Consider the following 280,272-nt stretch of genomic DNA (forward strand, 5'->3'; position numbering starts at 1 on the left):
CTTTCAACAAGACAACGCAAGGCCACATGATATATCTGTTTCTTATTACATCAATACAGTGGGTTTTTCCACTGTTGCACTGGACTCCATGTCCTACAGATCATTCACCCATCAAAATAATCTGATCATGGATCATGTTTACCCAGCCTCTACGATACATAAACTTTCACCTAGAGTTGAAGTAGCATGGAATAACATACCCATAACTGTCATCCAAGCTTAGTTCAACTCAATGCCCATGAGAGAAGAGTCATTTCGTTTTTGCTGCCAGAGGTGATAACACAGTGTAGTAAATTTGATACCCTGCACACCCCCAAAACAATTCAAGGTTTAAGGTACTCCTTTAATATGCTAAGAACAATTAGTAAAATTATGTTAGTTGCTATCCATCGCCATGTTGTTATTTTAGCCTCCAGCAGTGTATAAAACCAGTAGATTGGTACTATTACTAACCATACTTTACACTAAAAGTCGTCTATTATTATGTTGATAATATCCTGGCAGGGTGAGTTAAATGAAAGTAGTCCATTACTTAAGAATATTTGGGGGGGGGGGGGGGGTACTAAGTAAGCCGTTAGGGTGAGTTTAGTGAAAGTGATCTATTATGGGAGACCATGTAAGACGTAGCTATTCATCTCTTCTAATTAGTCGATACAAGGTTCACCAGATGTCTGAGCATCAATGATTAATATAAAAATTAAGGAACGTATCCTATGGACTTTAGGCTGATCGGAGGCGATCTGTTATTTAGAAGAAGATTTACACCACAGAACTGTCAAAAATAAAGTGTCCCGCACTTATAAGTATGGCTGATTTTTAATCTGCAGGGTGTTACAAAAAGGTACGGCCAAACTTTCAGGAAACATTCCTCACACACAAAGAAAGAAAGTATGTTATGTGGACATGTGTCCGGAAACGCTTACTTTCCATGTTAGAGCTCATTTTATTACTTCTCTTCAAACGACATTAATCATGGAATGGAAACACACAGCAACAGAACGTACCAGCGTGACTTCAAACACTTTGTTACAGGAAATGTTCAAAATGTCCTCCGTTAGCGAGGATACATGCATCCACCTTCCGTCGGATGGAATCCCTGATGCGCTGATGCAGCCCTAGAGAATGGCGTATTGTATCACAGCCGTCCACAATACGAGCACGAAGAGTGTCTACATTTGGTACCGGGGTTGCGTAGACAAGAGCTTTCAAATGCCCCCATAAATGAAAGTCAAGTGGGTTGAGGTCAGGAGAGCGTGGAGGCCATGGAATTGGTCCGCCTCTAACAATCCATCGGTCACCGAATCTGTTGTTGAGAAGCGTACGAACACTTCGACTGAAATGTGCAGGAGCTCCATCATGCATGAACCACATGTTGTGTCGTACTTGTAAAGGCACATGTTCTAGCAGCACAGGTAGAGTATCCCGCATGAAATCATGAAAACGTGCTCCATTGAGCGTAGGTGGAAGAACATGGGGTCCAATCTAGACATCACCAACAATGCATGCCCAAACGTTCACAGAAAATCTGTGTTGATGGGGTGATTGCACAATTGCGTGCGGATTCTCGTCAGCCCATACATGTTGATTGTGAAAATTTACAATTTGATCACGTTGGAATGAAGCCTCATCCGTAAAGAGAACATTTGCACTGAAATGAGGATTGACACATTGTTGGATGAACCATTCGCAGAAGTGTACCCGCGGAGGCCAATCAGCTGCTGATAATGCCTGCACACGCTGTACATCGTACGGAAACAACTGGTTCTCCCGTAGCACTCTCCATACAGTGACGTGGTCAACGTTACGTTGTACAGCAGCAACGTTTCTGACTCTGACATTAGGGTTATCGACAACTGCACGAAGAATTGCCTCGTCCATTGCAGGTGTCCTCTTCGTTCTAGGTCTTCCCCAGTCGCGAGTCATAAGCTGGAATGTTCCGTGCTCCCTAAGACGCCGATCAATTGCTTCGAACGTCTTCCTGTCGGGACACCTTCGTTCTGGAAATCTGTCTCGATACAAACGTACCGCGCCACGGCTATTGCCCTGTGCTAATCCATACATTAAATGGGCATCTGCCAACTCATCATTTGTAAACATTGCACTGACTGCAAAACCACGTTCGTGATGAACACTAATCTGTTGATGCTACGTACTGATGTGCTTGATGCTAGTACTGTAGAGCAATGAGTCGCATGTCAACACAAGCACCGAAGTCAACATTACCTTCCTTCAATTGGGCCCACTGGCGGTGAATCGAGGAAGTACAGTACATCCTGACGAAACTAAAATGCGCTCTAACATGGAAATTAAGCGTTTCCGGACACATGTCCACATAACATCTTTTCTTTATTTGTGTGTGAGGAATGTTTCCTGAAAGTTTGGCCGTACCTTTTTGTAACACCCTGTATATTCAAATGACATGGGATTAATTAACTTCCAAAATTATGTTAAGAAGAATTCGACTGTTACACATTGCTTTACAAAGATCTACACAAATGGGGTAAACTATACAAAGTGGATGTATTCATTCAAAAATAACAAGAAATACATCAAATAATAAACTGTCTCCGTTACAACTGATGTACGTGTGGCGGGTCTATAAGATACCGGGAACCACAGTGTAAAAGCGGCATTATTTCCAGAGATCGTGACTGAAGCGACCCAAATGGTGTAGCAAAAATAACTGTATTACCCACGGTAGAAAGGAGAGGTTAGATATGCAACCAGAATTGATAACTGCAGCGGGCAAATTAATGAGCAAGTCATGGGAACTCAAGATTCACGGCAACGGTCGTTAAGCCCCAAGTTGTGAAAGAACTGAAGTGATGAAATTAAGAGTGATGACTACAGTTGCAAAACGCCTCTAACTTGTTATCAAAGGTTTCTTAAACTTACCACAATTCCGATCTCCGTTAGATACTGATACTGCAGCAAGAACACACCATTCTTGCTGCTGCCTCGGATCTCTAACGACCGTCAACTGCTCTCCATCGGTCTCACAACTGGAAATCTGTTCTCCACTGATCTGGGACACCCAACGTTCTCTCTGCCGTTCGCCACAACAGAATCTTCTCTCTCCCGCTCTCTGAAACTGAATGCTCTTCGCCAGCCTCTGAAACCAAATGTCCTTTGTGTTCTTTCGTTTTTCTAACTCTGGCGTCCCAACAAAAATAAGTTCACCAAGAACCTGCACCACTCGTCCAGGGCTCGTGCTTGTTTTTTCACCTATCGGAAGACAGAAAATTTTCCACACGGTTCTCTTCCTCTCATCTCATGAGCCTCTGAAAGATCTACGCCATATATTAGCGACCAATGAGAGTTCTAGTCTCGGCGTTAACCTACGAGACATCAACAATCTACAGTTAATCTGTGAAGTGTCCCCCATGGTTCATACCGCCGAGAACGGACCATAGCGAACAGTATCGGGCCTGCAAAGTGACCGACCGAGCTCTGCTGTATACACCACATGAGCTCTCTTTGTCCACCAGGTACAAAGTAGAGAGCGCGTGTAACTTGCGGGTGAAATTCAGCCATCCGATTCATTACCTCATACGAATGAAAACTGTTACTTCAATAAAAACTGATTTGCTTTCTGCTTGACTGTTAAGGGAAGTATCAAATTGTCTATCTAGATTCTGTTAAAAGGATTTAATTACGAAAGTGACTGCAGCTGTTTCTGTTCTGTTCACTCTGAAACTGCTGGTGGATCTGATCTTAACCAACTTTTAATCACAGCAGACGGATGTCTCGCTCAAGGTACAAGTAGTGAGACACGCTCCAGCAGATCCTCATGCTATTTGCCTACCTCTTTGTCGTCTGTTTTCACATTAGTTGGTTTGGGAAGGAAATGAGGAGTGCAGGCCCAGATTATCATTAATTGAACATGTACTCCTAAAGAAAACAGAACTTCCTTCTGCAAGTTTGGCTGTATTCGCAAACATTTAGCAAGTGGCAAAAGCCAGCGAACAGTTTAGAAAATAAAAAGCTATGAGAGGGATCTGGCGATTTGACAGGTATGTCTCAACTCCTCAATGTCTTCTGAGACGATTGTATGTCTGTTGCAGTACAGAGAGTTTCCAGTTTCTTCACCACCTTAAGCAAATACAGATTGTGTCACACACTGTCAAGCACTGATCATTTCTTCCACTTTTTATGAAAAATCTCTTCCCAACATGTCACGCTTTCAATTTAGATAGAGCACAACAAGAAGCAGAGTTCAGTCAATATTAAAACTGGGAAACAAGGTGAATGAGGTGTCAATTAAAACCTTGTCTGATACACTTTCACTGTTGTAGCCGTTGGCCGTTGGCCGGAGTGGCCGTGCGGTTCTAGGCGCTACAGTCTGGAGCCGAGCGACCGCTACGGTCGCAGGTTCGAATCCTGCCTCGGGCATGGATGTGTGTGATGTCCTTACGGTAGTTAGGTTTAATTAGTTCTAAGTCTAGGGGACCGATGACCTCAGATGTTAAGTCCCATAGTGCTTAGAGCCATTTGAACCATTTTTGAACCTGAAGGAACTCTCACATGTGTCCCAGTTCTAGCAATATTTATTATAACTTATGTTTCAACCACTCTAAAGATAATTGTGACAGAACCCAGCTACCGCTTTCTATTTGTTCATGTACGCTGTCAAGACACAAAACGACATGATTAAATAAATACGTTTACGCCCACACTGCGCAAGCCACCTGATGATGTGTGGCTGGTGGTGCTTAGAGTACCACTCTCACTTCCCACCTTTCCTGTTCCAACCATGAATCGTCTGCAGGAAGAACGACTGTTAGTAAACCTACGTATGAATCTTTCTGACTTTATCATCAAGGTCTTTTCACAAGAAAAAGGTGTAAGGAAGCAATTCGTTGGTTGAAACTCTCTGGCAGATTAAAACCTTGTGCCGGACTGAGACTCGTACTAACGCGATTAGAATAACTGACTAATACTGCTCTTAACACCGCCTCTCCACTATGTATGTATGAATAATGGACTAATTGTCAATGTTCTTAGCTAAAACCTGAATGGGTATTCCAACACTTGCTACTGTTCTATTGGAATAGATCAGAGTTGAACCAATGCCTACCCTGAATTAATATGCATTAATATTAATATCTATGTAACAGTTCCATTTTAAGTTGTTCGTAATTGTAATTCCTAGACCTTCAGTCGAATTGTAAGTCTTTAAAGTTGTGTGATTTATCGTGTAACCGAAATTTAAGGAATTTCTTTTTGTATTCATGTGGATGACCTCACACTTTTCTTTGTTGAGAGACAGCTGCCACTTGTCGCGTCATACAGATATCACATCTAAGTCATTTTGCAATTTGTTTTCATTTTCTGATGACTTTACTAGACAGCAAATGACAGCATCATCTGCAGACAATCTAAGCAGGCTGGTCAGATTGTTTCCTAAAACTTTTACGTAGATTAGGAACAGCAGATAATCTCTAACTCGTCCATGGGGAATGCCGGATATCACTTTTGTTTTACTTGATGATTTTCCGTCGATTAATACGTACTGTTACCTTTCTGACAGAAAATCACGAATCCAGTCGCACAATAGAAACGATACTCCATGGCATGCAATTTGAAGTCTCTTGTAAGGAACGGTGGCAAAGCTTTCTGTAAATCTGGAAATATGGAATCAATTTGGCACTCCCTGTCGATAGCACTCATTACTACGTGCACATAAAGAGTGAGTTGTGTTTCACAAGAACGACATTTACTAAATGTGACTGTGTATCAATAGACCGTTTATCTTCGAGGTAATTCATAACGTTCGAATTTAGTATATGTTCCAAAACCCTACTGCAAATCAACTTTAGCGATGTGGGTCTGTAATTCAGCGGATTACTCTGATGGAACCTTATTAGTAAGCTACCTGGACCAGCAGACTTGCTTTTATTAAGTGCTTTAGGCGCTTCACTATACCGAGTGTACCTACTTTGTAGTTACTCATGTTGGCTGTAATACTCGATTCGAATTATGGAATATCTACTTCGTCTTCTTTGATGAAACAACTTTGGACAACTGTGCCTAATAGCTCCACTTAACCACTGGTATCGTGCGTGAAGGTACTGCTTGTGTCTTCCCACATATACACTGAAGCTCCAAAAAAACTGGTATAGGCATGCGTATTCAAATACAGAGATACGTTAACAGGCAAAATACGGCACTGCGGTCGGCAATGCCTATATAAAACAACAAGTGTCTGGCGCAGTTGTGAGATCGGTTACTGCTGCTACAATGGAAAGTTATCAAGATTTAAGTGAACTTCACCATGGTGTTATAGTCGGCGCACGACCGATGGGACACAGCATCGACGAGGTAGCGATGAAGTGGGCATTTTCCCTTACGAATATTTACGGGTGTACTGTGAAAATCAGGAATCCGGTAAAACATCAAATCTCCGACATCGCGGCAGCCGGAAAAAAGATCCTTCAAGAACGGGACCAACGACGACTGAAGAGAATCCTTCAACGTGACACAAGTGTAACCTTTCCTCAAATTGCTGCAGATTTCAATGCAGATTGCGAATCATTCAACGAAACATCACCGATATTGGCTTTCGGAGCCGAAAGCCCACTCGTGTACCCTTGATGACTGCATGACGCAAGGCTTCACACCTCGCCTGGGTCCATCAACACCGATATTGGACTGTTGACTGGAAACACTTTGCCTGGTCGGACGAGTCTCATTTCAAATTGTATCGAGCGGACGGACGCGTACGCTGGAGGAGGCTCTGTAATGGTGTGGGAAGTGTGCAGCTGGAGTGATATGGGACCCCTGATACGTCTAGATACGACTCTGGAAGGTGCACTTACATAAGCATCCTCTCTGATAACCTGCATCCATTCATGTCCATCATGCATTCCGACGGACTTAGTCAATTCCACCAGGAACATCCGGCACCCCACACGTCCTGAATTGCTACAGAGTGGCGCCAGAAACACTCTTTCTGAGTTTGAACGCTTACGCTGGCCTCCAGACTCCCCAGACATGAACATTATTGAACATATCTGGTTTTCCTTGCAACGTACTGTTCAGTAGAGATCTCCACCCCCTCTTACTCTTACAGATTTATGGACAGCCCTGCAGGATTCATGGTATCAGTTCCCTCCAGCACTACTTCAGACATTAGTCGAGTCCATGCCACGTTGCGGCACTTCCGCGCGATCGCGAGGGCCCTATGTGATGTGAGGTAGGTGTACCAGTTTTTTTGGCTCTCCAGTGTATTTTCACAACTAATTTCGAGACGTTGTTTCGTTGTGGAAGCTATTAAAATAATCTCGCATTGAAGCCCGAGGTAACTTTCGAGCTCCAGTAATACGCCGCAAACCTTAGAGATTTTGTGTTCTTTTTAATTTTGCATGCATTTTTCGTTGCTTTGCAACAGCGTTCTGAGCTGTTTTGTGTACCATGGAGCATCGACACCATATTTTATGAATTTATTCCGTATTGTGTGTGTGTGTGTGTGTGTGTGTGTGTGTGTGTGGTTTGAGGTTTTCGGGCGCTAAACAGCATGGTCATCAGCGCCCAAACGCATAGAAACAGGAACACATGCGGTGAAGGGACGAAGACGGACAGCGAATAAGGAGAACGACTAAAAGACACAGACCTGACGTAGTTCCAAATCCTCACACACAGAGGCAAAACAGGAGGAGAAGAAACGCACTAAAAAAGGAAAGGAAACACAAGGAAAAGAGAACAGAAATAGAAGCGAAACAAGTAGGTAATCGTGACTGGCGGACCTCTTACCTAAAACCTGGGTGAGCCGTATTAATCTCTCAACTGCATCAGATAATATTTCTTTGAATTTAAGGTACATCCGGTCTACATTTATATAGTGATTTAGGAATGAGTGAGACTGTCTCTTACGAAGGCATTAAGCGAACTTTTATCTGCTAAAAATAGATATGTACCGCCTTCACTTTTGGTGTATTTGGATGCTGCGGTGGTCAGTGTCACGGTAACGAGTATATGGCTACTAATACCTGTATCCGTCATGTTGCTCCTATTTGTTCAGAATTATTTGTTCCTAAGCGATAAAGTATGGTTTCGCAACCATTTACACTTCGAGTGGGCTCCTGAACTACTTGCTCAACATAATTTTCAGAGAAAGCATTTAGTACAATCTATGACGATGTTGTATACCTACCATCGTCACTGAATATGTATTTTCCGCAACATATCGAGTGTAAACTGTAGGCACAAACAACCATAATTTTGTGAGTGGTGTACCTATTTGAAATGAGACTCAAGTTTTCTTCGATCTATGCAGAAACTAAATAATCTGAGTCGGTGATCGATAAAAGAAACCAATTATTAGTTTACTCCGGTTGTCAAATATAACCTCTACCCATACTATCTCACAGGAGCAATCTATTTCAATTTCGCTACAAGATAAACCACTTATAACACCAATAAAGATGTCGCCCTCGGCTGTATTTAATCAGATCTTTCTGAACACCGTTATGTACTTTGTAAATATTGCGGGTGAACTTGTCTCCGGCTTTGGTCATATTTCGGTAGTTATAATGATTCGAGCCTCAGTGGGTTTTTTTTTTTTTTTTTCGCTTGGAGCTCTCCTCCAACACGACTACGACAATTTACAACTTCAGTAGTGATTCTGGCTGTGTCTACCCTATTCGTGTGTTCGTCCTGTCGTCCTGCACTCTGTGAAACTGAAGCCCTTTCTGCACTTTCCAGAGACCCTCTGGCTTAAAAAGCCATCCAGTCTATTCCACACAGCCCCCACCACCTGTGTAGCCCATCTTGAGTCCAGTAGACACCTGGCCTATTAAGCAGAACCCGAAGCAGTGACCACCCTATGGCGCAAGTCTAGGACTCTGCAACCTACACGGTCCCGGAACCGTCTGGGCCTCTGGTTCAGACCTTCCACTCGGCACTGTACGAAAGGTCTGCTACACATGGTGAGCTCTGCCTTCTTTTCGCAAGCAAGACTGGCAGTCTTTACCACATCAGCTCTTTACCGATTCAGCTGGGTGCCATATGGGCCACTACCAGTAGTTGGCTGCACTCTGAGCTCTTCACGGCATCTGAAAACACTCGTTCCACCTTTGGATTGAGTACCTGAACGGGTATCAGACACGTAGATTTTTAATGTGGGCAACAAACGTGCGTGGGTGGCACAAATGGTGTTGCCGTTTTTCTAAGGCACATGTTAATGAGAGCTATCCCCCCATCCCCCCCTCTCCCCCCCCCCCCCGGTCCCCGGCGTGTTCACGTCACAGGACGGCGCGAAACAGGAGGACTAAAAAGCACAAACACCATTTGCTGCTTCGTATCACGTTCAAATATTGTGGAATGGTTTTGAACGGTCCCTAGTGGATCCACCCTGTACACCAGAGCAAAAATTGCGGTCGCACTACACTGCAAAGAGGTCAGATTACATTCGGTGGTGTTGCAGCCCCACGATGTCCTAAGAGTAGTGTTGAATAGCTCAGAGGGTGGCAGCATTGTAGGACTTTGTCAAGGGCATCTTCCTGTTGCTCTTCGCACTACGAACTTGAGCCGTGCTGCAGCTCGCGTTGGTGCTGTTTGTAGGTTTCCGCCCTCTGTTGGAGGCCAGACGGTATCGTTTAGTTGGCATGGTTGCGGTTGTTTGTCTTCTTCTCGTGTTGATTTGCGCCACTCTATTTTGCAAGCGTTGTCTGTCCGTTAGTGTCAGCACGGCGGTTATCGATATGAAGTAACTGTTACCCTATCTTTGGGGCGACGTCGTTGTTTTTCCGGGTCGTGTGAGTGTGCCAGTTCGGTTGGGGACTCAGGAGGAGCCAGGTCCGCACAGTGCCAGAACACGACAGGACCGCTGGCGGCACGCGTGGACTGCCAGATGGAAGGGTTCCGTTCAAGAGAGAACACGACCTCGTCGTAAACCGGATCCAGCAAGCTTTAAGTTGAGTGCATTTGAATCCAAGTAGAGGAAGCTCCACCCTTGTGATATCTCGCGATTCTACAGTGACTTGGGTTCGTGTTGCTGCTCCTAGTATCGCCGAGACCAAGAGCAGCGAGTGGAGTGCTTGGGGAAGGCAGATCTTATTAGCTTTCCTCGTCTTCTTATTACTATTTACTGTGTTCAGCTTGTTACAATTAAGTTCAAGCAGCGGCAATTTTTCTTGCCTGGTCGCCGCTGACGCCCCTGTTACCTGCCCTGGAGACAGATTGGTGTTTCTTCTACTCTGGTGGTAGTGACTCCTTTCTCGTTCCGAGCGCTCTAGCACAGTATTCTGTGGACATAGTGCAGAACACCGGTTCCGGCTTTGGCGTATTGTTCCATCGTTGCATTTGGTTTATCGGACGTCAGGTAGCTTAAGCAAGATTATCGTTAGTCATTCGTTAGACTGCCACTAGTCTAAGTTACCATCTTGTGAAGTGAATGCAACTCTTGGCTGCCTATCTCATCGCTCGCAAAAATGTTTGTTGCCGGGCCTTCTTAGAGGTCGATTCCTGGAGCACCGTCTGAGGCCCCTTGGTTCTTGTAAGACATGTGTGTTCTAAAAGGAGGTCTGATGGCCAGTAGTTCAGTATAATGCACCTTCAGTCCACGCCTTCTGCGGGTATCATTTTCCTCAGTACCCTTTAAGGGACTTATGTACTGGTCCTTGTGTTTTATTATTGTTTTATTTATTACAATACCTTGTAATGCCTACAGTAAAGGTTATATATGTCTAGTTAGTAGTTCTGGTCGCCTTCTGGAATAAATCGAGCAGTGTAGTGTTCAGTGGATGTTAAGGGTTGTGTTACAAAGTTTACCATCATCTTATTTCACCCGTTTGGTGATCAGTTGCTTGTTTTTTTTAATTAACCTGCTGTATTTGCTGTTTTACAGCAGGTTTCTAATTTTCTTATATTGTTGCCATTCTTGGCGTGTAAGGCCTTCAGCCGTGTTTGTGGTCACTTGCCTTAAAATTCTAATTTGGTATTTGTATTTACGCAGTAAGCCTTTAAAACCTTATTTACTGCCATTCCTGGCGTCTGATGCCTTCTGCTGTGTTTGTGGCGACTTGCCTTTAATATTTCAATACCTGTAATTTGTAAGTTGCAGAGAGTTTTAAACAATTCTTAATTTAATGCCATTCCTGGCGTGTAAAGCCTTCTGCCCAGATCACAGTGGCTTGCTTTTAACGCATTATCTGCTGTACCTGTATTTAATGGTGATTTGATAAATTGTAACTCACTGAAAACACTATTATTTACACAGTTGTTTATTCCTTCATTAATAACGTGCGGTATTTTTTATTTATTGTTGAGTCTGGAATAACTAGTTTAAAATAAATTGTGTGCTACAGTAAAAGGCAACCAATAGTAACTGATTACGGCCCCGTCCACAATCGTAACCGAATCCTGCCTTCCCTTGACTACCGGGTTTCAGAACTGTCATTTTCGATTGCGAAATGTTTGGAACTCAACGCCTCAGGGAATGTAGTGGTTTCATTGACGCCATTTATATCGCATCGTGTGGTCCTTTTATGCTGATTCTGAGCGGCGGTGCGTATGGAATGTTTTCTTCGGCTACCCTCACGAAAACCACATGATTTCAACGCTGGGCGTCGCGGTCCTAACCTCAATCGCAGAGGTGTCAAAAGAAGGGGTGAAATTTGGGTAAGAGGAGCGTGACGGTCGTCAGATCGTGTGACGCGCCCACAATGGCGTTGGGCAGAATTGTGGTGATATCTGGTGCCAATGTATCATCATTAACCCAGCTTACACCTCACATATACTTCTGAGCTGTGGTCTTTCTTCGCTTGTATCGACACCTTGCTGTTTGAAGTGTCGCCGAGCGCGAGGGTGACATCGCAGGCTCCATGCTACTGCACGATTAGAGGAAGGCTGTAGTCAACTTTGAGCCAAAATTCTAATTTGTGCGCTGCGATGGCAGACAATTATGGGTTTTCGAAAAAGCGACTTGCGCACTGTAGTCACAATCTTTTGTGATATATTACCAATGTACGGAATGGACAGTGTCTTGAAAGGAGGATATAAGATGAACATCAACAAAAGCAAAACGACGATAATGGAATGAAGTCGAGTTAACTCGGGTGATGCTGAGGGAATTAGATTAGGAAATGAGACGCTTAAAGTAGTAAAGGAGTTTTTCTATTTGGGGAGCAAAATAACTGGTGATGGTCGAAGTAGAGAGGATATAAAATGTAGACTGGCAATGGCAAGGAAAGCATTTCTGAAGAAGAGAAATTTAACATCGAGCATAGATTGGTTGGTTGGTTTGGGGAAGGAGACCAGACAGCGTGGTCATCGGTCTCATCGGATTAGGGAAGGAAGTCGGCCGTGCCCTTTCAGAGGAACCATCCCGGCATTTGCCTGGACTGATTTAGGGAAATCACGGAAAACCTAAATCATTATGGCCGGACGCGGGATTGAACCGTCGTCCTTCCGAATGCGAGTCCAGTGTCTAACCACTGCGCCACCTCGCTCGGTAACATCGAGCATAGATTTAAGTGTTAGAAAGTCGTTTCTGGAAGTATTTGTATGGAGTGTAGTCGTGTGTGGAAGTGAAACATGGACGATAAATAGTTTGGACAAGAAGAGAATAGAAGCTTTCGAAATGTGGTGCTACAGAAGAATGCTGAAGATTAGATGGGTAGATCACATAACTAGTGAGGAGGTATTGAACAGAACTGGGGAGAAGAGGAGTTTGTGGCACAACTTGACAAGAAGAAGGGATCGGTTGGTAGGACATGTTCTGAGGCATTAAGGGATCACCAATTTAGTATTGGAGGGCAGCGTGAAGGGTAAAAATCGTAGACGGAGACCAAGAGATGAATACACTAAGCAGATTGAGAAGGATGTAGGCTGCAGTAGATACTGGGAGATGAAGCAGCTTTCGCAGGATAGAGTAGCATAGAGAGCTGCATCAAACCAAACTCAGGGTGAAGACCACAACAACAACAATCTTACCAATGTATGGAATGTTAGATGCACTTTTCTCCTTATCTTTTTCTTCTGTAGTGTGGTTAGTATCTATATCTTTCTTTACTTTGCCTAGCATTGCGTCAAGCATGGAAACAGTGCAGTCATTGGTAACTGCAATCTGTTTTACTATGTTTATTTACTGTTGCACTTTCTCTTGGTTCAAAGATATTTTATTTGCCCTGTGTACAACTGGTCTACACGATATAAGTTTATGAAAATCGTGATTGGCAGCAGAAAGTTATTCTATAGACAGACCTAAAATATAGGAATAGATAATGCACTACAGAGTAAAGTTCTCAGCTACTGCTAGGAGGTTATGTACACAGTAGGTATGTGCCACAAGGTACCTAACATTTCAGTTTAGGTTTGAATAGTTGGGAATTATATCTACTTTTCAGTTCTCCTGGGAGTCTACTGAAAATATAATCGCCGGCCGAAGTGGCCGTGCGGTTAAAGGCGCTGCAGTCTGGAACCGCAAGACCGCTACGGTCGCAGGTTCGAATCCTGCCTCGGGCATGGATGTTTGTGATGTCCTTAGGTTAGTTAGGTTTAACTAGTTCTAAGTTCTAGGGGACTAATGACCTCAGCAGTTGAGTCCCATAGTGTTCAGAGCCATTTGAACCATTTTTTTGAAAATATAATCTGCTGAATAACGCACACTTTTCTTTCCAATACGTAAAGAAGTGTTATCCAATTGCAAATCGTTTTTCCTTCCAATGTTCACTGAATGAATGCTGCGGTTTCTTCTGAATGATTCACTGTGGTCAAAAACGAATCCCATCATAGGGTATATTTACAGGGATTGCGGAGTTAGAACTACGAGTGAAAATAAGCAAAGTGAAGCAGCACTCGCGTTTCAGTGTCCGATAGAGAGGAGATTATTCTTATACTGAAGACAGCAGCATTCAATTTCTGAACAAAATTTCGGACGTGATAACATCCAAGAAAGATTTTCATATACCCTCAGCCCCAAAATTTTAAATTGGTCCACTTTACTGACCGTTTGGCCACTTTGGAACAAAAGCGTTTCGTCTTTACAAGAATCCCATGTCAGAAACTGAATGCATCGCGCTTTGTTGTAGTTCAGAATTAAATTGTTGTCCGAAAGCCACGTTCTGATGCTACCAAATGTCCTACTACCTAGATCATTTGCTTTTCATTCACTTCTTTCACAATAACACTTGTGTCGTCAAAGACAACTGTTTTGAATCATCTCTCATGTTTGTGTGTTGTGTATTGAACCGGTGACCTAGAAACGACGGAGAGGCTTCGCCCCGCCATAGCCCTTAGTGGTTCACAGCCCCACAACAGGCCACAGCAGTCCACTAATCTCACCGCCGCCCCACACCGAACCCAGGGTTATTGTGCGGTTCGGCCCCCAGTGCACCCTCCCTGGACGTCTCACTCCATACGAGTGTAACCCCAAAATGTTTGCGTGGTAGAGCAATGTTGGTGTACGCGTACGTGGAGACAGTGTTTGCGCAGGAATCGCCGACGTAGTGTAACTGAGGCGGAATAAGGGGAATTAGCCCGCATTCGCAGAGACAGATGGAAAACCGCCTTAAAAACCCTCCACAGGCTGGCCGGCACACTGGACCTCAACATACAGGGTGTTTCAAAAATGACCGGTATATTTGAAACGGCAATAAAAACTAAACGAGCAGCGATAGAAATACACCGTTTGTTGCAATATACTTGGGACAACAGTACATTTTCAGACAGACAAACTTTCGAAATTACAGTAGTTACAATTTTCAACAACAGATGGCGCTGCGGCCTCGGAAACTCTGTAGTACGATATTTTCCACATATCCACCATGCGTAACAATAATATGGCGTAGTCTCTGAATGAAATTACCCGAAACCTTTGACAACGTGTCTGGCGGAATGGCTTCACATGCAGATGAGATGTACTGCTTCAGCTGTTCAATTGTTTCTGGATTCTGGCGGTACACCTGGTCTTTCAAGTGTCCCCACAGAAAGAAGTCACAGGGGTTCATGTCTGGCGAATAGGGAGGCCAATCCACGCCGCCTCCTGTATGTTTCGGATAGCCCAAAGCAATCACACGATCATCGAAATATTCATTCAGGAAATTAAAGACGTCGGCCGTGCGATGTGGCCGGGCACTATCTTGCATAAACCACGAGGTGTTCGCAGTGTCGTCTAAGGCAGTTTGTCCCGCCACAAATTCACGAAGAATGTCCAGATAGCGTGATGCAGTAATCGTTTCGGATTTGAAAAATGGGCCAATGATTCCTTTGGAAGAAATGGCGGCCCAGACCAGTACTTTTTGAGGATGCAGGGACGATGGGACTGCAACATGGGGCTTTTCGGTTCCGCATATGCGCCAGTTCTGTTTATTGACGAAGCCGTCCAGGTAAAAATAAGCTTCGTCAGTAAACCAAATGCTACCCACATGCATATCGCCGTCATCAATCCTGTGCACTATACCGTTAGCGAATGTCTCTCGTGCAGCAATGGTAGCGGCGCTGAGGGGTTGCCGCGTTTGAATTTTGTATGGATAGAGGTGTAAACTCTGGCACATGAGACGATACGTGGACGTTGGCGTCATTTGGACCGCAGCTGCAACACGGCGAACGGAAACCCGAGGCCACTGTTGGATCACCTGCTGCACTAGCTGCGCGTTGCCCTCTGTGGTTGCCGTACGCGGTCGCCCTACCTTTCCAGCACGTTCATCCGTCACGTTCCCAGTCCGTTGAAATTTTTCAAACAGATCCTTTATTGTATCGCTTTTCGGTCCTTTGGTTACGTTAAACCTCCGTTGAAAACTTCGTCTTGTTGCAACAACACTGTGTTCTAGGCGGTGGAATTCCAACACCAGAAAAATCCTCTGTTCTAAGGAATAAACCATGTTGTCTACAGCACACTTGCACGTTGTGAAAAGCACACGCTTACAGCAGAAAGACGACGTACAGAATGGCGCACCCACAGATTGCGTTGTCTTCTATATCTTTCACATCACTTGCAGCGCCATCTGTTGTTGAAAATTGTAACTACTGTAATTTCGAAAGTTTGTCCGCCTGAAAATGTACTGTTGTCCCAAGCATATTGCAACAAACGGTGTATTTCTATCGCTGCTCGTTTAGTTTTTATTGCCGTTTCAAATATACCGATCATTTTGGAAACACCCTGTATAATCCGCCAGGCGAATCCGTGCCGGGGACCGGCACGCCTTCCCGCTCGGGAAGCAGCGCGTTAGACCGCGCGGCTATCCGGGCGGGCTCTCTCATATTTACTGGCAGATAATTTCATATATTGTACTTTAATACATGCACACATCATTGTCTTGGTTGTGATTTCTCTGCGTCGAACAGTCTCCCCACAAACACGTCACAAACCTTGCGACCTAATGCATTTTGCATGGTCGTACTGCACCACTAAGTGGACTACGCTTGTCAATTTAGACTCACCGTTTTGCGTCTAAGTGTCCAGACGTCAACATCTTGGCTGATGGCCAGGGAAAAATAAGCATTAATGGCTTGCTCTTGCCCCATGTACTTGGAGGTACTAACCAACTTAAAAACCTACGACTAGTAATGGCTGTAATTATTATTCTGCCAATGACGTGAATACCGATGTAATGTTCGGTACATCATCCTCAGTCCCCAACATAAATATTTGCACTTACTGCAGTTACACCCTGTATATCAAAAAAGACAACAAACCCAGAACAGACTCCGATGGCACACTTGATTCCAGTCAGATTTAAAACTCTTCCCCATTTGTTGGCACTAAAGGACAACCTTCTGCTTTCCAGATATGAAATGAAATATTGTTGACCTTGTTCCCTGATGCCATTATGCATTGTCGACACTAGCATTTGCGTATCTTAAATCAAAGAAAATGCCTTCTGTCCGTGACTCATCGTTTAGCCCTGCCAGTGGATCACACACAAAAAAAATAATTTGAATTTTCTGTTCATATTCCTTTCGTGAAGTGAAACTGCGCATCTGATAACAAATTATCTGTACTTGGGTGTGCCTCCTCTCCCTATAAAGCTGTTGCCTTTAAACTAAATAATCTACTCCAGTAGAACAATGACTTATTTTACGCCACATATAGGCCATTAACTTCCAGGATGAATTATATAAAAATAATGACATATTTTACGTACTGAGTCAATTTATATTTGAGACAGACCTTAAAAGGTTTTGGATAGTACAAATAGAATAATTACACAGCGATACGAAGAATACAAAAAGCAATCGACACATTTTACAAATAATTACTAGATTATCATATTGGAGAGAAGAACAGAATAAATACGGATTTTTAAATTTTCATTCTCATTCTTTTTTCTTTTTTTTTTGTATTGTGTCAGGTCTGTTGCTGAGTTGGATGTGTTAGTAATATACGATTTTTCAAACATATCGCTGGGTAAGTCAGCCTTATCTTCTAGTTTATACACTCCTGGAAATGGAAAAAAGAACACATTGACACCGGTGTGTCAGACCCACCATACTTGCTCCGGACACTGCGAGAGGGCTGTACAAGCAATGATCACACGCACGGCACAGCGGACACACCAGGAACCGCGGTGTTGGCCGTCGAATGGCGCTAGCTGCGCAGCATTTGTGCACCGCTGCCGTCAGTGTCAGCCAGTTTGCCGTGGCATACGGAGCTCCATCGCAGTCTTTAACACTGGTAGCATGCCGCGACAGCGTGGACGTGAACCGTATGTGCAGTTGACGGACTTTGAGCGAGGGCGTATAGTGGGCATGCGGGAGGCCGGGTGGACGTACCGCCGAATTGCTGAACACGTGGGGCGTGAGGTCTCCACAGTACATCGATGTTGTCGCCAGTGGTCGGCGGAAGGTGCACGTGCCCGTCGACCTGGGACCGGACCGCAGCGACGCACGGATGCACGCCAAGACCGTAGGATCCTACGCAGTGCCATAGGGGACCGCACCGCCACTTCCCAGCAAATTAGGGACACTGTTGCTCCTGGGGTATCGGCGAGGACCATTCGCAACCGTCTCCATGATGCTGGGCTACAGTCCCGCACACCGTTATAGGCCGTCTTCCGCTCACGCCCCAACATCGTGCAGCCCGCCTCCAGTGGTGTCGCGACAGGCGTGAATGGAGGGACTAATGGAGACGTGTCGTCTTCAGCGATGAGAGTCGCTTCTGCCTTGGTGCCAATGATGGTCGTATGCGTGTTTGGCGCCGTGCAGGTGAGCGCCACAATCAGGACTGCATACGACCGAGGCACACAGGGCCAACACCCGGCATCATGGTGTGGCGAGCGATCTCCTACACTGGCCGTACACCACTGGTGATCGTCGAGGGGACACTGAATAGTGCACGGTACATCCAAACCGTCATCGAACCCATCGTTCTACCATTCCTAGACCGGCAAGGGAACTTGCTGTTCCAACAGGATAATGCACGTCCGCATGTATCCCGTGCCACCCAACGTGCTCTAGAAGGTGTAAGTGAACTACCCTGGCCAGCAAGATCTCCGGATCTGTCCCCCATTGAGCATGTTTGGGACTGGATGAAGCATCGTCTCACGCTGTCTGCACGTCCAGCACGAACGCTGGTCCAACTGAGGCGCCAGGTGGAAATGGCATGGCAAGCCGTTCCACAGGACTACATCCAGCATCTCTACGATCGTCTCCATGGGAGAATAGCAGCCTGCATTGCTGCGAAAGGTGGATATACACTGTACTAGTGCCGACATTGTGCATGCTCTGTTGCCTGTGTCTATGTGCCTGTGGTTCTGTCAGTGTGATCATGTGATGTATCTGACCCCAGGAATGTGTCAATAAAGTTTCCCCTTCTTGGGACAATGAATTCACGGTGTTCTTATTTCAATTTCCAGGAGTGTATTTGGCGTGCCTGTCTCTAAAACTTCTCTCTTATACTGCTTCTAGCACCAAGCGAACTGTTATTGTGTGTCTTAACAGATGTCCCACTAATCCACACATCCTTAAAGCATTGATTTTCGATAGACTTCTTCCCTCATCTATTCTCTCTCATTCTTCAATTCGCTCTTTCTCTGCCCATGTAATTTATGACATCCTTGTGCAGCACCTTTCAGGTGTTCCCAGTTCCTTCTTCTCTACGTTCTCACAGTATAAATTTGATAATACTTATGCTTCAGATGTAATGATCAGTAAAATCCTCTTGAAATCCAATATTTTATTTTATTTGAATTCATTTGTTGATGAAAGCCTTCTTAAATAGTGTCAATCTGATTTTCTTGTCTTCTTTGCTTCGAGTTTTGTGTTGCTATGGTTTCTATTTAGTGCAATTCTGCTATGTATTTTCACTTTTGCTACTGGAGAAGTTGCTACTCCCTTTTTATTACTCTCCATCATTTTAGAATTTGCTTAGTTTACTTTTAAACAAATTTCTGTGTTAAGCAGACTTTTCATTCCCTTGAAATGTTCCACGAAGTCACCTTAATTTCGACCAGAAGAATTAAGTCTTCCGCGGTTTCGTTACCTGCTGCTACAGATACAACGAATCGGACCCTCGCTACACCACAAGGTCGCGTGAAGAGGTCAGCTGTTTTCGCCGGCCAGCACCCCGTCATCAGTGACGTCACGTTTCCTGCGAATTCACGTGCCAGCTATCGACCAGTATATCTCGGATAGTGCGCGTGACGTCAGAACTGGTGTCTGGCGCCACCCTCCGCCAAACAAAAGGCCAATGACCGGGGGTCGACCGCACTTTGCAGCGCCCAAAACGGTGTGGGTGTGCTGTTTATGAGCTCTAGGTGTCTAATAGCCCTCCCACTCAGTGTCAGTGGGCCAAACTGCTTGCTGTGGTACACACATAGGAGACCCACGTTGGTAATGGCATCCAGGTAACAAATACTCATTACTTCTATGAGATACGCCAAGCACATTCGCATCAATCTTCTGCCATATATCCCTATTCGTATTATTGCTGTATGTATTTATAAATATTTTTGCGTTTTATTGTTGCGTAAGCTTATAGAAATAACTCAAATATATGGAATTGTGAAAAAAATCAGAAAAGTTCCATCTTATGTTGGAGGCTCAATTAAATTTACGTAATCTCATTAACAGAACTTCGAAAAGCGGCATTAAAGAGACGTGTTGAATATGAGGAAATGTTTTATGGACGAACGATATACAAAAACGTAAAACATAAAACAATCTAGTACTGTGGAAATCCTGAGTAGGTAACAATTAAATGGAAGCAGCATTGATGTACTGAAGCAGAAGACTGAAGTTAAAGCCAACGTGCAAATACGTAACATTTAAGAATCGTGCAGCGTGGAGAAAGCATTTGCTTGGCAAATTTGCTGATGAGCTTCAATTAAGAGTCGTTAGCAGATACTGTGTGGATTGAATGTATGTTTAGTATGTGGTTAAAAATGAAACGAAAAATTAACTCTGTTGTACTTAATAAATTCTAAAAATGATTATTGATGTACACAGACGTAGTGCCAGTAATGAAACTATTTTCTAGGACTATGTTCTTTTATTTGATTATGTTTATTCACTAATTTTGTAATGAAATTCGAAATAATGATGCAAACTAGTAATTTTCGAGTCATTTTAGAATAACAGAGATGGCACTTAATATTTTAATAAATTGTGATAAGGACTGCTTTTTGTTAAGCTGATACAGACCACATTTGCGGATCCAATTGCAACTGGAGCTGTCGTATTCGTCATTATTGGATTACGGTTGCGTGTCAGCACCTAAGTTCTCATCATGGAGAAACTTAAATTCAAATTGATCACCACTGTATTATAATTTCAATGCGAGATATATGAAATGTGGTGAGAGATAAAAAAATGAAATTACTTCGAGGCACATCTCAGCTGCTATATACCTCTATGAAATCTCTGAAAATTAGAGGCGAGGAACAGTGCCGTAATATTATTATATCTGTATAAATAGAAAATTATTTGAATTACACTATCAGTGTATGAAATATTCTTCGACACTGTTATTCCGTTTTTTTGTCTTCTTTGTTTCGGGTCTTGTGATGCCATGGTCAAGACAGCTGACAACGGTTTCATATCCTGTTCAGCAACCAGGTAAGAGTTGTGTGAACGTTTTCCTAACTACACTGTTGATAACGCATTTCTGAAACAATATAAGATATCGTAATTCTATTTTTACTCAGTTAAACTGTAAGAAACTCCTCAATACGCATTTGATAATGTCTTGCCTGAGCTGAGTTAGTTACAGATGTATCGGTATCAAGTTCACTTTAATAAATGAAACTATAGTGATTTCTCCTGCTTGTATTGTAACACTCAAAGAGACCTATTCAGACGCATTTCAGTCTTCGAAGTCCGTTGAGTAGTTGCGGCGGAATTACAGTGAATGCTAACTTAGGATTATTTGTTTTGAACATCGAATCGATTGCTGCCGTGTATAGAAGATAATTTTATTGCACACAACTGTCGCGTTTAGCTGATGGCACGCTCCAGTTGACGCAGCTAAGAGCCTAATTACAAATTCGGAATGTCTGAGGAAAGCTTAGTTTAAAACAGATAATAATCTCACATGGCTACATCTGTCTGGACAGGCTTACCAAATGGTAGACAAGAACGTAAGCTACCTTTACAGTTCTGCTCTTGTTTCTGCAACAGGGTTGTAGAAACGTGAATTCCATAAACTGAATGGATTTATGAAAGGGGAGATATTGCTATAATGATTTTTAATAATAATTTCACATGTACAAACAAAGTTTCGATGTGCACACATAGTAAAATTACACTAGAGTGACAGAAGTCACGGCATACCTCCTAATACACTGCCGGACCTACTTCTGTCGGGCGTAGTGTAGTAGTTCGACGTGGCATGGACTCAGTAAGTTATTGGAAGTCCCCTGCAAAAATATTGATCCTTGTTGTCTTCATAACCACCCACAACTGCGTAAGTATTCGCGGTGCAGGATTTTGTGCACGAACTGACATCACGATTATGTCCCACAGATCATCAATGGGATTCATGTCGGGCGATCGGGATGGCTAAACCATTCGCTGACATTGTCCTCAATGTTCTTCAAACTAGTAGTGAACAGTTGAGACCCGGTGATTTTGCGCATTGTCATCGATAAAAATTCGATCATTGTTTGGGAACATGAAGTCAATGAACGACTGCAAATAGTCTCTAAGTAGTCGAACATCCAAAGGACCCAGTCTATTCCATGTAAAGACCCACACTATTACGGAGCCACCAACAACTTGCACAGTGCCTTGTTGACAAGTTGGTCGTGGAGTCTGCGCCACACTCAAATCCTACTATCAGCTCTTACGAACTGAAGTCGGGACTGATCTGATCACGTCACGGTTTCCCAGTCGTCCAGGCTCCAACCGACATGATCACGAGCCCAGGAGAGGCGCTGCAGGCGATGTCGTGGTGTTAGCAAAGGCACTCGCGTAGGTCGTCTGCTGCCATAGCCCATTGACGCCAAGTTTCGCACACTGTTCTAACGGATACGAACAACGTACTCGCACATTAATTTCTGTGGTTATTTCACACATTGTTGCTTGTCTGTTGGCACTGACATGTCTACGAAACGCCGTTAAGTGAAGGCTGTCGGCCACTTTGTTGTCTGTGGCGAGAGGCAATGGCTAAAATTTGGTATTCTGTGCAGGCTCTTTCCGAAATAGAATGTCCCGCGCGTCTAGCTCCAGCTTCCATTCCGCATTCAAGGTCTGTTAATTCCTGTCGTATGGCCGTAATCACGTCGAAAACCTTTTCCCATGAATCACCAGTGTACAAATGACGGCGCCGCAAACGTACCGCCCTTTTACACCTTGTGTACGCGATACTACCGCCATTTGTTTATGTGGACATCGCCATCCCATAACTATGTCACCTCAGTGTACAGCAGTAATTGCAACAAAATAAAGACACAAAATAGAGGTGTCATATGCACTTCCATTAAATTCGATTTGCAACATCAAGATTGTGTTTGCTCCATATCCGACGTGACATATTCCCTTATTACGGTGTGCAATCATTTTCCATTCTTTACAGACGAATGGAAAAACTGGTGGAAGCCGACTTCGGGGAAGATGAGTTTGGATTCCGTAGAAATATTGTAACACGTGAGGCAATACTGAACCTACGACTTATCTTAGAAGATAGATTAAGGAAAGGCAAACCTACATTTCTAGCATTTGTAGACTAGAGAAAGCTTTTGACAACGTTGACTGGAATACGCACTTTCAAATTCTGAAGGTGGCAAGGGTAAAATACAGGGATCGAAAGGCTATTTACAATTTGTACAGAAACCAGATGGCAGTTATAAGAGTCGAGGGGTATGAAAGGGAAGCAGTGGTTGGGAAGGGAGTGAGACAGGGTTGTAGCCTATTCCCTATGTTATTCAATCTGTATATTGAGCAAGCAGTAAAGGAAACAAAAGAAAAATTCGGAGTAGGTATTAAAATCCACGGAGAAGAAATAAAAACTTTGAAGTTCGCCGATGACATTATAATTCTGTCAGAGACAGCAAAGGACTTGCAAGAACAGTTGAACGGAATGGACAGTGTCTTGAAAGGAGGATGTAAGATGAACATCAACAAAAGCAAAACGAGGATAATGGAATGTAGACGAATTAAGTCGGGTGATGCTGAGGGAATTAGATTAGGAAATGAGACACTTAAAGTAGTAAAGGGGTTTTGCTATTTGGGGAGCAAAATAACTGATGATGGTTGAAGTAGAGAGGATGTAAAATGTAGACTGGCAATGGCAAGGAAAGCGTTTCTGAAGAAGAGAAATTTGTTAACATCGAGTATAGATTTAAGTGTCAGGAAGTGAAACATGAACGATAAATAGTTTGGACAAGAAGAGAATAGAAGCTTTCGAAATGTGGTGCTACAGAAGAATGCTGAAGATTAGATGGGTAGATCACATAACTAATGAGGAGGTATTGAATATAATTCGGGAGAAGAGGAGTTTGTGGCACAACTTGACAAGAAGAATGAACCGGTGGTAGAACATGTTCTGAGGCATCAAGGGATCACCAATTTAGCATTGTAGGGCAGCGTGGAGGGTAAAAATCGTAGAGGGAGACCAAGAGATGAATAAACAGATTCAGAAGGATGTAGGTTGCAGTAGGTACTGGGAGATGAAGAAGCTTGCACAGGATAGAGTAGCATGGAGAGCTGCATCAAACCAGTCTCATGACTGAAGACCACAACAACAATAACAACAACATGATAGCAACCGCTTTGATGTGCAGAACAGAACAGATAACCTCTACGGTCTAATATCGGAATTTCTCCGAAATTACTTATCGAATTTAGGAGACTGAAAAGAGGTTGAATTCGTCACTTTGATCTCTACGATACTAGTAGTAGAGATTACTATAGTTTTATTTGTAAAAGCCTAGTTGTTATTGACATCTCTGTAACCAATGCAACTTTGACAAAAGACTATATGTCATATAGTAATGACTTCCTTATTCGTCTGGACTGGCTAGGCACAGCTGCAACGTTTCTGCTGCTGACGAAAACGAATTACATCTACGTCTACCTCTATATACATACTCCACAAGCCACAGTACCACGAGTAGTCGTTTCCTTCCCTGTTCCACTCACAGATAGTGCGAGGGAGAAACGACTGTACGTATACCTCCGTATAAACCCTAATTTCTCGTATCTTATCTTCGCGGCCATTACGCGAAATTTATGTTGGTGGCATCATTCTGATGTCAGCTACAAATGCCGGTAGTCTAAATTTTCTCATCAGTGTTTCTCGAAATGAACGTCGCCTTCCCTCCAGAGATTCCCATTTGAGTTCCCGAAACGTGCTCGTAACATTTGCATGTGGTTCAAACCCAGCGATAACAAATCTTGCAGCCCGCCTCTGGATTGCTTCGAGATCTTCCTTTCGAACAAACTCTCGAGCAGCACTAAACAATAGGTCGCACTAGCGACCTACAGGATAATCAGTCTCTTTTACAGATGAATCAAACTGCTCTGAAAGTCTCCCAATAAACCAAAGTCGACCATTCGCTTCTCTATCACGATCCTCACATGTTCGTCCCATCTCATACCTCTTTGCAACGTTACGGCCACCTATTTAGACAACGTGGCTGTTTCAAGCAGGACACTACTAATTCTGTATCCGAACATTACGGGTTTGTTTTTCCTACTCATCCCCATTAACTAACATTATTCCATTTCTAGAGCCAAGGGCCATTCATCACACCAACCAGAAATTTTGTCTAAGTCATCCTGTGTCATCCTATAGTCACTGATCTTAGACACCTTCCCATACACCACAGCGTCATCAGCAAACAACAACTCGCCGTCGAGGAGAACATAGTGGGTTCTATTACTTAATGAGTCTCCGAGCCAGTCACATATCTGAGAACCTCTTCTGTATGTTCGTACCTTTGTTAACATTCTGCAGTGGCGTACCGTGTCAAATACTTTTCGCAAATCTAGGGCTATGGAATCCGCCTGTTGCTCTTCATTCACAGTTCGCAGTATATCATGTGAGAAAAGGGCAAGCTGAGTTTCACGCCAGAAATACTTTCTAAAACCTTGGGGATTCGTGGACATAAGGTTTTTGGTCTCAAGGAAATTTATTATATTCGAACTCAGAATATGTTCTAGAATTCTGCAGAAAATCGACATTAAGGATATTGGTCTGTAATTCCGAGGGTCCGTTCTTTTACCGTTCTTATATACAGAAGTCACCAGCGCTTTTATCCGGCCGCTTGGGACTTTGTGCTGGTCGGGAGATTCATGATAAATGCATGTTAAGTAAGGGGCGAATGCCGTACAGTACTCTTTGTAAAATAGAACTGGGATTCCATCCGGACCTCGCGACTGATATGTTTTCGACTCTTTCAGTTGTTTCTCTACGTCAGGGATGCTTATTACTTTGTCATCCACACTGAACTCTGCGATGGTCAAACAATGGTATGTTTGTATGATTCTCCTGCGTGAACGATTTCTTAAACGCGGAATTTAAAATTTCGGCTTTCGTTTTGCTACCTTCAACAGCCCACGCAATGGTCAATAAGTGACTTGATAGAAGCATAAGAGCAGAATTTACTCGGGTTCTCGGTCAGATGTTTTGCTAAGGTATGACAGTGGTAGTTATTGTATGCTTCGCACAGACATGTTTTCGCAGACGCACGAATCGCTAGTAACGTTTGCCCGCCGTCATTTGTGCGTTCTTCTTTGAACCGCGAGTGCTACAGAATTTGCTTCTTCAGCATTTTTCGAACTCCGTTGTTAAACCACGGTGGTCTTTTCGTCCTTAATCCACTTTCTCCGCACATACGTGAACCACAGACCTTCCCGTTGGTGGGGAGGCTCGCGTCCCTCAGCGGTACAGATAGCCGTACCGTAGATGCAACCACAACGGAGGCGTATCTGTGGAGAGGCCAGACAAACGTGTGGTTCCTAAACAGAGGCAGCAGCCTTTTCAGTAGTTGCAGGGCCAACAGTCTGGATGATTGACTGATCTGGCCTTGTAACATCAACCAAAACGGCTTTGCTGTACTGGTGCTGCGAACGGCTGAAAGCTAGGGGAAACTACAGCCGTATTTTTTCCCGATGGTATCCAGCTCTGCTGTTTGGTTAAATGATGATAGCATCCTCTTGGGTAAAATATTCCGGAGGTAAAATAGTCCCCCATTCGGATCTTCGGGCGGGGACTTTCTCAGGAGGACATCGTTATCAGGAGAAACAAATCTGGCGTTCTACGGATAGGAGCGCGGAATATCACATCCCTTAATCGAGCAGCTAGGTTAGAAACGTTGGAAAGAAAAATGGATAGGTAAACTTAGACATAATGCGAATTAGTGAAGTTGGGTGGCAGGAGGAACAGGACTTTAGTCAGGTGAATACAGGGTTGTAAATAGAAAATCAAATGTGGGTAATGCAGGAGTAGGTTTAATAATGAATAAAAAATAGGATTGCGGATAAGCTACTATAAACAGCATAGAGAACTCAGTATTGTAGCTAAGACAGACACGAAGCCCACACCTACCATAGTAGTACAAGTTTATATACCAACTAGCCCCGCAGATAATGAAGAAATTGAAGAAATGCAGGATGAGATAAAATAAATTATTCAGATAAGGGGGACGAAAATTTAATAGTCATGGGGGACTGGAATTCGATAGTAGGAAAAGGAGTAGAAGAAAAAGTAGCAGTTGAATATGGATTGGAGGAAAGGAATGAAAGAAGAAGCCGCCTGGTAGAATTTTGCACAGAGCATAGCTTCATCATATATAACACTTGGTTTAAGAATCATGAAAGAAGGTTGTACACGTGAAGAGACCTGGAGATGCAGGAAAGTTTCAGATTGGTTATATAATAGTAAGACAGAGATTTCAGATGCAGGTTCTAAATTTTAAGACATTTCCAGGGGCAGATGTGGAGCCTGACCACAATTTATTGGTTATGAACTGTAGATTAAAACTGCAGAAACTGGAAAAAGGTAGGAATTTAAGGCGATGGGACCTGGATGAACTGAAAAAACCAGTGGTTGTAGAGAGTTTCAGAGGGAGTATTAGGAAACAATTGACAAGAACAGGGGAAAGGAATAAAGTAGAGGAAGAATGAGTAGCTTTGAAGGATGAAATAGTGAAGGCAGAAGAGGATGCATATATAAAAAGACGAGGGCTGGTAGAAATCCTTGGGGAGCACAAGAGATATTGAATTAAATTGATGAAAGGAAAAAATATAAAAATTCAGTAAATGAAGCAGTCTAAAAAAGATATTGACAGGAAGTGCAAAAAGGCTAAACAGGAATGGCTAGAGGAAAAATGTAAGGATGTAGAAGCATATATCACTAGTGTAAAATTAAAAAGATCTTTGGAGAAAAGAGAACACCTGCATGAATATCAAGATTTCAGACGGAAAACCAGACCTAAGCAAAGAAGGGAAAGGAGAAGGGTGGAAGGAGTATGTAGAGGGTCTATACAAGGGGGATGCACTTGAAGGCAATACTATGGAAATGGAAGAGGACGTAAATGAAGATGAGATCGGAGATATAATACTGTGTGATGTATTTGATAGAGCACTTACAGCCTAAATCGAAACTAGGCCCCGGGAGTAGACAATAATCCTTTAGAACTATTGATAGCCTTGGGAGAGTCAGTCAGCACAAAATTCTTCCATATGGTAAGCAACATGTGTGATACAGGCGAAATACCCTCAGACTTCAAGAAGAACATAATAATTCCAGTTCCAAAGAACGCAGGTGTTGATAGGTGTAAAAATTACAGAACTATCAGTTTAATAAATCACAATTGCAAAATAGTAACACGAATTCTTTACAGAAGAATGGAAAAACAAGTAGAAACCGACCTCAGGGAAGATTAGTTTGGATTCCGTAGAAATGTAGGAACATGCGAGACAATACTGACCCATCTTCTCATAGAAGATAGGTTAAGAAACGGCAAACCTACATTTATAACTTTTGAAGACTTAGGAAAAGCTTTTGACAATGTTGACTGGAATACTCTCTTTCAAATTCTAAAGGTGGAAGGGGTAAAATATATGGAGCGGTAAGCTATTTACAATTCGTGCAGAAATCAGATGGCGCGAAATGGAAGCAGTGGTTGAGAAGTGACTGATACAGGGTTGTAGCCTATCCTCTGTGTTATTCAAGCTGTATGTTGAGCAAGCAGTAAAGGAAAAAAAGAAAAAAGTTGGAGAAGAAATAAAAACTGGAAGAGAAATTGAACGGAATGGATAGTGTCTTGAAAGATGAACATAAACAAAAAAAAAAAAAAAAAAAAACGAGGATAATGAAATATAGTCGAATTAAATCAGGTAATGCTGAGGGAATTAGATTAGGTTCAAAATGGTTCAAATGGCTCTGAGCACTATGATGGGCTTAACATCTGAGATCATCAGTCTCCTAGAACTTAGAATTATTTAAACCTAACTAATCTAAGGACATCACACACATCCATGCCCGAGGCAGGATTCGAACCTGCGACAGTAGCGGTCGCGCGGTTCCAGACTGAAACGCCGAGATCCGCTAGGCCACACCGGCCGGGATTAGATTAGGAAACAAGACACTTAAAGTAGTAGATGAGTTTCGCTATTTTGGCAGCAAAATATCTGATGATGGTCGAAATAGAGAGGATACAAACTGTAGAGTGACAATGGCAAGAAAAGTGTTTCTGAAGAAGAGAAATTTGTTAACATCGAGTATAGATTTAAATGTCAGTAAGTCTTTTCAGAAAGTATTTGTGTGGGGTGTAGCCATGTATGAAAGTGAAACATTGACTATAAACAGTTTAGACTAGAACAGAATAGAAGCTTTTGAAATGTGGTGCTACAGAACAATGTTGAAGATTAGATGGGTAGATCACGTAACTAATGAGGAGGTACTGAACAGAAAGGGAGAGAAGAGGAATTAGTGGCACATCCAGAGTAGCAGAAGGTATCTGTTGGTAAGATACTTTCTGAGGCATCAAGGGATCACCAGCTTAGCACCGGAGAGAAGCGTGGGGGATAAAAATCGTAGAGGGATACCAACAAATGAATACAGTCAGCTGATACAGAAGGATGTAGGTTGCATTAGTTACTCGGAGATGAAGAGGCTGGCATTGGATAGAGTAGCATGGAGAGTCAGTCTTTGGACTGCAGACCACAACAACAACTTGTGCAGAGCATGACGTACAATCTGTTTAAACTTTGCCCATATTTTCTCTATGTCCATCATCGTGGAACTAAATGATTGCAAACCATTATACACTCCTGGAAATGGAAAAAAGAATACATTGACACCGGTGTGTCAGACCCACCATACTTGCTCCGGACACTGCGAGAGGACTGTACAAGCAATGATCACACGCACGGCACAGCGGACACACCAGGAACCGCGGTGTTGGCCGTCGAATGGCGCTAGCTGCGCAGCATTTGTGCACCGCCGCCGTCAGTGTCAGCCAGTTTGCCGTGTCATACGGAGCTCCATCGCAGTCTTTAACACTGGTAGCATGCCGCGACAGCGTGGACGTGAACCGTATGTGCAGTTGACGGACTTTGAGCGAGGGCGTATAGTGGGCATGCGGGAGGCCGGGTGGACGTACCGCCGAATTGCTCAACACGTGGGGCGTGAGGTCTCCACAGTACATCGATGTTGTCGCCAGTGGTCGGCGGAAGGTGCACGTGCCCGTCGACCTGGGACCGGACCGCAGCGACGCACGGATGCACGCCAAGACCGTAGGATCCTACGCAGTGCCGTAGGGGACCGCACCGCCACTTCCCAGCAAATTAGGGACACTGTTGCTCCTGGGATATCGGCGAGGACCATTCGCAACCGTCTCCATGATGCTGGGCTACGGTCCCGCACACCGTTAGGCCGTCTTCCGCTCACGCCCCAACATCGTGCAGCCCGCCTCCAGTGGTGTCGCGACAGGCGTGAATGGAGGGACGAATGGAGACGTGTCGTCTTCAGCGATGAGAGTCGCTTCTGTCTTGGTGCCAATGATGGTCGTATGCGTGTTTGGCGCCGTGCAGGTGAGCGCCACAATCAGGACTGCATACGACCGAGGCACACAGGGCCAACACCCGGCATCATGGTGTGGGGAGCGATCTCCTACACTGGCCGTACACCACTGGTGATCGTCGAGGGGACACTGAATAGTGCACGGTACATCCAAACCGTCATCGAACCCATCGTTCTACCATTCCTAGACCGGCAAGGGAACTTGCTGTTCCAACAGGACAATGCACGTCCGCATGTATCCCGTGCCACCCAACGTGCTCTAGAAGGTGTAAGTCAACTACCCTGGCCAGCAAGATCTCCGGATCTGTCCCCCATTGAGCATGTTTGGGACTGGATGAAGCGTCGTCTCACGCGGTCTGCACGTCCAGCACGAACGCTGGTCCAACTGAGGCGCCAGGTGGAAATGGCATGGCAAGCCGTTCCACAGGACTACATCCAGCATCTCTACGATCGTCTCCATGGGAGAATAGCAGCCTGCATTGCTGCGAAAGGTGGATATACACTGTACTAGTGCCGACATTGTGCATGCTCTGTTGCCTGTGTCTATGTGCCTGTGGCTCTGTCAGTGTGATCATGTGATGTATCTGACCCCAGGAATGTGTCAATAAAGTTTCCCCTTCCTGGGACAATGAATTCACGGTGTTCTTATTTCAATTTCCAGGAGTGTATATGCCTAACATCTGCTTATTCGGTCGTTCTAGTAGAATCACTCTCCTAGCCTTTTTGATTGATTTATTAACTTTCGCAACCCTAGTAGCTATGATGACATCATGACCACTAATCCCCGTCTCTACACTGACGCCATCGATAAGCTCCGGCCTGTTTGTAACTACAAGGTCTAAATCCACTGCGCGTGGCTTGCCGAACTAGCTGCTCAAGACAGTTTTCGGAAAACGTGTTCTGAAGTACTTCGAAAACTGTCTACACTTCCTGCAACGAAACCATAGATGTTCCAGTCTATTGTTGATTGGTTAAAGTCGCCTCCAGTTAGTATTGCATGATCTAGGTATCTACACGCTACCACCGTAGACTTTCTTTGATTGACTCTAGAACTGTCCGAGTGGAATCACGTGGCCGGCAAGAACATCGAACAATTAACTTGATTTCCCCTAGACTGTTATACGTGACCAGATAGCTTCACTGTCACACTCAGTTTCAGCCTCAAAAGAGACAGTATTTTTGTCAACAGCTATGAACTCACCCGCTCCTATAGCGCCTATTCTGTTCTTCTGGTAAATGTTCCATGATTCGCTAAATATTTCAGAACTTTTTATTTCGCGTTTTACCCAGCTCTCGATCCAAAGAATAATTTGAGAGTGAAAAATTACATGGAGGACAGCCAATTCGGTAACTTTGTTACGAACACTTCGACAAATTAGTGATAAAATTTTGACAGTCGAAGTAATTTTATTGCAAACGCGATCTGATGTCCCTAAACTGCGAATCCACTGGTGAGTGTTCATCAGAATATCTCAAACTACCATCTAGCCTAAAAGATACCCATGTGCATCCACAAGTACTCTGCTACATGAGTACCTGCTTCCTTTGCTTTCTCGCAATGTACTTTTACGGTTTCTTAAAATTTAATTCTAATGAAGACATCCTTGGAAGCGTCGAAACCTAGGTCAGTCTACGAAACAGTTATTTGTAATCTGTTGGCCTGTATGATTCCTACGCTGAAACCTATACTATTGCTGAGAGACAGCCATGTTTAAAACTGCAGCATATGTAAATGTTTATTTTTTTGCCTGATTAAAAAGGAAAGATTAAATTGCTGCTAGTGAAACGAGCAGCAATGACATATTCTTGATCCTCACGAATATTTCAGTGTTGATTTCTGTATACGTTGCGATTTCCGAGGGTGTGGTTAGGCAGGAACCTAGACCACACAGTGGTACGTACACCTCTCTCTTACGAAGTCAAAGGGAGCCGCAACAATGGCGAAGGTTCCGGTCGAAAATGCGCATGGTCGGAAAGTACACGGAGCCATCTCACAGACAACAGTCTGTAGTTCTTTCAGGGTCGGTTCGAGAACGTTTTTCCACACGAGCGACTTTTCGTTTGGTGCTTCCCTCCCCCTTATTCCTAGTCCACTTTTCACCTGCGTCTGACTTCGCTACTAACAGTGATATGCATTGTTTACTAATCTTGCTCCTGAATGACCCTGGCGCTCCTCTCAGTTGGGCGCCCCAAGCGACGGCTTGTTTCTAAAAATGGTTGGTTCAAATGGTTCTAAGCACTATGCGACTTAACTTCTGAGGTCATCAGTCGCCTAGAACTTAGAACTAATTAAACCTAACTAACCTAAGGACATCACACACATCCATGCCCGAGGCAGGATTCGAACCTGCGACCGTAGCGGTCGCTCGGCTCCATACTGCAGCGCCCAGAACCGCACGGCCACTCCGGCCGGCGGCTTGTTTCTCTTAGACCTTAAACTAGCCCTGTCATTATTATCATGCATAATTGTTTACTTGTGTTTCATACGATTTATCTTTTACCTTGACTGAACTAAACGTATTCTGAACTCAGACATAATGAGATATCTTGAATAAAGTAACCTCTTCCACGCTGGATTTCGAAAACACCTATCATGTGAAAGCCAATTACTACTCTTCTCAGATGATGTCCTGAAAGGCACGTATCAAGACAGTCAGATGGACACAGTATCCTTGACTTCCGAAAGAGAGTCGACTCACTACCACACCAATGCTTATTAGTACAACACTATATTCATATCGAGTATCAAACAGTACTTGTGACTGGATTGGTCGCAGCATTCCATCTCGGGTACGGAGCTGTTGACAGATGTAGAAGTAACTTTAGCTGTGTGGGACAGGGAGGTGTGTTAATAATAACCTAAGACTTTTGCAAATTTGAAAATTTGTGGAAGGTCTTATGGGACCAAACTGCTGACGTCATCGGTCCCAATGCTTACGCACTACTTAATCTAACTTAAACTAACTTACGCTCAGGACAACACACACACCCACGCCCGAGGGAGGACTCGAACCTCCGACGGTGGGACCCGCGCGAACCGTGACAAGACGCCCTAAACCGCGCAGCTACCCCGCGCGCTTGTCTGTAGGTAAATTCTGCCAGGAGAAAGCTGAACATATATTCAGTCATATCTTGAAAAGAGTTAACAGTGATGCAGAAATTAGTGACTCGTTTTAAATGATCAGAAATATAAAGCTTTACAAATGCAAAAACCCGGTGCCGAAATTCTTTGACTACAGTATCAGTGAATCGCAGTTGGAATTGGTCAACCCATACATATGCCTGACTCTAACAATTCATTCTTTTCAAAATCATCACTCTTTTAAGGCTCGTTCTATGATTGAAAGCAATGACAACTTTTCTCATCTGCTGGCCTGCTACGCCTAATCCGAGGATTTTCTTTCAGGGTTTACTCCATCAGCTTTTGAAGATCCCTCTTCACCACAAGGCAGTGGTTCCACTCCTCATTTGCCCTTAGGAGGTAAAGGGTGCCTCCTCCGGCAGCTGCGCCATACCAAAGATGTTCTCCGCCGTAGCTTCCGTTAAGGACTTCGCCATATCCCTGGCAAGGATTTCATAATGGTAAGGAATAAGGAGAGGTTTAGGATAGGGGACAGGCTAATGATAGGTCATTGTGGGACACACTTCGTCTGGCTCCTCCCTTTGGCCTATCCGGCATGGGTGACCCTGCTGGTTACTACGCTACCGCCAGCATAGCCCTCCGGATCCAGAGCACGCAAACCTCCTCGCCCGCACGGATAGTGCTACGTTAAGACGGTGTCCCCTGAGGAAGTCCCTCAAAGAGCCAAACAGACCATGTATAAAACTTATCTCCTGCAAATCATGATGTATAGTCTAGAGGCATGTGTCATAAATAAAAGAGAATAGAGTCAAATACAAGCATGTGAAATCGAGAATGAAATTTTCACTCTACAGTGGAGTGTGCGCTGATATGAAACTTCCTGGCACACAGTTTTAATCTGCCAGGAAGTTTCATGTGAAATCAAGTTCCTTAGGTCAGCTCTACAAAAAACTAGGAGAGACAGAGTCAGGAATGATTATGTCAGGAGAGACCTGCAAGTGACATTGACTACAGAGGAAAGAATGAGTGCTTTGAGATTGAAGTGGTTCGGTCATGTGAAACGAATGCACCCGACCCGAACTCCACGCCAGTACTTGGAGATGGAGATGCCAGGAAGAAGACCAATTGGGCGGCCTAGGAGGAGATGGACAGACCACGCTAAGGAAGATCTCAAGAGGAGAGGAGTAACATGGGATGTAGTGGAGAGGGAAAAGCTATACCAGCCCAGAATCCAATGGAGGCATATCGTTCACAAAGTTCCTACCTGGCTCGCTGGAAGGAAATCCTGATGATGATCACTCTTTTGACTGGTTTGATGCAGTCCGCCACGATTTCTAAGTAGTGCTGCCACATGTTATCTCACTCTTCCTTTTTTTTTTTTTGTACCTTTTGGAAAGGAGCCTCTCACATAGGTTAAAAATTGCGAGTGGCTGACTACACCCTTGTCTGACCCTCTTGATTTACTTGGATTTTTCAGATATTTTGATATCTATAGTTGTATTTGCGCAGTTTGTTCCAGAAGAAATGGTCAGTATTGAGGGATATGACAGGAACCATCATGGGCTCTAAAATGCATACCTTAGAAGCTAAGAGCACTTCTTCATATTTGATACTATGAATCAAAGCTCTTCTATTTCAAATTCTTTCCTTTCCATATTTTGAGACGTGGCAGTATGGACAAAAAGAAAAAGAAAAAATGTCCGGTAAACCTGGACTATAGTGTGCATCCCGGTACCAGAACCTTAAGAGCAATGAATACTTGTTCGTCTTTGCTACAGTTAAACACGTAAACACGTATTTTCTACGGCACAAGCGCTCATAGCTCTTAAGATATTGCTATGCATTTTAGAGCCCATCTTTGCTAGACATTTTTTGTTTTGTTTTGGTCCATAGTATCTACTCCCAAAATATGGAAAGCAAAGAACTTTTAGTAAAAGAGATTTGTTTCACAATACTGGTTTGGAAGATGAAGTTTTGATACCTCTTACCGTATGCGGATTAGAGCTCATGTTTATTAAACTTTTATTTGTTTGCTATCCCTGCAAACTGACCATTCTCCTGGAACACCAAATCTTTTAAGAAGATTACGAGTACCGATACTGATAATGGTATCCATTCTTCCATTATATTCCATTAAAGTCTTCTATCTATTAGGTCAAACGCCTTCATGTAAGTATTCTACACTCCTGGAAATGGAAAAAAGAACACATTGACACCGGTGTGTCAGACCCACCATACTTGCTCCGGACACTGCGAGAGGGCTCTACAAGCAATGATCACACGCACGGCACAGCGGACACACCAGGAACCGCGGTGTTGGCCGTCGAATGGCGCTAGCTGCGCAGCATTTGTGCACCGCCGCCGTCAGTGTCAGCCAGTTTGCCGTGACATACGGAGCTCCATCGCAGTCTTTAACACGTTCGCTGCGGCTGACGCTTATAAGCGTTTCCGCGATCAACACGCCAGAGCGGCTGACGCTCATAAGCGTTTCCGCGATCAACACGCCAGAGCGGCTGACGCTCATAAGCGTTGCCGCGATCAGCAAGCCAGTGCGGGTAACACTTATAAGCGGTGCGCTCGCTAGCTGAGTTCTCACTAGGGGAGGTCGCCAACTGGGACACGCCGATTTCGTCCGAATTGTTTCTAGAAAGAGGTGGGACTCCACATAACGTGCCCGAAATATTTCGCCTGAGTTGGCCATAGGAAAGGAGAACATGCTCTCGAAAGTTGTTCCGATAGCACTATAGGAGGCTATACCCTATTTAGCGCTCTGTTCGTCGTTATTGGCGTAGAGTAATGGTGAAGCGCATTGCTCACGAAACAGGCAACTTGGGATCAATCCCAGGTCCGTCCTGATTTTTTTTTTCTCATTTTTATTTTACTTCGTATCTTCAGAGTGTTCGGTTATTTACGGTAGATGTATATTGCTATCGTCAAGTCAAAAATCTAATTAAAAGATTACAAAGTGCCCCTGAATAACTCCAACAACAGCGAGAGGTATCATCAAGAGAAGATGCAATTAAAATACATTCGACCGTGCTGCATCAATTCAGTGCTCTTGTGGACACCCCTATGATCTAGTACGCTTGGTTTGCATCCAAACTATTAGAGGAAACACCTTAGTTTTAAAACTTGAATTAAGTGTGCTTTCCAATGAAGCATGTTGCAGAGAAATGTAACTGCTCAAACAATGCCTTCATAAAATGTGCCTAGAGTGAAACATATATGTTTCACATGTTTCTATGATATGTCACCATAAAAATGGCAAAACTTCTACTGTCGTAATGAATAAAAAGTAGCGCACGTAATCACAAGAATCTTTAAAATCTTTATTTTCATTAAAACTTTCGCCTAGTTATATAAATATACTACTTGAATGTATTTAAATTCTACGGTAAATAGTTGAAAAATCTGACGAAACCAAGGAAAATAAGAATGAAAACAATTGAAAAAAATTAGGAAGCACCTGGGATTGATTCCAGGTCGACAGTTTCGTGAGCAATGCGCTTGACCATTACGCTACGCCGTCAACATGTTCGCTGCGGCTGACGCATATAAGCGGCGCGTTCACTAGCAGAGTTCTCAGTTTAGTTTGTTCGGCTGTGCACTCGTGTTAGTTCAAGTAACCAACGACGTATCACGTAACGTGTTCCTGTCTGCAGTTGTGTGTTTTCGTTTTTTGTCGTCTGTGTTGTGCATTGTTTGCAATGGCGGCGAATGAACCGACACCGGGGCCTTCGAACGCGAAAAAGTGTAGGAAGAGTGACCAATATACTGACCATGAGTTACTACGTGTGTTAGAAGATAGTGATGTAGAGTTCAGAGAGGACGAACCAGATGAGGGTGACTGGCATTTGGAGACTGCAGAAACAGACCACAGTGATGACAGTGTGGAAGCAGAACTGTCCAGTATGTTTCGTGACAGTTCGGAATCGGACGATACGGGCGACGATGATGAGGAAATCGCCGACGATAAAGAACCAGCGCTCGCAGAGGTAAGCAAACCAGGTGTTACGTGGCATGAAGAACCACATGGGATGCAGTATCACCCGTTTACGAAAGCAGAATGTTTGCTGATGAAGCCTGCTGGCAATACGCCAATGGATTTCTTTAGGCTACTGGTTACAGATGACATACTGCAGCTCATAGTTGACGAAACAAATGATAACGCACGGAATATATTTGCGAGCGCAAATACACAAGAGGGCTCTAGAATTAGTAATTGGAAACCCGTAAGTATAGAAGAAATACTTGTCTTCCTGGGGATTTCATTACATATGGGTAATGTCAAATGTGCCCGACTACAAGACTACTGGAAGAGGGATCCGCTGTTCGAAAATAAAGGAATAACGATGAGTATGAGCAGAGACAGATATTTGCTTATCTTACGCGCATTGCATTTTGCAAAAAATCCAGAGTCAGGCGAACCGAAACCAAATGATCGACTGTATAAGATACGCCCTATATTGAATTATTTCAACAACAAAATGTGTAATGTGTATTATCCAGGTAGGGATCTCTCTTTAGATGAATCAATGATTCTTTGGAGGGGACGATTGTCATTTAGACAATACATAAAAAACAAAAGAAATAAGTATGGCATCAAATTGTACATGCTAAATAACCCAGACGGCTTCATCAATAAATGCGCTGTGTACACGGGGATGCGTGGTGATATGGGGGGAAAAGGGCATGCTGAAAAGATAGTATTGCATTTGTTAGAAGAGAAGGTGAATGTTGGCCATCACATTTACATGGACAATTTTTACAACAGCTTTGCCTTAGCTAAAACCCTGTTGAATGCAAAAACACATTGCACCGGGACACTAAGGGTAAATAGGAAAAATACCCCTAAAGACGTGGTATGCGCCAAGCTGGGGAAAGGGGACACCATAGCACGATATTCGGACGGGGTAATGATCGGCAAATGGAAGGATAGACGAGAGGTCTCCTATATTTCCACAGAATACCCCAATACAATGGAACGTGTGCAGAATGCACGCCAGCAAATAGTCGCGAAACCACTGCCAATTATCAGATATAATAGTTGTATGTCTGGGACCGATAGGCAGGACCAGATGTTGTCTTATTATTTATGTGAACGAAAGACAATCCGCTGGCCAAAGAAACTATTCTTCCATGTAGTTGACATGCTAATGTTCAATGCACATTACCTATATAATAAATACTCAGGGCATAATATGATTATAGAATACAAATAATAAAGGGACTACTTCCACCAATGGACGTTACAAAAGGTGTGCGTAACAAATGTAAAGACACACATGTTGTGCAAAAGCGGGACGCAACGGAAGGGACGAAGCAAGTTATGCGGAAGCGATGTAAAACGTGCGCGGCACGGGGCAAGCGTACGGATACACCATACGTGTGTATAACGTGTCCAAACCAACCTGGATTCTGTTTGAACTGCTGCACAATTACACATCCATAATGTAATGGGACGTCGTATCTACAGAGGAAGATCTGTTTGTGTTTGATTTGTAAAGTGTTTGTTTTATTTGATAGCCATGTAAATATAGTTACATTGGTTGCTCAGAATATGATGTTTCTGTACAGTACCGTATGTGGACTTATTTGTGGTTTGCTATAAAAACATCACCTCTACACCTTGAAAACTTATTTGTTACTAGCTGCAGTGCCCGGCGTTGCCCGGGTGTGTATTCATTCCTGTCTTATGTTAGTCCATCTGCTTCTTCTCTCTCTGTCCATCGCCTCCTGTTCTATCGCTATCTATTTTCCATTCATCTCAGTTCCGTTTTCACACAGGTCAATCTTCATGACATAATATTTCCTGTACTATGTGTCCCACAAGAATATAATTTTCCATGTTCCCCGGGAAGAATATTAGGAAACTGCAAAATGAGGTGCGAATGGAGTTGGTATTACAGACGTAATACATTACAACCACATGCATAGTGGGACGGATTTTCGTGCGTTTCATAGTTTTGACGTCATATCTCCTGTACTACGTGTCATACTATGATATAATTTCAAAGCTACATTTAGTGGTATATATGCATATCCTCTGCAAAATTCTTCGCGAATAGCTTTAGTAGTAATGACATAATAAATAGAAATCACAAACCTGATGTTGCGGTTATTCAAGAACAGAATTGTTTATGACGTCATATCTCCTGAACTATATATCGTAAGCAGTTTTTGCTACCATAGCAAATGATTCATTACCTTAGAGAAGATTTGTACCAAATTTGATTGAAATCGGTGTACTAGTTTAGGAGCAGATGTGGAATATCGTCACATGATGCGGCCGTTTTTGACGAATTACATTGTTCATGACGTCATATCTCCTGACGTATGTGTCGTATGTGGTTCTTACCCCTACAGTGATAGTTTTCCGATAATAGGAATATGTGTACCACGTTTCGTTGAAATCGGTCCAGTAGGAGGAGATGTGGAACATACATACATACACATACAGTCATTTTTATAATATGTATATATTTGTGATTGGGTTTCCATAGCACCACATTGCAGACGAGTCCTGTTTCTTTTTCTTCGTTTTATAAATCTTTTGGTGTTTTCCGACTAATTCTTTTTCAATGGAGTGGATTTGTCACTTGTGTGAATTGCATTTTCTGTCCAGTTAGCAATACAATAAATAAATAAGGGGCTTTGTTAGAATTGTTTGCAATAAATGCATGTAACGCTTATAAGCGACAGACAGCAGGCAGCATTTATCACATGATCGGCATGCAGCTAAAGTGTACTTGTATTTCTATATCTAGCACCTCTTCCGCAGACGTTATATTCGTTGCCAATATTACGTTCGTGCACAACATGAATTTGTCGCAAAACTAGACATTAGTCTTGCGATCAAAATTTAGGCGTGTTCATAATTTGTATTCAGCCAGGTATGGATTACGAAATATAAATTCCAGCAGTATCTTATTATAACTTGAAACTGCTGACTTCCCTTGCAGAACAAAGTTTTATTCATCCATAAGAATTATGAAAAGATACAGTGGCGAGCTAAGTCGGTAACTATGTAAAGTTATTTCCTCGAAATAAAAATCATAGAAGGTCGTGCGGCTGCAAAGAGAAGTGATTGCAGCGCTCCTGGCAGCTAGCCCCGAACTGTTTTGACTGAGTGGAACGCTGCGCCTCTGGTAGCCAGCGTACGAACTCCAAACGAATCAGCTGGCGGCATCTAGTTTATTCGCCACAAACTTACAGGTTTCGCAGGGCTATGATTTCAGCTCTCAGCGCACGTGCGCTTACAAGCGTCCGCCTCGCGCGTTAGCGGCTCGCACTGGCGACCGCAGCGAACGTGTTAACACTGGTAGCATGCCGCGACAGCGTGGACGTGAACCGTATGTGCAGTTGACGGACTTTGAGCGAGGGCGTATAGTGGGCATGCGGGAGGTCGGGTGGACGTACCGCCGAATTGCTCAACACGTGGGGCGTGAGGTCTCCACAGTACATCGATGTTGTCGCCAGTGGTCGGCGGAAGGTGCACGTGCCCGTCGACCTGGGACCGGACCGCAGCGACGCACGGATGCACGCCAAGACCGTAGGATCCTACGCAGTGCCGTAGGGGACGGAACCGCCACTTCCCAGCAAATTAGGGACACTGTTGCTCCTGGGGTATCGGCGAGGACCATTCGCAACCGTCTCCATGAAGCTGGGCTACGGTCCCGCACACCGTTAGGCCGTCTTCCGCTCACGCCCCAACATCGTGCAGCCCGCCTCCAGTGGTGTCGCGACAGGCGTGAATGGAGGGACGAATGGAGACGTGTCGTCTTCAGCGATGAGAGTCGCTTCTGTCTTGGTGCCAATGATGGTCGTATGCGTGTTTGGCGCCGTGCAGGTGAGCGCCACAATCAGGATTGCATACGACAGAGGCACACAGGGCCAACACCCGGCATCATGGTGTGGGGAGCGATCTCCTACACTGGCCGTACACCACTGGTGATCGTCGAGGGGACACTGAATAGTGCACGGTACATCCAAACCGTCATCGAACCCATCGTTCTACCATTTCTAGGCCGACAAGGGAACTTGCTGTTCCAACAGGACAATGCACGTCCGCATGTATCCCGTGCCACCCAACGTGCTCTAGAAGGTGTAAGTCAACTACCCTGGCCAGCAAGATCTCCGGATCTGTCCCCCATTGAGCATGTTTGGGACTGGATGAAGCGTCGTCTCACGCGGTCTGCACGTGCAGCACGAACGCTGGTCCAACTGAGGCGCCAGGTGGAAATGGCATGGCAAGCCGTTCCACAGGACTACATCCAGCATCTCTACGATCGTCTCCATGGGAGAATAGCAGCCTGCATTGCTGCGAAAGGTGGATATACACTGTACTAGTGCCGACATTGTGCATGCTCTGTTGCCTGTGTCTATGTGCCTGTGGCTCTGTCAGTGTGATCATGTGATGTATCTGACCCCAGGAATGTGTCAATAAAGTTTCCCCTTCCTGGGACAATGAATTCACGGTGTTCTTATTTCAATTTCCAGGAGTGTATAATGCTATTTGAGTCGCTTTTCATATCTGTTGTTTAATAATAGATACCAACACGTTGTCTGTGCAACAGTGGCGGTGTCAGGGGTGCACCAGAGCCCACTCAAAATTTTCTTGGCGCACCCTCAGGCCCACTCAATATAGACGGACAAATTTCATAATCAAAGTCCAAAGCCAAACGTTATTTTATAAAATTAAAATAATTTTTACACAGTTATAGACACACGACAGATCACTCCGTTAATTTGTTAAGCAATTTTTTAATATCCCATATTAAAGCCGTAAAATAAAAGAAACACATTCTAAATGGATTTTATGATGACATTGTTAACATCGACCTGTCCGTTGATCCGTAACTGTTGAACAACGCGTGAACGAACTAGTCGATCGATGTATCGAATTAACGGTTTTTCCCCTCTGTGTGTTTTGTGTTTGCGCCTGTGTTAGTTTGCATTAACGGCAAACAATAAAAACAAATTGTTTCATTGTGGTCTCCGTTTTGTTTCTACTAGTGAGTTGTTCGTCATGTGGAAAGTGAACGTATTAACGTGGCAAACTGTCCTAGAATATCAGATTTCCTTAGTCGGCAACAAAAATTTATTTAACCAGATGAGGACGTTATGTACATCTCTGTTGTGAATGCAGAGGTTGGTTTCCACGATTTAGAAAGTGATATGGAAGAAATTGTGTTTGATGAAGAAGAAATGGATGTCGGAAAAGAATTTAAGTAGTTGGGAAATGAAAAGCACGGTGTAAACAAAGGTAAAGATTTATTTCTATTCCTAGCGATAACACTAGCAGCCTTAATCCATCTGCTTCCATTTTGTGGTATGTCTACGAAACCTACTGTCAAACCAAAACAGCCTCTATAAAATCATTTTCTTTTTCGCGTGTTTGGAGACAGAAAAAGAAATTTCAAGCCAGCTTGGTACAAAATTCATCATCCAAGGCTAGAACGTAGTATTGATGATGCATATTTTCCTGTCTGTCGACTTTTTCGACCCCGAATTCAAGGCACAAAAAGAGAGTTGCTTAGTTTTGTAAGTGAGGGTTTTACTAAATGGAAAAGAGCACCAGAGTCTAATTCCGGCTTTAAACAGCATGAGAACAGCTTCACACACAAATATCTCTGTAGTTGCTTGGGAGCCTTTCAAAAATTTAAAATGTAAGTTTGTGTTTTTATGAGTGGGTCGGCAGTGCATCAAATGTTTATTGCAACAGAAATAAAAATGAAAAGTGGAATTAAAAAGGTTACTAGATGGGACTGTCAATATACTTCATGTCTGGATGTGAAGAAGACAACTGAAGCTATAGTTGTAACCCGAGTAAACATTAAGGCATAAATTTCAAAACGAGCTGCAGAAACATCTGGATTTGGTGCAAGGCTGAATTGTTCTTTTGTTTTTCATGTATGCCTGTTCACATGCTTGATAGAAAAGTGCATGTCACGATCTGATTTTCTTCATGGCAAAGACTTTGTGATATTGTTGCTGTAATCAACGTAGTAGAAGCTACAAGGGATCAGTTCAGTCAAATGCGTAGATCAGACTCGGATTTCACTTATGTGTGGAAAGAAAGTGTTCTTGTAGTTTAATTCGAAAGTTGCCATAACATCTTGAGTAAATAAAGACAGCCTGTAAACTATACAACCAACTGGCTTCAAATCTTTAGTATTTGATAAAGCTTTATGTATGACAGACACTGAACTAGGGAATAATTAAAGGACTCAATATAATGAATGTTTTATGGGTAATCGAAATTATTCATAGAAAACTGAATCGTTGGAGACACAAGTTAAGGTATTAAAAAACCTTATCGTTAGACAAGAACAGCAAAACGGAGTGAAGAATGGCAATTTACTTGCATTGCTCCAGTTGTTAGAGCAATATAAATTTACTTAACATGATTTATACAAATTAAGTCAAATAGCAGTGGCTATTCCAGCTTTCTCTGCAGCACGTGAAAGAACATTTTCGCGTATGCGACGTGTAGTAAGTCATCTAAGGAATTCAGTGTCTGATTACCGCCTGAGTTATATGTGTATTCCAGAAATCGAACTACTTTGACAAAGACTTGATTTGCAAAGAGTGGTTGATGATTTTGCTATCTGTCACAAAAGACGGATTCATCTGTTTCAAAAATAAGTAAACACCGGTTTCTTATTTGTATTTAACAGTTTTTCCATTTTTTCTCAGTGGTGTCTGTTTTCCAGCTGATCATAAAAAATATATACTCTCGAAGACGTTTGTTTTGAGGCATAATTTGTTTTTGTTGTGTGGCATATCGAAAAGGGGTTTCATTCGTATCGGAGTATGTTATATGTGGACACTATATAGTATATATAGTTCCTAAAGTCACCGCCAGAGGTTGGGCCAAAACTACACGTTTACGATACTATCAGCATCATCAAACAATTGCCTGTGGCCCTGGCGAATGTTTTGTGCACTCCGCTTTGCTTTGTGTTGTGTGTTGATCGTTGTTTTGTGTTCACAGTTTGAAATGACTAAATATGGTCAATGATGGCGTTAGAGTGCGACCTTGACAACACCACAAAATACTGGCGATCCGCCGGCCGAGTGGCCGTGCGGTTCAGGCGCTCAGTCCGGAACCGCACGACTGCTACGGTCGCAGGTTCGAATCCTGCCTCGGGCATGGATGTGTGTGATGTCCTTAGGTTAGTTAGGTTTAAGTAGTTCTAAGTTCTAGGGGACTGATGTCCACAGATATTAAGTCCCATAGTGCTCAGAACCATTTGAACCGCCGGCCGAAGTGGCCGTGCGGTTAAAGGCGCTGCAGTCTGGAACCGCAAGACCGCTACGGTCGCAGGTTCGAATCCTGCCTCGGGCATGGATGTTTGTGATGTCCTTAGGTTAGTTAGGTTACACTAGTTCTAAGTTCTAGGGGACTAATGACCTTAGCAGTTGAGTCCCATAGTGCTCAGAGCCATTTTTGAACTGGCGATCCCAAATGAGCATATTTTAGTTATGCTTTCGCAGGATCCAGAACGTGGACGTAGGCTGACAGTCCTTACCCGCTTAAGAGTGGGAGGCGTGCCTTGTTCCCCCTGCTCCGCCAGCACAGCCTTAGGAGGAACTGGCTCCGGCCCTCTCCTCTCTGGCCGACATTCTCGTTAGTTTATGCAGCAGCCTACAACCACGATATAGTGCCCGAATATATCTTTAATAGTGCATATGTGTATCGGAAAATATAGCTATTCTGTAATGCATTATATTGTAAATCACTTGATTGTAACTTTGACGCAGTCTGTCCAGCCATGGCTGGTAGGTAAATGACGAAGACCTGGTAATAAATGGCAATGTATATAGGAGTACTATAGTTTTCAATACAAGAACGGAAATATTTTTTCAGTGTTACGCTGTTAATGAGCGATTGCGTGTATTAAAATATGGTTTATGTATACTGGTTACCGTACTGAAGTTTCTGATGGAAAGAAAATGTCAGGCTATGTAGATTAAGGGGAGGCTGGCATTTTTGGAAGTGCCCGGGTTTTATTCATCCAGAATTTGAGAATGAGAGCGCGCAGGGACTTCCGATAAACTTTCAAGTAATTTCAAACTTTTCGAAACTTTCTCTCGCTGAGTTAGTAGTGAAGAGATAGCAAATTAAAACTTCATGCCTGATGCTGCCGTTGTACTGCATAGACGGCGGAAACGTTGTAGATGATAATTTTTTTTCCCATTTGGGGGGGGGGGGGGGGGGGGGTAAATGATGAAGGAAAAAAATTTATCACTGTCTACGTTTCCGTCGTCTATGCAGTACAACGGCAGCAGCAGGTATGACGTTTTAATTTGCAAACTCTTTACTACTAACTTTATTCGCAATGCGCTTTGCAGACAGTATCCACATAAACCACTAACTGTCCCTTCAAAATTATGATACAAACGGTTCAGGACATACGTCACAAATATTTAGATGTGTGAAAAACTAGCTTTTGCTTCAAATGTGGTGCAAATTACCCCGATTATATTCATCCAGTATTTGATAATCAGAGCACGTAACGACTTCCAACAAATTTTAACCATAATTTCAAACTAACCGTAAGCGTAGTTTTCCTTTACGTGCTTAATGTAAAATATTCAACTCATTAACTCGATTGGCAAGCGCTCGGATGTAGGAAGCTATTTTATACTTGGGGGTTGATTCTTTCACAGGTTTTCACTAAAACTGAACTTTTCACTGCCACTGTGCACAGAAATTAACATAGTTCACTGTTTTTGAAGGAAAAACAATAGCATGAGCTATTTGGACTTAGTAAAAGGCAAGGAGATACAATTTCCTGGTAGAAAGGGGGGGGGGGGGTGGCCTGACAAAGCAATGATGCCCTAGACTAGGAAAAAAAAATTAACTCGATGCAAATACATAAATGTACAAAAGAACTACAAGCATACAGCGATAACAGCACATGGACTAAATTTAATCTGTACTGCAAACCAAATATGGCATTTTATGATGTCTATTATAATGAATTTATGGGCGGAATGATGTAAGGCAGGAAATTAATGTTTCAAGTCACATTCTGCCCTTCATATTTATTCGCGTGAACTCAAGGCTAGGCCCAAGCATTTTATAATGTGACGCACCTTTGTGACACATGGTAGAGCCGCCACTGCTTTGAAAGACACCCCATGCCCTCCCTAAACTATTCTGCTCCTATAAATGAAGAGTTCTACCAGGCTTATATCTCTGCAATTTCCTCCTCCTTTTTTGAGAGGTGTAACAATGACATTCTTGCCTGTGCCTGGAATTTTTCTTTGTAGCAAGCTGCAGAAACATAACACCATATTTTATGTGACTCTGCATTACCGGTACGTAATTCTGTCTTTTCCTCTTCCCTTGCGGTTTTTGCTTTTTGAAAGTGCTTCATCAAGTTTTTTGAACTATAGGCAGGCCTTCTGAATTTCCTGTATAAGCAACTTTTGTTTCCTCGATATCTTCTGTAGTTATAGGTATTCATCACTGGTCGTAAATAAAACGCAACGAAGTAGTCTCATGTTGTTGCTTTATATTTGCCAGTGTGTCACAGCACAGATCTCTTTACTGATATTATATTTATTTTGGAACTATACAGCAACCATTTGATTCTTCAACAGGTCTATAAAAAAAAACACAATTAAAAAGCTTATCGAACATTAATTACCGTACAGACGAATAGCGAAATAACAGACATCTACTGCAGAAGTCTAAATAACTATCGTAGTACCTACAGTGGGAAATAACTAATGAAAACGTAGAAGTGAAAGAACTTGAAAGGCCACATTTGTAATACCCCTTAAAGCTGACGCAAAAATCTAAGGATACACACATAAAGCAAAAGTAATAATCACTACATATTCAACACAGTACTAATGTCAAGGTCCCATGGTGTAATGGTTAGCACTCTGGACTCTGAATCCAGCGATCCGAGTTCAAATCTCGGTGGGACCTGATTATTTTTTTCTCTTTCCTGCCATTAATTTCAAAGGTCATTAATGATATTCTGTATTACAAGCCGATTCATAACATGTATTCTACATCTACGTTAGCTTTTCTTACGGATGATACCAAATGAAGATTCGTCTTGCATCAGTCAATGTTCCGTCGTGATGAACACTGGGCAGTGCCTTTCGGGGATGGTATTTTAAAAGAAGGATATTAAGATGAAGAAACTGTAACACGAAAACCTTCGAAACCGAAGGTCGAAGTGACAACGTTTCTCTTTCCACAACAGTACAATGAGTACGACTAAACCTTTACCACTGCCTGATAGACATCAAAGAAAACCAGAGTATCTTCACGGTAAGGGGGGAGGTACATTCACACAACACAAGAAATAAACATTACATTGACACGCCCCAGGTAAGGCTGAAGAAAACCCAAAGGTGCCATAACTACATGGGGATTAAGCCATTCAACAAACTGCCTATAACACTGAGGGAAATGCCGGTACAGCAACTAGGGAAGAAACTAAAAAATTGGCAGATTCTGAATACAACCTACAATGTTCTGGAATTCAAAGAAAACTTGAGGCGCCTCCAGAATGAATGATGATTATAGCATGTAGTGAAAATATAGGCGGTATCAGATTTTGTGACAAATTTTACCCAAGGAGATGTATAACTGTAAATACTTTTCTTTTCTGTATATTTAAAAAAAAACTAATTGGTACCTTTAAAAAAAACCTGTATGTATGTACTGTATTGTGTTTTGGTGCCTTTCCTTGTACAACACTAAGTTGTTTAACGACAATAAAATTTGATTTGATTTAAAAGTGCTAGTGAGCGGTAAGAGCGTGAAGTAAAATTGTGAATGGAAAACCAGACTTTTCAAAACAGACTCAGCATCTCTTTTGAACTTAGTTTGCGGTACCTTCGGAAGAAGCGACTGATATCTCAATTGGCAGAACAGACATCGACGCTCTTTTTTACTTTTATTTTAATCCGCACGTAGTTTTATATTTAAAAAAAAATACCTAGCGCTTTAATATGCCGAAGTAACAAACGTTTGAATGTTTCCTACAACTGCAGTCGTTTCATAAAGTACATAAGAGATTCACGTATAGTTACTGTAAGGTACCGGTAATAAGTTGTGTACATTATTGCATCAATATGCATGAAAATTTTGTTTTCATAACAATCCCTTTGTAAAGGACGAAATGTTGAACAACGGTGCTGTGAATGACAGTGCACCGAAGTTTCATTTTACGTTAGATTCTCGGTTCTCCCAGAATTGTCTAGCGTCGGAAACGTGAACTACAATTAGACACACTACATGCGAAAACTAAACTGACACTCGGTGTGGTGGCTGGTGTGATCGGCCGGAAAAGTATTTTCCGTGTACTGTCGCTCCCATCAACCAGTGCGCGGTCAATTTTGCGCGTGTAGCAATAATATATTAGCCCGGGGTGAAATATTTGAGTACTTGCGCCTGCCTTGATTTGTTCAGTTCCATTCAATTTCTTTATATGCCTTGTGTGGACGTCGCCGATTCTTAGCCATCTATATGACTGCCTTGATCCAGAGCTTTAAGTATGTCATCTGAGAAAAATGTGAGTTGGGTTTGACCTGATAGACATTTTCGAAATCCATGCTGGTTGGCAAGACATTTTCGAAGTCCATGCTGGTTGGCATTGAGTTCAGTTCAAGATATATCATTACATTTGAGCTCAGATATGTCCTAAAGTTTCACAACAAGTCAGTGTCAAGGATATTGGACAATAGTTTGGTGGATCTCTTATACTATCCTTCTTGTAGACGGGTGTGACCAGTGCCTTTTTCCAAGAACTGGGCACGGTTTTTCGTTCAAGGGATCTACGAGAGATTATAGTTAAGTGCAAACTCAGTATAGAATCTGACAGGGATTCAATTGGGACCTCGAACTGTGTTGAGTTTTAACGATTTCAGCTGTTTCCCAACACCACTGACACTAATACTGTCTTCATTCATCTTTTCAGGGGAATGAGGATTAAATTAGGGCAGTTCTCCTGGGTTTTCCTATGTAAAGGACATTTGGAAATGGAGTTAGCCCTGAGCATTTCAGCTTTTGCTTTGCTACCCTCAACTTCAGTTGCTGTCTCATTCACTGTGGACTGGACACTAACTTTGATGCCACTAGCAGCCTTTACATACGACCAGAATTTTTTTGGGTTCTGTGAAAGATCACCTGACAGTGTTCTGCTACAGCAGTCATTGAAGGCATGCACTGCTGTCTTAACAGCCAAATGCATTTTATTCAGCACCTCTCTATATACTATGCTTTGCTGTGGGTGGCATAGAGGTACTTTCTCAGATTCAGATGAAGGCTTGTATCATGAGCACAGTTCAGCACAGTTGTAAGTGACTTACATGCTCTTTAAATGTATTCAAGAAAACAAGAATTTCATCCAGCTAGCAAAGTCACACATTTAAGATGTTGAAGCAGTTTGTACACTAGTCTTTCATAGGTGGCTAGAGCACTGCACAGACCACACAGCATGACTGAACTTATAGAGGCCTTTAGGTGTTATGAAGGCAGTCCTTTTCTTATCAATATCATCAGAGTCAAACTGCCAATAGCCAATGTACGTGACCATAGTGGAAAAGTACTTTATTTCCTTCAGATAATAAGAGTTGTCAGTTCATGGCAGAGGGTATACACCCCATTTGGTATTTCTTTTCTTATGACAGTAATCAATATAGAAATGGCATTGCATCCATTTGTCTTTTTGAGAACCATGGGAGAGGAACAAGGACTGTTAGGTAGCTGAAAAATGTAGTGTTGAACATGTTTTGCACTTCTCAACTGGAGACTCCCAAGATGAGTGCTGACTGATGAAGGATAATAGCTAGTGTTGTTTTGGTGTTACTCATTGGGTTGTCTGGTGTGCTTTGTTTCCATTTCACATTTGATGCAGAAAGGCTGACACTTACCAATGTTGGCCTTTAGTCACGACAGGACATATTGCTCGCTGGATAATAGATTCCTCCTGTGGATGGTCCATAATGGTGTTGTTCCATAATTCTCCATTTGTGGCTCTGAGTTGGCGTTTCTAGCTGACCATATGCACATACCATTTGGTATGCATAGTGGATGTTAATGGCACTTGTTGACCTAGAGCTTCTCATGCCCACTTGAAGTGGTTATGACCATTGGTGGCATATAGATTTCTTTTGTGAGGCTAAGTGCCCTTTTGCAGTTAAACTGAGCATCCAACCTGTTTAAGTAGAACTTGTCTCATTGATTACATGGGGAGGGGGCGAAGTGCATCTTCCACTGAAAACAGTCACCCACAACAATCGCTACTGTGGAAACTCCTTGAAGTAGCTTAATCAATCTAGAGCTCTAATCTTCCACAGTCTATGATTTGTCATGATGCTTGCAAGAAGATCGATCCAAGGATAACATTATGCTTGTATTCTGGTAAGCAAAAATTCAAAGGACTTTGTTTTGACAGTGATAATTATTGTTGCAAGACAGGTTCCTGTCAGCTGGACATATTATTTATCAGCATCATGGCCCTCGAATCTCTGGACAAAATCCTCTACAGCTAGCAACAATAAGCATCTATGTCACAGAAAATAAAACCCCAGGAATCAACAAATGCCTGGACAGACTGGTTATTGGTAATAATGTCATTATGCTTTCCTAATATATTGGAAACTGTCATCTAGTGAGGATTTTCATCTGTATTAGCCCTATCTCTATAAATTGTGATCTCATTTGGTTTACCTAATTTCAGCAGGTGGCCATGGGGATGTCCACAATGAAAACATACTGGTCTGTTGCTCTACAGTCTGTAAATGATCCTATTAGTGCGCTGCATTTGAATTGGTGTAGGAGCTGATTCTGTCTTGTGTTTTAGACGTAGTCTGATAGCTGCAGGATAAGTTTGTAGTTTTCTACTGCATTCCTCAATGTTGTTCTGTCCTGGTATAGGTAGCCATTAGTGATCAATGAACCTATTCTGAAATTAGCTAAGTACTGAACTTTTGTAAATTATGCAAATTATTCCATAAAAATTAGTATCCAGGCATTTTTGGTTCACATCCTTTTCTTCGACGCATCCTCCACCCCTGTTTTACGAGTCTTCGTACTTGGTTTTTGCTTCTCCTTGTGATAGTCAGGTCCTATTTCGATTGGTCATTACTTTCTGCTCAGCTGAGCTCGGCTGCCACAAAATCCTGCTCTCTAGTGGTAAAAAAATTCCAAATGTGGTATTCCATTGCACCTGCTTCTTTATTTTCACAAGGGTCACACTTTGAGCACTTGTCGAAATACTCAACTCAACTGGCTGCTCTCTACAAGACAAAATCTCCAAGCAAAATTTGCTCACAGATATTATCTCCTGAACTATTCACAAAACTTTAAAAAATGGAAGCTTCCCAGATACAAACAAAGGAAATACAAATAACAAGTTCACAGGAAGAAAATTAACATTTATCTTTACATAAAGAATGTTAAATTGTCATCTTCCCAGATACATGGAATGGAAATCCATACAACTGTATACAACCAATATACCAGTATTAATTACAGTAATTCATGTATTCACATAGTTATGTTTCAAAGTGATGTAAATTAATTATACTTTAACAAAATTCAAAATAGTTATGTCATGAGCTACAACCTGTACTAACAGATTAACTACACAACACATGAAATTCATACGTACTATAAATGTGGATACCTGTGTGTGTGTGTGTGTGTGTGTGTGTGTGTGTGTGTGAAATTTACTAATAATTTCAAACCTTTATGGAATTTTTTCTCACTGACAGTCCCTACAAAATGATGAAAGGAAAAATGTTTATGGTATACTACTTTCCCACACATTTTACAGACAGTATGCACATATACCATAGAATGTAAGTGCAAAATTATATCATTATACAACGGTTGGTTCAGGAGATGACATTTAAATGTATTGCTTCTTTGCTACTAACTCTGTTCACAGTAAACTTCACAGATAGTATCCACATATGCCCCTGAATGTAGCTACAATATTATACCGAAGTATGATACATAAGTCATGAGATATGACTTCATGAGCAGTGACATGTGTAACTAACTGTTACAAAATCTTGAATTCAGTGCTAGGTTATAAAAAAATTAAATTCTGGAAAACCCTCTTGCGTACATCACTTCACTTTTTTTTTTTTACATACTTTTTTTGTATATTCATCACTGTCCCATCACTTAAATTTGTCCATTAGGCATGCCATTACTCTCAAAGCATTAAATTTGCACATATATAAAAACAATAATTAAATATAATTGGAAAACCATAAGCAATGTGACATCACTTTTTCAGTAGTATTGGTTGGTTAGTTGCTGGAGTTAAAGGGACCAAACTGCGAGGTCATCAGCCCCTTCATCCTGTATGTATTGAACCAGGAATAACCCTAAGGAGAATGACACAAAAGGCAAACCCTGGCAAGTGTGATTGTAAGCAAGATACAATAAGACATAGATAAAATCAAGGAGAAGTAGGAGGGCAGTGAGAGGAGGCAAGGTGGGTGAGCCACTTTGCCAAAATTCACTTGGAGGTCTGCAGAGCATGGTATGCAGTGGAAGACGCCCCCTCTGCATTCCACCAGCACCAGCTCACCATCCATTACCCCAAGCAACAGAGACAAGATGATGTAAGTTTAGGAAAGATAAAACATTAAAAACAGTGAACATATAAGAGCAAGGTGAATTAGAAGGTGGGAAGGATAGGGGACAGACCAGATTGCCAAGTGGGGGGGGGGGGGGGGGGGGGCTGCAATGGTACCCTTGGGCCAGAGTAGGTGAGGGATGCCCGTTCAAACCCTCAGGAAGTCTATGAGGCCCAGAGTGCCCCAAAGTAGAAACAACCTCCATGGGTGACATGTAAAAGCAGGTCAGTTGCTTTGGCAATGTTTTCTGTCACCAGTGGTAGTGTGTCTGGCAGTTTAAGATAATGCCACAAAGCAGCCAAATTTGGGCAGTCTGGTAGGACATGGATGCCACATTGGCAGTAAGGTGGATCCTCACGTCGGAGAATGTGGCTGTGGATCGTAGAAGGACTGCCAAATGGTCGTGGCCTCCTTATATTGCCCTCTGTTTGTTTGGGGAGTCCTGGGTGAACCATTCTGAGTTCCAGACATCCAACAAGATGGTGTAAAGTCAATCGAAGGTCCAGTTGTAGGACCCCTATGACAAAGTTGGAATCCTGGTAGCCAACTTTTCCAAGCAGTTGGAATGCTCATTCCATGAAATCCCAACATGTCCAGGGGTCCAAACAAAGATGACTGGCTGTCCAGCTTGGTCAGAAAGAAGACCCTGGATAGTCGTGACTAAAGGGTGATGAAAGTAGCACTGGTCTGTAGATTGAAGGCTGTTCAGGGAGTCGCTGCAGATTAGAAGCGTCTGCCAGTGCAAGAACAAGCATGGCTAAGGGCTCGTTTGATGTCAAGCAATTCAGCCCTGAAGACAATACATTCATTTGCCAAAGAACATAGTTCACTGCAACTTGATTGTGTGTATGCAAAACTGGCTCATCCATTGGCCATTGAGCCATCTGTGTATACCACATCCAAACCTGGGAATGAATCTTTTGGTCCAAAGGATAAATCGAGACAGATCCGAGGTTGGGGTACATGCCATGGGGGCACACACGAATGCTGAAACTTCCTGGCAGATTAAAACTGTGTGCCGGACCAAGACTCGAACCTGGGACCTTTGCCTTTCGCGAAAGGCCAGGAAATTTCGTATCAGCACACACTCCGCTGCAGAGTGAAAATCTCATTCTGTCTAGGCACAATTGCTTCTTGACAAGAGGCAATGTGGGGGGGGGGGGTTAGAGTTCAGAACAGACACACTGTAGGTGTGGGTGGTGGACCTGGTAAAGGACATGGTAGTTTAGATGCTGAGGGAAGCTGTAAACATGTATAGCATAATTGAGTCGAAGGCTCCAGCTGCAAGTCGGACCCCACAGTGATGTATCGGATCCAGTGACTGCAATGCTGAGGGCAAAGCCAAACCGTATGCAAGACTCCCATAATCAAGACAGGACAGGATGAGGGCTTTGTAAAGCTGCAGAAGGGCAGTGCAGTTTGCATCCTGGTTGATGTTACTGAGGCAGCAAAATGTATTAAGGTGTAGCCAGCATCTTTGCTTAAGTTGGCAAAGGTGGGGAAGACACATCAGCCTGGCATTGAAGACCAGTCCCAAAAAGTGATAAGTCTCCACTACATTGAGTAATTGGTCATCAAGGTAAAGTTCTGGTTGTGGACGAAGTGAATCTTGGTGGCAGAAAATGGAAAGCTGTGACTGAGGGCATGATTGCGCCTTTCAAATGGCGTTAGTGTTCAGCAACATCCACGCAAGAAGAACAATAGTAAAAGCAAAGTGTTTGGCATACAAAGAAGATAATACTGAAGACCCCGTAGATGCTGTTAGACGATTGACTTCTAAAAAGAGAGGGACACCTAGTACACAGCCTTGCAAGACACCATTCTCTTGTATATGGGGGAGGGAGGAGGGGGGTGTACTATGGGAAGCACCAGCTGGAACATGGAAAATGGCTCACCATGCATTCAAGCAACTTACAGAGAACAGTGGTGAGAGTAACTGGGTGATAGCTGGTCTTCTCTAGGGAACACATACCTGGTTTCAGTACTGAGACAATAATGCTCTCCCTCCATTGAGATGAGAGCTCACCCTTGCTCCAGATACGGTTATAGTTGGTAAGAAGATAACGCTGTCAATCCATTTATAGATGTTTGAGCACTGTGCCAATTTTCAGCACAATTGTGTTCCGCCCGCGAGTGTTAGGTTGATATTGGTCTCGCCAGAGATACTGGGGTGCCAAGTTGACAGGGAGTGGCCCTCTGGCAACAAGGAGTGGAGGGTTAGAGAGTACTGAGCGAGAAGGGCAGAACAGCAGAGTGGTGGGGTCCAGATGGTCTGAATTGTGCATTAATAATTTTGGTACTCTGTGGTAATGAACTGTTGGTGAAACCAAGACACTTAGGAATTCAACACTGATGTTGAACGAAAAGCCATGGACTCTGCAATTGTATGGACGCAATTTACAGCGAGCTGTGGCTGATGTCATTTGTGGGTGTTTTGCCATGGCAGATAAACAAGACAGCGTGGGTCTAACCTAAACACGCTGTGCTGTAGCATGTTTGCCCCAATAAGGATGTCATGATATTGAATAAGAAAGCAGTGGAATACAGTATGTGTATTAACCTTCAGTGACTTCTGTGGTGTTAATTTACTTAACTTGTGGAGACTGAGCAATAACTGTCACTTTTCAACAGAATTTACGATTGTGTAAAAGTGTGACCAATGCCAGATGGGTGTTGTAATAAAGTTATTATATTTCTTATTTGTGAACATAATTTTCTGATATCAGAATTAACTCATTGGACAGATTTGAAATTGTCAGTTCTGTACTGTAGTTCAGCAGGTTATAAGTACTGGGATGTAACATTAGAGGACTAGCGGCTATTTGTTAAGCTGTGGCAATGCTGATCTTATTGTTTGTTGTTCTTGTTGAAGTGTCTATTCACCCCTAAATTAAATACTAATTCCGCACAGAACTTTGGTTGTGGATCCGGTCTCATTTTGGGTCTGTATCAGGGCAAAGGGTTAGGGCACTGAAGAATTCCCATTCACTGAATGGAGCATTATAGGGCTCCAGGTTGCATGTAGAGAAAGATAAGTGCAATTGCTCTAACTGCTGTTTAAGGACAGGAAAGGCAGGTTGACAGTTCTCAGATACAGAGGCTCAATGATAATGCAGAGCAAAATGTTTGGCTATACCATCTGGATCAGTAAAAGCAGCACTGTTCAAGGAAATACAAGGATACCTGCTGAGGACTGGCATCCATAAAGGCATCTGATATTCGTCCAAACCTCCGAAGAAGGTGTACGTGGTCCAATGTTTGAAATATACTGTTCCCAGTCTTCTTTTTATCAAGGGACCCCAGAATGCCCTATCTTCCCAATGTTAAAATAGTGCTTATAAATTACATGTTTTCTCAGAAAGTATTTGAGCTGGGAAGTTGAAATTTTTACAGGTTATTTATTGGAGTATTGGCCACAACTTAAGACAGGGATTTTTAAAAATTTGCATTCATTGTTAGACATTAATTTTTTCTCTTGTAATGAAAATTCACTACTTTTTGTGGCATTTTTTGTTTATAAATTCAATGATATGCAAATTTTTGGCAAAAGGCTGTATGAAGTTACATGGAAGAGACTGTGTAACATTTCCTGAAAATTTGAAGCAAATTGGTTTGATAGATTCTGAGAAAATATGTAATTTGTATAAAAAAATAAAGCTTTTGAGAATCAAGTGACAAAGTTTGGATTAACTTTTTGGTGCAGCCCAGGTCAATAGGATGGATTATCTTCATCTTCTGCAAACTTCTCCTCCAGCTTCCTCCTCCTATTTACTCTGGCTTGTATTTACACGCTATTTACAGCCGTGTCAGCAGCCCGAAGATGTTCCTTGTCTAAAACAAGCATCATTCGTACCTTGTTGAAACCTATCTTCATTCTCGTACTTTGAAATACTGACAATGTTGTCATCATTGAAAGTAGCAATGACATTATACACACGAAAGTGAAGTGGTTCTATCCCAACAAACAAAGTCTTGGGGATTCTTGATGATATAACTCTATTTACAATACCAGGGAAGGAAAGTTGCTACCCACCATATAGCGGAGATGCTGAGTCGCGATAGGCACAACAAAAAGATTCATACAATTTTTATTTCTTTTTATTTCTCTCCTTTCCGCTACTTACCCCTCCCCCCTCCGCACCTTCTCTCCTGCCCTCCGTCTAAACTACAATATTTCACTGTCCACCACTCCCACCATACTGTCCCTCCCCCTCCCCGCCCCAGCATCCTTCTTACCCCCACCCAGTCGCCACTCCAATCATGCACTGGTGCTGCTGTTCGCAGTGTGGTTTCAGCTCTCTGAGACTGCAGACATGTGTGCAAGTTGCGTTTACGTGAGTGTGTGTGTGTGCGTGTATGTGTTTCTACTGCTGACAAAGGCCTTAATGGCCGAAAGCTTTAATTGTGTGAATCTTTTTGTTGTGCCTATCGCGACTCAGCAGCTCCGCCATATGGTGAGTAGCAACTTTCCTTCTCTGGTATTGTTACATTCCATCCTGGATTTTCCATTGTTTGATTTTTGCCTTAACACTATTTACACTTTCATTGTGGTCATGAGTTTTTCCATGAACACATTTTTCAATAGTTCGGGTGCTGCTAAGTCTCAGAATATAGGTTTTATCACCTCCATTACCACATCAGGCAGACCATGTTTGTGAGTGTACACTTCAGTAGTTAGCAATACCTTGTTATACTTACACCAACTGTTTTCTCCTTTGGGACACAATTAATGATCGGGACATTTATTGGTTGAAGAAGTATGAAAAAAAGAGCCCAAACACCCTTCTTCATGTCACTTGTGATGTTGGAGAGCCCATCTACAATCTCCAATGGCCTTGGAGATTTCTGAGTTCCACCAAGGTACTATCTTCCTATGGGGGGATCCCAAAGAATAAAGGATCGCTAAGTCGGCTGCCACCAGAATAGCTGCTGTTGCGTTCTGCACGGCCTCATCAATGCCTCTATTTAGCGGGAAGCTCAGATGGACATTGGAGGTGAAAGCATCCCAGTCAGCATAGTGGAGAGCTCATCTAGGCATGTGCCACGGGAGTGACACTGAGGGAGGGACAGGAAGATTGGGAATCTGTTGCTACCATACAGGTCATTGTGGATCCTTCAGTGGAAAGACCAATGCTGCAAATAAAAAGATCAATGGCAGAGTAAGTTGCACGTGTGACGCTGAGGTATGAGGAGGCACCAGTACTCAAGAGAAAGAGGTTGAGCTCTGCCAGTAAGTTTATGGTGTCTTTACTGTGGCCACCGATCATGGTTCCACCACAAGAAAGGTCAGGGGATTTGAAGATAAGGAAAGGTGGAGGAGCTGAGAGCAAGCAATGCAGACAATGTGTTCTGAGGTACTCTACCATCAGGAGGAAGATAAACATCACAGATGGTAAAATTCTGAAATGCTCTTACCGAAACTGTCATGTACCACAGTGTTGTAGCAAGAGGCACAAGTTCCCCTATACACAGAGTCGATAACATCTGTGCAGACTCCACCTATCATAAGCCGCACGATTCTTCAAATATACCCGGTAGCTACGAATGGCAGGGGTCACCTCTGCTGTAAACCATGTTTCCTGAAGGACAGCGCAGAAAGCAGGGGAGAGCTTAAGAGATTTCGTGGCTCAGCCAAGTAGTGATAAAAAACCACTAGAATGCCACTGGAGAATCATGCTGTCAGTGTACCATGAGGGTGTGAAGGGACCAAGGAGGCAGGCTATGATCCAGGGTCACCTGCTGCTACTGGTTGAGAGGGTATAGTATCAAAGACACATAGGTTCTGACATAAGTTGCATGGTGAAATCTGGAGTCTTGGGGGTCACCAAGATAGTTGCTGTGGCCACAGAAGCAAAACATGTGGGATCGGTGGCTTGGCCACCACAATTCCCTTTACTTTGGAAGAATTCTTTTCGTGTGTGTTTGTTTTCTTTAGGGTGTTTGGATGACTGGGAGGGCTTCTCTAAATTAGTTTCAGGGACTGAAGGACATCATGAAGCCATATGACCAGCAGCCTGTAGCTCCTTCAGCCATTGGCTGGTATATGGTTGCAGACCAGCAGAAACCTTGGAGGGGAGTGTCCCAAGGGACCACTCCATAGCATGAGAAGCCAGATGGGGCTAATACAACTCAGGCTGGGGGATGTGAATTGGTGTCCCAGTGGGTGGGGAGCCATTACTCCCAAAGTGGGTCTGGAGGAAGTAGCAGGAGGAGAGACAGCAACCATCAGGGATGGCAGACATGGTTCAGCGACTCTGAGGGCTTGCTGTAGGATGCATAATGAAGGAGAATACCGTTGTCAGAGAAGGTGACATCATCATAGCTCTAGCATACGACATTGTCGTGCATGCAGGACATAGTCGCTCATACTTTATTTGGCATCTTGGTATGTCAGTGTGTCCACATTGTCTTACATTCTTGTTTTTTTTTTTTTTCTCTCTCTCTCTCTCTCTCTCTCTCTCTCTGAAAGACAGTGCAGTCTGGTGAGCAGGGAGAATGATGCTCTCCACGCTGACACGGACGGGCGTTCAAGCACAAGGAACATTCACATGTATTGCTCGTCTGCAATCCATACAGACTGGACTGGCATCACAACACAAAGGCCTGTGCCTGAATTGATCTTTTCAAGCAACGGATCACCCTTAAAGGCCATGATGAATGCCCCAGTAGCAACCATATTGCCCTTTGGCCCCTATGGACACGATGGACAAAGTGTATACCACATTGCTCCCGTAGCTCATCATCAGACTGCAAGATATCACAATGGAAAATGATGCCTTGAACCATGTTCAGACTGTTATGGTGAGTGACAGTCACCAAAATGTTATCCAGCATGTCATAAGCAAACAACGCTCGTGACTGGGCAGAGGATGCTGTTTTAATCAAAACTGACCTATTCTTCAATTTGTATATGGCTGCAACTTCACCAAACTTGCCATCTACAGTCTCTACAAAGAGTACAGGCTTTGTGCAAGTCATCTGCCATGGTGCCACCCACACTGACAGAGGGCTCTCCTCTTGAGTGTCACCCAGTTTCAGCAACAGCTACCTGGCCAGGAGTCGGAGTTGCTCGGAGTCCCCATACCCTAGTCAAGATGGGTACATACTCCTTGGCATACATGGGGAGGTAACAGCTCAGGCACCAACAGTGCAATACATGCATGGGCAAGGGTCTACTCCCTGCACAATGGAATGGCTACCATGTTCGGTTTTGGGCATACTACCTTATTGGAAAGGTAAAGGAAGGGTACTAAGGTGAAAAGGCACAAAGGTGGAACAGGCACCACTGTGGTCAAACTTTCCTGCACAATCCTCACCTCTGAAGAATTTGGAAAAGTGGTGGCAGGTCAAATCCAGCAATGACGACCATGTAATTGTTAATGAAAAGTTGTAGAGAGCACTGGTAGTGAAATGGAAAACCAGGGTCCTAAATCATGTACCAGATCCAAGCCGGAGTCTACATCAGAAAGACCATCTGATGGAAAGCAGAGGATGAAAGGGATAGTGGAATTAAAGGCTTGCAGCACAGAACGGGAAGTAGTGCTGCAAAGTTGGGGCTCCATGGTAGCCAAGCACATACTCACAAAAGAGTTGTGAGCCCACTGTGGGGTCTATTAGTATTTATGGAATTTTTGTACAATTTCAAATCTTCTACATGTCTCTTAGCACATTTGTTTCTAGACTTTGGATAAGCTAGATAGTAGGTCCTTACATTTTTGTCTGAAAGAATAGACACTGTTGATAATCCAAAGCTGTACGAAATTTTCAAAATTAATTTGCTGACTGTGAATTCCTTGACATCATCTGTATTAGGTATAAATATACTACCTAGTAGTGAGTCCCATAGTGCTCAGAGCCATTTGAACCATTTGAACCTAGTAGTGACACACGCAAATTTGTGCCAGACAGGGACTCAAACCCTGATTTTCACTTATCGTGAGTTGTCACGTTTATCACTTCAGCTTTCCATGCATGCTCCACAGACCAACCAGAACTTTCATCTGTACACTGTCTACATCCTCAATCTTGTCTGTTTTTTCAGACATTAATGTAAGTATTACGTGACTAGACAGGCAGTTGACAGTAACAACACAGGTCTTAATTCCTTGTTGTCTCATTCTCCCTGTTGTAGGAATCCAAGTAATGATGCAAGCATTTGGTGATGAATATAGTGGACTGTGATATAAGGATGTAGACAGTGTGACATATACAGAAGTTTGGGTTGGTCCAGGGAACATGAATGGATAGCTAAAATGGTTAAGCCAACCACTCGTGACGGGTGAAAAATTCAAGTCCCAGCCTGGCACAGATTTTTATATGACACTTTTGGGTAGTAGATCTATACCTAATATAGCTGATGTCAAGGAATTCACAGTCAGTGAATTAATTTCAAAAATTAGATAGTAGGTTTTTGATGCTCAGAAAGGTGTCCTGTAAATCTCAAAAAACTTTGATACCTGTGAATCAGTTTCCTTAGATATTTTATTTTGTCTTATCCAGAGATAGATCTCCAATTTCAAACTCTATAGGTTTTTTCTTTAATCATGTCTCTTCTTTCTTGTCCGTGCCTGTGTTCTCTTATTTCATGTTTAATTTCACCCAAATAGAGGCCTCCTCTAGGTAGAAATTCAACTTTCTCTGTTAACGAATTGGACACTTGCACTATTTTCATCACTTCATATGGCACCACTTCACTGCTTTCAAGCTCTGTATTATTCATTACATCTTTGAAGTCTGCCAGATAATTACGCCAGCACTGCAGTATGTCCTGAAAAAAATGCCAAATCTCCACCATACATTTCTCCACAACATTATTAGGTGCTCTGTAAGCTGCAATATATTTTACTTCCATTTCGTGGTTTTGCATTCCTCGTTTCCAAATTCTGGGAGTAAATTGAACACAATTATCAGACAGGACTGCTCCAGTTTTTCCAGCATTTACAAAGTAATCCCTTTCCATCTTATCTTAACTGCTTTTGCAGTAGCTCCCTTTAAACTGTATAATTTTGCAAATTTTGAAAATACACACAAGCCCAGGGAAAACATATGTCCAATGATTGAAATTTCCTGGCAGATTAAAACTGTGTGCCCGACCGAGACTCGAACTCGGGACCTTTGCCTTTCGCGGGCAAGTGCTCTACCGACTGAGCAACCCAAGCACGACTCACGCCCCGTCCTCACAGCTTTGCTTCTGCCAGTATCTCGTCTCCTACCTTCCAAACTTTACAGAAGCTCTCCTGCGAACCCTGCAGAACTAGCACTCCTGAAAGAAAGGATATTGCGGAGATATGGCTTATCCACAGCCTGTGGGATGTTTCCAGAATGAGATTTTCTCTCTGCAGCGGAGTGTGCACTGATATGAAACTTCCTGGCAGATTAAAACTGTGAGCCGGACCGAGACTCGAACTCGGGACCTTTGCCTTTCGCAGGCAAGTGCTCTACCAACGGAGCTACCAAAGCACGACTCACGCCTCGTCCTCACAGCTTTACTTCTGCCAGTATCTCGTCTCCTACCTTCCAAACTTTACAGAAGCTCTCCTGCGAACCCTGCAGAACTAACACTCCTGAAAGAAAGGATATTGTGGCGCTTTAAATCGCCAATACCAACTCCAAATTCCTCGAGTAAAATATTCAACATTAGCCCCTTACTATTACAATTAGTCACTTTCACTTGTTTGCATTTATCATGGGATCACACTCACTCATGTATTTTCTTGGCCATATTAAAAATTAGTGTTTCCTTCAACTTCTCTAAACACAGGATGGGAAGAGGAATTCCACCTTATGCAAGACACCTTTTTGCTGTTTTGTTTCACCCAGACATGTTTCAGCACATTTTGTGCTATCTTCAGTGGGTTCTTTTTTATTTTTTAACTTGCATGATACTATTGGACATTTGTTTTGGTAGCTATTCTGCTACACAAGCTACAACTTCTCATGGTTTTGATATTGTGGTGCTTTCTCATATGTTGTTGGCGAAGCGAACAGGCAGATTTCATGGCCTATGGTCGCTTGACACTGCACTTTCTCTGATTTTTCAAAACATAGGCAGAGTTTTTGCCACCGTTAACATGTTGCTTTCTAAACACTGACTGAGTTCTACAAGTCCATGGCATAAATGCAAAACTTTTCAGGCCAACAAATTTCCCAGTTCTGTGACTTCACTTGTCTTATTTTAAATAAAATTCTACGGTGCACTGTATAGATCTTTTCTACTTTGTTGCAATCTGACTTTCCTAGATGCGACTTAACCAGTCTCAGTAATTCGTCTTCATTTTAGAGCCACTGTAACTGTTAGCAAATTCACACTGCTACATTTTCATATTTTACTCCCTTCAAAAAATGCATTCTCAGATGCTCATGTACTTCAGTTTTCTTCCTCTGTTCTTCTAGGCCTAATGATAATCTTGATAAGGCATCTTCCACTACGTTTTCAGATCCTTTGATGTGATGGATTTCTACAGGGTGAGTCAGGAGGAAAGGTACTCGCTTTGAGGGATGACAGTATCAGTTATCCTGAACAAACACCTTCATATTGACGCAAGCCCTGTTCCGAGTGGTTTCCGGGATAGAACACATTTAATGTACATTGTTATTTATTCTCTTTATTATTCAGACATTGTCACTGTTTACAATGTACCAGAGTAGTGAAGGGGAAGTTGAGACGAACAATTTGATTCAGGACATAAAAGTCCACCCATAAATGTGTGAGAGGAGGGAAGCATTTTAATTTACCACTGATGCTGAGTGAGAAAAAATATACAATTTCTCTAATTCTGTCTACAGTTGGACAGTGGTAATAGTGAACTCTCAGTCATACCATCAGAGCAACTTAATAGTCTGGACCTCCACCATTTGTAATTAGTATTAATACAAGTGAAAACTAGAAAATTTCAATCACAGCTAACGGAAGTTCACATTGTAACTTAACCACTCCATATGATGAGATACTCAACTTTCATATCCTCAGGGGTGGTTGCTTCAGAATTCTGTATTGCTGGTATACACATTTCTAGATATAGCACAGAATATATCACATTTTTTGTCTTATATTGTGACTAATTATCACGTACATTGGTGGAATATACATTGGCTGTCTAACAGCCTCCGAAAGACTCTCGTGCAAACAGATTCTGAAACACAATAATGCAGACTGACATCGTGGCTCATGCACCACTTCCTTTTATATAAAACTAAACAGTTGAATACATTGTTAAATGTAAGATTTACAAAATAACAATTGAAAGTCATTAGATGATTTTAGTTATTTACATAAAAAATGAGCCACATATTGCCCTACATGTTATGATATTCAGCTTGGAAAATTTTACTTAATTTCATATACAATTTCAATGAATTTTCCAGTACAGCAATTTAAATTACATTTAAGTTACTTATAAACAAATCACTTTGATAACAGTGTTTTGGTTTGCTCTCAAGTAGAGCTATCATTTTAAGTAATCATTATGAATAAACATTACATTGCCCTACATGTTATGATATTCAGCTTGGAAAATTTTACTTAATTTCATATACAATTTCAATGAATTTTCCAGTACAGCAATTTAAATTACATTTAAGTTACTTATAAACAAATCACTTTGATAACAGTGTTTTGGTTTGCTCTCAAGTAGAGCTATCATTTTAAGTAATCATTATGAATAAACATTACATAGCTTGTCAGAAACAGGGGAGCAGGAAATTTTTAAGAGCATGTGGTGCAACATGACTGCACAGTTCATATCACAACATTTCTAAGTTGGATTATTAACAAACGGCTTACTCCACTCAGTTGCTAATATAAATCGGGTAATGTGAAATTTAATCTGAGATAGTAAAATCATTTGTACTATTTTTTAAAGGGCAGTTTACTATTGGAACTAGGTATAGATGTAACAGTATAAAGCCCAGAAAGTTAAAAATTTGAGCTAAAATGACCTCTTCAGAGACTGTTCACATGAGGAACGAATTTCAGATAAAGATGGGAAGGTGGTCAAATTTCAGACACTTGTTGTTATCAAGTTGGGAAGCAACCCCAAGTTGGCCTACAAAAACTATCTACACTACAGTCCACGCGTGCCATGTGAGATTTTTTATATTCTTTTGCTCTCTTTGTGCAAACTATTAGTCCTAGACAAAAAATGAATAGGACCTTTTTTTGTAGGAAATTTAATATAGTTTAATTTTGTAATGTGACACATTTTCACTGGCGGGCGCAGTTTTCAAGTTATTCACGAAAAACAGGCAAAACTGATATTACTTGTGTTCTATCTTGGAAACCATTTGGAATAGGGCATACAACTATATGAAGTTGGCTGGCCACTCTAGTCGAGCAGTGTCCTTATCCTGAAGTAAATCATTCACAAGATGTGCACGATATAGGTCGTGCAAATTGTCATCCATGAAGATGAATGCCTCGCCAATATGCTTCCGATATGGTTGCGCTATCGATCGGAGGATGGCATTCACGTGTCGTACAGCCGTTACAACACTGTCCATGACCACAAGTGATGTATGTTGGCCCCACATAATGCCACCCTAAAACAGCAGGTAACCTCCACCTTGCTGCACATGCTGGACAATGTGTCTAAGGCGTTCAGCCTGACCAGGTTGCCTCCAAACATGTCTCTGATGATTGTCTGGTTGCAGGCATATGCGACACTCATAGATGAAGAGAATGAGACGCCAATCTTGAGTGGTCCATTCTGCATGTTTTTGGGCCCATCTGTACCACGCTGCATGGTGTCATGGTTGCAAAAATGGACCTCACCATGGACATCGGGAGTGATGTTGCGCATCGCGCAGCCTATTTCCCACAGTTTGAGTCATAACACGACGTCCTGTGGGTGCACGAAAAGCATTATTCAACATGGTGTCACTGCTGTCAAAAAACCTTGAGCGGCCTGAGCGAGGCATGTCATCGACAGTTCCTATCTCTCTGTATATCCTCCATGTCCGAACAACATTGCTTTGGTTCACTCCAAGATGCCTGAACACTTCCCTTGTTGAGAGCCCTTCCTGGCACAAAGTAACAACGCGAACGCGATCGAGCTGCCGTATTGATCATTTAGGCATGGCTGAACTACAGACAACACGAGCCGTGTACTTCCTTCCTGTGGAATGACTGGAACTGATCAGCTGTTGGACCCCCTCCATCTAATAGGTGCTGCTCATGCATGGTTGTTTACAGCTTTGTGCAGGTTTAGTGACATCTCTGAACAGTCAAAGGGACTGTGTCTGTGATACAATATCAAATGGCTCTGAGCACTATGGGACTTAACATCTTAGGTCATCAGTCCCCTAGAACTTAGAACCACTTAAACCTAACTAACCTAAGGACATCACACACATCCAAGCCAGAGGCAGGATTCAAACCTGCGACTGTAGCAGCCCCGCGGTTCCGGACTGAAGCGCCTAGAACTGCACGGATACAATATCCACAGTCAACCTGTATCTTCAGGAGTTTCTTGGAACCATGGTGATGCAAAACTTTTTTTGATTTGTGTATATTGAAATCTCCACATACAATCATTTCCCACTTGTTTTATAAGCCTTATTAGTAACCCCTCTATTTGCTTAATGAAGGTTAAAACCTTTCCTGTTTGGGGGCCTGTAGTCTACCCAAATGGCACCTTCCACTGAAAATTAATTGTAAAGATACTTGTCACAAAAATGATTTACTTTTGTCCATTGAAAATATCCAGCAATAAATTTAAACATCAATTAGGCCAGTAACTTGAAGAATCACTGTGTTCAGTACAATAATTATAAGTTCCATTGGTTTGTGTTCAACATAGTGTAATGGCCTGAGCTTCAAACAGATGTTTTCAACAAGCTAAGGGATATATGGGCCACCCGCCAACACAATTTTGCAACTGACCATTGCAATAGTGCTGGCACAGCACCCTACAGTGCATCACTCTACCCTCAGTGGTTGAGTTTGTGGCTAGAAGATAAGTAACACAGCACAGTGTTTCCTTTGTTGACTGCATAACTGCAGCCTGCCTCCTGTCATAACACACCTAGAAAGAGGTTATACAAATGCTTCCAGCTCAAGCAGCATTTCTTTAGTGTTCATTCTTCAAGTGCAGTCTCCATGCCCATCATCAATCAAATATACGGTCAAGCTACTCTAGGCTCGTCAACAACTTGGTGAAGCCACTGATTTATTTGCCCTCAACTAGACCTGATAGTGCCAAAGGCCTTGCCGCAGTGGTAACACTGGTTCCTGTCAGCTCACCGAAGTTAAGCGCTGTCAGGCTGGGCTAGCACTTGGATGGGTGACCATCCGAGCCGAGTGCTGTTGGCAAGTGGGGTGCACTCAGCCCTTGTGAGGCAAACTGAGGAGCTGTTTGACTGAGACGTAGTGGCTCCGGTCCCAGAAACTGATGTATGGCTGGGAGAGCGGTGTGTTGACCACATGCCCCTCCATATCCGCATCCAGTGATGCCTATGGTAGCATTGGGCCTTCATGGCCTGTTCGGGAGGAGTTTAATTTTAGACCTGATGGTTCCAAGCTTTGAACTGGATGCTCTCAGGTGAGGCCACCTCTTCTGATGCAGTCCCCAACAATCAGTCTTTTCCTTCTCATTCTGTCCAGTAAGTCTCCCCTGGCCCAGGGTACTAGGCAGCAACTTTTCCAAACTCTTCCCGTTTCCTAACCCCAAACAGTCGTTTTGTTTTGTCCCTCTTCCTTCCCCTTCAACCTTTCTGCCAGAAGAAGGAGCCACTTGCAGATTTGAGTACCTTTATACATGTTTTCTCTTGCCACTGGGTAGTGAGTAGTTTTTTAAAAATGTATCCTATTACATTATATTTTCGAAAATTGATTATTTTCTTTGATATGGATAAACAGTAGAGTTTTTAATTCCATTTAATGCGCAATAATTGAAGACAGACCCAGCTGTCTTCTTCAGTATTGTTAGCTATGTTGTTATGAATGCTCACACACTGAACTCCTACCAGACTGATTAGAATCTAGTCAGTGTGTGCACATAATACATGAAGAAGAGTGGGTGGATGATCAAAATACTATGCATAAAACGGAATCAACAACTTGGCTCTACACCTGTAAACCCATCATTAATCGAGACAGTTTGCTTGTATTTGATCAGCTTTCAAAATATAAATGGCTATGTTTGCAAGACATTACGTACGGCCTTTTTTTGTCCCACACTAACATCATTGTACCACAAGAGTGATGCATCGCCAGAAGAGAGTACATGGTTTGGATTTTCTTCAGTTACAGTTCTGCTGTGATGTGGATAACACCTGCATCACAGTGTGTGAGTAAAATGGTGTGACAAGTGGAAACATACATCAAAGTTGAAATACATGGGACAGTATAATTCATGTGGACAAAATGTCTAAATTGCACACAGACTCACCATGAAACTCTGGCACTATATGGACCGAATGCAATATCGCTTCCAGCCATAGTGAAATGGTGCCAAAAATTTGACCTAGACTATACAGATGTGGGTGATGCTGATCTGCCATACAGTCCAGATCTGATAAGGAAGAAATTTTCTAATGATGAAGACATGTGCACACTGGTTCTTGAACGGCACTGTCACCAAGGAGCGGATTTCTATTGTCGAGGAATCTGTGAGTTGATTGAACATTCTGACTGTTGTTTATAAAGACTTTGTGGCTATGTTGAAAAATAGTGTCATGTGTCTGTATCACTGTGAAGTGTAGTGCAGGATTCAATAAAAGTTACTTAGTCTGCATTGACAATGTGTAACTCACTTTTTGAAGTCCCTTTGTTTATAGGTTTAAAAAACCCTTGAAGTCCTGTACTTCCATATTAAAGGCAAGACATTCATTTGGTAATGATAAACAACCCATTTCCAGCCAAAGGAGATTGTAATTGTCAGTGCTCTTATTTTATTTAGAAATACAACAAGAGCACTGTCAGTTATAACCCCCTTTGATTGGAAACAGATAGAACTATCATGGATAGCACTGTGTCAATTTTCATATTGTGCAAGTGTCCTTTGAGTAAGAACTTCTGCTCAAATAGTACCATTTGATGACATTTGTGTATAATCTGGTAACATGACATTCATTACCATACCCTTATTCCGATCATTCAAATATCATGCTTTTTCCTTTTTACATGTGAATCTGGAATGGAACAGAGAGCCCATTTCAGTGCAGCTCTAGCTAACTCTTTTCCCCCTGGGCTGCTCTGGATTCATTTGACACCACGCATGAAGTTGAACTGCAGAACAGTCAAACACCGTAAAGCTGAGAGTCCAAAGTGCTTGTTTATAGAAACATTATTTTTAAAAATATTGGATAAAGGAGAAGCAGGTGCACTGTTCTGAAAAACATCAATTATAACTTTATGTGCAGGATCGTATTTTGCTACTTTGTCGTAAAAGTTATGAGAAAATAATAAATTATAAGACAGTGCAGTAGCTCTGTGACCATAGCTTAGTCACATACACACTCTTATCACATCATCCAGCTTTACAACCTTTCTTTGCCAAAGGGGTGCCTAATATGTTTAGTGATATAACAAAGCCACTGGGAGACCAAGGGCCAATTGTATGAAGCAGTGATCTTAGATTAGTACAGAAAATGAACTCAGATCAAGCTGTAATATGATACCTGTGTTGTATAAATCTTAATGTTGAAATATGTCACTGTGAACTAGGATTATCTTTGACTGGTGAACTTTTGTTGATCATGTCAGTTTCAACTACAATTATCAGTTCATAACCTAATGACATAAAAAAACAACATTTTTGCTTTGTACAAATATAAGTTGAAAATAAGTAAATAATAGGGTTGGGTTGTTTGGGGAGGGAGACCAGACAGCGAGGTCATCAGTCGCATTGGATTAGGGAAGGAAATCGGCCGTGCCCTTTCAAAGGAACCATCCCCGGCATTTGCCTGGAGCGATTTAGGGAAATCACGGAAAACCTAAATCGGGATGGCCGGACGCGGGATTGAACCGTCGTCCTCCCGAATGCAAGTCCAGTGTCTAACCACTGCGCCACCTCGCTCGGTAAGTAAATAATAAAGAAGTTGTTATCAATGTAAAAAATGGTAAATAAACTTGTGAATACATCACTCCCACTGTACTGAAGGGGAAGGGTGTGTGTGTGTGTGTGTGTGTGTGTGTGTGTGTGTGTGTGTGTGTGTGTGTGTGTGTACAGGATGGTCAGAAACAGTCTGAAAAGTTTGTAAGGCTGTTGCAGGGCAACCTGCCACATAAAATTAGCATCAGTTTGTTCTCGTAGTGTAGATGATAGCACATGAGACTGTTCATTCATTGGCTAGCAGAAACTGAAAGAAAACATTTGCCAACACCATCTGTGGTAGGACACTTGTATTTTTACATTCTATGGCTTGATTGGCTAATTGCAATGCTAAATAACTTGTAAATAGTGCTATATATCAAATTTTTAATTAACATTTATTTCTCAGCACAATCGACTTTGCAACACCGTTAAAAGCTTTTGAGACTGTTTCTGACTATCCTGCACATATACATTGATCAGTCACATTAATGTGACCACCTGTCAAAAGCCTGAATAAACACAGAACCACCTTTCACAGTGCGGACTGCTGTGAGACATGCAGGAAGAGAGTCATTGAGGTTCTGGAGGACACTGACAAGGATGTAGAGCCATACTGATTCTAGTACCATGGTTAGCTACACCAGGTTTCTTAGTTGAGGATCCATGGTGCAAAACAGCCCAATCAAGGTGGTGCCACAGATTCTCGAGTGGATTTAAATCTGGGGAATTTGGTGGCCAAGGAGCACAGTAAAATCATCTTGGTGCTCTTCAAACCATGCATGGACACTGCAAGCTAAGTGACATATTGCATTGTTCTGCTGGTAGATGTCTTCATGCTGAGAAAAAACAAACTGCTCATAGGAGTGGACATGATCTCCAAGGTATATACATACACTACTGGCCATTAAAATTGCTACACCACAAATATGACATTCTACAGACGTGAAATTTAACCGACAGGAAGAAGATGCTGTGATATGCAAATGATTAGCTTTTCAGGGCATTCACACAAGGTTGGCGCCGGCGGCGACACCTACAACGTGCTCACATGAGGAAAGTTTCCAACCTATTTCTCATACACGAACGGCAGTTGACCAGCATTGCCTGGTGAAACGTCGTCGTGATGCCTCGTGTAAGGAGGAGAAATGCGTACCATCACGTTTCCGACTTCGATAAAGGTTGGATTGTAGCCAATCGTGATTGCGGTTTATCGTATCGCGACATTGCTGCTCATGTTGGTCGAGATCCAATGACTGTTAGCTGAATATGGAATTGGTGGGTTCAGGAGGGTAATATGGAAAGCCGTGCTGGATCCCAACGGCCTCGTATCACTAGCAGTCGAGATGACAGGCATCTTATCTGCATGGCTGTAACGGATCGTGCAGCCGCATCTCGATCCCTGAGTCATCAGATGGGGATGTTTGCAAGACAACAACCATCTGCACGAACAGTTTGACGACGTTTGGAGCAGCATGGACTATCAGCTCAGAGACCATGGCTGCGGTTACCCTTGACGCTGCATAACAGACAGGAACGCCTGCGATGGAGTATTCTACGATGAACCTGGGTGCACGAATGGCAAAACGTCATTTTTTTTTTTTTTTTTTCGGATGAATCCAGGTTGTGTTTACAGCATCATGATGGTCGCATCCGTGTTTGGCACCATCGCGGTGAACGCACATTGGAAGCGTGTATTCGTCATCGCCATACTGGCGTATCACCCGGCATGATGGTATGGGGTGCCATTGGTTACACGTTTCAGTCACCTCTTGTTCTCATTGACGGCACTTTAAACAGTGGCCATTACATTTCAGATGTGTTACAACCCGTGGCTCTACACTTCATTCGAACCCTACGAAACTCTAAACTTCAGAAGGATAATGCACGACCACATGTGAAGGTCCTGTATGGGCCTTTCTGGATACAGAAAATGTTTGACTGCTGCCCTGGCCAGAACATTCTCCAGACCTCTCACCAACTGAAAACGTCTGGTCAATGGTGGCTGAGCAACTGGCTCGTCACAATACACCAGTGACTACTCTTGATGAACTGTGGTATCGTGTTGAAGCTGCATGGGCAGCTGTACCTGTACACGCCATCCAAGCTCTGTTTGACTCAATGCCCAGGTGTATCGAGGCCGTTATTACGGCCAGAGGTGGTTGTTCTGGGTACTGATTTCTGAGGATCTTATGCACCCAAATTGTGTGAAAATGTAATCACATGTCAGTTCTAGTATAATATATTTGTCCAATTAATACCCGTTTATCATCTGCATTTCTTCTTAGTGTAGCAATTTTGATGGCCAGTAGTGTATTTGTGTTGATCCACTGTCCCTTCAAGAATGACGAGCTCACCCAGAGAATGTCACGAAAACATTCCTCAGACCTAAAACGCTGGAAAATTGTTGCAGGGTGTTTGCTTCCAGACAATTCGTGCCATACATGCCAATGGCCACCTATCTGATAGAGCATAAAATGTGATTTGTCTGAAAACGCCACCTGTCACCACTCTGTGGACATCCGGTTGCACTACTGGCATGAAAATTACAGCCTTCATCACAGGTGAACAGAAGACAGCATGGGTGCATGAACTAGGCCACCTGCTATGGAGGCCCATACACAGCAATGTTTGCTGAACATTCATTGAGGAGACACTGTTTGTAGTAGCTTGGTTAATCTGGGCAGTCAATTGTTCAACAGTTGCACAGCTGTTTGACCTATGCATCTCTGCAGCCATCATCCACCCCTGTCACCTATGGCCCATGGTGCACTACAAATGCCTTGACGGCAGTTTTGGATAGCGCCATTTTGCCATGTACAGTATACCTTAACCGTGGTGGCATGTAAATAGTTTATAAACTTTGCCATTTCAGAAATTCTTCCACCTTTGCCCAAAAGCCAATGATCATCTCCTTATGGACATCAGGTAAATCAGTGCTTCTCCACATTAAATCAATGACTGCACTGTACTTACATCCCCCGAAATGCTTTACATACCCTCTACCACTAGTGCAGCCACCTGCCATTTCTGAGGGTTATTGCATGTTGATGACTAACATAGGCAGTGCTCACTGTGTGCATGCTTATTTTCCTCCACCTTTACAACAGAAAACATTCAGTAATAAATATAGTATGGGAGGAGGGGGAAGGTTAGGACGTTTTTCCTTTTAATCTGTTTGAGGCAAGCCTTTAAACTGTTTTCAAATCTTTTTATTCCAAATATTGTTTCTTAGTTATTTCTAAACTAAATATTTATGTGTAAAAACAATTTATAACACCCTCCATTCTGTCCCAAGTCTCCCCTACAGAAGGAGACTTGGGACAGTGGGATGGGAATCTTGGGGCATGTACAAATTTCACATATGAAAATACACAGTAATCACATATAAAGTTATAAAATGAACTGCACCAATACAAACTACAATGATTATTTTCTAAGTGATTCAAAAGTTGCAATTCTCTTCTTCCTTCTTCACTGGGCTCAGAACTACATGAAAATATCGTCCTTGCTGGCATACAAAATGTTATCTACATCAGGACGCATAAACTCACAACTTGTACATTTTCTTCTCAAAAATTTATTTTTACAGTCATCACCGAAGTGTTCATTATGCACCCCATGTAATGAATGTGATTTAATTTTGTGGCAAATCTAATGAGCACACACTTTTCTGTAGACATTTCCTCTTCTAGTTCTGAATCTGAGGATATTTCAAAGGGAATATCACTAAAATCTTCTCATAATTCATCCAGGCCTTCACTGCTATTTGAATAAGTCAACTTTCTTCTTCAAGCATTCTTCTTTGCACAGTTTGTTTTCCTCTTCAAAAGCTCTTCTTTTATGCTGTTTTTTTCTGGAGTATCTGTCAACATGTGACTTCTGGCTCCTTTCTGATCACTTCTCACATTTTTTCTCACTGGAGCTTTCAGAATTAATCATATCTGCTCAGGTGATACAATTTGAATGCAGTTTGGAGTGACTGTGTATCTTGATTTTGTTTGCTGTTTGCTGGTATGTGAATGCACTGATTGATAACACAGTTTTGTCACATAAAGACATTGTTTTTCATGGCTTTGACAGCATCCAAGAGTCACAGGCAGTGGTATAATATTTCTTCACAGGCCCAAACACAGATACATCCAAAGGCTGAAGTTCATGACTGCATTGAGGATGCAGTGTGAGACGAATAATGTGATTCTCTTTGCTAATATTTGAGGATTTGTTTGGAATGTGGCTATCATGTTTGTCAAATATAAGAATTGTTGGTTTTGCTGGTGTTGGAGAACCAAATTTCTTGAAGTGACACAAATAATTTACAAAATTATTGGCATTCCTCCATCATGAATGATTTGCAGAACCTCTAGATACATGCAGAGAACCACTGACCATCTGCTTTTTGAAGCGGACCCTAGGAAGAAATGTAATATGGTGGAATGAATGTTCCACTGGGTGCAATTGTTGCACAAGAAGTTACCAATGTACCTCATTTTGATGATGTTGCCTGGTTCACTTACTTCCTTTGTCTTTCAACAATTACATATTATAGTGTTTGCACAGTAGTTAAAGCAACCTCATCACAATTATATATGAAGTGTGGCTCAAAATTGTATATTTTTAAAAACAGATCTCAAGTTATCAAAACTTTCTCCAACATTCTTTTTATTGAAACTTGCGCCAGGAGACAGACAATCAGTGACAATCATTTGTTTCGTTTCATAAAACCATTCATTCTTCTTCTCTTGCCATTTTATTGGCTGTCCAACCTTTGGGTATTGAGTGCAGTTTTCCGTTTACAACAGCAGATTCATTGCAAGCTTCCAAGCCCAAATTTGAATTAATCCATAATTTAATTTGGAAGTTGTAATTAGATACTGAGTTAGCATGGATGTCTCTTCATTTGTGAAGACTTGCAAATCATTATACAGAAAACTGGATTTCCCAACATGATTGAATTTAGGCTAGCATGATCTATAGCATACCTTTATGAGGTTGATTTAGATATTCTATACATGTTTCCTGTCTCCCTCAATCCCCTACTGCTTTTCATTTGTTCTATCGCAGATTGTTGCGTCCTCGGATCGTGGCTGTCTGATTACTTTTTCTTGTAGACAAACAGCATATTGACGATAAGCTCCCAATACAAACTGTAAACAGTAAAGGAATATCAACTTTTAAAGAAGGACTGTGTATTAGTGGCCAAACCCTCCCTTGGTTATCAATTTTTTTGTTTCATACTAAAATACTGGATTTCATTTACATAATGACAAAAACTTTTAGTACAGCCAAAGATAAAACAATGAGGAATTTACAGTAATAGATGCACTTCAGTAAATTTAACTAGTTTACTGCATACTGACTTATAAAAGTAGTACAATTCTCTCTCTCTCTCTCTCTCTCTCTCTCTCTCTCTCTCTCTCTCTCTCTCTCTCTCTCTCCCATTTATTTATTTATTTAATTTTTTAGATAGTAAAATCTGTGTTAACTTACCTGTAGCATCTAAATTCAAGTCAGATGAAGAAATTTCTGTATGGCAGTCATAAACAGGTGAAACTTAAAGTTTATAAAAATGAACTGAATCACTAACACCAACCACCGAGTTTTAATACCAAAGTCCCAAACCTGCCCCTGTTCCAACCCTCCCCCTCATCTCCTACTGTGTGTCCTCACTGAAGAGCCAAAGAAACTGATACACCTGCCTAATATCCTGTACGTCCCCTGTGAGCATGCAGAAGTGCCACAGCACAATGTAGCATGGACTTGACTAATGTCTGAAGTAGTGCTGGGGGGGAATTGGCAGAATGAATCCTTCAGATCTGTCCATAAATTTGTAAGATTACGAGGTGGTGGAGATCTCTTCTGAACAGCATGTTGCAAGGCATCCCAGATATGCTCAATTATGTTCATGCCTGGAGAGTCTGGTGGCCATCAGAAGTCTTCAAACTCAGAAGCCATTCTGTAGCAATTCTGGAAGTGTCGAAAGTTGCATTATCCTCCTGGAATTGACCATGTCCATAGGAATGCACAATGGACAAGAATGGATGCAGGTGATCAGACAAGATGCTTGCATGCATGTAACCTGTCAGAGTCATATCTAGATATATCAGGGGTCCCATATCACTCCAGCTGCACATGTCCCACATCATACAGAGCCTCCACCAGCTCGAACAGTCCCATGCTGATATGTCCATGGATTCATGGGGTTACCTCCATACCTGTACATTCCATCTGCTCGATACAATTTGAATTGAGACTCGTCTGACCAGGCAACATGTTCCCAGTTGACAGTCCACTGTCACTGTTGATGGGCCCAGGCGCGGCATAAAGCTTTGTGTCATGCAGTCATCAAGGGTGCGCAGTGGCCCTTCGGCTTCGAAAGTCCATATCAGTGATGTGTCATTGAATGGTTTGCATGCTGACATTTGTTGATGACCCACCATTGAAATCTGCAACAGTTTGCAGAAGGGTTGCACTTCTGTCACATTGAACGATTCTTTTCACTCTTCGTTGGTCCCATTCTTGCAGGATCTCTTTCCAGCCGCAGTGATGTCAGAGATTTGATGTTTTACTGGATTCCTAATAATAACGGTACACTCGTGAAATGGTCGTACAGGAAAATCCCCACTTCATTGCTACGTCAGAGATGCTGTGTCCCATCGTTCTGTGCCGACTGTAACATCACGTTCAAACACACTTAAATCATGATAAAGTTCCATTGTAGCAGCAGTGACTGATCCAACAACTGCACCAGACTCTTGTTGTCTTATAGAGACGTTGCTGACCACAGTGCCGTATTCTGCCTGTATTTGAGCCAGACTGGCTCCAGTTGGCAGAGACTGTCGTTTTTGTGTGTGTGTGTGTGTGTGTGTGTGTGTGTGTTTATTTTTGGCCTGTACAAGTTTCTTTGGTGCTTCATTGTATGATGTAAGATTAATATCTGCAGTCAAATCGCAGTAATCATATCAGTAGCTGATTTTAGCAGTGTTGCCAATGTTTTGTGCCAATTTAGATGAACTTTTAGCCTCATTCTGCTGATTCAAGTTAATTATTATACAACAGAGTGAACTCCTGAGCTGAGTTCAATTTCGTGAACTTGTGTCAAAATTTCCCTCCTCCATGGACGTTTGTACAGACGGCCCTTAGTTGCCTAAGCATCCCTTTTAGACTACACATAAAAGTTAATTCTCTCAAACACTTATCCCCCACAAAATTCACTCAAAGAATATTATCAAACAACTGTTTGACATCCTTCCTTTAAAGTATTTTGAAAACCTTATAACCTGCTCAATAGGTACAGATTTCTCACATAAAAATTTATAGATTACCAACATTATCCATTAATAATAAACCCAACACCTCACAGAAGTTTGAAGTGAGTACTTACTGAGTTAGATCCTATATAACTACTCACTGATTGAAATATTCTTGAACACCAGTTTTAAAAAATTCACAAGGTGTAGACATTGGTGATAAGTGCTTCAGTTCCACTTTATTATAAAGTATTTTGTTAATACAGTGATGGTGTGGTACAGAACAGATAAGAACTGTACAAAAAGGTTAAAACTGTACGACCTTCATACTGTTATCATTAGATAAGAATGTGTTGCATCAGTGACCAGATTTACAAAGGCATTTAGCTTTCTCTCCTCCCAATTTCTCTATCAGTACAGAGCAAACTGCTTTCAACCATAATGCTACCCCATGAGCTCCTGCATCAACATCTGTGAGAAGTGCTTCATTCACATAAGCTGCACGGCCAGCTCTGGAAACAAATGTTCAGACATAATATAATGCAGAATCAATTGAACTATAACATAAATAGACACCAGCACAATCAAAAATGTTATAATTCCAACTTATGTTTCTTAATTTTACTTCAGAGCAATGTACTGGATAGTTCAAATATATTTGTATGAGTGTGAAAATTCAAAAACACCCAATGGAATGTAACAATATAACAAAAAGGATAGTTGCACCTCACCATATAGCAGAGATGCTGAGTCTCAGAAAGGCACAACAAAGAGACAATTGTAAAGTTAGCTTTTGGCCAACAAGGCCTTTATCAGAAATTGACAAAACACACACACACACACACACACACACGCACACACGCGCGCACTCGCAAACGCAACTCACACACACGACCACAGTCTCTGGCAGCCGGAACCAGACTGGCTACAGTTACCAGAGACTGTGGTCGTGTGTGTGTGTGTGTGTGTGTGTGTGTGTGTGTGTGTGTGTTTATTTTTGAGGAAGGCGTTTAGGCCAAAAGCTAACTTTCCGACAATCATTTTGTTGTGCCTTTCTGCAACATAGCACCTCCATTATATGGTGAGTAGCAATTATTTTTTCATTATATTGTCAAAAACACCCTATGATGCTCACCTTTTATTTCAAAAATATAGTAAACACAAAATGCACCATCGATTCATGGAAGCCATACATTAACATGTAAAAGTTGTTGTGGTAGCTATTACAGTTTGCACCATTTATTTCCCCCTAAAATAATCAGAAGACTGCAAGTCTGAAGATAAATAATGGCCAGAAATTCAGTCTCATATTTTATTAGTTTTCTCTCCAATTTAGTGTACACAATTCGAAACTTATCTCTGACCGAGGGCTGGGTGTTTGTGTTGTCCTCATTGTTTCATCATTATCATCATTCGTGACAGTGGCTAGGTTGGACTGTGTAAAAATTGAGACTTTGTACGGGCACTGATGACCGTGCAATTGAGCCCCACAAACCATACATCATCAACCATACACCATCGAATCTTAGAAATGAAAGTTAGTTGTCATACTAAAGTTCAAGTTATTTTTAATCATGATCTACAAAATATGTTTAATTCACCATCTACGAAACAATATTTACATTTTATTGTTTTGGCAAGTTAAGTCGTGCTACATATGATTTACCAGTATCTAAATCTCAGATTTTTTTTTAAAAAAAAAAAGCTTCTCTGGGAACAACATTTATTTGAATATGAAAATTATTTAAGTTCAAAATGTAGAAAACAGTTGCTTACAACTGTATTATCACAAGCTTTCCTACAATGGACATAGCTCTTTGCACAAGGTGTGGCACGTGTTTTTAATTATATTTTAAAGTTACAGGAATTCCCAGTTATGGTAACTTGAAAACTTTTGCAGCAGATTACAGAAGCCCACTAAACTCCCTAGACTTGGAGACAATATCAATTTGGAAATCATTTTTGTTTATTTTGTAACTGATTATTATTATTATTATTATTATTAGAAACTGCCATAAAGCAGCAAATGTGTTGGGAAGTCAGTGCAACTATTCCAGGATCTTTGAAAAGAACCCATCAGGGTTTTCCGTCATGTACTTAACACAGGAGTCTTACCACTCTCTTTTGAGGCATCAGTATACAAGAGGGAGTCAAATGAAAACCTTAAAAGTTTAATTAAAATTCAGCATTTAGTGTAGTCACTCTATAAGTTGTTAGTACTGTTACCAATGATGTAAGGAATGCCCTGCTTATGACATGCACCAAGGAAGAACAGTGTTCTGTCATGTGTGTTCCGAGCAGTGAAGGCACGAAACCTATTGAAATCCATCGGCTTGCAACAAGCTTATGAGTGGACTAGAGGACATGACTTCTGTGACAGATGCTCAGTGGTCGGGTCAGGCACAGTGAGGTATGACACCAGAGTCTCTTGCAGCAGTCAGACCCATTGTGATGTAACTCCACCATATGACTGTAAATGAAATAGCTCCAGGTCTGAACATCAGTCATGGCTCAGCACATCAAAATCATTCATGAAGTGCTTAAGTTTTACAAAGTGTCCGCAAGATGAGTGCCATGCCAGCTCACTCCAGAACTGAAAGACACCTGTGAAGAAATTTTGTGGTACTCTGAAGCTTCTTCATGAGAATTGCTACAGAAGATGAAACCCGGATACACTACCACCAACACGAAACAAAGAGAGCAAGCAAGGAATGGCACCATTCCTCATCATCAAAACACAAGAAATTTTGGATGCAGCCAATGGCAGAGAACGTTTTCCTGACTCTCTTTTGGGACGAACAAGTGTTGTCTTAGAACACTACATGGTCTGGGAAAACATCATCAGTGCATCGTATTCTGGTACATTAAAGAATCAGCTTCAGCTGCAATAAGATCAGTGCAAAAAGATCAGAGATACATGGACTTATGAGTACAGATGTCAGTTTTCAACATGACAATGCTCGGACTCATGCTGCCCTTGCAACACTTGCAACCGTCAATGACCTGCACTTTGATACTTTGCCACATCTGCCATACTTAAGAGACTTTGTACCAAATAATTAACATATCTCTGGACCACTCAAAGTGGCATTGGAAGGCAATAAATATTGTTCCGATGAAAAGGTGCAGCAGGGGGTGCATGAGTGGTTGCACACCTGGCTTAGGCCAGCGTTAATGCAACGGCACAAGTGGCTTTGTTTGGTGTTATGCTGTGACCAGGAAGTGCGGGCTGCTGATGAAAGGCATCACATTGTGTTCAGTGATGAATCACTGCTCTGCACTGCATTCTAATGTTTTGGTGTGGTACTGTGGTGTTACTCTTGGTGTCATGGTCTGGGGAGCTACTGTGAATAACTTCAGCTCATGACTAGTAGTGATTGAGGGAATTCTGACAGCAGAATGGTATTCATGGCCATCTTGTGACCTAATGTGTCACCTCTGGTTCAACAGGACAATGCTCATTCACACATGGTACATGCCTCTGTGAACTGTCTGCATAATGATGAGGTACTCCCATCTCCAGCAAGATCCCTCCATGTGTCCTCAACACAACACGTTGGGGACTGGCTCAGGTATCAGCTCCATCCCAGAGCTCTCTCTCTCTCTCTCTCTCACACACACACACACACACACACACACACAATATGTACTTAATATTATGCATCTCTTTCCATGGTGTCCTGAGGTTAATCCAATGACAATTAGGTTGACCTGAGTAAGGTTACAATATACAGGGTGGACAGAAAGTAGTCTTCTGTTTATGTACATAATTTAAACATGAAATTGTAGTTATCAAACAAGTGGAAAATATGTACTATACAAAGATATGCACTACACACAGAACTAAAAGAGAGCAAAGCAAAATTAATAAAGACAGTTATTAAACAAGAGAAAAATGGAAACGGGGAGGCACAAGAAACTGACTCAACAGTTGTGGCAAAACTGATGACACATTGAAATCACTGGCCACCTGGATTCAGTAACTACTTTTCACAGCTGAATGCCTCATGTTAACTTACTACTTTGATTTATTGTTCAGTTTATTTTGATACAATCATGCCTAATACTTCTGGTATCACAATTTTAACAGAATCTTCGTACACCCATATTTAAACTGCTCCAGCTGCTGCTAGTCTCTGACCAATGGTGCAGGATGACACAATGTTGCAGAGTGTCCATCACTTGTTCTTAGAAGGCAGGTGCAGATGTAAAGGCACTACAGTGTGCCTGGTCCACAATACAATGATCCTTCCTTTTGATTTTTCCTTCATGTGCAGCCACAGTCATATGGAACTTAAGGAAAGATATAACCATCATTTGATTATATGATATGCTTTACTACATGATCTAGATTTTGGCCTTAGGCCATTTTCGAGTGTTACAACTTGAAGAAATGATTGCACAATAAAAGTACAAATAGCAGAAAAGTAGGGCAGAAATATAATTAATGTTCCAGTTACATGATTTATTTTGTTGCATACATGTCAGAGATCATCTTAGGTTATATAAAGCTGATGTTTCGTAGGTAAAAGTGAGAACATTTTTGTGATATGTCAATTGGGCGGTGATGGCTTGCAGGGCTTATTAACAGGCTAAGGCTGTGAAATAAAATGGATGACCAGATGACAGGTTTACACTTCATTTCACTCTGTCTAGCGGCAACCAACATAAACATAAGTGAAATGATCATCAAAGATTGTCACAGAGACATCACAGTCTGCACCGTGTAATCTATGGTATGTCAGGGAACAAGGTAGTGGAAGTGTTTATTTAACAGGCTGCTTACATTACCTTTGCAGTAGATACAAGATGTCAGTGTTTCCATTATATGGCATGCATAACCCATGTTTTAGAAAAAGGAAAAATGTCGTTCACTAATGTTGTGAACACTGTATTCCACTTTGCTGCCACCTCCCCCCTCCCACCCCCTTGTGCACATCTAATTTTTATAACAATTCTGTTCTTCTCCACCCTTCCACTCCTATGTCCCTCCAACTTGGTATTTCTTTCCTCTCTCACTTTTAGTTACAAAACATCAGGTTTATACAACCAAAGATATATATTTTAATGATTTGTGTTCCTTGTAAGCCAATTGATTTTTGACGTATTAGGAGGAAAACAAATCGTGTAGTCTAAACATTAATTATACTTCTGTCATACTTTTCTGCTGTTTGTATTTTTATTGTGTATTCATTTATTCCAGTTGTAACACTTGAAAATGGCCTGAGGTTGAAATCTAGATCATGTAATAAAGCATATCATACAGTCAAATGATGTTTTATCTTTCCGTAATATCCTCCCTTGTGGTTGTGACTTGGTTATCTGGAACTTTCATGAGTATTCCAGCCCACACAGTCCCACGTAGTCCAACATTAGGCCATTGTCACATCTGAATATCCTACAAATCTGAGTGTTGCATGATTTGACCAGCTGGCAAAATAGAGACCCATAAAGATGCTTCTTTCAAACTGTCAGGTCTCTTTCGAGTACCCGGCATTTCTATGTTCTTTATAGCAGCGATCACTCAATATCCAATGCTTCTCATGCCCCTTAAGCACACTGCCAGATTTGGCAACACTGAACACAAATGACACTAAAAGCATTGTGGTGGGGAGTCTACCTTTCACAGAGAATTAAACAATGGAAAATCCAGGATGGAACGTAACAATACCAGAGAAGGAAAGTTGCTTCTCACCATATAGCGGAGATGCTGAGTCACAATAGGCACAATAAAAAGATTCACACATCATAGCTTTCGGTCATTAAGGCCTTTGTTAGCAGTAGACACACACGCGCACACACACACACACACACACACACACACACACACACACGCACACTCACGCAAACGCAACTTGCAACTTGAGTGTGTGCGCATGTGTGTCTGCTGCTGACAGGGGCCTTAATGACCGAAAGCTATGATTGTGTGAATCGTTTCACAGAGAATTTCAACTCACATCATTTACATACCTGCCAAGAGTATGCACACATATGGAGTTACATTGACACCTGAGTATGTCTTCTGGGTGTGTCACTATTTTTGTCAGGCAGTGTATTTAACAAACATATTTATTTGTTTCTTGTTATGTTTGAATATAAAACTGCTAAATCTTATGACTACAAGCAATATGTCCAATAGAATTTTGTTTTGGGGATGAAGTTAATTTTAAAAAGAAGGGGAAAAAGAAATATACTTTCTTATATCTACAAACCTTGCTTTCATGGACTGTGTATTTAAACAACCCTGCTCTGCAGCATCAATTGCGGCCATGAGTGCTTTTATCTGGTCACTTCTTGTTTCTTTCATGCAACAGCTGTATGTATTGTAAGCAGGTATCAGGGCATCTAGCTGTAATTTGAAACAGTAAGTACAAAGACTATATTACCTGAACATCACAGATTTATGGATAAGCAATAAGTACAACATTCATAATTTTTAGCAATTGTAAGCAGTTGTTTTTCTTCTTGGTTCTCTACACAAGATGATGTATATCAAAGCTATGACATAGTGCAAAGCAGACAAGTTACCGAACTTTTAGTGACTGTTGACTGCATTATATGCTCAGGAGAATTTTGCTGTGAATAAGACTCTTGTTGTGATTGTTTGCTGATAATGTATAATATATAACTGAATGGAAAAGTAAAATACAATTTAGTCAAAATGACATCCAAAGTGAAGACATAGAATTCTGTAAGGTGCAGTCAAAGGAAAACAAGAGAGATCGGAAAAAAATCTGGGTAAGTGTGAGTGGGACTCAACACCAAGGGTTCTGTACAAACTTCATTATAAATATGTTTTGCCTGTAATCAATATTAATACTGGCAAGATATCCAAATATGTGACATGAATGGCTGTATCTTTTGACTGCATTGAGGTGGAAGCTTAAACTTTTTACACCGCTAAGAGGCACCATAGACCTTAGTACCATGTGACATAAATTTCAGGTTGATGTTGCCTCCTGGTTCCTGAGAAAATGGGGTCTTCACAAACAGACAATCAAAAAACTTTTTTAATGTTATTTAATTATAAATCAACACTTTTTGGATTTTTTTTCCTATACTTGTAGTGTGAAACCTTAGTTTTTGCCAAATTTCATAAATCTCGGTCACCTGGAAGTACCCTATAGGTTTTGATGAGTGGGTTTGTGAGTATCAAAATATGGACATAAAAGGTCATATCTTTTATTTGCACTGCCTTAAAAGCCTACATTCATTACACGGCCAAGGGACCATATACCTTAGTATGGGACATAAATTTCAACTTGACACATCAACTGGTCCCTGAGAAAGAGGGTTTTTAACAGTTGGACAAACAGACAGACAAATGGACAAAAAAGTGATCCTGTAAGGGTTTCGTTTTTTAGCAGTTGAGATATGGAACCCTAAAAAGTAAGTAAACTGTTCATTATTTCGAAAGTAATCAGCATAACTGTTAGTACATTTATTCCACTGTTAGACAAGACATGCAATGCCTTCATGGAAAAATGTTTGCGGTTGCCTGTAAAACCATTATTTTACACAGGTGTTCATCTCTTTGTCCAAAGCAATTGATGGACACAAATGTCTTTCTTCAGGGCTCAAGAGATACGGAAATTGTGTAGTGTGAGATTGGGACTGTATGGAGGATGTGTAAGGGCTTCACAGTGAAACATCTGCAGTGAAGTTGAAACAGCCTTGGCAACATGTCGGTGGGGATTATCCAGCAACAGAATGATGCCATCTGCCAACATTCCTAGGCATTTGGGCTGGATAACATGGTCCAGTCTTTTCAAGGTGTACAAGTACCACTGTGCAGTAATTGTGGCACCTTGTTCCAGAACGACATTGAGCAGCAAGCCCTTGTGGTCAGAGAGAAAGATCATCAATGACTTTCTCAGAGCTGGTGTGCCTGTTGTTTCAACTGCACTGCAGAAGTTCACTGGGATGCTCTTACATGTCTCTCCCAGATTTTTGGAGTCCTGAAGAAAGACATTTGTGGCTGTCGATTTGTTTGGATGAGTAGGGGCATACATGGTTCTATGGACAACCACAAACATTTTTCCATGAAGGTATTGACCATCTTGTCTCACAATGGGATTTTTTTTGTCTCATGCATCATTTTCACAGAGGACAACAGAACCATAAATTTGTACATTTATCCACTCAGGCCGTAATATTTATTGAGACATCATATACCAGTGAGTTTTAACTTATATAGTTATTTTAAAGCGTTTTCTGTCAACTGTAATAAGCATGTCATAAATAACAATTTGAATATTACTACATTTGTCTTATTGAAACACCGAAAGTTTAAGGCTGAATGTGCACTGATAGAATATATGGTATAAGTTCAGTCATCACTGCTCCTTTAGGCTTAAAACTTGTGGTGTTTCAATAAGACATATAAAGTGTATTTGCAATTTGCTATTTGGGAAGTGCTTATAAAAGTTGTGGGTACACATTTGAAAATAGCTGCACAGGGTGAATCACATAAAACTTGCACTGCAAATATTGTAAAAATGGAAAGTGCTATTGGTGTGCTGTTTTCACAATATGGATTGGTAGTTAGGGGCTCTTACTGTTAGTCAATCAACAGATTGTAATAATACTGAGAAAGTGTATTTTTGTGCAAACCTACACCTTTTTAAATGGAACAAAGCCTCTTGACAACAACAAACTAAAAGTAAGCAAAACTGGAATGTCCATCCTGTTGTTGGCAGGATTCTAGTGCAAGTCATTTATGTGATTTCGTATTTTGAAAAGTTGTCACACCAACAATTTTACATTACCTGTGGTAGCACACACTAAAGAACAAGACAAGTGTATACACTAGTTATGTGGATTCTGACCAGTAAGGAAACAACTAACCATCACAGGTTCTGTTCAAGATGACCACCAGCAGTGGCAATACTTCCTCCTAGTCTGGTATGGAATGACTACTACACATGTGCTAGCATCTCAATGGAGATGTCTGAGCAGGCTGCAATAATACGTCATTGCATATCATTCAGGTGTAATTGGTATGTGCTTGCAGACAGCATCTTTCAGCTTTCCTCACAGAAGAAAGTCTACGGGCATCAAATCTGGGGAACGGGCCTACCGAGGTACAGGTGCCTTGCATCAAATCCATCGATTTTGAAACAATGTGTGCAGACATGCTTAGCAGTTTATGCACTATGGGCTGGGCAGCCATCATGTTGGGCCACTCGTTCCTCCTAGTCTGCAGAGGAACATCTTGTAACTTCTGTGGAAGATAGTCTGTTAGTAGGCTGTGGTACTTGTGCATACTCAGTGCTCTATCTATGAAAAACTGGCCTATGAGCTGATGTTTCACTGTTCCACCACACCACACGTTTACACCCCATGGATGCTGAAGTTCCACCTGACGAAGCCAATGGGGATTATCAACAAGCTAATAGTGCATGTTTTGGGGTTTACCTGGCAATGATTGGTAAATGAGACTTCATCACTAAACAAGATACGTGATACAGCTGGAGTATCATGTCTTAATGCCCATGTACAGAAGTTAACACCATTCTTGTAATTGTCCCTATGCAGCTCTTGATGGAGAGAGATGTGATAGACCTGGAACCTATGTTGATGGAGAATGCGTAGGACACTTGCTTGACTTGTGCAACTCCCTCGTTCAATTGCGTGGGAGCTAATCTGCGGATCAACTGCAATTGTAGCAAGAACATTAATTTCCCCCTCTTCCGTCACCACTTGTTTCCTTCTGTTACATTGTCCAGGTGTTACACTACCACTTTCAAGTAACTAGTTGAAGAGGTTGATAAATAAGTGCCATGACGGTTGATGTCTGTTGGTATATCTTGCCGCTTGCACTGTACAAGAACAAATTGTATTCTTCCTACTCTCTCCATATACCATGGGCATATCAGCTAGGTCTTGATTGGTAAATCCCATCATCCACTCATGATACACTGCTTGGGCTGTCACATCCCCAACTGACTAGCAAGTCACAATGCACTCGAGGAATACACAAGCACACTGTACACAAACCTAACATCACACATAGAACATACACAGAATGAATGGCACAAACAAGTGTTGGTGTGGGAACTTTTCAAAATACAGTATCTCTTAAATGACTTGCACTAGAATCCTGCAACAAACACCACTAACATTCTGATTCACCACACTTTAAGTTTATTAATTTCAATAGGCACTGTTCGACTTAAAAAAGTGTATGTTTGCACAAAAAATACACTTCTGAAGTATTATTATAAACTGTTTATTGGCTGACAATATGAGCTTCTGACTGCCAATCCATTCTATGAAAATCATACATCAGTAGCACTTTCCATGTCCGCAATATTTGTGGTGCAAATTTTAGGTGATTCACCCTGTGTAATTAGTTGGTACCATATATGAGGTCTTAAAAATATTAGTCCAAGTGGCGATGGTGGTGATGATTCTGATAACCGACGATGATGATGATGACAATGATGAGGAATAGGCTTTTTGAGGACTTGAAATCTAACTTTGGCACTTACACTAAAATAGTCCCAGCAGTTAGACTAGTAAAGCAAATTTCTGAGGCACACAGAATAAAAACTTTAATATTTCAGCTTTTAAAACTGTAGATAAAAATTATTTAAAATGTCAAAAACCACTATGCTAAAAATTATGAACCAGCAGCGTTTGAGCACATGAAAACCTCCAAGTTCAGATTGCTGTCTGAGCAATCAACAAAACTTTAAAATATGTGCCACACTCGACCAGTCATCAGTTGAAATAAAAAACAACTCTCCATTTAAATTTGTGTGCCCTCTTGTTAAGAGTGTAAAATACATTCACATAGTGTATGGCCTATTGAAATGAAATGTATATTTCTAACACACCATAATTAGGTGAGTCCCCTCATCAGAGTAGAAACCCATGAGCCAGAAGACAGTACTCTATGGAGATGAGTCTGTGCCAGTTCACCCTACCACTATGATGCAAAGGAATAATACTATCTCATTAATTGTTGATTCAACAGTGACATAATATTGCACTATAATGGACACTTGTCAGGTTTTATTGGCAGGTGTGTCTGTTTGCTCACTTCCTTGGATCTTAATGTAAAGTGGTACTCAGCAGAATGGTACAACTTTGCCCTGTGTTTTGTAGGATGAGAACAGACCTTTATAGAAATTCCTGAAAAAAGTTGAAATTAGTTGATACCACCCTTATGCCTTGCATAGTTTGTGTTTTGTTGCTTGGAAACTCTCTAGACTGTTTTGACCACATGAAATTGCATCACAAAGTCACTTTTGTAATGGAAATACAAGTAAGCCTTATTCTCTATTGCTGTAAGCAGGAAAATGTTGCTTGTATATATGTCCAGGCTACCAACATGCCTTGAAGGGTCATTTCAAGATTAGACTGTGAGCACATTCTCACTTTATAGCAAGAAGAGTTGTCAGTATGGGTACATATCCACCAAATTGTCATAAACTACAGTGACATCATTTGAATGTTCAATTTCTATCTTAAGATAAAAAACATTGAAGAGTTGCCTTATAGTAGTTGCTCAGTCAAAAGCACCAGCTAATGGCTGCTATCTACAAATTATGGCTCTCAGGTTCCCCAAGCAGATTGCAGCAGAACTGCATACTATCTTTCTGGTGGGAACTTTGAGGACTGTATCAACACAGACAAATGCAACCATCTTTGCACAAGCAGTTTAGCCTCAAGGCATCCATTATGAACAAAAGTACGAACCCCTCCTCTCCCTCCCCATAACAACGTGGACTGTAAAGGAGGTGAGCAAGAGAACACTTGGAATGGAGCCTGGATGGAGGTAGTCTGGTTCACTTTACCAACCAGTGCAGGATATGTCTGCTGAATGAAAATCATCATATAAGATTGTGAAGGTGTCCTGGTAGCAATGCACACCTCAGGCATGTAATCCCAAGGCTTCAGCCTTGGAGGTATAATGAGGGAAGTTGTCACAATGTTACAAACTTGAAGCTATTGTCTGTCATGTGAATTTCACCAAAACATTAGCTTCTGGTGGAAGTGTTTTGATCAAAAATACCAGCTTGCACCATTTACAGGTGCAGTAACCATTCTCATTATCGGGTAAAGTATAAAGGAGTCACATTTCATTTGTAAGCCGACTTGTTCAAGTGATATTTTCTTTTATGTAGATCAATTTTGTTATTGCTGTTTACCTTTGCTGCAGTGGTTTCATTTCTGTCATTTGACTTTAGATTTCCTATCAGTCCAACTTGAAAAGCTCCCTGGGTAAACACCATGAGGAGGAGAGATTGGAAACTGACCAAGCATAGTAAAAATTTGGGAAAAGGACATAGACTGAACATCAGTTCCATCAGTCAGTATTAAGGAAAATGCTAGATTGTGAAAACAGCCCTTTCACATCATGTTCTTCTCTTCTTTGCTTATTTAAATTGTATAACAAAATGAAAATTTCATTAATGAGGTGAAATTTGTTGCATTACTGGATCAAATGTGCACTTAAGACCAGAAAAAACATCTGAAATTTTCTACCTGATTTCATGTTATTCACAAAATCATTGTAACAGTTTCTTTTTAAAACATGACAAAAATTAAGAACAGGAAGCAATTGTAAATATTAGTTTACTAATGTTTTGGGGCATCCAACATGGCAGCAGTGGCTTCAAAGCAATGTATGGTGTAAGCCTGTAGAGTCACATCTTCCCTTTATATACAAGCATGGGTTCAGTGTAGAGTAGGAATATCTATAGCGTGAGCATATCATACTACACTTGTTGCCAACATCAAACCAAAATAGTTGTTTATATTTTGCAATGTGAGACATAAACTTTAATATGACATCTATTGATTCAATTTTTATACATTTATTAGTAACTGCAATGCTGAATAACAGTTGCTGCTATGGATGCAGATCAAAATGAGTTACTGGAGTGAAAACAGCTCTTCATAGGAAAGTATCACAAAGACTGAATTACAGTTATAATACTAACAAGAAGCACTTTATGTGTTGCAAAATAGCAAGAGACAGTTTAGTACAGAGTTAATACTGCAGGCTATTTTATGTGACCATATGGTCATTTATTCACAACACAATTGCTAAGTAAATTGGTAGTTTATTTTTATTTTACACCTCTAGTTCCTTAGGATCAAATTGAGAAGCAAATCTCCAAGGTCATGGAACATGTCCGTACATGAAATTACAACATAAAAGTAATAACAGACAAAATGAAATGTTCATAAACACAAAAAGACAAGCCATAAGTTTAAGTAGGCGTAGTCAACAATATAATGCAGGAATCAGCTTAATTTTTCAAGGAACTCCTCAACAGAATAGGTGGCGTGACCAATGAGGAAACTCTTCAGTTGCGATTAGAAAGTGCATGAATTACTGCTAATATTTTTAAATTTTTATGGTAGCTTATTGAAAATGGATGTAGCAGTATATATATAAAACACTGAACAATGACCTTTTGCTGTCTGTTGTTAAAGAGAGGTGAACCAATTGTGGGCTACTCCCTTTCCATAAGAGAAAAGAGTATGTAGCATTTTCAGCTGTTAAACCTGTTCTAAAGCCAAACTGTACATTTTATAGCAAATTATGCCATGTAAAATGATCAATTATCCTCACATACACAGCCTTTTCAATAACTTTAGCAAATACTGATGGCATAGAAAAAGGTCTAAAATTGTCTACATTATCCCTTTCTCTCTTTTTATAAAATGGCTTTACTACTGAGCACTTTAATCATTCAGGCAACTGACCATTCCTAAAGGAAAAATTACAAATATTGCTAATTACAGGCCTAACGTGTGCAGCACAGTACTTTAATGACCTGCTAGGGACTCCATCATATCCATGAGAGTCCTTAGTCTTCAGTGATTTAATTATTGACTCTATTTCCCCCTTGTCAGTATCACAGAGGAGTATTTCAGACATCAATCTCGGAAAGGCACTTACCAAGAGAGTTATAAGATTCCCTGTAGAAACTAAGTTCTTATTTAATTCACCAGCAATGCTCAGAAAATGATTGTTAAATACTGCACATATATCTGACTTATCATTAACAGAAATATTTTTACTGTGACCTGACTCTATATTGACCTTGCGCTGTTGACCAGACACTTGTTTCACAAATGACCACATGGTTTTAATTTTATCCTGTGTGAATTAGCTATTCTATTTGCGTACCACATACGCTTTGCCCTTCTAATAACATTTTAAGTACCTTACAATACTGTTTGTAATGGGCTACTGTGGCTTGATTGTGACTACTTCTAATATTTTGATGTAATTCCCACTTTGTTCTACATGATATCCTTATCCCACTAGTCAGCCACCCAGACAGTCTTTTACTGCTAATACCCTGTTTAGAATGTTCTAATGGAAAGCAACTCTTAAAGAGCATGATAAATGTATTATGGAAAGCATTATAACTGTGTCATCTACGTTATCGGCACTATAAAAATCCTGCGACTCTTGTTCCTTAACAAGGTTTAAAAAACTCTCTATTGCCCTTGGATTAGCTTTACTAGATAGTTTGTAATTATACAGAACATCTGTTTGAGTACAAAAACCTTTTAGTGTTAAAATTTGTGCATCATTGTCTGAAAAGCCATTTACCCTTTGACTAACAGGATGTTATCTAGTAATGAAGAATGAATAAAAATATTGTCTATGGCTCTGTTACTGTTCCCCTGCATCATGGTTGGAAAAAAACACAGCCTGCATCAGACCATATGAGCTTAGCAGAGCTACCAATATCCTTTTTCTTCTACATTCACATACAAAATTAATATTGAAGTCACCACATATAACTAATTTTTGGTACTTCCTATAAAGTGAACCAAGAACCCTCTCCAGCTTCAGCAGAAATGCTCTGAAGTCAAAGTTAGAGGATCTATAAACAACAACAATTAGAAGTTTAATTTCACTAAATTCAACTGCCCCTGCACAACATTCAAATACCTGTTCAGTGCAGTGCTGTGATACGTCTATGGACTCAAATGGAATAATGTACATGGACACTCCCCCACTCTACAAAGAACTCCTTGAAAAACCTGTTAAAGGAAGCCTCTGAATTTTCAAATTATTTAAGTGGCGTTCCAATAAACCAATAATGTCAAAAGTCAACATCTATAAGCAGCTCACTAACTTTATCTGTAATACCTCTTATATTTTGATGAAATACGCTAACTCCTTCTCTACTTGGATACCTGACCTCCTCTGAAGGTGCTTCTTTTGTTGGAGGGACTTCCTTTAAGCAGGGATACCTATCAGCTGACTTAAATCTTAAAAAAAGGTGCAGTTCTAACACCAACTACTACAGAAATTTTTCCATGAGTGATTCCTCCACCACCCACTACATTGTCACCTACCCTTCCCATTACTATTGAGGTGCAGGCCGCGCCTAGTGAAACCCTATCTATTTATAGACTCAACCGGCACCACTGCAACGTGAGCCATGCCCTCCACCATCAGTGCCTTCTCCAGCCCCATGTTAACACGCCTAACAGCAGCATTAAGATGAGGCTGATCATGATGCTGAAACAGTTGCATAAAGTGCACATTAGTGCCACCAGTTTGAGTAGCTATCTTTACCAGGTCACCACCTACTCATATTCCCCATTCTTATCAAAACTGTTCCCTACTCCACCCAAAATCACTACCTGGTCCTCTCTTGTAAAATTCCTAAATAACTCACCTATGCTGTCAGTCACTTGAGCCAACCCTGCACTAGGCTTCACAATGCTGGTGACCTCGTACTCACTTCCCAACACTTCCTGCACCTGCTGGCCCATACATTTACCAGCGAACTTCCTAGCAGCAGAATCTTCTTCTTTCTGTTAGAATTTGCAACTCAGTTAGGCTTACTAACTGCTGAGAACTCTTGCATGTCAATTTGTTGAGTGTGAACACGCTCTGGGCAATGTCCATCTGCATGGAGGATTCATATGTTATCGTCTCAGTCATTTCCTCCATATTTTAATGATTTACATATCATTTTGTTTAAAGTAGTCACAATAGGTAGAAAAGTAGAAAAGACTTGAAATTAGGAATTCATTACATGAATGTTTTAATATTAAATAGGAAAAACACTTTCCTAGTGTTTCCTGTTTAATATTATTATCATGTTCTGTCAAATGCCGATAGAAAATTGTTTTTTTCGGTAGTGCTGTCATACTGCTGCTGCAGCTACTACTACTACTACTACTACTACTACTAACAATAATAATAATAATAATAACAATAATGAAAATGAATAATCAGCATTACTGAAATTAAAGTTATGTTTTAGTGGTTGTATGCTACTCAGGTGTATTTGGGGTCTGATTAATGGTGCATTTGAAAATGACAGTGACACTGAAATTGCCCGAACATGGAATATAAATTTTTCTTAAATAAAATTCAGCCTTTACAGCAAAAAAACGTTTCATTTAACAATTTCATTATTGCTGTGGACCCCCGTGCATAAAAAAATAGAAAGCAATGCTAATCGGGTACTCGGTGCACTTAAAATGACAATGTTGTTTAAATTGTCCAATCATGTTTTAGGTATTGATTTCTGTTCAGTGGACTGTTAAAGTCTCGTTCCATTGAAGCACATGCAATGGCAAGTGTGTCAGTGACTGTGTAATACTCTAAATTTTGTAGGCCTGCCGCACCATAAGGATTTGTCACTTAATTCAAACTGTGCAGTGACTGCTCATTGCACTGCTCCTAAAGCCCCTGTTGCAATCTGATTCCCTCATGGTGTCTTAGCAACTAGTGTCTTTAGGTACAATGTCCATGTATCAGACAGTAACAAACAAAATCTGTATAATACTGGTGCTGGTGGTGGAGATTGGTCTGCTCCCAATACGTTATGATTTATGCACATAAAAACGTTGAAAATTGTGTTTCAGATTCCTCAGATGTGGCAGCCAGGCATGCTTGTTATTGAAAATGAGGCCCAGAAACTTGAATGAGTCTGTAAAAGGAAAATGGTATGTCTCATTCTAGGTTCCAGATAATTAAAGGCTATTACCAGTTTTACTACCAGCCATGTGTTGTTGACCAACATGGCATGATACACTGTGTCAAAAATTACAAGATTGTTATATTACAATACAAATAATACATAACTTTACAAAAAAATTTGAACAGATGAAGAATTTTACTATAGATACATTTCACCTGCCATTGACATTTTTGTTCTCCGACAGATTTACTAGTTTTGGAGAAAGTTCATTGAATTTATTCACTTTCTTCATAGTCTAGACGAAGTTTAATGGACATACTTCTTGAAATTGTTTTCTGGAACGTGTTCAGCGGGAGGACTGCACTTCCATGGGCAGTGATTTGAACATTCTCAGGACTGTAATCAGAAAAATGTCTCTTGTATTGGACAGTGAATACGTTGGTATGTTTATGGTCTCTTTGTTTGGATGTTGTGGTCACATATCTCTTGCCTATTTCTGAAGGAATATAAGTTTTTCTTATCTGGAAGGAGGGGCACAAAAATATATAATGACTATAAACTGTCATTATTTCCAAATTTATAAATAATGGCCTGCAGTGCTCCTGTCTCCTACTCAATGTTATGGTCCTTTCTTTTTTTTTTTTTTTTTTTTTTTTCTTTCTTTTAAGTTATAGCACTTTCTTGCAACCTGTAGAATGACCACACAATAACAGACCATAGATGATGTGGCTATGAAACAATGAATAATATACTATTGGCAGATATTGCCCAGTTTTCATGTTTCAGTTTCCTTAGGATATATAGGACTTGTGGCACACGTGTGCAGTGTGTTCTTGCAATGTGAGTCTGCTGTCCACCACGAACCCCAGAATTTCACAGTCCCTACATAGTTTGGGTATCCTTTGTCACTGAGGCTACATGCCAATTTTTTTAATTTTTTCTTCACTGATTTTCATTTTGTTTATAAAAAACCATTCCTTTTGTCACCTCAGACAAAGCATCTGCTGCTTCTTTGGCCTTGCTAGAATTGATGATGCCTTTCATGTTCAAAGTTGTAACATCTACAAATTGCAAAAACTGCCCTCGAGAACTAAAAATCATTTACTTTACTATGACCTGGGGGGAGGGGGGGGGCATTATTGATTGCTGTGGCACACCATATTTCAGCTTCTGGTCACATGATAGTGCTCCTTGCACTGATAAAATCTGCCTGAGCTTATCACTTCTTACTGAGGTCATAAAGTGTCAGTGCTACAAGTTCTTTTTCTTCAAAACTGTGATTTATCTTAGCAGCCAGATCTAGTGCTGCTGCTATTGTAAATTTTTCCTTGCTGAAACCATGCTGTGCATCTGAGAAGAGCTCGTTGTTTTTGAAGTAATTAGAGACTGTCTTTCATTGCAGCAAAGATTGGAATTATTGAGATTGGTCTAAAGCTTGCTACCATGCCTGGGTTACCCTTTTTATAAACTGACACTGTATGGGTGCAAGTTTCAGAAATTCCAGAAATACACCATAAGCGAGAAATGTTTTAATTACCATAGTTAATTGTTCAGTAGTTTCATAGATAATTTTCTTGAGGACATGTGTGGATATCCCATGTATATCCAGAAGGCTTAGAATAAGATTTTACAATCTTTATTATTTAATTGTTTTGTAATTCCCTCCAGTTCATCATGGTGCACCTTCTGTCATTTCTTAGCCACTGCAGGCTCTATATTCAAGTCTAGGATTGCACTTCTATTGTTTTCCATGATGTCAAGAAAAAAGTTGTTGAAGTCATCTGGACTAGACAAGCTTAAGGAAGAGGTAGGTTTTTTCCTGCCTTTATTGATCAGGGCCCAGACTGCGTTGCTCGAGTTCAATGAATTCACTACTGTTTTATTTTTTATTTTTTTCCCCTGCATCCTTTCTATACAGTCTTTTTGTTTGTTAATATTTGCTGTAAAACATTTCCCTTGTGCTGGGATGTGCTGTGGTTTTGAAGTGAGCATGTAATGGCTGTACAGTGTATTTTAATTTTTTCAGTTCACTTGTATACTTTTTTCATATTTTGTCTATGTTGTGACACATTTGGAGGTCATTTTGTGGTCTTGTGTGAATAGATACAGTCAAGTTTTGTTTTGATGGTCTGGAGATCTCTTTAAATGCATCAATGCTGCATTTCGTGTAAGCCAGGCTGCCGCTGTACTGCAGGTAGTTCTGTTTGGAAAGCACTCGTGTATCCTTATGTACGACCCTCCTTGTGAATACATAATTAGAATGCCAGGAAACAGTTGGTTGATTATTAGCTCTACAGTTATCTCATAGTCCCAGTTATTTAGATTTGTGATCACAGTGTCAAAACAGGCATCACCTCTGGTTGGTAAATGCTTTGCTACGAGTAGTCCATAAATGGTTACTAGGTTCATAAATTCTCTGTCCTTAGTGCTCTCTTTACCAAAGTGTATACTGAAATCACCACACAATGCAATTTTTTATTTCAAATACATTAAATACAAGATTCCATTTTGGTGAGGAAATTTTCAAAGTTGCCATTTGGAGAATGGTATATCAAGACAACAATTACATTAAAATCCAAATACTCTTAAGCAGCCAACTCTATATCTAGGTCTACAGAGAAGCTCTGTAAGTCAATTTCTTTAACACTGCATTTTCTGTTGGTATATGTAGATACACTAATAAAGTCATTCTGTACAATTGCCTTAGCAAATTTAGGTATTCAGTAACAGTTCTAGTACTTAGCTACATGTCTAACAGCCAGTGTTCATATAGATGCATCACATGTGACTTCTCTTCTTCTGTAAACAATTCAAGTTTACTTCTAAGACATTATACATCGGCACTGCTTATAACTATGAGTGTGATATTCTGTGGAGTACTTGATCCTTTTAAAATTAGTTGCTCTTTGTGCATGTGTGTCACAGGAATATTGTCTGTTCTCTGAAAAAAATTGCTTTATCACAATATTTTTGGGCCATATAGTGTTATTCATTACTTTACCTCTTGCCCCAAAGTCAACACTAACTTTTAAACTGTTATCAAGCCCCTTTGTTTCAAGCTTTTCAGTTTTAAAGTTGTTATGCTTAGGAAGATCTTTTGCAGAAAGCTAATGACATTTACAGGAGATTGCCACTTTTGACTCAGTTCAAGCATAGGCATGCACTTTTTTCACAATACAATATTCCCTGTTTTTCTCCCGTACACAAAATTGTTTTAATCCTGCTTTTAGATTTGGAATTTCCAGATGTAACAGAATTCTGTGGTAGGGGTCCTACATTCTGTTTAATGCTTAGTAGTGGACTTTTGTATGCATACTTGTGTTATTCAGCCACAGTCTCAAAATATTATTCCCTTCAGCTCTCAAAAAAGCTTTTGTTTCATTGCCAAAGTGTTTGTTTTTTCTCCTTTTGCTGTACAATTCTTTAAAAGATGGCTCTGCATTTTTGCAGATTTTTCATCTGTGGAATCTGCAAGATTGTTAGGACTATTTAGATCATAACACTGATGTGTTTCAGTCTCTTTACTTTGTTTGCTATTTACATTTTGAGCGTATGTCACTGTAACAGTGTGTTTTTGTTTTCTTGAGCTGTTATTTGTACATACTGTATTAAGTCACTGCACACATTTGTATTAATTACAGTGGACACACATTTGTATTAATTTCACTGGATTGTCCCCCACATCCATTTGAATCATATCCTTCTGTAGCATTTTGTTGCTGACTACCTGTTAAATGTTTGGGGAAATCACCTGAATATGTAATGAACTGTTATCTTCAGCTTGTTGTTGATGTCTTGTGAGCTCCGGTGCCGTAATCAGTAGAAGGAACACATACAGACTGTGCTGTAGAAAATTTAAAACCTTTATTTTACACAAATTTCTCTGCCCTCTTAATTGAGGAAGATCATGCAACTGAAAAACCATCCACAATTAAGAAGTACTGTAGGGGGCTCTTTGCTGTGAATGTTATATTCTTAGTAGCTTAAAAACTGAGTTACTCTTGAAATTCTGTCTGAGGCACACCATTTTCTTATATAAAATGCTTGTATAGGACATCACCAACTCAATATTTACAATAAAATAAGGGGGAAAAAGAATGCATGAAAAGGAGACATCCCCAAAAGCCACCTGTGAGGATAAATCCTGTAAGATAGGATATTATATCTTTTTGAATCCACACTGAAAGTGACTAAGGATCTGTCTGTATCCTGTGATTCAGATGAGGCAGTGGTTGACCATCTATTCCCAGACCTTCACTGTACGTGTAATCAACAGAACATTGTAATAGTTAGTCAGGCATATTTGGTCCTTGCCAGATTTGAGGGGAGGAACTAAAACAGCTTTTCTTCCCTTGCATCAAGAAATTGTCCAATATCCTGTTCATCTCACAGGTCGCTAATTTAGGCAGGTTTTTATCAGGCACTTCTCATTCTGCCAGTTGTATCCAAAATGGGAAGTGTCACTAGAGAGCAAATTGTTGACAAGGGCCAGTTATTGTGATGGTGGGAGAGCATACTGATAGATCAGTAGCAGGAAGCTACCTATTAATAGAGTTGAAGTGCATGTCATGAACATTAAAGTCCTTTCAAAGAAGGAGTCCAACTGATACAGATCTCTCTTCACTGAAGTGCTCTGTTTTGTGGTGGCCTTTTTACCCTTAGAACAGTGGTGCAGTGTCTTTGAAATGAGTCACTTGGAAGTCAGGATGCAAGTGCCTACCTGTGCCAAGAGACTCAATTTCTCCATTTGAATCCTGAACTGACTTAATTATTTTATCAATGAGATTTTAACTGTCTCCTTATCCGTATGTTGTGTCAAGATGTGGTGACTCTGAATGCAAGGCGGGGGGAGTGCCTTTCTAGATCCCTGAGACAGATTTAACACCCCTTATCTTTGTTAGCTATGTCCTCTAGCAATTTACCTGTCTCTGCTAGTAATGGTGTATGGTTTGATGGCATTGGCACTTTTATGTGTATCTTTTGGTGGTGACATTGAAGATTTAGCACTGAATGATATTACTGTTTTCCCTTTTCGTACACCTGCAGGTTTTGGTGATGATTCCATTCTTCACTTGCACTTGTCTGTGTTATCTGTGATGGTCATTGTCAAGAGTGTTAATAAGGAACTTCAGAATAGGCTGTTTCATTGCTGAAGTGAATGTCTGTGGAAGGGTAGAAGTGAATATCTGTAGAAGGTAGAGGGAGGGGGGGGGGGGGCGACTCTGACAGTGGTTTTTTGCTTCAGGGCATACACTGTGTTATCTAACTTTAATTTCTGTACATGATGCATGCCAGAGCAATTGCTGTATGCAGGTAGAATGGAACATTCTTCACCCAGTTCATAAAAAGATGTATCACAGGCTGCTTGATCTTTTCACAACATTATGGTTTTGCTGAATTTTTGGCATTTGAAACATCCCATGAGAATGGAAATACAAGGACAAATTCCAAGGAAGATAAAGCCAGCTGCAATGTCCTCTAGTAATTTTCATACATTAACAGTATATATGTATTTTTATACAAAATACCAATTAATTTATTCTACCGCATTTAATTTTTTCATAATGTTTATCTCTTCAATGACACATTTTCTCCCTCATTCATTTTGTAGCTATTTTGCAACAAGACATATTATAACACAACTGTTAAGAGTGCTTGTGCTATAAGAGCTTATTTACACATGTAGGTCTTGTCGTCTGAAGGTTAGGGTAGTCTCATTGATAGTATTGATATTTTGTCTCAGTAATGACTAGCAACTTTTCTCATAATTTGCTAGAAAAATAACATAACTTCATAAAATAACAATTTATGTTGTGTCTCAGTAACTAAAAGCAATCTACAGTTTTTAGTTTAGATATAAATACCATTGTTCTGTCACCTTCACGGGCTGTACTGTACTTCATAACACCTTCGAGAGCACATTTCCAAGCCTCTTCAAATGCCGTGAAATGATTCAGACAACTGTCTTCAAGTTTTGCTCCAGCACTGATGAACATTAGACTATACACAGCTCCTGATGTGCCTCCCATGCGGCTTTCTGCAACATTTGCTAACTGCAGAAATACCTTTCCTGTACAACTGAGGGATGACTTCTCTATTTCTTCAAGGATACCTGTTTAATAATATTACTTTTAGTGTACTTAGGTTCATGCCATTAATACACTCTTAAAATGTATCACCAGCTCCATATTTCAAGTTTCATAGGGAGCGGGAAAACAAAATAATTGCAATAATTACAAATAAAGAAAGAGATGCAAGCAATGGCCGAGATTCACCTTTATATGCTCAAACAAAACAAATTGTTCAAAACTTTGTTGCTAGTTGATTACAGCAAAAACTGTCATATTGTCTTCAGAGGAAGTCTGCAATCACTTGTTGTACAATACATTTTATTCTATGTCTAAATTGCTTTCATTTTTAAAATGACTGGTACAGGTGCCAAAAGAACTGTCCTCAGATCAGTATACAAAAATAAAATAGTAACAAACATATAACCTACAATATATGACATTAGCCTTTTACACATATCTAGAATCAAATTTTCCTTAATGTACTTGATTGTATAAATTACAAGAGTACACCACCAAATGCATAATCAAAATCAACATGCTACAGCACAGGATAATATAGGGCCTCTTCATTGACTTCAGGCACAGCTGACTGCTTTACATGAAATCTTCGAGGGGCCTTCATACACAACCCTGTGCACTCACCAAAGGGTAGTAGATGACTGTTCTGGTCATGGCATTACACCTAGCGAGCAACCATGAGAGGGAGCACTCAGTGAACTAGACAGTCCTACTGTGATGCTGTTGATATTCTCTGCCTTCAAAATTTGTTTTGGTGACTTTTTATAATGGTTTTACGCCTGACAAACCACGTTTGAATCAAGGATTTCCAAGAAAAGTATTCACAAAAAATATGGAAATGTATTTTTCATTCATTTGTGACATATGTACCAGACGCCACCAGATGGTAGTTCGTAAGTGGCCCAGCTGGAACTTAGCACCTGTACTACTGCATGGGAAGAGAGTTTATGTTTTACAACTGCTTGCCTTCCATATCTTCCTGCCAAATTCAGCACAAGACTGCTTCTTCCACCGTAACACCGTGACTTCAACTATGTTGGGATATTCACTCAGTACAAGGTTCAATATGAAGGGAATTAATGGATGTTATACTACCAATTAATGTGGCACAGCTGCAATGAAACTTAAGTATATTCACAAGTAATACCTCACAGGGCTGTATTGTTTACACTTTGCTTTTTACATATCGATTTGAATCACTTTCACAACTACTGATTCCAGTTTATTGATCCGCTGTTCATGATTATGTCACTGCTTCTGTCCATGCAGCATGGCAGATGTACACAGATGAGAACTTGTATCATGCACAACTTTGTTTAACCTTTTACATTCTGTGAGCCGTTTCCACTGTGGGGTCAAAGAGAACATCCTGCAGAGGTCTCTTTAAGACTCTTAGGACATTTACTTGTATGAAAGAAACATTCCACATGGGAAAAATATATTAAAAAAAGATACTGTGACTTACCAAACAAGAAAATGCTGGTAGATAAACACAATAAAAAAACACACACACACACAAGTTTCAAGCTTTCGCAACCCACGGTTGCTTCATCAGTAAAGAGGGAAAGAGAGGGAAAGACGAAAGGATGTGGGTTTTAAGGGAGAGGGTAAGGAGTCATTCCAATCCCGGGAGTGGAAAGACTTACCTTAGGGGGAAAAAGGGACAGGTATACACTCGCGCGCACGCACACACATATCCATCCGCACAGAGACAGACACAAGGAGACGTATGTTAAGGCAAAGAGTTTGGGCAGAGATGTCAGTCAAGGCAGAAGTACAGAGGCAAAGATGTTGTTGAGTGACAAGTGATGTACGAGGGGCAGCAACTTGAAATTAGCAGAGGTTGAGGCCTGGTGGGCAACGGGAAGAGATGATATATTGAAGGGAGTTCTGATAGGTTGGTGTCAGTGGGAAGTATCCAGATAACCCGGACGGTGTAACACTGTGCCAAGATGTGCTGGCTGTGCACCAAGGCATGTTTAGCCACAGGGTGCTCCTCATTACCAACAAATACTGTCTGCCTGCGTCCGTTCATGCAAATGGACAGTTTGTTGCTGGTCATTCCCACATCCCACATAGAAGGCTTCACAGTGTTGGCAGGTCAGTTGGTAAGTCACGTGGGTGCTTTCACATGTGGCTCTGCCTTTGATCATGTACACCTTCCGGGTTACAGGGCTGGTGTAGGTGGTGGTGGGAGGGTGACCTCGACTGACATTTCTGCCCAAACTCTTTGCCTTTACATGTGTCTGCTTGTGTCTGTATATGTGCGGATGTGTGTGTGTGTGTGTGTGTGTGTGTGTGTGTGTGTGTGTGTGTGTGTGTGTGTGTGTGTGTGCACGAGTGTATACCTATCCTTTTTTCCCCCTAAGGTAAGTCTTTCCGCTCCCGGCATTGGAACGACTCCTTACCCTCTCCCCTAAAACCCACATCCTTTCATCTTTCCCTCTCCTTCCCTCTTTCCTGATAAAGCAACCATGGGTTGTGAAAGCTTGAATTTTGTGTGTGTGTGTGTGTGTTTGTGTGTCTATCAACATACCAACACTTTCGTTTGGTAAGTTACATCATCTTTGTTTTTAGATATATTTTTCGCACGTGGAAAAATTCCCACCAATGCTCTGCAACTCTGACAAAAGTCCATAAGAGAGTAACTGAGTCAGGAATAAATGTATATAACAAGCTTCCCGTCAGTATAAAAGAGGAAATTGGTAACATGTAGGTATTCGAAAGGAAACTAGAAACATTGCTCTGAGAACAATCTTATTATAAAATGAGTGGATTCCTGGAGTAATAAGGTATCCTTTTGAGTAAAAATACAGGAAATAAAATCTTTACTGATGTCATGAAGACAGAATTGTATACTTTCAACATAAATTATAGTGATTAAAATGTAAATTTATTTATATCATAATTTAAAATGTGTACTGCCATTTATTCTACACTATTAAGTATTCACTTGGACTACCTATGTGATGAAGATAGACGTTTTGTATTTTAATTTAAATCACAATGACAAAATGTAAATGTCATTATTTATTTGTGGCACTGTGATAAAAATGTGTACTTCCATTCATTCTGCTATTTTAAGTATTCACTTGAACATACACCAGTAAAATGCAGGTTTTAATATTATCTGCAATCAATCATTCATGGAAAATAAGTATTTGTATCATACATAAAATGCTCACATAATTTTGTATTATTTCACTTGACTATTACTTTGTTTGATATGCAATCAACAGGACCAAATAAAAAATCAAATCATATCAACTATTACAGGACATGCATGCAAAATACATGTAAACAAGCACTTCTATGCACAAATTTCAACCTTTTCGCATGACATTCTGCCCCCTGGTTCTGACAAGCAAGCAAGTGAGCAGCACTTTCTACAGTGAATTTCCAACATTTCTCCTTTACACACCAACTCTCACTGCACGTGTGCCAAATAAGAGTAACACTAACAGCACTGCATGAGTATTAATATCAATGATAATATACAGCGTTATTACAAATGATTGAAGTGATTTCACAGCTCTCCAATAACTTTATTATTTGAGATATTTTCACAATGATTTGCACACACATACAAAAACTCAAAAAGTTTTTTTAGGCATTCACAAATGTTCAATATGTGCCCCTTTAGTGATTCGGCAGACATCAAGCCGATAATCAAGTTCCTCCCACACTCGGCGCAGCATGTCCCCATCAATGAGTTCGAAAGCATCGTTGATGCGAGCTCGCAGTTCTGGCACGTTTCTTGGTAGAGGAGGTTTATACACTGAATCTTTCACGTAACCCCACAGAAAGAAATCGCATGGGGTTAAGTCGGTAGAGTGTGGAGGCCTTGACATGAATAGCTGATCGTGATCTCCACCACGACCGATCCATCGGTTTTCCAATCTCCTGTTTAAGAAATGCCGAACATCATGATGGAAGTGCGGTGGAGCACCATCCTGTTGAAAGATGAAGTCAGCGCTGTCGGTCTCCAGTTGTGGCATGAGCCAATTTTCCAGCATGTCCAGATACACGTGTCCTGTAACATTTTTTTCGCAGAAGAAAAAGGGGCCGTAAACTTTAAACCGTGAGATTGCACAAAACATGTTAACTTTTGGTGAATTGCGAATTTGCTGCACGAATGCGTAAGGATTCTCTACCGCCCAGATTCGCACATTGTGTCTGTTCACTTCACCATTAAGAAAAAATGTTGCTTCATCACTGAAAACAAGTTTCGCACTGAACGCATCCTCTTCCATGAGCTGTTGCAACCGCGCCGAAAATTCAAAGCGTTTGACTTTGTCATCAGGTGTCAGGGCTTGTAGCAACTGTAAACGGTAAGGTTTCTGCTTTAGCCTTTTCCGTAAGATTTTCCAAACCGTCGGCTGTGGTACGTTTAGCTCCCTGCTTGCTTTATTCGTCGACTTCTGCGGGCTACGCGTGAAACTTGCCCGCACGCGTTCAACCGTTTCTTCGCTCACTGCAGGCCGACCCGTTGATTTCCCCTTACAGAGGCATCCAGAAGCTTTAAACTGCGCATACCATCATCAAATGGAGTTAGCAGTTGGTGGATCTTTGTTGAACTTAGTCCTGAAGTGTCGTTGCACTGTTATGACTGACTGATGTGAGTGCATTTCAAGTACGACATACGCTTTCTCGGCTCCTGTTGCCGTTTTGTCTCACTGCGCTCTCAAGTGCTCTGGTGGCAGAAACCTGAAGTGCAGCTTCAGCCGAACAAAACTTTATGAGTTTTTCTACGTATCTGTAGTGTGTCGTGACCATATGTCAATGAATGGAGCTACAGTGAATTTATGAAATCGCTTCAATCATTTGTAATAGCCCTGTATATAGCTATATGAATAATGTGGTTGCTGCCAAACCACTATGTTATCCTGTTACAGAGATTCTTGAGTGCCCAGAGACTATTTCTTCTGAACAAATACAAATTATGAAGCACCTGTTGATGATATTCTTCTCATGCTGTTCAGCTGACAGTCACTAAACTGTTCTTTTTCTTTTCTTGTTTATCTCTTCTTTACTGCCCCCTCCCCCCACCCCCAACACACTAGCAGAAAGTAAGTGATGCTGCATAGCCTGTTTGATGATTACACAGAAAACATTGTTTCCCTGTTCTCTTAATCTGAAGAAGAGAATGAAGAAACATGTTTGAAAAACAAATTTATGTTCTGTTATGTACAAAATATCATTTGCTTCATTGTTTTATATCTCGCTCACAAGACATAAATTTCTTTTGGACAGAGACCATAAATGACCAAGAGTTACATGCCACCACAAATTACTTGAAAGTAAGATGGGGGCTCAATGTCTTATTGACAATGGGATTATTAGAAGTGGCATGCTAGCTCACTTAGGCATGAACGAAGGAGTAAATCAGCCATGGCCTTGTTGGAGAAACCGATGCTGCATTCACATGAAGTAATTTACATAAATCACATAACATTCAAATCAGGACCTCTGCATATGGGTTTGAACTCTGCTTCTCCCAAATACAAATCTAGTATCTCAGCTAAGGGTACCACTATTTCAACATTACTCATTTACTTGCAGGCATACAGTATATTGATTTTTTTTACCATTTTGAATGGATATCACTTACACATACACTTTGAAATGCTGATAATGAGCATGAAACAATTATTCAATTACACCTGTTATATTTGTTACCACACCTTCTGCCAATCTTCGCAAAGTAGATCCACAATCTCCATCACCACATCCGCTATCTAGTTCATTTAAATGTTTTTCTGCTGTGATAATAGCATTTGAAGCAGCAGACAGGCACTCTTTGAATATTGAAGTTTCCTCATCACCAAGAATCAAACCTTTTTCCTGTAACTGTTAATGATAACCAATTACGCATTATTGTGGTAATTAAATGTGTAAAGTTAGTGGGAGTTAAGCAGATAGATCAAGAAATATACTATTACATCTTATCAGTGCTAATATCAGAATATAATTACCAATTATATTACTTTTTAAATAATTTTTGCAAAAAAAGTTTATCCTTGATGATTTTGGGCAATGGATCATGGCGTCAGACAAGTTTGTTTGCCTAACAATTTATGTCGTACTGGGGGAGGGGGAAGAGAGAGACAACAAATGCTGCAAGGTCAAGTAAGTTGCTTTTACAAATCATTCAGAAAACCAAAGAATTTCAGAACCAGTTTGACAGCACAGGTTTGTCAGTTACGTAGTTTCATGTTACATGTATCATTTTTATGATTAATTGTAATGATGTGGAAGGAGTCATTTTGCATTCACACTACATGCTCATACATAATTATGGCTACAGTTTTTTTAGCACTATTGTGAGTTAATAATTCCTACCAATCACCTTTCTTCTATGGAATAGGTGGAGTTATTAAAGAGCAACTTTTTCAGTTGGTTAAGACAACCTTAATGTGGTATAATGGATGTCATTTTTTTCTTCTGGTATCATAATTATGTACACCATTGTTCCTTCTAAACCATAGTGGATTATTTACAACAAACTTCATAAGGGAATAAATATACTGTAAGTAGTGGTCAAAATTCCTTAACTCCCTAAATAGATTCTACAAGATGTTTCATGAAGTTGAGTTGCTATAAGTTGAGGTTACTTTGGCCCTTTGCAAGTAACTTTGGCCCACTGGTCAGCAAAAGTTTGCAATTTTTCTTCCCATGGAAATTACACCATTAGTGTAGAGTAATGCATTTAAAGTACCGGGTGATCAAAAAGTCAGTATAAATTTGAAAACTTTATAAACCACAGAATAATGTAGATAGAGAGGTAAGAAAAAAAAAAAGACAAAGTTCACAAAATGTCTGACAGAGATGGCGCTGGACAGCAAAATGTCAGTGACTGCACATGACAATCGTGTATAAAAGGAGCTGTAATGAGAGAGAGAATCAGATCCGCCAGCAGTCGCAGCACGTTGATGTTACCTGAAAAGGCGCTTTTAGTGAAGCTGTATTATCAGAATGGGGAATGTGCTAGTTCAGCGTTACAATCCTATTGCCATAGGAAGAGGATTCGAACGGGTAAAGGTCCGTTGACAAATGCAGCTGTGGCGAGAATGATTTCGAAGTTCGAAGCCACGGGTTGTTTAGACGATAGACCCCGTAGTGGCCGACCGAGCACAAGGTGTAATGCTGCTGAGACAGTTCAGGAAGAAATGGAGATTGTAGCGGGATCGTCTATGCTATCCGTACAAAACCCATCGGCATCATGAACTGTTACCTGGCGATTTAGTGAAGCGGAGGGCATTTGCGGTGTCGGCATTTCAAAAGATGGCGGAAGATGACAATTGGTTGAGTAAAGTGTTGTGGATCGACAAAGCTCATTTCACGCTCCGAGGGTCTGTCAATGCCCCAAACTGCAGAATTTGGGCTACCGAAAACCTTAGAACTGTCATGGAAACTCCATTGCATGACAAGAAAGTCATGGTATGGGTTGGATTTACCACATCTACCATTATCGGGCCTTTTTTCTTCAAGGAAATGCGTGATTCTGGTTTTGTAACTGCTACCGTGACGGGTGAGAGGTACGCTGATATGTTACAGAATCGCATCATCCCCAGCCTTACTGATAAACACCTGCTGGAACGTATGATGTTTATGCAGGATGGCGCTCCACCCCATATTACTAGACGTGTGAAAGATCTCTTGCGCGTCGTTTGGTGATGATCGTGTGCTCAGCCGCCACTTTCATCATGCTTGGCCTGCCAGGTCCCCAGACCTCAGTCCGTGCGGTTATTGGCTTTGGGGTTACCTGAAGTCGTAAGTGTATCGTGATCGACCGACATCTCTAGGGATGCTGAAAGACAACATCCAACGCCAGTGCCTCACCATAACTCCGGACATGCTTTACAGTGCTGTTCACAACATTATTCCTCGACTACAGCTATTGTTGAGGAATGATGATGGACATTGAGCATTTCCTGTAAAGATCATCATCTTTGCTTTGTCTTACTTTGTTATGATAATTATTGCTATTTTGATCAGATGAAGTGCCATCTGTCGGACATTTTTTGAACTTTTGTATTTTTTTGGTTCTAATAAAACCCCATATCATTCTAAGCATGTGTGTCAATTTGTACCTCTCTATCTACATTACTTCGTTATTTATTCAGTTTTCAAATTTATACTGTCTTTTTGATCACCCGGTATATGATTTTGGTGGGAGTGCTGAGCAAAATAGTTGTTCCTGTAAAAGCAACAGCCCAGGAGTCAATTCAGCATTTACTAAATGAGGTAGCTAAGGTTAGAGCTGACAATGAAGTTTTTTTGTAGAGAAGTGAAACATTTGAAGGGTTACATAAGGGAAGGATCGTCTTTGGATGTATTTTTACCTATCCTTGGTGTTGGTATGGCTTCATTGGTGGCAATGTTTCCTGCTAAACCTGGAGACGATATTTCTGTCATAGATAATTTGCATATGACCATGAAATTAGGCTGGAAAATGAACAATTGTTAAGTGTAGCTCATTTAAAACTGGTGGGAAATGGCAGCACATACATGATGTGCAAAGAGAAACTGCAAGATGCTCAGCCGTTCAGACTTTCAAGAAGTGTTAGTGGATCATTACAGGAAAAACAATACCTCACGGTATTATTGTGACCAACTTAATGGTGTAGTGCAGAAGCAGGGAGAATCAATGGAATGTTTTGTGGTCCACATCAGACAAATCAATGTCAACACTGTGACTTAACGAATGATGATCATGCCAATAAAGCCATTTTGCAGAAGGCGCAACAATGGGCACTTGATGGATTTTTGCAGGGCCTACCAAATGAAATGTTATGGAAAGTACAGATGAAGTTTCCAAAAACCCTGGACAAAGCAGAGCCAGCTGCATTATCTTTGACTGAAATTGCTTCTGTAACTAGACCAAAGGAGAATTGGGTAGTGTTTAATGTGGAGATTGTGTGTTATAGGTGTGGTGCTCCAGGACACATTCAACATTTCTGCATGAAAACACAATGTCAGAAGTGCAAGCAAGTTGGGTGTGCTGTTCAAAAATGTCCACAGGAACACAGAGCGTGCATTAAATGGTACAGGGGATGGTGCGACTACTGTGCAATGCTCCCAATAAGTTTGACTATGGGACACCCTGGTAAGGAATCAGTGGCAGAAATCTGTCTGTTCAGCTATATAAAATAAAGGTAATGTAAGTTGTTTTTGGATACAGGATCACAGGCATCCATGGCTAGCCAGAGTACAGTGAATTTGAAGCCAACACACTGTAGCTGGTGTGGGTGGTACAAGTGTGAATTCTCTCATCTCCATATTGTTGCATTTCCAAGTGGGAGGTAGAAACTTACCAATATGTGCAGAAGTTCTGCCTTCTGTGGGCATTAGCTATGATATTCTGGGTCTGGACTTCCTGAGGGACCAAAGTTGATCTGCAGCAGTGCACAGTAGAACTGAATGGGACATTGTTCGATCTCAGTTTTGTGCCTGAAAGAATCGAACTGTTGCAAGGTACACACAAGACATCAGGTATGCCAAATAAACTGCGCACAGCCTCTTATATGTAACTCACAGGGTACAGTACTGAACGGTACAGGAAGGCTGGTCTGCATGAACATAGGAAATGATCTTCTGGTTAATACTGTATGTGTGGTACATCAGTTGGTCAAATCTATATCTCTGCCAAATATGGCAACATCAAGTATAGAATGTAATTATAATGATACTTGTTTCAATGAATTTCCACTATAGTAAATTTATGGAGTCGAATTGTGGTAACATTGGAGTGGCTAGAGGTAGTAATCATGTGTGTGTGTGTGTGTGTGTGTGTGTGTGTGTGTGTGTGTGTGTGTGTGTGTGTGTCTGGTGTGCTTGCCTGTGTGTTTTTCGCTTTCTGAAAAAGGCTTTGGCTGATAAACATATTCGTAGCAGCCTTTTCATCATACCTGTCTGTAACTCAGTGCTTCATCTTTACTGTGAGGTTCAATCTGTCCTGTTCATAATATTGTTAAAAATATTTATATGATTTACTCAAATACATGTCATATACTGTTACACAATTCTTAAACATGCAAAGCAACGGGAATTGTTTGAAAAGCTAAGACAAGTATTTCCATCAATGGAAAAATTTCATTCTTGGCTAGTAATAGATTTTAGTTGTGGCTGGAATGTTGCAGCAGCAATTTTTACATATATTATGATGGGACTTCAAAAAGTAAATTACACATTACTATGGCAGGCTCCTACTAATCATTCAGCTGCTTGACAGAAATCTATTCCTCGGTCATGGACCCATTCAAGAACAACTTTAAGAATGTACTTCCTGTTGCAAAATCTGCCATTGCTATGAATCAGTTCCTCACCTGCCTGGACACTGTCGTCTATGTCAAAGTTGGTGGCTTTTCTTCCCGATCAACATCACCTATGTCTCTGCAACTTTGGTCAAATTTTTTGGCACCATTCCACTATGATGGGTGGATGCAACATTCCATCTGGCCCATAAACTGACAGAATTTCACAGTGAATCTGTCAGGGTTTGTATGCCCCAGGACAACCGGAAATACAGGAAAATCCCAGGAATCTTTTCATCCAGGAAAACCCCAGGAATTTTTTAGAATCCTGGGAATTTTTCATTCTTTTCACTTTCAGTTAAATTTTTGTAATTTTGTCTGGTAAGAATTGATATTATAACAAAAAATTGTAATTTAGCCTGCTACATCAGAATATTACTTAACACCAATATAAAACTTAAGTTCCAAAGAAAATGAGCCATTCACAACAAAAAACCAAATTGTACACACAAGCATCTGTCGACAGCAAAATGTATCAAAAGCTTTAGAACCAAGACACTGAATACTTCATAACAACAAACTGCTTTCACTAAGTGTGAAGCATCAAATGTTTACATTTCAGGAAAATATTGTGAATGGTGGTCTGAGAAATGTAATTCTGAAAATAAATTTCCTTTTATGCAAGATGAATAACATTATGTGTGAAACTGTGTGATGAATCTCTTACATCACAGAGCATTTGAATCTCTTCAAAACTTAATACTTCGAGGACAAGCCACACAGAAAAATTTTAGGCCCAAAAGGCCAGCCATTTATGTGATTATTTAAAATTTTATTGTCACATTTGTGTTTGATATATCTTAAAGGGCAAAGACCAAACTTCAAGGTTAGTTTTCATCATTTATTTTAGTTTTTTCATAGATTAGAAAGTACACAATAACAATGGGAAAAAGTATAATCATTCTTTTTAAAAAAAATTATTCAGTGAGGCAACCCACAAAATATTCGGTGCACAGCAGTGAAATCAATAATCGTGCTTGTCAGAAATAGTCAGTTGCAGCAATTTAAGCTGTGCTCTTAGGATCCTGCCTAACCACACCCTTGAAAATAAACAGCAAAAAATTTTCGATAACCAATATTATGTGTGAAAGCTTAGGTTTCTTGTAGCTATAGTGATATATATTAATTTAAATCATTAACTTTCTCTAATGTGTATTTGCCCTACTAAATAGTTTTGTTGCTGCTGGCTGACTACATCACATGTCCTATTCTCTGTACTGTCTTTGGCCAGCGAGATCACTTCACATGAACTATGATTGGCTGACAAAAAGGGCATCACAATCTTGATTTCAGTGGTTTGGAAGCTACCGTGCTGTATTGAGTGGAATTTGTAGTTATACTTTTGTAATACAAAAATATGCAGCGTATGTGTTGCCACACATCAAAGATCTTTCCAAATTGCATTGTTTTTTGCTGGGTTTTATTTCCTAAAGTGCCAGGAAGCTCTATTCCGATGTATAAAATCTTTACCATTCAAAGGATTGATAAGTTTTACAGCTCTGAGGGAAAATATACTGTCACTTAACACGGAAAAAAAGTGTACATGAACCAAGGGTATAGTGCATATTCACATGATAAAAAGTGTATTTTCACCCAGGGAAAGTGTATTTTTAACCTGGAAGTCTCTGAGAAATCCTGAATTTCTTTTTTCTTGTCCACATATACACCCTGTAAACATGCAGTTTAAATGTTTTGCCAAAAAGAATCATTCTGTCCTGCATACTGCAACACTAGCAACTGCACTGTTTCACTCCCATACTGTAGTGCGTCTGTTGTCCCTACTGCAGCAGACCTGTCCCTGCAACAAAACTCCCTTCTGATAATGCATCACTCTTGTTGTGCAAAGCTTTTAAAATGGCACGACACGTATAACTTACTTTTGGAAGTCACCCCATGTATTCCTTTAACAGTGCGATGGGAGAAAGAATAAACACTTACCTCAATATGTTCCTCAATGTCAGACTCACTATTTTGTGGTTTAAAATGTGATGGTAACGAGAGCTTCGTACCAGGCCAAGCTGGAGCATTTGTCTCACAGTCCAAGTATCTCAACCATTTATCTTTGTTTTCTGCATCAAGTCGGAGAAGACATACTTGCATTCCAAGCATGTCAAGTGATGTCATAAGTGCACCAACATAAATTCGCTTCACGTTTATGTTCTTTGAGCCTGTGTATGAGGATGCAGACACAACAATAAAACTTAGTTATTAAGTGCAGTTTTGAATACAGAACAAAATTAAATGAAAATAAAGCTATAACTATCACTTTAGTGACATATCCTAGAATACTGTTTTATTCCAGTAAGTGAAGGTAATCCACCATGAATGCTTGTATAGTTTGAATTGATAGCAACTATTGCATTATACCCATAGCTTGAAGGCTTCTCGTGAGGAAGACGGGCACATGAAAGAAACAGGTAACTGAACATGTCTGTCACAAGATTCCAATTTGTTGTCTACAACTGGGACCTTAATGAATCATGCATGAAATTTGATATTATTATTATTATTATTATTATTTTGTACAGTGACATTTAGAAGTGATTCCTTGTAACTACAGGGAAAGAAACTACATACCAAGTTGATTAATTACTTCATTAGCTATGATCCATTCTTCTATGTGTGAAGATCCTCCCAGGTTGTTTATCAGAGCTGCAACTTCATCTCCCTCCTTCAATGATAAAGTAATGATCAACTTATCCAACATTATTTCTACTGCCTCTGAAGCTGAACACATCTAAAACACAAAAAAAGAAAAATAATAATAACTACAGAGCACAATTTAACCAAACACTAGAGATTTGCAAATGGGCAAATTGGACTGTTTCCTCATATGTACAATTTACTCATATATAAATAAAAATGTTCAGAATTTTATGTCTCTGAAATTTTCTTCACCAATTGCTTTCAGATTCTGACACAACATTGAATACATTCCACATGCCTCCTACCCTTGTAACTGCCCCCAGTGTAAAACCTGTCCCATGCACCCTCCCCACCACCACCTACTCCAGTCCTGTAACCCGGAAGGTATACACGATCAAAGATAGAGCCACGTGTGAAAGCACCCACGTGATTTACCAACTGACCTGCCTACACTGTGAAGCTTTCTATGTGGGAATGACCAGCAACAAATTGTCCATTCGCATGAACGGACGCAGGCAGACAGTTTTTGTTGGTAATGAGGATCACCCTGTGGCCAAACATGCCTTGGTGCACAGCTAGCACATCTTGGCACAGTGTTACACCGTCCGGGTTATCAGGATACTTCCCACTGACACCAACCTATCAGAACTCCGGAGACGAGAACTTGCCCTTCAATATATCCTCTCTTCCTGTTGCCCACCAGGCCTCAACCTCTACTAATTTCAAGTTGCCGCCCCTCGTACATCACTTGTCACTCAACAACATCTTTGCCTCTGTACTTCCGCCTCGACTGACATCTCTGCCCAAACTCTTTGCCTTTACATATGTCTGCTTGTGTCTGTATATGTGTGGATGGTATAGCGTCCCAAGTGCCAAATTTTTTATCATGTAGCCGTAAAATAATAATTTCTCTGTGTAGGTTTAGATTGCAAAGAAATAATTTATGACAGAATGATCTAAAGAGACGACAAGATACGCTCTTTTGTTAATTTTTTAGTCGACTTCACTTCTTCTTCTTTTGTCTTGAATGTGTCTAGAGGGTCATCTTGCGTGTGCTGACAAATGTAAGCATATTTGTATGAGTTAAACATATAATATAACGATTTAATATTATTGTGCACTTTTAATTTGTAAGAGGCGATCCCGATTTCATGTCCGCCTTCCTTGAATTAACCTGCATTCAAGTAATTTACAGCTCAACAATCGCAGCGGCCGATGCAGCCAACGACGCCATTACGTGGCGATATTAACTTATGAAAATTTAACGGAAGCTGAAAAACTCGCCCGCTATTAGCATAATATTAATTTTTCTCCACAGCCGCACGAAGTTGCAGAAATACTTAGCTTTAAGATTCTTATTTTCAGTACCATAGCTGAGAGCCAGAGCCAGGACTCCGACTACAATACAATGGTCAACGGAGGTAAGAAAAATACTCTCGCGCGTGTGTGGGCCGCAATTTTAACTAATAACTAAAGATTTCTTGCTTTAAAGTTAACTGACTAGCCGAGGAAAGTAATATGAAAAGTTTATTACATTGTTCAACTTAAATATCATTTTTATTAAGGCCCACCACGTAAGTCGGCAACAATCAAAAAATAATAATAACAATAATAATAATATATTAAATTACGACGGCCGACGGACGCGAGATTGGCGCCGCAACTTTGGGGCCCGATTAATATGATTCTATTGTAATGAATGTAATTATGTATGTGTCTAATTGTTGTAAAATATTAATGCTTATATGAATTCTTTTACATGTACAACAACAAAACCACACCCTGAGGAGATCTGGAGAGGAAAAAGTGTAGAAAAGAAAGAGGATTGCGAGAAAGAAAAATAAGTAAGGTAAGGCCTATTGTGCAAGCATCCTGTGTAGCTCTGTGCGGAATATCGAACCCATGTGCACATGAGATACCTTCGGTGTTTTGTGTATTATTATGTGTTTATTTTTGGAGGGGATAATTATTCGTTTTGTGTATTTATGTGTTTATTTTTGGAGGGGATAATTAATCGTGTGTGTATCAGTGTTAAAGATTTGTCAGTGGCTTAAAGTGAATATATTATGGGTAAGATAGGACAAGCTAAAGCATCCGTACCAGAAGAACAAAATTCTGTTAATATGGAAAGTGAGGATCATTTGCAATACGTAAACGAATCCCAAGCCACCGCCTCGGATAACATAATTTCCGGAGTGGGGGGCGAGGATCTGTGGTCGGTGAATGATGCTCCACAGCAGAATGGGAATAGAGTAACAACTCCACTGCCTGGGCAGGGGGGCCAATCGAGTGCTAGATTAAGCGGGGCACCAGTATGCTCACCAATTGCAGACCCTTTTGCTGAATTTCTGCGCAGGTTAAAAGAAAGAGATAGGGAAAGAGACGAAAAACTGGCTCAGATGCTGCATGAGCAGGAGAAAAAATTAACGCAAAAGCTCATTGAGCAAGAGCAGCGCAGTGAAGCAAAGCTAGATAGTATCCAAAGCGAACTTGCCGAGATGCGGGACGCTTGCAAAGAGATCCCCGATCTTGTGCAAAGCTTAGCCGGAGAGATGCAAAAATTACAGATATCGCAGGCTAGGCTTGAAGACAATGTCCAGACTTTAACCAACCGCGTGGATAATGTGGAGATAGATGCACGGAAAAGTATTGACGCATATTTGGAAGTGCAAGCTCAAAAAAGTAGAAAAAGAATTAAATGAATGGCTAGAAGTAAAGGATCGCGAGATATCTGCAAAGGTTGAAAGCGATGTAAAAACAGCTGTAGAACAAGCGACTGCGGCCGCGAGTGTAAATATTGACGCTAGCGCTGCTGCACTACATGCCGAATTAACAGAGATCAAGTCCCGTGTGACAGCGGAGTTGCCAAATTGGCAACAGTAGGTCGCGCGGAGACTGTCTGCGTTGGAAAGCAATGTAAACAGTGGCGGACAGATCATGAATCCGACTCCGCGTACTGATTACTGTAATAACGCTGACGGTAGGCAGGGTGCGAGTGCGCAACCGCAACCTAATGCGAATTATGAGCACGAACAACATGCGATACCGTGCAGCGCACATCACGAAGTGATGAATGTCCCAGAATGTAGCAATCAGATGTGCAAAAAAGAGGACAATGTAATAAAACACAGGACATTCCAACCCTTCAATAGCGAAAAACGAAATGTCCACCCTGTTGTATTTATTAAGAGCTTTAGGAATGTGTTTCCCAGGACATGGACGGAAAGACAAAGAATACAGTTCGTGGTCTCCTTTATTCAAGGTGACGCGGCACTGTGGGCCACCGACGTGTCCGAAAAATGTCTAACGATGCAGCAGTTTGAAGGTGCATTCTTGCAAAAATTCTGGTCCGATAGCGTCCAAGAAAGACTACGAAAGGAGTTGTACAGTCCAGAAATGTACAATCCTAAGATGGGAACGTTACGCAAATATTTCGAAAAGTATATAAACAAAACCAGGTACTGGGACGAGCCAATGTCCGATCGTGACATAATCAGATTAATAAAAATGAAGTTGCCCAGTGAAATTAAAAGATATTTCATCAATGTGCCGGAATACGATATAGAACAATTCATGGAAATAGTGGATTCTGTTGACCTATTGATCGAAGATATGAAAACCGAAAACAAGTGGAACCATGCAGGCTATAATCAACACAAAGCCGATTACAATAGCAGCCACAGTAACGGTAGTAACTTTTACCAAATGGTAACGGGAATAGGCAAGAGCACCGGCAACAGAATCAAGGCACAAACAATGGCAATGGTTATAACGGCAACGGTTATAATCGTGAAAATCGAAAGAGACATCATGATGGACGCATGAGTAATGGATATAATGGTAACGGCAATCCGCAATGGCGCAACAACCGAAACCAGTGGCGTGGTCGTAACGAACCGACACCACAGTGGCAACAAAACACAGCGCCACAATGGAACGCCAACCCAGGTCCGTCACAGAATATGTCAGGGAGTTGCAACCGACCACCACAAAACCAGAGCCATACACAATATCAAAATACACCATCGGGGAGGCAGGGCGGCCAACCCAACAGTAGCAACAACAACAACCAGAACCACAATGTGAGGTTAGTGGAAGTGACACACAACTGTCAACCCACTAATGCTCATCCGTTAAACTAAAGACAGCCACAATACGCTCTCCGTTGTTGGCTGTAGGATGGTGTAGTGAGGGCACATTCACGGATGACAGCCATAAACTTTGTATGCTGAGATACAATGAAGGAACAAAAGTAGAAAAGGAACTTGTAGACATACCGCAGAAATGTAACCGAACCGACAAAAGTGTTATGCAGGCTATATTGCAAGCAGATATGTATGGAGCACCAATACAGATAATAGTCGATACCGGTGCGTCAACCAATGTCATGAGTGCAAATTTTTACAAGTACTTGAGTCAAAATAATAGAATACCAGTATTGCCAGTGAAGAATTGTCGTGTAACAGGTGCAATAGGTGCACAATCTCATATCATAAAGCACCAGGTGCAAGTCGAGTTTACGGTAGGAAATGAAGCAATGAAAAGCTCGTTCCTAGTAGTTAGGGGATTAGGTGTTGGTTGCATCCTGGGGATGGAATTTTTACGCCAGAGGGACGCAAAAATCGACCTCTTGTGCGGGGAAGTAAGCCTTATGAATGAGGGTACACGTGTAGTTTTGCCATTGTTGAGGATACGGGAAGTGCACGGTAAATATTGCCGGAGCTTTCAAACGAGATTCGAAGGAATACAGGTAATGAATTTATATTCTGACTTAAGTACAAGACAAGTATATTTTAAAGATTTTATTACTGAAGACAAAGAGGAAAAAAGGAAACTGATAGCCATGAAAGTTGGGGAGTCAGAACATTTGACTGAAGCACAACAAAACGAATTGACTCAGCTACTTACAGATTATGAGAATGTGCTTTCGGAAAAACCCGGTGTTATCGAGGGCTACACCTATAACATCGAAGTGGTACCTCACGATACTTTCTGTCACGCAAACTACACCATTCTGTGGTCGAATAAGGAGGCAATTACTAAGGAAACAAGAAAAACACTTACAAAGACTTAAAGAAGTTCGCTCAGTAGAGCAACGTTTACATTTGTGTGTAGTAGGTTAAGTTTATAGTGTATTTTTTCTGTGTGTAAATGTTCCGATTTTAGTGCAATATTTAAAGACAATGAGGCACACAAGATTAGTGCGATTCAATTTTGTAGATGTTAAGGAATAATAGTATTTTAAGCAATTGCATTTTGAAGAAAAAAAAATGAACGTAGGTTTAAGAACATGTTAAAAATTTCATGTTGAAAAATGCTTTAAAAATATTTTTAAAAAAATCAATAACATGTAATGATGAAAGAATTTTTCATTAGTGTGTCATGAATATTTTTGAACTGTAGTAGTAATGCAACTTTTGAAATTCAATATTATAGTGTATAAGTCGTTTCATGTATTTATGTCTATACCGATCTTGAAATATGCTCAAGCATAATTTACTTAACAATGTGAGTGCAGGGTGTACATCACCCAAGGTACCTCATGTGTTGTGGACAAGGTACAAAGCAAATCAGTAAACGCGACTACCGCTTAGCAGTGTTAAAATATATTGCCATCTGCTAAGGCAGAGATTTGCACGAATTTGTAGTGCAAACAAAAGTCACAAATCTAACATTAATCTAGGAACTTGCACGCTAGGCCTAGATTATAAAATGTGTACAATAATGCGAGAGGCAAGGTTTTGTAAAGTCGAGCCTGGCTCTGGAGGGCAAGTACGCAATGAGAGGGCAGACATGACATGGGGACTGACCTCAGATGAGACGGAAATACAATTGTATAGTCAAAAAATCTGAAGGCAAGTACGACTCTAAGTGGAAAAGGAAAAGAGACAAGTAGTGCGAGAGACTGGTAAAATCCAGCACAAGCCAAAATCCAGTTCAGACTGAATGAAATACATTAGTGTTTGTGAACTAATCGAAACAGTTACTTTAAGCTGTGTGAAAAACTGTGAAGGTGAAACTGTGATATGGACAGTGAAGTGCTAGTATTGAACGTTCAACAGCGGTAAGGACGCCAAACGCCAATATTACGCACGAAAAACTGTGAATTTGCTTATAAATGTGAACTGTTAACGTGAAGTGAACCCACAGTCAATATTTTTGGGACAGACTGTAGTTTCATTGAGCACAATAATGCGAGATTGGAATGCGACGCGTGGACTGTTGCAAAACCGCGACCGCAGAAACGGCGAATGTTTGTGCTAAGCTCGTATTGGGACACTCACCAGTGCCTGCGAGTGCGGCGAAAACATAAATAATTTTATCAAGACAAAAACTGACGTGCAATGGAAACAGTATTGCATCAAAACTGCATTCACGGGAGAAGGTCCATGTCATGTTTTCTGCAAGACAGTGCTAGCTTGACACTCGGAAACTGGCGAAAACTTAACAACAACTGCCGCACTAATAAATGCTCCTTTCCCACTAGCGTAACCATCTGCAGCGGGAAACAAATATTACGTTGGTTGTGTGTGTGTTTCATGTACTACGTCGGAGATGCGTAGCAGAGCTGACTCCTGCCAACAAGAGCGGGGGGCGGATATCATCCCACTCCGCCACGCCCGGCCGAGACAGAAGCGCATCGCCAACGGTGCAGCCGATCAGCTGATTCTGACGTTCCGCGACGGCGAGACACACCCTGGCGTCGAGCGGGCGTTGACCTCTCCGCAGCCGCCGCGAACGCCGAGCACCGAACACACCAACCGACGCCGTCGCGAGCCAAACGTCGCGGCGTAAATCATCAACGACACCGCAATCAATTGTTTTAATGACCTCATTTTTTGCATAGTGCAACAAAAATATTTGTATGCACATCCTGTACTCCAATGACATTCCAGAAACGTTTAAGTGAAAGTGACCCAAGCAGTTAGTCTGTCGCTCCGCCGAGGTTTTCCCCAGGTTTCCCTACGGCCGCGCCAAATGGGGAGCGAACAGTTGACACCCCTGGGACTTCAAATATTCCGGACTAACTTGTGGTTGTATACCTTGAGCTTCATCTGTATTACACTTTGTGTGCAACGCACCTCAGTAATTACAACATACGATGTGACATATGTAAACTGTGAAAGAAAAATCTGCGTGTGGACACTGTGGACATTAAAGTGGAAATATTTGTGTCAAAAAACACGAACATTTTTTATGACACAAACATTTCGGGGGGCAATATAGCGTCCCCAGTGCCAAATTTTTTATCATGTAGCCGTAAAATAATAATTTCTCTGTGTAGGTTTAGATTGCAAAGAAATAATTTATGACAGAATGATCTAAAGAGACGACAAGATACGCTCTTTTGTTAATTTTTTAGTCGACTTCTCTTCTTCTTCTTTTGTCTTGAATATGTCTAGAGGGACATCTTGCGTGTGCTGACAAATGTAAGCATATTTGTATGAGTTAAACATATAATATAACGATTTAATATTATTGTGCACTTTTAATTTGTAAGAGGCGATCCCGATTTCATGTCCGCCTTCCTTGAATTAACCTGCATTCAAGTAATTTACAGCTCAACAATCGCAGCGGCCGATGCAGCCAACGACGCCATTACGTGGCGATATTAACTTATGAAAATTTAACGGAAGCTGAAAAACTCGCCCGCTATTAGCATAATATTAATTTTTCTCCACAGCCGCACGAAGTTGCAGAAATACTTAGCTTTAAGATTCTTATTTTCAGTACCATAGCTGAGAGCCAGAGCCAGGACTCCGACTACAATACAATGGTCAACGGAGGTAAGAAAAATACTCTCGCGCGTGTGTGGGCCTCAATTTTAACTAATAACTAAAGATTTCTTGCTTTAAAGTTAACTGACTAGCCGAGGAAAGTAATATGAAAAGTTTATTACATTGTTCAACTTAAATATCATTTTTATTAAGGCCCACCACGTAAGTCGGCAACAATCAAAAAATAATAATAACAATAATAATAATATATTAAATTACGACGGCCGACGGACGCGAGAATGGATATGTGTGTGTGTGTGTGTGTGTGTGTGTGTGTGTGTGTGCGCGCGCGCGCGCGACTTTATACCTGTCCTTTTTTCCCCCTAAGGTAAGTCTTTCCGCTCCTGGGATTGGAATGACTCCTTACCCTCTCCCTTAAAACCCACATCCTTTCGTCTTTCCCTCTCCTTCCCTCTTTCCTGATAAGCAACTGTGGGTTGCGAAAGCTTGAATTTTATGTGTGTGTTTGTGTTTGTTTGTGTGTCTATCAACATACCAACGCTTTCATTTGGTAAGTTACATCATCTTTGTTTATATATATATGAAGTTATTCATCTATTGCTTTAAGACACATAAAGATACATAGTTTCATGCAAATATGCATGTGTTTTATATACCTAATTTGTAATATGTAAATGGATTTGTAATTTATAAAAGCAAATTGTTATCACTACAAATTTCTAAAAGTTCTTGGCCAATTTCGTTCAGATATTTGCAGGATACTCTAATGAATATTCAGCCAGAGACAGATAATATATTTTTTGCAAACAAAAAATTTGCTTATTTGTTTCCTTTGTCACAGCCAGTTTTAACAATGATTGTGGGGACATACAGGGTGTACATAAAATCCGGGAACCATACATATGTCATTTGGAAGAGAAACCCTGAAAGTCCCCACGCCACCCTCCACCCCCCTCCCCCCTTGTATACCGCCACAGCGATAGTCAGCGCTAGTCACAAACATGATGAATTCGGGTGCGGAGTGAATTTTCTGTATGTTGGAGTTTGACAAAAACAACAGATCTCACTCTGTGTGACGTTTTCTGTGGGAACAAATTAAAGATCTGGTGTATGTACCGCCTCTACAACGTGATGTAGCAGATCTCCGGGAGAGAATACGGGAAGTGACTGCCACAGTCGACGAAGCCATGCTGGGACGGGTATGGCAAGAATTTGATTACCATATTGCCGTCTGCCGGGTCACTCATGGTTCGCATATTGAATGTTTGTAAAAAAACTTTCAGAGTTTCTCTTCAAAATGCAATATGTATGACATGTGTACAATATAATTCCAACATTTTATGGCCCTGTCAGCAACTGTATAAATTTTAATTTTAAAAACAAACAGCCTCAGTTGCAAAGTTTACCTAGGTTTCAGTCGGGATAACCCAACCTTCTTCAGAATAAAAGTAACTATCATTTGTGCATAGTGGACATCGTCAAGCTAAAACTAGAAATCCATAAATTATTGTCAGACTGAGTTCCAGTACAGCATTTGTGGCTGCTGCATCACGGTCGCGAAGTGGGGCCGTGGCAGTTTCAGATAAGTTTTTACAGTCTGATGATAATTTATGGATTTGTAGTTTTAGCTTAACAATGTCCACTATGGCAAACGGTAGTTACTTTTATTCTGAAGAAGGTTGGGTTATCCCGACTGAAACCTAGGTAAATCTAGGTAAACTTTGCAACTGAGGCTGTGGTTTTTAAAATTAAAATTAACATGTGTACAATGTTTAGTTCTTGTGTAATAAATAATTGAAAGTGCTCCCAGACTTTATGTACACCCTGTATATCATTAGACAAATTGTTTCTCCCACATATATCCTCTCTCATTATAAATGGTGTATGAAAAATAATCATCCAATTTGTCACGTCTATGTTTCTGAAACTAATAAACATATACAATGAATTTTGTTTTTTGATCAATGAAAATCTCAAAAAGTCTCCCCCCCCCCACTTCCGCCCCCCCCCCCCCCCATACCTTTACATAGGTGTTCAACATGCCCCCCAAGATGCACGGTATATGTCAATGCAGTGTTCGTGTTGTTCCCACACTGCAGCGAGCATTTCTGGAATTATAGCTTCCACAGCTGCTGTTGTGTGATGTCTCAGTTCATTCACTGTTGTTGGTAACAGAGGCACATAAACAGAGTCTTATAAACCCCCACAAGAATTAATCACATACAGTAAGATCTGGTGACCTTTGAGGCCATTAAAGTAAGGCTGAATCATTAGGTCCAATGTGACCGATTCATCGTTCCCTTTGATTTAAAAATTCCGGCACTTCCAGATTCCTGTTCGTAAATTAAGTCATTCAAATCAGTCTCCAACTGTGGGAAAAGAAAGCTCTCAAGCATTTTGAGATTTGCGCTTCCTGTAACAGTGTTCTTGGCAAAGAAAAAATGGACCACAAACCATTTCCTGTGAAACTGCACAAAACATGTTAAATTTTGGAGAGTCCCTCTCATGTTGTACAACTTTATGTGGTTGTTCTATAACCCATATTCTCACATTATGATGGTTCACCTCTCCTTTTTATTGCAATGTTGCCTCATTACTAAACACTAAGCATGGAAGAAAACTGTCATCCTACATCTTACCAAGAATGAAATTACAGAAATGCACATGTTGTTTGTCACTTTCACAAAGAGCTTACAGTAGCCGAATTTTGTATGGTTTCATGTGTAAATGCCAACACAGCACATGCCAGACAGACATCAGAGGGCATGTTGAGCTGTCGAGTTGCATGGCGAACAGATTTCTCCAGGCTCCTTGTGAAACTATAGCGGATGCGTTCGATATCTATGTCAGACACTCGGGGACGGACACTTGGGACAACCCAGTGATTTGCCTTTACACAAACAACCTGTTTCTCGGAATTGTTCATGCCATTGTCTACTGCTCTGTGATGTAGGAGGATCCACACCATACCTAGTATGAAAGTCATGGTGAACAGCTATTATTGACTTGCACTGTGCAAAATGTAGAACACAAAACGCTTTCTGTTGTCCCGAACCATTTTTCTAGAACTGAAGTGGGTGCACACTGTTGCTACCTAGCGGGGACAATGTAAAACTTGAGAGAGTTTGCTCTTTCCAACAGTAAGTTGTTCAATAGTTATGATTTTTTTTAAATTGAATGATCTGTGTGTATCCTATGCAGTTTTTGAAATATTGCTGTCTATAGAACTTACAGCTACCTTATTAATTTCATTATATTCAGGTGATTTTACTGGTACAGCAAACCAATGAACATCACTGAGAGATCTGAAAGATAATAAGAGGTAACAGAATCAGGCTGGCAGTGAAGTCTGAAATAAACTTGTAGCTTGTGGATTGTAACATAGATATTGCCCAGGTTTTTCATGTAAAATAATAAAGAATAATAACCAGTTACTCCCACTTGATGTTCTGTAAATTCATTCCAACTGCACCATGTTATAATAAAATTTTCATAGTATACGTGTCATCAAATTCATAACACAGCTTCACATATTTAAAGAATTTTGAATATAGATTAACACATACATAATCCAGAGCTTTTCACCACAGACTTGCAACTCTCTGGACTAAAATCAACAAAATATTGGACTGACCTGTTGGGTACTGAAGCTGTGCTATATATGAAGTTACAACAATCAAAGTGTTGGCAGTGTTGTTTGAATTTGCAGTTAATTAGACTAACAATTGTAAGTTGTACCATTACAGAATACTGAATACATTAATACATTTTACATATCACCTGGCTAAGTATATCAGAAAAACAACATCAAATACCATTACATGCATGTTTTTCATATCTTATTAAGTTTTGATGCAACTGCCATTACACTATGGATTGATGAATAATTATATTGTTTATGAAAAAATTATATTTAAACTATGGGCAGCATTACACGAAAGAACGCAGTTCATGCTAGGCTGAACTAACCAGTATGTAAACAGTTTCTTGTGTATTGACAAATGTAAGATGTATCAATAAAATCAAAACTGAACCAGTTCACCTATATTTGTACGTAGGTAATGTGCGGTTGCAAATTTCTAAGCTTTAATCTTCTTAACATTTATTCAGAGAATTATATGCATAATGTCCTGAAATTTTATTGTTTTAGGGATTTTGTTTGATTATTTGGCATTGAAAAACATCATTATTGTTATGGAACTCATGGCATAATTAAAGTAATATCACTCAATTGATGTAGTTATCAGCTATTTGGTTTCTTTGTTTCAATGAAATAAAATGCTTTAATGAAACTATCAGATAAAAATGTTATTTCTGTGTTCATTATTTCCTAATTTCTCTTTTTGTGTTCAACCTTCATTTTTATTTATCACTAAAATATCTGCTGCCAGGGAAAACAAGGATGGCGTCCTATACTTGCAAGGTTTGTTTTAGAATGGGTCTACTTCTCTTTGACATGTAAGTAGGCTTGACACACCCATACATCACACCAACATAGTTACAGGATGAACTACCAAAATACAAATTTAAATTTCCTACCACATTATCCTCTGCCAGATGTTAATGTTGGTGGTCCACATTGCCAATTGTTTCTAGTAAACAGTCAATATCAGATGTCCAAAATGTTGAAATTAAGTGCAAAGTATGATAAAATGACAAGAAGTGTTGAACACCTTTGTTTTGTCACTCAGCAACGGACGTAATTAAATGTTTTAAATTCCCTAAATCCACAGTTTATGATGTAGCAAAATATTCAGCTTCAGAACAGTCAGACGAAAATTCCACAGTACTGGCAAGGAAGCAACACTCAATAGTCATTATCGCAAGGATCTGCAAAAGAAGTTCACTGAAAGAGTTCAAATGCTGTTTCAGGGAATACAAGGCAATTGTTGTGATCACTGGCACAGATTATCAGTATCAGCAAACCAACAATGTGTAGAACCATCAAGGAAGATATTCAATATAAATCCTACACCTTGAAAGTAAAACAAATGCTCTTAGAGACTGCTGGGGCAAAATAAGTCCATTTCTGCAAACTGCATCTGTGTTCATTGAAAAATGATGCCACGAAGCAAAACAGATTATTTTTTGATGAGAAGACTTTTACATTAGATACAAAAACTAATTGAAGAAATTACAGCTAGCTTACACATGATTGAAAGCATGCCCCTGTTGTTGCCAGAACAAAATTTGCCGCCAGTTTTGAAGTGCTAAGTGTTGTACCCAGGATACACGTGACTTTGTAACTCTCCTGGGATTACAACTTGATTATAAATTTAGTTGGGATGAGCATACAAATGAAATACTGTAACGCCTAAACAAATCCTAATTTTCAGTGTTAATTTCATCAGACACAGGTGATGTAAAAATAAAAAAGCTGACACACTTTGCTTGCTTTCGTTCCATAATGTCATAAAGTATCATATTTTGAGATAACTATTCAGGTTAACCAAAAGTTTTACCTGTTCAGAAGTATGTAATATGCATTATCTGTGGTGTGAATTTATTTACACCCACAGGAGTTTGTTCAAGTAACTGGGTATACTTAACTATTGCTTCTCAGTATACTTATTCCTAGTGAAATTTGTTGTAAATAATACAACTCTTTTTTCCAACAAACAGCTCATTACACAAAATCAATACTAAGAGCAGAAACAATCTACAAAAGACTTCAAAGCACTTACTTTAGTTTAAAATGGCAGTCATTATCCAGGAACACATATTTCCAGTAAGTTATCAGCAATCACAAAAAATATTCAACTACAAATAAAGTTTAGTTTAAGGGAACCCTGAAAGACTTACTTGTACCAAACTCCTTCAACTCCATTGGTGAATTTCTAAATAGAACAGTAAATGTAGTGTATGTAAGTACTACTCCTCCTAATACTATTGCTGCTACAGCTACAACAACAACTACTACTACTACTATTATTACTACTACCACCGTAATTTTTTTGTTAGTGTCACATAAAGTAAAATGAAATTAATGTTTCACACCCACAAAGATCTCCTCAATATGGATCCATGGAATGAAAATTCCATTTCATTTCACTTGTTGTTGTTGTTGTGGTCTTCAGTCCTGAGACTGGTTTGATGCAGCTCTCCATGCTACTCTATCCTGTGCAAGCTTCTTCATCTCCCGGTACCTACTGCAATCTACATCCTTCTGAATCTGCTTAGTGTATTCATCTCTTGGTCTCCCTCTACGATTTTTACCCTCCACGGTGCCCTCCAATGCTAAATTTGTGATCCCTCGATGCCTCAAAACATGTCCTACCAACCGATCCTCTCTTCTAGTCAAGTTGTGCCACAAACTCTTCTTTCCCCAATCCTACTCAATACCTCCTCATTAGTTACGTGACCTACCCACCTTATCTTCAGCATTCTTCTGTAGCACCACATTTCGAAAGCTTCTATTCTCTTCTTGTCCGAACTAGTTATTGTCCATGTTTCACTTCCATACATGGCTACACTCCATACAAATACTTTCAGAAACGACTTCCTGACACTTAAATCTATACTCGATGTTAACAAGTTTCTCTTCTTGAGAAACGCTTTCCTTGCCATTGCCAGTCTACATTTTATATCCTCTCTGCTTCGACCTTCATCGGTTATTTTACTCCCTAAATAGCAAAACTCCTTTACTACTTTAAGTGTCTCATTTCCTAATCTAATTCCCTCAGCATCACCCGATTTAATTTGACTACATTCCATTATCCTCGTTTTGCTTTTGTTGATGTTCATCTTATATCCTCCTTTCAAGACACTGTCCATTCCGTTCAACTGCTCTTCCAAGTCCTTTGCTGTCTCTGACAGAATTACAATGTCATCGGCGAACCTCAAAGTTTTTACTTCTTCTCCATGGATTTTAATACCTACTCCGAATTTTTCTTTTGTTTCCTTTACTGCTTGCTCAATATACAGATTGAATAACATCGGGGAAAGGCTACAGCCCTGTCTCACTCCTTTCCCAACCACTGCTTCCCTTTCATGCCCCTCGACTCTTATAACTGCCATCTGGTTTCTGTACAAGTTGTAAATAGCCTTTCGCTCCCTGTATTTTACCCCTGCCACCTTCAGAATTTGAAAGAGAGTATTCCAGTTAACATTGTCAAAAGCTTTCTCTAAGTCTACAAATGCTAGAAACGTAGGTTTGCCTTTTCTTAATCTTTCTTCTAAGATAAGTCGTAAGGTCAGTATTGCCTCACGTGTTCCAACATTTCTACGGAATCTAAACTGATCTTCCCCGAGGTCGGCTTCTACCAGTTTTTCCATTCATCTGTAAAGAATTCACGTTAGTATTTTGCAGCTGTGACTTATTAAACTGATAGTTCGGTAATTTTCACATCCGTCAACACCTGCTTTCTTTGGGATTGAAATTATTATATTCTTCTTGAAGTCTGAGGGTATTTCGCCTGTCTCATACATCGTACTCACCAGATGGTAGAGTTTTGTCATGACTGGCTCTCCCGAGGCCATCAGTAGTTCTAATGGAATGGTGTCTACTCCCGGGGCCTTGTTTCGACTCAGGTCTTTCAGTGCTCTGTCAAACTCTTCACGCAGTATCTTATCTCCCATTTCGTCTTCATCTACATCCTCTTCCATTTCCATAATATTGTCCTCAAGTACACCGCCCTTGTATAAACCCTCTATATACTCCTTCCACCTTTCTGCCTTCCCTTCTTTGCTTAGAACTGGGTTTCCATCTGAGCTCTTGATATTCATACAAGTGGTTCTCTTCTCTCCAAAGGTCTCTTTAATTTTCCTGTAGGCAGTATCTATCTTACCCCTAGTGAAACCAGCCTCTACATCCTTACATTTGTCCTCTAGCCATCCCTGCTTAGCCATTTTGCACTTCCTGTCGATCTCATTTTTGAGACGTTTGTATTCCTTTTTGCCTGCTTCATTTACTGCATTATTATATTTTCTCCTTTCATCAATTAAATTCAATATTTCTTCTGTTACCCAAGGATTTCTATTAGCCCTCATCTTTTTACCTACTTGATCGTCTGCTGCCTTCACTACTTCATCCCTCAGAGCTACCCATTCTTCTTCTACTGTATTTCTTTCCGCCATTCCTGTCAATTGTTCCCTTATGCTCTCCCTGAAACTCTCTACAACCTCTGGTTCTTTCAGTTTATCCAGGTCCCATCTCCTTAAATTCCCACCTTCTTTCAGTTTCTTCAGTTTCAATCTGCAGTTCATAACCAACAGATTGTGGTCAGAATCCACATCTGTCCCAGGAAATGTCTTACAATTTAAAACCTGGTTCCTAAATTTCACTTAATGTAATATAATCCACAGCAACATTGTGCACCAGCCCACGAGTCATTTAGTACAAAATTGAAGATCAGTCTATTCTGGTATGTGTTGGTCTATGGAATTGTGTCTTGCCTACAGCACTGTTTTAAATATCCGCATTACTATGTATGAAACCTAGTCAAAACGTTCTTCAGTAAATCTCAATACGCCACTGTAACATCATTAAGGATAATCATTGAGGCAACATTCACAGACATGGCTTCAGATATACATTATGTCATACATGGGTGCATTTCAGATTGAGACTGGAGTACACTGTTATAGCTAAATGGGAATACATCGAATGATTGTGCTCTGTAGACTCCCCCTATGCATAAAGAAAAAGAATTTTTTTAAATATTTAATGTTACTTAAAATTGTCTAAATTTTGGTATTGCAACCTGTATTATTATACAAACAGTTGACAATTAGCAGATATTAGTTCCTTGAATTGTATATACATACTTTTATTCGACTTGCCCCTGCCTCACCATGAACTCCAAGGCCTAATTCCATCTCATCGGGGGCTAAGGTAAATAATGGTGGAGAACCTACAATATAATTAATTTTTTTACCATAAAAAATAAAAGTCAGTGGCAAAACAGTTTATAATAGAGAAAAAGAAAGAGAGAGAGAGAGAGAGCAGGAAGAAGTAGGTAGACATATGGGAAGGAGAAAAAATTTCAAAAATATTATCATCAAGAATGAAAATTCAATCTTTACTACAGATAGCTGAAAAGTTTCACATGGGAAACAGGTTAGACATCAATCGTGGAGGCTAACAAACTCTAGAAATTTATAAATAAAATGAAAGAAATGTAGAATGTTGAAAAGGTGAGAAGAACACCAGCTCATAAGAAAATGTAACAATGATTTTGATTTTTACCAGGTCATAAGATACGTTCAACATACTGACCAGCACACAAAGCAAACAATGTACAGCTTAAATGACAACTCTGATACTTACAATGATACAGAAAAAGAGTCATGCAGTGCATCCATGGATATCTGAGTTTTGCATCTGTAATAATTCCTTCATCAGACTCACTACATCATTTGCATCACATTTTCCTATGACAGAACTGTAGATGTGTATGTGAGTGTCATTAGTTTCACACCAAAACTCCATTTTGAACAGCACATTTAACCCATTTCTTCCCAGTATAGCAAACATGCAACAAACAGTTTTCAGCAATTTATTCTTTTCATGGAGTGTTAGACTACTTATGAAATATAAAGAAACAGAACTTGTGAATGCCTTTTAATGTAAGCATGGTGAGTTTTGTATAGTAAGTTCATTTTGTGAAGCTAAACTATGTGTTGCATATGGGTTATGAATACTACCAGACCTTGGTCAACCTGGATCCATTACATCAGATGGAGAGTAAGGCAGGGATAGAAACTAGAAGGACATAATATCTACAAAACATGTATACAATGTAGTTAGATGATAGGTAAGCAGCAAAGGTAGAGCTTCCTAAGAGTACCAAAAGTGGTAAGTAAACTTTTGGCTATTCTGTTGCACTTAGACAGAAAAGCCAAAGACAGTTAACCCAAGAAACAGAATTGTCTCCTTACACTAATATGAAATCAACACTGAAATATTCACATAAAATTACTTCCCAGTTATTTCTACCATTTTTTATCTGTACTCTCTCTAATGGCTTAATGAAGTTAAAACATTGGAATCCTGTACACTGTCAGAACCACTATCATGTATGTTTAAAGCAACAGTATTACTGAAGTATAGCATTCAAAGAACCATTCAATGCTACACTTATTTAAGAGTATGACTGTGGACTTGATTCCACTGTTGTGAATACAGCTACTCGCCTTTTGTTGTATTATGCCCATAATAATATGATCCTAACCAGTATCTACGTAGGTGCACCTGTTAATTTTCTTTAACTTCCAATGTCATCCAGTAATCTGTAAAACAACTTTAGATTTTTTTTTAAATTTACAGTACAGATTTATCCATCCTAAAAATCCACACATGTATACCACACATACTATGCTACACTAGTAGCCACTAACTGCAAGTGGTGCATGCTTTCACTGTTGGGAGGGGTTCTACAATCCTCCACTTAATGTTAAAAAAACCTGCCTCTTAGATTCTCATAGAATCCATTGAAGCTCTGGTGTAAGTACAATTGGTTGTACAGTGCTGAAAAATGCTTGCTCAGTTTCCAGTCTGTGTGCAAGCCTATCTGTCTTCATTAGTGCAGCTATCCACCTGCAAGAACCAAGGATGGCATCTGAACTTTGGCAGCAGGTGTCATTGGTTCTATATGAAACACAATTTGCAGTCGGGTGCACCCTCTGGACCCAACAGCTGCCATTAGAGCCTCCTCCGTATCTTGGATGAAACATTTCTCAATGAGTGTTTAATGGCCACAATATAACTGAGGAGACATGCTGGTTTTAGATTAGAAAATTTCTATCTTCTTTAGATTAGTCAACCTGTTTCAAAGAACTGTTGTATTTACCTGGCAAACTGCAGGCTGATAATGCTACACCTATTGTTGCCATACTGTTCACAACTTTCGTTAGTTCATTTTTAATTTCAGTCAGAGTATTTCCTTCTTCTGACATTGCACCACCAATCTGGAAAAGACAGAAGTATGTGTTATTCAAACACTGTTTAAGTTACATACATCAGTACATACAATCCATTGTTATAAAGATCTGTTACAGCTGCAAATAGTTTAACATGTACACAAAAAGGATTTTTTGTGAAGAGGACCAGTGAAGAACAGAAAGGAAATAATAAGACATCATTGCACCATTTCAATAGTGTAGGCTATGGAAAGTCAGAGGAAGCAACTACTCTAAGTGAAGATTTGATGTTGAGCACAGCATGTGACGAACAATGGATATTGCAGTCAGTAAGTGAGGATGAAATGATCCTTTTCATTCTGGTTTCAGAGAGGGCAGGACAGCAGGCCCATTCATTACAGAGAATAATAGTCATGATTGCAGACCAGAGAAAGAAAATGTTAACAACAAGTAGTATTAGTTAACAGCAGAGGTGTATCCTGCAGAGGTCCCAAAACTAGTCTTGCTTATAACCAGTAATAATGCTCATATAGTTCTTGGAACAGAAAACTGGTTGAAATTGATAATAACAGTAGTAAAGTTTCAAATTCTGATTGAAGTGTATACCATAAAGATAGGCTAGACACTGGTGGTAGAGATATGTTTATGGCTGTAAATACTACAATAATATGTAGGTTAACCCAAATTTCAAATGCAAAATAATTTGGATGGAGAAAAGGAGTAGAGTAGGATATGTGTAAATCTCCTGTTCACATTATGTTATTAGGAGGAGATTTCAGTCTAAAGACTCAGATAATTAAAGTAGGTAGTAGGGAGGGGGAATGAAGTGAAATTGTTCTAAATGCTTTACTTGAAAATTACTTTCTTGAGCGGTTGATCATGGATCAACATCTTAGCTCTGCTGGTTATAAACAGGTCTAAATTTGTTGGCTCAGTTTTCTTTGAGCATGAATCAGTGATCACATATAAATGTAAAAGAAGATAGGAAAATATTTCTGCGTAGAAAATGCAGCAGGAAATATATTTCATTTTACCAGAACAACAACTCAAACATCCATATCTTAAACTGAAAATACTGAGTATGGAACATAAGTTCAAAAGTGTTGCACAACATGTCTTAGACATTTAAGTGCTGAGCAAAGTCATGAGGAATGGAAAGACTAGTTATGGATATACGTCAAGTTAGACAGATGTTCAAAAAAGCAAAGAGAGTTTCACACCAAACTTGACCATTCCAAGAGACTTGCAGACAAACTAAAACTGAATGAATCCAAAACTGATGTATGGAGAGTCATGCATGAATCATTCATTGAATTTGAAAGTAAAATTCAATCTACTACTCCGGCAGAAATATCCTAAGAAGTTTAGGTCTTATGTTAAATCAGTAAATCGATCAAAGCCATCTGTCCAGATAGTTGACAAAAGCATTTAAATGGTGAAAGATGGAAAGAACACTGAACAACAAAATCCATTTTTCAAAGTTCTTTCACTGAGGAAGACTGGCATGCTGTTCCTCCATTCAGTTGTCATACAAACAATAAAATGTTAGGTATCACAGAGACTACAAGATAAAAATTCAAATAAATTTGCTCTACAGAAGAAACGAGATATACTGAATGAGGTGGGCACATTGGTTAGCACACTGGACTCACATTTGGGAAGACGACGGTTCAATCCCGCTTTGGCTATCCTGATTCAGGTTTTCCGTGATTTCCCTAAATCGCTCCAAGCAAATGCCCAGAAGGTTCCTTTGAAAGGGCACGGCCGACTTCTTTCCCCGTCCTTCCCTAATCCGATGAGACCGATGACTTCACTGTCTGGTCTCCTCCCCCAAAACAAACCAACTTAATGAGATATGTATCATTCAATAAAGAGTAGGCAAAAGAACTTGCTCCACTTCTAGCAGCAAGACCAATGAAGCATTTCAAGTGACTGAAAAAAACATGGACGTCACTTCTGTTTTGAAAGAAGATCATCAAACAGATGCATGCAACTATAGGCTTATATCATTGATGTCAGTTTGTTGTATAATTTTGGAACATGTTACTATCTTCATGAAGCCCAAAAACTTTCTCCTGTTAATGTAAATTACATAAACAATGATTCTTGTTTTGTTCCTCCACAACACCTAGAAGGCAGTAAATACTGGCATCCAGATTGATTTCCAAAAAGTCAAGTTCTTCACTGTTGCTTAATGAACAAATAGGATATATCATACCAGATTTGTGACTAAATTGAAGCAATTTCCATTTTTATTAACACATAACATGCCTTGTACAATCAAAGATTGTGACATAGGTGACTTGTCAGATTTACACTATATATAATAATACTAAAAATAGACAATAAACTAATAATACATATGGTGTAACATCTTCAAAGAGGTATTTTAATTACAATTATAATGCTTTGTTGCTATTCAAGAAATCTTCTGCACTATATTAACATTTATCTTTCAGATATTTTTCCAGGTCTTTTTGGTACCTTTTACATTTGGGTCATCCATACCTTTCCATATTTTATTTACAAATTTCATGCCCGTATAGTATGGGGTTTTTTCATATGATTTTAATTGGTGGGTAGGTAACATGTAGCTCATTCCATATCTATTATCATATTGATGCAAGAAGCCATTGCCCTTAAAAAGTTGTGAGTTTCTTTTCGTGAAAGTGAGAGTTTCATCTTTATATACATAATTCTACTGTACGTGTGTATGTCACTGAACTCCTCCTAAACGGCTGGACCGATTTGAATGAATTTTTTTGTATGCGTTTGGGTGGTGCCTTGGATGGTTTAGATTCACAAATGAGCCTGGCAGATGGCACTGCAGTCAGTATCTAGGTTATTTATCTATACTGCAACTAAACACCTGGATTGATTTGAATGAATTTTTGTGAATGCATTCAGGTGGGGGCCTGGAAAACTTGGTTGACGGACTCTGAATTCACAATTAGTCCAGAACCGTTGGTTAAATAGATCGGCAGAAGATCAATTGACGGACAATGAAAGTTTAAGAAACCCGGCTGCAATCAGACGTGCTAATGAAAGTCAAGAGTAACCCAACGAAAGCCTTCGAGCTAATGCATTGAGACAAAGACTGGCCCGTCAACGAGACACCGACACATTCAGAACATGTGAACAACAGCATTTGCAAGTGTATCGCGCATTGACACGTGCATCACTTTTTCACCTTGCATTTGAATATGAGTTGGACATCGACTATTCGTCATATTCACAAATTATAATCGGTGCTACGAACAAACAATGCCAACACTGTCATGCACTCAAATACAAAGGTGAATCAACCAGTTTCTGCTGCGCGTCTAGAAAAGTTGTATTGCCACCATTGAATTTGCTGCCAGAACCACTGAAAACACTATTGGCTGGAGCTACATTTCAACCTCTCTCTCTCTCTCTCTCTCTCTCTCTCTTTGTGTGTGTGTGTGTGTGTGTGTGTGTGTGTGTGTGTGTGTGTGTGTAAAATTCGCAAATTCAATTCGTGCTTTCAAATGGCATCATTTGGAGCAACAAAAATCGTTCGCAATTTCCAATCAACGTTTAAGATTCAGGGCCAAGTGTATCATCAAATTGGTTCTTTAATGCCGATGCCTGATACCGATTCAAAATTTCTGTGAATCTACTTCATGGGTGATGAGGAGCAGCAAATAAACGCAAGCTGCCAGTACAACCATATTGAGCAGATGGAGGAGCAAGAAGTTGTGGGTATTTTAGAACCATTTTTACAAAATCACAACCAGTTGGCCCAGTTGTTCAATACCATTTCAAACAGACTGCAAAACAACTATACGATTGTCATTGAAGCACAGACAAAGTACCACCTGGGCAGCATGTGGACTGATATAATGCACTGACCATTAATGAAGTTGCAGTTGTTATGGTTGACGACATATTTGAACATTGAGATATACAAATCCAACGCAGGGATAACACAGTGCATACGATTGAAGACAGTCATCGCTCTTACGATGCTTTGCAATATCCATTGATATTTTGGGGAGGATAAGATGGATATCATTTAAATATCAAACAAAGAAATCCAGCAACAGGTACAATCTACACATGTCATTACCCAATATTTTATTTTTATGCACAATTAATTTCTTTTTGTCTTAATTATATTTTTACTTTGCAGGTGCAGAAAGCAGCAAGAAAGTGAGCACGATGAACTTCTACGCATATCGGTTGATGATTCGTGACCATGAAGACAATAACATTCTCCGATGCCGCCAGCTGTTTCATCAATATATCGTTGATATGTATGCGAAAATTGAAAGCGAGTGAATACAATACATCAGGTATAATCAAGCGAAACTTCGAGCTGAGGAATACATTCATTTGTGCGATAATATTGTTGGTAACGCAGATGGAATAACTAATATCAATGACATCGGTACTTCATACATTCTTACATCATCATATATTGGTAGCCCATGTCCTATTCAAGAATATATTCAAGACACCATGACTTTTGTGCACACGTACGGACGACCAGATTTGTTCATTCCGGATCGGAATATCGATCAAGAATTGTATGAGATTCTTACCGCTAACATGATCCACGGTCCATGCAGTGCTATAAACATGATGACGCCATACATGGACAATGGAAAATGTACGAAACGTTTTCGAAAAAATTGTATAAATGATACAATCACTAATATCGATGGTTATCTATTGTATCGTCGTAGAGACACTGACCATGGTGGTGATCACATCAATTGCGCATGCCAAACGGTACAGCAGTTGACATTGACAATCAATGGGTGGTTCTGTATTCACCATTGCTGTGTAAAATCTACAAAGCACACATAAACATTGAGCTCTGCAGTTCGGTGAAGTCCATAAAATATATATGCAAATATGTCCGTAAGGGCAGTGAGATGTCTGTATTTGCTGTTCACAATGGTAACGAAAACAATGAAATAACACGGTATCAATTGGGCCGATACATCAGCAGCAATGAAGCATTTTGGCATATTTTGGGTTTTCCGATACACGAAAGAGACCTTGCTGTTATACATTTGGTCGTGCACCTTGAAAATGGATAGCATGTTTATTTCATGGAAGAGACTACTCTACAACGTGCATCAATTGCCCCAAAAGCCACATTAACTGAGTTTCGATCTATGCAACCGACCAGGTATTCCTGGTCAATTCGCAAAGACATTAATGTATACTGATGTGGCACTATATTTCACATGGAACAAAAAGTCAAAAACGTGGGAACCACGAAAGCAAGGTGTTCTGGTTGAAGGATACAACGGCATATTTGTGGGAAACACATTAGGCTGATTATACACAGTCCATCCAAAGCAATGCGAATGTTTCTTCTTGCGTTTATTGGTGGTTAATGTTCCTGGACCGACACCCTTCCAATACTTGCGAACAGTCAATGGCATTTTGTACGACGCATATCATGATGTGTGTCGTGAATTGCATTTGCTGGAAGATGACCACGATTGGTATATTACACTTGCAGATGCAGCACTGAGTTCCTGTCCTCATCAAATTCACCAGTTATTTGCCATATTATTGATGACGTGTTTTCCATCTCAATCTTCTGTCCTCTGGGACAAATACAGGGTGATTCAAAAAGAATACCACAACTTTAAAAATGTGTATTTAATGAAAGAAACATAATATAACCTTCTGTTATACATAATTACAAAGAGAATTTAAAAAGGTTTTTTTTTTCACTCAAAAACAAGTTCAGAGATGTTCAATATGGCCCACTCCAGACACACGAGCAATATCAACCCGATACTCCAACTTGTTCCACACTCTCTGTAGCATATCAGGCGTAACAGTTTGGATAGCTGCTGTTATTTCTCGTTTCAAATCATCAATGGTGGCTGGGAGAGGTGGCCGAAACACCATATCCTTAACATACCCCCATAAGAAAAAATCGCAGGGGGTAAGATCAGGGCTTCTTGGAGGCCAGTGATGAAGTGCTCTGTCACGGGCTGCCTGGCGGCCGATCCATCGCCTCGGGTAGTTGACGTTCAGGTAGTTACGGACAGATAAGTGCCAATGTGGTGGCGCTCCATCCTGCTGAAATATGAATTGTTGTGCTTCTTGTTTGAGCTGAGGGAACAGCCAATTCTCTAACATCTCCAGATACTGTAGTCCAGTTACAGTAGCACCTTCGAAGAAAAAGGGACCAAAAACTTTATTGGCTGAAATGGCGCACAAATGTACAACTAAATGAAACTTTATAGCTCCCTTAATTCGCCGACAGATAGTGCTTAGCTCTGCCTTTTGTCGTTGCAGAGTTTTAAATTCCTAAAGTTGTGGTATTCTTTTTGAATCACCCTGTATAAAGATTCCATGAGCAAAGACATTCTGCATCGCATTCGAATCGCTGATCAAGATCCCAATATCGATTTTTCGCCAGAAATATATAACGAGGCACTAATAAAGATTGAAGATATTTGCATTCTGATTTCGAATATGCCACTCATTCATTTTGGTATGCCCTCACCTAACCGCCCAGCAACAGACATCATTAACAGCGAGATTCAGCGCGAACAACAATTCAATACGGTCTCTTTAACTAATTTCGTTGAAAATAATGAGCAACTACTCACTGATGAACAAAAGAATGTTTACGATCGAATTAATTTGTCAATTGCAGAAGAACAAGGTGGATTCTTTTTTTTTGGACGCACCAAGTGACACTGGAAAACGTTTCTCATCTCACTAATATTTGCACGCATTTGATCACAAAATCATATTGCGTTAGCAATGACTTCATCAGGTATTGCAGCCACTTCGCTCGATGGCAGGCGGACTGCACATTCAGGACTCAAGTTGCCGTTGAACATTCACACAAATCCAGATGCAATGTGCAACATAAAACAGTGTTCCGGTATGGCTAAAGTTTTGCAAAAATGCAAAATTATTATCTGGGATGAATGCACTATGGCCCACAAGCATTCACTTGAAGCTCTTGATAGAATGACGAAAGATCTAAATAATAACACCAGGCTTTTTGATGGTGCCTTACTGCTGCCGTCTGGTGATTTTAGACCGACATTGCCAGCCATTCCATGTGCTACACATGCAGATGAAATTAATGCATGTATAAAACAATCTTAATCATTGCATGGAGACAGACAATGCACCAAATTGCCAGACAATTTCTGCAATGTGGTAAAATACTAAAGATGCTTTGATTGAAAGCATATTTCCAGATATACAAACTAATTATATTAATCATGCGTGGCTTCGTGAACGAGCTATTTTAGCCACAAAAAATATCGATGTTGATGCTATTAACTTCAAAATAAAACAGTCATTGCCCGGCAATGTGATATTGTTCAAATCAATTGACACTGTTACCGATCCTGACGAAGCAGTCAACTATCCTGTTGAATTTTCGAATTCGCTGGACTTACCAGGAATGCCACCACATTAAGATAAATTTAAACAAACACTATTGATTATAATGAATTGTCTTTAGAAAAATTGATGTTATTTCAAAATAAAGAATAATGAACTTATATATTATTTGTCTTTCATTTCATGCTTTGTTTAATATCCTAATCGCTTGAAATATCATGCAGGACAATGTCTGTCGGGTCCGCTAGTAGATGTATATGCTTGGAATGCTCATTAGATCTAGTCTTACAAATAAAGGTTTACAATGTTACTTTGGTTTTACTCCCACAATTGCTCGGATGATCCTTTTTTGTAGTCTAAAAACTCTAAGTAAATTTGTTTTTCCAGACCCCCAGAAAATTATATTATACCTAATGACTGAAACAAAATATGCATTATATACAGTTTTTCTTACAGCTAAATCAGTAATACTATACAAGATATTCATAATATATACAAGGCTATTCAGTTGATCCAGTATGTTGTCCACATGGTGACTCCATAACAGGTTTCTATTGACTAATACGCCGAGGAATTTCACACAGCCTGCAGTCTGTAATTTTTTGTCCATATACTTTAATTCAACTATAGACTGTGCAGATTGTTTTGTGGTGAAATGAACAATTTCTGTTTTTGTAAAATTTAATGTAAAGTTATTGTTTTTGACCCATGCCTCCACTTCCCCAAGTGTTTGTTCAATATGACAGATTAGGTCTAGCTCATTTTTACAACAGACTACAGTTGTTGAGTCATCTGCATAGAGGATAGTATCAGATTGGATCTGGCATGGCATATCATTAATATAATACAGAAAAAGTAATGGCCCTAATATTGTACCTTGTGGAACACCTAGTTGAGAGTGCTTCCAGCCAGAGAGAAATTTCTTGCCATTGATGTTAATAAGTACTCTTTGATTTCTGTTTGCCAAGTATGATGACATCCTGCTAAGAGATTTGTCTTGAAAACCATAGCGTGCCAATTTTTGGAGGAGCAGGTCATGATTTACTGTGTCGAAGGCTTTGGATAGGTCACAAAAGATTCCTGACACACACATTCTATCATCAAGACATCCACTGACTTTTGTGACTTATTCATTTATTGCATGGATTGTGCTGCGGCCTTTTCTGAAACCATATTGATTGCATAAGATAATGCTGTTAGATGAATTGTGATTTTCGATCTGATCACATGCAGCTCTTTCCAATATTTTTGAGAAAATTGGTAACAGTGAGATTGGCCTATAGTTGCCCAAATCATCTTGTTAGCCTTTTTTATGTACTGGCCGAACTTCTGCATATTTTAATGGATCTGGGAAACATCCCTCATCAAAAGATTGGTTAATTATGAAAGAGAGTGGATATGCAATACTGTGACTGACTATTTTTGTTATTTCAATGGGGACCTCATCCCACCCCACAGATTTTGAATTTTTTAGGGACATTATGATTTTGATGACATCTGAGATGGAAACATGAGAAAACTTAAAACAAGAGCAATTACTGTCTGTCATATTGGGCTTTGTTTTTGGTGGTTAACAGACACCAAATTTGTTACAGTTCATGAAAAAGTCATTGAACGATTCACAAATGGCACTGGGTTCTGTAACAGCTCTACCATTTATCAATATTTTAGAAGGGCATTTTCTCACTGCCAACTTCACTTCTTATAGCAGACCAAAGAGCTTTTGATTTGTTTTTTGCATTTGAAATGAAGCTATTATTCACAGTACGTTCTGCCAGTTTAACTAGTTTGTCAAATGTTTTTTGTATGCGCTTACATACTTAAGAAATTCAGGGCTTTGATTTACTTTTGCCTCCATATGCGGTTTCCTCTTAGTAGCACTAGACAGTCTAATTCCTTTTGTTATCCATGATCTACTTTTATGGGACCTGGTCCTCACTGTTACAAAGAGGATGCATTCATTGAATATATCCAAGAATTCAGTTAAAAAGTTATGGTAATTGCCACTTGTGGAAATGTGTTTTCTGACTGTCCACTTGGTTTGCCTTAGTTTTTTACAAAATACTTCCATATTTTTTTGACTGAAATTCCTACATCTTTTTGTTGTGCAGACTGAATTTTGCTTCAGTAGTGATACAAATAGCGCTTTATGGTCTGATACTCCTAAATCTAAAAGAAACTTTTCTTTTACATAATAATTATAACTACTTACAATATTGTCAATACATGTTGCAGAGGTTGCTTGTACACTGATCAAAATTGAGATTTAGCCCGTCTGTGGCTACCAGGTTCTTTAAGCATGAAGAAAATTTGTCATCAGTCCTTACATCTATGTTGAAGTCAGCACATATAACCACTTTCTTGTACAGTTTCTCATTTTTTAATTTATTTAGCAATGTATCAAACTTATCTAAAAATGCAGAGCTTATATGGTACCCAGGGGTGAGATATATGCTGAGAATTAATATGTTATACTCTTTAAGTTCTATACAACAACTTTCAAATGTACCTTTTTCACTCAGATGGCTAAAATTCTGTCTGATATCATAGGAATGAACTAGTATGCAAGAGCCTCCATACTCATTGCTCCTACAAAAGCTGGTAGCCAGTTTATAGCGTGTAAGTTTATTCAGGAGATTGATATTTTCAGATTTTAGCCAGTGTTCATTAAGACATATTACTTTCACAGATTGTTTCACACTTTCTAGCAAAATTTCTATATCATAAAGTTTCCTGATCATTCCTTCAGACAGACCTCTAATGTTTAACTGCATAATGAAATTACTACTGCATATATTATTAGGTAGAGGGTCTTTATCTTTAAAACTAATTTGACTATAAAGAAGTGGAGTGTCCACCTGAGTGTTGACTGCTTGTTCTGGATTCGTTGCATTGGGCCAAATTTGGATAGAATTGGCCCCTTTCATCAGTTTCCCTGTGTGTGTGCATCTCGATGATGAGTAGGCACAGTTTTCTTGATGATAATTTCAATCTCTGCTGTAACTTCTGAGGCTGGTTCTGGCACCATCTCATCTTCTGGACATGATGTTCCTGTTTGAGCTGGCACTGTGGGTGCGGCTATGTGTGTGATTTTAAAATTGTTTTCCGGTTTTTCAATTTCCTTGGTTGAAACTGGTTGCATGGCAATTGGTTTTCTTGCGACGTCATCTTTTTGTGTTAATTTTGCTAGCATTTTGCCAACATATGACTTGGCAGCATTATTATAATGTAGTCTATGTTTCGTAAACAAATCTCTTGCATCAGGAAGATCAAAAAATGTTACAGTTTGATGGGACTTGCATATTCTGTAGAACTGTCTGTTTACTTTTGCAAGCTCCAGATTTACGATGGAATTGTCTTGAAGGTCGTATCAGTGAGGCAAGCTAGTAACTATGATGTTCGGAACTTTCAGATCAGGTAATGTAGTTTTTAAACACTGGGTTGTATTTTTACCCTCATTTCTGTATACATCATTACTTCCACCCATGATTATGAAGGCATCATTCTTAGATAGCTCATTAAGTGAGTTGCTGTTCTTCATTATCTCAGTCAAAGGTGCACTGGGTTTCGTCATATCTGTTGCTGTGAATAACGTTCTGTATTCATTTATTTTTTCGGCAATTTTCTTGGCGTGGCTATCACCAAGTACAACAACTTGTCGTTTGATGTTCACTGGTTTATTTTTCGTATTAGACGTTTCCTTGACTGTCCACTCGATTGGAAATTTTGTCACTGATTTTAGTTCATCATTGTTTATAGTCTTATCATGATCTTCGTCTAGTCCTGTGAATTTATTTGATAGCGATATCGCTGGAACTGTACTCACTGTCTGTTTATTTGTTTTTTTTGGCACGCACCACGTTTTTTGTGCAGAATGACAGTTAACAACACTGTCTTGTGCTAGACAATGATCTCGCTCCACCTCTTTTGTAGCAAACAGAACACAGCATGCCATTATTAACAGGGAGAACCCTTGAGATGTTAAAGTAACTAGGCATACCATAAGGGAGTGTTACATGACCTTTACTGTTCACAATATATATAAATAACCTACTGGATAATGCTGGAAGATCTATGAGGCTGCCAACACATGATGCTGTTACATAAAAAAAAGTTGCAATGCTATAAAGTTGTAACAAAATGCTGTAAACTTTCAGAGGATTGATGCTTGGTGCAGATATTGGCAGTTGAGCCTCAACATAAACAAGTATAATAAACTGTGAATATATAGGCGGAAATCCGCATTATTGTATGATTACACAATTTCTGAACAATCACTGGAAACTGTCACATCTGATAAATATGTGGAAGTACACTTATGGAATGACAAAGGAGAAACATCACATAAAACAAACCATAGGAAAGACAGTTGCTAGACTAAGGTTCATTGGAAGAATGGCCAGGAACTGCGGTTCACTGAAGTGTAACTGCCTTAGATTTTTATTTTCAATTTTAGGCACTGTCAACAAAGCAGAACATTTTTACAACAACAAATACATTTTTTTAACAATCTACAGTACTGCAATTAGTATACTTACTTCTAGAGCAAGATTGTTCCTTATATTATTATTCACATTAAATCCTAGTTATATGGGTATTTTTGGATAAGCCATGGCTAAAGTTGCTCTGTCAACATTTTTAACTTTATTTGTTAACAAATTATGAAAAACAGCTGGTATTCTCTGGGATTCTTTTTTATGTGTACATTGACACATTTTGATTTCTGTTCCAGGAAAGAAGAATTCTTTTAATATACTGGATGTGCTGGTGAGGGCAATGAAATAATTAACAGCCAGCCTGCCAGAAGAGGCCTGATATATATTCTTTTGTAGGCAATTGATCAGTGGACTGCTTGCGTTGGTATTCTTATTCTGTAGTGTCAAGATGACCATCACAGAAATAAAAACTAAAATTACATCCAAAAGTGAGGGAGAGAATACATCAGACCTGAATCAATCAACAAGTAATGCTGGAGAGGGTAAGTTGAATGGTAATTGTCCAAGCAATTTTTGGAAATAAAAAGTGACAAAAGTGAAATCAAATTTCTAGGTTAGAAACTGAATTCAAAGCAGCTGCATTTAAGCAGAACAAATTAAAGTAGAAATTAATGAACTGAAATTTAGTGTCAAATCAGGGTAGAAACAGTTAAAAGCCCAGTTGGATAGCACAATAAACAAATTAGAAAAAGTAATGAAATTTTGACAAAAAGCAATGATTATATGGCATCTGGAAAACTTTTGGTTGTAAAAGACCAAAACGTTTTGTCAGAAGAAGTTGAAAGTCTAAACTTTAATGATGAAAGGTGGGTAGTAGTGGACAAGCTTAGTAAACATTTTCATTCTGATGTTATAAATGAAAATCCTATCATTTTTGGCAAAGTTAATATACAGAAAATGTAACAAAATGTTGAAAAACTCTATCAAAGAAAGTGTATCTAAACAAATGTGAAATGTTGGATGATGTGTACATTATATATTTTGCTAATGAAACAATGTAAAATTAATTAATATATCTGACTCAAACTGGAAATCAAAATTTCTTACAATCGTCTCTATCCAGTCGCTGTTGATTTGTAGTTATGTCAAGAGTTAATAATGCCGTACTTTACTTTTATTGACATAATATGACCTCACAGTTACTAAAGAATTTAAAAACTTTTTGCTAATGAGAACTAATCCGTAGATTTTGAAATTAATGAAACATATGTGTTTCTTATTTGTTATGTTTCTAGCTGAAGTGATATATATTTTGGATGGTGAAGGCATTTTGTATGCTTTTGTCAATTCATTTTTCTGGGTAGTTGGGTTACATTTACATAATTATGATCTTTGTTTGAAGAAATTATAATTATGGTAAAATGATTTAACTGGAAGATAGGGAATCAGACATGTTGTTTGATAGTCTTGTTATAGTGTAAAATCAGTGGATAATGATCATTCTTTTAGTTGAGCAGATGTGTTTTTCAGCTGTGTCTTGAAGTTAGAAAACTGTGTGGAATAATGTTATGTAGATATGATAAGATTATGATGAAATTAGGATTTCAGATGATGGTGATGATGATGCACAGAGGATGTAATATACCTGTCAATGATACACAATACATAAAATCAGAGCCAATAAAATTTCTCATGGAGTTACATTTTTTACATCCATACTTAGCTAGAATATTATTTATATGGAATTCTTGCATGTATCAAAGTAAAATGCATAAACAAATTGCTTGTACCCAAATGATGTAATTTCTAAATTACTATGCATGTTTTGTATTTGTTTGTGGAGTTAGTTACAACTGACTGATAATAGCAAATAAAATTTGTATTGAAAGTAAAGTTTTTTCTGTGAAAATGTTAAGATTGAAATCCCTGGAATGTTCTTGGGAGGAGAGAATGGACATGTTCTTGTGCAAGTAGTAAGTTTTACTTTGTGAAAATTGGATGTACTCTGGGAAGAATAGTATTGAAAGTATTATAAAATATGAAAAGATAAAGTCTGTAAACATTTCATTTGATGTAGAGAGATATTTATCAAAGAGGAAATCAATTTTGCAAGCAGGATCATCATACCTGAAGACAAAACTGTGCCATCAATGATAACAAGAAGTAATGGACAATAAGCAGAAGATAGTGACCATAACCACAAAAACAAACCAGAAAAACAGTAAATTTTATACAAAGTTTTTCTGTTGTCATAACAAATATCTCATTTTGCTATTAATCACTTCAGTTCTAAAAGACTACTGATAATACTGTAGCAAATGTGGTTTAACGTACCACTTCAGCATGGTGATTTGTAACCCTAGCCATGAATGGTCGTCATGAGCATCAAGCCTTATAATTGTTTAAAGATTAAGAATAGGAAGTTGTTTGGAGGTTTTGTCATCTGTTTGGTGTGTGACGCCTATAACGATGGATGCAGCACTGTCTTCAAGATGGAACAACGACTGGAATATTAGCAGGAATGGTACCTGGGTAGGCTTTGTATGCCTCCGTGAGTCAGTATCCGTGTCTAGAGTAGCAGCATGGTGCACCACTGAGTAAATGCACACGCCATGACAACAATGCTGTGTGAGTGAAGAAAAGCAGAAGAGAAGACATCTAAAAAATTGTCATAAATTTCATTCATCTATTGGCAGTTTCAGATGTCAGATTTCAAGATGTTCTTGCAAGCACTGTTCACTGTTATGTACCATTGTAGTGTGAAGTTGTCACACTTTGGGATACAGTATATGGAGCTATTAAGTGAAGAAGTACTTTGTATTCATTTGTAGAAAATTGAAATTTTGTGGAGTTCCTCAGATTTCAGCACAAGAACAACCGCAGCGGCAATGGAGTCCACCAAACTGCAGTCACATGTTCGGAAGAAAATTTAAATACAGGTGCAACTGTTCAGAGCTTCAAGAAAACAAAAAATTTGAATCTGAGCATACAGATATCCAAAGACCAACATTGCTCATATCAGACCCATAAATTAAAAGTGAATCAACAAGCTTAGCTTAAAGTTATTTTGTTAACTGTTCTGTAAAAGTACTGCATCAGCCACAATGTAGCCCCACTCAGTATGTTGTTCTCAGGCACAAGATGTGTTAATTGCTTTTCATAAGTAGTCGAAAATTGCCATAACTATTGTCAAGCAATTGGAAGCTGCTATGAATGGGTGTATTATCAGGGCTACTTTAAAGAGTCGTGTACAAGAGATAAAGAAGGTACCTCATGTACTATCCTCTTCTGTGGATAATGTATCCTCTACAGGAGGTACAGGGTCTATCACTGCACATCCACTTGACCATGAGCGGTGTGTCAATAACAGGTTTAGGCAAGCTGTAAAGGGTCCATGGGGATCAGGAAGAACAGAGGATGTTACACCCACCCCCTACCCAACATATTCAATGTCCTGTCTTCCAGTGAAACTGTGCAAATGAGACTCACTCCACCTGTTGGAAAATGTACTGTGTCAAGGAGAGGAAAATGCAAAAGGGTAGTGATCTACTAATTGTGAGCAGTTCAACTGCACTGTAAATAATGATGACCCTCAGGGAAATGGCAGCAAGGGATGACAAGAAACACCAGTCAGTGTGTATGACTTGGAACATGGTTCAACATGTTAAAGAGGCTATTCCAGCAGCCATTGAGGGTACAGGGTGCAACTGGAGATTGTGACACATGTTGGGACAGACAAAGGCTGTCATATGGATTCTGATATCATACTAGTAGAGAAGGTTGAGAATACAAATCATGATCACAGAGTTTCAACAAAGCTTACAGTCTGCAGCACTGTTCCCAGAACAGATCATGGCCCCTTGGTTCTGAGTCAAGTATTACAATTCTAGTCGTTAATGCCAAAGCATTGGCAATAAAGTTCCACAGTTTGAAGCATTCCTAAAATGCAGTGAAACTCATGTAGTACTAGGTACAGAAAGGTGTTAAAACCCTAACTTGACAGCAGTGAGATTTTGGGAAAAATTTAAACAAATATCAAAGGGACAGGCTAATCGAAAATGGAGGTGTGTATTTTTGTCATAACAAGGAACTCACATCCCCTAAGAGATGGAAATTGAAGCTGCAGATCAGACTGTTTCTGCGAAAACTAAGTATCAAGAGTGGACCTAAATTTGTAATTGGAACCTTCTATTGACCACCAGACTCACCTCCTGATGTAACCAAAAACTTCAGAGAAAACTTCAGTTTGCTAGTACATAAGTTCCCAAATAGCACTGTAGTCATTGATCACTGGGGGAGACTTGAACCCTTAAATCTTGAGGTGTGGTCTATCAGCACAGGTGAGAATTTTCAGACTCACTCTCCAAGATCAATGGTGGTACATGCCCTCCCACCCTTTTCTCTCCTTATATCCCATTTTATTGTTGATTGTATTATCACCTTCTTTGTTTGTTGTTGACACATGGCAAGGTTCTGTAGATTGTGCCTTGTGAACTACATACATGTTTTCTTCAGTACAGCACAAAATGTGTTTACAGGAATGTATCAATTTTAATGAACCTAAGTTTGATGAAATTATTAGTCAGTGGTTGGAGGAAGATGTCAGTAATCACAATTCTGCTAGTGAAAGAAAGTATGATTCACAGGAAGAACTTCAAGGCAATGGGTACATTTCTATTTCTTCTGACTTAGATGAGGCAGGATCAGTTGTGCAGAAAGAATATTACTATTGCAAGAATGGTTTCAGGTAGTCAAGGAATCCTTGCTGAAGTCTATTTTCAAGGAAATTAAGACATAATATTGTCTTGCAGCTTCTTGGCCTATGTCCTGCAGCCAGAGATCTCAGGTATCATGTGGAACATGTTGTTGTTGTTGTTGTTGTGGTCTTCAGTCCTGAGACTGGTTAGATGCAGCTCTCCATGCTACTCTATCCTGTGCAAGCTTTTTCATCTCCCAGTACCTACTGCAACCTACATCCTTATGAATCTGCTTTGTGTATTCATCTCTTGGCCTCCCTCTACGATTTTTATCCTCGACGCTGCCCTCCAATACTAAATTGGTGATCCCTTGATGCCTCAGAACATGTCCTACCAACCGATCCCTTCTTCTAGTCAAGTTGTGCCACAAACTTCTCTTCTCCCCAATCCTATTCAACACCTCCTCATTAGTTATGTGATCTACCCATCTAATCTTCAGCATTCTTCTGTAGCACCACATTTCGAAAGCTTCTATTCTCTTCTTGTCTAAACTATTTATCGTCCATGTTTCACTTCCATACATGGCTACACTCCATACAAATACTTTCAGAAACGACTTCCTAACACTTAAATCAATACTTGATGTTAACAAATTTCTCTTCTTCAGAAACACTTTCCTTCCCACTGCCAATCTACATTTTATATCCTCTCTGCTTGGACCATCATCAGTTATTTTGCTCCTCAAATAGCAAAACTCCTTTACTACTTTAAGTGTCTCATTTCCTAATCTAATACCCTCAGCATCACCTGATTTAATCAGACTACATTCCATGATCCTCGTTTTGCTTTTGTTGACGTTCATCTTATATCCTCCCTTCAAGACACCATCCATTCCGTTCAACTGCTCTTCCAAGTCCTTTGCTGTCTCTGACAGAATTACAATGTCATCGGCGAACGTCAAAGTTTTTATTTCTTCTCCATGGATTTTAATACCTACACTGAATTTTTCTTTTGTTTCCTTCACTGCTTGCTCAATATATAGATTGAATAACATTGGGGAGAGGCTACAACCCTGTCTCACTCCCTTCCCAACCACTGCTTCCCTTTCATGCCCCTCAACTCTTGTATCTGCCATTTGGTTTCTATACAAATTGTAAATAGCCTTTCACTCCCTATATTTTAACCCTGCCACCTTCAGAATTTGAAAGAGAGTATTCCAGTCAACATTGTCAAAAGCTTTCTCTAAGTCTACAAATGCTAGAAACGTAGGTATGCCTTTCCTTAATCTAGCTTCTAAGATAAGCCATAGGGTCAGTATTGCCTCACCTGTTTCAATATTTCTACGGAATCCAAACTGATCTTCCCCAAGGTCGGCTTCTACTAGTTTTTCCATTCGTCTGTAAAGATTTTGTGTTAGTATTTTGCAGCCATGACTTATTAAACTGATAGTTCGGTAATTTTCACATCTATTAACACATGCTTTCTTTGGGATTGGGATTATTATATTCTTCTTGAAGTCTGAGGGTATTTCACCTGTCTCATACATCTTGCTCACGAGATGGTAGAGTTTTGTCAGGACTGGCTCTCCCAAGGCCGTCAGTAGTTCTAATGGAATGTTGCCTACTCCGGGGGCCTTGGTTCGACTCAGGTCTTTCAGTGCTCTGTCGAACTCTTCATGCAGTATCATATCTCCCATTTCATCTTCATCTACATCCTCTTCCATTTCCATAATATTGTCCCCAAGTACATTGCCCTTGTATAGACCCTCTATATACTCCTTCCACCTTTCTGCTTTCCCTTCTTTGCTTAGAACTGGGTTTCCATCTGAGCTCTTGATATTCATACAAGTGGTTCTGTTTTCTCCAAAGGTCTCCTTAATTTTCCTGTAGGCAGTATCTATCTTACCCCTAGTGAGATAACCTCTACATCCTTACATTTATCCTCTAGCCTTCCCTGCTTAGCCATTTTGCACTTCCTGTCAATCTCATTGCAACTACTGAAAAGGCTGCTGCCCCTCTTCAGGAACCACGCATTTGTCTGGCCTCTCAACAGATACCCCTCCGTTGTGGTTGCACCTACGGTATGGCTATCTGTATCGCTGAGGCACGCAAGCCTCCCCACCAACGGCAAGGTCCATGGTTCATGGGGTGGGATGTGGAACATGAAATCTGGAATTTACTAACTGATAACACAATAGTGGAGAGAATGCTATGATTCAAAACTTTCAAAATTTAGCACGAACAAGTACAGTGGAAAAGTGCATATGCCGCAAATATGAGAGATGTTAATATGACTGAACTCAAAACATTCTTTGGCCTACTCACCTATACATCTGTTTTTAAACTGAAACGAGAGGACACTTCTGCTATATTGGGCAACAGATAAGACAGGAAGGGATATTCTTCATTGCATCATGAACTGTTACAGATTCGTCATCCTTCTCTCGAACTTCAATTTCAATGATTGTCAACATAGAGCAGAAAAAGTTGCAGTTGAACAGCAATACTGGAATTTTTGCAAAATTTGCAGGATATTGCCAGATGGCTTACACTACTGGTGCATGTGCTACCATCCATTAAATGCTGGTGCTCTTTGAAACCTGGGTGACTTCAAAAAAACCTTATTTTCTGAATGGCTATATTTAAATGAGCAAGGATTCTGATGGAAAGACTCTCACAGCAGAGAATAAAAACTATTCGCTCTCCACTCAAAAATTCATCCGACTTCTTACCTGAATCAAAACAATGCATCAAAATGTGCCCATGGCAATATTTTACAGAATTGTATATATTAGTTGCATTAGTCCATATGTAGCATACAAAATCAGATAATGAACTTGTAAATTGGCCTAACTTCATGAAACAAACTTGCCAAGATGGTTTTTACTCCTCACTTGGAAAGAAGAATGCGAAATATCTACATTACACATGAACTCAAGGGCTTGTATTGGGATAATTCTAGGAATTAGCATAGAGACTGTACCAATGGGTGCAGCAGGTGACTGCCTTGACAGGAAAAAACTTTATGATCCAAAGAAAAGGAGGAAAATGGCATTCCCATGTAAATCGTTAATAACGTGTGTGTAAAATATATTTCAGAGCTTCAGGTATGAAACAATAGGGCCTTCAGTATTCAGTAAAATTTTCAAAACACTCATTTCATCTGTATTCCAATAAAACAGTTAAAGTGTTAGTTCAAATCAAATGTGTTCTGAGTGGTGGCAAAGAAAAAATGTAGATCCTGACATTGAATGTCAATTTATTTTGCAGACTTTCTTTTCCCATTTATAGAGTCCAATTTTTGTGGGCAAGTTTAAACTCAAGAATTTACTTATATATGAAAAATAGCCTTTTCCACGCAGCTTCTCCCACTACAGAGATACTATAATATTTTAGAATGTAACATTCAGTTCTCTGACTGTTCATTCATTAGCACTATTTCAAAAAGTATGCCTTAAATCTCAGTTTAACCATAGGGATTCCAGAAACTGTATCTTGTGGTATACATTTCAGAAAAGTCAACTCATGAATTAAGTGTTAATCATCCAGCAATCAACTGAGATTATTACATTATGCTACACTATACTTACAAACTGTCATTGACATTTATCACTTGGCACTACTATTTTATCATTGTGCTTTTTTGTGTGTGTCATTGTTTGTGTCTAAAATGTTTCCATCAACTTTGTATCTGATCATACCATGATGGCTACACCAATGTAATAAACAAGTTCAGTCAACATCATGTGACTGTTATTAGTGACCTATTACAAATGCCCAATCACAAATGCGTATAAAAATTATAAGTACCAATATAGTTGCAAACCTGGCAGTAGTATCATCACAACTGCCAATGGATCAAAGTTATTACTTGCTTTATCCTGGTACTAGTGTATGTGAGTGTGGGTGTTCTGAGTGTGGTGTTGCTGCAGATATGTGTTTGAATTGGCCACCAATTGTACCACTGCAGGCCAGCCCTTGGAGACCACCTGTGGAAGGCGGCTGCACGCTGCAGTCTCTGCCACACTGTCTGCTGGTGACTTGTGTATATATACGCATGGAGCAGTGCTGACTAGCCCTCTCCATGTTATTCTAGCTTGTATTGCCCACATCAGTGGTTCTGTCTCTTGTGGAGTCCTGAGAGGCTTCTCCATTGTTGTTGAGAGGTTATGAATAATGCCATATTTGTGTGACTTTGATCTGTTTTGTGTATTACGCATTTACTACACAATTAGCGAGGAGTTTGGAACAGTTTCCTTATATGCAATCCTTAAGTGCAGTTTCAGCAACTTAATTCATTATGGATGCCATGCTATCGGCCCTGACTGAACAACTTACTTCAAAATGTTGCTACTTTGTCAGCTTCCATTAATAGACAGGGTCTGTTCCACTGTTGCATCCACCCACTTTCCCTCCGTATGATGATTCAGCCAAGGATTGGGAAGCTTACAAAAAAAAAAAAAAAAAGACTGAGACAGCAGTTTTTGGCTTTCAGTGTGACAGACTCAAATTTGTGCAAAGCCTTATTCCTCTTGTTGATTCCACCTAAGATGTATCAATTACTGTGTCAACTTGCCCATTTACAAGAATTGGCAGCTCTTACTTTTTACCACATGTGCAGTTTATTTTCCAACTATTATCATAAACGAATGCATGTCATAGTGGTGCGTGTCGAATTCTACTGATACCATAAGATTACCCATTAAATCCTCTAGATTATTCACTACTAAAAACTAACAATAATACATGGGATCCTTATCACATATGCATTTTGGCTCAAGATGCTGGAGTTGGTGGACATGTGTGCATGAGGTGTGCTTGCTAGTGTGCACGAATGGCGTGTGTGTGTGTGTGTGTGTGTGTGTGTGTGTGTGTGTGTGTGTGTGTGTGTGTGTGTGTGTGTGTATGTGTCCCTTTTACTGATGAAGGCTGTGCCCGAAAGCTTTATGTAAGTGTCCTAATTGTGCTTGTCTGCAACTTAATGTGTCTTCTTTACGTGTAGAAATCGGTCTTTTTCTACATTGTTGATATTCCTACCTGGAGATTCCATTGTTTTATCATACAGTTAGGCCAAATATGAGGAAAATACTTAACTGCCGAATTGTTACTTAATCTTTCAAGGGAAATGTGACTGCCCATGGCAATAGGAGTCATGGAGAAAGAAAACTGTAATTTATAAAAATCAAAACAGAATTCAGGGATTGAATGTCAATGGTACTGGCATAATAAGGAGATTAGAAAAGTTTTATCTTGATGAAAAACTATTATTTGTATTGTTCGATGTTTTATATATAAATAGTAACACAGGAAGCAAAATGAAATACAGCAAATGTAGGTACAGTATAATCTAGGGTATTATTAATGAACTGATACCAATTTATAAACTAACCTTAAAAGTGAATACTAATCCACACATACCACGACTCCTTGGAGGTTCGCTGTTCCTCAGTTCTGATATTGCACAGTCTTCTCCCACAGTGATAGTCTCCACCTAGAATAGGGAATACAGTGAAGTATTCACATACTCAAGCATCATTTGTCAAGATAGTAATGTTGAATGAAATGGAGGCATCAAAAAAATATTCCACAGAAGGTAACCAGGAAAAGAAAAAATGAAATTAACAACAGAAAGAGGTAGTGAAAAACAGAAATGAAGATTTATTACAGGAAATGAGGGAAAAGTGGAAACACTGTCAAACAATAAGGGAAAAAGATATATTGAGGGTTACATGAGGAAATCATTAAAAGGTTTGATGACAGAATTGTTAGTGTAAGGGGGAGAGATGATAAGACCAAAGTGGTGACGTAGAGGAAGAAGGGAAAATGGTGCAACAGAAAAGATCAGTAAAATAAAACTTGTATAATGCAATTGTCAATGCAGGGCACATTTATACCCTCGGGTTTGTAATGTGGCTCATCATAAAAGTGAATATAGATATGGACAAGAAACTCAAATGTCTTTCACTGTTAAATCTTTAAGTGATGGAAAGTCCTAGGTTGAATATAAATAAATTAAGGGGTAAAGATAACAACTCATTGAATAGTTGATCCGATGAGGCATCCACAGCCATATAAATAAGACAAACTGTTTCTACCTGCTGGGTGCATCCTTCTTCACAGTTATATAATATACTCAATAACACACACACACACACACACACACACACACACACATACACACGTGTCACTGTTCACCTCATCCTCCCACCTCTACTGTCCATCTTCTATTCACCCTCTGTCTCTTCATCTCCTGCCCCACACAATCTCTGTCCATCTCCTGTGTCCACCTTCTCAGACCACATCTTCCTGGCCCTTACTCCCTGTCCATATTTTCCTACCCCTTTCTGTGCCTATTTCCTCCTGTCCCTCTTCCATCTCCATCTCCCCATTATGCCCCAACCCTTCTACCTGCCTGCTGCATCTCTCCCTTCCTGCAACCTCATAGCCCATTTTCTTCTCCTCTCTCTATGTCAATCTCCTCCTCCCAACTCTTTCTCTGCCCATCTTCTCCTCCCCTCTCTATCCATCTACTCCCCCTTCCTTCCTCCCTCCCGCCTCCCCCTTCCGCCCCTCTCTCTCAACCTCCTCCCTCTCTGTCCCTACAATATTCCCTCCTCTCTCCCTATCCATCTCTTTATCTGCCTCTTTCTGTTCTCATCATCTCCCCCCCCCCCCTCTCCCTTTCCATCTTCTCCTATCCCTTCTCTCTGTCTATCCCACCTATATCCATCTCAACCCTGTGTTATGCCCTTGCAAAACAGGTCGATGAAGCAGGCCTGTACCACTTCCACAACACAGCCTATGAGTAAGTGGCTTTAAGACCATTTCTGCCCCTGATCTGTGGGTTGTTCTGCAATGCAGGTTGATGAAGTTGCCGATGTTACTAAAGCACAATATACTTGTCATGCAGGGCAGCCTACATGTCAGGGACTGGAAAAACATTTCTTTCCCGTGTCGAGGCAGGCGGATACCATTCATCCAGAACATGCCTGTCATGCACGGCAGGGGCTGGAAAAAACTCTCCTTTAGCTTGTATATCTGTTCCTATTGGAGCTAAGAGGTTATAAACCCACAGTGTAGATACTCACGAACCCTGCTGTTTCCATGCCAAATTTGGTTGAAATCTATCCAGGGGTTTGGAAGCAGATCCTGGACACACAAACATACACACTGCTCTTTGAACAGTTGGGCATACTGACAAGAGCATCACGATACATTTACCCACTTATGAAATTTGTTTCAACAACAAATCACAATTCAAAAACAATGGTAACATCCATAAATATTACACTATAAAGAGAAAAGACCTACACTGTCCATCACTCAGCATTAGTGTGTCACAAGAAGCCATAAAATTCATTGAGCACCTATTCAGTGATGCAAAGAACTTCAAACATAAACTAAAATCATATCTGCCTGACAACTAGTGCTACTGCATAGAATTTCTAAATACAAAACAATGTGTGTGTGTGTGGGGGGCAAGATTACATTCTTCTCAGCTTTGCAGCTGGATAAAAAAAAATGGCTCTAAGTACTAAGGGACTTATCATCTGAGGTCATCAGTCCTCTAGACTTAGAACGTCCATGCCCGAGGCAGGATTGGAACCTGCGACCGTAGCAGCAGGGTGGTTCCGGACTGAAGTGCCTAGAACTGCTCGGCCACATTGGCCGGCTGCAGCTGGATCACATAGTCATATTGCAATTACATCACTTTGCCATTGTTTTCACTGAGAAAGTGTAACATAAATGTGAAACTGTCTTCTTTCACATTTTAGTGAGAGGCCACAATTATAACACGGAATGTACAAATAACTCATATGTGTCATGGTAGCCACTGAGTGATGTTTGTTTCTTAAGGTTACTTGTTTTCGGCAATACTGAAGGTGCTCTAAAGCAATGCTGTAGTTTACATGTGTTTCATACTACAGAACAGCAATTTGTTTCACTGAATTGTGTTAAACAGGGTATCATGAGCGCCAGATGAACTATAGTTGGCAAAACAAGATGTGGCAGCAGCAAAAGTGACAGGAGTGAAGGACAGTGTGGACAAATGGTCATTGGCAGCAGGTAAGGTCCGACTGCCTGAGGTGGTGTTCCAGTCCCAGATAAGTGCACTGTTGCACAGCAACAACACACTAGAACTCACTGCAGAATGTCATGGACTCTGTGATGGTGGCAATCATGCACAAAATCTAGGAAATGGTGAGACATACTAGTGCTGAAATCTGATCTCTAAGGAAGTTCTTGGCTGAATGTAAGAGAAAGTCTGTCAATCAAGAAAATAAACCGTCTATGGCCTCCAATGAAGTTGAGCAATACCAAAGAAGAAACAGCTTGCACTTGTTCAGAATGGCCAAAAGTGATCATGAGAACAACGATCGCTATCGCATATGAGAAATTTGAAATGCAGGTTAATACGGCTGAAATTGACAGAAGCTGTTATACTGTTATATAGGGTGCAGGCTGTCAAGTGCTACAAATCCCAGCCCACTGTGTCTTACTGGAAAAGACCATTCGTATCTAGCCAGAAGAGGAAATTCGACAAGAATGAAATTACTGTCAGGGAAGATGTCACATGCAAAATACTAAAATTTGATAAATGTCACCATCTCAAAGTTTGTGTCTTGAAAGTGTGGGCTCAGGATGTCAGGACTGTAGTGAAGACATCAAAGAAAAAATTCTGCAACTAACATACCTGACCTGAAGACATTAAGTGAAATCTTGTAAGACACAAAGACTCAAACATTTGCTTTTGTTCCCACTATATTATTTTTATATAGTTTCCTCAATTATTTTATTTTGTTGTAATATTAATTATTCTTTAAGTTTATATGTGTATTCATATATTGCTCTAGTTAGTATTCACCTACTATGTGCTGTGTACCTACGGTACCAAAGGAGAAAATCAGTATGACTTCTACATAAATATTATTGTTTTATTTCAAACTGGACTGGAGTTTTTGGCTCTAAGCACTATGGGACTTAACATCTGAGGTCATCAGTCTGGAGTTTTTGCAGATAACTTATACAGGAAATAAATATATTATGACTTTGTTGTTGGTGTGTTTTACTACATATAATGTGTATCTATGAATTTCCATAATAGTCATCATCAGCTCTAGGTATTTTAGTACCCAAGGTGAGAAGCATTTTTGGTGCCCCCTTCCAACTTACCACTGCCTGTAGCTCAAGAACACAAAAACTAAACCTACATTTCAATAACATATTGTTTGGCTGGATGTACATAAACTTGGTGGGCAGGTGTGCAGGTAGCATTTAAAAGTGATGCGGACTTGCAAATAACATACACCCATGTTTAGAAAAAAGCTACCATATTGATTTATTTTCTTGAGAATGAAAGTGAAAATGTAAAGAAGTCTAAGCCACTTATTGTATGCTCTGGGCAGAGATTGTGAACAGAAGAGAGCTCTCTTTTGTGGCTGCAGCTCCAAGAGCCCTCCATTTCACCAGTAAGATGACCCTGTTGCACAATTTGGTTGCCATGGTGACTTTGCTGTTGACAAGTCAGCCTATTCCAGAGTGTATAAAATGCATGTTTGACCATCAGCTGCTTTTATTTTAAACAGAAATATCAACCAGTTTCAGTCATGGACCATCTTCATGGCTAAGGGTTAAATGGTTTAAGCTACATTACATTTGTCATTTCTTAAATAATGTGTAGAGTATGTCATGAATATCAGCATATGACACAGAACTTTTAGAGGCAAACATACTAATAATAAGTGTACATGGAGCAATACCAGTTCATGAGTCATGACAAGCAGTCAAAAATCTATTTCAGTATCTAAATCTAGAAATGGAAGCTTGTACAGTGTTGCTTGACTTCAAGATAGCCAGTTTCCAAAGTTCTCTGTAGCTCATGAAATGAGGGCATGTGACACAGCCAAGTTGCTTCTGTCAAGACTAGAACACTGTTCCCTATCTCTGGGTATCATTCTCTCCCTTCCCTTTAATTATCAGTAGTTAATTTAATAATTTATCAGAAATTATAAATACTATATAAGCATTATATTACTGGAACTCAACAGTAAGACTTCTTAACAGAAATACCTTAATTTCCCTCTTTCTAGCCCATTCCACAGCTAGTCCAAAGTTCAAGCAATCACCTGTATAATTTGGAATTATCACCAAAACTCCACCTGAAAATTACATAATTGGAGTTAATTATTTGAGTATTCTGATGATTCCATTCATAGTATCTCTCTATGCTGAAGAAAATGTCAACAGTTTCACAAAAACTATATTTTTTCAGTGAATGAATGGCTAAAAATTAACAATTTAGATGAATGTTTCTCTCTCTCTCTCTCTCTCTCTCTCTCTCTCTCTCTCTCTCTCTCTCTCTCTCTCTGACTGATATGGATAAAGTAAATGTAAGTGGATATAAGCTCTCTGCACATGTAATGAGAGAAAATATGGAGAAAGGAGGAGTTGCCATATATGTCAAAAGTTATCATTGTGCAAAAAGTATAGAAACAAAAAAGTTTTGTGTAGAGAAACATATAGAAGCATGTGCCTGTGAGCTTAAATTAAATAAAGGCACATTTATAATTGTAACTGTATATAGGTCCCCATCAGGAAATTTTCATCTATTTCTGAAAAATTTGGACTCCTTGTTGTGCTATCTGTCAGACAGGGGGAAGCAAATTATTATTTGTGGGGACTTCAATGTAGATTCTCTGAAAGAGGGTAATAGGAAAAATGACCTTGAAGTATTACTCGGTTCTTTCAATTTGACACCCGTTATTGATTTTCCTACTCGGGTGGTAAAGGATAGCAGCTCACTGATAGATAACTTCTTTATAGACCAAGATAAGTTTAACCAGATAAATGCTCAGCCTGTTGAGAATGGTCTTTCTGATCATGGTGCACAGCTAGTTACAATATATGACATAGCTCCATTCAGCAATACTAAACAGTCCTCCAAAGTAGTACGTTCAGTCAACGATTTAACAATTGCAAATTTCACGGAAAGCCTACAGCAGATAGACTGGGATGAGGTGTACCATGAACCTGATGCCAATTTAAAATATAATTTATTTCATGACATTTTTGTAAATGCATTTGAAAACTGCTTCCCCAAGAAAATAGTTAAATATACTTGTAAGAAACCTTGTAACAAACCATGGCTTACTAAGGGTATAAAAATATCTTGTAACCGGAAAAGGGAAATGTATCTGACAGCAAGAAAGAGTAGTGACCCAGAAACTATCAAAAATTATAAAAACTACTGTGTTATATTAAGAAAAGTTATTAAAAAATCCAGGAGTATGTGTATCATGTCTGAAATCAGCAACTCTGATAATAAAATTAAAACAATTTGGAATATTATTAAAAGAGAAACAGGTCAACCAAGAGCAGAGGAAGACAGTATTACCATCAAATTGAATGAAAACTTTACGAACAAAAAGTCAGAAGTTGAAAATATTTTTAATAATCATTTTCTAAATGTTGTGGATATAGTAGGATCCAGGTGTTCGTTAGAAGATGCTAGGCTGTTAATGGAAGAGGCCATACCTATGCAATTTGATACAATTGAAATCTCACCCACTTCTCCCTCTGAAATTAGGAAAATAATAAACTTGTTTAAAAGCAAAAACTCACATGGAATTGATGGCATTTCCAGCAAAATACTAAAAGTTTGTTCTCAACAGATAAGTAAGATTCTCAGCCACCTGTGTAATAGCTCTCTGGAACAGGGCATTTTCCCTGATAGACTGAAATATGCTATTGTTATACCTTTGCATAAAAAGGGGGATAGATCTGATGTCAACAATTACCGTCCAATCTCACTTCTAACAGCTTTATCCAAAATTTTTGAGAAAGTAATGTATTCAAGAGTAGCTTCACATATCTGTAAAAATGAAGTACTAACAAAATGTCAGTTTGGTTTCCAGAAAGGTTTTTCAACAGAAAATGCCATATATGCTTTCACCAGTCAAATTTTGAATGATCTGAATAACCGAACACCACCCATTGGGATTTTTTGTGATCTCTCAAAGGCTTTTGATTGTGTAAATCATGAAATTCTGCTAGACAAGCTCAAGTATTGTGGCATGAGTGGGACAGTGCACAAATGGTTTAATTCGTACCTAACTGGAAGAGTGCAGAAAGTTGAAATAAGTAGTTCTCGTAACATGCAAAGATCAGCACATTCCTCAAACTGGGGAACTATCAAGAATGGGGTTCCACAAGGGTCAGTCTTGGGTCCTTTGTTGTTCTTATTATATATTAATGACTTGCCATTCTATATTCATGAAGAGGCAAAGTTAGTTCTCTTTGCTGATGATACAAGTATAGTAATCACGCCTGACAAACAAGAATTAACTGATGAAATTGTCAATACTGTCTTTCAGAAAATTACTAAGTGGTTCCTTGTAAACGGACTCTTACTGAATTTTGATAATACACAGTACATACAGTTCCGCACAGTGAATGGTATGACGCCATTAATAAATATAGACCTTAATCAGAAGCATATAGCTAAGGTAGAATATTCAAAATTTTTAGGTGTGTCCATTGATGAGAGATTAAATTGGAAGAAACACATTGATGATCTGCTGAAACGTTTGAGTTCAGCTACTTATGCAATAAGGGTCATTGCAAATTTTGGTGATAAACATCTTAGTAAATTAGCTTACTACGCCTATTTTCACTCATTGCTTTCATATGGCATCATATTTTGGGGTAATTCATCACTGAGGAATAAAGTATTTATTGCACAAAAGCGTGTAATCAGAATAATAGCTGGAGTCCACCCAAGATCATCCTGCAGACATTTATTTAAGGATCTAGGGATATTCACAGTAGCTTCTCAGTATATATACTCTCTTATGAAATTTGTTATTAACAACCAAACCCAATTCAAAAGTAATAGCAGTGTGCACAACTACAATACTAGGAGAAAGGACGATCTTCACTATTCAAGATTAAATCTAACTTTGGCACAGAAAGGGCTGAATTATACTGGCACTAAAGTCTTTGGTCACTTACCAAATAGTATCAAAAGTCTGACAGATACCCAACAAGTATTTAACAAGAAATTAAAAGAATTTCTGAATGACAACTCCTTCTACTCCATAGAGGAATTTTTAGATATAAATTAAGAAAAAAAAGAAGAAAAATATCAAAAAAATTAAAAAAATAAAAAATAAAGTTGTTATATTAACTTAAGTATGTTGTTAAATTAACCTAATTATGTCATGTATTGGAAAATTTGACTCGTTCCACATCATTACGAAATATCGTATTCATGATCCATGGAACTAGTATTAATCTAATCTAATCTAATCTAAACACATCTCTGACACACACACACACACACACACACACACACACACACACACACACACACACACACACACACACACACACAAAAATAGTGAATATTAATTACCAGCTGGTGAGCAAGTAGCATTAACTCTATTCTGTTCTTTGACCAGGTAAAAATCAAGATTACAAGCAGAATTGAAGCAGTAACCCCATCTTTATTTATAGTCACTTGCTAGTTTAACGTTAGCTGCTACCTTAATAACACTACCCCATTAGCTGGAAATGTATGCCAAAATATCTGTTTTTTACATTCCATAGGATGACATGTGCCAAGGCAACATTGTGCAACAACAGATTTGGCTGGCTGTTGCAAGCCTGTGTGACACTTACACACAATTTACCAGTCCTTCATGGTCCTGATAGTCTTAACTAATGTATGTAATGCCACAACAGCAATGAATATAGCGCACACTAATATAACACAACCCAAGATTATCCTTTACAGACGCTAAAAGGATCCAAATCTTAGATGATGGTCAAAAAACACATTTAACGCTGTGTTTCTGGAGAGTACGATTAATCCTCTTAGAAATGCTACCTGTATAAGCCAAATGACCACAGATTTAGGTGCCACCTCATTCTTTCCATAACTCTTCCAATTCACAGTTCATTGACAATGTAACATGCATGATCTGTCATTTTAACTACAATCATTTCATCAAAGGTGACTGAGGTGGGCTAACTCAGCAGACCAACTTTCAGGATCTGAGATGGAATGGGCTATTCATGCTAAGCTGGATAGTGACATGTATCAGCTTGAAGATACAGTGAAGATCAGGGCAATGAGGGGATTCATTAACAGCATGCGCCAATGTATCATCAACTTTCCTCAAAGGCTGCTAAGATATTCTGAATCTGCTTCCTGTCACATTCACTAAGTAGAAATATCTTCCTGCCTTTCTTTACATTTCTATTTACATTTGTGATGAGTGATGCAATAATGCCATTATGATCACTGCTTCCTTGGTCTACATAAACTGGATCAAAAAGTTCACGCTGTTAGTGACCAGAAGAGCAGAGCACCCATCAAAGTTGTGTGAAAAGTGATGTGATAGTGGCATGGCAGGTAAATGGCAATGGCAGAGAATACATGTAACTCAGCATCATGTGGCACCATGTCTTCTTCCAAAGATAATGTGTTCTGGCTTTAGGACACTCAGTGTTATATGTAAATGAAGGAAAACTATATCCAGCTATGTAGTTCATTTCTGAGTAAAACAGTACTTTTTATCTAAAAGATTAAAAACCACTGTTTGGGATTCACATGTTATTTCTGCTATGCAGTTTTTCCCATCTGATAAAAAAGTTTTATTCTTGGATAATAAAATAAAAGTTGTCTATAGTCAGAATAGTGTATTATTTTACCTCAAGTCATGATCATTTGATCCTGCACTTCACAGTTTTGTTACTTGGTTGAAAGTCTGCGCAAGTTTATGTGGATTGAAAGTGAACATTGGAAACATTTGTGAAATTTGAAAAAGTGGTCTTTGCATTACTTTGTACAATGTATTTTCATTTATATGTCATATAACACTCACCTGTATTGTTAACACTGACACACTTTATAGCATGCAAGACACTAGAAGCAGGTGGAGATGCAAATACTGAACCAGCTGATACTGCTGTCAGCATACCTTCACCAACATAACCTGTGAAAAAATGACAATTCTCTCTTTAAATGTTGTTATAGGATTTACTTAATTCAACTAAAGAATCAGTACAGATTTGTTAATTTGCACATCATGTTCACTCATTCATTTTCTGATCATGTTCACTCAATCACTCACTCGCACTCTAAGCCATACCATGTAGGAGAGTTTTCAGAGAAGTGGACTGAGTGAAGTTACACATTTACAGCCAAAAGCAGCCACAACTAGCAACTTCCATAAAGCATACTGACAACAAATTATAACCAGCAACAGTAGCTGTTTTCAAAGTAGCTGCTTTTCTCCTAATATTTCCGACAAACGCCTTGTTGGCCGAAAGCCCACTTTCTGAGTCTTGTTGTGCATATCTGCGACTCAGCATCTCCACTATATAGTGAGTAACACCTATCCTTTTCATAATATTGTTGGATTTTTACTTTAGACAGACCACTGTTATACTGACTAAATAAGGAAGTATCTGATACAAACATTAGAGTTATGTAGAATTTACATTCTCGAACCCAAGTATTCCATAAACTACACTGCCTGACAAAAAGGTGGATTACTCAGAAGGAGAGGAGAAAGCAAAATGAAACTTCAAGGAGTGAAAGCATATGTGGTATTAGTTTAGTGATTACAAGGTCAAATCAAATTTACAAAGAACTAGGTAGTATGAGATCATTTAATAGTATGACAACACAACCCCCCCCCCCCCCCACTCAGACATGGATACATGCATTGATTTGGTTGATAATAGTGACATAAGACCTCAGTAGCCTCTCCTGAAAGAAGCCGGCTCGCAACTGTTTAACTGGTCCTTGATATCCTGGATACTGGTGCTGGGATGCAGTTGATGTCCAAGCTAGATCGACACATTTTCTATCAGGGACAGATCTGGGGATCTTGTTGGCCATGGGAGTACTGCAATGTCATGTAGACAGTTCATAGACACACATGTCACTTAGAGACAAGCATTCTGCTTTTGAAACATGGCACCATCACACTGTCTCATAAGAGGTAACAATCGAGGAATCAGGATGCCCATGACACATAGTTACACAGGCAGAGTTCCCTCAATCAGAACTAGTTATGTCCTGAAATCATGCCTGATGGCTCCCCACATCATGGTGCCATTGCCACTCCAATACATTGGAAGAATGGGACCTCTCCCCAGGATCTCCCTTTATTCTTTGACAATGGTCACCAGGATAGTGCAGAACTGTGATTCATCACTGAACACAATATGATGCCATTCATCAGCAATGACACCACCACTCCAAATGCAACTGTTTGTGTTGTGGTGTTAAGGGCAGCCAACACATGGGACAGTAATTCTATAGTTGGTTGGTTGGTTGATTTTGTGGAGGGAACCAAACAGCAAGATCATCAGTCCCATTGGATTAGGGGAGAATGGGGAAGGAAGTCAGCCATGCCCTTTCAATGGAACCATCCTGAAGAGATTTAGGGAAATCATGGAAGACCTAAATCAGGATGGCCAGATGTGGGTTTGAACCATCATCCTCCCAAATGTGAGTGCAGTCTGTTAACCACTGCACCCTCTCACTCAGTAATTCTTTAGTCTGGCTACTGCTAGTCTATGACCAGTGGTGCAGGATGACACAGAGTGTTAAAGGGAATTCTTTGCTTGTTCTCAAATTACAGGCACAGATGTGAAGGAGTATGATGGACTTGGTTCACAACGCTGTGATCATCTCTTGTGGTGGTCACATGTGGCCAACCAGAACCTTGATGATGATGGAGCCTGCCCTCAATTGACCCAATAGGCCCACAATGAGACCCCTTTTACCATGCTTAAAGCTGAAGAACATAAGAAGGGGATAGTGAGAGAGAGGCTGGTCGTTGGACAGATGACTCCATGGTGCACAATAAGATGAAAAGAGTACAGAAGTCACAGCAAAAAGAGATGTAGGTACAGGGAGAGGGAAGAGACAAAAGTGGAGGGGAAAAGGCGTAAAAGGTGAATATGTTGGAGAGAGAATTCCAATCTAAATATTTCTACATCTACATCTATACTCTACAAACCACATTGGAGTGCATAGCAGAGGGTACGTCCCTCTGTCCCAGTTATTAGGGCTTTTTCCCTTTATATTCTCACACATAATGTGGGAAAAAATGATTGATTAAATGTATCTGTGCATGTTGTAATTAATCTAATCTTATCCTCACAATTCCTAAGGGAGTACAATCTAGGGAGTTCTAACATCTTTGTAGAGTCATCATTTAAAGCCATTTCTTGAAACTTTGTCAGTTGACTTTGTCATGACAGCTTCTGTCTACCTTCAAAAGTCTGCCAGTTGAGCTCTTTCTCGTGACAGCTTCTGTCTACCTTCAAAAGTCTGCCAGTTGAGTTCTTTCAACATCTCAGTGACACAGTCCCATGGATCAAGTAAACCAATCAAGACCTTTCGGGCTGCCCTTCTCCATATACATTCAATATGGCCTGCTAGTCATATTCTGTACAGATCCCACACACTTGAGCAATATTCTAGGATGGGTCGCATGAGCTATTTGTATGAGTTCACATATTCTACCTGTGAGTCACTGATATTATATTCACAGGATACTATTTTTTTTTTAATTTTATGTACTGCATAATTTTACATTTTTGAACATTTGAAGCATGCTACCGACCATTGCACCACTTTGAAATACTGTCAAGCTCTGACTACATATTTGTACAACTTTACTCAGATTGTACTTTTTTGTCGATAACTGCATCATCTGTGAAAAGTCTGAGGTAGCTATTAATATTGCCTGTAAGATCATTAATATACAGTGTGAACAGCAAGGGACCCAACACACTTCTCTGGGGCACATCTGAAGCTATTTTTACCTCTGTCAATGACTGTCTATCCAAGATAACATGTTTTGTCCTCCCTACCAAGAAATCCTCAGTCTAGTTACATATTTCATCTGACACCCATGTATGAATTGGTTTTGTATTCCTGTTTGTGCCTGAGTTCATCTTCAGTTACTTGCCATGCCCATTGACACACATTTATTTTTTTCTGCATCTTCACTGTTTTCCATTACATGTGCATGCACCATCTGTTTGCAATCCTAATGAATAAGTGCTGAGAGAGATGTTAAGTAACTGGGTGGTGAATTGCAGCCCTTTTTTCTTAAAAAAAAAAAAAAAAAACTGCCACCCCTTTTTATTATATTTCCTGTAACTTTATTTTGATGTATTCCTTAATTTTATTCCCATAAGAACATAAAGCTTGCACCATGAGATAGCTCTCCTAGTATCTCATTTAATTATTACCCATAACCCAGTAGTTGTTGACTGCTAATTAACTTTGCTGTTTCAGTCAAATGCATGATTGATTTATTTGCATCTCTCCTGAACTGTTCTAGTTGTCTATTTCACATACAACAGTTCATGTTGACACAGACTACAGCCTAAAACCAACTTGTAGATGCTTATATCATCTTTAACAATGCAAAGCCAATCTTTTATTTTTGTTGACTGAGTGAAATACATTGGATATTCAAAGAAGAGTTGGCGAACATATTACTTCCACCCATCTACATCTTGTGAAATGACCACAACAAGAAATTAGAACAATAAGAGCCCATATGGAGGTTTATCAACAGCCGTTCCTCAAATGTACCATTTGTGAATGGAACAGGAAAGGGTGAAAAAGACAATGGTACCCTCTGCAATACACCATAATGTGGTTTGTGGAGTGTAGATGTAGGTGTAGATGCAGGATGTCCTATTGCGTTATGATTCTATGGATCTTTTTAGTGATCAAGCCCATGCAGGACAGATACATTACTCTTTGTTTCAGTTCAATCAAGGGATGAGATAAGACATTCCATTCATAAATACCTTTAACATCTCATTTGGCAGAACCAAGAAGACCAAACATACATTACATAGATTGCTTGGGTGTGCACTCAAAATAAAAGTGTACTATAAAGGTCATACAGCAGAGGAGGTATACTTAGCAAAAGCTGGCTGAAATTAAGGCAGCAAGTATACGTTAGATCATCTGTTGCAGTATGTGACAAATTTGAATGATCAGTTGTTGAAATGATGTACATGAAAATGGAATTTTCAACTTGACTGGAAATTTGTTAGTATTCTCTCTACACATTCACATGTTTCCCTTCAATCCTCAAAAACAAATGAACTCATGATGAAGAAAATTTTTTGTTAATACAGGTATAACAAATTTGTATTACCCAATAGAAAATATGGAACAAACCAAACTGTGTATATTGGTCTTCCTGCACGTGCAAAAAACATGAAAAGCTTTGAACCTGTTAGACATGTAGTTTGTTAATTAAGAGGATAACCTGCTTATAGCACCAATGAGACAATACTAACAATGTTCTGCTATGTTCTGTTGCTACTATATGAGGGAAGGTTATTAAAGTCCTTACACTCTCACTGTATACAATTTTATTTTAAGATGGTAAGAGTTTTCTATTGTATGCTTTCATAACTTTATCTGATCATTGTACAGTACTCTCCAGAAATGTAACAAGATACTATTTGATATACTATTTGATATAGTAGTCCCATGAAGGAAATGCGTAGGAAGTTTTAGATGCTGCAGAAGGCTATTAGTATATTTCGTCAAGAAGGATCTATCACTATACCATTGTTCAGGCATACATTGCAGTGACTACATTTCTCAGTAAAATGTCAACAATCATCTTCGAATAATGTTGGATCAGAGCAACACCAATACCGTGTTTCCTGAATATTTTTAATATAATAAGATTATTACACTCTATAATGCCAGTCAACACCTGAATGATCTACCTAAATACAATGGGGCATCAATAATTATTATATGCACTGATCTTGTTAACATATTTTTCATATATCTTTCAATGATTTGGCCAAGACATTTTTAAAGAAGTATGCAATACACAGGAGCACAGAAAACACATGCAAACAATTTTTTGTGTGTTAATTATATACAAGACAATGGATGCCTCATGTCTGCTTCTTCCACATCTTATCAATTCTACACACACAGGAAAACAGATAAGCAGTAAACAGACATTAGTCATAAAACAAGAATACTTTAATACAGTTTTACACTGGAAAAAATTTTAAAACCATACCACTTCCTTTAACTGAATGACCTCTATGGTTCGAGTTAATCTGATGATTTCAGTTGCCGCACAGGATTAGCCGAGCGGTCTAAGGCGCTTCAGTCATGGACTGTGTGGCTGGTCCCGGTGGAGGTTCAAGTCCTCTCTCGGGCATGGGTGTGTGTGTGTGTTTGTCCTTAACATAATTTAGGTTAAATAATGTGTAAGCTTAGGGACTGATGACCTTAGCAGTTAAGTCCCATAAGATTTCACACACACATTTTTTGATTTCAGTTATTTTTTTTTATCTCCATTTGTAACACAGAATTTCATTCTTCTGTAAAACATTATACTATAATTCCATTAATACTATAATTCCATATTCTCATTGGCTGAGAACAGGAGGCCATACTATTTTATGAAAACCACCCACATTAGTAGTATCCCTTTCAGCACTCACCAGCACTGAATGGCTCATGTCCTGAACCTCCTCCAGAGACCAGAGCAACTTTATTTCCTCTTTGTTCCCACTGAAAAGTAAAATAAGAAAAATCACAATGCCGTAGTATTTTCAAGCCGTAAGTGATATTTTTTATTGCAGATGATATATCATATAACTGCTATTACTACGTTTTTAAGGATATATTCTACGAGTTGGAACATCGAATGTCAGAAGTTTGAAGGTGGTAGGGAAGTTAGAAAATTTGAAAAGAGAAATGCTAAGGCTCAATCTAGATATAGTAGGGTCAGTGAAGTGAAATGGAAAGAAGACAAGGGTTTCCGGTCAGAAGAGTATCAACATTAAAGCAGAAAATGGTAGAATGGGAGTAGGATTCGTTATGAATAGGAAGGAAGTGAGTTATTGTGAACAGTTCAGTGATAGGGTTATTCTCATCAGAACTGACAGCAAACCAACAAAAACAATGATAGTTCAGGTATACATGCCAACACCACAAGCCACACATGTACTGAACTGGTAATTCAGTATGTAAAGGGAGATGAAAATCTAAGAGTCATGGAGGACTGGAATGCAGTTTTAGGGGAAGGAGTAGAAGAAAGGGTTATGGAGGAATGTGGACTTTGTAGTAGGAATGATTGAGGAGAAAAACTAATTGAGTTCTGCAATAAATTTCAACCAATACTAGCAAATATGCTGTTCAAGAATCACAAGAGGAGGAGGTATACTTAGACAAGATCAGTAGATACAGGAAGATTTCAGTTGGATTACATCATGATCAGGCAGAGATTCCAAAATCAGATATTGGATTGTAAGGTGTACCATGGGCAGATACAGACTCAGATCACAGTTTAGTAGGGGTTAAAGAAAGCCACAGATTAAGACAATGAAGTAAATACAGTATTTCTTCGCTTCCAAAAAGCTGACCACACCAATGCTTATTTTTTAAAAAAAAGTATGTTTCTATGGGTATCAAACAATACTTGTGACCAGACTGAAGGTTTTTTGTTAGAGTTGACACAGCACACTATGTTGGACTGAGAGTGATCAACAGATGTAGAACTAACTTCAAGCCCACATCAGGGAAGTGCATGGCAAACCTTATTGTACATTAATGACATGGCAAACATATGAATAGCAGCCCTTGACTTTTTCAGTGATACTGTTGTCTACTATGAATTACTGCCTGAAAAAAAGTGCCACAAATATCCAGACAGATACTAATAAGTTTTCAAAGTTTTGCAAAGTTTGTCTACTCGGTACAAATGTGCAACAATGTAAAATTATGCATTTCACTGAATCCATGACTGTAGCAGGCCTACCCCATGACTGCAATATCAGTGAGCCACAACTGGAATCAGTCATACCAGATTTGTAACTGGGTCTAACAATTGGTATCAATATGAAATTGAATGACCACAAAGGCTGAGTCATTGTAAAGCAGATGGCAGACTTCAGTTCATTGACAGAACAGAGGAAAATGGCAATCAGCCTACAAAAGAGACTGCTTAAAAAACACTTACAGGTCCCATTTTAGAGTATTTATCAAGTGTGTGAGGACCATACCAAATAGGATTAAAAAGTGATGAATCTGTTTTAGGAATGGCAGCACAGTTAGTATCTCCTTTGTCTGACCCATGGAAGAACATCATGGAAGTGCTGGAAAACCTAAATTGGCAGATATTTTAATGTAAATGCCAGTTATCCTATGTAAGTCTACTTACCAAGTTTTAAGAACCAGTATTAAGTGAAGACTCTATGAATATACATCAGCCCCCAAAATATCATTACCTTTGGGTTCACAAAGACAATATTGGAGTAACTATAGTGCACACACAGACGTTTATGCAGTCTTTCCCATGTTCCATATACTACTGGAATGGGCAGAACTGTAATATGTAGTACAATGATAAACTTCCTCTGCCATGCATTTCACAGTGGTTTGTAAAGTATGTACACAGATTTAAATATATTAAGTGAGGAAGCAAGAAATATACTACAGCATCCTTCACAGGGTGATTCAGCTGCCACTACCAATGTGTTTTATGGAATCCGCACTGCCTTCAAATACCACGTTCAAGATATTCATATTTTCTCGCTCACTACACGCACAGTGTTAGTCGTAAAGAAAAAAAATTAACAGGAGCTTTTTGTAGGAAATTTAGAGAATGCCGTTTTCGAATTATTCAAGAGAAACTTTAAAAAAATGACTTTCAAATGCGTTTTTCTTGAATAACTTTACAACTGTGGCCTCCAATGGAAACATATCCCAATATAAAATTTAACTACATTAAATTTACTACAAAAAGGTCCTGTTAATTTTTCTGTAAGACTAACAGTTTCTGCTAAGCAAGTGAGAGATATAAAAATCTCACATTTGGTTTCATATACATTGTGGGTTGCATAAAACCCACTGGTAGGGGCAACTGAATCACGTTCTATATCACTTCTGTAGAGACCACAAAGGCAAAATTAGTCTAATTACATCTCATACAGGGGCATTTAAGTAATCATTTTTCCTGGATTCCGTATGCAGATGGAGCAGAAAGAAACCCTGTTATGTGGTATAATGGGAAGTACCATCTGTGTGCACTTCACAGTGGTCTGCAGAGTACAGATGTACATGCAGTTCTGAAACATTTATTTTGCAATGTACCTTACAGTACAGAAACTGGTAAATGAAAGTTGTTTGTTACTCTAATCTTAAGAACATATCATATGCAAATGAGTTGAGGACACAAAAAATACATTTTGTAAGATTACAGATTTATTCGTGTTGAGGTGGACGCTCGGGTGAGATACACCAAACAACACCTTATAATCAGTTCATTTATTCACCTCTTTACACAAGTAAGGCTTACAAAGAACTAGATTGCGGAACTACACAAAGATAATATTTTGCTTAGTTCAAAGATGATTCTCAGATCGATACTGGTGTCGACCTCATTGGCGCCACATAGACACGCCCCTCCCCCCCCAGTATGGAGTACTCCTTAGAGACCAGGGGGGAGGGGGGGGGGACTATGGCATTGGCAGGGGTGGTATGCTCGACAGCATCGTCAGGGAGCTGTGTGGGTAGATGTGAAGAAAGGGCCAGCCATCGAACCTGGAAGTCGTTGAAGCATGCCGGGCGTCGTACTGGGCGTGCTGGTTGTGTGATGACAGGTAGGCCAGTGGTTTGCGGGAGGAACGGAGCGACGACGATGATGTCTCCGGTGGGCATGGCAAACACACAAAGTATGTCCAGGTCGATGTCGGGCAAGAGGGGAACACATTTTACCAGGTGGCAGGGAATGGCGGAGGTTGTGTCATGGGTACCTGATGAAGGGAAACACACAACGAACAGTGTGTCATCACGTAGTATTATAGAGATGCCGTGGTATATGTTCGGGGGGACAGACACAAACATCTCAAGTGAGGGTACGTTCAAGATGGGGGGGGGGCGTGAGACAGGGCAAGGCAGGCGATGGGGGAGAGGTCAAAGGGACCGGAGAAGGGCCCAGCGAACAGGGCATGATCGTAGGTAAGCTCAATGTGGGCAGCATGTGATCACTCGACGGAGTGTGTGAGACCAGAGTAGAGGGCGAGGTCGGAGAAGAGCTTGACGATTGGAGCTCGAAGTCACTCGACTGAGTGAGTAAGTCCGACATGGACGGAATGGTCGGAGCGTCATGAGCCACGACAGTGAGTGGTGTGGTCGTGGCCTGAAGGGGGGTAGAAGCGGGTTCAACATGAGCAGGCTTAAGTCTGTTGAGAGAGACTGTAACGGCTGAATCTTTTATCTGGACATCATAGGTGTTGGCTGAGCGCCGGAGAACTCAGGGTTGGAGGGGAGCACAGACAGTGTCATCTCGGAGCATGACGTACTCGCAATTGTTCAGAGATTTTGGGACATGAACCTTACGGCAGGAATGGCTGGCGGGCGGAGGGATGTGGAGGTTGATGAAGTGGCATCTGACGCAGTCCACAAAGGAAGCTAAGTCAGACTGAGGGAGAGAAGGGGAAGGGCTCACAAGTTCGCCAGGGAGAAAAATGTTCTGTCCGTATACGAACTCAGCTGTTGTGCCTTTCAGATCTTCCTTATAGACCGCATGAATGCTGAGTAGCACAAGGGGAAGGGCCTCCATCCAAAGACAGTCATGGCATCGAAGAGCTGCCTTGAAAGTGCACTGCCAGCACTCAACTAGCCCGTTACTTTGCGGTTGATATGCTGTGGTATGGATGCGCCGGATGCCGCAAATGTTACAAATTTCATTCCACAGGGCCGACTCAAATTGTCTGCCCTGGTCAGTCATGATGATAGCTGGACATCCGAAACGCGATACCCATGACTCGATGAAAGATTAAGCAACAGTTTCTGCCGTGATATTGGGGAGGGGGACAGCCTCGACCCAGCGAGTTGTTCAGTCGATACACAAGAGAACATAACGAAAGCCATTAGAAGGGGGGGGGGGGGGGGGGGTGAATATGCTGGAACCGCCCAGGAGGGATAGAAGGCGCCGAGGGAGGGGTGAAGTGTGCTTGTGTACTTTGCAGCAATTGCACGCAACACAGGAGCATGTCCTTGGTTGGGATGAGGAGGCGTAACATGCCCATACTGTTGTCGCACCAGATCTCACCAAAAATGCCAGGGAAGGTGGTGCGGACGAAGTGTAGTAAAGCAGTAGAGTCTGAAATCAGGTTTTGTGTGCCCTCGTCAGTGGGTTGGATGTTAGGCAGTTCAGAGAGGTCCAACAGCGGATGAAAGGTGTCGACTCATGAAGGAAATCAGCAACTATATTGTCAGCACCCTTTATGTGTCTGACATCGGTGGTGAACTGAGATATGAAGTCCATGTATCTGAAACAGCGAGGAGGCGGTTCAGCTGGTGGGTTTGAAAAGGCCGCAGCCAGGGGTTTGTGGTCTGTTAAAACATAGAAAGGACGTCCCTCAACGTCGGTCTTAAAATGCTTGATTGCTTTGTAGACCACGAGCAACTCCCTGTCAAACACAGAATATTTCCGTTGTGCATTGGTGAGCTTGCGCGAGAAGAACTGCAGAGGTGAGGTTTGGCCGTCGACTGTATGGCTAAGGACAGCACCGATGGCAGTATCGCTCACGTCTGTGGTGATGAAAAGCTGCACATTGGGATGAGGATGCGCAATGGTGCAGGCCTCGGCATGAAGATTTCTGAGGGCAGTGAAAGAGTTAGTCATGGCAGGGGTCTATGGAACGGGCCGAGATCCAGAAGTCTTGGTGCCTGCCAAGCCATCCATCAGTGGAGCCTGAATCTCCGCAGCTCGAGGTAGATGACGGCGATAATAATTAACCGTCCCCAGAAAGTGCCAGAGCTCTTTGAATGACGAAGGTCTGGGTAGGTTTAGTATTGTTTGTACTTTGTCAGGGGGCGGTGAAATGCTGTCGGCAGAGACCTGGAAACCAAGAAAAGTGACAGCGGGTTGATGTAGCTGCAATTTGTCCTGGTTGGTCTCGATGCCTGCTGCCACGAGGGTGTCCATAACAGTTTGCACATGTCGAATGTTGTCCTCGATGGAGGAGCTGAACACAAGAATGTCATCAAGATATGCAAAGCAGAATTTTAATCCGAATAGCACTTCGTTGATGAAGCGTTGCCAGGTCTGGGTTGCATTTTTCAGACCGAAGGGCATGAATCAAAACTGAAATAACCCGATTGGGGTGGTGATTGCTGCCTTCTCGATGTCTTCAGGAGCCATGGGGATCTGGGGGTAGGCACATTTGCAATCAATGACAGAGAACGTGGTCGCACCTGTGAGGGAACTGGTAGAGTCAGCAATGTTGGGTGTGGGGTGGGTGTCCATAATTGTTCATGCGTTTAGTTGACGGTAGTCTCCGCACATGCACCAGGACCCGTCTTTCTTGGGTGTCATATGAATGGGCGTAGACCAGCTGCTGGCAGAGGGTTTGATGACGCCGGAGCTTAGACGTTCATAAATCTGCTTTTTAAGGTCAGAGAGGTGCTCGGGACAAAGTTGACATTGTTTACTGGAGATCGGGGGCCCTGGCGTGAGGCGAAGCTTGTGAACTGTGCCATTGGTGACAACGGAAATGTTGCTGGCGGTGCAGGAGGCGGTTTGTTTACAATGTGAGGCGGGCGGGGCAGGCAAGGCGAGGTCGTGGTGTTTGGAGCCACTCGGCGGATCTGATGGGAGCCGAGGCAGTGAAGTGTCCCAGGAGTCAACATGACAAGATGGCCGCTGGCCCGAAGCAGTGGCACCATGGTCGGGTGAGCTCGGTAGAGCCCGTGAAGCATTAGTGAGTCCATTGTCCGAAAGCACGGCCTGTGGCAGCATGGTTGTGGGCGATGCACTAGACGCGAGTGCACTGTTTGTGTTGTCAGTGGCGGTCGCATGGCGGCGCGCAGGAGCCAAAGTTGCATAGTTTGAGGTGCTGCCCGTGAGGGGAGGGGTAGGAGCTGTCAGTACGGGAATACATGCCGCTCATCGCTCATGCGCACTCGTGTCTGGCTGAGTTTAAAATGCTGCCGTGTTAGGGGGGTGTAGTCCTGTGGAACTGTCAGTACACGTTATGGTAGACTTGATAGCACAGTTCCGAGGGGTAGCGGGAGGTAAGCACACAGAGGCTCGGTTGCTGGGACTACAAGCAGATTTGGCACACTTACTGACCTTCCTTTGTCCTTGCTGCAGTGTCTGTAATTCCTTTGCTGCGTCGGATAGCTGGAGCTGAGTCTCGTGGAGCTGGAGGGAGAGCTCAAAGTTTTCCTTGGGTAGGTGAGCGATGTTTTCAAGCTCAACCAGGCACTTGTGCATTGTTTCTTGTAACGTCGTCAACCGAGCCGAGCATGTACGGATGAGATGAGTCCGGACTGACGTGTCACGGGGGGGTTTGCTCGACGGTGTACAGGGGAAGTGAGTTTTGAACGGGTAATGAAACACGGTGTTTCACTCTAGGTCCGGTGAAAGTTTGTGGTGTCGCAAGAAGTCAATGCCTAGTATAGGTTCATCAATATTGCACACTAAAAAAGTCCACTCAAGTTTGCAATTTGTGAAGAGTGAGATGATGTGGGAGGTTGAACCCAAGCATTGCAGTTTAGTAGAATTCACAGCTTGCAGTGAAGTATGATGAAAGCGGATGTTCAACGACACTAAGGACGTAGGCAGCAGCGAAACATCGTCGACTGTGTCCACTAGGGAAAAGTATCCTGACGAAATGTCTTTAATATAAAGTCGTCCGTAATTATCCGATTGTTCCCGGACAGAATGGAGCACTGGGAGGTGCGTATCATGTTGTGCACAGCAGGCGGCACCCAGACCTACCTGCGATTTGCGTTTGGGAAGCAGCAGGGTGGTCTGCAGTTCCGTGCCGCCTCACCAAACCATTTGTGGAAGTAACAGTATGGGTAGTGCGGCTGCATTTCCTGCGGAAAGTTCGTTGCCAGAGGCAGTGGCTGAGGTTCGGTGGCCGCAGCCGGTTTGGTTGCAGGAGGGGCCGTGACCGAGGGTGGAGCCGGTGATGTTCCAGCTGTTTGTATACGGCGTCCCAGAGCGAGCGGAACAGTCGGTACAGTGCAGCCCCGACCGCATCCGGCCGCGGGACAAGGAGCCTGAACCTGAGACTTGCCAGGTAGGCAGTGGCTGACGAAATAGAGCAGTGATGCATCATGTAGTTTGTCAGAAATTGTCATTCATTGCTCGACAGGTTCGGGAGACCTCTGAACCAGAGCAAAGCGGATGTGGGGAGGTAGTTTAACTGTGCAGATGGCGAGGAGAGCTGTGTCAGAGAGTAGATCGTTGCTGACCAGGGCCCATAGCCGTCTCCAAAGTTGTGAAGGTCATTGCCTAGTTGCTCAGCGTGGAGCACTTGCCGTATTGCTGTCTCAGTTGAGCGCGCAAGCCGATGTAGAACTGTCTCTTTGGCTAGAGTGTACCGGGTAGCTGAGTCCAAGGCATCGACCAGGTCAGCAATCAAATCCTCCTGGTCGTGCAGGTGGGTGATAAGGCACAAGAAATCTGATTGATTCGTCGAGTTTGAAATGGTCGAACACTTCGTCCACAATTTTGTACCAGGTTGTTGCCCTGTCGGGATTGAACAGCGGCAGCATCGGTAAGCGTTGTAGAATGTTCGGAAGAACAGGGTGAGTTGAATTCGTTGGGGCACTGCCTGAAACGAGCTGTTGTTGCTGCAGTACTCCAGAAGAGTGTCTCTCCAGGGTATGTGGTGACAACGGCTGGTTGGGTGGCAGTGTGAAGGTGACACGTTGTGGTTGAGCCTGATCTGTCGCGACGTGGAAGGCTGACGCGGGTGAGACACCGTAATGTGTCAATTGCGGTTGCAGAAGTTTGACTGGAGCCGGGGGGAGTCGGAGCCACCTGTGTTGCAGGGAGGCTGCAGAGGTGCGGGCTGTCCAGAAGCACAATGAGGAAAATGATGTTGAACGTTGGGCGGAATGTGTGAATGTTCACTGTTCATAGTCACTTCACTCAAAACGGTGTGCGGATAAGGTGAATGTCGTGGCACAAAACACTGAGGCATAGCAGTAGGACGGAGATGGAGGTCAGGCACATATAACAAGCCATTGTTCCTGTTGCAGTCCGAGGTATTGAAGCAGGAAGGCATGTGCTGATGCTGAACTGAGGCAGGTGTGGGTGTGGTCGGATGCTGAGGAGGTTGACCTGTGAACAAAGCAGTTCCGGCCATGTGGCAGGAATCCACGTGGTACTGCACGGATTGCAGCATGGCAAACCATTGTCCTGGCGGTGCTAGGTTATCCAACGAAGCGTTTGCAGAAGTCAGCATTGATCCTGCACTGCACAGAGATCCATAAGAGGTAACTGCACCATCGATGAGGGAGGGCACATGTGGCGGGAACAAAGTCGTCTGATAGCCGGAGTCATGCACACTCCTAACCTCATTTATTGTTGCAGGCACAAAAACGTCCAGTGAAATTGGCGTAATTGATGAGTGAGAGGCATCGTTTTGCAGTCCTGGCAGGTGTACATCGCCCGCAACACGATGCATGTCGATCACAAAATCCAGCATTAGGCGTTGAGCTGAAGCCATTGTTCGAATGTTGTACTGATGTAATACACGTGAAAATAACCAACACAGAGGCCGTGGACACAGTAAAACAGCGAAAACAGAAGACGTTACAACTCAGGGTCACCAGTGAGGTGGATGCTCGAGTGAGATACACCAAACACCTTATAATCAGGAGTTCATTTATTCACCTCTTTACACAAGTAAGGCTTACAAAGAACTGGATTGCGGAACTACACAAGGATAATATTTTGCTTAGTTCGAAGATGATGCTCAGATCGATACTGGTGTCGACCTCATCAGTGCCACAGTGTATTTTATATTATAATATAGAGTCATACCATAACAAGGACATCATCATCCACAATAAATTTTCATAAGAGAGCACGCTAATTTCTTTAAATGAATATACTGACTGACTATAATTAAAGGGCAGTTACTCAGGGAGGTCCTGTGTGGGCTGTAATTATTTTATAGCAGTGAAACTCAGTTGATATGTTAATGCAGTAATGCAGAACCATTTTATGCTGGCAAAAATTAGTTCCAATTTTGGCCACCAGTTGAAAATTGTGCAAAAAATGGTTCAAATGGCTCTGAGCACTATGCGAAATTGTGCACTTTATAGCATTTTGTCAACAGCTCTGGTCTTCATATTGAACAAATAGTGTAAGTGGTAGTTAATAATTAAATCAACATTATACCTTTCTCACTTGTTTGACCTTTCCTGCCCATGTCATGTTTCTAATCCATTACATATGGAAATGTTTCTCTATGTCTTTCTTGCATTCACAGCATCAGATGGCCAAAATTGGAACTAATATTGTTCCAGAGCAAATCAGTTCTGCATTAACATATTAGAATATCTACCAAGTTTTGCTGCCATATGATAATTCCAACCCACATTCGACCTCCACTTTAATCATTATCACCCGGTACCTATATGTATATTCTGATTTTGGGTCTTCTTCTTCTTCTTCTTCTTCTTATTATTATTATTATTATTATTATTATTATTATTATTATTATTATTTCTTTCCTTTCTCAGACGTTGTGTCTGGTTAAAAATGGAAAGTGACGCAGACCTTGATCAAGTGTGACTTCCTTTTAACTGTACGGTATATGTTACATTGCATTTAGGAACTTTCGGGTAATTGAACATGTATCAATAATTACAGATTTCTGTAGTTGTATATATACATTTGGATGTAGCTGTATTGCATTGATGTACTGGTGCATATTGTGTGGTATGACTCTTGTAGTTGATTATATAATTGGTATAATGTCAACTTTATCCTGATGCCACACGTCCTTGACTTCCTCAGCCAGTTGGATGTATTTTTCAATTTTTTCTCCTGTTATCTTCTGTATATTTGTTGTATTGGGTATAGATATTTCGATTAGTTGTGTTAATTTCTTCTTTTTATTGGTGAGTATGATGTCAGGTTTGTTATGTGGTGTTGTTTTATCTGTTATAATGGTTCTGTTCCAGTATAATTTGTATTCATCATTCTCCAGTACATTTTGTGGTGCATACTTGTATGTGGAAATGTGTTGTTTTGTTAGTTGATATTGTATGGCAAGTTGTTGATGTATTATTTTTGCTACATTGTCATGTCTTCTGGTGTATTCTGTATTTGCTAGTATTGTACATCCGCTTGTGATGTGATCTACTGTTTCTATTTGTTGTTTGCAAAGTCTGCATTTACCTGTTGTGGTGTTGGGATCTTTAATAATATGCTTGCTGTAATATCTGGTGTTTATTGTTTGATCCTGTATTGCAATCGTGAATCCTTCCGTCTCACTGTATATATTGCCTTTTCTTAGCCATGTGTTGGATGCGTCTTGATCGATGTGTGGCTGTGTTAGATGATACGGGTGCTTGCCATGTAGTGTTTTCTTTTTCCAATTTACTTTCTTCGATCTGTTGATGTTATGTGATCTAAAGAGTTGTAGAAGTGGCTATGAAATTGCAATGGTGTAGCCGATGTATTTATATGAGTGATTGCTTTGTGTATTTTGCTAGTTTCTGCTCGTTCTATAAAGAATTTTCTTAAATTGTCTACCTGTCCATAATGTAGATTTTTTATGTCGATAAATCCCCTTCCTCCTTCCTTTCTGCTTAATGTGAAATTTTCTGTTGCTGAATGTATATGATGTATTCTATATTTGTGGCATTGTGATCGTGTGTGTTGAGTGCTTCTAGGTCTGTGTTACTCCATTTCACTACTCCAAATGAGTAGGTCAAATTGGTATAGCATAAGTATTTATAGCTTTTGTCTTGTTTCTTGCTGTCAATTCTGTTTTCAGCATTTATGTTAGTCTTTGTCTATATTTTTCTTTTAGTTCTTCTTTAATATTTGTATTATCTATTCTTTTCTTTTGTCTGTATCCTAGATATTTATAGGCATCTGTTTTTTCCATTGCTTCTATGCAGTCGCTGTGGTTATCCAGTATGTAATCTTCTTGTTTAGTGTGTTTTCCATTGACTATGCTATTTTTCTTACATTTGTCTGTTCCAAAAGCCATATTTATATCATTGCTGAATACTTCTGTTATCTTTAGTAATTGGTTGAGTTGTTGATTTGTTGCTGCCAGTAGTTTTAGATCATCCATGTATAGCAAATGTGTAATTTTGTGGTGGTATGTTCCAGTAATATTATATCCATAATTTGTATTATTTAGCATGTTGGATAGTGGGTTCAGAGCAAGGCAGAACCAGAAAGGACTTAATGAGTCTCCTTGGTATATTCCACGCTTAATCTGTATTGGCTGTGATGTGATATTATTTGAATTTGTTTGGATATAAGTGTGGTTTTCCAATTTTTCATTACTACGTTTAGAAACTATATCAATTTAGGATCTACTTTGTATATTTCCAATATTTGTAGTAACCATGAGTGGGGTACACTATGAAAAGCTTTTTGGTAATCAATGTATGTGTAGTATATTGACCTTTGTTTAGTTTTAGCTTGATATGTCACCTCTGCATCTATTATCAGTTGTTCTTTACATCCTCGTGCTCCTTTGCAGCAGCCTTTTTGTTCTTCATTTATAATTTTGTTCTGTGTTGTATGTGTCATTAATTTCTGTGTAATGACTGAAGTTAATATTTTGTATATTGTTGGTAGGCCTGTTATGGGGGGAAATTTAGCTTGGTTTGCTGTGTCTGCTTGATCTTTAGGTTTCAGATAAGTTATTCCATGTGTAAGTGTATCAGGGACTGTGTATTGGTCTGCAACGTAACTGATGAATAATTTAGTTAGATGTGAATGTGTTGAGGTGAACTTCTTTAGCCATAAATTTGCTATTTTATCTTTTCCTGGGGCTTTCCAATTGTGAGTAGAATTAATTGCTTGGGTGACTTCATGTTGCAAAATTATCACTTCAGGCGTTTGTGGTATCATCTTGTATGTGTCTGTTTCTGCTTGTATCCACCGTGCATGCCTGTTTTGTTGTACCGGGTTTGACCATATGTTGCTCCAGAAGTGTTCCATGTCTGTTATGTTTGGTGAATTGTCTATTTTAATGTGTGTGTTATCTATTGTCTGGTAAAATTTCTTTTGGTTTGTGTTAAATTTTTGGTTTTGTTTCCTTCTATTTTCACTTGTTTTGTATCTTCTAAGTCGTTTGACCAATGCTTGTAATTTCTGCTTCTTTTCATCTAATTGCTCTATCGCTTCTTGTTGTGAGATTTTACCTAACCTTTTTCGTTTTTTGTCTGATATTTCATTTCTTATAAATTGTGTTAGTTGTCCGATGTCTTTTCTCAGTTTTCCTACTCTGATCTGTAGCCTCTATTGCCATGCTGGTTTTGTGGGTTTCTTCTGTGTGTTGGTTGGTTCTGATCTCTGCCTAGTGTGTATATTTAGTGTAGTGAGTGCTCCTATATAAACCAGTAGTTGTAACTCTTCCATTGTTGTATTTTCATTTATTCTGTTGTGTATGATTGTGTTGATAGTTGTTATTGTTGTTTCAACATGTGGGTTATTTGGTGGTCTATGCAACAATGGTCTAATGTCTGTATTCTATATGTGTCAGCTGAAATTTTTCTTCTATATCTAACGTGTGTCACTTCGTGTTCTATTTGTGCTTGTTCTGGTGGCTGTCTTAAGATTTCGTTTTCCTCTGATTGTTTAATTGATGTGTGTTGTTCATTGTTTGTTTGCTCTGGGATGTTTGAGTCCATTACTGTATTTTCTTCTTCTTCTGATTACACATTGTTTTGTTCCAGTATTTGTTGTACTTGTTGTTTGATGTTTTCTAATTCTGGCTGGGGTATCCTGTTATTTTTTATTATTACACGGATCTGATCAGCTAGTCATTGTTCTGTTAAAAGTTTTAATTCTGGGTATCTGGTAATAAATGTTGTGTATACTTGTGATCTGTATCCAGTTGTGTTGGTTCCTAAGTTTGTTGCTGGGTAATAACAGAACATGAGGTGTCAGTTAACTTCATCTGACCATCTCATCCTCTGTCTTTGTTTTCCTACTAGAGTGGTTGCAGGAAGCATATCTTGCAAAACACTTCTATTTGGATGTAAATCATTTTCCGTGTGGCTAGCAGTGTCGTTACCAATGTGGACGGGCATAGGGTTCAAGCGTCATCCCCGACCATGACAGTGCTTGTCTGAGGCTTCATTAGCTCTGTCCTGAACCAACTAATCACACTAAAAGGGAGGTTAGCCCTATTAGTGGTTTGTTCTTTTCGTCGCCTTTTACGACTGGCAGAACATACTGGAGGCCTATTCTTTTCCCGGGCCTCCACTTACTATTATTATTATTATTATTAATTCATTAACTGAATAAAACTGCTCCTGTAAAGATAGAAGGTTATATAGAGGTAGTCAAACACTTTTTCTCCCTAAAATATATTTATATATATACAGTGGTACCTCTTTGACAAGTACTACTCTCCTCTTCTCATGCAGATCCAGTCCTGGATGACAAGAAACAAGTCCCTTAAGCATGTCATCAACACAACTGTCTATTGAGTTGATCAGTTTCTTTCCAGGATCCATTGTAGCCTGTAACAAATATGAGGCAAACAAGTAAATACTTGCATAGTTTTACCTTCTTACCATGAGTACAAAAACTAATTTCTAATTTACATCAATAGATAACATTACAAAATCATAAAAAAGTGTTTGTAGCAGGATAATTTACTCAATTGTGGTCATAACCTGATATGATGACACATATGGAGTCATGATTAATAACATAAAAATTGTATAAAACTAGAAAGATTTGTTTGGACCATGGGAGAACACATTACGATTCTAAAAAAGCCTGAACTAGTATACAGTTGATGGCAGCTATCAACTATCCTGTGAAAGCTTACTTTTGAAGGACCAGTATTAAATGACAAACACAGAAATATGCTAAAACCTCCTACTTATTGCTCCTGTAGAAAGCAGCAAGACACGATTAGCCTATTACGGTACGCACAGAGGTATTTAAGCAATGATTCTTCCCACACTGCATTCTCATTCTCTCTCTTTCTCTCTATTTAAAACACCCTCAATTTCTCATTCATTTCTTCCTCACTAAAGTGCAGCACCCACTATCCCACACCTTCACTTGATAGTTCCTGTACTTATATCTTTCTGCTCTGTGTATATACACGATCCATCACATTCGTGTGACCACTGCCTTTGTTTGACATCAACATGCAATAACACTCGCAGATGGTAGATGGCAGCACTGGCAGTAGAGGGTATATAAAGTGTGCCACAGAAATGTGGAAAACAGTGCAGTCATTGTCATAATGTGGAAATGGAAAATGGAGTGCATCTGACATCTAAAAGGGACATGATCAGCATCTTTCAAGCCAAGGATGGCTGCATTTATGGAATTGCTAAGTCTGTAAACTGTTCACTGGCCACAGTGGTTGGAGTATACCATGCATGGCAAGATGGCACTATCCAAAACCTGTACCAAGGCAACTGTAGTGCTCTAAGGGCCATAGATGGCAGTTGTGAATGACGGCTGCAGGGGTGAGTACAGGCAAATAGACATGCAACTGTGAAGCAACTGACCACCCACATGAACCAAGGGGCTACCAATAGTGCCTGTTCAGTGAACGTTACTGCATATGGGCCTTGCACCAGTTGCTTGATTCATGCACCTATGGTGATTGCTCATCAGTGACAAAGGCCAGTATTCTGCCAGTACCGCAACTGGACATCCAATGAGTGGCAAAAGTGACTTCTTCAGAAGTATCATATGTTCTGCTCTGTCAGACAGATGGTCGTTGGCATGTACAGCCCTGCAACAATCGTAAGATGGGTCCAGGCTGGAGGAGGGAGTGTTACAGTCTGGGGAATCTTTTTGTGGGATTCCCTGGGTGATTTTGCCATTCTGAAACACACAATGGATCAACACGAGTACACAACTATCCTTGGGACCATATCCACCCCTATATGCAGGTTGATTTTTCCTTGGCATAATTGCATCTACCAACAGCACAATGGATTACGTTAAACAGCTTGCAGTGTATGTGTGTGGTTTGAAGAGCATCAGGATGAGTTTACCATACTCCTCTGGCCACCAAATGTAAATCCAATTGAGAATCTGTGGGACCTCATTGCTTGGGCTGTTCATGCCATGGATCCCCAACAAAGAAATCTAGTGCAGCTAGCCATGGCACTGGAATCAGCACAGCTCCACATCCCTGTTAGTACGTTCCAGGACCTCACTGGCTCTCTTCCTACACGTTCGCTCTGCAGAAGATTGTTGTTTAGGCTCTTGACAGGTGGTCACACTAATGTGGCTCGACTGTGTATAAAGTTAAATGCAGTCTTTGCATTCAACTGAACCACTGTCTCATCTATTTTGGCATTTACACTCCACCTACTGTCTCTCAATCTGCATTTTCCATTTCTCATCCCTGCTCTTCCTCTTACTCCTTAATCTTCATTCATATATTCTATGTTCCACCCATGTTCTACAAACACATTTCTGCAGGAAATAATGATCTAAAGGTAGGAGAAATAATTTCAATGCATTGATCATAAGACTGTACCGCTCTTGAAAAACCAGAATGACGTGAATGCCATATAATTAATTCAGTAATACCATATTTATAATACACATAAATCTGAGAAGGCTGTTGACACTTAAAATTCATACCATATTGGACAGACATTTAATTACCAGGTAAATGTGATAATTTTAAACATCAGCAGATTATCACTCAGATGCTAAGGTGTGTCCACAACTTTGACACTCATATTTTTGCTTCCTGTCTTGTTCCCTTGTGTACACTTGTTTGGTTTTTACATGGGTTTGTTACATTCCTGTCTACACTACCACAGTTACTTGACAGACTTACTGTAGCAATGGCCAGGTGTGCTTGAGCTATTATGTTTTTAGTGAAATATAAAATCACATTTTTAATTGAAAAGTTAAAGTTTCAATTTTAACTATAATTTTAAAATTGACATGTTAGTGATTATTGTGAGTTACCTAGTAATGTGGCTGATAGTTCAGTAATGAAAAAGAAGAGAAAATGTATAAGCAATAACAAAGTTGTTATATAACCACGGTTTTAAATTATATAAAAAACAAATGGCTTGAATGATTCATAAGTTGGAAATTTATAATTAAAGAGAATTTTTCATATGTTCCAATCCAATACGTAATAAATTTGTTAGGACCAAAAGTAGTACACACTGACCATTAAAAAAAAAGCTATACCTGAACAGAGAAACAAAATGCTTAGCAACTAGTGATCTTATCCTCCCAATCTCAGTTTTTGCTGTAAGTCTTCAAGCATACAGTATCAATAGTTCTGCACTTACTGAGAATATGCTACAGTTTGTAAAGATAAAGTGAACTTTAAACCTCCAGAAAAATTTTCATAGTGTGACGAGAAGAATTAAAATAAGTTTTAAGTCACACTCATAGCCAAAACTACAAATCAGTTAAATGAAGCAGCCCTAAACTACATGTCTATTAGTGTCAGGAGCACAAAAAAATGTCTGTTGGTAAATCAGCTATTGTTCACCCTTCCCATGGCAAAATTCACCAACAACTGGTTCAAAGGATGTCATTCTGCTTTGAAAAGTATGTCTGAGAATTCATATTAAACAAAAGCAAATTATGGTCTATCCTAAAACTTGCAGTGAAAGAATATTTGCCATGTATTCTTCATAGACGTTGAACTGGTCCACCCATTTCATATGTATTAATTATCTAAGTCAAAACAACCTGTTGCCATCACCACTCTTAATTCCTCAACTTTTTATCACTCTCACAGGTCTTTCTGCTGTATTTGTTTTGTGTAAGATGTCTGTCCTTCCCCATGAACCATGGACCTTGCCATTGGTGAGGAGGCTTGCGTGCCTCAGCGATACAGATGGCCGTACCGTAGGTGCAACCACAACGGAGGGGTATCTGTTGAGAGGCCAGACAAACGTGTAGTTCCTGAAGAGGGACAGCAGCCTTTTCAGTAATTGCAGGGGCAACAGTCTGGATGATTGACTGACCTGCCCTTGCAACATTAACCACAACGGCCTTGCTGTGCTGGTACTGCGAACGGCTGAAAGCAAGGGGAAACTACAGCCGTAATTTTTCCAGAGGGCATGCAGCTTTACTGTATGATTCAATGATGATGGCGTCCTCTTGGGTAAAATATTCCGGAGGTAAAATAGTGCCCCATTTGGATCTCCGGACGGGGACTACTAAAGAGGACGTCGTTATCAGGAAAAAGAAAACTGGCGTTCTACGGATCGGAGCGTGGAATGTCAGATCCCTTAATCGGGCAGGTAGATTAGAAAATTTAAAAAGGGTAATGGATAGGTTAAAGTTAGATATAGTGGGAATTAGTGAAGTTCGGTGGCAGGAGGTACAAGACTTTTGGTCAGGTGAATACAGGGTTATAAACACAAAATCAAATAGAGGTAATGCAGGAGTAGGCTTATAAATGAATAGGAAAATAGGAATAAGGGTAAGCTGCTACAAACAGCATAGTTAACGCATTATTGTGGCCAAGATAGACACGAAGCGCATGCTTACTGCAGTAGTACAAGTTTATATGCCAACTAGCTCTGCAGATGATAAAGAAATTGAAGAAATGTATGACGAGATAAAAGAAATTATTCAGGTAGTGAAGGGAGATGAAAATTTAATAGTCATGGGGGACTTTAATTCGAGAGTAGGAAAAGGGAGAGAAGGAAACATAGTAGGTGAATATGGATTGGGGGTAAGAAATGAAGGAGGAAGCCGCCTGGTAGAGTTTTGCACAGAGCATAACTTAATCATAGAAAACACTTGGTTCAAGAATCATGAAAGAAGGTTGTATACATGGAAGAATCCTGGAGATACTAGAAGGTATCAGATAGATTATATAATGGTAAGACAAAGATTTAGGAACCAGGTTTTAAGATGTAAGACATTTCCAGGGACAGATGTGGACTCTGACCACAATCTATTGGTTATGAACTGTAGATTAAAACTGAAGAAACTGCAAAAAGGTGGGAATTTAAGAAGATGGGACCTGGATAAACTGAAAGAACCAGAGGTTGTACAGAGTTTCAGGGAGAGCATAAGGGAACAATTGACAGGAATGAGGGAAAGAAGTACAGTAGAAGAAGAATGGGTAGCTTTGAGGGATGAAGTAGTGAAGGCAGCAGAGGATCAAGTAGGTAAAAAGACGAGGGCTAGTAGAACTCCTTGGGTAACAGAAGAAATATTGAACTTAATTGATGAAAGGAGAAAATATAAAAATGCAGTAAATGAAGCAGGCAAAAAGGAATACAGATGCCTCAAAAATGGGATCGACAGGAAGTGCAAAATGGCTAAGCAGGGATGGCTAGAGGACAAATGTAAGGATGTAGACACTTATCTCACTAGGGGTAAGATACATACTGCCTACAGGAAAATTAAAGATACCTTTGGAGAGAAGAGAGTCACTTGTATAAATATAAAGAGCTCAGATGGAAACCCAGTTCTAAGCAAAGAAGGGAAAGCAGAAAGGTGGAAGGAGTATATAGAGGGTCTATACAAGGGTGATGTACTTGAGGACAATATTATGGAAATGGAAGAGGAGGTAGAAGAAGATGAAATGGGAGATACGATACTGCGTGAAGATTTTGGCAGAGCACTGAAAGACCTGAGTCGAAACAAGGCCCCGGGAGTAGACAACATTCCATTAGAACTACTGACAGCCTTGGGAGAGCCAGTCCTGACAAAACTCTACCATCTGGTGAGCAAGATGTATGAGACAGGAGAAATACCCTCAGACTTCAAGAAGAATATAATAATTCCAATCCCAAAGAAAGCAGGTGTTGACAGAAGTGAAAATTACCGAACTATCAGTTTAATAAGTCACAGCTGCAAAATACTAACGCAAATTCTTTACAGACGAATGGAAAAACTGGTAGAAGCGGACCTCGGGGAAGATCAGCTTGGATTCCATAGAAATATTGGAACACGTGAGGCAATACTGACCTTACGACTTATCTTAGAAGAAAGATTAAGGAAAGGCAAACCTACGTTTCTAGCATTTGTGGACTTAGAGAAAGCTTTTGACAATGTTGACTGGAATACTCTCTTTCAAATTCTAAAGCTGGCAGGGGTAAAATACAGGGAGCGAAAGGCTATTTACAATTTGTACAGAAACCAGATGGCAGTTATAAGAGTCGAGGGGCATGAAAAGGAAGCAGTGGTTGAGAAGGGCGTGAGACAGGGTTGTAGCCTCTCCCTGATGTTATTCAATCTGTATATTGAGCAAGCAGAAAGGAAACAAAAGAAAAATTCGGAGTAGGTATTAAAATCCATGGAGAAGAAATAAAAACTTTGACGTTCGGCAATGACATTGTAATTCTGTCAGAGACAGCAAACAACTTGGAAGAGCAATTGAACGGAATGGACAGTGTCTTGAAAGGAGGATATAAGATGAACATCAACAAAAGAAAAACGAAGATAATGGAATGTAGTCGAATTAAGTCGGGTGATGCTGAGGGAATTAGATTAGGAAATGAGACACTTAAAGTAGTAAAGGAGTTTTGCTATTTAGGGAGCAAAATAACTGATGATGGTCGAAGTAGAGAAGATATAAAATGTAGACTGGTAATGGCAAGGAAAGCGTTTCTGAAGAAGAGAAATTTGTTAACATCGAGTATAGATTTAAGTCTCAGGAAGTCCTTTCTGAAAGTATTTGCATGGAGTGTAGCCATGTATGGAAGTGAAACATGGATGATAAATAGTTTGGACAAGAAGAGAATAGAAGCTTTCGAAATGTGGTGCTACAGAAGAATGCTGAAGATTAGATGGGTAGTAGGACATGTTCTGAGGCATCAAGGGATCACAAATTTAGCATTGGAGGGCAGCGTGGAGGGTAAAAATCATAGAGGTAGACCAAGAGATGAATACACTAAGCAGATTCAGAAGGATGTGGGTTGCAGTAATTACTGGGAGATGAAGAAGCTTGCACAGGATAGGGTAGCATGGAGAGCTGCATCAGACCAGTCCCAGGACTGAAGACCACAACAACAACAACAACAAGATGTCTGTAAGGTCAACATGTGCATGCACACACACACACACACACACACACACACACACACACACACACACACAAATAATCTTATCAAGCATATTATCTTGATTTGGTCAGAAAAAAATTCACGAAAACAATGTAGAAAACAGTGGAGGTGGGACATGGAATACCGAGGTCAGAGGCTGCAACAGGAAAAAGCTAACCCAAACTTTACCAGTTTCTGCCACTTTTCAGAAAAAAATATTTTCTAAATATGTGAAGAATGGAGATGAAATGAAGTACGGTATTACGTTTTCCGTTTAACCATTGACCACTTACAGTGGAATAGGTTTTCACATTAATATACAATATATTAATGCTTACAGGGAAGTTCTAAAAATCTCTATTCCAATTTTTAAAAATATTCTTAAATGAATGCTGACAATGTTTATTTCAAATAGTTCTTTTATTCCACAATTTTATAAATGTGTGTTTCAGTAACCTGTCACAAATATTAACTCTGAAAACATTATGGGGCAAGGACCGATATTGGAAGCCTACTAAAAATATTTTAGGAATATTATTTTATGCGAGTCCACAGTCTTTGTCAAGTGGTGTCTCAAGACATCAAATTCCAGTTTGCCTCTAGTGCTGTGAAGGTGAAAATTTTCTGCGGTGTTGAATTACCTTAAGATACCTGTGATTGGTTGGTTTGTTGGTTTGAAGTGAAAGGAACTAAGCTGCAAGGTCATCAGTCCCTTCATCCATTAAGTGGCAAACCAGGAGTGATCATCGAAGGCCAAAAATCCCTACCTAACATGGATGAATAAAAACCACCTTCATGGGGAAATATCTAACACCAGTAGAGCTGATTTGGCGTCTTCTGCTAGCACCAGATGTAGCTTGTCAGGAAGACTAATGTGCACCTTAAAGCAGCCAAATTAGAGCAGTCTATGACTAAGTGGGCCACAGTCACTCGGGCTGTGCATCGGCAGTGAGAGAGATCCTCATGGTGCAGAATGTGGCCAGGGGTCAGCCAAGTGTAGCCAATACAGAGTTGACAGAGGATGGCAGATTCCCTGCAAGAAGTATGCTAGGTAGATGCAACGGGGTTGTGGTCTCCTTAAAGCAGCCAAATTAGAGCAGTCTATGACTAAGTGGGCCACAGTCACGCGGGCTGTGCATCGGCAGTGAGAGAGATCCTCATGGTGCAGAATGTGGCCAGGGGTCAGCCAACTGTAGCCAATACAGAGTTGACAGAGGATGGCAGATTCCCTGCAAGAAGTATGCTAGGTAGACTGCAACGGGGTTGTGGTCTCCTTAATTGTCTTCAGTTTGTTTGGGGAGATTAGGGCAGATTGTTTGGGGAGATTAGGGCAGATCATTTTGAGTTCGATAATCCCAGCAATCAATGGTGTATAGACAAACAAAGGTCCGGTTCTGGGACCCCATTTCCAGAGTCAGCTCATTCATTTTCAAAATTTCAACATGACCTGGGCTCCAAATGAAAACAACTGGCTGTCCAACTTGATGGAGGCCAGAGACAAGAACCAGGGTAGTCATAACTAGTGGGTGAGGAGAAAAGCACTGGTCTATGGCCAGCAGGCTGCTAAAGGGGTCACTACACATTAGGATATTATTGCCAGTGCAAGAAACATGGCTAAGGGCTAGTTTAATGGCCATTAATTCAGCAGTAAAGACACTGCAGCCATCTGATGCAGAGTGGAATTCACTGCACCATGCACATGTGTATGCAAAGCCTGTTCTTCCATCGACTGTTGAGCCATCAGTGAATACCACTTCTGAACCCAGATACATCTCAAGAACAGGCAACAAAAAATCAAGGGGCCTATGGCATCTTTTGGACCAAAGGAGACTTCGAGACAAAACCAAGGTTGAGGCACAAGCCATGAGGGTGGACATGATGCCTCTCTGACCAGAGGCGATTAGTGGAGGAAGTGAAGTTTCAAACAGAGACACTGGAGGCGTTCAGCAATTGTAAACCTAGTTCTGGGTGGCCATTGTGTGAGGAGGAGCTCCCTTACAGGGAAAAGGACATTGTAATTGGGATGTTCAGGGAAGCTACTAACATGTATAGCATTATTCAGCAGCTGTTATTGGAGTGTGATAGGTAATGGAGGGATTTCAGCCTCTATTAGCAGGCTGTTCACAAGTAGCAAGCTGTTTACAGGGCCAGTTTGGAAAGCTTCTGTCACAAGTCAGAGCCCACAATGATGAATGGGATCCAGTATCCACAAAGCTGAGGGTGATGCTGAACCATATGCAAGACTCCCATAATCAAGATGGGACAAAATCAGGGCTTTGTAGAGCCACAAAAGGGTAGAGTGATCTGCATCCCAGCTAGTGCTGCTGAGGCAGTGAAATGTATTGAGGTGTCACCTGCACTTTCACATAAGTTGGTGAAAGAGGGGAAGCTGTGTCAACTGGTAATCAATGATGAGTCCCAGAAAGTGGTGTGTCTCAACTACAAGAAGTAATTGATTGTCTAGGTAAAGCTCTGGGTATGGGTGGGCAATATGATGGTGACAAAAGTGTGCGACATGAAAACCGAAAGCCATTGGAGAGTGTCCCCAAATGCACCTTTTGTAAGGTGCCCTGTAGGCAACACTTAGCAACACCCATACTATGGGATCAATAACAAATGCAAAATCATCAGCATATAGCAAGGGCAATATCAAAGATTCCACACCCTACATTAGGCCATTAATGGCAACCAGAAAGAGGAGTATGCTCAGTACAGAGCCCTACGGGTCCCCATTTTCTTGGATTTGGGGAGGTACTGAGTGAAGCAGCCACTTGAATACAGAACACTGACACTGACTCGATGCGGCTTGAGGGGGCCCAAGCCCCCTCAAAAAAAATTTTCGGGGTGCGGGGAGCGGAGTGCCCCCCCCCCCCTCCCAAATAACTTAAGAAAATTATTAGTTATATTATGCTTTGTAAAATCACAAAATTATGTTAGAATTTTTTTATTTTCCTTGTTTGATGATAGTTACCTTTTAAAATACATTGGGTAATGAGTTATGGTAGTTAGCAGGTTAACTGAAAATGAATGGTGTGAATCATGATAGTGTTACAGTCCTGTGGGCACACTTAGAATTTGTCCCAGTGCACAAACCTCTGGGTAAAGTCTGGTGCCGGCGGGTCAGCGCTGTGGCCGCAGCGACATCAAAAGGTCTGCCGCAGAAGCACCTGGACCCTCCGCCTCATGTTGCCTTAACGTTTAGAGACATTACAACTTCGTGGCTATATAAAGCCCACGCTGCTGCCAAAGTCGTTCACTGTGGTTAGTTTCATTCAGTGCATGCAGCAGATGTGTAGTATTCTGACTTTAGTGTCTAGTGGACTATTTCATATGACTGTATTTTATTCCTTTACTTCAGTCTCTTAGAGTATTGTGAATTAATGGATAAATTTGTTACCAAAAAGGTGCACTTGGAAGTTGATGATACTATAAGTCAACCTCCGACAATTACTGTGTCATCAATTGCTTCGTCGTCTTCAGGCAAGAACAGTTCACAGCCAAAACCTGGACAATCCAGTGAGGGAACATCATTTCAGAAGTCTTGGTTGATCAAATATACATGGCTAGAATATAAAACATCTACCGAAAAAGTTTTTTGCAAAACCTGCAAAGACGCAGCTGCTAAAAATCTCTTACTATTTTCTGCAAAAAAGAATATTCATTTACTTCTGTAGGGTTTTCTAACTGGAGAAAGGCTTTGGAAAAATTCCGTATTCATGAAAATACATTTACGCATAAAGAAGGCGTTCTGAAACTAAATTCTATCACTAACCAAAGTGTGGCCTTCCAGTTGAATGAGCAGTTAGATAGTGATATGAAGAAAGGCCGTTTAGCTCTTGAGACAATTTTTACTCCCGTGCAATTTCTATGCCGACAAGGACTAGCAATTAGGGGGCACGAAGATGTAAACTCAATTTTTTTTCAATTGTTGGAACTCCGAAAGAATGACATACCTGAGTTTAAAGATGGGTTACGGCGTTCAGGGTATAAGAGGACACCCCATGATATTCAAAACGAGATCACTGATCTACCAGCAAAGTCTCTGTTGATAAAGGTATTGGCTTCATTCAAGAAGACTAAACATTTTTCTATTATGGTTGATGAAACAAATGATTTTTCGATTTACAAGTACAAACAAAAACACGTTATTGTTGTGACAGTGCCACGACATTTAACAGTGCCGCCATGACAGTATGCGCAAACGGCGATAGAGGCGCTCCGCAACTCGGCTGAGCGCGGGAGCGCCACCTAGCTACGAACGGCGCCGGCCGCATGTCACGGCACAGCAGTCGAATAAGAGATACTGAGTTGTTATCATGTTACCAGCTATTGTTTCTAAGTGAGTGTGCTTGAATATCCACGCAATTATTGGTGATTAAAGGTTATAACACTTTTTGGCGACGAGGTCGGATATTTTCACTGCGTTGTGGATTTGTGTGTTCATGACGGGGCAGACATGGAACAGCTTATGCAAGCGCTCATTGAACAACAAACACAGCTGACGGCTGCTATTCAGGCGTTGTCGACGTCGCTTACTCATCGTCTGTCTTCCTCTTCTCCGCCTCCATTCTCTCCTTAAGACGAGGCCGCTGAAGACTGGGAGGATTATGAGAAGCGTTTGTGGCAACACTTCTTGGCTTTCAGCGTTGTCGACGCTCCTATGTGTAAGTCGTTATTTCTATCTTGGATTTCCCCACGGATCTATCAGCTGCTATCTCAGTTAGCCCCTCTGCGGGAACCTGCCTCTCTGTCCTTCCAAGAAATGTGTGACTTATTGTCTAACTATTACCGAAAAAACACCCACGTCATTGCTGCCCGCGTGGCGTTCTACCGGTGTCGTAAACAGCCCCATCAATCTTACCGGGCTTGGGCGGTGGAACTACACGGTCTGAGTAGGAAATGTCAGTATGTCACGGACACTCATCATGAGTCTTATTCTGATTAAATGGTTAGGGATGTTATTCTACGGCTTGCTCCTGATAAAGAAGTTCGGCAACGTGCCCTACAACTGCCAAACCTGTCGTTGTCGGAAGTTCTAAGCATCGCTCAATCCTTTGAAGTGTCTCACACTGCTGGTGCGCAAATAGACGCGTGGTGTGATGTAGGCACTGTACAGTCAACTTTCGACACGGACACTTTGCCTGTTTCACAGGAGAACGAAGATGTGGCGGCGGTTCACTCGTGTAAACAATGTCGCGTTGGGCCGCAACGCTCGCAGCGAAAACAGCAACCACAGAAGCAGGTTCGTTCCGCACTTCCTTCTTGTCCATGTTGTTTCGTACAGCATGACAGGGCCGCATGCCCAAAACGTTGGGCCACGTGTAATTCATGTAGGAAAAAAGGCCACATTGCTTCTGTGTGTCAGTCCCCTAAAGTTCCTGTTGACGAGGACGAGGCATCGGACATGGATGTTAACTGTGTGCTTTCTCAAACAAATAAGTTGTTTGTTACTGTTCGTGTTCTGGATAAAGACATTCGCATGCAAGTGGACACTTGCTCTGCAGTAACTCTCATTAATTCTCGCACGTATTTGGAGCTGGGCTCCCCTCCCTTGTCTCCAGTTACGTGAAATCTGAGAACTTATAATAAACAGAAAATTCCTATCATTGGCCAGTTTGATGCTTCCACTGCCTACAAGTCTGTTGTTAGGCCCCTCACGTTTTATGTGGTGGATCATGCGGGCACTGAAAACCTGTTCGGTTATGATGCTTTCCAGTTGTTCGGGTTCTCCATTGATGATGATGTGCACCTCATATCTGAGGATATTCCGTATCAACAGCTGCATGGATTGTGTTCTGAATTTTCGTCCATGTTCTCTGCTGGTCTGGGTCGTGCCAAGGATTTTGAAGCCCACATTACTCTTAAACCTACAGCTCGCCCTAAGTTTTTCCGGGCACGCCCTATTGCGGTGGCATTGCGTGCACCTGTCAAGGCTGAGATAGACAGGTTAACAGCTTCAAGGATTCTCCTTCCTGTTACCTCCAGTGAATGGGCATCGCCAATCGTGGTGGTTTCTAAACCAAATGGGAGTCTGCGATTGTGTGGTGATTTTAAAGCCACTGTCAATGCTCAGAGTCTCATTGACACTTATCCTCTTCCCCGTCCTGAGGAGTTATTTACCAAGCTCGCTGGGGGCCAGTTCTTTTCCAAACTTGACTTATCGGAGGCATACCATCAGTTGCCGTTGGATGCTTCTTCCAAGGAATTTCTCATCATCAACACTCCTTGTGGGTTGTATCAGTACCAGCGGTTACCATTTGGCATCGCTAGCACGCCGGCCATTTTTCAGCGGTTTTTGGAACAGCTCACGGCTTCCATTCTCGGCTGCATAAACTATCTGGATGACATTGTTGTCACGGGGGCCTCCACTGAGGAGCACCTTCGCAATTTGTGTTCACTGTTTCGGGTTTTGCATTCGGCTGGGTTGAGGTGCAATCTGGACAGGTGACAGTTCTTCCAACCCTCCATTGTGTATCTTGGTTTCCACTTGTCCCTTGAGGCTATATGTCCTCTACGTCAGCATGTTGCGGCCATTAATGCTCTACCCCGGCCGTCTACGGTCAAAGAACTTCAGGCGTTTCTAGGCAAGATTGCTTATTGTCACAAATTCATTCCATCCGCGGCAGCTGTAGCTCATCCTCTGCATCAGCTGTTACGCAAAAACGTCCCTTTCTGTTGGTCCGACGAGTGTGAGCAGGCTTTTGTCCGCCTGAAGGCTCATTTGCAGTCCGCGCCTTGTCTTGCCACATTCCGTCCAGGTCAGCACTTGGTTCTGGCGACTGACGCGTCACAGTATGGCCTAGGGGCTGTTCTCGCCCATCGGTATGTGGATGGGTCGGAACGACCCATCGCCTATGCTTCCAAGACCCTCAACAATGTGCAACGGCGTTACTCTCAAATCGAAAAGGAGGCGCTCGCTATCATTTATGCTCTAAAAAAGTTCAGCGTTTTTTTGTATGGTTCTAAGTTTCACCTCATCACCGACCACAAGCCGCTGGTCTCTCTGTTCAGCCCATCGGCGTTGCTTCCGGATAAGGCAGCTCACTGCCTGCAATGTTGGGCCTTATACTTGTTTCGTTTTCACTATGAGATTTACCATCGCCCCACGGCCCAGCACGCCAACGCTGACACATTGTCGTGATTGCCGATGGGCCCCGACCCGGTTTTCGATCGTGATGAACTACTCTGTTTCCACATTGATGAGGAAGAACGTCGTGCGGCCAAGGGTTTTCCACTTACAGGTTCACAGGTCGCGTCGGCTACTGCGTGGGACCCGGTCCTGCGTCAGGTGATCGGCTTTGTTCAATGGGGTTGGCCGGACAGGACCAAGGGCCGGGCATCGGATCCCCTTCGCAACTACCATGCCTTGCGCCTTCGTCTGTCTGTTCGTGATGGTGTTGTTCTTCTGGCCACAGATGGCGCATCTCCACAGGTCGTGGTGCCAGCCTCTCTTCGCAAAGATGTTCTCAAACTGTTGCATGAAGGCCATTGGGGTATTTCTCGGACTAAGTCCCTGGCCCGCAGGCACGTTTATTGGCCCGGTATTGATTCGGACATCGCCCACATGGTTGCTGCGTGTGGTCAGTGTGCTCAACAACTGGCTGCACCTCGTACAATGCCCTCTCCGTGGCCTGATCCGGCGCAGCCATGAGAACTGATGCACGCTGACTTTGCCGGCCCCTTCCTCGTTACTTATTGGCTACTGTTGGTTGACGCCTTCTCGAAGTTTCCGTTTGTTGTTTGATGTCCGTCGCCCACCACTGTGGCGACAACGCTGGCTTTGTCCAAAATCTTTGCGCTGGAGGGTCTTCCATCCACGATCATCATGGACAATGGCCCTCAGTTCTCTTCGCAGGCCTTCCATGATTTTTGTACTGGACAAGGGATTCATCATGTTACAGCACCGCCCCTCCATCCGCAATCGATTGGGGAGGTCGAGCGCCTTGTCCGCATTTTCAAAAGCCAGATGAAAAAATTCCTTAGTGATTTTTCCACAGATGACGCTCTGCTGCAATTTCTGAGTTCTTATCGCTTCACGCCTCTGGGTGATCGCAGCCCTGCTGAACTCTTGCATGACCGCCAACCGCGCACTCTACTGCACCTGCTTCACCCTGTCCTGCTTCACCCTGTCAGGCCTTGTGCTGTGTCCCCTAGTGTGGGAAAATACTCGGTGGGCGCCGACGTGTGGGCACGAGGGTATGGATCCCGCCCTAAATGGATTCCAGGGGTGGTCAATGCTCTTCGCGGCCGCCAGCTTTGTGAAATACGTACAGACGACGACATGGTTGTTCGCCATTATGACCAGATGTGCCCACAAGCGGTGGCCACGCCGGTGCTACCGCCCCTTCCTTCGCCTCCACCAGCACGAGAAGCCAGTCCTGTCACTGCTGCCGATCTACCGTACGTATTGATGCAGCCGACGTCACTACCGCTTCCGAGTACGCTAGAACCGGCCCCAGTCGCGACGCCGCCTTCACCGGGACCCATCTCGCTGGAGCACACCCCCAGGTCCACGACACCTATGGATGCTGCTCCGGAGTTTTCACCCATCATCTCGTCCAGGAGGCACGTTCCGCGCACGAGTTTCCGTCCTGGACATTTTTGACCATACTCTCGTGTCTCTCTGCGGGATCTTCTCGGGGCCTCACAAGAGGCCATGGATGTCTCCGCACTGACCATGTCTCCAAGGAAGTGAGTGTTTTTTTTTCAAGGGGGGAAAAGTGTTGTGACAGTGCCATGACATTTAACAGTGCCGCCACAACAGTACGCGCAAACGGCGATAGAGGCGCTCCGCAACTCGGCTGAGCGCGGGAGCGCCACCTAGCTACGAACGGCGCCGGCCGCATGTCACAGCATGGCAGTCGAATAAGAGATACTGAGTTGTTATCATGTAACGAGCTGTTGTTTCTAAGTGAGTGTGTTTGAATATCCACGCAATTATTGGTTATTAAAGGTTATAACAGTTATGTGCACTGCGCTGCTCACAGTTTATACTTGGCAATTGTAGACATTCTCCGCCATCTTACATCTATGGGAGATATTATGACTTTAGCCAAGGACTTAATTAACACCGTAAGGGAATCCAACAAAAGGATGGGACTTTTCAGAAGCATACACTGTGAGAGCACCAATGACCAAACTGGCATACGACCCCTTTGTCCAACTTGATACATCATGCAAGCTTCTAGCATCTTCAGAATGTTGAAAAACTTTGAAGAACGTCTAGAATTTTTTGAAATATTTTCTGCAGAGGACAAAACAGAGGCAGGTTACAAATGAGTGTGCTACTTTGAGTCAATGTTACAACTCAAGGCTTATGTCTTTTTATGTCTTTATTGCCATGCAATGAACCCAGTAGAGGATGTCAATGAAAAAATTCAATGCCCTCATCTAAGTGCTGCTTATCTGGAAAAAATATATGAGGGCCTGATTTGCATATTGAATGGAAGGCATGATAGTTTTGAACACTTTTGGGAATTGTGTTTAGAAGAAAAACCCTTCACAAGTTGATGATGCTTTGCTTTCTTAGAATCAATGTATACCAAAGAAGTATGAAAATAACAAAGCCAGCTCACCGCACACTTTCAAAACCCCAAAGGAATACTAAATACTAAGCTATTTACATTGAAGTTTGTGAAATGGTGCAATCTTGCATTACTGAGCGGTTTGCTTCAACTAGACTAACACAGGTCATTGCAGATGAACAAGAGTGCTTGCTTTCAGTTCCTTCTGTTCCAAGATGGCCGCCGAGTAAGTGACGCCAGAAACCATTTCCAGAAAGTTAAGTGATTTAGACAGGAATATAATTTAGTTTAACGCTGACAACAAATTAAATACGTGCATTAGTGTATCGTTTAGTCTTGCCGTTAAGGGTTTGATTTTTATTTGCGTATTTTTTCAGAAAACACGAAAAGATCGTAACTTCGCGAAGTCGTGCTTAGGCTTAAATTTTGTAAACGTGTTTGTTTCTTGTTTCAAGGTAATTTAACTAGTTTCTCGGTAACAAATAAGTAAACTACCGTAAATAGCGTATAACTTCATTGTTTTAATACAGATTTCAGAAAAACAGCGTAACTTTATATCAGAAACTTGCCTATATACATTTGTTTATAGGCCTATTCTCGGACGTTTTTGGAGAATCAAAGTTAAAGTATCTCGTATAATTGCCCTTTTTTCATTCCATCGAGTGAAATATATAATAAATAGCGTATACCTTCGTTGTTTTAATACAGATCTCAGAAAACCAGCGGAATTTTAAATCAGAAACTTGCTTATATACATTTGTGAATAGGCTTAATTCTTGTAACGTCTTTTTTGATTTTCAGTAATTTAATTGATTTATTCTAGCTAAAGTATTATTTTTGCCATGAGTGAGAAGTGCCTGACTTGCCGTAGAATTGTTAGTTCCGGGGTTTGGTGTGATGGATGCAGTAGTTTTTTTCACTGGGGGGACTGCAGTGGCGTGGGTGTTGGGAAAGTGGATCAGGCTCATCAGTGGTTATGTAGGATTTGCAGCAGAGATAGGAAGATAGTGGAACAGGAGGGGAAAATTGCTGCCCTTCAGGCTGAGCTAGATCAGGCTAGGGAAGATCTGGACAGGTTAAGGAGGGAGAAGGGCAAAGAGAGGTGGGAAGTGGCAACAGGTAGCAGAAGGAACAGGCCTAGAACTAAGTCTGACAGTTTTGTGGTGAATGTCAAAAATAAGTTTGACCTGTTGCTTCAGTTAGAAACTGATGAGCCTCAAGCAGAGGTAGGTGTAGACAGGACACAACAAACTTTCAATAGGAAATTGAAAAAGAATGTAGGAAAGTCATCGAAAAGGAAGAAAGTTTTGTTGTTAGGCAGTTCTCATGCCAGAGGTGTAGGCCAACTTCTGCAGGACGAATTAGGACCAGAATACCAGGTCACAAATTTTTTCAAACCAAGTGCTAGTCTGGATCAGGTGACAGAGGATTTAGGTTCACTCTGTAAAGGATTTACCAGGGAAGACACCGTGGTTATTGTGGGAGGGCAAGGGAACAGCATCGACAGAGATCCTGGGTACAGTATAGAGTGTGACCTGGTAAAGATTGCGTCGGCATCGAGACACACCAATGTTGAATTTGTATCTGTCCTGAGACAACATGACCGGCCTCATTTGAACTCTTCTGTTGGGAGAGTTAATTTGGAGTTGGAACGGCTGCTTGTGTCGGGTGCGGGGGCTCATATTGGTGTGGTTCCTGTTGATTATCTCAGTAGGTGGGACTATACCAGGTACGGCCTACATCTCAACAGGAAAGGGGAGGGAAAATTGGCTGGGGTAATAGCAGGAAATTTAAGGGGGGGAGGCACTGCCATGAATGGTAAAATACCAGTGGTTACAGGTGTTGGAGCAGCACCTTTTTTAGGATAGGTAAGACAGAAAGATGTCAAGTTCTACGAGAGGTCAGGATTGAAACAAATCTTCAGTTTAGGAAAGAAATTCAACAGCACAATTCTAGCACATTGGATCACCAATCACAGCTATCAGTTATAAATTTTCATCAATCACCAGAAATTTTATCTCCACCAAGTTGTATCTCAGTCCGAGGTAATTGCATTGATGAACTAAAGTCACCCAACCCAATTGACATAATCTGCCTCTCTGAACACCATGTGACCACTGGTATAGGAACTAGGCCTAAGCACAATGAGAAACTCAGACAGGAGAGTACTGCAAATGTTAGAATAAGGAAAGATTCTCATAAAAGTATAATTAAAAATAATGTAAGTATATTTCATCAAAATATTGGGAGTTTAAAGAATAAAGTAGATGAGCTTCTGGTTTGTTTGGAAGATTTAGAAGCTGAGAATGAAATAGATATACTATGCCTGTCTGAGCATCACATTGTTACTGATATGGATAAGGTAAATGTAAGTGGTTATAAGCTCTCTGCACATGTGATGAGAGAAAATATGGAGAAAGGAGGAGTTGCCATATATGTCAAAAGTTATCATTGTGCAAAAAGTATAGAAACAAAAAAGTTTTGTGTAGAGAAACATATAGAAGCATGTGCCTGTGAGCTTAAATAAAGGCACATTTATAATTGTAACTGTATATAGGTCCCCATCAGGAAATTTTCATCTATTTCTGAAAAATTTGGACTCCTTGTTGTGCTATCTGTCAGACAGGGGGAAGCAAATTATTATTTGTGGGGACTTCAATGTAGATTCTCTGAAAGAGGGTAATAGGAAAAATGACCTTGAAGTATTACTCGGTTCTTTCAATTTGACACCTGTTATTGATTTTCCTACTCGGGTGGTAAAGGATAGCAGCTCACTGATAGATAACTTCTTTATAGACCAAGATAAGTTTAACCAGATAAATGCTCAGCCTGTTGAGAATGGTCTTTCTGATCATGGTGCACAGCTAGTTACAATATATGACATAGCTCCATTCAGCAATACTAAACAGTCCTCCAAAGTAGTACGTTCAGTCAACAATTTAACAATTGCAAATTTCAGGGAAAGCCTACAGCAGTTAGACTGGGATGAGGTGTACCGTGAACCTGATGTCAATTTAAAATATAATTTATTTCATGACATTTTTGTAAATGCATTTGCAAACTGCTTCCCCAAGAAAATAGTTAAATATACTTGTAAGAAACCTTGTAACAAACCATGGCTTACTAAGGGTATAAAAATATCTTGTAACCGGAAAAGGGAAATGTATCTGACAGCAAGAAAGAGTAGTGACCCAGAAACTATCAAAAATTATAAAAACTACTGTGTTATATTAAGAAAAGTTATTAAAAAATCCAGGAGTATGTGTATCATGTCTGAAATCAGCAACTCTGACAATAAAATTAAAACAATTTGGAATATTATTAAAAGAGAAACAGGTCAACCAAGAGCAGAGGAAGACAGTATTACCATCAAATTGAATGAAAACTTTACGAACAAAAAGTCAGAAGTTGAAAATATTTTTAATAATCATTTTCTAAATGTTGTGGATATAGTAGGATCCAGGTGTTCATTAGAAGATGCTAGGGTGTTAATGGAAGAGGCCATACCTATGCAATTTGATACAATTGAAATCTCACCCACTTCTCCCTCTGAAATTAGGAAAATAATAAACTTGCTTAAAAGCAAAAACTCACATGGAATTGATGGCATTTCCAGCAAAATACTAAAAGCTTGTTCTCAACAGATAAGTAAGATTCTCAGCCACCTGTGTAATAGCTCTCTGGAACAGGGCATTTTCCCTGATAGACTGAAATATGCTATTGTTATACCTTTGCATAAAAAGGGGGATAGATCTGATGTCAACAATTACCGTCCAATCTCACTTCTAACAGCTTTATCCAAAATTTTTGAGAAAGTAATGTATTCAAGAGTAGCTTCACATATCTGTAAAAATGAAGTACTAACAAAATGTCAGTTTGGTTTCCAGAAAGGTTTTTCAACAGAAAATGCCATATATGCTTTCACCAGTCAAATTTTGAATGATCTGAATAACCGAACACCACCCATTGGGATTTTTTGTGATCTCTCAAAGGCTTTTGATTGTGTAAATCATGAAATTCTGCTAGACAAGCTCAAGTATTGTGGCATGAGTGGGACAGTGCACAAATGGTTTAATTCGTACCTAACTGGAAGAGTGCAGAAAGTTGAAATAAGTAGTTCTCGTAACATGCAAAGATCAGCACATTCCTCAAACTGGGGAACTATCAAGAATGGGGTTCCACAAGGGTCAGTCTTGGGTCCTTTGTTGTTCTTATTATATATTAATGACTTGCCATTCTATATTCATGAAGAGGCAAAGTTAGTTCTCTTTGCTGATGATACAAGTATAGTAATCACACCTGAGAAACAAGAATTAACTGACGAAATTGTCAATACTGTCTTTCAGAAAATTACTAAGTGGTTCCTTGTAAACGGACTCTCACTGAATTTTGATAAGACACAGTACATACAGTTCCGTACAGTGAATGGTATGACGCCATTAATAAATATAGACCTTAATCAGAAGCATATAGCTAAGGTAGAATATTCCAAATTTTTAGGTATGTCCATTGATGAGAGATTAAATTGGAAGAAACACATTGATGATCTGCTGAAACGTTTGAGTTCAGCTACTTATGCAATAAGGGTCATTGCAAATTTTGGTGATAAACATCTTAGTAAATTAGCTTACTACGCCTATTTTCACTCATTGCTTTCATATGGCATCATATTTTGGGGTAATTCATCACTGAGGAATAAAGTATTTATTGCACAAAAGCGTGTAATCAGAATAATAGCTGGAGTCCACCCAAGATCATCCTGCAGACATTTATTTAAGGATCTAGGGATATTCACAGTAGCTTCTCAATATATATACTCTCTTATGAAATTTGTTATTAACAACCAAACCCAATTCAAAAGTAATAGCAGTGTGCATAACTACAATACTAGGAGAAAGGACGATCTTCACTATTCAAGATTAAATCTAACTTTGGCACAGAAAGGGGTGAATTATACTGGCACTAAAGTCTTTGGTCACTTACCAAATAGTATCAAAAGTCTGACAGATAACCAACAAGTATTTAAGAAGAAATTAAAAGAATTTCTGAATGACAACTCCTTCTACTCCATAGAGGAATTTTTAGATATAAATTAAGAAAAAAAAAGAAAAAAAAACAAAAATATTGAAAAAAAATAAAAATAAAAAATAAAGAAAAACAAAAAAACACAAAAAAATAAAGTTGTTATATTAACTTAAGTATGTTGTTAAATTAACCTAATTATGTCATGTATTGGAAAATTCGACTCGTTCCACATCATTACGAAATATCGTATTCATGATCCATGGAACTAGTATTAATCTAATCTAATCTAATCTAATCAGAGGTTAAACAAATTTGGAAAAATCAACTGAGTTTTTCAAAAATGACCTAGACATTGAGAGATTGCGCTTACACTTGAATATGTTAGCCAATATCACTAATAAAAAACAACTGGTCTTAAAAAACGTGCGTGATGTAAGAACGTACATTACACAAGAGCATGCAGTTGGAGAAATTTTATGTGAGGTAGTGCAGTGCATTAAGCTTCTCCAAGTAGTTCCAATCATGACAGCAACAGCAGAACATAAATTTAGCGCCCTTAGATGTCTGAAGTCATATCTCCGATCAACAATGGGACAGAAGCGATTGAACAACTTGGTTGTTTTTCATGCCGACGGAAATGTTTTTGGTTGAGTTGTTTGGATGAGGAGACCAGACTGCAAGGTCATCGGTCTCATCGGATTAGGCAAGGACAGGGAAGGAAGTTGGCCGTCCCCTTTCAAAGGAACCATCCCAGCATTTGCCTGGCGCAATTTAGGGAAATCACAGAAAACCTAAATCAGGATGGCTGGATGCGGGATTGAGCAGTCGTCCTCCGAAATGCAAGTCCAGTTGGCTAGCCACTGCGCCATTTCGCTCAGTGAAATTTTTTGGATCAATTGGATATCAGACCAGTCATCAATGACTTCACATTCAGTAATTCAGTCAGACGGTCGACATTTGCACCTTTCTAAAGACACTCTAGCCCTAGTAATGGCATTTAGAGCAATATCAAAAATCTTTATAAAATAGAGAATTAAATACATACATAATGTTAAATTTTCAGTTTTGAAATATTAGTACCAGTTTAGTACTGTATTACTATAGTACTGTATCAGTTCTTTTCAAATACTTAAATATTTTTAGGGTTTAAGACCCAATTAAAACCCGCTATTTACATACTTTTTGGCTGAAAGTATTAGGCACACTGTATTAACTTTATTAACTGTATTAAAGCATTAAATCTGAGATATTGTTCTTAGTTAATGAACCCTGGGCCTTATCAAAGTAAGCTTAAATTTGCTATTTCACTTATTAATCAAAGTGCTATTATTGTGTGACAGCAATATTTTATGTTTTATTCCTTTAATGATAGTTTAGGATCTATTTAAATGTAATTTCAGTCTTTTCTGAGCTATATATTCACTGCTTTGTAATAGTCTAAAAGCATGATTATTACTGTAAATTAAATTAGCTTTTTATGAAAATACCATGTGTGTTTATGTTTTGTTTCTTTTTTCAAAGCCAAAACATGTGTCAGGCTTGTTGAGTTTCCCGGAGTGTTGAGTTATCGAGAGTCCTGTTTTTGGAGTTCTAATGTTTATCATATGACTCTAAAATGCTTAAAAAACTTTAAAACTCACTATTTTTCATCTAAAATTTAGAAAATTTTCTGAGGCATGACCCCCAGTATGGGCACTCCCAATATTTTATATCAATCGGCACCCCTGACCCAGAACGTATGGTGTGACAGGAAGTTCTGGATAAAAATTGGGAGTGAACCCCAGAGACCCCACATATGTAACATAGTGAGGATGTGGTGACACCATTTCACGTCATAAGCCTTCTGTAAGTTGAAAAGATATCTATGAGGTGCTGACAGCAAGTAATGGCTGTCCAGATGGTGGACTCCAGCTGAACCAAATTATCAGCAGTCTTTGGGAAAACCTACCTGAGATGCAGCCAAAAGGCCCTGAGACTCAAGGAGCCAACATGGCCACTTGCCTACCATCCATCCAAAGAACTTACAAAGAATGTCAGTAAGGCTGACTGAGCGATAACTGTCCATCTCTAGCATGTTCTTATGCGGTTTCAGTACCAGAATTATTGTGATTTCTTGCCACTGAGACAGGAACTCATCCTCATTTCAGATCCAATTAAAGGGGGCAAGGATGGGACACTGACAGTCTACTGAGAGATGTCTCAGCATTTGGTTGTGGATGTGGTGTCCGCATGCTTACCTGAGGGGTAACATGTTTGCCTACCATGCAGGGGGCCTGGGTTTAATTCCCAGCCAAGTTAGAGATTTTCTCTGCTCGTGGACTGGGTGTTGTATTGTCCTCATTATCGTCTCATTACCAATGGTGTGCAAATCGCCCAATGTGGCATAGCCTGTAATAAGACTTGCAACCCGGCAGCCGGACTTCCCCAGATGGGGCCTCCGAGCCATCAATGCAACATGATTATTTCATTTTTTTGTGGATGTGGTCTGGCCCTGGGGCCATATCATGGCAATGGGCTAGGGCACTGGCGAGTTCCCATTCACTGAATGAAGCATTATGTGGCTCCAGGTGGCGGGCAGTAAAAGGTAAGTGCAATCACTCAACTCACTGCGTAATGAACCAAAAGACGGGGTGGTAGTTCTCAGATGGAGACTCCAGCAAAATGTTCAGCAACAGCATCAGGATCTGTATAAACAGCACCATCTAAAGAAATACATGGTACACCTGCAGGGTACTAGAAGCTGTAAAGGTGTCTTATTTTTGCCCATACTTGTGATGGAGAGGTATGCGACCCAATGGTGGAAATGTACCATTCCAAGGATTCTTGCTTTCATCATTTTATGAGATAGCAGACATGGGCACAGAGTCACTTAAAGGCAATGAGATGCTCCAGTGAAGGGTGCTGCTTATGGCATTGGAGAGCCTGCCTACATTTTCTAATGGCTGCAGAGATCTCTGGGGTCCACCAATGGTGGGATCCCCAGGAAGAGTGGCTGACTTGATTGGCTGCCAAAAGAATTGCTGCCATTGTTTGCTGAACAACCACATCAATACTGCCTTGTTGTGGGGAGCAGTGGTGAAACCACCCCAGTCAGCACTACAGAGAACCCATCTGGGTGGGCATCCTGGTGAGGAATAGTGCTGAAGGAGGGGCAAGAAGATTGGGAAGAGGTCCATACGACAAAGGTCATCATGGACTCCCAAGTGGATAGATGGCAGGAGACCAGGGCCACAAAAGGAGAGATCAATGGTTGAATAAGTTCTGTGTGTCACACTGAAGTGTGTCGTGGCACCAGAGTTCAAGAGAAAAAGATAAAGCTGTACCAGTATCGACTCGATGTCTTTACCACAGCCAGTGAACATTGTACCACTCCACAAAGAACACTTAGAAGATGTGACAAACCCACGAAAGAGACAGCCTACGTTACACTTGTCTGTCCTCTGCTGGAATATTGCTGCGAATTATGGGATACTCACCAGGTAGGATTGATGGAGGACATCGAAAAAGTGCAAAGAAGGGAAGCTCATTTTTTGTTATCACGCAATAGGGGTGACAGTGTCACTGATATGATACACGAGTTGGGGTGGCAGTCACTGAAACAAAGGCGGTTTTCTTTGCAGTGAGATCTATTTACAAAATTTCAATCACCAATTTTTTCTTCCAAATGCATAAATATTTTGTTGACACCCACCTACGTAGGGAGAAATGATCATCATAATAAAATAAGAGAAATCAGAGCTCGAACAGAAAGATTTTGGTGTTCCTTTTTCCCAAGTGCCATTCCAGAGTGGAACGGCAGAGAAGTAGTATGAAAACAGTTCAATGAATCCTCTGCCAGGCATTTAAGAGTGAATTGCAGAGTAACAACGTAGATGTAGTTGTAGAAAGCGTTATGGCCATTGAAATTGCCCATGAGTAGGAAAGGTGGAGGAAGCTGAGAGAGTAATGCATTCATCACAACAACAGGACACAGCATTGTCGGGAGGGAAATAAACATTACCGATGGTAAAATCCTGATGAACCCTTACCTGAACGGCCATATCCTTCAAACGTGTATCACTTTATACATAATGAGGATTGAGAAGGTTCCTTTGAATTGGTTTCAGGGACAGAGGAAGAATGATTAGTACAATGGCCAGCAGTCTTCGGTTCCTTCAGACACCTGCTGGCATCTGGCTGTGGACCAGCAGGAACCATGGAAGGAAGAGTCCCAATGGATCTCTCCCTAGCTAGAGAAGGCAGAGGAGGATGAGGTGCCTCTGGCTGGGGTATGAAGACTGGTATATCTGGCAGGTGGGGAGGCAATGCTCCTGAAGTGTCAGCAGTGTGGTGGAAGCACCAGAAGGACCCCAACCACGTGTGAGACAGGTATTAGCAAAGAATTCTGAGGGCTCACTGTAAGAGGCACAACAGAGGAAAACACCATTGATAGATAAGTTAGCAGCTGTAACATAAGACTGAGTCATTTTTGTGGCATTAAGATGCTCATACTTTTCCTGGCCTCTTGATGATGATGATGATGATGATGATGATGATGATGATGATGATGTGTGGTTTGTGGGGCACTCAACTGAGTGGTCTTCAGCACTCGTACAAAGTCCCAATTATTACACAGTCCAATGTTCTACACAGTCCAATCTAGTCATTGTCATGAATTATGATGATGGTGAAACGATGAGGACAACACAAACACCCAGTTCCCGGGCAGAGAAAATCCCCAACCCGACCAAGAATCGAACCCGGGACCCGATGATCCAGAGGCAGCAACACTAGCCACTAGACTATGAGCTGTGGACCTGGCCTCTTGATATGTGAGCTTGTCCAGGGTCTTAAACTCTTGGATTTTCTTTTCACACTCAAAAATGGAGCAATCTGCTGAGCAGGGTGAGTGGAGCTCGCTACAGTTTACACAGATGGGAGGAGGGCACAAGGAAGGTTCACGTGCAGATGATGTCCACAATCCCTGCAGACAGGGATGGCTGTGCAATGGGAAGACATATGTCTGAACTTCAGACAGCTGAAGCATCTCATAGGAGGAACACATGGGGTTTCTTGTCAAACTGGTAGATCATCACCCTGACCTTCTCAGGCAATGTATCACCCTCAAAAGCCAAGATGAAGGTCCTGGTAGCAACTCTATTTTCCCTTGGTTCCCTATGGCCGAGATGGATGAAGTGCACACCCCATCACTCTACGCTGGTCCGCAATTCATCGTCAGATTGAAAAAGAAGATCACGGTTAAAGATGATCCCCTGGACCATATTAAGACTCTTGTGCCGAGTGACAGTCATAGGAATGTCAGTCAACTTTTCACTAGAGAATAGCACCTGTGACTAGGCAGGAGATGATATTTTAATCAGGAGGAAACCGCTCTTCATCTTAAAGATGGCTACAAACTCCCTGCATTTGTGCTCAATGTGTTCAACAACAGATAAAGTCTTTGTGGCAAAAAAGATGTCCCTGTCAGTACAGGTACAGATTAGCTATTGGGGGAGGATTTTGCACCTTGTCGTCTACCGTATTTACTCGAATCTAAGCCGCAATCAAATCTAATCCACACCTGAAAAATGAGACTCTAAATCAAGGGAAAAAAATTTCCCGAATCTAAGCCGCACCTGAAATTTGAGACTCAAAATTCAAGGGGAGAGAAAATTTTAGACCGCACCTCCAAATCGAAACAAAGTTGGTCCATTGTAACATGAGACACAATTTAGGTTGAATGGATGAAGATACAGCTACAGTAGTTTGGTTCGAGTCATAATCTTAACTGTTAAGCTTTACCAAGTAGCCATTGCTATGTGTCAGGTGCTCCGTCCGTATTTATACAGGTACCCTTCCTTGTTCAGGTGCTTCATCTGGTTTGAATCTATTGCTTATTTTGCTTTGAACTAATAAGTTCCGTTCTTTTTGTTATAGGTGTTTACGTCACTCTAAGCTGAAAATGAATTATTGTACTGTGTCATGCATTGTTTGTCGCATTCTGATAATGAGTGTCCACGACCTGTCGCCGCTCGCGGTAAGGCTTGCTTTTGTGCGTGCTTGTGCCGCTTACAATAAAAAAAAGAGAGAGAGGAATTGTCTCATAAGTGAATCAATGGCAAGAGACTGTTATTTGTTGTTACTTACACTGCTGCTTTCTTTGATAATGATCAACAAGAACCAAATAATAGACTGTGTATGATAGATGATGTTCTGAACGAGAATATTGCGAAAAATTTTCTCCGTTTCAAAATCTTTTCAAACACCTCTTTAGTACATTACATGTTGTTGTTGTTGTGGTCTTCAGTCCTGAGACTGGTTTGGTGCAGCTCTCCATGCTACTCTATCCTGTGCAAGCTTCTTCATCTCCCAGTACTTACTGCAACCTACATCCTTCTGAATCTGCTTACTGTATTCATCTCTTGGTCTCCCTCTACGATTTTTACCCTCCACGCTGCCCTCGAATGTTAAATTTGTGATTCCTTGATGCCTCAAAACATGTCCTACCAACTGATCCCTTCTTCTACTCAAGTTGTGCCACAAACTTCTCTTCTCCCCAATCCTATTCAATACCTCCTCATTAGTTACGTGATCTACCCATCTAATCTTCAGCATTCTTCTGTAGCACCACATTTCGAAAGCTTCTATTCTCTTCTTGTCTAAACTATTTATCGTCCATGTTTCACTTCCATACATGGCTACACTCCATACAAATACTTTCAGAAACGACTTCCTGACACTTAAATTTATACTCGATGTTAACAAATTTATCTTCTTCAGAAACGCTTTCCTTCCCATTGCCAGTCTACATTTTATATCCTCTCTACTTCGACCATCATCAGTTATTTTACTCCATAAATAGCAAAACTCCTTTACTACTTTAAGTGTCTCATTTCCTAATCTAATTCCCTCAGCATCACCCGATTTAATTTGACTATATTCCATTATCCTCATTTTGCTTTTGTTGATGTTCATCTTATATCCTCCTTTCAAGACACTGTCCATTCCGTTCAACAGCTCTTCCAAGTCCTTTGCTGTCTCTGACAGAATTACAATGTCATCGGCGAACGTCAAAGTTTTTACTTCTCCATGAATTTTAATACCTACTCCGAATTTTTCTTTTGTTTCCTTTACTGCCTGCTCAATATACAGATTGAATAACATCGGGGAGAGGCTACAACCCTGTCTCACTCCTTTCCCAACCACTGCTTCCCTTTCATGCCCCTCGACTCTTATAACTGCCATCTGGTTTCTGTACAAATTGTAAATAGCCTTTCGCTCCCTGTATTTTACCCCTGCCACCTATAGAATTTGAAAGAGAGTATTCCAGTTAACATTGTCAAAAGCTTTCTCTAAGTCTACAAATGCTAGAAACGTAGGTTTGCCTTTTCTTAATCTTTCTTCTAAGATAAGTCGTAAGGTCAGTATTGCCTCACGTGTTCCAACATTTCTACGGAATCTAAACTGATCTTCCCCGAGGTCGGCTTCTACCAGTTTTTCCATTCATCTGTAAAGAATTCACGTTAGTATTTTGCAGCTGTGACTTATTGAACTGATAGTTCGGTAATTTTCACATCTGTCAACACCTGCTTTCTTTGGGATTGGAATTATTATATTCTTCTTGAAGTCTGACGGTATTTCGCCTGTCTCATACATCTTGCTCACCAGATGGTAGAGTTTTGTCATGACTGGCGCTCCCAAGGCCATCAGTAGTTCTAATGGAATGTTGTCTACTCCCGGGGCCTTGTTTCGACTCAGGTCTTTCAGTGCTCTGTCAAACTCTTCACGCAGTATCTTATCTCCCATTTCGTCTTCATCTACATCCTCTTCCATTTCCATAATATTGTCCTCAAGTACATTGCCCTTGTATAAACCCTCTATATACTCCTTCCACCTTTCTGCCTTCCCTTCTTTGCTTAGAACTGAGTTGCCATCTGAGCTCTTGATATTCATACATTACATTCTGCACAGAAATTAGTCATCTTAGATTTAAAAATCTAGTCAGTTGCTGTGCTTCATTTCTGACTGTATCACTATTCAGCATAAGAATAACATGAATATAAACACGATATGATAAGTATATTCTTCTGCATTTGCTATTGTCTCACTCTAGTTTCGTAGTTTATTAGGCAGAAAGGATTTAAATGAGATAGCAGCAAATACGAGAGAATACATAGCATAATGTTTACATTCTTCTATCTTTTCTTTTAATTTATTTACTGACGCAGAGGTTTTGGCACCAGTATTTATCTTTGCACCTGCAAAACATGCCTGTATAGCGGTACATATATTCAACGGCAGAAGTTAGTTGTGGCGGCACCTACCATCATTTTTCAGAACTTCCACTTACTTTGCAATTGATTCTAAGGTGCAGGCGGTTTTTTGGATTACAAAAACCAGTAAAAAAGTGCGGCTTAGATTCGAGTAAATACGGTAGTCCTGCGTTCCTCCCATAGAGTGCCCAGTGGAGGGAGCACATTGGGATCACACTTCATTGCATCCACGTGAAGAGCCTGCAGGGCCTGTGTGACCACCAGTGGGAGAAAGATTAATTCCCTTCATGTGCAAACTATCCGCCATGGTGCCACCCATTCTGAAGAGGGTGGCATCCAGCCACAGCAATGGCTACTTGGCCAGTAATCCTTTGCCAGGAGGCCCCGTGCCCTAGTTGTGGTGGACACACACACCATGGCATACACATGGAGTGTGCAACGCAGGCACCAACTGTGCGATCCCTGCATGGTCAGGGAGCTACCGCCGTACAGGTATTTGATGACCCTCTGACAGTGGGATGGCTACTGTACTGGGGTTTGGGTGTATGACAACAGGAAGGAAAGGTGCCAGGATAGAAGGGCATAGAGGTGGAGTATACACCACAGTGGGCGACCTTCCCTGCATGACATGCACTTTTGTAAAATTTGGAAAAGATGGCAGGTCAAATCCAATAATGGGGACCATATAATCGTTAATGGAAGGTGAATATACAGCTGAGAGTGAAACCAGAAATCAAGAATAAAATCATAAACCAAGTCCAGGCAGGGTCTGCACTGAAAGGCCCACCTGACAGAAGATCAGAGGAGGTTTGCAGACAGAAAAGAGGAAGTAGTGCTGCAAAAGCTGGGGCCCTGTGGTAACCAAGCATGTACTCACCAAAGAGCGGTGAGTCACCTGGGGGGCAAGATGCTTTTGACAAAGCAGTCCTGTATAAATGTGGATGTTAACAATAATCATTATCTTGAGCTTGATAATGTTCCTTAGGATTTACTTTGCTCATTATTCTGATTTTTTTTCACTGGCACAACAGGAATGTTGCCATATCAGTATGCTGTAGGAAATGTGTCTCTGGAAAATGTCAGAATATGCCATATTCAGATACTCATTAGTAACTGCATCTGTGAGCTTTCACATGAGGTAGTACACTCCTACCAATCTGTTGCAGACATGCCTAGCATGTCCCACCCCAGTATAATTTTGAGTAATTGTGAAAGCCTAACAATTTTACTGTTATACTTTCTACAGTTTTATTTAATATCAGAATTAGTTCCTGTGTTTTATCAGGATAACAAAGGAGTTCATTAGAAGAAAACCAATTTCTTGCTAATTCTTATTTTCCTGAGTTGCCTGATGCATTTCCATGGTATTGGGGCAGTGTGGAGCAGTGTTATGTTACCTGCATAACACACAACTGGATTAGCTCCTATTCGGTAAGGTAATTCATTAACTGCAATGATGAACATAAATGGACCATGGATCGAGCCCTGCAGCACTTCAGTGGAACTTCCTGCAATGAAGAGAATGTATTTTTACCTGAGACAAACTGTCTCCCATTGTTTCAATATGTCCTGATTACCACTAAAGTTAGGTTGTGTATGTAAAGTTACGGTGTGTATGCCATAAAATTCCAGTTTGGCGAACAGGGTTTTAAAGAGTTCTTAGTCGCAGGCTTACTGAGATCAGACTACAAAAGATATCAAATCCTTATTTTCAAATACAGTTAACACCTGGTTAATGACTACAGTGACAATGGTGTTAGTATTTTCACCATGTTGGAATGGAAACTAACTGTTGGAGAGATCAAGATTTTTGGAATACTTATTTAGTTGGTTGTACATAAGAGACTCAAAAGGTTTGGAAAAAACTGAAACATTAGTAATTGGTCATTAGTTTTGAGGCAGATATTTATCTCGTTTTTTAAAGTAGTTTTGAACAAGTCATGAAAACTTAGATTCAAAAAATGCGTTAAAAATGAAGTAAGAGGTTGACACAGAAAATGTATCTTTTTTTAATTATGTACATAAATTGAGAACCAATAACAGTAAATACTTTTGGAGTTAGAAAACGTTGACACAGTTTTTATAATTTCATTTTGGGTGATAACTCTCCAATGGTAGGCACCCCTCCTATGCAGCTCAGTCACTGATTTCAGAAAATAATCATTCCCTTCTTCTGAGTCGAATACTGTGTTGGTTTGGGAATTTTCTAGACTGATAATGTCCCACACATCTTTGCATTTGTTGGGAGCACCTTCTATGTAATATCCCAAAGTGAAGTTTTTGGCGGCTAGGAGTCGGCTTTTCTTTCTTTCTTTCTTTCTTTTTTTTTTTTTTTTTTTTTTTAAAAAAAAGAGCTCTATAAGTAGAGTCATTCAGCTTGGGACCTTGTTTACAAGAATTTTTATGTATTCTGTACAGTATGAGCATCTCCATAGTGACAGCCAGCTCATCTGTAAATCAATTTAATCTTTTGCTTTTCAGTTTATACTTGGTGCTGCTTTTGATTAATGATTATAACATTAATATTATAACTCAGTGAGTTTTTCAGAAAATTATCAAAAGCTGTTTAAAAAGCACTCTTCCAAAGATGCATATTGTATACAAAATCCCAGCCAACAATATCTAATCTGTCAATAAATAAAAAAATTATTCATCTTGTTCTCTCGTATCCATGTAGCACTAGACTTGCTGTTGACTGATGTGTGTGACTTCAACAATTGCTCTCAGTATATCATGCATACCTCTTGTAAAGCAAGCATTATTCTGTGTTGGCTGTAGCTTGTACAATGCAAGTTTAGTGATCTCAAGCTACTAAAAAATGTTGTTGTAACATATTCATCAGAGTTTGCCATTTCTATGTTGAAAGTTCCACAGAAAATGACTTTTCTTTCAGATTTTGCTATTCTCCCCAACAGTAGCTCATATCTTTCAAAAAATGTCTTTACTTGAACTGCAGATCTATATAAGCTAGCAGCTGTGGTATTATCTGCATTTAGTCTTCTACAACTAAATTCTCCATCCAGTCCAGCACACTAAAATCTAATAGCCATCTTAGAAAACATTACAGTATTTTGTACCACCATTCTACCTCTCTCAGGCCAACTTTGCAGGGGAAGTCACACCAGGATGATGAAAAAAGCCACAATATGAGAATAGTTAGGTGCTTTTGTGTAAGATGCTGTAAGCAGATTATGGTTACACTGTAAAAACCATTCCTAAAGGGCTAAGTTACTACACAGTAAGAGCTATGAAGTTGCTGACACAACAGAAAAGCTGGGGCAAAGATGTCATGGTCACTCAACAGTTGTGCCTTGGTGCTCTTGTGATAGAGCACAGAAGGGCTGCCATTTCAGAAACAGTAGCATATCAGGCTTGCATATCTATCACCAATTTTAGAAAGGCTTCATCAGTCACTGACAGGAGCCTGGTAGGATGGGAAGACTACAACTGACATTGCTAAAACATGGATCAACAAGCTGTCACTAACAGATATTCTCTCCTCTAGATGCAGGCCTGGTATCTGCACTAAGTCTGAGTGCTGCTGACTTGTTACCTCCCAGCTGGCCAACCACATTCTGGCTAATTTCCATCTGCTACTGGCCACCTACCTTCAGGAACGATTGTTCATGCCTGGGCCACCTACCCATCCAGCCATCATTGCCTGTGTGAGCTCCTGTTCACTGCATGTATGGGCAAATGTTGTTGCCATCCAGCATCACCTATGTGGGCAAATCTTGCTCCTGTCCACCACTGCCTGTGCAGGCACACTTTACTGATGCATGATGCATCCATCAGTGCTATAGACTACCTGCATGCCTTGGCACATTGTGCTGTAAGGGATGTGCCAACCCAGCAGCACTGGTAGCTGACCCTGGACCACCACAACTGCCTATCAGCAGGGCCAGGGCCTTTACTTGGTAGTTCCTCACCATGACACTGTTGAGAAGGTATGCTTCCCCTATGGCCTGTTTATTCCATGGCTGACCATGCAGCCGAGGCTCCTTACTAAAACCAGCACCACTGGGACTCATCCAGGGCAATGCCCAACTCCAGCACTGTTGTCTTCAGTGATGCAGAATAAATGAGTGTATGAAATTGCTGTCTGTATGACTAGATGTCAGACAACCACCTCATACCCACTCACCATACCACTGCAGCTATGCCTACGGTGGCTAACTGGAAGTCGTCCTGACCACTAACTACCCAACTCCACCACTTATTCTAGAGGTCATCCACCTCTGATCTGTAAAAGTGGTGCCAGAAGAGTTGTGCCACAGATGGCTGGTCCAAGGGAAACATCACCAGTCCCAACTTGCAGCATCAAGAATAGAGGTGGGGTGAGTGGACTGATTGTTTTTCCTGCTCCTATTTCTTGTGCAAGGGGAATGGTTGGGAGAAACGTGCTGCCATAGGAGCCTGAGGATGAAGTATGTGAGGCCTGAGGAACCCACTCATCTGTCAAAGTTGTGGGGGAACACTACGGAGGATTTTGGAGAAATGCACCTGGTGAGGTGCACACAGTGCAACCTATTAGGCCATAGTGCTCTCTTGTGCAAAGCATGTTTCCACACAAGAAGTGATTGAATCTGTGGTAAATCAACCACTAATGTCAGTCGTAACTTTTCATAGGTTGTTGCCCAGTTTTGTAATCTAGGGCTGCCCTCAGACCCTCATATGATAATGGTCAGCAATTTGTGTCAAGAGAGTTTGAAAACTTTGGAATTCCCAATAGTATCCAGCATCTGACTACCACCCAGTTCCCTGCAGCTAATCTGAGTTGGAGTGCTTGATGTGTACATTCAACACCCAAATGAAGAAGTACATGTCTCTTGTCTCAACACAATTCAGTGTCAAATTTCCTAGCCATGTGCCAGGTGACAATGGCTGAAGGGTGTAGTCTGGTGGAATATTTGCATGCGCGTCAGCTGCAGGATCATTTGGATTTATTGCAATGTGACTCACATTCCCTGGACTGTCACAGCCAGCCATGTTGTGGTGGCTGGCAACATGGGTAGCTGCTGGGTGTAGTGGTGTACCACAAAGGTTGGCAGCCATTGGTGGTGGATGCCAGTTGGGAATAGGTGATCTGCCATTCCAATCAGGTGCAGGTTCGATCTGCTGGACCTACAACACTGCCATCTCCAAGCCAGCCAGGTGATGGGGTCAGTCATGGCATTGTTCCAGAGGAAATTCCCATTTGAGCCAGTGTGCTCACCCACTGCCACTCCCCCCTCCCCAATGTGCCCTCTGCTGTCCCACCTTCGACCTTGGAATAAGCTGACAGTGGGTATGGCTCCTACATCTACTGCTGTGGAGCCCTTGGAATTTGAACTGACTCCCTCTTTTCCCTACTTGCCAGTGGTAGAGTCCTTGCTGCTGCCCATGCTTTTGGACTAACCATTACCCAAGCCTCAATAACCTTCCACTCCTCAAGTGGTGCACTCCGACAGTGGTCGATCTACTGCCAGGGAATCTCACACCCTTTCCGGTTTGTGACACAGGTCACAGAACAGACATGGTCATTTTTGGGCCTACAAGACTTCATACATGGAAGGAATTTAGTATCCCCACAAGCAGACATTGAGATAGATGCAGAGGAGTTGGCATGGTTATCACAGCAGCGTAGTATAGATCGCTGTCACAAAGGATGTGTGGCATAGCTAGAGCTGCTGACCTTGGTGTCTACCTGCAGGTGGTGATAGGCCTGGCACAGGAGTTATAATGATGGTTCCAATGCCCATGTACCAAGCCTTCACCTCGTGCAGTGCTCTGCTTACATGTGCTCAGCTGCCAGTCACTTGCACTGGTTGCTTTTGTGTTCTCCTCTGTGCTTGTTCTCAACATGTGTTCAGACTCCCTTCTTCCCATAGATTGTCTTGTACACTGAGATTCATTCCCTCTTCTAGGATTCAGCTCCCCAACTTGTAGTCAACTCACTGTCAGCTAGTATAGTTACATTCATGCTGATAATGACTACTCTATGGTGTTGTCATGCCTGTGGCAGTACTAAAAAGGTTCTAAGGAATTAATAGAATTTCAAAGGTAATCTCAGGAGTTGTATCAGCACATTGAAAACAGTTACTGACCCTTTAAGGAAGAACCAATTAATATTTTATGGTTACATTTGCAGAATGAATGATGCCTGACTGACAAATCGAATTCTGAGTCTTTTCATCCCCACGAATCTTAGGAAGAATGGGCTGTTTGACACTGAAATTGTACGTGACTTGTTTCAGGCTGGATCTATATTCAGAAGACTTTCTGAAAAATATCAGTCTGAAAACAAACAGAGAACTGGAAATAACCAGACAAGGATAGAAATTCAAAGAGAAACTTTAGGGAGAAACTGAAGAGACAGAAGATTCATAAGCAAAATAAGTTCAGCCATACTCCTCAGTTGAGCACAATAATGTAAAAGGGTTAAATATTTTTACACACCGCCCACCTCTTTCTCTATCTTGTTATCATGCCTTCAGATTCCTGAAATAAAGTTTTTAAGATAACCAGTACTTATCCAATTATGAGGTGCTGGGAAACAATGCATTTAGTGAGAGTAATTTTGCATCCTTCCTTGAATAATTATGTGGATTTAACATTTTATTCATTTTTTATCTATTTAGATATTCATCTGCATCTCTAATAACTATAGGTGATTCACTCTTTCCCCAATTGTGTGCTATCTATCCTACCTAGGAGTTTTTCTAGCCTAAACAGTCCTCAAGTGCCCACAACATGCACTATCGTAAGTTGAGTAGCTACTTTCTGACTAGTGCGTGTGTCATCTATGCAGTCGGTCCACCCAACAGTGCAGGTAAGAATATGTGTGCCTGAGAGCATCAAAGAAACAAAAGATCTCCGTTTAAAGTATTCCTCATATCTCCAAATCAGATGACCATATACAATTATGAGGACAATGTTAAGTCTATCAGCCTTCGCCACACCAATCAGCTGTCACAAAAAGCTGAGAATGGCCTCAGAACCCAGGTATCATTGGTGCCAACATGACTGTTCAACAGCTGTCAGTACAGCCTCCTACATATCTTAAAAGATTAAGTCGTTCTATCACCATATTGAGTTCACATTGACGTCCCAGCTTGACTATATTCAGTTTTGTTAAAATTTGTTAAGAATATTCCCAACGAGCACACATGAACTTCTGCCAAATTTCAGCTACATCTGTAGCGTAGTGTACATCCTAAAAAGCTTTTTTCACATGGGGTCCTTTTTCAGAAACGGAAATGTGGGTAAAACTGACCTAATTGCACTATGATCCTGCAACTTGTCACCCTGGCACAACTTTTTGTACAGTGTACAGAAATAACTTAAATCCAGAACAGAAATCACGCCTTGGCACAGCGTCTCTTCAAAGCTTATGATAAACTGACACAACTAATTTTTGCCCTGTTTTAGCAAGGAATAGGTAGTATGCCTTTTGTGTGTTTGTAGTGTTCCCTATATCTGCTGAGATTTTATCCGTTTTCTGGAAACACAGTCTGGTGGTGTTCCAGTTCTGCCTGCAAGTAATTGGTATCCCAGATGATACGTCGGCTGGTGAATCAAGTTCTTATCACACGACAGACAGCAAAGAGCCCTGATGTGATTTGTTTTGTTTGAGTGCGGCTGCCTGTTTGGCACGCCGCAGCGCTTTCGCTGGCCACACGGCGGCTCTCATGTTTGGCGCAAGGCTGAATAAGTTGGTGTGCATGAGGCGAGAGCAGCTCGGCTCACGTGGAATTGTCAGACTTGGCTAAGGTCCAGAGGTGACGTCGTGAGGGAAGTTGAACTTATCACAACAGGTAGCCAGCATTATACAAATTTGCGTAAGCGTAACGTTGGATTGACCACATGGCCTGGTTTTGCCGGAAGAGTCCGGATTTCACGTAAATGTCCTGGTGTCCCGAGTAAATGATTCGGGACATAACTGCCGCGGTTTTTAGTCGAGAAACAAAATTCGTGCAATAATATTTTTAATTTAATTAAGTATTTGTGAAAAACAAGTTTCCTAGAAGTAGAACGTTATAGAAATATATATTTTCAGAGCTTATAGGCCTCCCGCATTTGGTTGAACTCGTCTTATGCCTATGGAAAGGGTAGGAGATGCATTGCAAAGAAAAGCGTATAGTACGTACTCCCGCCTCTAACTCGCCGATCTTCCACTTTATGGTCCTCAAGTCAAGTAAAAACAAAACCAGGGGAGGTATAAAGGAGCATACTTTACTTAAACCATTTCTCCTAACGGGACTACAGCCGTACAGAAGTTCCAGAATGAGATTTTCACTCTGCAGCGGAGTGTGCGCTGATATGAAACTTCCTGGCAGATTAAAACTGTGTGCCGGACAGAGACTCGAACTCGGGACGTTTGCCTTTCGCGGGCAAGTGCTCTACCAACCAAGCGTCTGTGACGGTGAGAAGGTAGGAGACGAGGTTCTGGCCGAAGTAAAGCTGTGCGGACGGGGCGTGAGTCGTGCTTGGGTAGCTCAGTTGGTGCCGGCACGGTGGCTCAGCGTGTTCGGTCAGTGGGCTAGCTGCCCTCTGTAATAAAATAAACATAACAACATAGATCAACAACGAACTGAAATGGGTGTCTTTCGACGTCCGCCCAGAGCAGATACAACGAACGAAAGCGAACCAACTGAGATTTAAAATAAAAAAAAAAGTTGGTAGAGCATTTGCCCGCGAAAGGCAAATGTCCCGAGTTCGAGTCTCGGTCCGGCACACAGTTTTAATATGCCAGGAAGTTTCGTACAGAAGTTAATTTTGTGGAGAACATGAGCAATGTGGCGTGTGTTAGCAGTGCTTATTGAATATTGTTATGTTTGCACGCGCCCCTAACAGACTGCAATCTTAAATTTTAATATGAAGTGCATAATTTGTATCTGATTACTGATATTATATCATTTTTATGTTTAACAAACAGTGCTAAGTGCCTAGTAAGTGACTAATCAGTGCAGAAAATATATCCTGGCTATTACTATAAAAAGTGTAACCTGTACGAGTGTTTGTTATTTCTGAATAAAATAATTTTATTTGTATGTAATGTACGTACGTACGTTTTCCTTTACAGTTCACAAAATCGACGGTAGGTTTTCAACTGCTCCAGCATAGACCTCTTATCGATTTCAAAATATCGCGATAATTGACGAGAAAGGTGAGTGTTAGTTGTAGTGATGAAGTTATGTATAAACACAAGTGTTCCGGCTTTTTCTCTCTGAAATCTTGTCATCCTACGTAGAGTAAACCTGAAAACTTACAGCAGAGTGCGATACGCCAACTTCGAGAGCTCAGCAACCACTTCTTCTGTTATACAGACTGGCTGTGCAAGTAATGTACCCAATTAGTTACTGGGCCAAGAAGGGATTTGTACCAACTTTTTACACTATCCATAATAACCGGCACATTTATAACAACTTAACCAAAGAAAACATCGACCTACAACACGAAAGCGTTCAACGAGAGAAATCTAGTTAGCTATTTACATGTTTATTTATATCACTGATTAGCCAATGAGAGGCGATCGAATCAGAGAATTAGTTGAAGTCAGCGTCATTCACTGCACAAGACAGATAAACGTATAGGACGGCGGCATGTGGCGACTAACATAAGCACAAATCGTCAACAACATTTAGATCGTAAGTTTCCCATGTTTAATTACCAATTTTAATTAATTCATTAGAATTTTCCGTGGTTCGCCCATAATTGAAACTGTATTAGAGATACTTAAATTTGTATAGCAGCAGTGAAAATAGGAGGCCATTTCCTACGAGACTGGTGTGCCATTTGTATGTTTATTGTAAATGTTCGATGCACAGTTACAAAAAGTGATACTTTCCTCATCGTACGGAAAGGGCAATCACTTTTGGTAATAAAGATTGTGGGCCAACCAAAAATTTATTGTAACCTATCATTTTAATCGGCGTTTCAGTGCACTTCTTCTTTTACGGTAGCATATACGAATCAACAATTTTATTTCGAACTGTTGAAAATTCTTAGTAACTGACTAACTGAATCCCGTGGTTCAGTCGACCGTACTTATAAATGGCAGTGAGCTCAAGCCATCTTTTCCCCCTTTGATGGCAGTGGTTCAGACGCAGTTGGAGAAGCAGGATCTATGCTCGTCTGGCGGTGATTTATCCGCACGATTTTACGGAATTTAACTCTCGCAGCACCATGAGGGTGGGCATACTTCATGCCAACCTTTCGAAAATATTGTAACCTAATAAGTTACTTTACGTTTAAAAGTAAAATATTAATTGTTTTTAGTGAAATATTACAGCAGATTCCATAAATGTTTCAAATTTTTCAGATAAACTTAATCGAAAAACATTTAAATTTAATCAGCTGTAGATTCTTGTTGTAATATTGTAAATCAAATGAACACTTTTTTTGCCTGTACTTGAAAATGGTCTTATAACCAGAAACCTAGGTTGTGCAGTAGCCATAATAAAATTTGAGAAACAAGACAAACATCAGTGTGTGTTTAGTTAATTAACCCAAAAAATTAAGTCTTTGTAGTAGAAGTCAATTTCCCTAAAGAATGTCATATTTTCATGTTCACTGCTTCACTTATACTTTAATATCTCTTTAAAAAAGTATGTTGCAAGTAAAAGTCAAAAACAGATAACAAAGTTTGCGTCTTAAAATTTTTTTCATAATGTACCCTCTTTCCCACATCCCTTCGTCGTACACGTCATTCGAAGTGTGATGATATTGCTAAGAGTGCGATAAATGATATTTTCAGGTTCTGGGCCCTATTTACGCGTCAGTGCCCGTTTGAAAACTGTTGTTAATGTAAGTCAACAACAACGAATTTTGTATTTAAAAAAAATATGGCGAGCGTAAGTACCTCCCCACCCCATGGTAATGCGCGTTATGGAAAACGTATTGGTATATCTGCATTAAGGTTTCGCGACAGTAGACACGAGAACTTGAAAGACGACCGCGCCTACTTATCACCGGTTTGGTCCAGATTCATGGTATATGCAGGACGTGGCGGAACACAGTGTGGCAGATGGCCATGCATTTAGAAAAAAACAGCAATTTAGGGGCGGTTAGGGTTACGCATGAGTCATTTATGTTAGCATAGGTCCCAGGCAGCAGATGGCGCATCAGAAGTATACGAACGATTATCTGAGGATCGTGGGATCGTATCCCTTTTTTCTCATTTTCAGTTTTTATGCCACTAACACTGCAGGTAAACCGAAATAATTATCAGTAAATGCATTTACTAAATTTTCATAAAAAACACGAAAAGGAAAGGCAAAGGAAAATTTGGGATTGCAAATAAATTTCCAGGAAGGTATTGTAAGACTTGCACGAGAACTTCATTTAGAAGCTTAGATTATTTTATAATTTTATACAATAGTATATGATTTACACTCCAAACTGCCAATGGGCTGCAGGAACCTTTTGTTCACGTGCCACTGCCAAGGGCTGCTTGAAGGTCGAAATGAAACAGTTGAATACAAAATCCTGAATGCTTTAATTACAATACCTTCTTGGAAATTTATTTGCAATCCCAATTTTTTGTCTTTACTTCTCATGCCTTCTACGAAAATATTAGTAAATACAACATATCTCGCATTATTTCGGTTTATCTGCAATGTAAATAGAGTAAAATTGAAAATAGAAAGGTCCCACACAGTGGTGTACCTTAGGTATGTGGCGCCCCTGGCAAGAATTTAAAATGGCGCCCTCTATAGAACCCCACCAGGAAGCAAAGAATGCACCCCCTTATCAATACAGAGAGATTGATATTTTCCCTTGTTACAAGAAAATGTGAAGGCGTTTCTTGGCAAATATATATAAATATATGTATTTATCTAAAAAGATAATACCGGCCACGGCGCACATTCTGTTTCGAGCAGACTGCACATCTACGCCATAGTCTGCGTTTCTTGGACTGGTCACTTGGAGTGACATGAGGAAAGTGCCTCCCAGTAAAGCGGATTCTCTTCATCAGAGCATCTTCCTTTACTATCTCTTCTCCGTTCTGTAGCACGCTCTGTCACATCATCGTCGGTGGCCTTTGAAATTTGCACCCCCCTTGCTCTTGCGCCCCTGGCGGGGGCCACTCCTGCCGACCCCTAGGTACACCCCTGGTCCCACATACGAACACGACCCGACAGTGCACTCATTCTGCTGCTTGGAAACGACGCCAACATAAATGGATCATGCTTCGCCCAATCCCGCGAAAACTGCTACTTTTTCTAAGTGCTTGGCCTCTGTCACTTTCATCTGTGGCCAATCCCTGACATGCCATATAAATTTGGACGTGATCTGTGATGATTAGTAGGCACGTCCCCTCGTTATAAAAATTAAACAGGGAGATGGGCTACCTCTGACTCTTCAGTGTGGACTTTGATGAAAATTTCACATCTGTCGACACTTGGATAATTTCGTCAAGTGTCAGACGGACACAGACCAGCAAGACGCTTCGCTGGTATAATCCGTTCAGCATAAGGCTCAACCTGATGTAAAAAACACAAACGCAATGATTGGTCATAAGCCATAGCACACGTACATTGGTTTGTTACACTCTTGGAAGTAGGTCCTACTTATATTTTAGATATCTTATTACTAAGTTACAATAATTAAAACTTTAAGATATTCAAATGTATTAATAGCCATCAACGTTTTTCTTAATCACGCTTTAGCTACGTAGATTTTATTTCAAAAATCATGTACAGTCACAGCCACTCCAGCGCTGTGCTCTGATTATTCCGCTGATAATGCGCAGTATGAAAATGGCTGAGGCTGCTTTCTGTACCGTAATCCTAGTTTACACGACGACACCAGGTTGCAGGCAACTGCGCTGCCTTCCACTGCGCATGCACGCCGCGTGTTTGCGCAACTCGTTGGTGAAACTAAACAACGACCAATATAAACAACATAGACTGGCTATGGCACCGCCATCTTTGAAGCAACTTGAAAATTGAGCTGCCATGTCTTGTAACGTCAAGGTGCAGCCAACACATGTCTGCTAATACTGAATGTTGTTATAGTTTACTACGCATGGCGTTAAAAAAAAAGCCAATCTGCACTGAAATCTGATTTCTCTACTGTAAAACATATAGTGATGAAGGCTAAGAGAAATGAAACACACTTCTGACATCGATTAATTGAAAAGTTTATTTCGAAATGTTACAGTTCATTTCGCTGCAATGCCATATAGATTAGGTCAAAAACAATTTTAAATAGTTCAGTAGGCCCAAAAATGATCAATTGGCAGCGGCGCAGTACCTATCATTGTCGCTTAAACAATGTGAGTTTGTATATATTTGCCAAGTATGTTTCCCTCCTTCTTCCATTGGCCTGGTTTTTGCACAAATGGTGGAACCTACAATTAAAATACTATTTTAACAGCATCCTGACTAGAAAAGAGTAATGTGACTCTTCTCCAAACTCAGCTGGCACCATTAGATGGCCAAAATCGAGTGAATAAATTCGGCCTGTTACCCAACATTCTGAACAATTCCACACACAACTACAGAAGGAAGTTCTTCTTCCATATTAAGGTTTGACAGTCCCTGAGAACCCTTTCTCCCACTGTTAACAATTTGAATACACCCTTTGGAGCAATATAAAAACTATTTTCGATGCATTTTATTGCAATGAAACCTGTTTTCCATCAGTTTCCTCCAATTTACGGAGGTACTGCTGCAGTAAGTTAACTTTCACACTTGCTGTTAAACCACTAAGAAAACAATAACCAACAGGAATTTTCCAACTCCTATTAATCTCAGTGACCATAAACACTAGTGCCTCTTTTGCTATTTGGATATCATCACTTTCCTCACATCCTTGCCCTAAGTCAACATAACCCCAGACCTTATTACTATCCCATATTAAGTCTTTTTTAAGAGCCACCTCATCGAACATAAGTGCAGCTAAAATAGATCCTGAACTACGCTGAACCTCATCTGCAAATTTTTTTAAGCTTTCTTCTGTAAATCCAGGACTGCCATTTACTGTAGTTGCCCACCTGCGGAGTGTTCGAGGATGGGGTAATTCAACAAACTTCCTCAAATAATTATAAGCTTTGGAGGAGTAAAAATTCAGTGTAAGGGCAAACTGTCTTAGTTCTTTAGGATATTCAGGAATTGAACATTTGTTTTGCATTGCAAAAAGTGCTTCAAAATATCACTATTTTTGCCACATCCTGTCACTTCAGAAGCACAGTTTTGAAGTCTCTTATTTAGGCCTACAGCTACTGTTTTATATGTCACAATTTGTTTCTTTTTTCTTGAAACACTTTGCCTTGCATGTTTCGCTTGCTTCCTCAGCTTCTCGGTCCTTTACTGTAGTGCCTCATAATTCTGTTTCAATGTTTTGGGGCTAGGCAAACAATAAGAATGATCTGTATGATCATTCTGTATCACTCTTTCACCTACAAAAATGAAGTATTATCATTAAGCTTTATTTTTCTTATACATACATTGATTAATAGTAAAATTCACACATAACCCATATAGCAAATAAATAACTGGAAAACTATTAAGTGGTTCATTTGATAAGGAAGCTGATTCTTCACTGACAAGCCGTTTCCTTGGTTGTCTCTATACTATAGTTGTTTTCTGCAGATGGTCAGGAAATGTAAATATTGTCGGATCTGCATTTGCCAGAAGTTGCCTTTTCTCATTTGTACGATACATGTATCTATCTTCAAAGTGAAATGAGCATATGTAGCTATATTGAATTGGCTGCCACTTATCTCGCCTCATATTGGCTACCCACCAACTTAACAGCTCTTTCTTTCAGAGGAAATATAAAAATAAAGAGACGTGTATACAGTGTGCGATTTGCAGGGGGGGATGGGGGGGATTTCCCCCCCTCTGCATCAGACCATCCCCTCCTCTGGTTTTAGTTTATGCATCCCAACCTGGGATGTTTATTTCCCACGCACTGGAGTAAAACTTTACATATAATTTAAATTTGTGGAACCGAACACTTAAAGTTTTTAATAAGTCTTACTATTAATACGTTTCAGTTTTCTATCATCAAAATAGGTACAACTTTTCACAAATGTGCCTCTACTTTTTGAATTCCCCTCGTATAACTGTACCCGTATGTAGATGATTTTGTAAATAAGATTTACCTATAATGTACTTTTAAAGATATAACAAGGGATGGCTTTTCTGATAGTGCATACGCGTCAATAGTGAGTTTTGGCATTAACATCTATTTATAAATAGCTGTTTAACCATGCGTAACGCCACAGTCCAAGCTAGTAACATATATAATTCTACTAACCCCCTAAGACATCCCCCCCACTGGTAAAAGCACAAATCGCACCCTGCGTGTATACAGTAGCTTATTTACATTTTGTATACAGCTTGAACACGAAAATGATGCACAAGACGCTAAGTACAACTCGCATTTAGATACTCACCTGAAATATGATATTCCAGTTGTTTTCACTTCTATTAGCGCAATTGTATGCCGCAAATACACTGGGCATGATTCGCGATCGGTCAATAAGACTTTTAAAACAAATTACAACCGGAAAACAGTGATTTTCTGACGCCAGTACTATACACCAAATGTAAATATACTGACATGCAGACATTTCAAAAAAAGGCGGCCGGTGTTGCTTTTTGCTGCCGCTGGGAGCGCTGTTACCTCACAGATAGCCACTCTATGCAGTTTATATACCTCCTTGAAACTAAACACTTCTGGTGTGTTCCAACTTTGGCGACACTAATTGCATGAGTTTTGAGGTTATATGTCTTCGTAGAGAGTAGACAAACTGAAATATGAAGTGGGGAACAGAGAATAATGTCCGCTTTTTGGATATCTGTGCCTTGTATAGGTGTTTGTGGGATTTCAGTGACGCCGATTACAAAAATAAGCAACATATTGCTGCCGCTGAGGCTGTCATGTGCGATCATAACATATATGCTTTCACAATATCTGAGGTACAGGGTAAAATTCATTGAGTTAGCAGCACATATACAACTGACATAAGAAAAATACAACCAAGTGTAATTCTAGCTGTAGCAGTGCTCTTGTCTACAAGATAGCCAAGTTGGCCAACTCTTTGTTAAAGAATATTGTTGAGAGGAGGGAAGGCTATACCAGATCAAGATGCTGCATTCTTTATTCAATGTTCATCTATTTAAAACGTCGCTGCAGTGCTCCCCATTCACATATGTTAGATCTGTACAGTGGCAATATTTCAAAATTCTATCTTCAAGACAGTACGAGGTGCATTCAAGTTCTAAGGCCTCCAATTTTTTTTCTCTGGACTGGAAAGAGATAGAAACATGTGCATTGTTTTAAAATGAGGCTGCGTTCATTGTCAATACGTCCCAGAGATGGCAGCACTGTACGGCAGATGGAATTTTACCGCCAGCGGCGAGAATGAGAACTATTTTAAATACTTAAAATGGCGACGTTTTCCTTACTTGAACAGCGTGCAGTCATTCGTTTTCTCAATTTGCGTGGTGTGAAACCAATTGAAATTCATCGACAGTTGAAGGAGACATGTGGTGATGGAGTTATGGATGTGTCGAAAGTGCGTTCGTGGGTGCAACAGTTTAATGAAGGCAGAACATCGTGTGACTACAGACCGAAACAACCTCGAGCTCGCACAAGCCGGTCTGACGACATGATCGAGGAAGTGGAGAGAATTGTTTTGGGGGATCGCCGAATGACTGTTGAACAGATCGCCTCCAGAGTTGGCATTTCTGTGGGTTCTGTGCACACAATCCTGCATGATGACCTGAAAATGCGAAAAGTGTCATCCAGGTGGGTGCCACGACTGCTGACGGACGACCACATGGCTGCCTGTGTGGCATGTTGCCGAGCAATGTCGACGCGCAACAACAGCATGAATGGGACTTTCTTTTCGTCGGTTGTGACAATGGATGAGACGTGGATGCCATTTTTCAATCCAGAAACAAAGCGTCAGTCAGCTCAATGGAAGCACACAGATTCACCGCCACCAAAAAAATTTCGGGTGACCAATAGCACTGAAAAAATGATGGTGTCCATGTTCTGGGACAGCGAGGGCGTAATCCTTACCCATTGCGTTCCAAAGGGCACTATGGTAACAGGTGCATCCTACGAAAATGTTTTGAGGAACAAATTCCTTCCTGCACTGCAACAAAAACGTCCGGGAAGGGCTGCGCGCGTGCTGTTTCACGAAGACAACGCACCCGCACATCGAGCTAACGTTGCGCAACAGTTTCTTCGTGATAACAACTTTGAAGTGATTCCTCATGCTCGCTACTCACCTGACCTGACTCCTAGTGACTTTTGGCTTTTTCCAACAATGAAAGACACTCTCCGTGGCCGCACATTCACCAGCCATGCTGCTATTGCCTCAGCGATTTTCCAGTGGTCAAAACGGACTCCTAAAGAAGCCTTCGCCGCTGCCATGGAATCATGGCGTCAGCGTTGTGAAAAATGTGTACCTCTGCAGGGCGATTACGTTGAGAAGTAACGCCAGTTTCATCGATTTCGGGTGAGTAGTTAATTAGAAAAAAAATCGGAGGCCTTAGAACTTGAATGCACCTCGTAGTTTGCAAACCATTCTCTTCTTAATGCGGCCTGCTTCGAATAATTACTGTTGCTAATGCTAATAATTATTAATGTTAATAATTATTGATGTTAATGAAATAGCGTCATCACCAACTAAAACCACATCTTAAAGCATGCCGAGTGTTCTCGATTGTAATGCACGCAATATGATAATGTAATTTCAATTCTGGCGACAGTGCTTCATGCATTACAGTATCTTTATTCCTTATCGCATAATTAACTCTATTTAGAGGAAACGTGAACAGTTCTGGTGACATTCTAAGATAATTAAAAGAACTTCTTGGATATTCCGTTATAAATTACTTCAGCAAGGATGCTGAGCAACCGAGCTGACGGTCTTTTCTTCATCCAATCACGAATCGAAACACGTTTCTTAACATTATTTTTTTTTCTTATGCAGCGATTCCACGCAACAAGCTTTAACTCCATCACAACTAGTGCGACGTGCAGCTGCCAAAACTTCCATTTCAGACACGGCTCAGGAACCCACAAAACGACGAAACTGAAGTGTATACTGATGTCGCCGTGTCTACAGTCACATGTGAAACCACTTGCGTGGAACTCATTGCATGCAACGAGTGCCCAACTCAATGTCGTTGTGTAAACTAGGCTGTAGTGAAACACGCATGTGGAACACGGTTAAAAAGTGCTGGTAAATAGGCTGTTCTGAATGTTTTTCATTAATTTACGAAGATAATCGGCTTTGAAGTTTTCTGTGTTGTACGATATGCACGAAACAAATTGGCCTTCAAAGTGTAGTGCATCGGTAGTGTAATGGAATGTGAAATTAATGCAGTTGTTCGTGCTGTGGTTCAAAACTCCATGGTATCATTTAGTTTTTCTCGTTCAATTTCAAATACCTACATCTCATAAATATAAAACTCATAATCATTTTTTTATGAATAATGCACGACTTCTTGTTTCTAACTGCATATTGGACGCCAAATTCCTGTTTCCATTTCCAATAAAAATTCTTGATTATCGATGTTTTATGAGAGACTGTTCATAAGTTTTTAAAATTAAGAAAAAATAACCATTTCATTTTTAAAGCAAAAATAAAAAAAACAAATCCTCTTTATTTGGACTATGTCCATCGTTTTATACCACAGAGGTAGATACATATCGTAGAAACAAGAAAAACAATCATTTTCACAGCATCGAACACATCCTAGAAATGCTGAATTTTTACATTTGCAACTGTACCATTACAATGTGAACCCAACAGAACTGATCTGGAGCCAAGCTGCTGGATCTGGCCCGAGAAGTAACAAGACTGTTTAGCTGCCAGACGTACTGGAACTAACGCACGCAGCTTTTCACACGTCACTGCCGAACGCTGGGGGGATATAGAATGGCTCGTCATAAAAGAAGAAGGGAAGCTGCTGCGCCTGGTAGGCTTCGTGGATTCTGTTATTGATAGGCTCGTTAACAACGTAGCAGTCACACTTTCAGAACTGAAATGTATTTCTCTGTTTCGGATAAGGAAGGAGCCAAGGGATTACCAGACGACTGACTGTAAGTAATACCTTTAGTGGCTTCATTATTTAACTATACGGTTAAATCCTTCAATCTCTTACGTTACACACAGCTTATGCAGAAAAATTACTCTGTGGTTAAGTCAGGAATTTTCATCGTTCTTGTTTTTAATTACAATAATACGTTAGCTGAAAACAATAACAAGTTGCGGTTTTCGTCTAGTTGTCTAAGAAGCGTATTTTCAGTGTATCATTTCATTCTGCTTAAAAATTAAATGACATTCGAAATGTATTGCTCCTATACTCGTCTCTTTTTACGTGTGAACTGCAGCTGGCCACGCCACTACGCAGGCTAGCTGTACCAGCCGAACGGCCAGTGTTGTTCAAGTTAAATGCGCCGGTAAAGCTGTTGTCCCGTATTACCGCTAAGTCGGTGTGCAAGTAAAGCAGAGTGCAGAACGTACCCTTATTATCGTACTTGACAGTACTCGAGACAGCAGAGGCCGAGCGGTTCTAGGCACTTCAGTCCGGAACCGAGCGACCGCTGCGGTCGCAGATTCAAAGCCTGCCTCGGGCATGGTTGTGTGTGATGTCCTTAGGTTAGTTAGGTTTAAGTAGTTCTACGTTCTAGGGGACTGATGACCTCAGATGTTAAGTCCCATAGTGCTCAGAGCCATTTGAGCCAAGTACTCGAGACAGCTTGGCGGCAGTCCCACGTGAAACGGAAATCCAATGAGGTTCCAGCAAACGCGCAAGAAGACATAAAGCACTGTTTACGTCAGCGTTATTCTTATAGTGAACGGATTATAGTATCTGTAGACATGCCTCCTCCAAGTGCTGTCGCTATTTTTTGCAGCTGTGTGTGTGTGTGTGTGTGTGTGTGTGTGTGTGTGTCTCTGTGTGTGTGTGTGTGTGTGTGTGTGTGTGTGTGTGCTGCATTTTTACTGGTCATTTGATGAAATACAATGAAGCAAAAATTGTGGCCCCTACCTCAAACTTTTGGTTTGTATCTGTGGCGACTGACTGTTATATTTTCAGTTTCCTTGTCCGTCAAAGTATCATTTCTCCAAAATGTGGCAACATTGAAAGCAAATTGACCGCGTGGTCTAGTGACTGTTGCAAACAAAAAATTACACAGAAAGTTACGAAAACAACAACCATGCAAAACCTGGTGTAAAAGTATGTGCAGTTTTAAAACAGAAGCTACCTTCAAGAACACATCCGACTTCCAAAGCAAACAACGCTAAACAAAAAGGAAAAGCTGAAGTTTTCCTGGCAAAAAAGGCGTGACTCAAGTATGTAGCCAAAGGGGTCTCTGGGGGTTCCGAACCACCTCCCACCTATTACCTAAATGAAATTATGCACCCCACCTATTACCTAAATGAAATTATGCACGACCTGTTGCCGTGCAGTTAAATTGAAAAATATATTGAGTTTTAATCATACGACGAAAAAAAGGGATAAGCACTTTCGATATTCATCACAGCCATCGATATTTTAAACTATCGATATATCTATAGCACTGTCGGCAATCGTCCCTCCCTACTTTTTAGCAAAGACCAGCTACTGTACATTGCTGACTTACTCTAACACCCTCGTTTGTGTTCAGCTGTTGCTTGCTGTTGAATTTAATGTAAGTGCAGCCGTTTATTGTTTTTGTACTGTGTGTTGTTGTCAAATGGTTCAAATGGCTCTGAGCACTATGGGAATTAACTTCTGAGGTCATCAGGCCCCTAGAACTTAGAACTACTTAAACCTAACTAACCTAAGGACATCACACATATCAATGCCTGAGGCAGGATTCAAGCCTGCGACCGTAGCGGTCGCGCGGTTCCAGATTGTAGCGCCTAGAACCGCTCGCCCACTCAGGCTGGCGTGTGTTGTTGTGATAGTTTTTAATGCAACAAGAAAGAAGTGGAAAACAGATTCTGATTCGTCCACTAGCGTAATGGTAAGTTGAAAATACAATATGTGTGCACTACTATAATCCGTTCATCATAAGAATAAACCTGATGTAAACATTGCACTATGTATTCTTCCGCGTTTGCTAGAACCTCATTGGTTTTCCATTTCACGTAGGGCGCTGCCAAGCTGGCTCGAGTACTGTTAAGTACGACAATAAGGGTATGTTTTTTGTTGTACGTTACGCGCACATCGAGTTACCTATAATAGGGGACAACAGGTCTACCGGCGCATTTAACTTTGACAACACTGGCCGGTCAGCTGGTACAGCTAGCCTGCAGTGACGTAGCCAGCTGCAGTGCACACAAAAACAGAGCAGAGGCGCAATACAGTTTCGAATGTCATTTAATTTTTAAGCAGAATGAAATAATACACTGCAAGTCTCCCACAATACGCTCCATAGACAACTAGACGAAAATCGCAACATGTTATCGTTTTCAGCTGACGTAGTATTGTAATTAAAAACAAGATGGATGAAAATTCCTGACTTAACCACAGGGTAATTTTTCTTCATAAGCTGTGTGTAACGTAAGAGAGTTTTGAAAGATTTCATAGTGTAGTTAAGTTAAATATTGAAGCCACTTGGCTCCTTTCTTATCCGAATCCTTGAAATACATTTCAGTTCTGGAAGTGTCACATACTACGTTGATAGCGAGCCTATCAACAACAGAATCCACGAAGCCAACCAGGCGCAGCAGCTTCTCTTCTTCTTTTATGACGAGCCGTTCTATATCCCGCCAGCGTTCGGCAGTGACGTGTGAAAAGCTGCGTGCGTTAGTTCCAGTACGTCTGGCAGCTTAACAGTCTTGTTACTTCTCGGGCCAGATTCAGCAGCTTGGCTCCAGATCAGTTCTGTTGGGTTCATATTGTAATGGTACAATAGCAAAATGTAAAAATGCAGCAGTTGTATGATGTGCTCGATGCTGTGAAAATGATTGTTTTTCGTGTTTCTACGATAATTATGTACCTCTGTGGTATTAAACGATGGGCATAGTCCTAATAAAGAGGATTTGGTCTTTCATTCTTGCCTTAAAAAATTAAACTTACATTTTCTTAATTTAAACACCTTTTATGAACAATCTTCCGTAAAACATCGATAATTAAGTATTTGTATTTGAAGTAGAAACAGGAATTTCGCTCCCAATATGTAATTAGAAACAAGAAGACGTGCATTATTCATAAAAATGATGAGTTTTATAAATATGAGATGTAGATATTTCAAATTGAACGAGAAAAAAATGATACTCTGGAGATTCGAACCAACATACGAATAATCGCAATTGGTTCACATTCCATTGCACTACAGCCTACACCAAATGTTCAGTAAGGGGTTTCAGTATTGACTGCATATATACACCGCTGGGAAAACTTCAGAGCCTATCATCTCCATAAATATATGAAAACATTAGGAACAGCTTATTTCTCGGCACTTTTTAATCGTGTTCCACGCGCGTGTTTCACTATGGAACAGAAAGCAGCGCCAGCCATTTTCATACCGCGCATTTACAGCGCGACAATCATAGCTCAACGCTGCAGAGGCTGTGACTGAACACGATTTTTGAAATAAAAACTATGTAACTAAAGCGTGATTAAGAAAAACGTTGATGACTGTTAATACATTTGAATATCTTTAAGTTTCATTTAACGTAACTTAGTAATAAGATATCTAATACATAAGTAGGATCTACTTCCAAGAGCGTAACGATACCAGTGTACGTGTGCTACGACTTCTGACCAATCATCACGTTTGTGTTTGTTTACATCAGGTTTATTCTTGTGATGAACGGATTATATAACAGTCTAACTATATGCTGCAGTTTAACGTTAGCACTGCAATCGTTATTTGGAGACTGGTAGAACTTAGGGGCTGCAATGTTTCAGCATTTCACAAGGCAGCGGAGCGATAAACATCATAAAAAAACGTTAAATTAAAATCACTGAATAAAAATGCTCTTGGATTTTCCAGTATCGCCCAAAAACCGTGTTGATCGACAAAAATATCGCCCAAACGCAATGGTTGCATTTCTTTAAAAAAGTTTCCCAAAATACTATCATTAATAGCTCAAATGGCATAATATCGCCCAATCTAGTCATCCAGGTGGTATCAATTATGAAAACTAGTTCCGATACGGAATGATGGCTGACTTTGTGGAAAGCGAAAGGGATATATTCTGACAGCACATATTTTTTTCAGCGGACTGCTTGAATTCTTCCGAGCCGACTGCGCCGTGCATCCTTCCCTCCCCCCTTTCTCCTAGAACCTGTTTAAACTCTTATAACGCTGTAATTACTGAAGTCAGGAATTCCATGCACGAGTAATCTTAAAGTATGCATGCACTTATGCACTATCAAGTGATTAAACATGCACAATGCAGTATCAGAATTACATCATTTCCTGGCTGATTGCAATTCCTTCAGAGATACAGTCTCACTGTTGAATGAAAAGAGGTGCATTGAAGGCCCCATTTGACAATATCCTGGCCGCGTCTTTGGGTGACTGCATGCAATTTGGAACAGGTGCCAAACATATGATTATGGGAGTCGAGTACTAAGTTCCCTGTCATTTTCTTCACTGAAACTGAGTGCTCCAGAACGGTCAGGACAGAAGAAATGATTATGTACAGATTCTTTGTTGCCAATTAGTAATGAGTTTTCCTAAAATTCAAGTCAATGTTAGAGGGCATTATTAAATTTCGCTACCAATGTACTGATGCATGATGATCTTGCGTTTTGTATAGTAACGCCAAGGCCACAGGATCGATTCCCATCGACCACTTCAACTTTTTCTCCAGTGGTAAGGTCTGGAAGGAGAGCCCTTCAGTCTTGTGAAGTCTTCTGAAGCGGCTTGAATACAAAAGCAGGTAAACAGATACGCAAGTCACCGAAGAAACGTTTTCGTTAGAAAGCTTGCACCAGATTAGGTTCAAAATGGCTCTAAGCACAATGGGACATAACATCTGAGGTCATCAGTCCCCTAGAACTTAGAACTACTTAAACCTAACTAACCTAAGGACATCACACACACACCCATGCCCGAGGCAGGATTCGAACCTGCGACCGTAGCAGCAGCGCGGCTCCGGACTGCAGCGCCTAGAACCGCACGACGACCGCGGCCGGCCCAGATTAGGTGACATGGCATTTATTTATTAGCAGCAGACACATAAGCTGTTATTTTGTCCTGTTAGGGAGCGAGATACTTTATGTATTACGACTACGGACTTAATCCATTTACATCTACATAGTACTCCGCATGTCACCGTACGATGCATGGAGGAAGGTGCGCTGTACAACTACTTGGCATTTCCCTTCCTGTTCCACTCGCAAATAGAGCGAGGGAAAAACGACTATCTGTATGCCTCTGTATGAGCCTTAATTTCTCGTGTCTTATCTTCGTGGTCGTTACGCACATCGTATGTCGGCGGCAGTAGGATCGTCCGGCAGTCAGCTTCAAATGCCGGTTCTCTAAATTTTCTCAAAAGTGTTTCTCGAAAAGAACGTCGCCTACCTTCCAGGGATTCCCAGTTGAGTTCCCGAAGCAACACTTGCCTGTTGTTCAAACCTATCTGTAACAAATCTATCAGCCCGCCTCTGAACTGCTTCGATATCTTCCTTCAATCGTACCTGGTGTGGATTCCAAACACTCGAGCAGTACTCAAAAATAGGTCGCACCAGCGTCCTATATGCGGTCTCCTTTACAGGTGAAGCACTCTTTCCTAAAATTCTCCCAATAAACTGAAGTCTACCGTTCACCTTCCCTACCGCAGTTCTCACACGCTCGTTTCATCTCATATCGCTTTGTAACGTTACGCGCAGATATTTAAACGGCGACTGTGTAAAGGAGGACACTAGTAATACTGTACCCGAACCTTACATGTTTGATCTTCTTACTCAGCCTCATTTACTTACATTTTTCCACATTTAGGACTAGCTGCCATTCATCACACCAACTGGAAATTTTGTCTAAGCCGTCTTGTATCTTCCAACAGTCATTCAGCTTCGACACCTTACCATACACCAGGGTATCATCAGCAAACAACCGCAGATTGCTACCCTCCCTATCCGCCAAATAACTTACGCATATAAAGAATGCCAGCAGTCCTATCGTACTTTCCTGGGGCATTCCTGATGATGCCCTTTTCTCTGATGAACACTCGCCGTCGAGGGCAGCAGATTAGGTTCTATTATTTAAGAAGTCATCGAGCCCCTCACATATCTGTGAACTTATTCCATATGCTCATACCTTCGGTAACAGCCTGCAATGGGGCACCGTGTCAAATGCTTTCCCGAAATTTAGAAATATGGAATGTGCTTGTTGCCCTTCATCCATAGTTCTCAGTATACCATATGAGAAAAGAGCAAGCTGAGTTTCGCACGAGAGATGCTTTATAAAACAATGCTAATTTGTGGACATAAGCTTCTCTGTCTCAGAAAAGTTTATTATTGTAAGATTCCAGACCAGTTCTATAAAATTTAGGTGTAGATGGTATAACAGAAGTAGGACGGGAACCATTTTCCTGCAAAATTTTGTCTACTGAATAAACAGAAGAGGGCTGGCACTCCTTAGTTAATGCCAAAAGTTCGACTTTCTTTGTCTCCACATAATTTTAATATTTTTCCTCACCGTTTCTACATGACAATCGACGTGCTTCTCTTATAGCCACAGAGCAGAAATGAACACGAAATGAAACTCCATTTACAACAATGAAACATCGACCGCCACTACTATTTGATAAAACTCTATCACTCTGCAACACTTAATCACAGTTTAGTGTGTATGAAACCACGGTTCGTTTAAATAAAATACTGCTCGTTTTAATTCTGAGGCTTCAGCTATCGTAAAAAACTGACTACATCTGTGCTCCACAAGCCACCTGACGATGTGTGGCGGACGCTACTTCTGGTACCACTTACTGATTTCGCGCCATCTCCGCCCCCCTCCTCATCACAGTTCCATTCGTGAACTGCTTTGGTAAGAATGATTGTAGGTACATCTCTATATTAGCTCTAATTTTCTCGTTGTGGTCATTTCGCGAGACATATATGAGAGAAATTACTATGCCAGAATATGAGGATAATATCCGATTAATCGTCGGATGTGCTTTCGACATTACAAGTTGTAGGATAATATTTTTCATAGATACATGGAAAACAAATTAAACGGCATCGAAAGAAGGCAATTTTCCCTCATGCTCAAGCAATCATCAGAGTTTCTAAGAAAACAACAAGCTCTTTGACATTAGATATTTTTTTCCGTCCGTTTGGATACAAACCGAATACAAACCGAAAATGTACGGTTGAAAGTATTTTAATGGCATCTTCACGAGAAGCAATTTCTTGTTTGTCGTCAGTCAAATATGAATACGTATGAAGGCGCGTGAAAAGTTTTTAAATTGCCTACAGAAATATAAGTCGCATAATATATGTTATGATAATAAAGATTAGTAAACAGCGAAATATAATTGGAAATATAATTAAATTTTATATGAATACATGTGTCGTTTCATGATATTACCTTTTAGATGTTGGACTGATGACCTGAGATGTTAAGAGCCTTTCAGATGTTGTTGTGGTCTTCAGCCCAGAGACTGGTTTGACACAGCTCACCATGCTACTCTATCCTGTGCAAGCTGCTTCATCTCCCAGTACCTACTGCAACCTACATCCTTCTGATCCACTTAGTGTATTCATCTCTTGGACTCCCTCTATGATTTTTACCCTCCACGCTGCCCTCCAATACTAAACTGGTGATCCCTGGATGCCTCAGAACATGTCCTACCAACCGATCCCTCCTTCTAGTCAAGTTGTGACACAAGTTTCTCTTGTCCCCAATTCTATTCAATACCTCCTCATTAGTTATGTGATCTACCCATCTAATCTACAGCATTCTTCTGTAGCACCACATTTCGAAAGCTTCTATTCTCTTCTTGTGCAAACTATTTATCGTCCATGTTTCACTTCCATACATGGCTACACTCCATACAAATACTTTCAGAAACGACTTCCTCACACTTAAATCTATACTCGATGTTAACAAATTTCTCTTCTTCAGGAACGCTTTCCTTGCCATTGCCAATCTATTTTTTATATCCTTTCTACTTCGACCGTCATGATTAGTGTTGAAAAAATTATAATTGAAAAAAAAAAGGATGAGCGGGAGTCTTATCTGGAGAATGATCGATTTCGAAGCTAGAACGCTAACCACATGACCACCGCCATCTACTGCTCAACGTCGCGTCGCACTGATGTGTAAAACACCTGTTGCAGTTTTCGCGAAATCGCCTAAGTAATACGCCTTATTACTTGCACATTATGTTGTCCCAATGGGCTATTAAAAGTGCACAAAGTGTGAAGTGAATCCGTGATCCGACCGTCGTAGCTTCCCTTTGTAAGCTGGTACATTAAGATTGACATTGTAGCGCAAGTCGACGGGATAGAAACAGAATATAGTAAAATTAAACTATTGCGAACCCAAATGACATTAATTACCTAGCTTTATTTTTACATTAGTTAACTGCTCTAGGCTTCCATATTTCAAAGTGTTCTTTAGTGAAAATTGTACACGTTGCTTAATCTGAACCAATGAAATTGTTTACTAAAATTATGCATTTTCTCGATCGGTTTACCACGTTGATTAGCACTTTAAAGTATTTGTAAACCACCATATTATCTGTCATTTAACAGTAACTGAAGTTGTGGTTTACATACACCTTGAACTACTTAATGGTACCCGTCTCAATGTTACAACATAAAAAAGACGGATGTATTAGACAGAAATGACGCGGGAGATAGAGATCTTAGTCCCAAGCATTTCCTTGATCCCCAACAAGTTTCCATTCTGTTTTAAACATCTAACAGTCCGCAGTAAGTACTCGCTGGACGATGTTTAATAAAGCGCAAGCACAAACGTTGCGCTACGTGGGCCTGAAATGTCACAGGAGGATAAAATGATAAGTTCGTTGTCTATTGAACATAGAGGGTGAAAAGATATTTTTAGTCGTTTGTACTTTTGTGATGCCTACATTTCGTTGATCAAGTAGATCAACTGCAAACTTGCTCAAACGAACTCATATAGGGAGTCTCAGTGTGGCAATAGTCGTAAGGTTTTGATTACTCGGAAAAGATGTAATACCTTCTCGCTCGTAAAAGCACAACACAGTTCTTTGGTTATGTTAAGGATCAGCCGACAGTTTTTGCACCAACCGCTGATTAGGTTTTCCTGTATTTCTCAACAGTTGCCTAGTGACGCAATTTCACTGTATACAGCTCCCAGTTACGTCGCCAGCAAAGAGCTGCAGAGCTACCGGTGTTACCTGCCAAATCATTTGTTCAGTGTTTTAAATTTTACTACAAATTCCTACAACGTTTAAAGGGCGCGCGGAAATAAACGATCTGAGTAAGAATGCACGTCCGGAGAGGAACTGTTTACGTAGGCAGGAACAAACGTGAAAACAATTTTCCCCTTTCCCGCTTCTGGCGGGTGAGAAGCGATGTAATTACTGCTGTTGTAAACAAAGAACTACTGTGGTAAAAATACACAGCACTCACGTACAGGTTTCACGTATTACTCGAGACATTCGGCATATCCTCTATCACAGATGGCCCCCATCACTACCATAACACTGATTAGGGTTCTACATTTTGAAGTAGTCGAATGACGTTGGAGGCGAAGAAAGTACTGGCCATCTTTTTTACATAGAGAATGGCCGAACTGATATTTGAAGTCTCCCACAACACATCTTCTTTCCAGAGCCGCGAAGCTATACTACATCGCTTGAAACTGGGGTGGGAACACTGTTGATTTTGAAAAGTTAAGAGACCAGGAAAAAAGATTATAGTACTCTAGTACTTACACTCACTGTGCTTGATGCGTGATGTTGTGGGAAACTAATCAGACATAATCAGACGAATGAATACGAATAATCCCACAATACTTATCGTCCCCCAAAGTGAAGTCATTCAAATAACGATATTCAAGCTATTTCCCACATTAGCCTATAGATGATCTCTTCAACATTCATAGTATGTCTGTATAAATCTATAGTATTACACAGTGACAGAAAAGTATTCCAACAGCTGCGGATTTCAGCGTTTGAGCTTGACCACAGAAACACTCACGTCTTGCAAAAATACAAATTAGATATTGCATACAGGTTACTGTAATAGGTTAGTGAGGTAGTGGCGAAAAGAAAATTAACAACAAAAGGGAATTCAGTATCTTCAGCTCCAAACCTAATTCTGGGAAGTGTTTCAGTTCTTGTTGGGGAATCTACAAGTGTGATCATAATTCAATATCTCATTGTATGCACTATAGAAAAAGATGTGCCGCGACTATCCGAGGGTAAAGTAAAAGTTTCACAAAACAGTCTTAACTTACTACAGAATAACGATCCGAAACACGAACTACTGTAAACTACAGGAAAACAGAATATGCTTAAACATAATACATCGCACCAATCTACTACTTTGATTGCAATTAATGTTGTATAGACCCGAAAACATGAAATTTCAAACAACGAGGCATGAAGAAAACACTACAGGAAAAAGCATCAATAACGGAAAACGTGGAATATGCCTACAGTCTAACTGAAAGCTGATTATCATTCCCATTTGCATCTTAGTTAAAAGTATTTAAGTTATTTATCACGAGTAGGATTACTTCCCGCAGAGCGGAAAGAGAGCCGTGACGTTTATTTATGACGACGATTTTATGACATAATATACTTCAGTTTTTAGCTACTTAAAAGTGTTCAGATTTTCCTACATATTTACGCTGTTCCAAAATCAGTTCGCAGACATTCTCCTAAATCCAAAATATCAGCATCGCTACATAGTTTTGGTTCATTACCCGAAACTTTATATGCTCCAGAAATAGGATGCCATTTGTGATTTTGCAATTTTTGTACTTCATATAAGAAACTTTACGAGGGGAGTGCGTAAAAGCTCTACTCTATGTTCGCGTTGTCAGATCAATTTGTTCCACAACAGGCCTCAACACGCAACACCTAAGTATATTTTTCACTCGTTGCACGTGCATCCTGCACAGAAGAAAATACAGAGATGAAGGTGTTCTGTTCCTAAATTTTCTTACCATGTACCATTATCATTTATTGGCTTAAGGTCTAACAGAAAAACGATATCACCAGATAATCACGCATAGAAGCTTCCAGGAACGTTCTTAACAGACTCTCTGAAAGGAGGGAGATCTGTTAACAAAACATTCATTGGCACAAAAACAAAAATTACGGCAATCATGTTGTACTGAGTAAATATAGGAAGTAGCAAACCTGTTTCACTGTTTGTCTACCATAGCGCTGTCATAATGTTTGCAAAGCGGTGTTTACTTACAGTCATGGTTGTGCGAAGAGGCCCGAATATCAGTTAAACGCGTTGCGTCGTAGACTGCACAGTAGCGGTTGCAGAGAAGCTGTTCCAATGCTGCCGGCCACTAACTATGAATGGCTCGCGAGTGGCCAGCTGTTATCGTAATGAGCCACCGACCTTGGATCGTCCGCGCTTGACCCCATCAGTCACTGCACCACGCACGAGTGATATAGTGTGCTAAGTATAACAGAGACCATCTTACTGTTTACATAACGGAATTACCATAGCCTCGCCAAACAAACACAGTGAAAAACACAGTGAGCTGGTGCTGTTCGGAGTAGGGTCTGGAAAAGTTTAGATCACTATTCAGTCATCGGATTTAAATAGTAGAGCGACACTTTGAAGACAGCATCTTAGATGTGGCGCCTACAGTTCGTATTTCATGACGTGTGTTATTTGACGTGAACTACACTACTGGCCATTAAAATTGCTACACCACGAAGATGACGTGCTGCAGATGCGAAATTTAACCGGCAGGAAGAAGATGCTGTGATATGCAAATGATTAGCTTTTCAGAGCATTCACACAAGGTTGGCGCCGGTGGCGACAACCACAACATGCGGACGTAAGGAAAGTTTCCAACCGATTTCTCATACACAAACAGCAGTTGACAAGCGTTGCCTAGTGAAACGATGTTGTGATGCCTCGTGTAAGGAGGAGAAATGCGTACCATGACGTTTCCGACTTTGATAAAGGTCCGATTGGAGCCTATTGCGATTGCAGTTTATCGTATCGCGACATTGCTGCTCGCTTTGGTCGAGATCCAATGACTGTTAGCAGAATATTGAATCGGTGGGTTCAGGAGGGTAATACAGAACGCCGTGCTGGGTCCCAACGGCCTCGTATCACTAGCAGTCGAGATGAAAGGCATCTTATCCGCATAGCTGTAACGGATCGTGTAGCCACGTCTCGATCCCTGAGTCAACAGATGGGGACGTTTGCAAGACAACAACCATATGCACAAATAGTTCGACAACGTTTGCAGCAGCATGGACTATCATCTCGGAGACCATGGCTGTGGTTACCCTTGACGCTGCATCACAGACTGGAGCGCCTGCGATGGTGTACTCAACGACGAATCTGGGTGCACGAATGGCAAAACGTCATTTTTTCGGACGAATCCAGGTTCTGTTTACAGCATCATGATGGTCGCATCCGTGTTTGGCGACATCGCGATGAACGCACATTGGAAGCGTGTATTCGTCATCGCCATACTGGCGTATCACCCGGCGTTATGGTATGGGGTGGCATTGGTTACACGTCTCGGTCACCTCTTGTTCGCATTGACGGCACTTTGAACAGTGGACGTTACATTTCAGATCTGTTACGACCCGTGGCTCTACCCTTCATTCGATCCCTGTGAAACCCTACATTTCAGCAGGATAATGCACGATCGCAAGTTGCAGGCCCTGTACGGGCCCTTCTGCAAACAGAAAATGTTCGACTGCTGCCCTGGCCAGCACATTCTCCAGATCTCTCACCAATTGAAAACGTCTGGTCAACGGTGGCCGATCAACTGGCTCGTTACAATACGCCAGTCACTACTGTTGATGAACTGTGGTATCTTGTTGAAGCTGCATGGGCAGCTGTACCTGTACACGCCATCCAAGCTCTGACTCAATGCCCAGGCGTATCAAGGCCGTTATTACGGCCAGAGGTGATTGTTCTGGGTACTGATTTCTCAGGATCTTTGCACACAAATTGCATGAAAATGTAATCACATGTCAGTTCTAGTATAATATATTTGTCCAATGAATACCCGTTTATCATCTGCATTTCTTCTTGATGTAGCAATTTTAATTACCAGTAGTGTAATAAAGTGAAAAGACTGACAGACTGTCTCTACGCATTCGTCAACTGTTGCCGTAGTGAAGCAAATGATTCATGGAAACTGCAAAAAAGGGATGATCATTGGCTTCCAGGCCAGGGAACTCAGTATTTCCCAACAGGGAAGATTGTAAACAAATAACGGTGGTCAGTCGATTGTATTTTCGTTCAGTCGCTTTTCTCTGTCGAATGAAATTAGTCTCAAGAGGCCACGTCAGCTAAACGAATGTTTTCACTCACTTTCCGGGTTTGAGTAAGTTCACTTATACACTTTAGGTAATTCATGAACCATGACTAAGGTTGCCAATTTATTTAGAGACAAACAACGTAATTTATTTCAGGGATAGGTGAATAAAAAGTATATTTTCAAAATGAAGTATTTTCAGAATTTATGTATTTATTTGAATACTAATTCTTCGTACTCCTGGCATTAAATATGTATTTTAGGTTGGTTTCAAAAGATTAATCACTGGAGCTACATTATCAATGTATGTTTCAACAAATGAACATTACTTTTTATTCAAATTTATTGGAGATCTGCCTCTCTCTTCCTGGTGGTTTGCACCCATCACCACACGTCTGCTGAAGTGGACGAAAAGTATGTGAGATACAATTTCTTCAATTCCCTCACTCACTTGCGTTTTAAGCATCTACCAAAACGTCTAGAAGCGCTATGCATATACTGTCAATTGTCGGACGTCGTTTTTCGCGATAAAAATTTTGTTGTCAGGCATTAATTTTTTTGAATTTCTTTAATTACATACTTTCAGAATACAAATAACCCTTGCAGATACTGTATATCGCACTGAATTAATCTTCGGAATTACTTTTCATCCAGTCATATATGATTTCTTTCATTCCCACGCCAGTGAACGTTTCAGCAATTTCCTGCAGACTCAAAGTTCACTATTAAGTAAACATCTATACATAACCATAGACGAAAAACTGAACCAAAATCTACCCATTGGCAATCAATAAAAAGTAAATACGAGAACGACAACGAAGTGACGAAAAACAATAATATAGTACAGTAAACAATAATGGTTTAATTTCCAGAACTGAATACGCCAAGGATCAGGTGAGTCCAGTTTTCGCTTCCAGCAGTCCAGTATACTGTGATCGTGGCTAGTCAGTTTACTATTACTATACCAATTTTGGGTTATTCTGCTATACATATGATATTTATAATATAGTCACAGTATTCTACCAAAAATTTTTAAGAGATTTTTTAAAAGTATTGTTTATCTCTCTAAAGTATGAAGGGAGTTTTTCAATGGTTTTTAGACCTGCATAGGATGGCTTTGTTTTGAATTTAGTGGTGTTATGTCTGGGCTCGTAGAATAAGTTCCGCTTCCTAGCGTTGTGTTTATGCTGGGTCTTGGTATCTTGAGTATCGGATACATATTTGAATTTTGTCCAGTGGAAGAGTTCATAAAGGCAAATGCTTGGTAGTGTTTGTATTTTAGTGCTTTGAATGCTAACCGACATGATTCTCTCCGCTTACGGTTGGCTATTATTCTTGTTGCTATTTTCTGCATTTTGAATACTCTATTTACCAATAAATAAACTTTCTTATGCAACTTTCTATAAGACAGAAATATTATAAACGTATTCCGCGGTTTATCTAAGGGCTGCTTTTTCTGATGTCTCCTCAGTCCTACTAAGAAAACCTTTATTTCCACATGGAAACACAACAATGGAGTTCTGAACCAAGCGAGAGCACTTGTTTTGCGCATGCACCTCGAGCAAAAGCTGGCCACAACCCTTTGTAGATCCCTCGACCCATCTTGTCCAAGGCCAAACGTGTGACATAAGAATTGTTGAAAAAGCATTAACTATGACGTGGACTATATGCAAGCCCTTAAATATCATATTTAATTTTATGGTAAAACTGTATCTTACAATATTTCTGTGCACCTTTTTTCTAAAAGTTTTGTGCCCATGGCATCCGCCCCACTGGCCCCATGCACAGTACACCACTTGCGGGGGGGGGGGGGGGGGGGGGGGGAGGTCTCTTAGCGTGCTGCCACTGCGTGATACAGGAGTTATTGTTCAACAGCGGAAGCATATCCATAAGCACTACTTCTAAGCTACAGCCAGGCAATCTGAAAATGATCGTGTTAACATGTTACGCCAGTACAACCAGTAATTCAACAAGTTAGTGCTTTCTGACAAGACTACAGGAGTAACGGATGCATAGAACACATATGCCACACGGATTTTTGTTGGCTCTGGGCCTTCTAAATTCTTCATGTGTGTGGCTGTAGTGTCCGTAGTTGCTTTATAATTCATGAGGGTATTTTTGATCCGTCATTGCAACTAGAAAAATGCGTGATTTTTTCACCAGACGCGTTTCGCTTATTTGTGCCTTCTGTCTTCAATACGCTTGAAACCTGTCCCTTTAACGAGAAAGATTTCGCTGTTAGATGAGTGGTGAACTGAGCACTGGCTTCATGTAATTGAGGTCGTATGGGTGCTCTGACATACCAGTATTGCATACATATACTGATACACCAGACTCTGAAAGCCAGTCTTTATTTATCGTATGAGTTTTCCTGATCATATGTCATTAACCTAGTGGGTGCACGCATTTGGAATCTCTACATCAGTACAAAAAGATGGTCTCATAGACGTCGCAATTTCCATAGCTTTCAGTTTGCATTTTTAGGTACATTATTAAGGGAAGTGTTAGTAAATGAAGTAGTATTATTGTTGTTGTTGTTGTGGTCTTCAGTCCTGAGACTGGTTTGATGCAGCTCTCCATGCTACTCTATCCTGTGCAAGCTTTTTCATCTCCCAGTACCTACTGCAACCTACATCCTTCTGAATCTGCTTAGTGTATTCATCTCTTGGTCTCCCTCTACGATTTTTACCCTCCACGCTGCCCTCCAATACTAAATTGGTGATCCCTTGATGCCTCAGAACATGTCCTACCAACCGATCCCTTCTTCTGGTCAAGTTGTGCCACAAACTTCTCTTCTCCCCAATCCTATTCAATACTTCCTCATTAGTTATGTGATCTACCCATCTAATCTTCAGCATTCTTCTGTAGCACCACATTTCGAAAGCTTCTATTCTCTTCTTGTCCAAACTATTTATCGTCCATGTTTCACTTCCATACATGGCTACACTCCATACGAATACTTTCAGAAACGACTTCCTGACACTTAAATCAATACTGGATGTTAACAAATTTCTCTTCTTCAGAAACGCTTTCCTTGCCATTGCCAGTCTACATTTTATATCCTCTCTACTTCGACCATCATCAGTTACTTTGCTCCCCAAATAGCAAAACTCCTTTACTACTTTAAGTGCCTCATTTCCTAATCTAATTCCCTCAGCATCACCCGACTTAATTTGACTACATTCCATTATCCTTGTTTTGCTTTTGTTGATGTTCATTTTATATCCTCCTTTCAAGACACAGTCCATTCCATTCAACTGCTCTTCCAAGTCCTTTGCTGTCTCTGACAGAATTACAATGTCATCGGCGAACCTCAAAGTTTTTATTTCTTCTCCATGAATTTTAATACCTACTCCGAATTTTTCTTTTGTTTCCTTTACTGCTTGCTCAATATACAGATTGAACAACATCGGGGAGAGGCTACAACCCTGTCTTACTCCCTTCCCAACCACTGCTTCCCTTTCATGTCCCTCGACTCTTATAACTGCCATCTGGTTTCTGTACAAATTGTAAATAGCCTTTCGCTCCCTGTATTTTACCCCTGCCACCTTTAGAATTTGAAAGAGAGTATTCCAGTCAACATTGTCAAAAGCTTTCTCTAAGTCTACAAATGCTAGGAACGTAGGTTTGCCTTTCCTTAATCTTTCTTCTAAGATAAGTCGTAAGGTCAGTATTGCCTCACGTGTTCCAGTGTTTCTACGGAATCCAAACTGATCTTCCCCGAGGTTGGCTTCTACTAGTTTTTCCATTCGTCTGTAAAGAATTCGTGTTAGTATTTTGCAGCTGTGACTTATTAAGCTGATAGTTCGGTAATTTTCACATCTGGTAGTATTATTACCAATCACTTTTATGTATCTATTTAAAACATAAATTTTATATTTTGATGAAAAGAATTTACACATAATGGAGGTACATAAAAATGAGCTCCTATCAAAGTAACGCACGTATTCAGTGAGTTACTTTGTCGATAGTCTTGATACACAGTACCGGAATGTGTAAGGTAAATGTATCTCTTACAGTTTTTTCTGCTTTTACTTTTGCAGCCCACATACCGTCCTCATGAGCTCGCAGTTGATTCCACTTCAGGGCTTCTCATACCACAAAGCTCTCCTGTCCTCTCAGCTGTCTTTTCTTGGCAAAGTTTTTGACATTTCCCTTTGCTGGAGATGGTCTTGCAGAAGCGCAAAACAAGGCTGCCTCAAGAAATCTCTTCTTCTCAATTATTATGTCTTTTTTGTGTTGAAAATAATAGCGGCATCTAATCCTCTCCTTTCCTGCCGTGATGCAATTCCAGTAGTTACAAGATAGTAAAATTAGGTACCAAGCAAGAAGACGTCTGTTCTAACCAGTGACTAATACAGAAAAATCTCAAGGAGGGGGCGCTAAAGGTATCTTGAACTACCTCTACTTTTACCGTAATAAAAAACAATCAAGTCACATGCAAAGTTTAAGGAAGTCTTATTTTTAACTGATTATACACATATACAAGATAATGCCATCTTATGATATAAAAACTTATAATTTTGGTTCTCTTCCTTAAATGATGAATTCTGTGCGCCTATTCTTCCTGGCAAATTGGTTAGTTACATCGTCAATAGAACAATCAATGTCAAGGTGAGTGTTCAAAAGAGCTAAGCCATTAACACCGTGGTTCAGGTGGAAAAAAATCGATTTTCGGTTTTCATCATATTTCGATAGATTAAGGTTTTATTTAAGTACTCTGAAAAGAATTTTGCTGAACAATTTTTTTTTCGAGCATTTTCCTACCACGTGTGTTTATGTGCCATGCCCACTTTTCTGTCACCCACTTTTCTGCATATACTTTAGATCTTTATATTCCCTACACTGCACGTTACGGATTTTTTTTTACTCCCGAGTGTGTTGGCTATCCTTGGAATGCAACGGTCGGTATTCTTTTGTATCTGCTGTTTGTAAACCACACGCTTCCAAACACGCGGTTAGTTTTGTTCCAGTGTGATTGCGAGTAGTTGTTATATTTACGTTTCCAGTGCTTGTTTACCTGTGTTTTGTTGTGTTTATTGAAGATGACGAAACGTAAAGGCATTTTCAAGAAACGACAATTTAGAGGAAACAAGTTCAGAAAGTTTTCTGTACAAGAGGTTATGTTACCTGGCAACTATGTTTCTAATTGTAATTCTTCAACAAGTGCATCATCAAAGAAGCTCTCACCGTTTCAAGAGAGTTACAACGAACTTACTGTAAGTGACAAGGGGTGAAGTAACGTTATTATAAATTTGAGAATATTATCAGATATAATTTCTAAATTTGTACAATGTAGACAGTGGGGTGAGTAACACAAAGTGTGAAAATTTGTGAGAGTGCCAGTGGGAGAAAAGCTGTAATCTCATTTATGAACTTTTCAAAACCAGATGCAAGTGGCCCTTATGAAATCAATACTAGATTAGTTTATGCTTTGCGATCCATTGGCAAGGGCATGGCTGCAGGGAGAACATTTTGTTCAGTGATGAACTTACATCAACCACCAAATAAATTTGAAACACTGACTGCAGTATTAGAGAAAGCTGTATGTGAGGTCAGTGAGGAAAGCATGAAACTGGCTGCTAGGGAAGCTGTGGAAAAAATTTATGGATGTTCAGATATTGCAGTTGCACTTGATGGAAGTTGGCAGAAAAGAGGACATACTTCTCTGAATGGCGTAATGGCTGCCATGAGTGTAGACACTGGCAAAGTGTTAGATGTGGAGTTAATGTCTAAATATTGCAAATGTTGTAAAGTCAATGAACATAAATAACACAACTATGTGGGTAATTTTAGAGGAACAAGTGGTGGTATGGAAGTTCATGGAGTACAACAAATGTTTCATCGCTCCATAGAAACGAGGCGTACGGTACACCTAATATTTGGGCGATGCTGACAGAAAGACATACAACAATGTGGTGAACTCTAAGCCATATGGAGATGCCATTATTAGCAAAATATAATGTATAGGCCACGTTCAAAAACGTTCGGGAACAAGGCTGAGAAAACTAACTCTTGATATAAAAGGAAAAAAATTAGAAGATGGAAAATTGTTGACCGGACAGGGTCAGTTAACTAAAACTGAAATAGAAAACTTCCAGGTATACTATGGGCAGGCAATTAGGAGAAATAAAGAAAATCTGGAGGCAATGAGAGAGATGTTTGGGCCATATTCTTTCAAAAGTCCTCTACTGATGATAAGCCATGTCATGGATATTGTCCATCAAGAGAAAATTCGTGGTCCAAATACAATGGGGCTCAGGCAACTGGAGAATCTTATTCTCACCAGAATTCTCTTTCTGCTGCTGTTATTACAGCAATTAAACCTATTTTCAGAGACTTGGCTCATCCTGACCTTCTAAGGAAATGTCTCCATGGGCAGACACAGAACCCAAATTAATGTTTCAACAGCATAATTTGGAATTGTCTTCCTTAAACTGTATTTGTAGGCATGCATACAATGAAACTATGAGTTCATGATGCTGTTATTACATTCAACTGTGCTAATACTGGAAGATGTTGGGTACTGAAAAAGCTGGGAAATAATCCTGGTGAAAATATGATCACTGGGCTGCAACATTGCGATAAAATGAGGACAGCCGATGCAGACAGGTCTGCATCTAAAATGGCCAAGAAAGCAAGATAAACATCCAGGAAGGTGAAAAAGAAGCTGGAAGACCTGCTAGAGGTCAAAGAAGGGTCATAATATGCAGCAAGACACTATTAATTAACTGTAAGTAACAAATATCAGAAGATTTTTCTTTAAAGTCAATTTCCCACAAACTAAAATTTTCAGTACATGTGCCCCATTATATCAGAAACTATCATAGAAAAATGAATGAAATTTTCAGACTCTGAATAACATAAAAAGCCACCTCTGGCAGTACATTGGGGTATTTCTTAAAAACTATAAAATGGATAAAGTAGATTTTAGTACAGTTGACTCTATTAGCATCATGTAACATATAGTAAAAATATTAAGGTCCTGTATCAAATAGTTTTTTTTTCAGAAATGGGTCAAATACTTGCCTAAATTAACATGGATGAGGTAGGCAGGGTGTGGTCCCCTTAAGTCGATCCTCCTTCATTGTCATGCTACATAGGAAAGTACAACTGCTCGATAACTCGATTCAGTCGTTTCGACTTATGAAAGAAACGAACGAGTAGCTGACTGGCGGAGACGGCGCGCGCGGCAATGCGGGCGCCCCCCCCCCCCCCCCCCTTGATGTTCTAACACAAAATGAATCCAATACTGCATACATGCGTGCAGGAAATGACCTAATTGGAGCAAACAAACTGACACCAGTGCACACGTTTGGCCCTTGATGATACCCTAGGACTGTTAGTGTAAGTTAACCGAATGTGCTTCTGTTAAAATACTAGGTACATCACACCAATCGATACGTGTTACGGTCACCGAGAAGACAGCATTTTGAAAGCAGTTGTCAGATATTGGATTAATGTGAAAATATTCTCCATGGTCTCACCGACCAACTGCGTGTACACAGAATACCTGCATGTAATTACGGGTTAAAAAGTCTTTATTATTACTGGTAAGTGCTTTAGCGTAAGGTTTTTCCATTCTCTTGTTTCCACTGCTACAATTCTTCGCTCTATGCCCATATTTGTTGCAGCTGAAACACCAGTGCCCAAGACGTTTTTAATAGGACCATGGATTCCAATTCTTAATTTCCAACATTTGTCATATTGGTGTGTGGTTTTGCACTGAGGTGACAGTCACATTATTATTATATAATCTGTTCAGCGCCGTAATTAGTATTGATATTCTTAGTGTGCATTTTACGTAAATGTGTACAAGGAATATAGTTGTAGGGCTAAAAGTCCGAAAACCAATAAAATACAAATAACAATAATAAATGACAGCAGCCGGCCGAAGTGGCCGCGCGGTTCTGGCGCTGCAGTCTGGAACCGCGAGACCGCTACGGTCGCAGGTTCGAATCCTGCCTCGGGCATGGATGTGTGTGATGTCCTTAGGTTAGTTAGGTTTAACTAGTTCTAAGTTCTAGGGGACTAATGACCTCAGCAGTTGAGTCCCATAGTGCTCAGAGCCATTTGAACCATTTTTTGAATAAATGACAGCGACCTAGAGCTTGATATCACTGTTTTATGGTGATAAGCTAACTGTATCTCTGCTGCTTAGAACTTCTCGAGTCTGTGGGATCTCGAACTACGAACATTTATTAACTAATGTAGCAGTGCCATGCACGTACCGTAGATAATTACAGTTATTGTAACTTAACAGCTGAAATCTGAATTTGCTGTAATATTCTCCCTTAATTCAGAGCCACTGAGTGATTGTGACACGGAAATAACTTCGTGCTCGTATTCGATTAACTAAAGTACTGAACATAGCGCTTTGGAAACAATTGTTGTCTCGATCGAAAATTTTTTTATGTGCCGGGACTTTGTTGTTTGTGTGTTTTAGTGTCCACTAACATATCTAAATTTACATCTATACCCTGCAAACCACTGTGAAGTGCATGGTAGAGGGTACGTACCATTGTACCCTTTGTTAGAGTTTTTTCCCCGTTCCATTCACGTATGGAGCGCGGGAGGAATGACTGATTGTATGCCTCTGTGCGTACTGTAATTATTCCAGTCTTGTCCTCACGATCCTTTTGTGAGCGATACGTAGGGAATTGCAGTATATTCCTAGACTCATCGTTTAAATCTGATTCTTCAAATTGTGTTAGTAGACTTTGTAGGGATAGCTTACGTCTATGTTTAAGAGTCTGGCAGTTCGATTTCTGCAGCATCTCTGTGACACTCTCTCACGCGTCAAACAGAGGAAATTAGAGAGATCACCGGATCCCAGGCCTTGTCCAGTTGAAAACCGCCATCACGATTTATAAGATTTTGTGCTAGGCGTATCTCCACAGATTCTTTAATTAATGAATCCCAACAATTTTTCGCTGGAGCCAAGATTTTTGTGGCAGAAAAATCCATAGCGTGTCCTGTGGTAATACAGTGCTCAGCTACGGCCGACTTACTGGGCTGTGAAAGGCGAGTATGGCGTTTGTGTTCAACGCACCTTTCACGTACTGTGCGTGTTGTCTGAGAGAAGACAGTTTTTTCAAAATGACACGTCTGGCGACATCTGACGTCTGTTTTTAGCGATGTGGGCGCGCATTCCGACAGCGGGCGGACATATCGTTTTCACCTTTACGCATGCGCCTGCACTCCACAGATAGAACAGTAGCTCCACAGGGTGCGGATTTAGATAGATGACGCTCCTGTGACGGAGGCAAATGCGCATGCGTTTACCCGCCAATTTTTTGCTATAAACTGGACTCCGGGAACTTGCAGTCTCCAGTGATGGACACTCACCTGAAGATGGCTGGACGATTGCCAACCGAAATATCGTGGCAAGAAGTCAATGTGATCCGGCTGCAATCCCGAAATCTCATAAAACATTCAGTACGCCGGGAAAACTTCAAGAATCACAAATCTGTGACTATTCTGCTGCTCTTATCTGTATATGTTAAATGTTTGCTGTTAGTTCTATTTGGTATGGGAGGAGAAGAAGATTCGTTTTTAACGTCCCATTGACAACGGGATCTTTAGAGATGGAGAAGCTTAGATTCGGGCAGGATGGAGAAGTAAATCTGCTGAGCCCTTTCAAGGGAACCATTCTGGCATTTGCCTGTAGCGTTTTCGGGAAATCACGGAGAACCTAAATAAGGATGGCTAGATGCGGGTTTGAACCGTCATCCTCTGATTGCGAGTTCAGTATGCTAACCACTTTGTACGAGCTGACCAATTACAACTGAGACACTGATACAAATTTTGGGGGCTTGTTTGTTGCCATTAGATCTAATGTATTTCCTTCATGAATGGAGTTCCAAACTATCTGTTATAGGTAGTTTTCAGAGAAGGCATTTAGTTATGTTTCGCAGGATATCTTACCACGCTCTCCACTAACGAAACTGTAATTTTCCCAGTTGACTGTTGGGTAATTAAGGTCTCCACTTGTGATTACATTACGACTGGGGAACTTATTTACACGACAACTGAGGTTTTTTTCTAAAGGTTTCCATTACATGAGGAGATGAGTCTGGTGGGCGACAGAAGGATACCATTATTTATGCCCGTCCCTGATACTGAATCTTGCTCAAACAATCTCTCATTCAGCTTCAATTTATTTCTCGGTGGGCCTGAGTTTCTTGTCCACTGCGACAAACACATCACGTCCATTTCCCATTTGCCTATCCTTTTGATGTACACTTAAATTTTCCCCAAAAACCTCGTTCATATCAATTTCAGGCTTCAACCAGCTTTCTGTACCTAGTATTCTGAAACCTTTATTGCTTTTCAGGCGCACTTCAATGTCTGGCATTTTGTTGACTCAGGACCAAGGGGCCATGGTCAGTTTTGGAGACAATGCTGCAAATTGTAAACTTCGTTGAAACTCTGTGCGCAAGGCTGGTTTTCTTACACTTTGCTGCCAGTCACTGGAATGATCCAAGTATGATCTTAGAGCCCAGAGGACAGGCATAGTTTGTTTCATCATGCATGACAATCTGCAGTTGGTTGCACACTGTTCCCTCATTGACTGCTGGAATAGCTTCTTAAACATGTTGAATGAGGCCCCCAGGCATACACACTGAGTATGCCTGGTGCCCTTTCTGGTGCCTTGCTGCCATTTCCCCAAGACTACATTCACAGTGGCACCGACTAAGGTCGTCAGATTCCATCGTTAGATGTCGCTCAATAACAGGGGCAGACAGCTTGGCTGTGGTGCTTCCGATCTCCTTTGTCAGTTGGCGGCAGGGTCAAGAAGGGTAGGTTAGGCCAGAATCTATTCTGTGTATGAAGTAGGTTAGATTTTAACCTCCAAGGGTAGGTTGGATAGAATGACACTTCTGTGCTTGGAAATGAGTGCTGCAGTTCGGCGTTTCATTTTTTAAACATGGCAAATATGTAAATAAGCTGCATCTGTCTCAAAAGAACGTGACGAGTACTGGTACTGTGCACCGTCATCAGTTATTGGAACTACCAAACAAGAGTTACGAATATATTAAATGGAGGGAATATATGAGATTAAGGGAAAAATGCCAAGGCAGAAAAGTTAAAAAACGCTTTAACTTTGTGACACTACTTTGCTTCTCCCACCACTGATAAGCATCAGAAGGAACCACTACCTTTGAATCAAACATACTGTTGTTATTTTTTCCTACTCAGACGTGTATATTACGAAAATATGTAGTTTCAATGATACAATGCATTACGTATCTATCCCAAACACGTTCCCAATATGGTTTATTATACTACAGTGGGAGGATGTGCGACTTCGGTGTACACAGGTTATGCCAGTGAGGTTATGAGCAAATAAAAGTTCAGTTACATGGTGAAAGTAGATGCTGTTTTCTGCTATATGATGCTTGGATAAAATTTGTGTGACAGTAAGCAAGTATTATTTAATTAATGAAAGACAGATTTGTGATTTCACAGCAGCTCACTTTGTTGCAACAATAGTGAAAATTAGTGCAATACTGGTAGAAAATTCAGATAATCAGATTCTAGTACTGAAAACTTCAGTACTCTCTAAACACTTGCTTGGCGAATTTGAGAAAGAAAGTAACAAGGTTTTTGGTGCCAGTATTATTTCAGACTGAGTGTAGCTTTCAATAAAGGAAATTATTTATATCACAGTGTCTTTTTATTGCACTTGCACAAAGCATACCTTCAGAATGCGGCATTGAATAAATGTAGCATTTCGCAGTATTTGGGGTGCAAGACTGAAGATATTAGCTTTTAAATTAGTCTTCAGGGCATCGTAAATAGAATCCAACATATCACACTAAAACTTGTACTTTTCAGAACATTGTATACACAAGAATATTGGAAAGATGTAATCGCCAGATTTCAAATACCGAAGTGTCACTTCTAGTTTTAGCTGAGGTAGAACTTCATCTTTTATGAGGGTATCGCATTTCTTAACAGAGCTCATATCGCACCTCTACAAGTACTTGAAATAAGCTTTCGTTATCTGAAACCGTTTCGCAAATGAGTCTTCGGCTTTACATACTCAAGATAATTAGTGGTGGCCCCGAAAAGCAAGATTACAAACACGGTGTGTTGCTGAATTTATTTGAACTTGTGCAGACATACACTAACTAATTTTCAATGTCTGTCAGTTATCATATGTGTGAAAGATAAAGTTTAGATTTAGAATAAGATACTCCGAACACTTAAAGCACTGAAAGTGGACACGAGTAATACCCACATTTGCAAGCTGCTTCACGTAACAAAATCACCGCCCTTCTGGCATGAAAACGCCAGTAAACAATACTAATAACGCGTAGACAGCAAATGCCTACCTACCTCAACCAAAAAGCGAATCACCACAGTAACTTTAAGCATAAGATACATGCCTTCTCACTTGAACGAAATATTTTATGGGATTATAATTCACACCTAAAATTTCCGATGACGATTTTGAGATAAAAGAAATTATTCAGATAGTGAAGGGAGACGAAAATTTAATAGTCATGGGTGACTGGAACTCGATAGTAGGAAAAGGACGAGAAGGTAACGTAGTAAGTAAATATGGAACGGGATTAAGGAATGAAAGGGGAAGCCACATGGTAGAATTTTGCACAGAGCATAACTTACACATAGCTAAGATTTGGTTCAAGAATTATAAAAGAAGGTTGTATACACAGAAGAAGCCTGGAGATACTGGAAGGTCTCAGACAGATTATATAATGATAAGACAGAGATTCAGGAACCAGGTTTTAAATTGTAAGACATTCCCAGGGGCAGATGTGGACTCTGACCACAATTTATTGGTTATGAACTGTAGATTAAAACTGAAGAAACTGCAAAAAGGTGAGAATGTTGAGGAGATGGGACCTAGATAAACTGACAGAACCAGAGGTCGTAGAGAGCTTCAAGGAGAGCATTAGGGAACGATTGACAAGAATTGGGGAAAGAAATAAAGTAGAAGAAGAATGGGTAGCTTTGAGAGACGAAATAGTGAAGGTTGCAGAGGATCAAGTAGGTAAAAAGGCGAGGGCTAATAGAAATCCTTGGGTAACAGAAGAGATATTGAATTTAATTGATGAAAGGCGAAAATATAAAAATGCAGTAAATGAAGCAGGCAAAAAGGAATACAAACGTCTCAAAAATGAGGTCGACATGAAGTGCAAAATGGCTAAGCAGGGCTGGCTAGAGGACAAATGCAAGGATGTAGAGGCGCACATCACTAGGGGTAAGATAGATACTGTCTACAGGAAAATTAAAGAGACCTTTGGATTAAAGAGAACCACTGGCATTAATATCAAGAACTCAGATGGAAACCCAGTTCTAAGCAAAGAAGCGAAAGCAGAAAGATGCAAGGAGTATATAGAGGGTCTATACAAGGGCGATGTACTTGAGGACAATAGTATAGAAATGGAAGAGAATGTATATGAAGATGAAATAGGAGATATGATACTGCATGAAGAGTCGAAACAAGGCCCCGGGAGTAGACAACATTCCATTAGAACTACTGACAGCCTTGGGAGAGCCAGGGTTAACAAAACTCTACCATCTAATGATCAAGATGTATGAGACAGGCTAAATACCCTCAGACTTCAAGAAGAATATAACAATTCCAATCCCAAAGAAAGCAGATGTTGACAGATGTGAAAATTTTCGAACTATCAGTTTAATAAGTCACAGCTGCAAAATACTAACACGAATTCTTTACAGACGAATGGAAAAACTGGTAGAAGCCGACCTCGGGGAAGATCAGTTTGGATTCCATAGAAATGTTGGAACACGTGAGGCAATATGGACCCTACGACTTACCTTAGAAGAAAGATTAAGGAAAGGCAAACGTACGTTTCTAGCATTTGTAGACTTAGAGAAAGCTTTTGACAATGTTGACTGGAATACTCTCTTTCAAATTCTGAAGGTGGCAGGGGTAAAATACAGGGAGCGAAAGGCTATTTACAATTTGTACAGAAAGCAGATAGCTGTTATAAGAGTCAAGGGGCATGAAAGGAAAGCAGTATTTGGGAAGGGAGTGAGACAGGGTTGTAGCCTATACCTGATGTTATTCAATCTGTATATTGAGTAAGCAGTAAAGGAAACAAAAGAAAAAGTAGGAATTAAAATCCATGGAGAAGAAATAAAAACTTTGAGGTTCGCCGATGACATTGTAATTCTGTCAGTGACAGCAAAGGACCTGGAAGTGCAGCTGAATGGAATGGACAGTGTCTTGAAAGAAGGATATAAGATGAACATCAACAAAAGCAAAACGAGGATAATGGAATGTAGTCTGATTAAATCAGGTGATGCTGAGGGAGTTAGATTAGGTAATGAGACACTTAAAGTAGTAAAGGAGTTTTGCTATTTGGGGAGCAAAATAACTGAGGATGGTCGAAGTAGAGAGGATATAAAATGTAGACTGGCAATGGCAAGGAAAGCGTTTCTGAGGAAGAGAAGAGAAATTTGTTAACATGACGCATAGATTTAAGTGTCAGGAAGTCTTTTCTGAAAGTATTTGTATGGAGTGTAGCAATGCATGGAAGTGAAACGTGGACGGTAAATAGTTTAGACAAAAAGAGAATAGGAGCTTTGGAAATGTGTTGCTACAGAAGAATGCTGAAGATTAGATGGGTAGATCACATAACTAATGAGGAGGTATTGAATAGAATTGGAGAGAAGAGAAATTTGTGGCACAATTTGACTAGAAGAGGGGATCGGTTGGTAGGGCATATTCTGAGGCGTCAAGGGATCACCAATTTAGCATTGGAGGGCAGCGTGGAGGAAAAAAATCGTAGAGGGAGGCCAAGAGATGAAAACACTAAACAGATTCAGAAGGATGTAGGTTGCAGTAGGTACTGGGAGATGAAGAACCTTGCACAGAATAGAGAGGAGCATGGAGAGCTGCACGAAACCAGCCTCTGGACTGAAGACCACAACAACATCACGATTATGATACTTTTATCCTCAGGATGCCATAAACACACTCTTTCTTGATTCAAACCTACAAGTTTTCATAGTACGTGAGAACGTCATTGGATTTGACTGAAGAAAACAAACATCTGAATTTCACCGAATATCGTCCGAAGTCTATACGTTCGGGCAATGAGATTGGTTACAGAGTGACAGCGCTCATAGTGGCGCACTGATTTGAAAAGATCGGCCGTTGGCGGAATAGACCGACATCGGTGCTACTGTGACTGCAGTTTAAGAGGAGCCATCATTCATCATACGTTTGAACTTCCGACGATTAACAGACCCTTACGCTTCTGCGTTTGCCACCTCTTGACACTGGACAAAACAGCTTTCCCCAAAACCAGTGAAGTGAGTCCCTCTGGTTCAATTTCTGTTTGAGCACCTCGAACTTGTTGGGTAGAGGTACTGGTGTAGCACCTCGAGTCCTCCTTGGTCCCCATCCACCCTGTACAGGTAGCCTAGATCTACCATTGAAACGCCAGCTGCACTCTAGTGGATGACTAATGTTAGATCCTGATCTTTCTGCACAGGAGACAGGATTCACAGGACAGGATACACTAGTGGAAATCAGTATAAAGGTATGGGTATTTGTAGGAAAATTAAACATTGTCGGTTGGATATTTGTGCACAGTGTATGTGACAATGCCACACTGAAAACAATTCTCATGTGATGAGAAAGCAAAAGTCAATGCGTACAATCAAATGAAAGTCTCTAATCGTCAGATCGCCAAGTTGAACCACTGAAGTGCAATGATTGACAATTTCGTTAGACTGGGTGCACGATATGGACAGAGAGGAAAACATGGGCAAGGTAGAAAATAATCTGACGCATGGAAAGTGTTACTTTTGGGCAAAGCAAGGGCCACAAACCATTATCCTTTTCAACTTGTTGCTGATTTACAGTTGCCAGTAACTGTCAGGCATCTACGACAAATTCTGTGACATAACAAATATCTAGCATTCAAGAAACGACTGCAGAAACCTGCAATAACACCCAAACATAAACAGGCTAGATTGAAACTTGTTGAAAAATATATATCATGGACTTCAGAATGGAATAACGTGACCTACACTGGTGACAAGAAGTTCAGTTTTTGATGGGCTGGATGAATTACAATATTGTTGGTGTGATCTGAGAACAGAACAGCAGGTAAGACTAGCAGAAATTTTGGTAGTAGAAGAGTTATGACTTAGGCAGCCTTCTGCGCTAAAGGCAAATTATGCATTACTTGGCTGGACACTAGAATGAACTCTAACAAGTACACTGAGATGTTAGAGACGGAACTGATTAGAATTTATGACAACCTAAGGGACGAAATCGTTATGTTTCAGCAAGATATATTGTGCATGTTGATGGTACAACCAAAAAGTGTTTTGAAGATAAAGACGTCGATGAACTGCCCTAGCCTGCACGTAGCACGGATTTGAGCCCCATGGAAAGCCTTTTGGGAATATTTCCAAGACGTGTTTATTACGATGGAAGATAATTAGAGGCCGTATGTAAACTGGAATGAGTGATATGAGAAGAGTGGGGACAGTTTCTCTCCAAGAACTACAAACCTTAACCAATGCCGAAGAGAATTTCTGACGTAATTAAGAAGAACAGAGTTTGGAAAATGTAGTAACAATGCAATAATACGACACGACAGTGAGGACCGTTACGCCAATTTCCATCCAAGAGATGCTAAGCCTCATTTTGTTACTCGTGTTACGAAATAAATTATGTAATTCCGTCGCGATTGTTTGTGTCTTACGTGTATCTACTACCTTCATAATAAACTCGATACATGTTGTTCCAGACACTGTAAATTACTTCCGTGGTATCCCTGCTTTTATACTGATTTCCTGTAGTGTAGCACTTGAGGCTTGAGGTACCTTTGGTGTTGTTGATTTCCGCCAATCAGTGCGCGTCCTAAAAGTCTACCCCCCCCCCCCCCCACCCCACTTTTCCAATTTTCGCAAATAAACAAAAAGTACTAAACACCTCGTATAAATATTTGGTAAGTGCTTATCAAAATAAGATAGGAACATAATTTTGTGTGTGTCTTCTACGCGTTCCATTATGGTGAACAAATCGTTTCCGAAGGTTATTTATTTGACTTATTTGTACGATTTGTTCATAACAGCAAACGAAAATATGTATTTAAGACAGTTTCAACAAAGAAAATACATACATTCATCCATTAAGAGTAAATAATTTGTAACATTTGAACCTACATGGAATGGGCTTTCACAGAAATAAATTATGCTGCTGTGATTTAAGTTTGGGGAATACTTTTACGTATATTAAGACTATAATAATCTCTTGTCAATATGACCTCAGCAGGCATTTCTACTGTCCATTAGACGAGGTCTATCTAGTCTGCATATGGTCAGCCACACTCCAGTTCGTTGGCTTACCACAATCTGTCGGGCTGGATCCAGTTAAACCAGGGTTAGTTGGTATCAGGAGAATTCTACCATTTACAAGGGTCTATCTTGACTTGTAAACTTTTCGTGACGTTAGGATGAAAATAATAGTAACGAGTAGTTATCCAGGAAGTGACAGCAAGTAGGAACATACTGCAGTATCATCATGAATGAACAACTGCAGCTCAGTAACACGTTGATGGCTTCAAGCTCCCGTCACTCATGGCCCTTAACAGCTGTTTACAAACTGCGGGTATTGCGTGGAGGATCTCATTTTCCTCAAACACACTCTCTTATGTCACTTATGCAGCACTATATGTTTAGAGTACAGTCCAGTTGTCACATCGTAATGAAAGTCATCCAACATGCATAACTCTTTTAGATGTCATGTTTTATTTTACATCAGAGTTTTTGTTTACAGTCTAAATAAATTTGGTAGCTACGTACTACTTTTCATATTCTTGAAGCAACAGTTTCTGTTCCTAGAGAAAAAAGAATTATGCATTGTGCCTGTAATTGTTCTAACGAAGTTATGCTTTTTATAGAATTTCTGTTGTAATGTACTTTACGACAAGGGCTTTTAAATAACTTGATTATCATTATGTAATACGTAAAATATTTCGCTTACTAGATTGCACTGTTAAAGGTAGGCATACAATGTTTGTTTAGTACGCATTACTTCGTAAATTTTTATATATAAGCCATGCGCAATTTCTGCCAGTTCATTTTATGTAAGCCGCTCAGCATGCTTTTGCACATTGCTTGTGCAGAACACATGTAGTGCCCTATACGCAGAAGTTACCTTTACTTACACGAGTCTGTACTTTAGTCAGTTGACAAGTTATGTCTGTAAACTTAACGTTGTTTTTATCTGAACTTGTTATTTTATTGACTCGGAGGTGAACTTAGACAAGAGACAAGCGGCTTTATTCTAACGTACCTTTTCAACGCTTTATGTAATGCGCGCGCGCTTGTGTGTGTGTGTGTGTGTGTACTCGTATAAACCAATGTGTAATTTCTAGGTGGTACAATCTTCTTCTGAAGAAAATAATTTCATAACTATCGAAACCTATGTTACGCAACGGGTTGGCTGATTCCTTCATTCTTTCCAATATTATCGCTTTACAAATGGTGTTGACAGCCATGTTCAAGATTTTAAAATGGAATGAAGGGTATTAAACTCGTTTTGCAACGCTTGTACGAGGTGTGGCTACAAAAAAACAGGACTAGTACTGGTGAAACAATAAAACGAATGCAATAAGGCTCAAAGTCGCGTGGCCTGTCACGTGACTCTCGCTCCGCCTACTGCTCGAGTTTCCTCTGCCTCCTGCACTCAGTCTGCCCGTGGCGTCTGTTTTAAGTAGTTGACGTTTTGTCTGTGCGTCGGAAAATGTTGAGTGTAAAGAAAGAACAGCGTGTTAACATCAAATTTTGTTTCAAACTAGGAAAATCTGCAAGTGAAACGTTTGTAATGTTACAACAAGTGTACGGCGAACACAAGTGTTTGAGTGGTTTAAACGATTTAAAGATGGCCGCGAAGACACCAGTGATGACACTCGCACTGGCAGACCATTGTCAGCAAAAACTGATGCAAACATTGAAAAAATCGGTAAACTTGTTCGACAAGATCGCCGTTTAACAATCAGAGCAGTGTCTGAGTTAACAGGAGTTGACAAGGAAAGTGTTAGGCAGATTCTTCATGAAAGTTTCGACATGAACAAAGTGTGTTGAAAAATGGTTCCAAAGTGTCTCACAATTGAACAGAAGGAACGCCGAAGAATGATTTGTTCTGACATCCTGGAAAACATTGAAAGTGATCCCACCTTCTTCCAAAATGTTATTACTTGCGATGAATCGTGGTTTTTTTACTTACAATCCCGAAACTAAACGCCAATCGATGCATTGGAAAACTCCTGGTTCTCCACGACAAAAAAAGCACGAATGTCAAAATCGAAATTCAAGGCAATGATGATTGTTTTTTGACATCAAAGGGATTGAGGGATTGTGCACATTGATTGGGTACCAGAGGGACAAACAGTGAATCAGCATTACTACATTAGCATTCTGGCTACCCTACGTGAGCAAGTATGGAGAAAACGGAACGATTTGTGGAGAAAAAAGTCATGGATCCTTCACCAAGACAATGCCCCACAGTGCGTTGTCAGTGAAGACGTTTTTGGCAAAACACAACATTCCCATCTTAGATCATCCACCCTACTCACCTGATTTGGCCCCCCCTGTGACTTTTTTCTTTTCCCTAAAGTCAAGTCAGCTTTGAAAGGAACTAGATTTGAGACTGTTGAAGCAGTAAAAGAAAAAGCGACGGAAGTAATGTATGGGCTTACCGAAAATGATCTGCAGCCTTGCTATGAACAGTGGAAAATTCGTATGGAGCGGTGTAGAGACCGAGGAGGAGAGTACATTGAAGGAGATAACATGAAATTGTAAATAATTGTAAAAAAATGTTTTTTCCAGCATCAGTCCAGCTTGTTTCTAGCCGCACCTCGTATAGGCAAGCGTAGGCTATATTACAGAATACATTACATTTCTCACTATCACCAAATGTGTTGTATAGATCTTCACAGTCTGTATTCTGCAAATAATTTTAAAGTCTTAACGCCTCCTACTCCCGTTTTTAACTAAACTGAATACACGAATAATATACCCGTAGTGAAAATACCATGAAAATATTCCCCTTTTTGCACAAAATTCTGAGCCAAGAATGAGTATCAAGCGATCTGACTTCCAATCGATTTAGGGTATATTCAGAAGTAAGATGTGTTTAGAGAGCAACAAAAAATATAAAAGGAGTTTGAACATATGTGTGTCTGAATGAAACATTATAATCACACCTTTTAATTTCCTAGGATATCTATAAGCGACTGTGTTTTCCTCGAAAGAAAGGATAAGCGACGTGAGCATGTAAGACGTTACTTCACTTTGTAAACTGCAGAAAGTATTCACAATGAACCTCAAATACACTAACAACTCTAAACATGTATCCAGGATCAGCAAGAAGTCTCGACGTTCACATAAGCACTAACTTACCTGCTGTAAAATGCAGCCAAATAATTTAAAAGAAAAAAAAAAGATCTGTTATAGTCTGTCACTATTGCAAATGGATTCCCAATAAAACGTCTTTTTCAAATTAAAGTTTTATTGTGTGTGTCTTTTGCAACGCTAACTCTATGTTACATTCGTAGATGTCAATTTGACCACTTGTTCCATTTTCAAAATAGCTTCATTTGTTAATCTTAACGTGAACAATGCAGATCTTAAATAACTTTTGATCGATTTCAATTGTAAATAGCTCTCTTGACATATCCAATATCATATGTACAGCTGTAGAATACTATGATTGTCTGGATCAATAAAAATACAATACAATACAATATAGAGAATGTTCTCTCACAACTCCTTACAGAAACTGTGAGGAACATTCACAGCATTATGACTATATTGTGTAACTCTTCTGTAAGTTTGGCCTCAAAACTAAACCATTATAAACCCAATGGGCAGGAAACAATAATTTCCTTACAGTCTGTTGTAGCTGCGAAAGCTCGTAGATGCACGCACTGAAAGTCTTCTCTGTGAACACCTTGGCTGCATTTCTCATCGTCGTCGCGCAGCACTATTGCAGGCCTTAGGAAGGCATATTTTAGTCCAAATTATGGAACTAGTGCAACCTGTCTCGAATTTCAGCAGTTACTCTATCTAATGAAGAAACAAGTTCTCGTTTCAAATCGTCTTCGCACGAAAAGTCTTCATCTCTACTTCCGTCGCCAGAAAAGTATCGCCTCCTAATTCGTCTTGGATGTTCAACAGAAATGCCAAGTTCTTGACACATGCTTTTAGCCAACTTAAAGCCTCATCTACAAATTCCTTTCGTTTCTCTTCCAACATCTTCTGTAAGGCATTTATTTTCTGAGCCCACTAATATGCGGTAAGACCCTCTGTTTGCAAATAATTTTGGGGACCGTTCACTTCACGTAGCATCAGTTGCCAGCAACCCAAGAAATGTAGAAACGAAAATGATTGTTTTGCGACTAGCAAAATTCCTGCTTCCGTTTGTGAGTTCAGGCTTTCGTCTATTTCTGTTAGGTTTTCTAGCGTTGTCAACATTTCTTTGTAATGATTACTGCATTGCCTCCTGCACTCCAGCATCTTCTTCGAACTCTTGCCTGTAGCAGCAATCAGAAGATTGCATCGGTGTGTGGACATTGAAAAGAAGCATAACAATGTTCCAATTTGACGAAGTAAGTTACTAAAATCAGCCCTACCGAAGCCACATGAAAGCAAACTAGGTTCATCTGTATTAGGACTGATCTGTTTTATTCGTTGCTGCACACCTGTCTGTCTTCCGCCCATTGTAGCAGCATTAAGCTTCCCCTCTACATTTCATAATGACAAGTCCATCAGAGTCGAGCTTACTTAGTATCATCTCACTAATACCTGTTTCTCCAGTTCTAAAAAGTTGCCTCTATTGGCTCTGGCATCATCTTCCCTGTGAATAAGTAGCGCAAAATTTTGTTTTGTGTGGAATCTTATTGTATTAAACATTCTGGTAAGAATTCAATGCCATTTATAATATCCTTTGCCACTACTTCATGCTATTTTTTTTTTAATAACAGTCTGTCCTATTTGAAGCCTTGCTTCCAGCTCCTTCGATTTGGTAAAATTTTGGTTGATTGTAGCACTTGATATGTGTTTGGCGACTTTGGGGTTCAACATTTTACAAACAGCTATCTAGTTTTGTGAATTAAAGCATTTTATGGACCGTTTGAGCCCACAGTAATATCTCATTTGTTAGTTAGAAATTTGATTTGGGGTCACTTGAACCCAAACACAAGAAAAATCAGTGGGCTCAAGTAGCCCACTTTTGCATGTCATGTTAACAAGTTTTTAACTCAATGTGTTTATATGGTTTACTATATAAAAATATTAAACTGACTATGGATAAAATTGTAAAAGGTGTGAAATATGAAAAATAGGATCGCTTACCAACAAGCTATCCTTTGATGGTGCTCGTACACAAGAAAGTTGAGGAGTAAACGAAACAATTTTTCAGTGTAACAAACGAACCGGAACAGAGCCTCTGGTGGCCAGTATATGAACTAACTAACCTAAATATACTAACGACACGGCTGCTACCTATCGGAAAATCATACTACTATCTCTCTCATCCGTATGTCTCTGGCAACAGACCAAACCTGTTTTTCCGTTTTGGACTGAAGATAACCCTTAGCGGTCAAGTAACCATAGCTTAGGTCAAATATTACAACTCTCTATTGAACCACTTCCACTTGCCCAGTTGCCTTGAAATTCTGCGTAAGTACCTCTGTAGTCCCAATAACAATATAGTTACCTGATCTGATAACTATTCAGGCAGGAGTTTCAGCTTGTTCATCAGTGTTTATCAGCACCAGCATAATCAGAATTGTCATGCCTGGTGGGGCCGACATAGAGCAGACGAAATTGTGTGGGTTAGCCACACATTTAGGATAGATAGCTCAGGGATGAAATTTTTGAGAACGTACGTTTGGAGCACAGCATCGTATGTTAGTGACACTTGGACTGTGGAAAACCACAACAGAAGTTAATTGAAGCATTTGAGATGTAGTGCTACAGACGAATGTTGAAAATTATATGGACTTGCAATGTTTGTATCATCAGCAAACAAAACGAACTTGGCATCCGATAATGTTACTGATGGAAGGTCATTGATGTACACAAGAAAAAGTAAGGGCCCTAAAATGGAACCTTGTGGAACCCCATATGTCATTAGTTCCCAGTTGGGTGATGCCTGATAGCTTGATACATGTCTCTTTCCTAATAACACCCTTTGTTCCCTGCCAGACATATAAGATTTGAACCATTTTGCAGCATTTCCTGTTACACTATAATATTCTAATTTACTTAAAAGGATATTGTGATTTACACAGTCAAATGCCTTTGACAGATCACAAAATAGCAGTTGCTTGCAATTTTTTGTCTAATGAATTAAGCACATTTTCACTGTAGGTGTAGATAGCCTTCTCAATATCAGAACCCTTTAGAAATCTGAACTGTGACTTTGAGAGTATGTTATTTTAGATAAGATGGTTATACATCCGATTATACATAACTTTTTCTAAAAATTTTGAGAATGCTGGCAAAAGTGAATTTGGACGGAAATTTGATGCTATTTCTTTATCTCCCTTCTTAAACAGTGGCTTAACTTCACCATATTTCAACCATTCAGGAAATATTCCACTGATACACGACTGGTTACACAGATAGCTTATTATGTTACCTAACTCAGAATTACATTCTTTAATTAATCTTGTTGATATTCAATCATACCCACTAGATGTTTTTGATTTTAAAGATTTTATGATGGACATTATTTCTGCTGGGGTAGTGAGGGGTCAAATTAATATCATGGAAGTTACTTGAAACGTCTGGTCTGAGGTATTCCATAGCAGCATCTACAGAACCTGACAAACTCATATTTTCAGTAACAGTTATAAAATGTTTGTTAAAAAGTTCTGCAACACTATACACATCTGTCACCAATGTATCATTTACTCTTATGCTATTTGCCCCGCTTCATGTCTGGTTCTACTGGTCTCCTCCTTCACTGTATCCCATATTGCCTTTATTTTGTTATCTGGTGTGACTATCTTTTCCATGTAATATATTTTTTGACAGATACAGTTTTCTTTTTGTTTTACAAGATATCCCTATTCCTTGAGTAATCCATGGCTTCTTCGTAGTCTTTGCTCTAACCATGGTAAGTTTTGGGGGAAAACAGTGTTCTAATAAGGTAAGCACAGATTTTATATCCTGTACTGTATTAACATTTAACAGAAGGAACTGCATGTCATGGTCTGAGAGGCCATTGACTATTGGTTTTGTAATATAATTTTGTTCATTGGACTTTTCTATAAAGATATTATCAATGGCTGTTTGTGAGCCATTGGTTACCATAGTGGGGAACTTTACTGTGGGACTGAAGTTGAATGATAGTGTTACTAACTCAAACAAGTTCTTATTGGGAGAGTCTTTAAGGAAATCTACATTGAAATCACCAGCAACCACAATTTTTTTGTTTTTGGTTGTTAAATGTGCCAGTACAGCTTCAAGGTGGTTTACAAACATATTAAAGTTATTATGAAGGATTTTTTGTGAGCTGCTGCCAGCTTGTCTCTGTCCCATAGTATAGGTGTCACAGAGCTTTTCCCCTGGAGGATGACAGATTCACACCTTCCCATCATATGATGATGAAGGTATCGTTATTCATTAGAGCATGTTGAAGACACTCACCACAGCACTCCTCGAACACCCACCAACTCTCTCTGCTGCCGAAATGCTCGTGCTGGTCCTCTGGGTCATTACAATCTGCCCTTGGTGAAACCCAGATAGATTTCATGCCTTCCCCATTTTATGCACAGACAGCATGCTCACTAATACTGCATTCACTTTGCATGTGTCTTACTAGCAGTCATTCCACACCATGTGACGCTGCTATCACCTGGAGGGATGTGTAGCAATAGGAGGTCTATGGTCATAATGTTCTGGCTGATCATTGTATGCCATTAGTTATGCCATGGATACAAGGATTTCATACTAATCTGACTTCACCTCATCCTAACATCTGTTTTTTAAATGTTTGCATTTTCATGATGTACAAATGTTTTAATTACTTTTAATACATGTTTCATATTGTCATTGGGTACCTAATACTACAATGGGATCATATGCATTTTACAAATATTAAGCAATATATATACCATGGGACAGACTTCAATAAAGCATATGACAGCATAGTGAGAGAGGAGATTGTAGGATAATGGCAGAATATGGGATACTAAATGTGTGTGCTGGAATCAAAGTGTAGAGTGAAAGACAGGAGGAGTTCTCAGAAACATCTGAGGTAAAAACAGGAATGAGACAGAGAGATATTATATCACCAGTCGTGTTGAGTTTGGAACTCAACAACACCATGATGAGAGTAACACGAGAATGTGGAGGAGTCACCGTAGAGGAAACTATAAATATTCTGGCTTTCAGGATGATGTTGGGGCGATAGGAAAGAGCATGGAAGACCTGGAGAAAATGGGAACTGTACTGATGGAAGAAGCTAAGAAAGTAGGTCCAAGCATAAATGAAAATAAAACAAATTTCATTGTAATAGGAAGAAGAACTCAATTAGGACCAAACCATCTAACAATCAGGAACCTAACAATACAGGAGACAGATATGTTCACGTACCTTGTTATCAACACCAATGAACAAAATGTTATTGAACAAGAGATCGCAACGAGAATTCAAGCTAGGGGAAGTTACTATCTAGGAAGGCAAAAATAAGAATATACCGAGCTATCATTAAACCAGTAGTGTGTGCTACGCAAGTGAGACATGGACCCTGACAAGAAAAAGAACACAGAAAAAAAGCTCATCACTTTTGAAAATAAAGTTCTGAGAAAAATTTAGGAATCAGTGAAAGAAAATGAACACTGGACAATAAGGAAAAACAGAGAACTAAAGACAGTTACGCACACTACCTGACATAATAGCGAGTGCAAAAACTGAAAGACTGAGGTGGTACAGACATGTGAGGAGGAGAGATGAGAACACAGTAATAAAGGGAGTGATGGATGGTGGAACTGAAGGTACGAGACCACTAAGATGGCTGGTAATGAGATGGAAGGATAATACCATGGCAGACATGAAGATACTGGGTCTGGGAGATGATGATGCAGCTGACTGGAAGGTGTGGAAGGCTGGAATAAGTGAGGCCACGGACTGGCTGCAGTTTGTGTGGCCAGCAGCATAAGTAAGTAAGAGATAAGCCATGGAGAGATAGAGGTTGTATTACTCACATCCCCCCCTTCTTTTTAAACTCTTATACTTTTATGGTGCGGGAATAATTTCTCAACTAGGATCATTTTGTTACAGTCACAAATGCATACATATTTCCTGGTAGTTAAATTCAGTGATAGATTTTTCACATTGCTGCTCTAGACTAATATAAGGCATTTTGGGCATATGCCAGTTTCATATTACTGGTACATTAGTTCAATAAAACTGATTAGTGATTGACAGTCAAATCACACATGTTGCAGTAAAATAAATAAATAATTACAGTTTTGTATTACACAATTAAGCCGGGTGATGCTGAGGGAATTAGATTAGGAAATGAGACACTTAAAGTAGTTTTGCTATTTGGGGAGCAAAATAACTGATGATGGTCGAAGTAGAGAGGATATAAAATGTAGACTGACAATGGCAAGGAAAGTGTTTCTGAAGAAGGAAAATTTGTTAACATCAAGTATTGATTTAAGTGTTAGGAAGTCATTTCCGAAAGTATTTGTATGGAGTGTAGCCATGTATGGAAGTGAAACATGGACGATGAATAGTTTAGACAAGAAGAGAATAGAAGCTTTCGAAATGTGGTGCTACAGAAGAATGCTGAAGATTAGATGGGTAGATCACATAACTAATGAGGAGGTTTTGAATAGAATTGGGGAGAAGAGGAGTTTGTGGCCAACTTGGCTAGAAGAAGGGATCGGTTGGTAGGACATGTTCTGAGGCATCAAGGGATCACCAATTTAGTACTGGAGGGCAGCGTGGAGGGTAAAAATCATAAAGGGAGACCAAGAGATGAATACACTAAGCAGATTCAGAAGGATGTAGGCTGCAGACTGGGAGATGAAGAAGCTTGCACAGGATAGAGTAGCATGGAGAGCTGCATCAAACCAGTCTCAGGACCAAAGACCACAACAACAACGACACAATTAGAATGATTTTACCCTTGGTGTCTCAAATTGTTACACTGTGGGTATCCTCAAACTTCTCCCAGCCCCCCGCCCCCTGTGGGTCCAGGGGTTAGAATAGGGCCAAGTTATTCCTGCCTGTCATAAGAGGTGACTAAAAGGACACTCACTTGTTTTGGCCTTTATGTGACGGTCCCCAGTACGGTTTGACCTCCATTTTTCAAAATTTGTCAAAGAGTGAGCCAATTGGGGAAGAGTGCCTTACATGGTGCATAGTGTTTATCATGTGCTGAGACCTCTTGCATCCTTCGTTGACGTTTATCTGCACTTCTGTTCATTCTCCAGCTGTTGGGTGAGGTCACCCTCCTGGGTGCGTTTTCCTCCATCCTCTGTGCTTTCTGCGCTGTTGACTATAATGGACCCCTTAGCTTGTTTGCACCTGATATCCAGCATGGTAGCCAGTACGTTGTGGTGGGGCCGCCAAGTTCCCTGTTGGTTGTAGCCCCCTGAGCACATAGGGATCGCTCTGTAGATCCCTGCACCATTAACTCCCCATGTATGTCAAGGAGTAGATGCCCATCACCCTGGGGCATCGGGGCTCCTGTCAATGGCCATGCTGCCAGGTGGCCGTTACTTCAGCTGGGTGGCATCCATTGGGAGGGCCCCTGGTTGGAGTGAGTGGCATCAGGGCAGATGACATGCCATGAAGTGTAGTACATCATCTCTTGCTGGTGGTCAAACACCAGCAGTCTCTAAGAGGTCAAGGTATAACTTCAATGCCGATAAATATCACCCCAAATCATTACCCCCCTCCACCCCCACCCTGACCCCTGGGCACACCATAGGAGGAACACCAGGCTAAGGATAGGAGCAAAGCTTATTCAACCCGGTACTTTTATGTACGAGAGTTGATGGGGAATCTTTCATGTTCATGATGCCTCAGTTTTTTGTGGAGCATCTGGAGGACAAGTTTGGGGAGCTGGAGGGCTTGTCCAAAATGTGGTCAGGGTCGGTCTTGATCAAAACAGCATCCTCTGCCCAGCCATGGGCATTACTTGCCTATGACAAGCTGGGTGATGTTTCTGTTTCCATCTTGCCCCATAAGAGCATAAATATGGTCCAGGGTATCATATTTCACAGGGACCTTCTTTTGTAGTCTGACAATGAGCTGCACACCAATTTAGAGAGGCGAGGTGTCCATTTTGTGCGGCACATCCACTAGGGTCTGATGGATAATCAGGTTGCCACCAGTGCCTTCATCTTGGCCTTTGAGGGTGACACCTTACCTGAGGTCAAGGTGATGGTCTACCGCTGTGACATAAGGCCATATATCCCTCCCCCGATGCAGTGATTTAAGTGCTGGAAGTTTGGCCACATGTCTTCCAACTGTACTTCCAGCATCACCTGTCGGGATTACGGACGTCCTTCACATCCCAGTACTCCCTGTGCCCCGTCTTCCATCTGTGTCAACTATGGAGAGCACCATTCACCTTGCTCACCAGATTGTAGGATTCTCCAGAAAGAAAGAAAAATAATGGAATACAAGACCCTGGACCAACTGACCTACACTGAGGCTAAGAGAATATATGAGAGGCTACATCCTGTGCATATCATGACAACCTACACCGTCGCTATGACAATGGTTCTACCATCTTCCGTTCCACTGCGTACAGTTGGCTCTTAGAGCCGTCAGATTCCACCTGCCCCCTTGATGGTGGGGGGCACTTCCCTCCCTGTTGCTCCTGCACAACCTACTTCAGGAGCAACACCCCCAACCACCGGGGATGTCAGTCCCCATTTTTCAGCTGGAGTGGCTCCTCTTGCCAGGAAGGGATTTCTTGGGTCACTCCCTTCCCAGGTTCCTACCAGTGGCAAAGCTGACACCCTCCAGTGGCTGAAGCAACCACAGGTAGCTGGTTGTAGGTCTTCATGGTCCCTCTCAGTCCCTGAGACTGAATCAGTGAAGCCTTCCAGCTTGACAAACCTAAGGAGCAGTGACAGAAACCTAAAAAGAAAAAGACCCCAAGGACCAAGACACTGCGGTGGCACCCACACCACCACTACCTACAAGCTCTGTGTCTGAGGATGAGGTGGAGATTCTGGCACCCGCTGAGGACCTAGATTTCGCTGGGCCCTCAGACACAATAGATGTCGATCGCACAGGTACTGGTGGCAGCAGGTGACCCTGAGGCGTAGAATACCTCATTGAGTGTATCATGCCTTCCCAGTCTCACAATCACGTAATCCTACAGTGGAATTGCAGCGGTTTTTTCCACCACCTGGCTGAGCTACAGCAACTGTTAAGCTTTACACCTGCTTTCTGCATTGCCCTCCAAGAAACCTGGTTCCCGGCAATGCGGACCCCTGCCCTCTGTGGCTATGAGGGATATTACAGGAACTGTAGGACTATAACAGAGTTTCGGGTGGAGTTTGCATCTATGTTAACAGAGTTTCGGGTGGAGTTTGCATCTATGTCCTGAACTCAGTATATAGTGAACCTGTGCCCCTTCAAACCCCTCTTGGTGCTGTGGTTGTCAGGATAAGGACGACACAGGAAATAACTGTCTGCAATGTATATCTACCTCTAGATGGTGCAGTACCCCTGAACATATTAGCTGCACTGATTGATCAACTCCCTAAACCTTTCCTAGTTTTGGGACATTCTAACGCCCATAACTCCTTGTGTGGTGGGGTGGCGCCATGCTTACTGGCCGAGGTAGAGAGGTGGAAAATTTACTGTCACAACTCGACCTCTGCCTCTTAAATATAGGTGACCCCCACATTTCAGTGTGGCACATATTCGGTCACTGATTTCTTGGTTTGCAGTCCTGGCCTTCTCCCATCTACACACTGGAGAGCACATGATGACCTGTGTGGTAGGGACCACTTCTCCATCTTCCTGTCACTGCCCCAGCATCAGGCCCATGGATGCCTGTCCAGATGGGCTTTAAACAAGGCGGACTGGGAAACTTTCGCCTCTGCTGTTACCGCTGAATCTCCCCCATATGGTGCCATCGATGTTGTCGCTGAACAGGTCACTACAACAATCATTTCTGCGGAGCAAAACGCAATCCCTCATTCTTTAGGGTGCTTGCGGTGAAAGACAGTCCCTTGGTGGTCACCAGAAGTCGCTAAGGCAATTAAAGAGCATTGGCAAGCTCCACATTGACATAAGCAGCACCCTTCTCTAGAGGACCTAACAGCCTATAAGTGGCTCTGTGCTTACATTCACCAGCTTATAAAACAACAGAAACAGGAGTGTTGGGAGAGGTACATGTAGAACATTGGGTGCCATACGTCACCTTCCCAAGTCTGGACGATCAGACGTCTTTTTGGGCACCAGACCCCAGCAGGTGTCCCTGGCATTAACATCAATGGCATGTTATCTACTGATGCAAACGCGAAACTGATATGGACTGAATGTTGGAATTGTTCCGGCTGTTGTTTTGCTTTTATGCTCTTTGTTTTTAGTGGTATTGTCTCGTATAATGTTTCAACATTACATGTCTACGTATATTTTTCTCATGTTGTAGTTCTCACCAAATTGTTGGTTTGTTGTAGTATGCAGTTCCTCATTTGGTTACACTATTCGTATTCTCGAACCTCTGATATGGGTATGACATTCAAATTGTTTTGCTGCTGCTGGCAGTTCAATTGTCTCATATGTCTACATATATTTTCATATGTTGTAGTTCTTACCAAATGACCAGTTTGTTTCTCTCATGTGATGTTATAATGTGATGTGACATTACAACAGCATCATGTGAATGTGATGTTACATAATATTGTACATATATATGCATATTTTCATATGTGGTAGTTTTCACCAAATGATTGGTTTCTTTTTATCATGAGACATTATAATAGTAATATGTGACTATTAAATTACATAATATTGTACAGAACATTAAAAAGTCATGTACAAATGTATCTTATGTTACTGTATTTCTTTTACTGTATTGTGAGTGCATGTATATCTCTTGTGGCTATACTACTGTGTACACATACTTCGTAACTTGTTCTTTGACCTATGATGTTTGATTGCAGCATTTAACTCTTGTGTTTTAGGCTACTGGTTCTTGTTGTGCCTGAGCATTGTTGCTGTGCAGTTACTAATCTTACAGGTTTTCATGTTTTTAACATCTTTTTTTGATTGGTTAACCCTTTGTTATGGCACGAAGTATAAATTTTCATATGCTTTCAAGTCAGCAATGGTGTACAATTTCCTGGTCAAATTGCATGTATGCCATTTGAAATTGTTACAATAAATATTTTTCATAAGTACTCTTAATTTTTCTGACCAATAATTCTCATGAAAATGTAATGTCTTTAGAGATTTACAGTTTTCACTTTGTTCCGGTTTTGTGCTAGCACTGTGAAGATGATCCATAGTCAAAAATGGTAGTGAATGAATGTACTGTAAGACAACAAAGTCTGTATCATGCATTTCTGCAAATAGATTGATGTTGTTGAAGTTACCTGGAAAAAAAAAATGTTCTTAGTGTTTGTATGGTTAGGTTAGGTTAGTGTGTTAACGTCCCGTCAACAACGAGGTCATTAGAGACGGAGTGCAAGCTCGGGTTAGGGAAGGAAATCAGCCGTGCCCTTTCAAAGGAACCATCCCGGCATTTGCCTGAAACAATTTAGGGAAATCACGGAAAACCTAAATGAGGATGGCTGGAGACAGGATTGAACCGTCGTCCTCCTGAATGCGAGTCCAGTGTGCTACCACTGCGCCACCTCGCTCGGTCAGTGTTTGTATGTTTAAATTTTAGGTAAGCCATGTTAGAAAGACATTTGTGTGTATTATGTATTAAACAGGGGACTTAGAAATGATGGAGAGGCTTCGTCCTGCCATAGACCTCAGTGGTTCACAACAGGCCACAGCAATCCACCAACCCCACTGCCACCCTACACTGAACCCAGGGTTATTGAGCAGTTCAGCCAACAGTGGTCATCCTCCCACCCCCCTCCCCCGGAAAGTCCCATACCCCCTAATGTTTGTGTGGTAGAGTAATTATGTACGTGGAGACAGTGTTTGCGCAGCAATTGCCTACATGGTGTAAATGAGGCAGAGTAAGGGGAACCAGCTCGCCTTCGCAGAGGCAGATGGAAAACTGCCTTACAAACTATCCGCCTGCTGGCTGGCACACCAGACCTTGACACTAATCCTCTGGGCGGATTCGTGCTGGGGACCGGTATACCTTCCTGCTCAGGAAGCAGTGCATTAGAATGCACGGTTAGCCAGGTGGGCTAAAGTCGCATTTGCTTCCTCACAAAGATTTGTAGCTCATTTTACGAACGTCACTAGAAAGTAGAGAAACAATGGATTCAGATTCAGCCTTCAGTTTTCTCTATGACAAGTAGTGATGTGGATAGCTCTAATATAGACTTAAATGAGTCTTTAGTGTCGGTTAATGTACCATGGAATGTGCTAAAGCACCCTCCTTTTAAACTTCAGTGGCCACAGTATACCAGATGAGTCGACAATGCGTAAAAATTATTTGAAACAGTTGTATAAAAACGAAATTGCTGATACAAAAACAGACATTGGCGACCATTAAATCTGACTTTCAATAGACAAGAGCAGTGACAGCTGTGGAAGATTTATATCTAATGTTGTCGTGCGGAACTTAGATTCTGCGGCACCAGGTAAATCTCACATTCTCCTTTGTAAAGAATTGGAGCAGACAAGTCATAGTACTGTACCCGATACTGTCAGAGATGCTCTACAACGGCCATGAGAACATAAGGGTGAGAAATTTTTGCTGTTGGTGACATACTACGCTACCTATATGTTTAAAGCGCAATCAATACAGACAGAATTCTATTCCAGAATGATCATACTTGTGCAACCGCAAGCAGTATGTATCATTAGGAAACTCGTACCAATCAGAAACCAAATCCATCAAATATGGAGTGCCGCAGGGTTCGGTAATGGGGCCATTGTTATTTAATGTGTTTGTTAATGATATAGGTGTTGAGGAGGAAGAAAAGAAAATATTGTATGCTGATGACTTGGCAATACTAAATAGTGACCAAAATATGGAACAGCTTGAGAGAAGAGCATACATATCTGCAAATGTCACAGCTCAATGGCTGTTGGAAAATGAACTGGTTATAAGTCTAAAAAAGACTATGTATCCAGTGTTTAAAAACAAGGAAAAGGCTGTAGACACGGATTTAGAGGTTGATGGAACAAGGCTGGAAGAAGTAGAATCTGCTAGATTCTTAGGTATTCTTGTGGATAATGAACTGAAATGGAAAAAACATATTAATAATGTCTGTAAGAAACTGAGCTCTGTCATATTCTTAATGATGCAGCTATCACAGTATTCAGACAAGAACCTTCTGTGTACAGTGTATCATGGACTTTTCGAACCATACTTACAGTATGGAGTGACTGTGTGGGGAAACTCAAACAAACAAGAGACAAAATGAGTGTTCACATTACAAAAAAAAAGCAATTAGGACCATTTTAAGAAGAGAGACCTCTGAAACGTGCAGAAACTATTTCAAGAATTTAGGTATCTTAAAAAAATGGCTCTGAGCACTATGGGACTCAACTGCTGTGGTCATAAGTCCCCTAGAACTTAGAACTACTTAAACCTAACTAACCTAAGGACAGCACACAACACCCAGCCATCACGAGGCAGAGAAAATCCCTGACCCCGCCGGGAATCGAACCCGGGAACCCGGGCGTGGGAAGCGAGAACGCTACCGCACGACCACGAGCTAGGTATCTTAATTTTTCATCGTTGTATATATACAAAACAATAATGTACATCACAAAAGGTAGTGAGGACTGGATTACAAATGCTAGTGTACACACCCACAATACAAGAAGGAAGAATGAAGTACGGAGTATACCCCACCGACTGACAATGCTAGAAAAAGGACCCCAGAACTTTGGTACCAGACTACTAAGAAGTCTGCCCAAAAACCTGCAAGACAGTGTACTTCACAATGACTTTCCAAGAAACTTAAAGACTATCTCATTGAAAAAGAGTTTTACAGTGTTGCAGAATACTTATGCCATTAAATTTGTATATATTGTTACTCATTATCATTGGTGTAAAAATGTAAGCTAGAAGTGTAGAAAAATAAGTGATAAAGAATGTTAATACTTTGACATGTCCTATATTACACATACATTTACTGTACACAATGTACTCTTACAGGTTCAAATAAAATTCAATTCAATTCAAGCTGCCTTCCCCATGTCCTATACCGTCTATAGAGGAAACCAGAAATAATTTTCCTGAGGTAACAGTATCATTTCCTCTGTTAAGAAAGTATTTCTGAAAGCTTCTACCTGCATTCAGTCCTTTAAAGAAATAGCCTTGGTGCACCTGTTTCTTGGCTCTGGCTGATGCCGAACACTAGCAAAAAGTCAAATACATAGTTGACACATTTCAGTATAGTCAATCAGCTTTTATTGACAAAGGCAAGCTGGCCCTTAAAATAACAAGAATCTTGCATCTTTGTCATCTTTAAGAGCTAACGTCCAACATCTATCTGTTGTATTTCTATGAACAGACGGTTCACCACTGCCAATGAAATATGCTGTAGACTTTATCTCTGAGGTGCAGACATATTTGGAGAAAATACCTGTTTTACTGAGTACAGCATGCATCACTAAATTAAGGAGAAGACCCAGATATGAAGAAAGTGTCCACCATTATTCAGGGGGTCAAGTTCGAAGTTGGGTTGTATTTGGTGTCACAAGCAACTGCATCGGTGAAATATGCTCTTCACTGATGATGTTTTGCACAGCTGTGAGAATCTTTTATGAAAGTCAAATTGACTGGTAGTTAAAAAGTTTGGCTTAGTTGAATGAGGCAACTTTCTCATACATTTTTGAAGACTGGAAGCACTGAACAGGTCTGTAATTACAAGTGGGTTGCTGATCTCCATATTTTTTTTATATGTGTGTTTCTATAGCATATTCAAGAATGTCAGGAAATGTGCCACGAGTCCTTGACTGATCACAAAGACAACGTACAGTTAACCCCATCATGCGAACACAATATTTTAATCTTCTACTAGAGATACCATCAGCAGAACCACTACTTTTTGTGCTCCAATCAATTTAATAACATGTATTTTAAAACTAATGTCTGTTGGCAGCTTATGCAGTTGTCTGCACAACTGAATCTAATGCCTCTGTATTGAAAATTAAACTGTCTGTTTCCTTTTCAAATGAAAAGATCCAGTGTATGGCTTCACTTGTTTGTAGAAATAGCAGAAAAATTGAATCTGAATGGCTAGAAAAGAATATGAATTCTAATGCTCCCAAGTGAGAGACAGACTTTAAGTTAATACTGCACAATACACACTAAAAATAATTTACTGCAAGTAATGAGATTACTGCTCACCACATAGAGTAGGTACTGAGTGGCAGAGACACACATATAAAATTAGACTGTA

General features: G+C 40.6%; 1 protein-coding gene and 1 non-coding gene across 3 annotated transcripts; one reads left to right on the top strand and one right to left on the bottom strand.

Annotated features, from left to right (window-relative positions):
- The first annotated feature begins 47,364 nt into the window (after positions 1–47,364).
- Positions 47,365–47,436, top strand: Trnaq-cug. The gene has a single exon. It is a non-coding gene; the product is annotated as a tRNA-Gln (tRNA).
- A 30,184-nt stretch (positions 47,437–77,620) lies between these two features.
- On the bottom strand, positions 77,621–242,799 carry LOC124595876 (triokinase/FMN cyclase-like). Of its 2 annotated transcripts, XM_047134786.1 has the most exons (15): positions 197,816–197,821; positions 192,587–192,590; positions 182,902–183,033; positions 168,999–169,068; positions 163,355–163,465; positions 158,538–158,626; positions 153,856–153,957; positions 131,903–132,020; positions 129,879–129,964; positions 113,305–113,464; positions 112,666–112,895; positions 106,096–106,261; positions 100,187–100,434; positions 83,613–83,749; positions 77,621–77,912 (listed from the first exon to the last, which is right to left on the bottom strand). In XM_047134786.1, coding segments are annotated over exons 1-15 (1,809 nt in total). In that variant the 5' UTR covers positions 197,818–197,821; the 3' UTR covers positions 77,621–77,758. The 2 variants fall into 2 exon arrangements, with proteins under 2 accessions (XP_046990742.1, XP_046990741.1); XM_047134785.1 differs by lacking the exons at positions 192,587–192,590; positions 197,816–197,821 and adding an exon at positions 242,659–242,799.
- Between the last annotated feature and the right edge of the window lie 37,473 nt (positions 242,800–280,272).

Source organism: Schistocerca americana, chromosome 2, assembly GCF_021461395.2.
Source record: "Schistocerca americana isolate TAMUIC-IGC-003095 chromosome 2, iqSchAmer2.1, whole genome shotgun sequence".
Taxonomy (NCBI): Eukaryota; Metazoa; Arthropoda; class Insecta; order Orthoptera; family Acrididae; genus Schistocerca; species Schistocerca americana.

Excerpts from the sequence above, each read along its gene's own strand:
- LOC124595876 (XM_047134785.1), bottom strand. Across the intron at positions 129,965-131,902 it reads ATCAGCCTGCAGTTTGCCAG|GTTCTCCACCATTATTTACC; the intron begins GTAAATACAACA and ends ATTATATTGTAG. Across the intron at positions 112,896-113,304 it reads TGAAGTAATTAATCAACTTG|GCTCAAAGAACATAAACGTG; the intron begins GTATGTAGTTTC and ends CCTCATACACAG.